A 288,358-nucleotide genomic window follows, 5' to 3' on the forward strand; every position below is an offset into this window, starting at 1 on the left:
ACTTTCTTGCATGGGTTTTTAAATAAACTTTATTGCAACATGCTCATTAACAGCTTGTGTCAGGAACAGCAAGCAGACTGGGCCACTGCACTTCTCTGTAAATTCTGACTTCTGAGATGGAAGTAACATATGAGAGCCAGCATAGTTTAAAGGTTAGAGTATCAGACTAGGATCTGGAGACCTGCATTCAAATCTCCACTTTGGCATGGAAGCTTGCTGGGTGACCTTGGGCCAGTTATACACACTCAGTATTGTCTACCTCAACAGGTTGGTTGAAGAACAGGAGAATGTTGTAAGTCACATGGGGTCCCCATTGGGAGGAAAGTAAATAAACATACTGCACAACAGTGGTCAGCTCAGCACTCTGATCCCAAAGGATTTGTTCCATTATCAACCGTTAGAACATTGCTAGAACAGAAAAGCTAAAGGATGGTATGACTTGGATACGGGAAGTATTTATTCTATGTTTGAGTGATAAGGGCAATAATATCCTCTGAAGTACTAAATATTGGCACAAAGAGTCTGATTTCACTGTGGCAAATGGCCCTGTGAAAAATATGAGTTGTAAATTAAGTACAACATGTAATGTACTTTATTGCACAGTGTTAAGATGAGTTTTCAGGTGCTGCTTTCTAGAATTTTGAGAATTAGCAATTAAAATAGACTGCACTTTGATGTCACAAAGGTGGCAGCTACTCATTAAATACATTGAACTTTTATGCTACAATACATTTCCTGCTTGCGGCAAACTTAGAGCAGCATAAGCAAATAAAACAATGTAATATATAAAGTTTGCATGTTGAAACTACCAAGGTAAAATTAGCTTTTTGCGCATTCAGCTTGCATTTTTCTTCCTCCTCAGCAGCTTTGTTCATAAATATAAGAAGGCATGTCCGTGTGTAGAAATATAGCTTTTTTTTTGCATATTCTGTATTTTAAACCGTTTTCCTGCGTGAAGTCTTCAGCTAAGATCTGTTGCTTCTTCATATTATAGTAAAGCACACCCACTATAGGACACAGAGAAAAACCATGTTATAAGCCTTTGTAATACACTTGGTGAAGCTCAGAATAAATTTAGTTAAAATGTGTTGCTTCTTAAGAGGAAATATCTGTCCACAGAACAAGTACTTGAGGCAAAAAGGGGAAACTAAATGGTCTACATGAGAAACTGTGGGCACTGTGGTTTCCAGGACTTTCAGAAACAAGTGCTGCAGAAAACTGGGCTGAACACTGTTCTACTTAAATGTATATCAGTTGATGGCCACATCAGCCCGTGGCAGTCACGGGTTGTTTCCACCTTTGGTGCACTTGCAAACTAAAGGCCTTTGACAACTGGAGTGGCTGCAGGGCACAAACAATTCCTGCATCTGCTGTCATATGGGTGGGGTGGGGGATGGAGTACAGTATATGTGAAAGGAGTAATACACAAATCTCACCAGTACTGAGATGAGTGTGTTTCAGAATTCATTTTAATACCCACATCTTACAATGAGTGATTTGCAAATAAATGCTTCACGTACTTCCTCAAACTAGTAAGAGCAATCATGCATACTGAACGCTCCCATGCCAAAATGATACTGAAGACAAGCAGATGATTGTACTGGGGTCTAAAGTAACAGACTATACATTGGAGTGAGGACAGAATCTAGCCTCCCCTTTAAACAGGTGACCTGACTGTGACAGCTGATCAGAATTGTGCATATCCCACTGTCCTCTGAATGCCTGGGCTTCTTTCAAGAAGCTTAGCGATGATTTGGAAATTTTCCTCAAAGGGGACTGAGCACCAGATAAAGTTATGCCCTTGGATGTTGACAGGCTAATTCACTTACAGTGACAAGGTTCATCTGTATGGTTCCGGTTTTCTCAGTATCCAATTTCTTAAATATCTCTGTTACGAGGGGAAAAAGACAAGGGGAAAAGATGAATGACCTGAAGCCCGAACTGCACATTTTATTTATCTGTTTGTTTATAGTCTGCAGCTGTAGATACAATACTTGGGTCTTCCAAAATATTGTTTAAGCTCAAAGAGAAGCTGGGGTGGTGATGGTTTGGAGCCATAGCAAACCATGGTATCAAGGGGCATAATGGTACCTACCTTTCACTGAGATGCTTTTGTTTCTGCAGTTTAGCATCCAGTTAGGCATGTGGGAAACTTCATTTGATGTGCCCAAAGATTATCTGGGCCATATGGGAGAAGCCCATGGTGTATCTTCCATTCCTGTATTCCCCCCCCCCCCCAAACTAGAAACAACAGTAAGACCGGTGTGGGAAAGAGCCCTTTTGGCCCAGATCTTCTGACATGTGCAGAACCACATTAGGGTTACTTAATGAACCCTTTTTTTCTGAATTTATAACCAACTATTATTTTGCTTATTTCCGCTTGCAGGTGCATAGGAATCTACATAAAAGTTTATCCCCTAAACCCCACAATCTTTCCTGTGCAATTGAGCCGAATGAACCAATAGCAGAAAGATTAGTCAGAGGAAAGAAGCATGGTTCACATTACCATGGAACATGCTGTATAAAAACACAGCCCAGTCTTAGCACTGGGAACAGGTAAGGGAAAAGACCTTAAATTACAGCATATGGTTTTTAGGATGGAGATCTAGATGTAGACGAGTGGTGATGCGATACTCACTGAATAAAGTTTCCAGTCGGATCAAACACCTAACAAAGTTGTCAAAATCAATTATCAGCTGTTCATCAGCAAAACGGGCCACGATGACTTGGTGCAACTGGCAATCCAGTTTGAACCCTAGAACACAAAAAGAGGCACCCTCGTTGACAGTTTAGGGTTCAGCATATTGAACCGTAAAAATGTGATCCAACGGGCAATCTTGTAGAATGACCTGCCTGAGGAGGTCAGGAAGGCGCCCACACTATTGTTCTGCAGCATGTGTGCAAGAGAAGTGTTCAGGAGAGCATTTTTATTAAGGGATCAGAGCTGCAGTATCATGGAACAGTCCAAGAGGGTGCTAGGAATACGACTGTAGTCTTGTCACCTTTTACTACACCGTCTCCTACACCCTTGCAATTACTTTTAGCACTGTTTATGATATGTCAAGCCTTAGACAGTTTTCCGTTTGCACTGTTCCCCAGTTCCTGTAATCCTAGTCCTATAGCATTGTTATTGGATGCCTTGTTCTGTCAGGATTGGACTGTTTTATATATATTGGGATCACCGGGTTGTGCATTAGCTTTTTGAGCAGCCGTGCTGTCCCTACAATGTGTGATCAGGACACAGCCGTCTTCATTCTTTTTCAGTGCTGGTGGGTCATTTAAGAAAAAAAAGCACACATTTTCTATGGGCCTCAGTCTAAGTGTGTGCACACACATGTATACAGCCAGGCTAAACTGGCATTTGTACACCAGTCAGCGTTTGGCAACCGAGTGGATGACTTATATGCAAATATGGAGAGACCAACTCAAGGAGGCCTTTATTGTTTTCATCCTCATAATGATCCACCCCCTTTAATTTGCCCTGAAAAACCTGAGCCGTTTTGGTGAAAACTCTTGGAAAATGGATGAACATTGTTCACTTGCACTATTCTTGTTTAGGCAGCTTTGCCTGTAGAAATGATTATCTCAGTCAAATGTCCTTCGCTATTCTCATAAATAAGACATAAATAAGAGATACCCTGGAGCTGGAAACAACCATATGCAACGAACGATGCGAAGAAATTTAATTAACAGTCAGCACAGCTCCCAAAAGAGTGGTATTTTTAGCACTGTGTAATAATGAACAAACTCACATGTACAATTAGGATTATCTAGGTCTACTTAATTTCAGCAGAGTTTTGCCTTTTACTTGGCTGTCTTCTTTGAGAGCACTGACAGAAAGGCTGCACTCTGTATAATATTGCCTGAATCCAGCTGGGGCATACACTGGAGAGCAGGCTTGCTTATGCATGCATATCCATAGCTAGATGTGGGACACTGCTTGCAGACAGCTGATGTGCAAATGGTTTGTCCTTTGATCTTGCTGATAGGATGGCGTCTCTCTCTGTGTGTGTGTGTGTGTATTAGAAAAGTAACAGTACTAATCAGCTATTTGGGAAGGGAAGCAGGTTTTATTTATTTATAACGGCACACTTCTCTACCTATGTACATAGGCCACTTGGGCACCAAGTATATGCAGCTTACATGTGGTGAGCAAGATGGCTAGATGATACTGTAGGAGATGTGCATATCCAGATTACTGTGGTGCATGTAGAGATGAACTGAAATTGGTGGGGTCCCCCCCATTTTGCTTCCTTTCAGAGCAGCCTCTTTTGGTAAATTTCAGACAGGTGTGGGATGGGGGTTGTTGTCACACAGGAGTACAAGTGTTCACACATCCAGAACGAGGACCATGTAATACAGGAAACATTATGGTTTCATTTGCTCTCAAAGAGATCATCTAGCAAAATATGTTTGGCTAAGATAGAAGCCATTGGTGCAAGGGAAATGACCTAATTGGGGCAGGGGGAGGTCACTGAAATACCCAATCAATAAACAGATGGCAGCAAGGTGAACAAGTATGGAAGGTTGGAGAACATTTTAGGCTCCCCAGAAGGACAAGGTTTTCCCAGAATGTTTAGTTGAGGTACAGATAAAGGGCTCAATGGATCCCTATAGGGATTTTTCCTGTGAGTTGTGTGCACACAATGGGACAGATTGTATGCTTAGTTTTAAATCTCCTTGTGTCAGGGAACTTCATTTTCCATTGCTTGATTATATAAAATGAAGTAATGGGGACATATAAAGACTAAATTAAGGCATACTTAAGGCTACTGAAGTTATTCTTGTTTTCCCTTCATTTGAAAACACAACACAAATAATTTCAGCAGGGTTGGAAAAATCCCAGGTGACTTGCAGAACTTCAGCGCACAGAAGCTCCACAATGTTGCTTTGTTTCTAGCATTAATTAACTGAAGCGCTTTAAGGGAAAGGCTTAGAAGTACCTGCTTGCTCTAAGGCTTTCCGCATCTCATAGGAGTTCATGGTTCCCGAACGATCTACATCTATTTCCCGGTAAATTTTCTGCAAAACACAAAACCCAGAGTTATAAAACTGACAGCAATTCAGGGTAGGTAAGTATTTCTACAAAGCAACCTCTCTGCTCTATGGAGGGAAAGAACAAGCTGTGAAATACTGACAGCTCCTATTGCTTTAATTGCCCAATTATTCTTGCAGTCTCCCTTGGATGAACTTAAGGAGCTATTCTTTTTGTTTGAAAGGTACACTCTGGGGCCTTGTAAATGCAACCAAATAATGCTGGTCTAGGTGAATACCCCCAACGTTCTTTGCACATATATACACAGCCTGGCTGCACATATTACTGTCATGCCACTGCTAACAGTAGTTACTCAGTGCAGAGATGCAACGGCTGTTAGATTTCCTCTGTGTCTTTTGTTTACAAAGAAAAACTTGTTTCAGAAGGCCAATGGTGCGGAAAGGCAGAGGGGAAGTTTGAACATGTGCACCTCCTTGACTTCAGGCAACCCATTCTGAGGCAATCTATTACGAGAAAATGTAGCTGGTAATGGCTTATCCTTGTGTTCATGGCATTGTTTGTGAACAGGCATGTTTTTAAATGTCTCTGTGCTTTCTACTGCAGATGCTCCATTCAAAATATGCATACACCATCCTGTCCAGTAAGTGGCAACAGACTATTTCTACAGCCAGCTGGAATTTCCATGGGTAGGGTGTGTGTACCTTCTGTGCCAATGTAACTGAAATTCCGCACAAAACCAAAGCTGAATTCTGTAGTTTGGATGATCATCCAAATTATGCAGATTCTGTTCATTTCCATAATTCTGCTTCTTTTTGTTGTGTGGAGATGCAAGGAAGGGATAGGGGCACTGAAGCCACATCTGTTTACCACTGCAAAGCTTATTCTGCCACACACCTGGCTTCAGAAATTTCAGTATGCCTTTCCTACATTCTTTCAAGTCGACTGCTGAAGTGATAACTAGAAATGTACCTTCTTTCAGTTCTCAGGAAGCTAAATTCTGCATCCATTACCACATTTTTGTTCTGTTATTGTGCAAATGACAGAATATACACTGTCCTGGCTATAACCTCCAAAATGGTTCATGCCACGCTGTATATATTTTTTTGTTCTCAGCACAGTCAGTACTGTATAAAAACCAGAGAAACCCACATTTGCACACATCTTACTCTTTAATTTAAAGTCCAATCTGGATCCAGCCAAAGTTAGGCATGCTTAATTCTCAGCGAGGGAGGCTTTAAAATTTTAAACATGTTCTTTTATTTCAACAGACTCCCTCTTTGCTATCAAAATATGTCTCAATTCATCTTATATACTCACAATTGGAGGGAGATAGTTTTATGTGAGTCCCCTAACTATCCTGACCACTCTGCTTCTGATGAGGTACACTGCAGCCTATGCCTGTGTCACAATAAATTTTAAGCACTTCTAGTGTCCTGCTTGATTTCATTCAAATATGTCCTCTTACCTGGTATTTCTGAATCTTTGTCCAAAGTACATGGAACTCCTTCAGTCCCAGTTTACCGCTCCCATCAGACTGTTCATTAAGGAAATTACCATTTCAAGTAGCAAAAAATATTTCTTTCATCCAAAATAAGGTTTACTTTGGCAAAGGAGATTTTTTGAAAAGCAGCTGAGAGAACAACGCCTGTCTTTGCTCCCTTTATTGGGAAATTCCATAATGCTTTCCTTCAAAAGAGTAACAATCAATGCTAGATTAATTTTATAGACTGCACAAAATCTTTCAAGTGATTTCCTTCATCAATAACTACTAGTTTAGCATATATGTTGAGAATGTATGATAGTTTAATTGCTCCATTGGGTAGAAGTTGCCCCGTTCTAGGCCTGTGAATCTAACAACTCATATATTCACTTCTATAGAGTAGGGTGGTGCCTATGTTTGCTTCTTTTGAAAATAATTCCAGTTGGGTAGCCATGCCACTCTGTTGCAACAAAAATAAATTTTACAATAACTGCCTCTCCCTTGTCAGCCTCTTTGATTATGAAGTCAGAATTGCTTTTTGAGGCTCTTGTGCACATGTGTGGGATGGAGTTTGCGAGGCAATGAGATGTCCTGATTACTTCAGTATGGTATGCATGCGAATCTATGTTAAATCTATGTAAAAATTCAGTAAGGCATTATGATCATTGGAGGGTGGGGGTTCATGTAGAGTTATTTGTATAGAGTTAGGAACCTTCTAATCTAAAATACCTGGGACACCACATAATTTCAGGCATTGACACAATCGTCATAGGAGTACCGTTATATGTGCTCAAGCCCAATACCTCTAAATACCATCAGTTACCTGAGGGATACTACTGACTTCCAGAAGAACCTGCAATCCTTTGACAGTCTCCCAGTGACAACCAGCTTGGCCTTGATGAATGCTGAGGCTCTCAACACCCTCTAAAAAGATGGACTACAGGCCATCAAGAATATTATCTGTGATAATACCACTACATACCTGACTACCAAACTTTGTTTTCAACTACAACTATTTCAGAAACAGCTTGTATCTTCAGGTTAATGGCACAGCCATGTGCACCTGTGTGGCACCACACTATGCAAACATATTCCAAACAGATATGCACTTGGTTATTGTCCTGGTTGGGGACCCAAAGGCTGGACCCAAAGGCTTCATAGGAAAGGGAGCTTTCAGCCCAGGAAATATTCACAAAAGATATCACACTTTTAAAAGGCATTAAAAGAAAACTCTTTTCCCTCTAGTCACCCTTTCCGCCCATTTTACTTATTTATTTGCTTCACTCGTACCCTGCCTTTCTATCCATGGGAGCCCAAAGTGGCTTACATCGTTCTTTTGCCCTCCACTTTCTCCTCACAACAATCCTGTGAGGTAGCTTTGGCTGAAAGTGCGTGAGTGGCCTAAGGTTACCCAGCAAGCTTCCATGGCAGAGGATTTGAACCTAGGTATCCCAGAGCCTAGCCTGACACTAACCACTCTACCACACTGGCTCTCGCCAATTCCCAGTCTCTCCTAGATATATTTTATAAATGTAGAAAAATGCAGCCAGACAAAATGCACTGAAGGATACATCTAATAGATCAACCATGATTTTACATGTTTCAATGCTGAAGCCATCTGATTTAATGTCTTGGCCTGCAATGGAAAACAGCAGTTTTGTTACTTGCACAAAGCTGAGCCACCCTCCCTCCCCTTATTTTGTTGTTGCATCTGGAGAAGAAACAGTAAGGAAGGGGGGTAAGAGTGATTTGTGAGGATCCAGCAATGCAAGGTAAAAACTATCTATTTTGTTTTAATGATTAGGTTTTTATCCTTTCACAGCTGATTATATTCTACAGCAGTATGGGTAGATACAGAACAAAAATTTCAGCCCAGGTGTGAAACTTGTGGCCTCGATGGTTAGAAATCCTAATTTTTTGATGATGTACTTCATTTGCTTAATGATGTAATTCAGGGGCCTTTCCCATGTGGGACAAGGGAGAGCAATGACCTCTGCTCAACTAGATCTGAATGTTTACAGACTGTCATATTAAAAGAGTCAGTCAGTCGGTCAGTCTGGTCTGACACAAGCTTTGTGACACAACACTTTGGGAAAAGAAGGGAAGGACTTACGTTTAGCCATGATTTTTTTCAGAATATTACATAGTTCAAAGGCTGAGATCTCACCATCCTGGGGAAACAAAAGGCAAAGACAGCACTGGGAGAACTGTTTGCTTTAAATACCATCCCCTCGGTCACAATGACCAGTACATTTTCCATGTAGAGATTTGCACCGATGTTCAGGGATTCTGACCTTTGGCCCGAGATCAGGCCTTTCAAAAAAGAGATCTTGATAACGATAACCAAGCCACTCACCTCTCCAGCTAACTGTCCAAACAGTTTCTTAAAACTTGGCTCAATTTCATCTTCAGTGACTTCTTTCTATAAACAGGAATGAATGGCAGAAACATCTAAGGAAGATTTAATCATGTGAGCAGGTTTCTTTTCTAGGACTATAATACATCTTTCCCCCCTCTTCCTAGAGAAATATATTAAAATTTAATTTTCACTCTCAAGGCCTGGTTTAAAATTCGGTTTGGACTGAAGAGTGCATAAATCCTCCCAGAAACTCAGGGTGCTTCTCTTATGCTGCAATGTTAAAATTGCAGTCAATGCAGGGGAAGACACCGGCTCTGCCATTTGCTATGAATGATGTATCAGTGCAATCCAGGGACGGATGCATGCACAGAAGGAAGCTTTTCAACATTTCATTTGATTTAAAACAAAACCAAGCTTTGTATAACATTTCAAACCTCAGTGTCGAGAAATAGAGAACAAAGAATGTGGCTCTAATTGTGATAAAACCTATGGGCGTACTTAACCTTACAGGGCAAGAGTATCCAGTGGCCTAATTCTGTGAACATGTTCCCACTCAGTATGTAGGCTGTCCTGCAGTATGAAGGGCTGTCATATAGAGGAGGGTGCCGAGTTGTTTTCTGTTGCCCCAGAAGGTCGGACCAGAACCAACAGGTTGAAATTAAATCAAAAGAGTTTCCATCTAGACATTAGGAAGAATTTTCTAACAGTTACAGCGGTTCCTCAGTGGAACAGACTTCCTCGGGAGGTGGTAAGTGCTCCTTCCCTGAAGGTTTTTAAGCAGAGGCTAGATGGCCACCTGTCAGCAATACTGATTCTATGACCTTAGGCAGTTCATGAGAGGGAGGGCATCTTGGCCATTTTCTGGGCATGGAGTAGGGGTCACTGGGGGTGTGGGGGGGAGGTAGTTGTGAATTTCCTGCATTGTGCAGGGGTTAGACTAGATGACCCTGGTGGTACCTTCCAACTCTATGATTCTAGAACTCAGATAGTTTATTTGCGGCCCTTGGCCAGATAAAACAAGATACATAGACTAAAATGGTCTTACCGACAAAGGTTTACAGTCCGAGTCTTAAGTCACTTAAAAAATAAAAATAATAAAATAAATAACATCCGAGTTACCTCTGCCATTTGGACTAAGAGACTACTCTGTGGCAACGAATTGTCATTACAGCCGTACAAAATTTTGCTACCTGAGAGGTGATTGAGGGATTATCTCCTTGTAGGAGCTTTTCTATCTTTTCTCTTTCCCTGACGGGGCCCATTCTCAGTATGAGGGGCTCAATAAACTTAGAACAGGGTATAGCGTAATAGTTACAGTTCAGGAGAACATGTTCAGTGGTTTCTAAATCCCCGGATTTGCAGGGGCATAGTCTCTCTGCCCTGGGTAGTCTATGATTCTATGTAACACTTCTCAAAATCCTAGGCATGAAAGGATTGTTCCTGGGTAGGATTTATTATAACAGTTATAGTCTACCTTTTTCCATCATAGAACCCATAAGGTTTCTACAAGATCTCCCATCCAAGAACTAACCAGGACTCTGATATGCTAAGCTTGAGCAAGGTTGCAGCATCACATGATTTATCACAAGCTGGATTCCTTGGCTTTTGATAGGATACTACCACAGTACAGATCTCTCTTACTAGCGATACTGCTAAAAGGATTTGGAATTATTCATAAGGGTGAACAAAAGGGTTTCTGCCCGACAAGCTCATTATGAGCTGAACTCACAACTCCGTTGAAGTTCAGGCACTCCAAGAGAAGCAATAGTCTTGTACATATGTATATATGAAGACAAACATTCATTTCTAAGGAAATGCAATATATTGTGCATGTTTTGCGGTAGCTCCAAAACATAGCAAGCATGGCAAACAAAAGCATTTTCCAGAGGAAGATGTTTGCAGCAGTCTGGCTTCAACATGAAACAGCTTTCATCATATTAGGCAGCATACCTCTTCAATATTGGCTTCAATCTCATCATCAACAACTCTAAAAACAGATAGGAATCAATATTAAAGAAAGCTATTCACAGATATTTATCTTCATGTTACACCTTTTAATGATTCCTTTGAAATTATTTAAGAAAATATCAGAGAAAAAGATTAAGTTATGAAGTCCTCAATCCAGCTACACAGATCTGATCATGAAATATCATGATGATCATTTGGTGCTTGATGGCAGAGAGGGAAGCATGTTTCCATTTTGGGGGCTTCATTGTTGTTCCACATACAGAAGCTGGATCAGAGCCTAAGGAAGCAACTAATATATTATCTATACTTTCACGGAGATATGTTGTAAGTGAAACAATTAATATTCAAATCCCACCAATAGAAACAGAAAGAGGCAGAAATAGGTTTTCTTCTGCATCTTGGGTTAGGCTGAGAGAGAGTGACAGGTCCCAGGTCATTCCGAGATCTTCACAGCTAAGTGGGAATCTGAACCCGGGTCTCCCCAGTTCTTGTCTGACGCTCACTACTATTCACCTTTGAAGCAGACTACTGTGAGGGGGAAACCACCCCCCTGCACATACAAGGAAATGAAAAGCACACACCACTTCACAGAATGCCAGTCCTGGCAGTGACAGGCAGGAGGAAGTCATGGACATGATAGGTGGGGATGAGGGCTTGTGAATGTAACAATGGGTGCCAAACTTTTGGTGAGGTCATGGTGCACTGAAGCAGGACCAAGCGGCATGCAGCACACAGCTGTTTTGCAAGTAATTAACAGAAAGTATGTACAATAAAACTACTCCTCTTAGGGCTTGTCTGGACAGATATGTGAAAGAGGACTGAAACATTCCCCCCCCCAAGAAGATATAAACACCCAAAAAGTCATTCTACACCATTTGGATAAAAAATAATTATACAATTATTTTACATGACCTTGAATATTAGCTCTAGTGCTCATCACTTGGTTTTCCCTCTAGCTGAAAGGATAGCTTGACAATTACAGATATGAAGTAACAGTTCCCCTTTGCAAGAGGAGGTTTGTTGATGCCCTCCACATTGGAAATTTTAAAATCAAAATTACTCCCTCAGTTATATGTGCCCCAATTTAGGGATCTGGGAATTTATACTCACTAGAAGTCATACAGAATAAATTTGTGCACGTGTTGTTGGGAGTACCCAATTCAACTCCATCAGTTATTGTCAGATCAGAGTTCTCTTTACCTCCAATAGTGACAATGATTTAAAAAAACACTATTAATTTTTGGCTGAAGATCTTCCTTGTCATCAGCTTTTGTAACTTTGACCTAGGAGGAGATGAAAGGCAAGTCATGGTGCTCCCAGATATTGTCTTTAGCGGCTAAATTAGGATTTTCAGAGGAATACCTAGGGAGTTTTGATCCCTTTATAGCCAGTTGTTAAATTAAATGAAGGCTATTGAATATCAATTTTCAAGCAGATTTTGGGTACCCTGAGATTAGCTTATTGATTCAAGCAACGTCTTTTAACTGTTTCAGCATGCTTTGATGATCTGCTGACTGCTGAGCATAGAAAGGCATTTACTAAAGCTTGCATGGAAATTTTACAACTGTCAGTAGTGAAGGGCTGCTATAATAGGACTCTGTTTGATGAATGAGTTTGGTTTTGTGACCATAGATCTATATCTATGGTTCCAGGCTCAACTGGAGCCAGATTTGCTGGAGGCCGGGCGAGAGGGTGCTTTTTCTGTGCTGGGTGAGGGGGCTTGGCGGGCTGCTGTCTGGTGGCCAATCAGCTCTCTCCCCCAAGGAAAAGGGAGGGGTAGAAAATAGAGAGCAGTTAATAACCATTGGAAAAAGGGGGGAATGGAATGGACTGGGAGGGGATAGTTCCCTCCCTGGTCCGTCTATTCCAAATACAAAGAGAAGCCGCTTGAGGGGGGCGTCAGTCCGTTTACCAGGGAGATCAAATTTGAATAAACTTTTAAAAATAAAACTTTATTGTTTTTTATAAGACACATACAATTCATACACATCACACACAACAAGATATATTTTACATGGATATATTGTGAGTTCAGACTAATAAGAAATGCATTAACTGATAAAGAATATATTAGCCCCACTCTGGGCAAAAACGCATGGTCGCTTTAGCCTCCTTTATTCCCTGTTTCAGCCAGGATTCAGCCAGGATCGAACCACATTCGGCGAAACACATGCGTTCGATCCTGGCTGAATCCTGGCTGAAACAGGGAATAAAGGAGACTAAAGCGACCATGCGTTTTTGCCCTCTGTCTGTTGTTTGAGGAGGATCTTGAACACACATAGGTACCTGTTGTTGCCATCTCTGTCTCTATCAGAACAGAATAATCTGTTCTGATAGAGACAGAGATGGCAACAACAGGTATTTTTCCTCGTGGGAGCCAAGAACTCCAAATGGATGGGGTACAATAACTTTGTATTCCCTAAGATGCATAGTTCCCCAGATCCCCAAGTCATCTTAGCCAAGGAAAGAAAAACAGAAAATAAGGAAAACTGGTACATACTGTGATTCTGCATTCTTCTCAGAGAACACTCGGAGGCAGAAATCTCCATTCTTGTTGGGCTCAAAAGTGGATGGCACAATAATGTATTCTCCTGCTGGAAGCTTGAATCGGTTTAACACCTCTCTGAGATTGATGAAAGTATTTGATCGCTCTTTTGCTCGGTTTGTAAGAAAGTAGTTCTTGTTCAGGTGAACATTAGTTTGGCCAGAAAACTTCGTAGAAGAAAACAACACAACCAGTGATATTACTGTAGTACGGAAGAGATAATACTAAAATAACATATATACATCTTTTAGACTAAACAAACATTTTCAAACACTGGATTATTACAAGAGAGGGGAATATATCACAACATGGAATATATTCCTTCAATTAGTATAAAAGGATTCTTCAGTTCAGTTCTTACAGTTGCCAGCACTGCCTTGGCAAATGTCAGGAGATTTTGAGGGCAGTGTCTGGGGATAGTGGAGTTTGGGGTGGATGTGACATCATGTCCAGGAGACTAGGAATTCCCCCTAATCTCTATGGTCTTTACTATGGGGAAATTCCTAGAGTGCTACTATTTTTTTCCTCCTGCTCCTTAATTTTTCGATGGTGGGGGACTAGGGTTGAGGTTAGGGAGTTTGCTCACATGAGCAAATAATGGCAAGCCTGTGACCTCTATTGGCCATGAAACTGGGGTCCTACAAAATACTACAACTAGAATTGCCAACTGTCTTGAGAAAACAGCAAAAGTCCAATAGCACCTTAAAGACTAACAAAATTTCTGGCAGGGTATGAGCTTTCGTAAGCCTCCGCTCACTTCGTCAGATACAGTCCATATAGATGGACTCACATTCTAGCTGTTTCTGAAGAAGTGAGCAGTGGCTACTGGATTCTTGCTCTTTTCTACTGCTATAGACAGACCAACATGGCTACCCATCGTGATCTGTCTTGAGAAAATATGTCCTGTCCCTTTAATAATGTGTGGAAATGGGCAGCTGAAGATTTTCATGGCATGGATGTAAATAACATCACCTGGTAACTAACTACCTCTTAAGCCTCTATTAAAATAGACAAATACCAGAGTTGTGAAAAGGCTGAGATTAATTGCCTAAACAGGATGAAAGGAGCTGAAAATATTTTATACCTCAGGGATGTGAACCCGGATAAAACAGAGCAGGTCTTCTGCCCTGGAAATGGCTTGGGCCTTGTCTATTGCTTTACAACAAAAATCTCATGGCTGTACGGCTCTACATGTCCTCCCTATTCTGCCTACCATTTTTTACCCCAGACAATGTAGGCAAACACCTTATCCTAATGGGAGATGGGCCAGGTTATGCTGTGGACCAGGGATCCCACAACTGTGGACCAGGGATCCCACAACTGTGGACCAGGGATCCTAACTTTTAGGATAACCACATGACATGACTTGAGAGGAAAATGGTATGTTACTTAGTTGATATCAAGTAAGCAATTACTACCATCTTTTATGGTTGTTTGTCATGGTCAATTTGTTTAATTTAATGTGAAACAAAATATGTAATTTCTTGAGGTATCTCTGGGACACACAATAAGAAAAACTATTTAGTCTCTTAAATATTGTTCACCCTTTTACACTTTGATATAAAATACTGCATACATTATATTTGCATAACACTTAATGGTAATAATAAATTAAAATAGTATAGATTTAATTGTAATTGTATGTTTCAAAACATGGGCCTTAAATTTTGGGAATCAGCACAAGGCCGTTTTTATTAATATTTTACTTAATTAATGCCTGAAGCACTTGACTATTATTTGACCATATATGATTGGTAATTTACCCTACCAAATTTTCGCCAATAGTATGCCCTGGTAGGGTTGGGCATTATTTTAAACAGTAAAAAAAAACATATAATACAGCTTTGTCACTGAATCTGAATTTCTGACATATTATTGCTAATTTTTAATTCTGCGTGTGATTATTTCTACTGGATTTTGATATGGTAAAACATAAAACCTATATTATGATAATGACATATAGGTCTAACGTTTTAAAAATCACATTTAAAGCATTGCTTCTTAAACTACACCCCTGGCTCAGGGTAGTCTTGGACTAGAGGCAAAAACATAGTGCACATTACGTACCTGTTGAGGTACCTGTGGGAAAGCAAAATGAGAAACAAGTTATTTACTTTTTAAAATAATTGACCAACATCTACATAACGCCCCTCAGCTACAGCTCAAGTTTAACTGGGATAATCCTGACTGTCATTGTGCCCTATTAAGCTAGGTATCATTCACTGATATTTTTACTAGGAGTCCCTAACGAAAATTACAGACTAGCAAACATTGGTCTGTTGTGACTCCTCACAATATGACACTGCTTACAGCAGGGAGAGGATATTTATTTATTACAGATGCTGCAATTGAATCAGTGAAGGATGTGCATTTGTGGACTGACTCTTTCAGTGCATTCCTGAGATTTTGGCATTCGGGGATGGTGGGGAGGAGACGCTGCTGCTAACCCGTTTCCCCTCCGCCGAGGGAAAAAAAAAAGCCTTTTAAAGGCTTTTTAAATTTTAAATGGGGCTTTTTGCCCCATAGAGGAAAGTGTCTTCTAGCTGCCAGCGTAACCTAATGGCAGCTCCTCCCCCCGGAATGCCCCGGGAGCTCCTCCTGGGACACAGGGACGCCCCGTGGAATGCTGGCACGAGCCTTTACACCAGTGAGACACTGGTGGAAGGCCCCGCTGACATTCTGGGGCGGCGCTGCCACGGCAGTGACTAGCAACCGGCATCCGGGCCTCCACGCCAGTGCTGGGGCCACTAACGCTATCATAAGCAGCCCGAACGCCGGCCAATGCCTTCCTGGCCTCCTAAGGGCTTTTGCCCTTAAAGCTCAGGAATGCACTGTTAGTGTTAAAGGATCACCCAAACATTGTCCAGTTTGTGAGAAGTATTTTGAATGTATGATTTTGTAACCCATTTGTGATGCATTTTATCTCATTTCCCCTTTAAAAGATCTATGTCTTTATCTGACAAAACTCAGTTTGCAAGGAAGTAAGAAAAAAACCAGCTTGCCTCATAGATGCCAAAGCCAATGGTATGCATATCCTCCCCCATCTTCCTTTGCTTCCTACGGTGTTTCTGAATCAGGCCCACTAGGAAGGTGCAGCCTTTCTCAGGATCACCAGGATCTTCATCTTCTTCCTCAAGTTTAATCAAATACTGTGGATTCATCCAAAATGTATCTGACAAAACAAAAGATGTTACTGAAACCATCCTCATTTCACACCATTTTCTAACAGATCCAGGTTTACAGTACATTGGAAACAGAGTCCTTCCATTTCAGATTTCTTTGTCCACATTAATGACATATTTTAGGATTAATTTTTCTAAAAATTATTAATACAATTACGTTTTTGAACCTTTGCATTGCAATGAAGATCAGGCTGTAAATGTTATGTTGAATACCAAATTCCTGGAAGACCAGTTTTAGAAAGAGGCTTAAGTAGCCTGTCAATGCCTATGCATGACATCAGTATCAACCACCTAGTAGTCAGTTTGAGTTCGATGATTAGAAAAGGAACAGGAAAGATACTTGACAAGGACTGAGCAATTTTTGCCCAAACATAGGTTTATGTGGGATAGATTTGCTTAACAAAAAAAAGTTTGAAGGTCTTATTATCTGATCAATTTTTGGTTGGAGAAGTCATCACAAAATGACATTTCTGTTTTAATTTCTGCATATCTATCCGTTTTGACTGAATTTATGAGATCTAGGATTATTTTTTCCTCATATCAGTGCTAGCTTTACCAGTTGCCAACCCAGATTTCTTACCTTTTCCTTTTACCAGATGGACATAGGCTTGCAAAGGCCACTTTGAGAAGACCGTTATGGGCCATACCCCAACTACCACAATATCCAAGTGTTCTCCAGCAAATCTAATTTCTGAAGAAACCTTTACAACATTCAAAATTAACATGAAAACAGGGCCATAGACACATGAACCATGAGGCTACCATATGTCAAGTCAAACTGTTGGTCTATCAACGTCAGCATTATACATTCTGACTGGCAACAGTTCACCAGGGTCTCAAGCAGAGGCCTTTCATGTCATCTATTAACTGATTCTTTTAACTGGAGACATTGGAGATCAAACTTGGGAACTTCTGCAAGCAGAGCAGATGCACTGCCACTGAGTCACAGCTTCATCTCAGACATATTGTCATACACAGCAAGAGGTGACAAAATTCCTAAACGCAAGCATCCCAAGATTTGATGCAATAGCAAACTATTGTCCAGGATGGGGCCTACTGACTGCAGGTTCAAGAGTGAATGTGTCAATCAGTTGAAGCTAATGTACGTATATATGTTCCGTCAAGTCACAACCAGCTTATGGCAACCCCAGAAAGGGGTTTTCAAGGCAAGTGAGAAACAGAGATGGGTTGCCATTGCCTTCCTCTGCAGATCCTTTCTTGGTGGTCTCCCATCCAAAACCAACCCTGCTTCGTTTCCAAGAGCTAATGAGATCAAGCTATTCCATGCCACCCTCCCCCCCATTAAGCTAATGTACCCTTCAGAAAATTAAACTATAATGTGCAGCATGCTTCCAAAAGCACACATGATTATGATCCACTAAAGCAAAAAAAAAAAAAAAAGGGGGGGGGGAAAGCTCCTAATAGCAGAAAACTAAATTAGAGATATATACCTAGATGGTTCCAAACACAGAATTTAATGAAGCCCTGATGTAGAAAGATGCTATGTAATTCTTTATGCTTGCTAAAAAAGAACACGGAAAAGCCCGTCACTGTGAAAAGCAAGCGCTGTTCGAAGAACCACTTACTGGGGTAATTTCTGCAGCCACCAGCGGTGGACCCTTTCCGCCAGTTCCCATCCATAACATTCAGGCTCCACTTCTTGTACATCTCACTGGTCAGTGTGTCTGGAGTCAAATTGCAGATCTCAAGGCGGGAATAATGCCTCAGGAAATCACTGAATGACATCCTATGAAAGTAATGCCAGGCACACACACAAAAGTTCAAGTAAGAACAGAGGACTCCAGCATACTTCTGGAATTAATGATCCCCCTTTTGCTATTTAGGGCTGCATCCACACATGATTTGTTTTTGCACTATAGCAAACTATATGCAACCATGAGGACAAGACAATCTTGGCAGTAAGTGATTCCTATAATTCGATATCCAAAAATGTTTGGATGCAGTCTTTCTTAGCTGTGCTGGGGCAGGTCACATAAGCCTCAAGGATTCAATACCTAGATTGTCGCCAAGTAGTCTAATAAGTACCACATTGGGGATACCTATTGGGGGGAGGGAATACACACACCCTGGGAGATCCAGGACTGGTCTGGGGCAGTCTATCAGTGCTACACAGAGTTAACCTCCTAGGTCTGACCCAAGAGTAAAGGATCTGATGGTACTGAGGTTGTGCACAATGCCTCTTTCAAAGCACAGTGAATCCAGAGCTTCTTTACTGCTTCTTCCTGCCATCCTCTCTGACATCAATTAAACCAAAAGCAGCATCCTCCATCATAATGGCAAAATACATTGGCAAGCTATAGCATTAGTTAACGGTCATGCCCTTGTCACAACTCTCTCCCACTGCCTACTTACTGGGCTGCTAAATTTCTGATAGCCCATCATTTAGCCAGATGTTCAAAGGCTGAACACAGGTGTGTGCATCTATACACCCAGAATCTGTACTGGATGACCATAAGTGCTTCAGTTTAATTAAGTAGTAGTAATAATAGTAGTAGTAGTAGTAGTAGTCTTCCTCCCCTTGGTAAGACATCCTTACCAGAATTCTCCATCTTCATGTCTCCTGGTTAGTCTCTCTCTCACATCAGGATCAACACTATTCCAGCTTGGGCAGCTATAAATATAGAGTGAAAGTTATCTGAAGTTTACAGTTGACCTCAAAAGCAATAATTGAGCTCTGCAATAATCTGCAGACCTGTATAGCCAAATTAGGAGAAGCCCAGAACATAGTTAGTCAAGATAAGGATTTTGATGAGCCTATTACTATTTACATATTGGAGGGAAGGTGGCGTGGTATAGCCCAACCTTGTCAGTTTATGTTGGCAAACTGAATACAAGCCTGTGATTAAGTGAGATCATTTCTCCTAATGCCTTTGACATTTTCCCATTGGAAAAGGCTGAAGCCACACAGTCCTGCTTAGTGAGCTGCCACTATTAGGGACAGGGACAGTGCATCCTGTGAAAGCATCAATGCTCACCAAATGCCACTGAAACTGCTGGATTTTTCTGCTACTTTGGTCAGCCAGCTCTGTGTCCAGAATGCTGAGAGAGAGGTTGCTGCTGAATAAACTGGGATTTTTAAATGCAGACTAACAAGAAACCACAGATGGGCTTGGATCCAAAATAGTTTTTCTGCAGATGGAAGGATTTCTTCCCATGGGGTGCGATTTTCTCACCACCTGCTGCTGCAGTGGGGTATGTGTGAGAAAGTCAAATTGTACACATGGAAATCCTTTCCTCTGCAGAAATGTTTCAGTAAATCCAAGTTTCTGTAGTAGCCACAGTTACCAAGCCGGGTACAACTACAAACTGTTGTTTAGAGACCTGGTTTAACACCCAACAAAAAACTAGTTTGTTGGTCAGCCTGTATTCTGATGTCATGGCAAACTGGATTTTAAAAACCAAACTGTGGTTTATAAACCATGATATCTGTCTGAATAGAGCCACTGACACAGATGAAAAGGACCTCTGACAGTGTAAATAAAGAATGAACTGCAACATGAGGTTTTGGGGTATAGGAGGAGAAAATCTAAACTGAACATATACATTCCACTTTTCTTCCATCATAGAACTCAAGACAACATACCATATATACCCATGTATAAGCCGACCCGCGTATAAGCCGAGGTGCCTAATTTCTCCCCCAAAATGGGGGAAAATTAGGCACCCGAGTATAAGCAGAAGGTCGGCTTATAACCCCTCCCCCCCGCAGGCTTACCTGACAGGGCTCTCCAGCGGTGAGGGTCCGGCGGCGGCGCGGCCCGGGGGGGCCTGGGCAGCCTTCCTGCGGCTGCAGGAGGCTGCCCCAGGCCGCTCCCAGTGGGAGGAAGCGGCGGCGAGGCCCAGGGGGACCCGGAGCAGCCTTCCTGCAGCTGCAGGAGGCTGCCCAAGGCCCCTCCCGGCCGGGAAAAATGGCGGTGGGGGCTGGGGGAGCCTTCCTGCGGCTGCAGGAGGCTTCCCATGGCCCCTCCCGGCCAGGAAAAATGGCGGCGGGGGCCGGGGCAGCCTTCCTGCGGCTGCAGGAGGCTGCCCAAGGCCCCTCCCGGCGGCAGGAAGCGGTATGGGCTGGCGGCGGCGGCAAGTTTCCCCCTCCCTCCTCCCTCCCTCCCCCCGTATTGACCCGCATATAAGCCGAGGCCGGCTTTTTCAGCCCATTTTTGGGGCTGAAAAACTCGGCTTATACACGAGTATATACGGTATGCAAGTTTCCCAGAAGGTGTCCCACACAGGCATTGACGAGGCCTATATATGCTTCACTGCTGTAACGTTACTAGATTATGTGCTTTCGACCATACCCTGGACCTTAACTGCTATGACTTTCCCACAAGGAGTCCTAAAAACTAGGATGTCCAAGGACTTCTAAGTGAGGATTCTTAGCATTGTTATAAAACTAGGTTTCATAGAGGCCCGATGGTGAACATATCTGAAAGACAGAAACTCACTTATCATTCCATTTTCCAGTCCATTCTACTTCTCCCCAGGGATTTCGGATTCTGATCAATTTCTGCATGCTGCCTCGGAAATTCACCTGGTGGCATAAGGTAGAATGAACTTACTATCAAATCCAACAATATGAAAATCAGGAAAGGAAAGAACTGGTACTCTGAAACTGTACATCTGGATTTTAAAACTTAGGTCTGTTGGCTTTAACTTAATAATTTATATGTTGCTATGTTTTATGTTGTTTTATTGTTGTGAGTCACCCTGAGACAGGCTTTGTTGAGAGAACAGCGGGATAAAAATTTAAAGATAATAATAATACATTTCTTTCCTATTTAACGAATTGGCATACATATTTGATAGGCCTGTGACACATAACTGAGGCTTTTACATCAAAATTTACATCATATCAGCTGTCAAATTATGCATAAAAAACCTCCAAAGTCCATATTTTCCTTAACTATTTCATGCCATCCCCCACTACTACTTCTGATTTCTCCAAGAGCTGTTTCTGACACAGTTTCAGACTTACCAAAAAAAATAAAAATAGCAAGTATAAATGTCTTAGATGCCACTCACAAACAGACCCAGTGATGTTGGAATTGCATTCCTGTAATATAGTCCCGCATTTCTGGGAAATGTGGGGGATTAGTCTAATGATATGGGGCACATTGCTGGTTGGGGCACATTGCTGCATTTCCCATGCAGAAGGCACCTTATATGATTTGGACACTTGTGAAGATCTAGTAGGCTATCGGTGCAATCCCAAATAAAGTTGTAAGCATCTAAGCCTTTGGGCTTTACTAGACTTAGAAGGGTGTAACTCTGCTTAGGATCACACTGTGTATATGGAAATATCATCTATATAAAGCACTGAGAGAAAAATGGCTTGGTCCAGTAATTAAAAACAAACAAACCAAACATGCAGTTTTCAAAAGAAAAACAGATGTGGTTGATAAGTGATTGTCCGTCACTTAAATTATATTTTAGTTCATTATGTGTACCATAGCAATTATGTATACAGTGACAACAAAGGTAGACAGTGATCCTTGGTTAGCAGTCTGGAACAAAGTAGACTCTTGGGACAATCTGGAGGGATGTCCAAAGCAGAATCCAGTTGTTTTATTTATTTCTCAATCAGAGAAGCATGCTCTTTCCTGACTATACTGGGAAATGCCATTGCCAAAATACCCAGGGCCAGCTACAGTCCTAAATCTGCCCATTGCTCGTTAGCCTGCTCAGCTGGCCAGGGACTCAGCTTTGGACAACATTTTAATCAGAAGAGCAGGGATGCTTCCAGATTAATTACTCTGGGCCTCCTCCAAAGCCTGTTGAAATGACCAGAGAGATCTGGAGGATTATATAATCTCTCTTTCTACCCTTCCCATTCCCTGTGGCCGGGGACTGAGGGCGGGATAAAAATATAAACAAACACATCATTGTTAATCTTTTGCAGCGCAAACAAACCTTTCCTAAGAGTGTGATCCATCTTTTTCAGCAGACAGAATTGTCAGAGGCAGGCAGCAAATGCTGCATTTTAGTGCTTGAGTTCACACCGCTTTGCCCCAACCCAATCCAGGTGTTGCCTGGGTGCTATAATACTCTGCTGATAGCACTGTCCTAGAGGGATGCAGCATCATGTTCATGATGAGAAGTCAGCAGTACTGGTTATCTATTTATTTATTTAAAATATTTTTATGCTGCCCTTTCACCCAACCAGGGTCCGCAAGGTGCCAATGTTGTTGTAGAAGGGACATTTCAGCAGAACATGTTCTATTGTTTCCACTTTCTCTGTTTTGCATGGGCATAGTCATTGATGAAAGGGAGTACAGAGATACCTGCCTTCCAGGAGAGATGAAGGTAAGGCGTTGAAACGTGCAAGAGTAAAGGCCCTTCAATATTTGGATACTTCCAGGGATCCAAGGTAGTCTGCAGGGTCTTAGGTATACATATATTTGTCTCTTCCCAGCAACTGGCTGGCACATTTTAGAACACAGACATTTGTGTGTAATGTAAAGTGCCTTCAAGTCGCAGCCGACTTATGGCGACCCCTTTTGGGGTTTTCATGGCAAGAGACTAACAGAGGCGGTTTGCCAGTGCCTTCCTCTGCACAGCAGCCCTGGTATTCCTTGGTGGTCTCCCATCCAAATACTAACCAGGGATGACCCTGCTTAGCTTCTGAGATCTGACGAGGTCAGGCTAGCCTGGGCCATCCAGACATTTACCATATAAAAAAATCAACACAACCAGAATAATTGCTTCTAGATTGAAAGGGTTTCTGGTGTTCTGAGGGCCACTGCGCCACTTCCAGAAACAGTGGATCCACTATATGTTTTCATGGGGGACTCCATATTTTGCAAACTAGTTATATGCATTTATTTCACTGGTTATATACACCATAAAATATTCTCTGGGGGAAATCACTCCTCCCCCAGTATGGTTTTATTATTTGGGACATACATGTCACTGCCACATATGTTACGGGGTTCAGTGGGGAAAAAAACTCACGTAAAACATACCGTGGGAACTCTAATCAGTAATGCGAAATACAGCTCACAAGAAACTAAATATTCCTCAGCGCAGACGTTTACTGTTGTGAGACTACATAACCACAAGAGGGCAGAAGATGCAAACATTTCAGAAAATTCCACCAAGAAAAGACGCCTCAGATGTATTGGAAAATAATATCAGTTTGCAATGATACATCCTTAGTGCACTATGTTGTCCTTTGCCCAAGATGGGGACGTTACCTCTTCTGCACCTGTTACAGAATAGGCATGCCCTTTGACCAGTTTCTGTGTTGTGACAGCCTCAGTCTCAGCAGCACTTGTGATCTGCAAAAATAAAGAAGTATTAATCTCCTAGTAAGTCTGAAAAGGGAAGGAAGGCAGCCTGGTATAGCCAGATCTTGGAAGCTAAGCTGGGTTACTACTTGGGAGACCACCAAGGAAGGGGCTCTGAAGAGGAAAGCAATGGCAAACCACCTCTGCCTCTCGCTTTGAAAGTCCCTTGCTGGGGTTGCCATAGGTCGGCTATGACTTGACGGCACTTAACACATACATGCCTGAAAAGGCAGAAGTCTGAAGCTTAGATCAAAAAAGCTTCGTTTCATAAGGCTGGCCCAGCAATTGTATGTGTATATTAAATTAGTGATTTGTTAATATAAAAATAGTATAACACTTTCCAGTGAGTGTAGTAATGGCTATGAGCATAGACAGCTTTAAAAGGGGGATAGATTCATGCAGGACAGGTCTGTGAATGGCTACTAGCCATGGCGAGTAAAGGGAACCTCCATAAACAAAAGCAGCCAGTCTCTGAATACTAGAGCTAGGAGGCAGTATAAGGGGGAAGGCCTTGTCCTCTACGCCCTGTGCTTTGGCCCTCCAGGGCGATTGGTTGGCAGTTGTATGAAACAGGATGCTGGTCAAGATGCACCACTAGTTTGCTCCAGCAGGGCTCTTCTTACATTTTATCAGACCAACCCTTCTTGGTGTAAAAAGCATGTCTGTTTTTGAGAATTCTTGGGGGTTGTAGTAATTAGAGTGTCAGACTAAGATCCAGGAGACCTGGATTCAAATCCTCATTCTGCCACAAAGCTTTCTGGTTGACTGTGGGCCAGTCACACTCTCAGTGTTACCTAACTTGTGGGGGTCATTGTGAGGGTAAAATGAAAGGGAGAACCGCATATGCCTTGGAAGAAGGGCAGGACATAAATGCATGAGATAGACTGAAGTCTTCACCAAGAAAGTGGCAGATCAGATTACTGCATAGATAGAACTGTATCCCACTAACAGATGTTCTCTAGGGCAGCAGCATTTAACTGTGTACCAGGAAATCATCCTGGATGAATCCCAGGTGATCAATGCATAAGCAGCTTGTACTTTCCAAGGTTCATATACACTGAACAGAGACATTAAGAATCTAGAGGAGAGATTAAGGGAAGGAATGCTGATCTGCCTTCCGATGCAAGAAACATGAAATGCCTCTGGTCCAGCAAAACTGCTAAGGAAACAACCCAATTGTATTTTTCCACCAGTGGTCTTTGTCCTACTTTGTGTTACTTTGATTTAGAAAAGTGTGTGTTGTGCTGAATAGTGAATATTAAACGATTGCCGCCGCCTCCCTGGACAGAATAAAAGCGCCCTCCATTGTCCCTTAGAGAATTTGTTGCAATCTGTTCCCAGACTGATAGTACTCAGCTTGCATCTTGGGTCTTTTAACAGTATTCTATCATATTAAAGATTTAAACTGGCCCCAAAGTTCATGTCCTTGAGCCTTTTTTTCGTTCTCTGGAATATCTCTTTCAAAATACATTTTTTTATCTTTAAACAAATGGATTATCTTCAAACCCTTTAAGTCGCTACTGCAGCTTCTTCCTGCATTTTTTTTCCTTTTGTTTACACAAACAGCATTATCAAGCCTTTGGCCATCTGTGTGTGTTGATAAATTGGCCCACTTCCAAAAGGTTTTATCACTCTCGCCTGAAATTCATGCTACATTTAGGATCAATTTCTCATGCACCAAGGCAAATGACTTCGGAGACACTCATGTTTAATCATCACTTCTGTGTAATTTTTATTTGCAGGTTTTATTTTTCCTCAGTCTAAAGATTCTGGAGACAGTGTGATATATCAGATAGAATACTAGTCTTGGACCAAACTAGATTTTCAAACTCTGAAATGGAAAAGGCAGCTGTGACCAAAGGAGAAGAGCTTATTTAGAGTATGTTTTTCTCCCCTTGGGGCAAACAGCAGTTCTGGGCAGGGCAGCAGCTGATGTCAGGAAATGGGTGGGGGAGAAGCCACCATTTCCCCACTTAACAACTCTGATCTTAGTTAACCCTTACCACTCCTATTTCCCCTTTAAAAAATATGGAAGGTCCATGTCTGGTTTAGCCCTCAGATTCCAATTAGGGCTCAAATGCATGTGCTGTTGGCAAAGCTGCATTTTAAAACACAGTTCTGCCCCCCATCACATATTACCTACCTTCTGCTAGGAGAGTTGCTTTGGGTTCAGAATAACTAGTGCATTCTTTAGCAGCTCCTTCATTCACATTAGCTAGTAACTTATTCAACTAAATCAGAGGTTTGATTTTCCTGTTGTTGAAGTATCTAAAGGGAAAAATCCCAAAATGCTGCAGGAATTGACATTTTCCCCAATATCAAAGAAGGAACCCATGAGGTATTGATGCAATAAAATACGGTCATGATGAATTGGGCCTTGTATCCTTTTGACAAATTTAAGATTAATGTAAGAGAGTCCTAGCAAGTAAGGTAAGTGTCCCCTTGCCTTCCATTTAGAGGACCAATCTATCCATTATCCCTGAAATTTATAAATATCAAGAAATATAACTTTTATTGTCGAAGGTTTTACACGGTCAGAGTTCATTGGTTCTTGTAGGTTATCCGGGCTGTGTAACCGTGGTCTTGGAATTTTCTTTCCTGACGTTTCGCCAGCAGCTGTGGCAGGCATCTTCAGAGTAGTAACACTGAAGGACAGTGTCTCTCAGTGTCAAGTGTGTAGGAAGAGTCAGAGAGGGGTTGGGTTTGAGCTGAGTACTGTCCTGCAGACGTAATGTGCTAATCATTGTCCTGTAAGTATCAAGATAATGTACTAATGAGAGTGTGGTATGTTAATATGGAAGCATTGTATCCTGAAATGATCTGGTAATGTGTGAAATCTGCATGGCTATTGTTGACTGTAGCCTTTGTTAATCTGGAGGTTTTTCAGGGTAGGAAGCCAAGTCTTATTCATTCTTAAACTCTCTTCTTTTCTGTTAAAGTTGTGTTGATGTTTATGAATTTCAATGGCTTCTCTGTGCAATCTGACAAAATAGTTGGTAGAATTGTCCAGTCTTTCAGTGTCTTGGAATAAGACCCTGTGTCCTGTTTGTGTCAGTCCATGTTCAGCCACTGCTGATTTCTCAGGTTGGCCAAGTCTGCAGTATCTTTCATGTTCTTTTATCCTTGTTTGTATGCAGGAAAAGATCATTTCAGGATACAATGCTTCCATATTAACATACCACACTCTCATTAGTACATTATCTTGATACTTACAGGACAATGATTAGCACATTATGTCTGCAGGACAGTACTTAGCTCAAACCCAACCCCTCTCTGACTCTTCCTACACACTTGACACTGAGAGACACTATCCTTCAGTGTTACTACTCTGAAGATGCCTACCACAGCTGCTGGCGAAACGTCAGGAAAGAAAATTCCAAGACCACGGTTACACAGCCCGGATAACCTACAAGAACCAATTATAACTTTTGGTAAAATCAGTGAGGTGGAAAATTCAGGGGCACGTGCTAATCTGGGTTGGTTTTCTCCTAATAAATGAGGGGCTGATGCTGTAAATTGTTTATAGGATGCAAATCTCCTTGTTCCCCCTGTTTTGGAACTACAAATAATAACAAATTATTATTGCTTCTTTGCCTGGAGTATTATAACCTTTTTGGTCTATTGGAGGCCCAGAATCCAGCTCAAGGTTGCACCAAACGTGCCACGTAGCAAGGGGGTTCCTGCTGTCCAAGCACAGAGTCTCTGTACTACAAGAGGGTTGGCAAAGTGAACTACCATGTGGCTATCTGTCAAGCACACCTTGACAATTGTTCTAGACTGAACATAGGATGAAGAAGAGTTGGTTTTTATGTGCCAACTTTCTCTACAACTTAAGGAAGAATCAAATCACCTCCCCTTCCACTCCCCACAACAGACACCCTATGAGGTAGGTGGGGCTGAGAAAGCTCTAGGAGAACCATGACTAGCCCAAGGTCACCCAGCTGGCTTCGTGTGTAGGAATGGGGAAACAAATCCAGTTCACCAGATTAGCCTTTGCAGCTCATGTGGAAGAGCGGGGAACCAATCCAAGTTCTCCAGATCAGACTCCACTGCTCCAAACCACTGCTCCAAACCACTACACCATGCTGGAAGGGAGCAAGAGAGAAGGCGGCATGAACTCACATCAATTGAGCATCCAAGGAGAGAACCTCTCTGAAGAGCCTTCTGGATGATTTTGAACAGGTTTGGTGGTGCTTTTTGCAGCTCATACCACTCTGCAATACCACCAGTGAAATCCTCGAAACCCTCTGTGGTACTTCCTCCAGACAGAGCCTCATATGATCCATTCGCCCTACAAAAAACATAACCAGGACAGTTAATAGTTCAACTTTCCCTTCTCTTTGTCTGGAAAAAGTAGTAGAAGCAGAATGCTGCTCAGATTTCTACTGTTTCTCATGAAAAGCCAAATGTGGCCACAGGGAAACTCAGCCCAGAAATCAAAGACAGGTCCCTTTCCTCTTTTCTGGCTGGCTCCCTGGGGTTCTGTAATGACGCTATTAGTTTTGCCCCATTGGCTCTTAGTTTTGTCTCCATCTGTTGTAATGGCTAAATGTTGGGTTTTCAAAGGATCACGAGAAGAGCATACCTAAAGAAGATTTCCTAAGTGAGTGTAATTCTGAGGCCAAACTTCCCTCCTGTACTGGCTCCAGCTGAACAATACCAGGGCACAGTCAGAAAGCCAGCTGGAGACAATAACATGCCAATGAAATCAGGGAACCATGGATGGGTCTAAGTATGGTTTTGATGGGCCCTCTAAATTATCTTATTGTGTTTCTCTAACCTGTGTGAAATCCAAATTATGAAGTTGCAGACACTCCCACTAATATCATGATACTCTTAATTTGGAGGTCATTAATTCATAGGGTTGCCGTAAGTCGGAAGCGGCTTGATGGCACTTAACCCACCCACGTAGTTATGTCTGCAGAAATTATTATATCAAATAATATGAAATGGATATCTCATGCCATTCATGCTAGTACCTGAACCAAATAACCACAGACAAGGTAGGGGTTTCTATATACTCAGGAGACTTCTGGGTATGCAGAAATATATTATTTTGTAAACTACCCAAAAGAAAATGACCTGATGAGGCTCCAGGAGGCACAAAATATTGATAGCAGATTTGAGTCAGAAATAAAAAATAACACAGATGGCGAAAATGGCCCATTCAGTCCTGGAAGAGTTTACAGAATCCTGGAGGAGAGACATTTGGGGACGTGCATGTAGGATTTCCGAACTCTAATCCCCTCCCCTGCCCAGATTCCTCATAGATCAACAGCTCATAATCTGTTTTATAAATCTATCTTTCCATTGGTTCTTGTAGGTTATCCGGGCTGTGTAACCGTGGTCTTGGAATTTTCTTTCCTGACGTTTCGCCAGCAACTGTGGCAGGCATCTTCAGAGTAGTAACACTGAAGGACAGTGTCTCTCAGTGTCAAGGGTGTAGGAAGAGTAATATATAGTCAGAAAGGGGTTGGGTTTGAGCTGAGTATTGTCCTGCAAAAGTATTGTCCTGTAAGTATCAAGATAATGTGCTAATGAGGGTATGGTATGTTAATATGGAACCATTGTATCCTGAAGTGATCTGTTAATGTGTGTAATCCAAAACTAATCTGTATGGCTATTGTTGAATGTTGTCTTTGTCTGGAGGTTTTTCAGGGCAGGAAGCCAAGCCTTATTCATTCTTAAACTCTCCTCTTTTCTGTTAAAGTTGTGCTGATGTTTATGAATTTCAATGGCTTCTCTGTGCAATCTGACAAAATAGTTGGTAGAATTGTCCAGTCTTTCAGTGTCTTGGAATAAGACCCTGTGTCCTGTTTGTGTCAGTCCATGTTCAGCCACTGCTGATTTCTCAGGTTGGCCAAGTCTGCAGTATCTTTCATGTTCTTTTATCCTTGTTTGTATGCTGCGTTTTGTGGTCCCGATGTAAACTTCTCCACAGCTGCAAGGTATACGATATACTCCTGCAGAGGTGAGGGGGTCTCTTTTGTCTTTTGCTGATCGTAGCATTTGTTGTATTTTCTTGGTGGGTTTAAACACTGTTTGTAGGTTATGTTTTTTCAAAAGTTTCTCCATCCTATCAGTGACTCCTTTAATAAATGGCAAGAATACCTTTCCTATGGGAGACTGTTTTTCTTGAGTTTTCTGATTTTTGTTTGGTTCAATGGCCCTTCTGATTTCATTCTTGGAGTAGCCGTTTGCTAGCAGTGCGTGATTTAGATGGTTAGTTTCTTCCTTGAGAAACTGTGGTTCACAGATCCGTCTTGCACGGTCCATTAATGTTTTGATTATTCCTCTTTTCTGTCGGGGGTGGTGGTTGGAGTTTTTGTGTAAGTAGCGATCTGTGTGAGTTGGTTTCCGGTAGACCTTGTGACCTAACTGAAGGTTTGATTTACGGATGACAAGGGTATCAAGAAATGGGAGTTTACCCTCAATTTCCTTTTCCATGGTAAACTGAATGTTTGGATGGATATTATTAAGATGGTTTAGAAAGTCCATTAATTTTTCTTCACCATGGCTCCAAATGGTAAATGTATCATCTACGAACCTGAACCAGACTGTAGGTTTGTAAGGTGCTGATTCTAATGCTGTCTTTTCAAAATATTCCATGTAAAAGTTGAACAGATTGATGGAGTAGCTATGGGAAGTCCACTCAGTCCAGTAACAGCAAACTTTTACATGGAATATTTTGAAAAGACAGCATTAGAATCAGCACCTTACAAACCTACAGTCTGGTTCAGGTTCGTAGATGATACATTTACCATTTGGAGCCATGGTGAAGAAAAATTAATGGACTTTCTAAACCATCTTAATAATATCCATCCAAACATTCAGTTTACCATGGAAAAGGAAATTGAGGGTAAACTCCCATTTCTTGATACCCTTGTCATCCGTAAATCAAACCTTCAGTTAGGTCACAAGGTCTACCGGAAACCAACTCACACAGATCGCTACTTACACAAAAACTCCAACCACCACCCCCGACAGAAAAGAGGAATAATCAAAACATTAATGGACCGTGCAAGACGGATCTGTGAACCACAGTTTCTCAAGGAAGAAACTAACCATCTAAATCACGCACTGCTAGCAAACGGCTACTCCAAGAATGAAATCAGAAGGGCCATTGAACCAAACAAAAATCAGAAAACTCAAGAAAAACAGTCTCCCATAGGAAAGGTATTCTTGCCATTTATTAAAGGAGTCACTGATAGGATGGAGAAACTTTTGAAAAAACATAACCTACAAACAGTGTTTAAACCCACCAAGAAAATACAACAAATGCTACGATCAGCAAAAGACAAAAGAGACCCCCTCACCTCTGCAGGAGTATATCGTATACCTTGCAGCTGTGGAGAAGTTTACATCGGGACCACAAAACGCAGCATACAAACAAGGATAAAAGAACATGAAAGATACTGCAGACTTGGCCAACCTGAGAAATCAGCAGTGGCTGAACATGGACTGACACAAACAGGACACAGGGTCTTATTCCAAGACACTGAAAGACTGGACAATTCTACCAACTATTTTGTCAGATTGCACAGAGAAGCCATTGAAATTCATAAACATCAGCACAACTTTAACAGAAAAGAGGAGAGTTTAAGAATGAATAAGGCTTGGCTTCCTGCCCTGAAAAACCTCCAGACAAAGACAACATTCAACAATAGCCATACAGATTAGTTTTGGATTACACACATTAACAGATCACTTCAGGATACAATGGTTCCATATTAACATACCATACCCTCATTAGCACATTATCTTGATACTTACAGGACAATACTTTTGCAGGACAATACTCAGCTCAAACCCAACCCCTTTCTGACTATATATTACTCTTCCTACACCCTTGACACTGAGAGACACTGTCCTTCAGTGTTACTACTCTGAAGATGCCTGCCACAGTTGCTGGCGAAACGTCAGGAAAGAAAATTCCAAGACCACGGTTACACAGCCCGGATAACCTACAAGAACCAATGAACTCTGACCGTGAAAGCCTTCGACAATATCTTTCCATTGCTCCTTCAAATCCTACAGTAGTTCTCTTTTGGGCTCAGAAATCAGATATTAAAAGATATTTTCTTTATCACATTTTAATCCTACCCTTTGTCTAAAGAGATTAGGGCCCCCTTCCTGTTTATCCCCACAACAATCCTGTAAGGAAAGTTGGGCTGAGAGAAACTGACTGGCCCAAGGTCACACAATGATCTTCAGGGCTGAGTGGGGATTTACAAGCAGGTCCCAGTCCAACTCAATATTAACTGGAGTAATTGTCATAGGGAAGGCAGCATGGTATAGCCTGATCTTGTCAGATCTAAGCAGGGTCAGTATTCGGATGGAAGACCACCAAGGGAGGCTCTGCAGAGGAAAGCAATGGCAAATCACCTGTGTTCCTCACTTGCCTTGAAAGCCCCTTGCTGGGTTGGTTGCTTACGTAATTGTCATAACTCCTTCTACTTACTTGGCATACGCCTTCTCTAGCAGGGCACTCCAGAACTCACTCCCTTCTGCTGAGTGAACAAAGAGGAGCTCTCCATTTTTGGTGGGCAACCTGTCGTCAACAACAACATCCACCCACTCTCCGTACTGCCAGAACTGAAAGGGAGAAAGAAAACTATTAAGTCAATATCTAATGACATGGTGCTGGAGCCATGCACTTTATTATAGCTGAAAACAGATGGAGCGCCCTAATTTTGGAAGGCAGTTGGGCATTTGTATACAAGTAAGGTTTGAGAAAGAGTACCATGCATCCTAAAAGCTTGTCACCCTTTTATTAGGCCAGCAATTGTTTAAACACCTGTGTGGTATAACTCAGCAATGTAGACAGCCGTTTCTCTGGAAGTCATGCAAAGTTACTTTAGGCCACAAATTAAGAATTGCCTGGAAAATTTGGGGGAGGAAGGCAGTATATACTTTTTATAACAAATACATATATAAAGATCACAAGATGCTTGTAAATCATGTCCTAATGCACGCGACTCTAGCATATCTTTTGCTGTATGGAAGGGTTATCAGAGTCACCTACTGGTGACACATCTCAAATCCCTCTAGGCTTATCTATGCAATTCTGAATTCCCCCACATTAAACACTCCTTTCTCTTTAACGTTTCTTCTGCCCTTCCCCATCCCCGAGACTGTGCGTTCACTGCCTCCATTCCAGTCCCCACCCACCTTCTACAATAAAAAAAAAAACTTGATTGACATCTCTCCCACGCAGCAAGGATCTCCCCCTTGTACAAAGGTAACCCCACCTTTCCCCATAACAAGGAAACACGAATAATACAATGCTACTGAAATGTTAAGAAAAAGCAGCATTCTGAAAAAAGCCTTGGTCCTGCATGGCCCTCCCACTCTGAACTCCTTATGTTCTGATAACATCTCTCCCATGCATTGGCAAAAGGCAGAAGCCAGGATCTAAAATACCTGGAAATGGAAGATTCCTGCATATCTGTCCCGGAAACTTTGATCACTGGGAACAACTCTAGCCAAAATCTCTTCATTCAGAGTCAGAGATGCAATGGCTGCCAGCAACCAGCAGTCTCCTGTGGAAAAAAACCCACACAAAATAAAAACAAACCTCGCCCATTCGCTCCCCTACACTGGTAAGTAACATGATGACAAAACAGGGCACTTTTACATCTCTTTGGTTTCAGAGAGATTTAAGGAAGTGCATTAGTCACTCTTGCACTGCTCTGTTGTTTGTGCTGGCCAATGGCTGTAACAATAAATGTATGTATGCATTAGTCACCCACAATGGGGGTTAGGCAGGGTGAGCAGAGTTAGGCTAGAAGAAGGCAACCTTTCCCCTCCCCACTGAAAGCTTCTGTGACCCCCACCCCAAACTGTTCTCTTTTTGGCCAGTGGTCCTCCAGGATCAGTGTGGGAGCAACAGTGGGAGAGGGAATATGCAAAAAACACACCCGTCTTTCCCCCACATACAGAAATGTTGTGCCATCAACAGCTTTTACACCAATAGAACGGCAATTTAGGATCCTTAGTGTTTAACTTTGGGTGGATCAGGTTCATGGATATACAAGGCCAAAGTTTTTATTCATAAAGCTGTCCATAAGATAAACGCGGTATGGACAGGTAATAAGCTGTCCATAAGATGAACGAGGTATAAATTGTACACACATTTAGATTTTCACATGTAAAAACCACTATTTTTGGCAGCAACAACTACAGAGGCTACCTCATAGAAAGCTGTTTTATGAATTCTAGGTTCTCCCTTTTTCCTCCCTGCTAAGTGAATCTCAGTGATGTTTGTGAACGTCGTGGTGTGTGGAAATTCACTGATGTCCTCCTGCTCCAGCACAGTCTTCATCTTCATGAAAGCTCTGAAGACTGGCTCTGTTTTCAGGAGCCAAAAGCTTAGCCACTAACGGATGCTGGGCGTATGCCAGTATACACTCCATCCACATACCAGTTCCGCACCTTTACTGCCACTACCTTTGCTGAACACAGACGTACACAACTTGCTAGCTGTGAAGATGGAATTTTAAAAGCTAATGGAAAACCAAGTCTAGCATTAATATTTTCAAAATCAGTAAACATGACTTCATGGCTGAGACTAACTTTTTGTGATGGATGCACACTGGCAAACTCATCAGAGCAGTGGAGCATCTGATAATTGTTTGCTGCCTCAAGGCCAGACAGGTCTAGGGACTCAGAAGCAGCGGTCCATAGGGAAACCCAACTACTGCCTGCCACTGCCAAGAAGAGTCAGTGGAAAGTGAATAGCAGGGAAGAGGCAGAGTTCTGCACAGCTGTGGTACAGTATGGCAGCACCTATATTATGGGGGGCTCAAGGGGCCATGTGTGGCCAAGAAAACCCTGGTCACCTGCAACACACAAATGGCTCTTGAGTAACTGTTCTATTAATGGGAGGAATATTTTGTAATTTGGCGAGGAACTGACCACTGAGAAACAAAGGCAGATTTAAGGTCTAGTTTCTGATGCTTCTACCCAAGTGAGTGTCTTCTCCGAAAATGGTGGTTATTTGCCTTGGTTTTCTTACTAAGAAATCCACAAAAATCTATTAGCCACTTAAAATTCTATGTGGACATAAGATTTCCCTTCACTACATTTCACTACCATTCTTTTCCTATGCCATCATTAAGTGGTAGGATCCAAGTTAGCTATCATACATCATTTCAGAATATATATATATTTTTAAAAACCAAACCAAAAATCAACAGAGAGAATTGGCTAAGGTTAAGTACTTCAATCTGTTTGGGCCATTGCCTCAGAGCACAAAAGGACAGAGGGGGAAAAAATCCACAAATGTATTTACTGAAGCCAATGATGGGTGCTATCAAGCCCCTTTCTGAAAATGCCATGTTTTTCTCTAAAACAGTGGTGCAAAAAATAGGAGAAGCTAACACAATGCTAAAGAAAAATGTATAGATGGGTTTTTTTATGCAAATATTTTTTCTCTGGGGAGGAAACATCTGCAGACAAGATCAGAGAGGAAATACTAGTCTGTTTGAAGGTCATTACGTGATACCATGGCAACATCCTTTGAGCAATGAATCAGAAAATGAGAATGCTTCCTTTATGCAAAAAATCATTGTTTCCTTCCTTTTGCTAGTGACTCACCACATCTCAGCCAATGAGCTTTGTAAATATATGCAATCCAACTGTACATTGGCATACAACAGATTTGCCATAAAATATGATAACTTGAGATAAAACACTTCTAAAGGAAATAAATTAATTTGCAAAAAGTTTTGAAAACTTAAACTGGTGTATTCGATTCTAGCAAGCTTCTTGCAGTATACATCATTAATCAGAAACAGTGTTCAGGATAAGGGGAAAGGAATCCCTAACAAGGATGTACTAGGGAAGGGCCAGATATAGTAAGACAAGCTGGGCCACAACAGGAAGTGGGAAAGCTAATATTTGGGAACTGGAAAGAGAGATGTGAAAGATTAAGTTCAGGAAGGAATTAAAGCAGAACAGGAGAGAAGGAATCATAGTCTGTCTTGAAGAGGAATGGTCTGATGTTGTCATGTTCATGGTAATTGGAAGATGATTCCAGATGGCAGCCACCTGCAAAAGGTGACTTTTTATGTATCTGAACTGACCTTGGTATCAATTGGCATAATACTGGGATTGTTCCTGGCTTTGGACCCTAACGGTCATTGGTGGGTTTTGTGTTAGATCCTGATTAGTGCAGCTATGGATCCAATACCCTATTGGTATATACTGAAAGGTTTTGGATATGGTAGGATAATGTAACCATCCTATAGATACTGGGGTCAGTATTAAATGCATGGAAATACACCTAGAGTAGGAGTTAAGATTGTCATGGATATCCTGATGCTATATGCGAGGTGGTCAAATGGTTCATTGAACACATGAAGCTGTCTTACCCTGAATCAGTGCCTTGGTCCTTCAAGGTCAGTATTGTCTACTCAGACTGGCAGCATCTCTCCAAGGATTCAGGTGGAGGTCTTTCCCATCACCTACTACCTGATCCTTCTAATTGGAGATGCTGAGGATTGAATCTGGGATCTTCTACATGCCAAAACAGATGCCAAAATACTTAGCTACAGTCCCGAACTTTGAAATGACCCACAGCCCCCCCTGCCACTGGGCTGCTTATTGCATTATCCTGGAATTGCATATGAAAAGGGAATTTCTCTAACTTTAATTACTTATCTTGCAAACCCAGGTCATGCATTAGAGCTAAGGTGTGAGGAACTCAGGAGTTTCAAAGATCCTTTTGAACTATAGCATCCATGCTATTAGGCTATTCCCTTTTGTCAATTCTGTCCTTTGATTAGTAGACCTTCTTTTGATGTATAGGATATGCATTTTCCCTCACCTCTGGCAAAATGTTGTCCAATATTTCTTGAGATAGTTTGTTCCCACATTCCTGGTATTTTTAAAAGTAAGGAGATTACTTCTGTAGAGTGCTGTCCCATGCCTCTAGGTCTGTTTTAGGTCAAAAGATATTTTTGGGGTACACACATATTAATGAGTGAGGAATGGAGTATACTTTGGCCTTGCATAATAAGAAAGGGATGCTGAGACTGCATGTCAGTTCCAGATATACACCCATTTTGGCACTGAAACATGAATACAAATAAATGACAGAGAGATTTGCAGTTCCAATACAAATTAAGCCCCAACTTGGCTTATTCTATCTGAAAAGTTAAAAGTCATCCTAGTGCACTGTCGGTGTGCAAAGACGCATGCTGGCTTAGAGAGCAATCCTAAACAGGTCTACTCAGCATCCTACTGTGGTCTACTCAATGGGGCTTACTCCCAGGCAAATAAATGTTTTTAGGACTGCACAGTCAATTAAGTCAGCTCCTGAATCTACACAAGATGGCCTTCAGTTTCAGAAAGACACGTGAAACAGTTTTTTTGGGGGGGGGGAGTGGGGTGGTTTCTGGCATTACAAAAGCAAAATAGAAAAGAAAAAGGCATTGTGAAATATCACTTTCTGAAGCAGTACAGGAAGGTCAAGGTATTTGTATTGTTGGATTATTTGTCTTTAAAAATTGCCTGCTCAAATTGGTACATACATGCCCTGCAGCAAAGCAACATTCCACTTGTGGAATGATGTAAAATTTGCATGAAGAATGACACCAAACAAAATAAAGGAAGCTTTTGTCTATGAGTGGTAGAGCATAGCAAGTAAAAGATAAGGGGTTTGATCCAGGAAGCCTGTTTTGTCACTCTCTCACCCAATTCCCCTCCTGATCACAACCTTTGTCCCACTTGTCTTTACATATGCAAATCCCATGATCCCCAGCATAGCCATTTTGGTTGTCAAAGGGGACCCCGCCTTCCTTTTTCATCCACAGAAAAGCTGGCCGAATCCAGCTCAAGTGCCCCACTACAGGGCTCACATAAGATTCTAGAGAAGAATGATGTAACTAAGAGAGAACAAAATGGAGAATTAAAAAGAAGAAATAAGAACCATCAGTGTGTGGTGCAGTGATTCTTGACCCCCCGCCCCCAGCAAGGCACACTAGTATTATATCCATCATGCAACTGGGAGTTGAGGGCAGAGCAGTAAGGCTTGCCCCAGCAGAGTTTGTGCAAGAGGTGAGATCTAACCTTAAGGTTCCCTAAATCACAATCAATGAAAATCTAACAGGATGAGGAAAACTACATCAAATATACTAAGCAATATGGAATGTATCTCACACAAGGAAAAACACAGAACAATACAGCCACTGTATTAAGTGAACTTCTGTAAGGAATGACCAATGCACTCCCTGCCTTACCTAAAGCTCCTTGGCAGATATCAGTCCGGGTAGCCCCTCCAATGATAAACTGAGGATTAGAACATAGCTCCTAGGGGGGAAAAAGAGTAAGAAAATGTAAAGGTATGGTGGATATCTTGGTTCAATTGCTGATGGTAACCTTGATATTAGGATACCCATGGCCAAGGAGTGTTGGGGTCACGTTTCCCATCACAAAACGTGGAAGCTGAAATCCTACACACAGTCAGATTGCTTAAAACTAATTAAAGCCAGTGGGGTTTAAGCAGCCTGAATGTGTTCAGGACTGTAAGCCAAACACACAACTTGGTCGTGTTTCCTGATAGCAAGAGGCAGCAATAATCCTGATGGTTTTCACGTAACTTCTGTTGTGGTGGTGGTTTGTTGCTCTCTCCCATTACGTTTATGATTTTAAAAAACATCTCATGGGTTGAAAAGATTTTCAGTTACTACTAATCAGCAAATAAAAAGCTCTGTTTTTCCTAAGCTCTGACACTTCAGGTTGTGGAGAAGCCACAGTAAAGTCAGCACATCAGCAGTGAGTAAAAGAAATCATTGTCTACATTACACAGAAGCACAAAACGTTCTTACAGTACGAAAAGAAAATTCTTTATCATAAAGATGCCAACAGGGGAATCTGGGTTTTAACTATCATGGATGGTTACACTGACCCTGAGGGGTAAAGTCTCCAGTCTGGAGTATTCCTGGTTCCTGCACTGCTATCTGATTCACAGGAGGCTAAAGTGACTGGGGGTTCCTTTCAACAATGAGATAGTGAGCCCATTGTGACTTCTTCTTTCAGACAAGAGCTTAGCCTTTGTCATCAAGGTTTATTAGAAATTTCTTCTTGTATTGCCTACTGTGCTGCATATGAGGTTACCTTTGAAAATGGTTCAGAAGGTCTAGGCCAATTATGCATGGGAAGTTTTGCCTTGGATTTGCTGCTGTCTAGATGCACATTTCCCCCATCCAAATTCTCCAAACTCAACAATAAGCCCCCACGCAGAGTTTTGAGAATTCGGATGGGGAAAAATGTGCAGTTAGAGAGCAGCAAATCCAAGGTAAAACCTCCATCCAATTGTGTGGGAAATGTTGTGGTTTGTCTTGAGATGCACAGGGAGCATATCACCTGCCTTCCAGTTTGCCCACATTGGCCTCTAGACTCAGTTTGAAATTATGGTAAAGACTGCAAGATAAAGTCACTCAAGGACATGCAGAGGGTCTTCTCAGGTAAACAAAGTATAACTTTGGTTCTTGTAGGTTATCCGGGCTGTGTAACCGTGGCTACCACGGTTACGCAGCCCGGATAACCTACAAGAACCAATGAACTCTGACCGTGAAAGCCTTCAACAAAGTATAACTTTATTTAGAGCAAGCACTTAGCAGTATGAAGCATAGAGAAAAGAATGAGGCCCATCAGAGTCCTTCCCTGCAGCTTCATTACATCCAGGCTGTTCAGGTTGCCAACTCCGGGTTGGGAAACTCCTGGAGATTTGATGGTGGAGCCTGGAGAGAGCAGGGGAGGTACCTCATCAGTATATAATGCCATACAGTCCACCCTGCAAAGCAGCCATTTTCTCCAGGGGAGCTAATCTCTGTCATCTGGAGATCATCTGTAATTCCAGCAGATCTCCAGGCTGTACTTTGAGGTTGGCAACCCTACAGCCTGTAGAAAGAGCCATAAGTAAACCTGGCCTGGGGCTACTCCAAATTCTGGTAACTTGGAACTATAATGATAATTTTAAAAACAAGAGTAATCTAAATCCCAATAAGGCCTAGGTAGGACCTGTGAACCTGGGATCGACTACTTTGTATCTTTGAGGAAAGTGTTGTTCTCAGTCTTGTCCAAGATCTGAGAAGTGTAAGGATTTGGGGCTTTGCTTTCTTCAAAGGTGGTGCCTGCCTTATAGAGTGCTTTATTGACAGAAGTATCCACATCTGCTGCCAAGTTAAAACATGGCTTAATTGAAAATTGAGCAACCTGACTTTTCAAGGGGGGGGAGGGTTGTGGTGGAAAATGAAGTCACAGCCAACTTGCGGTGACCTGGTAGCATTTTTGAGGCAAGAGACTAACAGAGGAGGTTTGTCATTGCCATGGACTTCCTTGGTGGTCCCCCCATCCAAGTACTAACCAGAACCAACCCTGTTTAACTTCCCAGATCTGACAAGATTGGGCTAGCCTGGGGCATCCAGGTTAGGGCTTTCTGGCTTTTTTTTTTTTACCTGTCTGGAATTTTACATGGTTTTGTTTGCTCACTGTCTGCCTGTGATTTTAATTAGTGTTTTAGATTTTTAAAATATTATTTTACTGCTGGTCTCATTAGCATTGTACAGGTGCCATGGGGGATGGGAGGCAGAGAATGTGGAATTATCAACATCAACATACAGTTACACAAACTGAGAAGGAAAATAACGGCTTGCCTGGCTCCCATGCCTTCAATAGCAGCCATAGTACTACTACTTAACATCTGTAATATCTTTAAGTGTTCCAAGCCCTCCACCGAGGTAATGTTTGTGATCTGCAGAAAGCAGCCGAGACACTTCTTATAACATGGAGATAAACTTTATGGCCAACGAATGCCTGCAGATAACACCACTATTAAAGTTGCCTTAATAGGCACCAGGGACAAACTTGGAAAACCTACTGTACTATCTTGAGAGATAAGAAAGAACCTTGGAATAGTCAATCTGTAATCTAGACATGACTTTAATAGCCCACTGCATATTTTACAATCTTGGAGGCATCCTTCAAAAAACTTGCAAGGGGAAGCTTTCAGTCCCCTTAGAACCCTTCTCTAACCCCAGGTTCTGGACTTTTAAAAATGCTTTAATAGAGCCAGGGGCTGAACACAGTGTGTGGGGTTCCTCTCCTTTTTTTATAGTGCTAGAAGTGGGGGGGGGGTTACTTTCCCAGATTTCCTTTCTTAAAATTGAAGCAGCGTGTTGGCCTACATGATCCATGCTCTTACTTTTTAGTTTAATGTGATCAATAGTATTTTCCTGTTGTTTTGTTAAGTATCAGTGGGTTCATTGTGATTTAGGGCATATAAAACTTGCGTATGCTTGTTTTAAAGCAAAGGAAATTCCTTGGATAAGCAGAGGCTTCTTCTTTCATCAGCTACCTCTCCTTTTTCAAAGAACATATTGATTGGCGGCCTGGATCCTAAAATACTTTCCCATTTGCTCTTTGAACTGTTTAAAAGCCTCAAGAGAGTCTGAGCCAAAGAATCCCTTTCCTTCAAAAGGCAACATCCCAAGCGAGATGAGATTTGTGAAAGACTCCAAACGTTTTTTTAAAACGTGCATTTAAATCTCCTGTGCCAAGTATGAACAGTAAATGGGATGCAAAGAAGAGGCATGAATAAAAATACCTAGAGAGGAAAGTGACCAGGAAGAAAAGAAAGGGCCAGACAATGAAGAGTGGCCTAATAGAATAGGAAAGCATAAGAACGTGAAGCAGCAAGGATGGCATAAGATTTGTTGTTCCCCCTGAAAACAAAACTATTTCACAATGTAAAGACAGGGTGCAGAGAACAGGGTGGGTAAGAGGCCATGAACAGGACTGTCTACACATACTGGTCGTCTAAAACTAAACTATGCACTCAGACTTCTAAAACAGCACTAACCCCTGGGCTTGTACAGATTCTTGTATCTATCACAAGACTGCAAAAAACAAATAACAACAGCCTCATGTAAGTGATTACTTCCCAACCGTAACTTTTAGAATACTTTTTCACATCTGTGATTATTCCCTTCCACTGGCAATGCAGGGATCTTTCACAGGACCAGAGATACCTGAAGTTATCCTGAATTAAACTCCCGATAATACTAATGAAGGTTGTCGAGGGCTTGCAGCTGGCACCCTAACTTTGTTTTCTCCAAGTTATGTTCCTATGTTATTTATGTTATTATGTTGGGAGCCAGCGTGGTGTAGTGGTTAAGAGCAGTGGTTTGGAGCAGTGGAGTTTGATCTGGAGAACCGGGTTTGATTCCCCACTCCTCCACATGAGCTGCGGAAGCTAATCTGGTGAACTGGATTTGTTTCCCCACTCCTACACACGAAGCCAGCTGGGTGACCTTGAGCAAGTCACATTCTCTCAGCTTCACCTACCTCACAGGGTGTCTGTTATGGGGAGGGGAAGAGAAGGTGATTGTAAGCCGGTTTGAGTCTCCCTTAAGTGGTAGAGAAAGTCGGCATATAAAAACCAACTCTTCTTCTTCCTATATAAAATTCTGAAATGCAGTGTACCTCCCTTAGCCTATCAGGTTTGTAGGAATTCAGAGGAGTACAGCTTTTATTGTAGCAAAAACTTTTTTTGGACTAGAGACCACTTTGTCTGGTGCGTGGAATGGGTCCTCACTAGGCAGATATGAGTTTATGACAGTAATTTTGTTTTTATTCTGCTGCTGTTTACTATTTTTCTCCATACCTTATATTTATGTCTGCTTATTGAAAACCCACTTCATGCATCTGATGAAGTTGCCTCAAGACCACAACAGCTTTTACTAGAATGCAAACCTGTTAGCCATTAAAGTACCATATGACTCTTTTTTGTGAGATGACAGACTCAAGTCAATAGAATTTGCTCTTGTTCTCAGATCTGACAGTCTCCAGAACCTGGAGTTCTGGAACTGCTACCCTTGAAAGAGGTAACACTTCAGGTAAAACCATTAAAAAGCTTTCATTGATGGAAGATCATGATGATCAGAATTTGCATCTTACCAGTGGTTCATTACCAAACGTATCCCTGGGAATATCCTCCCTGAATTACAAAGTTTGCACTTCCCTAGTGTTTGTTTAATGTTTGGGCCGGTTTGTGAGTACTGGAAGATAGCATTTCAGCAGATTCAATGTCGAAGGAACAGAGCATCTGCTTTAATCCTTCCTATATTTAAAAAAGTTGTGGAATGTCCTTATCAACCAGAATGCAACCATTCCCAGAATGCAACGAGAGGCAGGAGAAATTGGTACACATGAGATGTAATTCCAAAGGAAGAGGAGTTTCTACTGCCTGCACAACATTAAGCAGCCGCAGCAGAAATAAACTGCAAATGAAAATATTAACACTAATTTGCAAAGGGCAAACTATACATGTAATTGCTATGAACTTGTCCAGTGGCAGTTGTTGGACACATTGTACTAAATCTGAACTTTCCACTCATGCACTATTCTTATTTACTTCATTTATACCCCATCTTTCTCCCCAATGGGAACTCCGAACGGCTTACATCATTCTCCTTGTCTCTGTTTTATCTTCACAACCACCTTATGAAGTAGGTTTGGCTGAGAGTGTGTGGCTAGCCTAAGGCCACCCAGCAAGCTTCCATGCCAGAGTGGGAATTTAAACCTGGGCCTCTCAAATCTTAATCCAACACTCTAACCACACGGGCTCTTCTTGAGAAAATTTGATTTGTCGATGCAGATACTCCAAGAGCATTGGATTTATTCTGGCAGAAAAAGGTAAACATGAATGCACATAAGACACAAGATGAAAAATTGGGATTCAAATTAATATTTCCAATTCCTTGTGCCTTGAGACTGCAGATTTAGGGCATTTCCCAAAGGCATTCCTGGCTCAAACAATACACAAAACAGAGATGCAGAAAGGTGGGCTGAGGAATCCAAAGCAGACCTCTGAAGCTATCTGGTACTGCTATACCTTTTAATTACCAGAACATCTAATTGCTGTATTTGGATGGGGTGTTTTTCCCCATTGACACTGCCTACTGCAATCATTTATCCTTTATTTTCCATACAGGGGGCAAGAAGAGCTTTTTAAAAAAAGTATTTGATAATAATAATCCTTAGCACTCACGGAGCACTTTTAGTGTTCCGTGTTTCACATATGTTATCTTGTGTTCCTTACAACCGCTCTGTAAGGCAGACCCAGTATCACTACTCCCTATAGTGTCCATATAAAAACAGCTCCTTCCACGCCAGCAGGTACATGATGTGCCTATGTTACACAGCCCGGATAACCTACAAGAACCAATGAACTCTGACCGTGAAAGCCTTCGACAATATTTTGCCTACGTTATTGTTTGAAAAGCCTTTTAAACTCTTCTGTCTCTAAAGTGATATAAATATAGGTAAATACCCTGGCTTCAATAGCATCCCACAGGAACCACCGCCTCTATCCGGTATCAGCCTGCCAAGGGGCATACCTCCCATTGCCACCCTACCCTGCTTTGCTTCCTGTTACGAGTTGGCATTTTCTGAAACTTACTAATAACTTAAACCAAACCCCATGCAATACCTTTGAGGCTAACATTCATACAGTTCCACTGTAATAGTGAGTTATCAGTGACACCAAACTAACTACTTCCTCTTTGTGCCACTGGTACAATCCCCCGCCTCCCGCTGAATTATCATCCTTTTAGCACTCTGTACAGGGTAGATTGGCTAAAGGGTGATGATGAGATAACTACATTGCATTCGGAAAGTATTATCTCAGCTCTCTCTTTCCCAGTTATGGGCCTCAGTCAACTAAATCTGATCCAAGATGTCCAACACAATTCAGAGGTGATCTGGTTCACACATTTTACAAGTAATCTGCTATGATCCTTGGCACCGGGAAATGTAAACTGGCACTTCTGGCGTTCAGTAATGGGGTGCGGTGGGGGGGGGGTTCGTCTGATCAGTCGGGTCCATTCCTATCCCCTAAGAAACAAACCTCCCTTTAATAAAAGAAAAAGTTCGACTTTCTCCAAGTTTCTTAGGCCATTTATGCCGGGGAGGTTTTGCCTTGGAGTTGCTGCTTTCTAGAGGCACAGTTAGTTCCCCCATCCAAATTCTGAAAACTCAACCGCGAGCCCCCGTGCAGAGTCTTGAGGATTCGGTTGGGGAAAATGTGCCTCTAGGGAGCAGCCAATCCAAGGCCACATCTTCCATGTGGCCCGCACCTCTTTTTCCATCCCATCCCAAGCCAGTACGGGTGGGCAAAACGGGAGCGTTGCCCCCGCCAGCCCAACGAGAAACCCCCAGCACCTCCGTTTGCCCTGGCGGGGTTCCCTCGGCCGCCGGCCCCTCTCCTCTCCTCCTCTCCTCTCCTCTCCCCCTACCGTGGGCCTTTTCCAGGCGACGCCCTGCGTTTTGGCCGCCTTGGGTCCCAGCTCGTTGTAGCCGAGGGAGGCGGCGGCGGCGGGGAAGGCGGGGTCCTGGAAGAGCCGCCCGGCCTGCACACACTCGTCCCGCAGCGCCTGGAAGTCCTGGTTGAGGTGCTTGACGGCCTTGGCGTTGCTGCCCAGGCCCCGGGCCGCCGCGCGCTCCTTCGCCACCTTCGCGGCAATCCCAGACATGACGGTCGCCTCCCGTCCAGCCGACGCCGACGCCGCCTCTCCCCGACGGTGGCGGCCCAAGGCAAGAGCCGCTCAGCAGGCAGGCAGGGGCGGCGCTCTGGGGCGGGTGGGCTGCGGGTGATTCATCGCGGAGTGGAAACAGATCCTCGGGGTGGGGCCGGGCCGGGCCGGGCCGGGGAGGCCAGCTGCCCCTCTGGCTCCGGCCCCGCGGGTTGCAGCGGGCGGCCCTGCCGGCCTCGAAGCCGCCAGCCCCACCCCGACCGGTCCCCGCTCTGTCGTGGGAACGAAATGTCTCAACCTCCCGGGACGTTCTGCTGCAGATTGAAGAGGAGCGGTTCTCTTACCAAGGAATTGCAAAGGGAGATTGGGGAGAGAAACGGCTGCATTACGGTTGCTCGCCAAGCTCAAGTCAATGCATCGACCTGGGCTGAATCAAGACCCTGCATCCCGGGCTCGTGACCCCGGCTGATTTCCCCACACCCATCTCGCCCCCGGACGTCGCAGACTCTTTCTTCTGCACACCACACCTCAGCCCACCACGCCTGCTAGTCACACTGACAGGCGGTTCGCATTGACATCCGAATGCTTGTCTGGATTCACTCTCCTCGACTTAAAGGCGGATGGATTCACATTCTAGCTGTATCTGAAGAAGGGAGCTGTGGCTCACGAAAGCTCATCCCCTGCCAGAAAATATTCTTGTTCGTCTTTAAGGGGCTACTGGACTCTGGCCCTTTTCTACTACTGCAGACAGACTAACACGGCGACCCACTGTGGGAACGAAAGGCAGAGCTGGGTATCATCTGCATGTTGGGGATACGACATCCCAAAGGAGCCTAGGATGCTTTGGGCAGGGCCAGGGAATGGTGCAGGGAGCAAGCACGTGCGAAGTACAGAGAGAGGAAGGACTAGGTGTCAGACCAAGGCAATTCTGCAACCCATGCTGGGTTGGCAGATGACCAAGTCGAGACATCTGTCTGTTGATGCTCCACCCCCCACTCCCACAATCTTGGGTTCTGATGTGCTGTGCCTATCTCATGAAAAAGGGTTCAGTCCTTTACTACTAAGGTTGCCACTGCCAGGTCCCTCTTCACCATCAGTGGGAGGTTTTTGGGGTGGAGTTTAAGGAGGGTAGGGTTTGGGGAGGGACTTCAATTGCCAAAGCGGCCATTTTCTCCAGGGGAACTGATCTCTGTCGGCTGGAGATCAGCTGTAATAGCAGATCTCCAGCTAGTACCTAGAGGTTGGCAACCCTATTTACTACAGACCCAAAATATGACAGGCCTATTCCTTAAACTTAGGAATCCATCTACCTATAAAGCATGATATAACAAAAAATATTCCTGTTAATTTCATGCAGGCCCTTCTCTCTTATAATGCTACTAATTGGGCCAGATCTCAGCTATTCTGTTGGGATTACACATTAAACATTTCGTCACCTTTCTTGGCACAGAGAACCAGTATTCTTAATCAGACCAACGGTGAAGCATTGTTCTTCATCTTATTGCCTTTCCTGATGAATGCGTACAGGCAATGTGCCATGATTACTAGATGGCTGTGGGAGAACCAAACTGCTTTCCTCCAATAAGACATTGGTGCGTCATTCCCCCACCTAGTAATTCAGTTGCTGAAAAATCATACTTTTCCATACAACGACTGGCTAAAACTGCTTTTGAATTCCCAAAATACCTGAAGTCGGGCAGAATTTCGAGTATACTTGCAGTCTCACGGGGAATGCTTGGGCCCCCCTACTGCAGGTTCGCAGGAGGACTCCTGGGGTATTTAAAGCCCAGCGTTACCATTAATTCTTGCTGTAAAAATAGCATTAATTGTATTTGCACCATTCACTTCAGTGCCTGCAAACTAGTTTCCTGTGGCTTTGCCAGCAACATTGAACCTTGCAGCTATGTAGCCGGAGACCAAGGAGATGTGTGCCCACACCCTCTGGAGGGAGAGTGGGAGGGAAGGGAGGAGTCACAGAATTCCAGAGGTTTTTTTTGTTTTTTTGTACTTGTGAGGTTGTCTGGAGTCATTTTTTCCATGTGATTGCAACATTCCTAGTGATTCAAGCTGCCGGTCCCCCCCCCCCTTGCAGAGAGGGACAAGCAAATCTGAAGCTGTCAAAGAGGTTGACACAGACAGAAGAGAACGGAAAACAAAAGTCCAGTGGTACTTTCAAGAATAACAACATTTATTTCAATGTGAGCTTTTGTGAGTCACTCACAGCCCACTTCTTCAGTTATGTGAAAAGGAAATCATATTAGGAATTCTTCTTATGGGGAAGATTAGAAGCGGAGGGGGAGCAGGAGTTGAAGCAGAGAGGAGAGTGGCCATTTTCTTTTGTAAAAACCTGGACAAAATCTATTTATTTACTAGTCTGCCTCAAAACTCAAACCCCCCCACCTCAAGACTTTAAAAAATTCCATACCCCACCTGCATGGGAAACCCTTGCTTCCCCATGACAGCCATTCCCTGTCTAGTTCTCCTTGCGAGAGAGCATCCTCGTGGTAATTTCCCTCACAACATCCTCGTCTCACCCCCACAGCTCTTGTTGCTCCCTGCTCCCGTAACCACCAGAGGATTTTTCTGGTTTAAAAAACAACAACCCAGTAACTATTATATCCCTGGCAATTACCTTTTAAAAATAGAGGCTGGAAAAAGTCTTCTGGTGGTATGGGGTGGAGGGTGTGGGGTGGCCAGGAGTCTGAGGCAAGGATAACGGTACAGAGTAGGCAGGACCTTCAAAAATATGTACCCTCCTGTTTGCAGGAAGCCAACTTCATTGCCTCTGCTTAAAAATGAGAATTACCTTACTAAATTGCAAGCTGTGCCATTCTTTCTGTCTTTATAGCAAAATTTGACTAAGGGTATATGTTATTTTTGGTTGACTCAGTTGTAAACAGTCTCATGTAGGTGAGACACGCATTGCATCAATAGAACACAATGCCCTTTGCTGAGCAGGATGGTTGGATGCCACCCTTTTTCATTTTTGGAAATTATTTCTGACCATTTTTAATTGCTGCTTCTATTCCCATTTTTTAGCAGTGACTTCCACAAATAAGATAATGTGGGGCACTAACCCCATGGCACAGAGTGGGAAGTTGCAGTACTGCACCACCAGATGGGCATTTCACCACCGGATGGGCACCTGCTGATAGGGTTGCCAACCTCCAGGTACCAGCTGGAGATCTCCTTCTATTACAACTGATCTCCAGCTGATAGAGATCATTTCCCCTGGAGAAAATGGCCGCTTTGGCAATTAGACTCTATGGCATTGAAGTCCCTCCCCTCCCCAAACCCCACCCTCCTCAGGCTCCACCCAAAAAAACCCACCTGCCAGTACATGGCAACCCTACCTGCTGATAATAGACATGGGGATATCAATGGTGTTTAAGGCATACTTTCCCCACCAAGGCCAGCACAGGCCTCCAGGCAAAGATTCCCTGTGGGCACACCACCAAGACCCCGTCCATTCATCAGACAAAAAGCAGTAACTAGGCTGGCTCCACGCCCCACAGGGTGACCACAACTCCCTGTAATGTTGTCTTCCTAGGTTGCCCATCTTGTCAGCCCCACTCCCCACTTCTCATGCACAAAGCCTTTTTCATCAAGCTTTTCTGCCAAATATATGCTGTTTCCATTTACTCCGCAGTAGCCTGATTTTTTTTACTAATTCAAGGAAAATATGATGATTGTTTTTGACTAAAGGCACCCATGATTGGGCCAAACAGCGCACCAGGGAGTTTCAGATCAAGAAATTGGCATTGGGGTGGTGGTGAAAGAAGGCTGAAGTCCCTCCACGCATGCCACACTTGCAGTCTGGATCAGGAACAACACGTGGGAATTGAGGAGACTATCTGACTGCTACACAAGGTGGGGATGCCAGACCCGAACTGTTTGTGATGTGTAAGAAGGGGAGCCTGCTGTGGGAAGGGTACTTATTCACATCCGTGTGTGAGGATGCTGTCTACACTGCAACAGGAAAATGGGAATAACACCACGGCTCATGTGGCAATCGTGTTTGCCACACAGCATATGTAGCTGTCCCTGAGTAGGAATTTGAATCTGGGATTCCCCCATCCAAGGCACTAGCCAGTTCACCCTCTGGCTATCACAGTTCTCACTACAGTAAGTGAAAATACAGGCCGGATTTCAGTCAGATCTGCTTTCTCCTTTAGGTGGTATGTCTTCATTTTACACAATTGTTTCCTCTCCCTTTTGATGTTGTCTTAAAGCATCATTTCTGCCCACTCTTGTCATGTCGCACAGCCAGTCTTTCCAGCGCTACAAGCAAAACACGAGAGCTGCGTTTTGATGCCCAGATGTGCTAATATATTCCCTCTGATCCCCTTTGCTCAGCCTCAATGGCGGGCTGCTACTTTTCAGCGTCTGTTCCACCGAAGGCTGCGCCATTCTGTGATGTTCTGCTGCCAGAAACTGCTGAAGCACAACTGCTGCCAATTTAATATGCTTTTTTACCAATGGGGAATGTGAACCAATTGTTACATAGTTTGTTGCTGAGTCAGGATGTCCTTGGAGCCAACCTTGGCTCATTCTCTTGCAAAGACTGCTTTTAATATTCTGCACTGCACACGAATAATGTTGAAGAGCCATCTGTCCTATGCAGGGTGTGTCTGCACGAAGCAATGTTTTATAGTTGAAATATGCCGGTGAATAGCTGTTCCATGCCACCATGTTGTAGTTTGGTTTTACATGAGGCCTACTCTTAAACATTACAGGAGGATCTCAATATGCTAAAAGGCTATCAGGGGCCACCATTCTTTAAATAATTGTTGTTGTTGAGGAAAACTTGGCAAGTATGGTTACAGCACAGCTGCCATCATAATTACCTGTTAGGTTGCCAGCTCTGGCCTGGGAAATTCCTGGAGATTTTTTTTTGGGGGGTGGGGGAGTTTAGGAAGAGATTTCATCTAGAGTCTACGGTATACCATGGAGTCTAGCCTCTGAAGCTGCCATTTGCATCAGGAGTACTGATCTCTCTAGTCTGAAGATCATTTATAATTCTGGGAGATCTCTGGGCCCCACCTGGTGGTTGGCATTAACAATCTGTACTTTGTGGTTTGTGCAACTACCAGATATAATTAAGAAATCCTTGCTGATTTTGCCTGCTTCTTGCTGCCTGTTTGCATCCCAGCAGGGAGGGTATCCCCCATATTCGGGCCCTTTTGGGGGCCACATGGCTGCAAGGGGCCGCACTCAACCCCCCCAGTTCAGCCATCACAACAAACCAGAATTATTTAACAACACAGCTACGAACCCTGAAATTCCAGTTTGGTGCCACCCAACAATCTCTAGTTTATCGGACCAGCTGCATTCAAACGTCACAACTGATTGGGAATCATCAACCCATGATTTATAAACCACAATTTATTGTGATGTATGAATGAAGCCCTAGACTGTGGTAGCACACAGACCCAGATTAATGTGTGTGTAGGAGAGAGAAGAGCCTCAGCCCTAGGGCTGCCAGCTCCAGCTTGGGAAATTCCTGAGGATTTGGGGGAGGGCAGAGTGTAGGGAGTGTGGAGTTTGGTTAGGAGAGCAAACAAAGTAGGCAGGTGATGTGACGCTATAGATTCCATCCTCCAAAGCTGCCATGTCCTGAAGGGGAACTGGTCTCTGTAGTCTGGAGATCAGTTATAATTCTGGGAGCCCTCCGGGTCCCACCTTGTTAGTGACCCTACACAGCCCTGGTCTACGTGTTTTAGTCTGTGTTGTCAGATAGCAGACTAGTGTGATAGTAGACCAATGTGAGTAATGTTGTATTTGGATTGGCCAAGCCCTCCCACCACTGCCTGGTGGCAAGCCCAACCATTTCTTTTACCATCATTTAAAAAAAAAAAAAAACCTCAATCGTCTGCATTGTCTGGAATGACATTGCAGATGGGTGGAAGAGGTAGATACAAACGAATGATGAAAGAAACTCTGTCCACCTCACACTTTGAAATCCATCACTTTCAATTTTAACTTGCCGGTTGTTAACTAAAACCTGACAGCTCTTAATGGACATAGACATTTCCATCCCTTTTCAAAGATTATTTATTACTGTTTGTGAATTAAAAAATAATCCCTTTCTGGCCCTCGAAATTGTCTCTAGGTGGAGCATGTGCACCAGTTTTCACTTTTAATTGTTACTTTAAAAACAAAAAATGAGAATACAGGTCAGAAACTTCAAGGCAATGGGTAACTTCACACATGACATTTTGCTTGTGATTTGCTTGTGAATGTATCATCTTCATATAAGGAAAAACATGTGCCACCAATTAGGAAGCCCAAGTTAATACATGGGTTGGGAAGGCACCATGTGAAGAGCCTTTGGAAGGACAGAACTAACAATTAGAGGCTTCTATGAAAGGTGCTTTTATGACTGAGTAGATCAAGATTAAGAGCCAGCATGGTGTAGTGGTTAAGAGCAGCATACTCTAATCTGGAGAATTGGGTTTGATTTGCCACTCACATAGCCTGCTGGGTGACCTTGGGCTAGTCACAGTTCTCTCAGCCCACATGGAGGCAGGCAATGGCATACCAACTCCAAATGTCTTAAAAATCATATGGGGTCGCCATAAATCAGCTGTGACTTGACAGCATACACACAGAGATCAAGATTGTATCAATCTATGAAGATCCATGAAGAGTTTATTTACTGATTTACTTCCTTTATTTCTCCCCAGCGAGGGCCCCAAGCAGCTAACATTATTCTCCTCCTCCATTTTATCATCACTATTCACTACCCTGTGAGCTAGGTTAGTGTGTGACTGGCCCAAGGTTACCCAGCAAGCTTCCATGAGAGAGTGGAGATGCAGATCTGGGTCTCCCACATTCTAAAGGCTATTCAACATTGGTCTCCATTCACAGTAATAACTGTAATGAGAAGAAACAAGTGTGATGGCATAAGTTCCACAAGTGTGGAACATAAGAACTATTCTGCTGGATTCGTCCCTTGAAGGAAGAAAACAACACAGTCAGTCCTATTGGTATACTGTAGTTCCAGTGAACAGCAGAATAGGGCAATGGAGGAGTTTGTTGGAATCTTCTCTCAGCAGCCAGAGAAACTACTTCGTAACCACCTTGCCCCATTCTGGAATCAGCTGCAGCAGAATCAAAGATGCAAAACAGCAAAAGCAGAAGAAAAACATATAATTTGCACACTTTTTGCAAAATTCAGCATCTCTTAGTGCAGAAGCTGGGTTCCTTGTTGGTGTAGAATCTTATGCGTATTCATTTCTCTTATTTATTTATTTTGTTTGAAAAGTGTCTGTGCATCCTTTCTGCCAAAACAAGGCATTCAAAGTGGTTGGCATGAGTTCATACACCAGAACAACATTTATAAAATCAACAATAAAGTAGACAGCAGATAAAAACAACAACATTCAACCGAAATACAAAGGGCACAGGAGAAACATACAGAAATAAAATCAGGAGCAGCTTAAAACTATCTAAACAATTCAGCAAATAATAGGGCAGTCACAGAAAGGTTTTTTTTTTTTTTAAAAATGCGGCATATGCACAGGCTAGGGTTGCCAGCTCCGGGATGGGAAATACTTGGAGATTTTGGGGGTGGAGCCTATGGACGGGTTTGGGGAGGGACCTCAATGGGGTATAATGCCACTTATAGAGTCCACTTTCCAAAGGAGCCATTTTCTCCAGGAGAACTGATCTTTGTCGCCTGGAGATCAGTTGTAATCATAGGTGATCTCCAGCTTCCACCTGAATGTCGGCAACCCTAGTTCCCCAAGAGGAAATGGCTGCTTTGGAGGGTGGAGTCTATAGCATTATTCCCCTCTGAGATCCCTCCCCTCCTCAAACTCCACCATCCCCAAGCTCTGCCCCCAAATTTCCCCACCCAACAGGCAACCTACCTTTGTGTGCCCCTCTGTCTTCAGCAGTTCACCTGGAGGTTGGATACTCTCGCACAGGCTGCTCTGAAGAATTTTGCATTCTTCAACACCAAATGCTCTGCTGTTGGTTCTAGTAGTAGTTGGATATACCAGGCTAAAAAGTGTCTGTTATTCATCACATGAAAGCCACCATTGTAGCCTCCAACCACTGGTCAAGATGCTGTGATATTTTGGAATATTTATTAGCACTATAAAGCTATTGCATGTTATTATTATAATGAACTTTCATCTGTATAGATGGTACAAAGGAGGTGAAAGGTTGTCTTATCTTGGTATATGGACAGAATGGGCCACGTGGGATGAGAGTATAAGGAGACAGAGAGCTTGGATGATAAAGGGAGAAATGGGACAAGGCTTCTTCTTGGAAGAATGGGCTGGGAGGAGAAAGAGGGTTCATAACCACTTGAAATTGTCTCTCCCCCTCTGCATTTCCTTTATGGGGATTTTTGTGAGATAAACATGGTCTCAAATACTGGCAGCTGGGTGAGGTAGATGTTTCAGAGAAAAAGCTGATGGTAGAAGAAAGGGTTTCCAACTCTGGGTTCAGAACTACTTGGAGATTTGAGGGTGGAGCCTGGGAAAACAGGGTTTAGAGAGGGGAAAGCAGGGTTTAGGGAGGGAAAGGACCTTGGTAGGGTATAATGCCATGCAGTCCACCTTCCGAAGCAACCATTTTCTCCAGAAAAAGTTTTAAATAAATAAATAAGCAATTTATGTAGTCTGGAGATCAGTTGTAATTCCGGGAGATCTCTGGTCCCCACCTGGAGTTTGGCAAGCCTAAGTGGAAGAAGAGTTAGGCTTCACTTTCTCCTATCCTTTCCTTGCTGTAGTCTCTTCTGAGGGACGGTGACTTTGTTCCGTTACACAGGGCCAAACTAGGTGCTACAGCATCTTCAGGTCTGACCCATGGATGCTGCCACCATTTCAGAACGGAATTCAGGCCATTTAAAAATGCTGCAAGGGATGTTATTCCCTTCCCACCCTGTTTCAGCACTTGAAAAGGTCTGTGTAGGGGGACACAATCACCTCATCCCACCATGCTGTCGGCCCAATGATCTGGCCTTCACAGCATTTTTAAATGGCCTGAATTCACCTCTAATATGGAGGCAGCATCCATGGGTTGGACCCTTGGACACTGTAACCTCTAGTTTGACCCACAGATCCGCAATATTGGGTATAGTTTGGCCCTAAGAGATTCGAGAATGTTGTACATTTAGCCAGCAGGTGTCAGCATTGCTCCCCTATATTTGCTGTACCGCTGTGAAACCCTCTGGGGTCAGCAGGCTTGCCTGACAATTTCCACCTTTCATGTGCTCAGTTTGGAACAGGTACTGCACAAAGAGCTCCATGTCAATTTAAAAGAAGAAATAATTACTACTAATAGTTGCTACTACTTAAAACGTGTGTATTTCTTTGAAATTTGTGTTGGTATGTTGTATTGCCCTTGGGGAAATGAAGCCTTTTGACACTTAACTTGGATCCACTGAAAATTTTCACAGACAGAAGGGATTTCTGTCTGTGGAGAGTTACTTCCTCCCCTCCCTCTCCTGTTGCAGCCCAGATGCCCCTCAATACTGCCTCTGGGGGACAAGGGACCACCAGAAACAGTATGATGGGGAGATCTGGTAAAAATTGCACCAGCACCCATCCACAGAAATCTTCAGGTGGATCCAAATGAATGACTGGCTGTGCTGATGTGATGGCCTGGAATGCTCATGACCCTTCTCAGGGTACAAAACTGCCAATTAGTTTGCAATCACGTTTCTGTGAGGGAATGGAAAATTGGCAGTTTGTCTGGAATTAAAACCTGGCATAGCCCTTAGGGACAAGATAGCTTTGTGATACAGGCTCAGTAACGTCTGAGGTAAGGGAGCAAAAGGCCAGGGAACCCAGAATAAAGAAGAACGAAGCAAAGCTACAGAGTGGGCAATAAATGAGAAACAGAAACAAGCAGGTGAAGAATGCATCAGATCTGAATTCCATTTAAACTAATGGCCAGTTCTTTGACCACAGTTCTTTGACCATAGTAAGAGACATCTTGCTCAAACAAAAATAACTTCTACAGTATAACATATATAGAGGTGAAATGTGCATATTCTTCTCTTATACACTTTTTTTTCTCTTGGAAACTGCAAGCTGATGCCCTGCTTATATTTCCATATCCAGCCTGAGTGCATTTGAAATGACAGATCTTTGAACTCTGGACCTGAAAAAGATCAGCGATTTGCAGAGAACTTGATTACTGTGTACTCATACATTGATGCTGTCAGTATGGGAAGAGAAAGCGGTTTTTAATGGCGGAAACTACCCATGAGATCTCACAAAATTGAACAAAGCTAGCTGACTATAACAAAAACAGCAAGGAAGCGGGAAGTTATTTGGAGAGAGTGATCCATTGGGGCACTAATCAGAGTAACGATGTCTGTGTGCATGCAATGATAAAAATGAACCAGTGCGGATGACTAGGGCCATTTCAAATGCTATGAGTGTCCTACATGGAAAACAATTATGCGTCTGAAAATCATGGTGTTTATGTGTACCCGCTACCCAATGCTCCCACTCACTGTCCCAGGACAAAGAAGAGATTGTCAGAATCTTGCACGTTACAGTTGGTTGTACTGGGTTCAGGCTCAAATGTTTTTTACATTTCTTTTCCTCTCTTGCAAACTGTGAACTTCAGAGTTACTGGAAAAGAGTGAATTGCAGGTTGGAGGAATGACTCCTACTTTAATGAACCTCAAGGCTGTGAAATCTTGGAAACATCTTCCAAACTGCTTTTTCTTCCATTGGATGTCCCAGCCATATTTGAGTGTATGTATCTAAAGACTCTGAACCCATGTTTCAAGTTTTCTTTAGAATGCTGGCAATTACGGTGACACATGGCTTTGGGAGAAATCTCTCAATTCCAGAACAAGTCCTTAGAAAGCCAGAGCCGAGGCACTGAGAGTTCTGTTGTAGTCCATGTGTTATAATTGGCAATGGTAATCAGAGCAATTCCCAGAATTTCAGGAAAAGCCAGTTATGTGAATCAATCCTCAAGAGCATTATAGGCGCATAGTATCAGAGGCAAGAGGCTTAGACTCTGCACAGTGTTGTTCCCTGCTTGGAGTTTTGCCTTTGAATCGCAGCAAATGATTCAGTGGCAGGTGGACTCCTTAATGTGAAATGGTGCATATCTTTTTGGATATCTGAAATGGCCGACGAACCCCTTTCCAGGTTGCGCCCCTGAAGCTAAATATTTCATAACTCTGGAAACTGAAAAACTAGACCTTCCCATTCAGACAACACCTCACCCGTTCTTGTGACTATAACGTCCATCCAGTCCTACTTCCCTTCCCTCAGTTTTGGTTCCTTTTACAATACTTCATATCTACTATACGTTTCTTAACGTTTAATAAACTTCGCTTCTCATAAAAGTGATGGAGAATTGAATGGATGCTAGATTCATTGAACAACTTCCTTTCAGTAGTAATCTCCTTGTTTCCACCCTTTTGTCCCTTCCTTTTTGAAGTGTACATATTTGCTTTATAGCGTTGCCTCCTTTTCTGACTGGGGCTGGACTGTGTTTGCTCACTCCACCCTCACCTGGCCCTTCACTTGCACGCTTTCCACCTTTCCTTTATGCCTGAAGTTCTGCTGTGCTCTTGCATCGTACCAGGAGCGGAGTGCTATGGCAAGTGTAGCAACTAAACTGGCCCGAGAGAAGGCAGCATTAGAAGGCCTTGGTTCCAACGCCAGTGCAGTGAAGTACTTAAACCAGGATTTCGAGGCTCTAAGGAGGCAGTGCTTGCAGTCAGGTAGTCTCTTCAAAGATGAAGAATTCCCAGCTTGCCCTTCTGCTCTTGGCTACAGGGATTTGGGGCCATATTCTCCTAAAACTCAAGGCATTATCTGGAAACGACCCCCGGTGAGTATATACTTACTGTTGACCTAATACACTGCTTGATGCATCCACATCCTTAAGAACCCGGCATACACCACAGGGTGAGACAGTGAAGCCAGGTTTTAACGTGTAAGAAATAAAGAAATTCACCGGGAGCTTCACTGTACTAGAAGGGTTTTAGATATTTCTTACTGCCCATTATGTTATGATTACAATATTAGGATGTCTGATAAGTTATAATTTTATACTGACCGCTGAGGAAGGCCTATCCAGGCCGAAACACGTCTGGTCCTTTTTGGATCTCATATTGGTCAAAGAAAGATTGTACATCACAGTTGTTTATGTTTGTATATACTGAATGTGTAAGTTTTTGCCTTTACTAGGAGTTTTATGCTTTTAATCTACAATAGCCCTGAACTCCTCAAAGGAAAAGAGGGGTAAAAATGAAGTAAATAAATAAATGAGAGGTAGTGGTCCCCACTTTATGAATGAAAAGATGTATGTGGGTAAGGGGATTCCTCCCTTGCTTTATCTTACTGTGTTTTACTATTCGACCACATTTTTTCCCTAGCCTGCCTCACTACTGAAATTAGAAATGATTTGGGGGCAAAGCGTTCGGCAGAATAAAGCAAGCAAGGAAAAGTGTTTAGCTCTCCTCATCCAAACACACATTTTTGTTATAAGAAGCAGACAACACGCCACCTGCTTTAAATGTGAATGAGGCAGGCAAATGGATTAATTAGTGTGGCTTTGCTCAAAGCTCATTAAGTTCAGGCCTTCTATGGAACTTTTTGAACTTTGAAAGAAGTTTCCCTTTAATTTTTTTTCATTGTCCTTCACCTCCATCTTGCCCGCTTAAACAGGAACAAATGTGCTGAGGTTTGCTCCCAGAGGTTTCCTTTGAAAATTGATAGGGTTGTCAATCAAATCACCTATAGTCAGGAACATTTTTGGAGCTGCAAAGTCTTAAGTCAGGGACAATTCATTACATTGCATGGAAATGTGAAATGTGAAAATGAAAAGGCATCTATTATGTTCCATGAACAGTGATGGTTTGAAATAAGGGACATCTGGCAACATTCACAGTTGAGAATACCTGGAAATGTTCTTTTGTAAGACTTCCTTCTGTGCTCTGCAATAAGCTTCAGCTTTGATTATCAAAACCCCCCAACAAAAACACTTCCACTCTTTTAGAAGTACTAGTGGCTAGCCAAAACAATTTGCCCACTTTCTCATACAGTAAACAGAAGTAACTTAAAAACCGCAACTCTCCCATTAATAATTATGTTAGGACAGCTGATTTTTTTTCTCCAAGTGAAGAAATGTAATAAAAATTATCTTTTTTTCTTTTGTTTTAAATTGTTCCCTTTAATGCAAGGGGTTGGATTTTATCGCTTTCCTCCCACTATCTTGCACATTTTATGCAGTGTCAAAGGTGACCTCTAAGCTTCCCTTGAGTTTTGGAAGCAACTAATCCAATAGTGCAGACGCTGCATAGACTGGAGAGTGTTCGCAGTCCAGACGTGTACACCACGGCCTCCTTGTCTTCCTGTTAGCAAGAGGCTATCAGGAAAAGAATGAGAACTAAGTAGTAGTGAAAAAAGAAGGAAAATAAAGATAAAATCACAAGGTGAAATGCCACAAGCTATTTTTAACAAACATTTTAATGAAAGAACCAAACGTCTCTGAAAAAGGCACTTACTCTCCTTGCACTTGGGGAATATTCCAAAAGAATGGCAACTGAAATGTATAAAAGTAAGCATTTCAGTAGGTTTATAGTTTTTTTTATTTAAAAGGAAAAAATCAACCAGGCGGGTGTTGATGTCTCTGCTAAAATCCTCCAGAAACAAACAAAAAAGCAAATACATGCAAACATACTTATTCTTTTTCTTATTTCTGTGTTGATGCAACTTGCAAATTTTCACGGATTTGGGATTTTTTAAAGCAACACCACTGGAAAATATTGTATTCATTGAGGTTACTTACTTCACTCCTCCACATGAAGCCTGCTGGGTGATCTTGGGCCAGTCACAGTTCTCTCAGAATTCTCTCAGCCCCCACGGAGGCAGGCAATGGCAAACCACCTCTGACGTCTCTTGTCTTGAAAATCCTATGGGATCACCATAACTCAGCTGTGACTACTTGATGGCACTTTCCCCTACCAAACATCAACATAGGTCTATGGCATTGTGAGTTCTGCTGGCATGGCATCTCTCTCTCCCTTAAATGACATGAATGTGATGATAGTATACCTTTAAAAACTGCAGCACACTGAAGGTTCCAAACAGGAATAGCTAGTCTATTGTCAGCTGAGCCAGAGCAGTTTGAACAATAGAGATATATAAGAAGGATCTTCTATATGAATAGATATTGTAATGTTGTCTCTATAAATAAAACATTTGTTGATGAAGGCCCAGTCTTCATAAGTATGAAAGAAAGCACAACAATGTAGATGGGTGAAAAAATCAGCATGGACTTAAATAAGGTGTGTCTTTATGGGCATAGGTATACATATGGGACTATTTGTACATTACATTTTGTAACTGACATAAAATGTTTGTTTTGAGGTACAAACCTGAAAAAAGCCCTAGGTTTGCAGAAAAATGTGAAATCTAAAAAACAAAAACATGGGATGTGTGTGTTAAAAACTCGAAAATGATAAAATAAGCTCCTATAGCTTTAAGCAACAGATTACCTCAGTGGCTGTTGCTAGGCAATCACAGATTCCAGGCTTGGTTCTATCAGTAAAAGGCATTTGAGAGAGAAGTCATTGGGGCAAGGCCTGGTTTGGGTTGCCAGCTCCAGGTTGGGAATTTCCTGGAGATTTTGTGGTGAAGTCTGAGGAGGGCAGGGTTTGGGGAGGGGAGAGGCCTCAGCCAAATATAATGCCAAAGAGTTCATTCTCCAAAGCAGCCATTTTCTTCAGGGGCACAGAACTTTGTGTTCTGGAGTTCAGTTGTAATTCTAGGAGATCTCCAGGTCCCACATGAAGGTTGGCAACCCTATTCCTGGAAACAACCTCTGGTTGACTTGATATTCCATGACTTGCATGACTCAACTAGGAGGGCTGCTTGCTACTGTTCAACTGCAGCCACCCTGTGAAAGCCAATGTGATGTAGCAGTTAAAGCTTCAGAGTAGGGTCCGGAAGTCCAAGGTTCGAATTGCCATCTTCTTGTGGAAGCACACCGGGGGATTTTGGACCAGTCACATATTTTCAGCCTAACCTATCTCAGAAGGTTTAGGGAAGGATAAAAAGGAGAGGAGAATAACATAAGCTGCTTTGGTTCCCACTGTGGAGAAAGGTGGGGTATAAATTAAGTAAATACATAATTAATATAGCTGAAGTTGGGAGGCAGATAAAAAGTAGGAGAGGAGAGAATGAGACAGGGAAAGGAGTGAGAATATGGTGGTTGCCAGGAGGAGAGAAAGAGGAAATAGTGTGGGGAGGAAGATACAGGGGAAAGTGAGGTACCACCCCCCAAGTCTATGAGGGTTCCCTACCATACAAGTAGGACAGGCCCAGTGGCTGTCACCACACAACTGGGTCACAGTTTTCCTAGTATAGGCTGCCTAGTATAGGCTGCCCGGGGGAGGAAAGGTTGAGAAGGAAAGCTTAAGACAGAGGGGCAGATAAATGTAGGCTGGCTGTTGGGTAGGAAGGAGATAGAGTTGCCAATTCCAGGTTAGGAAATTCCTAAAGATTTGGGGGTGGATCCTGGGGAGGGGAGGGACCTCAGAAAGGTATAAGGCCAAGGGTTGCCAGGTCACTCTTCGCCACCAGCGGGAGGTTTTTGGGGAGGAAGCCTGAGGAGGGTGGGGTTTGGGGAGGGGAGGGACTTCAATGCCATAGAGTCCAATTGCCAAAGTGGCCATTTTTTCCAGGTGAACTGATCTCTATCGACTGGAGGTCAGTCGTAATAGCAGATCTCTAGCTAGTACCTGGAGGTTGGCAACCCTAATAAGGCCACAGACTCCACTCTCCAAAATAGCCATTTTGTCCAGGGGGCAAAGGACACATGACTGGGCATATTGCAGGTATACTGCCTCCATTAACTACTAGAATAACCTCAAGTTGATCCTTTTTGGCTTTGAAAGTTGCTTCCACACTAGCTGTTTAGTCTGGAATTGCCATTTTCTTATCATGCTTGTTAACAGAAAATCCAGAACATTTGCAACCTATTGCATCCCAGTGCTGCTGTGTTGATGTCCATTTTTTCAGACCTTATTTGTGGCAATTAAAAAATAATAATTCTTTTGCCCTTGGATTTCTCAGGATTACTGTCCCTTTAAAGTTCCTTCTGTTTTTTTCCGTTTCCATTTTTTAAAAATCACCTATTCTTTTCTCCAGATTGGCAGTCAGCATTCATGAATCAATTGTTACTTATAAACCAGGGTGTGAGTGTGTGTCCTTAACTGCTGCATTTCACTCTGAAGCCAAAACTGGACTCATGCTTTGTTTTGCTTTTAGGATTGTTATAATGCGGTTATAATTAAGATAAGAAAAAGAGAATAAATAATAAATAATGAGAATTCAATTACGGTAAATTGTAAAGCAAAAAAACAAAACACTTCACCCACTCATCCCTGAACAAGAACTGTGGATTAAGCATGGATTTAGGAATGCCAGGAGGAAACTAGTTAAACTGTAAGGAACAAAAGAAAAATGGCAGATAAAAGCAAAAGCGTGTGGCCCATTATTTGCTTTAGAGGACCAGCAAGCAGAACACAGAGGACAAGACCTTCCTTGTATTTGCCACCTAGCACTAGTATCCAGAAGTTTACTGCCTCTGAATGTGGAGGTTCTCTTTAGTTTCCATGGCTAGTAGCCATTGATGGGCTACTCTTCCATGAATCTGTCTAATCCTCCTTTTTAAAGTCAATTTTGCTAATTGCCTTCACTATATCAACTGGCTGTGAATTCCACTGTTGTGGATATAATTCTGAGTAAATGTATAGTTGGAACTTGCCTACCTTGCTCTTCTGGCTCTATTGACTCATTAGCCCATGCCCTTTTGGAATGCCGCTTTTACGAGGAACTTCGATCGCACTATATTTCCCCCCTTTTAATACACAAATCCAATGCCTCTGTGACTGACATAATGCCTTTTTTACTAAGTGATAGGGACCCCAAGGCTACATTGTCAGTGGCAAGATTTGTTTCAGTCCTTATATCCCTCCAACACTAGATATATGCTGCTCAAGATCAATTGATCAAGGAGCTTCTAAGGGATAAAAGGAAAAAGGAAAGGAACTTGCCTACCTGTCAGGTGGAGGTTTACCAACCTCCAGGTGGTAGCTGAAGATTTCCTTCTATTACAACTGATCTCCAGGTGACAGAGATCAGTTCCCCTGGAGAAAATGGCCACTTTGGCCATTGGACTCTATGGCATTGAAGACCCTCCCCTCCTAAATCCTGCCCTCCTCAGGCTCCACCTCAAAAATTTTCCTCCGGTGACAAAGAGGGACCTGTAACCCTAGTGATGGTAGAGGCCACAGTCAAGCCCTTGTCACTTGGACTCTTTGATGCTGAAGTTCCTCCCCTCCCCAAACCCTGCCCTCCTGAGGCTCTACCCCCAAAATCTCCAGGTATTTCCCACCTGGAGCTGGCAACCCTAGTTTGGCGGGTATTACTGGATTTTACAGAAAATATAGTTCTGTATTAAGTGCTTTGTGGAATCCCTGCTCCTATTCTGCTTGCAGCTGTTTGAAGAAGAGACATCACTGAGCAGGACAAAAGTGGCCTAGCGTGCAAACAGAAGAACTAGATTAGAGTCCAGTAGCACCTTAGTGTAAAAACAGACTTCCTTTCTTAGCAGACACAACCCAGATGTGTTCTTGCTTTTAACCTGCTGTCTTCAAACATCCTTCCTTTCCTGGGATAAGATATCTTATGAACATGGAAGCAAAGAATATCAAGCAATTAACACCAAGATTTTATGAGCCTGCCTGCATCCTTTGCCTTTCTTCCATTGTTCACTGCTCTTACCTGAGGCTGCAGGCTCCTGATTGCAAAATGGCTGGTCTGCTGTACCTCTAGGCTACATGCTGGATGTGAGCAACGTAAACAGCTGCTCGCTGCATGTGCTGACTCATCTCATTGTCTGACAGCATACCTCAAATGAGATCTGATCTTTCAAAAACTGCTAGGTAAGGAATTCCAGCTTCAGTCTTGAAAGCAGTGATACCCGTGTTTCCTTTCCTTCCCCAACAACCCACTACAGACCACACTTTCATTGAGAATACTGTAGAATTCAATTGCCAAAGCAGCCATTTTCTCCAGGTGAACTGATCTCTATCGACTGGAGATCAGTTGTAATAGCAGGAGATCTCCAGCTAGTACCTGGAGATTGGCAACCCTAGTGTTGGAACATTAATAATCCTTGCTTTACATGTCAGTATCCACTGAAAATAGTCAGTTGTAGTTGATTTGATAACATTAAAATGCTAACATGTATAATGTATTCAATCTAGATGTATCTTATTTAATCAAAGCATGTATATCCCTCTTCTTAGCATATGGCTCATGAGGTAGCTTCCAACAGTTATTCAGTTGACAATAACAATAAAACAGCAACAATTAGTGGAAATCTACCATGAGCCAGATAAAACCAGCAAATAATCTAGAGTGCACAGTAAAAAAAGTATTATTAAAAAATCATAAAAATTAGCAAAAAAAGGTTTATGCGAGAGAAACCTTCCCCCATGTGGTGGGAAAAACATGTTTCTGGATCTCTATACCTGATCTTTAGTATGAGAGCAAATGGTCCTTTGTATAACAGAAAAACCCATACTCAAAGATGCCCAGATCAAAAAACCCTCTCATTTTAGTCCTAGTCCTCAAACACTATTTATCAGCTTCATCTTTTATCCCTATTTACAATTTCTACTTCATAAGCACCTTCCTTGGGTACAGACTTCTGAAAATTTGCATGACGGCTCATCACTGGGCCTGGTAACTTACTGTGTTTTACACAAATGGACTATCTAATTCAGCCATTATTTTCAGGAACTAGTCCCGAATGCACAATTCATTGTTGGAGGAGCAACTCGAACAGATATTCGTCAAGGAGTCCTGGGTGAGTAAATTAACTCTAAATATTTATTTGTGTGGAACAACAGAAACGCCTTTGCTCTTCAGGGAAAAAATATAAAACAAGCCTATGTTGAACTTTATGATCACAGAAAATACTATTAACTAAGCATTTGTTTTGAGCTTATAGACTGGGACTGACATACTATACTTTTCTTTGGGCTGGTCCTAGGTTTGCCAGTCCCCAGGTGGGGTCTGGAGATCTCCCAGAATTACAACTGATTTCCAGACTACAGAGAAAATGGCAGTTTGGAGGATGGAGTGTATGGCATTATTATACCCCGCTGAGGTCCCTTCTCAGGCTCCACCACCAAATCTCCAGATCCAGCTAGGATTGGCAACCTAAATTGGTCCACATGACGCTATCAATGACAGTGGAAGATTTATTCTTTACCATACTGATTTAAAAGTTGAATGGTCACTGATGTGCTCACCTTGGTAGTTTTATCTGACTTGAATATTAGTCACTCCTCTACATGTTGTGTCTGAAGCAGCTTGCAAAGTTAGTAAAACCAGTAAACCAGTTCAAGTGGATTAAAATGTAGTAACCTAAGAAAAAGTGCAGCAAGCAAAAACATAGATAACAAACAGAATAAAATATAGTAATTCTGAGTAGTAGATAATATATAAAATAGTATACACAATACTAATGCTTGGCGAGAACATCCTTAAATGGATAACCCTGTGTCTTTCCCATTGTCTATACTAATTTTAAGTTTGCAGTTCACTCAATAAAAATAAATTAAAAATTGGTATAACACGCAGATAAGCATTAAATCCATAAACTCCTAATTCATCATATTACAACTACATAGATACTAGCAGCTGAGTAGTTTTAATGCACAGCTGGGCCTTGCTAACCAGGCTATGCTCTTCTCTTCACTGTTGCTTAAATCAAATCAAATAATAAAAGATAAAATGAAATGAAATGAAATACTCAAAACTTGAGCTGGGGGAGTAACCAAAAAACGTTTTACTATAAGATAGGTTCAGCATGGTAAATAGTACCTGTTGCTTCAAGGTCAAAACAACCAAGATAATTGTAATTGAAGAGGAAAAAAATAAAGGTCTCACAAATGATTTGAACAAATGATTTGAACAACTATTTAAAATTAAAATGTAAAAGAAATGTAGCATTCAGCAGCACTACTCACAAGAAATAAAATTAATAAAAAGAACGTGAACGAAAAGCAGTAGCACCCCTCCCCGCAAAAAAACCCTGCCAGCCCAGATAACAATAGCAAAAGCTAGGCTCGGTCTTTCAAGGGCGGGAGGGGAGTGACCGTTTGAGCCAACCGAAGTCAGTCATTTTCAAAACAGAAACTAAATACCAAACAACCCCAAAATCTCAAAAGAATATCTGAAAGAAACAGAAGAGAGAGAAAAACAGATACAACTAAACTCAAACATTAAGTATTAAAACAAAACTCCTCAGAGCAGCAACTACACATGGCTGGAATACTGCCCAGCCCAACCAGAAGTTCCAGAGCAGTCTTTTCCAGGGAAGTGATACCATAGAGTCCACTATCCATAGCTGCCATTTTCTCCAGGAGAACTGATCAATGTAATCTGAAAATTGGTTGTAATTCTGGGAGGATTCCTTGTCCCACCTTGAGGTTGGCAACTGTTCTAGCCATAACCTTAAGATCACTGATGATAACTCTCCAAAATATTTATTTTAATTATTTAAAACATTTCTACCCAACTTAGGGTCCTCAAGGTAGAGAACTATAAAAACATTAAAACAAGAAATAATGTACCTAAGACGTAAAGAGACCTTCCTGCCTCTCTTTTCTAGAGAAGTATAATTGCGTGGATGGCATGATGTCATGTCTGGCAGATACCCAAAAGTGATGTTATGTTGCTGATGTGACGCTAACACAATGCTCTAGGATTCCAATAAAACTCTATGGTTTTACATGGAGAGGCAAGTTTAAAAAGTATTGGTATGACATCACTTCCAGCAAATACCCAGAAGTGCCATCATGTCACGTCCTGTGATGTCAGTGTGATGCTCTAGAAGAGTTTTTATCAGAATTCTAGAACATTGTATTGATGTCACACTGATGATGCAACATCACTTCTGGGTATCTGCTGTAAGTGACGTCACACCATCAGTGTGTCATCATCCCCCCTGACCCCTTCTTTTCCTGCTGGTTGCTAGCTGATGGCTGGCAACCCTACTAAGCCCTAATTCATACAAATATTGGTCCAGAAATGTTAATGTGGTGGAGGAGCAGGCCCCTCCACTATGAACCTAATACATAGTGTGAGGTGGGCTTGCCACACGATGGCCCAATTTGTATGTTTCTTAAAATATTTAAATATCTTTAAAATATTTATTTACTTCATTTATACACCTCTTTTCTCTCCCATGGGGGACCTCAGTGGCCTACAGCATTGCTCTCATCTCCTCCATTTTATCATCACAACAACAACCATCTGAGATAGGTTAGGCTCACAGAGAATGGCTGGCCCAAGGTCATCAAGTGAGCTTCCATGGCATGGTGGGGATTTGAACCAGATTTCACAGATCGTAGCCCAGTGCTCTAACCACTACACCATGCTGGAGAAAGAGAGCACTGATATGGCATGCACTCTAGCAGGCCTCTATATGGACAGCTTGCCTCACTTAGGGGAACCAGTTGTCCCACAATAGTAGGCTACCTCCCATCCCCTCTGCTAGTGCCTGGTACAGCACTGACAGAAATGGGGTGGGGGGAGATGACATTGCAACAGCCACAGAGTTTGAGGGGGGATTGCTACAGCATTGCAGTGATGCCAGATGTAACAGAATCCTGCCCCAAATCTCTCAGCCTCATTCCACATTGTGCGCATGCTATTCTAGAAGGGAGGGGTGCATGACTGATCCTCCACCACATAAAGAGGATTGTCAGATTAGGAAGTGGATGACCTAGGCCTACCATACACTGTTTGGGAGAGCTGAAGTTTATGATAAGAGTCTCATAATACATACCCACTTGCACAAATGTCCATAAAAATCACTGAACATAACATTTCAGAAGCTAAATTTTTCAGAAACTCACAAGTGAAACAAAGGGTATTAAGAAGAATGGCAGTTTCCTTCTAGTGTTCAGAGCTGTTAGGGAATGGAATCACATCTATATAAAGGAGTCAGTGTTGCTATACATGGATGGGAGTTAAGCCAGGCAAGGCATATATTTCAGAAATTAATTGATCAATTTACTTCACCAAGACTACTATTAAGAAGTATGTTTTTGAAGAGTGTTCACGTTGCAGATTGTTCATGTAGTAGTGAAAAATAAAAAGAGAAAGAGGGTAATGACTATATGAATGCATGTGGGCTAAATACATAACTGGTGGTGCGGTCTCATTCTTGGTAAGCTCCAGTATAATTGTTACACAACAATTATAGATGTTTGGCACATATTTCATCTTCTGTTCTCAGCATGTTCAGCACAACAAAATAGTTGCGTTTCTATACTTTTGAAAATTGCCTCCATACTGGGAATTTTAAAAAATAAATTGCCTTGTTCATTTCTCCTTATCTATGTACTGCTTTTGTTTTTGTTTTTATTAATTGAAACATTTATATCCTGCCTTTCACCATGGCTCAAGATAATTTACAATACATAATTAAAACATCAAACATTAAAACACCAAATTCCCCTCACACTGAATAAAACCTGATAAAATGCTAACAAGCAAGACTCCATTAAAAGCCCTGGAAAATAAAACAGCCCTAGTGTGCCTCCTAAACATTTCAAAGGATGGCAGTCCTCTCACCACCTCAGGGAGACTGTTCCATAAAGTGGGAGCAATGTAGGGTTGCTAACCTTCATGTGGGGACTGGAGATAGCCCCAAATTACAACTGATGTCCAAGCTACAAAGATCAGTTCCCCTGGAGAAAGCGGCTACTTTGAAGGGTGGCATTATACCCGGCAGAGGACCTTCCCCAAACCCCACCTTCCCCACGCTGCACCTAGGGTTGCCAGGTCCCTCTTTAACACCGGTGGGAGGTTTTTGGGGTGGAACCTGAGGAGGGAGGGGTTTGGGGAGGGGAGGGACTTCAATGCCATAGATTCCAATTGCCGAGGCGGCCCTTTTCTCCAGGGGAACTGATCTCTGTCGGCCGGAGATCAGTTGTAATTGCAGTAGATCTCCAGCTAGTACCTGGAGGTTGGCAACCCTAGCTCCACACCCAAATAGCCAGGAATTTCCCAGCCTGGATTTGGCAACCCTAGAAGGGAGGAGTAACTTACAAGGTTCACTGCCTGGGAGCATTCTGGGCAAACCAACTCAGTGAGTTGCTGGGTGTGAGGAAACATCCTCTGCCCACAGATACATCCTATAGCAACAACTGCAGCTTGTTGGTGAGATAACTGTATGAAAGCGGAGCTTGGGCAACCAGCCAGCTTCCTTGCTTACAGCTGGGGCTGTGTCCTCTGAGGCCTCTGAGCACCTGATGGGGATGACACTGAAGGATGCATCTGTAGAGTGCCTTCGCTGAAGCGAATGGGGAATTCCACCTCTAGATCCCATGTTCTGGATCATGGTGCTTAAGTCCTTATAAAGATGTGCAGCAAAGGGTGATGGTTAGGGTTGCCAACCTCCAGGTACCAGCTGGAGATCTCCTGCTATCACAACAGATCTCCAGCTGATAGAGATCAGTTCACCTGGAGAAAATGGCCGCTTTGGCCATTGGACTCTACGGCATTGAAGACCCTCCCCTCCTAAATCCCGCCCTCCTCAGGCTCCACCTCAAAAACCTCTTTCTGGTGACGAAGAGGGACCTGGTAACCCTAGTGATGGTAGAGGCCACAGTCAATCCCTTCTCACTCCATCCTCCCCATATTGGCTCACACAACGTGCCATAATCAGAGGCGCTGATAAACTGCAAAGGTGCTTGTAAATGAGGAGCTCCAGACGTCTCCAAAAATAAATATCAAAGAACTAAGTATTATATCCAGTGTGTAAAACTTGGTGCCTGAATGCAGCCTTGATTTTCTATTTGCAGATGACTCACTGACTAGTCTTTGAAGCAAAGACACTCCTCACCCTCATAGTAATCTTCTGTTAAATGTTTTTCTTTCAAAACTAATCCAAAGTAGGTCTAATTTACAGCAGTAAAAGACAGGCAGTCTTGAAGGTTTTGCTTCATTAAACTTTATTTCTTTGCCAACAGAAGAAGTTAGGCAAAAAATCAACCTGGTGGAGCTAGAATATTTATATATGCTATTTGAATAACCTGTCTTTTAATTATCTTGCTTTTCATTTAAAGGTTGGATCACCTGTGTTACATGTACAAGAACATTAAGGCCTTATGCATGAGAGGTTTTGCCTTGAATTTGCCACTCTCTAGATGTTCTCAAAACTCTGCATGGGGGTTTATTCTTGAGTTTTGGGCATTTGGATGGGGAAAATGTGCATCTAGAGAATGGCAAATCCAAGACAAAGCCTCCCATGCATAAAGAAACATTATTTACAGGTGATTTTGAAGGTTCTGTATATATATAATTAGCATTACCATTTTTTGCTACATTCATCAAATGGTAAATGACCGGAGTTTCTGTTCTTCATATTATTTTGCAGCTCTTGGTTTTGAAACTAAGTATGAATATCTTTCTGTGTTGTTTAGACAGTCTGAATGCCTTGTAGGTTATCCGGGCTGTGTAACCATGGTCTTGGTATGTCCTTCAGTGTTACTCCTCTGAAGATGCCTGCCACAGCTGCTGGCGAAACGTCAGGAAAGAAAATACCAAGACCACGGTTACACAGCCCAGATAACCTACAAGAACCAATGAACTCTGACCGTGAAAGCCTTCGACAATAGTCTGAATGCCGTTTAAACCTATTGAATGCCTTGAGATGTATCATAGCGGTCTAATGTATTTGTCACCAGCCTTTACAGAGCACAGTGTTACATTTTTATGTGTCAAAAATTGAAAGGCAAAAACCAGTACTGTTAGATGCAATTACCAAATAAGAGCACTAAACAGCACCCCCTGCACCTGACGATAATAAGAGTAGAACCTTCCACTGAAGTCAGTGGCCCGGTAAATGGCGCATGGGCAAATGCAAACTAACTGAAATTTCTCCAGGTACCAGGGTTACATTTTTACTAACCTTTATGGGGCAAGGATCGGATTATTTCAAACACTGGAACATTTATTTATACTTATATTCATAGCCCTCCCTCCCTCTGCCCAACAGGGTTCAGGGCGAGCAACAACAATTTAAGATACACTGAATAAATACATAGATTAAAAACTAAATTAAAACAGTACAATATAGATGGCACTAAAAAGCAAGGCTCTAATAGTATTATTATTATTTTTGCATTTATAGCTCGTCCTCATTCCCAGCAAGCTGGGCTCAGAGCGGGTCACAACATTACAATTCAGAAAAGCATCAGATAAAACATACTTTAAAACATACTTCAAAATTACATACTCCAAACAAACAGTAAACACAATATAGCAAGATGGCCTTCATTATTAGGGCTGCCAGGTTCCCCCTTTCCTCCGGAGGGAGGCTATGGGGCTATATTGGGATTGCGCGCGTGTGCGTGCGCGCCAATGCACACACATCACTTCCGGTTTAGAACGGGAAGTGACACCTCGCAAGGGGCCTTATACTTCTTAGTTTGATTGGTAAAGCGGCCCTTTACTATATAAAGGTAATAAGGCCCCTCGCGAGGCGGCACTTCCAGTTGTAAACGTTTGCCCACCGACCCTCAGGTGGTCAGCGGGCAGAGGGGTAAATTGCCGGGGGTTTACCCGCCACCAGCGGGCACCTGGCAACCCTATATATTATCACTAGCTGCAGCCACTTGAGAGACCTTGTCAGGCAGTGGACCCCCCAAACCAAGTTGGGGGGAGTGGATGGGGAGGCCATCAATGATGGTAATGGGGAAAAACTTGAGGCTGTCCTCAGTTGTAGGCCTGGCAGAACAGTTCCATTTTGCAGGCCCTGCAGAACTCATTTAGGTTCCTCAGGGCCCTGATGTTACTTGGGAGACTGTTCCACCAGGCTGGGACCAGGGCCAAAAAAGCCCTAGCCCTTGTTGAGGACAGCTGCGCACTCCGCAGGCCAGGGACCACCAGTAAGTTGTTGTTTATCGAGTGTAAAGCTCTTGGGGGATAGCAATATTTGTGACTGTGGAGGTTGCCAGTCCAAGTGTCAGGCCCTAGGGCTTCTGAGAAGGATAGTCAGATGACAAAATGTCAGAGCCCTCAATTGCCATTGGGTGTCCCTCGAATTGGGCATCTCATATGATTTGTTTTCATATCATAATTGGATTGGGTATGGGTGATATGCCCTGACCTGGATGGCCCAGGCTAGCCTGATCTTGTCAGATCTCAGAAGCTAAGCAGGGTCGTCCCTGGTTAGTATTTGGATGGGAGACCACCAAGGAATACCAGGGTTGCTGTGCAGAGGAAGGCACTGGCAAACCACCTCTGTTAGTCTCTTGCCATGAAAACCCCAAAAAGAGGTCGCCATAAGTCGGCTGCGTCTTGAAGGCACTTTACACACACACATGGGTGATATAAAGAGACCCCAGAGGGAATTTTCTTCTGGGCATCTCTGGTGGCTCTTGATGGCCCTGTGAGGTTTGGGGGTTTGCCGCAATTTGCCCCATTTAAAAACGACTCTGGCAGAGACTGGTGGACAAAGGAAGGTGGTCTTTTTTCCTTTCCAAGATGGTAAAAGATTAGCAGTGTGATAATACTTATAAGAAATACACATGAAGTCTGGCTGCTGTTTACAAGTAAAACTGAGCATTTTAAAAATGCTGATCAAAATTTAATCGGCTTCCCTGGAGGCTGGATCCTGTGGGCTATCCTTAGGCCAGCATGGGAGGGACGGTTTGACTCAAGTCTGCTTGTTATACTCAGATACTATCATATTCCGTTCTTTCATGAATCTTGATGTTCCCAGGTGACTGCTGGCTTTTGGCAGCCATTGCATCTCTCACATTGGATCAAGAAATATTAGATCGAGTTGTTCCCAAAGACCAGAGCTTCCAGAAAAACTATGCTGGGATCTTTCACTTCCAGGTATCTTGTCAGTACTGTATATAGCAATAACTGAGTAAAGCAAGAGAGGCCAATAGGGCCTGTAGCACAAATGTTCATTTACTCCCGTGTAAATTCTATGCCACTTCACAGAAAAGGCAGAAGAATCTCAGCCTGGCAGCATATTCCATTCCTCATATCTCCTCTTCTTTTCTCTATTCTCAATCAGGTATTCCACCTCCTTATGTGATCTCAGCCCTGACCTGGATGGCCCAGGCTAGCCTGATCTCGTCAGATCTCAGAAGCTAAGCAGGGTCAGCCCTGGTTAGTATTTGGATGGGAGACCACCAAGGAATACCAGGGTTGATGTGCAGAGGAAGGCACTGGCAAACCACCTCTGCTAGTCTCTTGCCTTGAAAACCCCATAAGGGGTCGCCATAAGTCGGCTGCGACTTGATGGCACTTTACACATACACACACATGTGATCTCACACTGTAAACTTCATGGTTATTTGTACAGAACTATAAAACATGGGTGTGAAGGTTGCTTAGCTGTTACCTGTGATTTTATGTACGTGGTCTAGCCTGAAGTGTTGTTACATGAGCTGATTTTCAATCTCTGTCTCTCTCTCTGTTCACTTCTACTCAGTTCTGGCAATATGGAGAATGGGTAGATGTTGTGGTTGATGACCGGCTCCCCACCAAAAATGGACAGCTAGTTTTTCTGCACTCAGAAGAAGGAAATGAGTTCTGGAGTGCCCTGCTGGAGAAGGCCTATGCCAAGTAAGCCAAAGCTAATTGTGAGGCAGGCCCTATTTATAGCTACAGTTAAGGTTGCCAGGTCCCTCTTTGCTACCGGAAGGAGGCTTTGGGGGCAGAGTCTGAGGACGACGGGGTTTAGTGAGGGGAGGGACTTCAATGCCATAGAGTCCAATTGTCAAAGCGGCTATTTTCTCCAGGTGAACTGATCTGTATTGACTGGAGATCAGTTGTAATAACAGGAGAGCTCCAGCTTGTACCTGGAGGTTAAGCAACCCTAGCTACAGTAGACTCTCCATTCCTCAAACCACTGTGTATGGCAAAATCTGCAAATACTAGAAGGCAAGTTTTTGTTGCCTCCTAATAGCAAAACAACCACATTTCCCACAAAATTTAATGATATAATAATTATGATGGTGGCACAGTAGGAGTAAAAACAGGCTGGAGACTGAATCACGTGATTGGATTGTGAGTCACGAATCTGCAAACAGTGAAGGTCTGATGTATCTGCATCAGGGGTGATCAGTTGTTTACTGTGTCCTAATGCTACCAATTGGACCAGTACTGCAACCAGGTATGAAAATGGAGCATGGCTGCAGGCCATATGATTCATCAAACTTGATTAAGCTAAGGAAGTATTGGGTTGTGTCAGTGTCTTGGGAGGTCTCAGAGAACTTTATTCCTATTGTATTGAGTTCCATAACAAAAGAGATACATGAAATAAATGTAACCTGGAAGAAGGTGTAACATATTAATGATGCTGATTGTGACCCAACATGTTCATGTTTGTTCTAGTAAATTGAGCAATCTGCATGTACGGCTGTGGTCTTTCCTGACCTGTAGTCCGCATCTTTTTAAAAAGCACTTTCACGATCTTGCTCTCTTGAAATTTTTATATGCACTAATGCAATTTTTATTATTATGGACACATTTACAGAGGATGGCTTTATTCTCTTTTAATGGTGCTCTGTTTTTCTTATAATGTTTTCATCCTAGATTGAATGGCTCCTATGAGGCTCTTACTGGAGGATCTACTCTAGAAGGTTTTGAAGATTTTACTGGTGGCATCTGTGAATCTTATGACCTGAGGAAAGCCCCACCCAACCTGTACCAAACCATCCGGAAGGCCCTGCAAGCTGGTTCATTGTTGGGGTGCTCCATTGATGTGAGAAGCTAAATAAACAAAAGTCCAGGGGCACTTTAAAGAAACTAAGGGGCCTAACACACTCAGTATATACTACTTTTAAAAAAACATGTTATCCAGGTTAGATCGCACCTCAGGCCTCCCATTTCGGCTTGGAAATGCTTTGGAAGTGCCAGACATCTGTTTTCCCCCAAAACGCCTATACCACGATGTATTTCGTTATGTCATTTCAAAACCGGCAATCCAAGGGGTGCGTTCAGTTACATACGCTATTCAGTTCTCCTCCCCTCTTTTTGCAACACCCAATGAAAAGGCTTTCTCCTCCCATCCCACCTTCCCCCTCCCCTCCCGTTTGCATCCACCAATCATTATTGTTACTTAATCCCCCCCCCCAAGTGCTTGTGGTCTGACAAAGGAACACGGGAATGTTGGAACATTAGCTCAACCATTTTTATTTGTGCAGGGTCCCAATCAAGCATTTCCCTCATATGGAATGTCCTTGAAGTGGATTTTGTAAACGGTTCATGGGCTTGAGGGGGAAGGAATGCAGAGGAGTGCGAGGGCTGGAAAAGTAGTGAAATTGCTGCAAGTGGCAGATGGGGGAGGGGGAAGCAGGAGGAGGAGGAAGGGAGAGAGACTGAGGGATAGAGAGAGTTCCCCCCCCCCGCGCGCACCCGCACACACACACACACACACACACACAAGTCAGGGCTCTCCTGCCGGCACAAAGTTTCTCCCCGCCTGTTCCTCCCTTTCTCCCTCTTTCAGGGTTGAGTATGCCTCTCTGCTCTCAATTTTTTTTAATGTGCTTGTCCCAATGAAAAAATGCAAGATCGTTGGACCAACGCCCGAAAAGACGGCCGCTCTGTGATTAGCACTGTGCAAGGAACGGCTCATTTTTGGGTTTTTTTTTGGGGGGGGAATGCCTGCATAGGCTGTGATTAGGGTTTCCCTGCCGCGCAAATGAGGCAATTCTTAATGGCGTACAGTGCTCCTTTGGATCAATGATATTGCGCATGCGTGGAAAAAAAGGGGAGGGGAGGTGGGGAAGCATCAGTGACGTAGACATGATGCAGTGCTCCCCCACACTCCTCCTTGAGATATGACGATATGACGATAAACCGTCTTGGGAGCAGTCTTAACAGGCACGGTGCGATTGGAAATGAAGAATACGCATCCAAAACACACGCACCGAGCACGATGATAACATGCTATAAATTGTTTGTGCGATAAGCCTCTAACATTATGATTAAAAAAAAAAAGCTTTGGCCTATCTGGCAGGGAAATTTCAGATCAAAAGCAGGTGCTTGTGTTATTGATCTTTCTGACATAAGCACTCAGACCACCATACTGTTTTAGGGAACAGTGATAAAGTGATAGGGTTCCTAAACTGAGATTTGGAATCCTGGAAAACAGGGATAATTTATTGCATGGAAAATAACATCTAATTATGCAGTCAGACATGCACATAACACCAAGCACTAGAATGCTATATTTTGTGTCCTGAATGAGTCTGCACGGAGAAGCTGTCTGGAGAGATTCCATCTAGGAAGCCTTAAGGCCTATGCGGGCTGTGCTGTTTGGAGTTCCCTGATGAGAGCTTGCCGAGGCCACACAGGGATCTGAGCAAGAGTTCTGGTCAAATGCAAAGGGAAAAGATTCAGGTAGGAGTCCAGGGAAAGGCACATAGAAGTGGCCACACATAGAGGCTGAACATACCAAGAGAGCTGAGAGTAAGGGCAAGGTAGGAACTCCTGAAGATTTGATTTCTGAGCATATTTTGGGGGACCCAGGGCATCTCTGGTACAGGAAGGGGGAATAATAATTTTAAAAGTGTTTTTTTCCCAGGCGTGGAGAGAGGGAGAAAATTCAGGTGAGCTCAGTGGACAGCCACTTGATCAGCTGGGGTTGTGCGGTGGAAGTGTTCCTCATGTGGGAAAACTTCCAAATAAGGAAAAGAAAGCTTGGAGTGTGAGGAGGTGTGTTAGAGACACAGTTCCCTCATCACAACTGGGGTGGCAGGTGATGTCACTGGGATCTCTTGTTAGAAAGAAATGTGGGAAAGACAACAGACCCTTGTGCCTAAGAGAGCCTTGAATGACCTGGCTGGTCATGAACCCAAGATGAAGGGAGGCAGAAGAAGTAGAAGAGTTGGTTTTTATATGCCGACTTTCTTTACCACTTAAGGTAGAATCAAACTGGCTCACAATCACCTTCCCTTCCCCTCCCCATAACAGACACCCTGTGAGGTAGGTGGGGCTGAGAGAGTGTGATTAGCCCAAGGTCACCCAGCTGGCTTCATGTGTAGGAGTGGGGAAACAAATCCAGTTCACCAGATTAGCCTCCGCTGCTCATGTGGAGGAGTGGGGAATCAAACCTGGTTGTCCAGATCAGAGTCCATTGCTCCACACTACCACTCTTAACCACTACACCAAACTGGCTCTTTGAGTAGAGATTGAGTAGAGACTGAGGCCAACAAAACAGAGGCTTAAAGGCCATGGCACATCTTTCTCATTCTCCCTCCTTGCTCAAAGCAGTTTGTTTGGGACTTTAGCCTTGTAACAGCCACTGCAGAGGTACAAAGCCAAGAGTGAGGATTCCTAAGTTTGGTTTGAAATCTATTTGTGGTTAATGCAAATAGAAAGGTAGCTTTGATTCTTTAAAAAACTAATTTCTACTTCAGGTAAATTGGTCATTAAAACAGAGTGCTTTGTGCAATACCTTGACAATTTTTTTTCTTTGTTCTAGATCACCAGTGCAGCTGAAACAGAAGCAATCACAAGTAAGAAGCTAGTCAAAGGTCATGCTTACTCTCTTACTGGAGCAGAAGAGGTAAAAACATAAACAGTGTATGCCATTTTTGTTCAGCCTGAACTTCAACAAGAGTGATATTCAGTGCTGCTTTTAATTTGTAAAAGTGCAGTCCTTCGAATGTTCTGTTTAGGAATTATGCCTGGGACAAATGTTCCATCCATCCCATAGATGAGCTGGCCATATGTACACATGAAGCTGCCTGATACTGAATCAGACCATTGGTCCATCAAGGTCTGTCTTGTATACTAAGAGTGTTACCCTAGGTAGGCAGTCTCCACTGAAGTTGGGGGGAATTAGCTGGAGACGGAGAGTGAGAGGGGTATCTGGGATCGATAACCTATGCATACCAGGATCATCCCAAGTGAGAACTCTTAAATGAGCAGCCGGTAGTTATAATTTATTAAAAAATGAAAATAAGAAAATAAAAAATATATTTCAAGCTATGAACATTCACATGCAAAGCATGCAAGAGAAAAACAGAGGAAGTTGGGATAGGGTTTCAGGGAAAGAAGATAATTACAAGTCTTGAAGGGATGCCCAGGGAAGCAGTGCTGAGGAGAAAAAGGACGAGCATTTCCAGAAGCAAAGAGGAGAGGCCCACACAGAAGTGGGGGTGGGGGCACGGATCCAGGACACATACTATGAATGGCCAAAGGACAAATATTTATACCTTAAAATGGGTCCCGAAAGTCACCTTAGGGTGACACAATGGGGATTAGCTAACCCCATTGTCCAACCAGGCACACCTTAAGGGCCAGGGGAAATGTTCAGCTGCCATCCTCCTTCCTGTCCTGGCTTGATACACAAGATAGATCCCACAACTCTCTGAGGGGGCATCCATTTTGGGGAGAGCAGTGTCTTGCTTTTATGCCCGTTGGCCCCCATGCCTCCCTCTAATGGGAAGAGGGGTCTGCCTGCTTACAAGAGAGGCAGTGATTCTCCGTGATCTCAGGCAGAGCTCTTTTGCATCAACTACTGCCAGATCCCCTGCCACCTGTGGGCAATAATTTATAACCTGAAGTTTTTTCTGCGGTTGGAAGGCTTACAGTTAGTTACTAGTTTTTTGTTTTGGTAAATCCTGTGTTATAGTAAACTTCAATGAAAACAACTCCGCCTGTGTAAGACTGGATTATTTCCCTAGCTCTGCTAATATTGTATAGGGTTCCATGAATTTCTTGGTACTGACTGGCAACAGATTAGCGCAAATAGTGTACATTGCATTCATTCTTAAGGAGATAAAGGAAAAAGGATATATTCAGATATATTACAGGATGGTAATGATAAGTAGGATAGTGCTTCACCAGGTTGATACTGCTTCACCAGTTTTATACCTGCACACAAAATATGCGAGAGACTTATACTAACCAGTGTTCCAACAAGAACCCAATATACCAGTTGTTTGAATAATTGAGAATAAACTTTACAACATATTCCTGGTTGGGTTTTAAACTGTTTGTATTTGCATTTGTTTACATCATTGTATTTCTGTATGTGTGTGCAGACTTAAGAAAAAGTTTTAACTAACTGCTGATGAAGGCCCTAGGTTTGTGGTTACAGATATCAACCTCAAGATTTGACATTGTGCTATTTTAATGCTTTTAAAGAATTTTAAATTTTGTATTGCACTTCTAATAAATTATACTTGCAATATTTTTACATAGACATAAATAAATTTTCTTTCACCCAACCTCAGGTACCCAGCTAATGATAAGTAGGATAACCAGGTGCTGAGATTTTGTTTGTTATGCTTTGTGCAGGTTAACTACCGTGGCCGCCCAGAGAAACTAGTCAGGATAAGAAATCCATGGGGTGAAGTGGAGTGGACTGGAGCATGGAGTGATAAGTAAGTTATTACGTGCCATGTATTTCTGCTATGTAACTTACATTAAATGGTGTCCTTTTAAAATCATATTTTTCATACTCGTGTACTACTGTCTGGAATAGATATGAACCATCTATTTATTTATTTACTTCATTTATACCTTGCCTTTCTCCCCAATGGGAGGGGACCTAACGTGGCTTACATCATTCTCTTCTCCATTTTATCCTCACAGCAACCCTGTGAGGTAGGCTAGGCTGAGAGTATGTGATTGGCCCAAGCCCCTCCAGTGAGCTTCCATGGCTCAGTGGTGATTCAAACTTGCAGTCTTCCAGATCCTAGTCCCACTCTCTAACCACTACACTATCTATCCCAGTTTTTCTTTGAGGTGCTCAGGAAGGCGTATACCAGTGTACTGTATTTTGTCTTTGCCGCATCCGTTTTAAGCAGGCTAGGCTGAGAGATGGTCAAAGTCACCCAGGGAACTTCATAGCTAAGAACAGCTTTCCAACTCGGTACAAATCTACTGCAGTTACTGGCTACAGGCACCGTCCCAACTGTGAGATGTGCAAGTTTCTCTGGCATGTATGTATAGCTCATGCATCTCACTGTGGGGAGTATGCACGTGTCACTTTTCTGAACATTACACTAGAAAAGCAAACAAAAAACATAGGCATTTCTCATAATCCATTCTGGCCCTTCATCATAATGTATGAGACTGCACATTCTGGCTCTCCTAAGGAAAATCTTGTTACATTTGGAAAGTTATTAAATCAAGTGACAGCTGGTAAGAAAAAGAAATATTAATAAATCAGTAGGATTATCTAATAGCCATGCCTGCATAATAGAACTAAGTTCATAGTTTTGGACAGGGACAGATGAAAAGCCTTCTTCTTTAAGCAGATTCTTCTCATGCCCAGGAAGAAAAAAAACAATATTTTCTGTTCAGAAAGAGATTTAACAAAAAGCTAACATAATAGCTGGCAGATCTTTTAAATCAGTACTTTAAAAACATCCTCTAACCTTCTTCACCTCAGGAATGAGGGTCATGTGACCATGCTTGTCTAAAGCAGGGGTCTCAAAACTGCGGCTCTTTGGCCCGCTGAGTGTGGCTCTCCGAACTTGGTTCGGAGCCCCTGCTCTTGCGCCCGCTCGTGCACGCAGCCAGGCTGCGGAGCTGGCGTGCCTGAGAGAGAGCGAGAGAGCGGGCGAGCGGGCGCACCGTCTCTCCCCCCCCGCCATGGAGAATGGCCGGGTCCCCCTTTCCCTTGCCCTCAATGGTTGGGAGGCTAAAGCCTCCCCTCCCCTCTAGCCGCGTGATTGCTGGGCGGGCGGCTCGGCGGTTCCTGCCCCCCCCGCCTATCAGCTGTTGGGCGGGGCGGGCTTCCTTTGGTAGACCTGGCCTCCGGCTGAGTCCCATTGGGAGGCTTTCTTGGCGGTAGACCTGGACTCCGAGGAGGGGAAAAAGTCCCCCTTCAGAGGCCAGGTCTACCCATTGGCTTCTAAGGGCCTCTGGAGGCCAGGTCTACTGCCAAGAAAGCCAGTGGATAGACCTGGCCTCCCAATGGGACTCAGCCGGAGGCCAGGTCTACCAATAGGCTTTTATGGCGGTAGACCAGGCCTCCAGATGAGGACTACGGATGGGGAGGGGGAAATGGCAGGGACTTACAATTTAATTTTTATCAATAAATAAGATCACTATTAAGTATGATATCAAGTTTTATTCAGTGGACCTATAGTTTAATTAAGACTTAAAACTTTAATTAAAGTTTATTAAGTTAATAAACAGTGTACCTACCTATATAGTTTAAGTTTAAGAAATTTGGCTCTCAAAAGAAATCTCAATCGTTGTATTGTTGATATTTGGCTCTTTTGACTAATGAGTTTGCCGACCCCTGCTCTAAAGGAAAAAAAGATTGTAAGAATATTTATGAGTGCCATTTCTCCCAAACTGTTTTATGTCAGACACGAAGGGGCCTTTTGTATCTTGCCCTTTCAGTAGAGGAAAGACTATATGTTGATTGATCACTATCGTGAATACTTTGAACAGAAAACTGTTTTGACTCTCAGTTGTGAAACTGTTTATCTCCTAACAATACTATGCAAGTTGTCATTAAAACTTAAGTTTCCTGAGTAAACGTAACAATCCTGGGATAAGTGGATGGGTCCCCTCATGGATGAGTAAGTAGTTAAACAACAGACAGCAGAGGGGAAGAATAAACATGCAGGTTTCACATTGGAGAGAAGCAAGCAGTGGGGTCCTCTAGGGGCTGGCATTAGTGTTTTGTTCATAAATAGATCTGGAATCAGGAGTGAACAGGGAAGTGGCCAAGTTTGCAGATGACATCAAATTAGTCAGGATAGTGAAAAACAAAATGTATTTTGATATGCTCCAAGAGGCCCTCTTCAAATCGAGTGAATGGGCAACAGCTGGCAAATAAGCTTCAATTTGTAAAGTGGTGCACATTGGGAAGAAAAAATCTGATTTCAAATATACGCTGAGAGGGTCTGAACTGGTGGCGACAGAGAAGGAAATAAATCTTGGGGTCGTGGTGGATCACTGTTGATCAGTGTACAGCAGAGACTGGTGAACAAGGTAGCTGTGTGCCAGGGGTTACAGATATTAGAATAATTCAAAATAAAACAGCTGGTATTGTAATACTCATGCACTGATCTATGGTGAAGCTATATTTGAAATACTGTGTCCAATTCTGGTCTTTGAATCCTAAGAAGGAGAACATACAGCTGGAAAAGTTCAGAAAAAGGTTTTCAAAACTACAAAGGCACCGAAACGTGTGGAATTTTACTTACACTATTTTAGATTTCTTTAAAAGGAGAACAGACAGATCGTGGAGGAAAGGCCCATCTATGAGCCATGATGCTCAATGGAACCTCCATGTTCAGAGATAGCATACCACTGAATCCTAGTGACTGGGGGCATCAGCAAAGGGAGGCTTTGTCCCTGGCGCTCCTGGTATAGATCTTTTAGGACAGGGGTGGGGAACCTCAGGCCTGGGGGCCGTATGTGGCCCCCGAGGACATTTTTTGTGGCCCTCCGGAGCTCCGGGGCCCTGCTGCAGAGGTGGGGCGCAGGGCGGCCCTCCCAGAGGGTGTTCCTGGCTTACAGCGGCGCTGCGGCGCCCTTTGGACCTTCTCTCGCTGACTGTCGGCTGTTGAGAAGCGAGAGGAAGGGGGAAAGAGGCTGGCGGCTCCCAGCGGCAGAGCATGCATGCAGGAGCCGATCGGGCTTCGGGGGGGGGGGGGCTTTTGTGGACTCTGGGGAGGAGAGGGCATGGAGACTGGGGCCCGGTCGCATGGGGCCAGCGTGCACGGGTGTGTGTGTGTGTGTGGGGGGGAGGCTTTTCTCTCTTTTCTTCCTCTTTTTCTGTCACTCTTTCTCCTTTCTCTCCCTCTCTTTCTCCCTCTTTTTCTGTCTCTTTCTTTGTCTCCCTCCATCCTTTTCTTTGTCTCCCTCCGTCCTTTTCTTTGTCTCCCTTCGTCCTTTTCTTTCTTTCTCCCTCTCTCTCCATTTCTTTCTCCCTTTCTCCCTCCCTCCCTTTTCCTCTTTCTCTGTTTTCCTTCCTCCCTTGCCGATCGACTGTGGGCTGCACCCCCCTGGCACCTCGTTTGCTCGGGCCCACTGCTGGCTGCCCTTCCGCCTGGGAGGGGGGAGTGGGGGCACCCTGCAGGCCTTCTCTGTGTGGCCTCCCCTGGGGTTGCCAACCTCCAGGTGGTGGCTGGAGACCTGGCAACCCTAGCCTCTTCCCCCCCACACCGGGAGATCTACACCTGGTATGGCCCCTGAATGATGTCATAAATGTGCAAATGGCCCTTGGCAGGAAAAAGGTTCCCCACCCCTGTTTTAGGATCTCTGGCCACTGGTGCTGCATTAGGTGTACTGTTAGTTTTATCCGGCTGTCTGTTTGATCATCTTAGAAAATATCTTGGGGAAAATAGAACACTGGTCTTTTCTGCTTTTATGAAGCAGCTTTCTAGGCATCTAGGCTCGCTGCCCAGACATTCCTCACCATTCAGTTACTCCTGCTACAGGGAGGCTACGTGTGTGGTTTGTTGCCACACAGCAGCCATCGAAATGATGACCTTCAGAGCTAAGAGAAGAAACTCCTTCAGCCTGAAATCTCTATTAGCTGCAGAGTGGTGCTCTGAGTGTCGAGGCCGTAGCACAAAGCAGGTCCTTGGAGCCATAGAGGTATACGGAACCTGTGCTGCAATTTAAGTATCCATGCATGGCCATCCTGTCAGTGAGTACAGCTGACCTTAGTGAGCTCCATGTCAGAGACGATGCCACCCACAGCACTCTCCACAGGATGGACGAGTAGGTACCGATGATACATTCCTTCATTTCACAGCAGCTGGGCAGCTTTCTTGCATGCTTAGCTCTGTGATCACATCTTCTTTTCCAGCTGTGTACTTTACTGGTTTACATTTCACATGTGTGTTGGAATAGGTAAAAGAGCTAATCTCTACAGATAACATTTACCACTGTGCCTTGTTAAACACACGCACAATTTTGTAATGGAAACTGTAGTAGCTAGTTACTCTTCTTGTGTCCTTGCAGTGCTCCTGAGTGGAATTATATTGACCCTGCACAAAAAAAGGCTCTGGATAAGCAAGCAGATGATGGTGAATTTTGGTGAGAGTCTTTTAATTGGTACAATCTTTAATAGAATGTGGACATGTAATGCTGCAAACGCACTGACGAGGAGGTCTCAATGTAGACCTACTTCCTAGAAAACATGGGGAGGGGGATGGAAGGGGAAGTGAGTAGCAAGCAACCTTTACCTGCCACCCTGTCTTCAGCTTTCCCTCCTTGCCTTCCCCTGGCAGCTTCTCCCTGGGAAAACTCTGTGCAGTTCTAGCCACTAGGCTGGACCCAGTTGCATAGTGGAGAACCCTCAAGGACTTGTGTGGCACACCTCACTTTCCCCTCTCTCTTCTTCCCCATACTACTTCCTCACAACAGCCCTGTGAGGTATGTTAGGCTGAGAATGTGTAACTGGTCCAAGGTCACCCAGTAGAACTTCCTTGGAAGAGTGGTGTTCAAACCTAGGACTCCAAGATCCCAATCTGAAACAATAACTACTATGCCACATTTAGGGTTGCCAACCTCCAGGTGGAGCCTGGACACCCCTTAGAATTACAACAGATCTCCAGACTACAGGGATCAGTTGCCCTGGAGAAAATGGCTGCTTTGGATGGTGGTCTTTATAGCATTGTATTCCAGTGAGATCCCTCCCTTCCCCCAAACCCCACCCTCCCCAGGCACTGTCCCCAAATCTCCAGGAATTGCTGCCTGGCCTGGCCATGATGAGTCCTCTCTGAAAGGCTAAAAGAGCCCTGAACAGGGCCCTGCCCACTCCTATCTTTGACTGAGCGAAACCAAAGCTTTAAGGACAGCAGTACTGTTGTGGTTGCCTAGGAATAGCCATTGAGGGAATACACTCTTAAAGCGCCAGGCTCTGCTTCTATTATTATGGGTGTGTGTGTGTTTGTTAACTCCCCAATTTTTAAAAAAGATTTCAGATTTTTCAGAAAACCCAGGGCTTTTCTCAGGTCTGTATAAAGATCTGTCTTGTCTGTTCATGCCCCCAGTCTCTGGATTTAAATATCCACAGGTGGGGCCATGTTAAAAATTAGATATATTGATGTGGCGGACATGCAAGAACTTGCAGGGAGCATATTATTTCCCCCTGCCCTACTATTTACTATGTTTCTTCCCTGAAAGACCCCATAGCCTTTTCTTGCTTCCTTCTCTCCTTCTAACCTACCAGCCTACATTTATCTTCCCGTCTGTCATCACCTTTCCTTCCTTCCCTCACAGTCTTTCCTTGGAAAAAGTGTGGCCCAGTCACATAGTGCCAGCTACTAGGCTGAGTTGCATGGTGGAAGTGATGTCATCACACAGGCGACGACTTTGGAGACGCTCTGGTATTTGGGCAAAACTCTATGGTAAAAACAGCTTCTACCATAGAGTTTTTGTCCAAATACCAAAGCGCCTCTCTCATTGTCGTCAACATGATGATGTCACTTTGAGAACTGATGTCATCATGCAGGAGACATTGAGGCCTAGGCCTCATTTTAAGCCTGGTAAGATCCCCCCACCTCCTCCCCCACCGATGGCCATGGGGACCTGGCAATCTTAGTTGCAGTTTGGGAGATTTCCAGGCCTCACCTGGAAGTTGTAATCCTGTTTCCATGGCATGGATCTCCCAGATCCTAATCTGGACCTCTAAGCACTACACCACAATGACTTTTGTGTGGGGTGGCTGGTGTTGAACAGTAGCCAGGCCTGGGTGAGTCATGCAAGTAGCTTGGTAGTCGTTGGCGAGGCTGTCCTCAATTACTCTTCCTTCAAAGGCTAAAACAGCAGTGGAAAGGGCCCTCCCCGTCCCCCTCCCCCTGCCTTTTACTGACCGAAACCAAGGCTGGAAGGCTGGGTATACTATTGTGGTTGCTTAGCAATGGTCACTGAGGGCATTCGTTTCTTAAAGCTGCTTCTTTCATTTTGGAGGGTTTTAATCCCTCCAATGTATTTTTAGATTTCAGATTTTTCTGCAAACCTGGGACTTTTTTCAGGTTTGTAGAAAGATCTGTCGTCTGCCCATGGCTCCAATCTCAGGATTTAAGTATCCACAGATGAGGCCACATTGAGAATTAGCTATATTGATAGACTACATACACATCTTAAGGACCAGTTTGCTCCCGTATGAATTTGACTGCCGGTTAAGATCTCCATCATAGGCCCTTCTACACCTACCTCTGCTGTGAAGTTGTGGGTGGCTACCAGAGTGAGGCTTTCTCTGTGGTGGCATCCTGGTTATGAAGTTCTTTTCCCATTCAGATTTATCTGAGGCCTTTGCTAAAATATTTTAGGTGATAAGTGAAGTCTGTCCTTTGAACTTTTTTTTTTTTAAATCAATACAAGGGCTGATTTCTGAAGCACATGGTTTTATGTCTGATTTTATTATTTCTGCTTTTATATTGGGAATGTACAGGATATTGACTTTGATTTTTAGTCACTGAGAGTGCTTTTAAAGTAGAAACATTGGATTAAAAAATCTCTTAATGCACATAACCAACACGATCTACTATTAAATATGTATGCCAAATCAATGTACGTTTCAGTGGATTACAGCCTGTAACTGAAATGTTACTGGAGAAATGTCCATGAGAATTCTGAAAAATGACATTTAATTACACACAGTTTTTGAGATGCTTTGCATAAGGAAGCAGCCAGAAAATGCTGAAGGCATTTCTCTATAATGTCAGAATTGTGAGACATGAGGAAGAGATGTGAACTTCAGAGAAGATCCCAGGAGCTTTATGTACTGTGTGTTTCATACTTCCTCCTGATGATTGTGGCACTCAAAAGATTCTTATGTATTGTCATTTTCTGGCTACTTTCCCACATGTGTTTTCAAAATGCGAGCAAGTAAAGTGGCTGGCATTGATAGAATGCAAACATGGTGAATTCTCAGCTGTGCTCTCACATTACGTGGACAACTCATCAGAGGCACTTTTTGTTGTCTCTGGTTTGGTTGGCCCCTGTGCATAGTGAAACTGGAGAGTATCCCTGGAGTCTCCTACAATAGTGCGGGTGTGTGTGTGTGTCTGTGCCATGCTGTCGTTTTTCACAGTGGCTTCAGCATAACAATCACATCAATTTGAGATGTGCATGTGCACCTCCATTCAACTCGAATCAGTGTGGTCATCTCACTGAGTTCCCTCAAGCCATTGCACGTAGGCTGAATGTCTTGACTTAGAGGTGAGGTCAAAGCACTTGGTACATTTTCAGAAACTGCCTATGGGTTCCTTCTTTCACAGACAGAAGTTATAGCTGTCTGGAGTGCTAGCATTATCAGGCTTCACAGTCAAGTTGTTGCCCTTCTTCTTTACTACTGCTGGGAAGAGTACTTTCTTGGTCTGGAGTCTACAACAATCCAAAGAAATAATGTGAGAAACAGTTATCAATTGCAGGGCAGGGGCAAATAGACTAGAATTAAACCCACTATAAGCTAAGGATCGCAAGAGTGCCTTAAAGAACATTGATCATTGAGAATTTTAGGTCTTAAATATTGATGGCAATTTCTAAAGCTTTGTGAAGCGGAATGCCAAGTTATTCCCTCGTGCTATTGCTGTTTGCTGCCTCAGAAGGAACTAAATCAATGACAAGAGGGTATGGCCATATTCCAGACTTGCTAAGCATTCTTGTATGCTCTTCTGGTGGCAGGATGTCCTTCTCAGATTTTCAAAGGCAGTTTACAAGGCTTGAGATTTGCAACTTGACTCCTGACACCCTGACAAGCAATGAGGTTCATAAATGGAGCCAGTCTTTGTTCAATGGACACTGGCGAAGAGGATCTACAGCAGGTGGCTGCCAAAATTATCCAGGTAAAGTCTCCAGGAGGAACTAAACAATTAATGGCCCATTGCTGCTGACAAAAAAAAAGATAGATGTTTATTGCAGGATTTCTTGAAAATGGTTTCAGTTGTTTCCTTGTACAAGCTAATGTTTTAGTTAAATCAATGGATCAGGCTCCATTCCTTTATAGTACGAGGTTCAGCTATGATGAGCAGGGCCTTCACTGCTCTAGCCCCAAGCATGTAGAATGCCCTCCCTACAGATGGAGTGTGGAGTTGCTTCTCTCTTGCTTCTTTCCAGAAGGGGTGCAAATGTTTTTATTCTGCAGGTCATTCAGCTGTAGAGATCCGCTGCTGTGGTATGGTTTCTTTGTTTTGTTATCTATTATTGCAGATATGTTTTAAAATTGATTTTTAGATTTTAATCTTTTAAATGATTTGCTATTGTGAACTGCCTTGAACTGAGGGCACATGGGACAGCAATGCTTTAACTAACTCACCAACAGCAGGTTTTGTTGAAAGGGGAAAGCCCTAGGAAGCCCACAAGTCAAGTTCAGAATGAGCACAGAGTCATGTGGACATTACCATTTAATTTGGGGGCATCCGGCATTCCATCCTTGTGAGGAAGCAGCCTAAGAAATACATCTCAGTGCATGTAGGATTTTTCACAGACAAAATAGCACAGGCCCCAATGAATGAGTGCATCTCTTTTCTGACTTGGAAGTGGCCATAAAACTCGTCTACATTGAACATTTTCAGTCGCTCTCATCTTTGTGGCACCTTAGATCTGCCCAGCCTGAACAGACCTTTTGTAAGAGGATTCTCAGATTCCACCTAATTGACCTACTTCTAAATAACAATATAACTCAGTATCAAATGTAACTGTTGGTTCTCTGGTTCAAAGTGTGAACTGTAGGGTGGCTGTGGCTAGAAGGACCATCCACCTTCAAAATGGCATGGGGCAGTTCATTGGCACCTACTATTTGCCCCCTTCTATGGCCTTTTTAAAGGCTTTACCCTCCAGTTTTCCTGCCGAGCCATGTTGTAGTGTTACAGCCGGGCTCAGCAGGGAAAGTGAAAATGAGAGAAGCGGGTATAGGTTCTGGGCTGCAGGGAGCCCATCACACACACTGCAAGGAGCCCATCACAAACACAAACACTGCTTTTGCGCAGGTGTGGATGTGGGAGCGGCCATAGCAGTGAGCTATGTGGGGACAGAGCATGTGGATGCCATTTCTGCCAATTCCCAAGACTCTTTCTGCTGTTGTGGTGTGGGTGCTGTTTCGTGTCCCTGTGTATATGCAGCCTTTGAAATATTACAGTTTAATTGTGCGTGGGATGGTGCTGGTGGAAGATTCAGCTTGGGTTTAAGGCAGAAATAAAGCTATAAAGGTCATGAAGTACGCATTTACAATCTTGCACACTTCTGGCTACTGAAGGTTTCACACCGAACCGCTAATATGTTAAATGGAGAAATCCAAGACTGTTTCCATACCGTCATTTGTTTTTAATTTTAAAAAATCTACCTTGCTCAAATTTCAGTATGAATGCCCTTGAAAAATGCCAAACCAAATGTATGCAATATATGAGTATAGCAAAGCACCTTGATTTTATTTGTCCAGTGCTAAATTAAGTTCTGAATGTAGTGCTGTTTGTAGCTCCAGCATGAATAGGTAATTAAAATGAATAATAACGTGGCATGTGTTAATTAAGCATTTTTTTAAAATGGCTCCAATTGGGAAAACAGTAGGACAGTAAAAACATGGTTTTACTTGTAAGCCTTTCCTTGGTAAATTCGATGCTATGGTGATTCTTTTAAAAATTCATGTAAATATGTAATTGTGGAAGATTTCATAGTATCTACTTCTGCTATAACAATGAAATCTTGCACCCTCAATTGTTCGACTCCAATGCTGCTACAGTATATGAGCCATTTTTTAAAAATGGAAGTTATTTGGTATTTTGCTATAGGTGGGGTCTGATTCAGTATAGGCCCCATTTTGGAAACCTAGACATTTTGATGGCGACAAGTAAGTCTCCCCCATTGGGGCAGCTTCAGGTTGGAAAAACAGCATGGGTTTAAGTCACTTTTCTCTGAGCACCAGTTTTCTGATTCAGATTGGGTCTAAGTACACTTGGGAACTCCCAGTGCACATCCAGTCAGAAGTCCTTGCAATGGACTCAAGGACTCTGTAAATGTTGGCCCTGGATATAAGGTACAGTTAGGGTTGCCAGCCTCCAGGTGACATCTGAAGATCTCCTGCTATTAAAACTGATCTCCAGCCGATAGAGATCAGTTCACCTGCAGAAAATGGACTCTATGGCATTGAAGTCCCTCCCCCTCCAAATCCTGCCCTCCTCAGGCTCCGCCCCAAAATCTCCAGGTATTTTCCAACCCGGAGCTGGCAACCCTAGGTACAGTTGGTGTGAAAAGAGTAATATCCCACTCCATCCTTAAGGGTCAGAACCTGCAGGCCATGATATAAAATCAGAAGTATCACGGGACTCAGAACAAGCCTCTTTGCATGGATCTGAATGTAATTGCAGTTTAACAGTTTAGAGCTAGTGAGTTTTTAAAAAATAAGATTAATTTTCCAGTTCAGATTTGAGTCTTGCATCTTAGAGGATTTGGCCCCGAAACAGCCTCCTGGGAATTAACGAGTGGTTGTGTCCGCTGGCCATTATTCCCCCAGGGAATGCCCCTTGATGGTTCAGTTTGTTATTACTGCAATAAATACACAGCACAGCTGGGGCTGGGGGGCTGGGAAGGAAGCATATAATATAATGGGAAGGCTGGGCAGAAAGCCAAATTGGAGTTATCTCCTCAGAACTATTCCCTGTAGCTCGAACAACAGTGAACTTGGCTGAGTAAGCAGCAAAGAAGCTCTCCTTTCATTCCTCTATGACTCTCTCTATATTTATACCTCTGCCTTTTTAGCAACTTACTGGACCAACCCTCAGTTGAAAATTAAGCTGGATGAGCCAGACAGTGACAATGAAGGAAGTGGGAGTGAGCCGTGTTGCTCAGTACTGGTGGGCCTGATGCAGAAAAATCGCAGGAGGCAGAAGAGGATGGGGGAAGACCTGCTCAGCATCGGATACTCCCTTTATCAGGTACAGCACTCACTGCTGCATACTGAGTTACTCCTTAGCGCTGTCCAACAGATACTACTGGTTAACTTCCTTTACATACATTTAGTGTAAGGAAACTTGGGTCCAGCATCCTAAACCTCTCCAGAGTTCATCCTGAAAGATTAGCTGTGAAACAGACTTCAAAAGGGCACTGAAACTTTGTGAGCTCCAAGCTGATTGACCAGTTAAGATCCTTTTTTCATGCCCAACTATCTGTGCCCCCGTCTCCAGAGGAGCAGGTGATGACCAGAGGCAGGGTTTTTTCAGTGGTGGCACCTCACCTTTGGAATGTCCCCCTCATTGAGGATTGCCCTGGAACCTACCTTACCATCCTTTAGGCAGCCGGCCAAAACATTAATTTTAATCTACACTTTTAACTGAGGGATTCCGTCTTTTTTACTGTATACTTTTTACTTTGTGAGCAGATCGCTGGAGAGGCAGCATATACATTTTCTAAATAAATAGAATAAGAGGGAGGATGGCACAGGTATCAAAGAAAAACTGAAGTCAACACATCTTTACCCTATAATGGTCTGTTTTAACACTCCCCTGTCTTCCTTACCTGCATTGTAGGGATTATATTACTCCCAATTCAGGTGTCCCAAATCTTTACATCAGAGAAGGAAAAGTGATTACACTTGGCATTAAGTTGTATTAAGACAAATTCTCCAAAAAAGTGATTGCCTTGCTGTGACGCTATAATCTATGTAAGCGTATCTGCCTTTACAATATAATTGTTCATGGATATTGAATGTGGTCGTTTCTTCCCCTCTTTCCAATGAAAGGCAAGTTGGCTGCTTTATCTTCCTGCATGATAAACACTGGAAAAAGTTATTATCGCTTTCATATCCAGCTGTCATTGAGTGCAAAAGTGAAAAAAAATACCCAGCTGTGAGGTCTAGGAAGACTTAGAGCCTGGCGTGCTCTGGTCTGAAAACATCCCCGCCTTGGTCTTGGAGTGACAATAATACTAAACGGCAGGCTCAGGGCTGTCCAGAATTCAGCAATGCCTGTGACGCAGCCCCTGCACAGAGGGCTCGCAACTTGAGAGCCAAACTACTCGTGATACTGGAGTTCATGACTGAAACTCTGCGTGTGTGATTTGGCTGTTAAAAACCCCCCAGCATGACGGTGTTAGCTTTAGAGCTGGTTTGCACAGCAGAACGGGGATGCTGCTTTAAGGAATCAAGTCTACTAAACTTGTTGCTTTCAAAAAGAAATGGGTGTCCTTTAGTTGTTCCTACTGTGATAGAAAAGGATGAACAGTAGGGTTGCCAGCTCTGGGTTGGGAAATACCTGGAGATTTTGGGGTGGAGCCTGAGGGGGGTGGGGTTTGGAGAGGGGAGGGACTCCAATGCCATAGAGCCCAATTGCCAAAGCAGCCATTTTCTTCAGGTGAACTGATCTCTATAGGCTGGAGATCAGTTATAATAGCAGGAGATCTCCACCCACCACCTGGAGATTGGGAACCCTAACGGGCATTCTAGCTATCTACCTAAGCTAGGATGGAGAGTGATGCTGAGAGCGTATCTTGAAGGTTAGACAATGGAGCAGGTAGAGAAGAGGGTAGCTGGATGGAAGGAAGACCCATAGCATAACATTCTGGGTAAAACAAAGAGACACCCACAGAACAGGCAAGAGGAAGGATACAGAGGAATGTGACCTAACCACCTTACCAGGTCTAGTGCCCCCTTTGGAGTACTAGTGTGTTTGGTACAAAGAGGCATTGTACAGTTCCTCACTTTCAATAGGTGGGGTGTTTGACTTGGGTTGGGGCTGTGATGTTGGAGGAAGAGGGGATGTTAACTCCTCCCTCTCTCCCAATTCCCTGATCAAGAATGCCTCCCATCAGATTAAATACGCCCTATTAGGAGGGGGGAAAGGCTGGCACAGTTCAGGTAACCATTGTCTTGACTTGTTGGGGTTTAGAAAAGCTCAGAGGAGATATTTCTGAAAAGGGAAACAAAGAGCGGCAAAACATAACCCCCTTTTCCCACTGTCACAGCCCAGTCTATATCAGCTCCCTCATGGCTGCTTTTCAGCTCCAAATTACAAAGACTGGAAGTCCAGTATGGCATCATTTGGCTCTAAAAAAGACAAGGAAATTAGAAGCAGAAGGAGACTGGCATTGCAATCCTGAACAGATTTACACCCTGCTGATTCCATCTAACTCTGTTTAGGATTGCACTGTAAAAATCTTAGTAGGGAATGGTGGTCTGAGCTGCTTATTCACATCGAGTTTGCTGCCTTCTCTCATAATAATCTTGTTAGCAAAACATTCACTATTATTAATCCATCATTACTGACCTCTGGCACAGTATGCTAGATTGTATGCCAAGGGTGGGAAATACAGAGAATTGTCAGGCCATACTCAGAGCAGAAATATTGCACTGAAGCCTTAAGAGTGTGTGTGCGTGTGGAGGGGGGGGGGGCTCAAATGGACAAGAAATGGTAGTTACGAAGCACAAAAAGGCCAGTTTTATCCATGCACTTCTATTTATTGTCATTTTGCCCAAGTGTTTGTGAATAACATGTAAGTTCCCTCTTTTATCAATCCTCTTTTATATTTTTTGCAGGTCCCGAAAGAGGTACATAAACTGTTCTGGAAACGAATATCCTTCAAAATGGTGATACACCGCCCCTCAGGGCTAAATATGTAGACAATCCACCACTTCTTGAAGGTTGATGCCACAGACCATTGCCCTGGTGACATATACAGGGGTATTTAATAGTTTCCTGGGGAGCTGCGGTTTTATAGCCTGTGTACAAAGGACGCCTTTCTGGAGCAGCCATTGTCATTCTTTAATTGCTGGGAGCACGAGTGTCTGTGGCAAGGAACAAAGCCCTCAAACCATTGTTAGGAGTTTGTTTCAATGAAATGTTCTCTCCTCACTCTTGCTATTCTGAAATGAGCATTTGGGGCGTGTCAGTTTTGACGATTCAGCCACATCTGTAACCCCCCCCCCCCCCGGGACTTTCCATAGGATTATTGTAGACATGCAGACCAAACCATTAATAGCGGAAGGTTTATTTATTTTAGTTTGGAAAAAAGATAGCTAAGCTAGTGACATAATAGAGGTTTATAAAATAGGGATGGAATGGAAAGAATTGATAGATAAATTTTTCACTCTCTCTCATAACACTTAGGGCAAAAAACGCATGGTCGCTTTATCCTCCTTTAATCCCTGTTTCAGCCAGGATTCAGCCAGGATCGAACACATGCATTTCACTTAATGTGCGTTCGATCATGGCTAAAACAGGGATTAAAGGAGGATAAAGCAACCATGCGTTTTCGCCCTTAGTCTGCTTCTGCATAGAGGATTGTTCCGCCCTGGAGCAAGGTGTTGTTGGTGTATCATAGTAAAGATTACTATGGTTATGGCAAAAAGCAAAATCCTGAATCATATCAGCTAACTACCATGAAAAGTTAGATCTCATTTCAGTGCCTAATGTATTTAGCATGTTTACCGTATGACCTTTCTGGTAACAATAGATATGTTATCATTAGACAATACAATACACCCTGTTTCAAACATGCTCCACCTGGCTGGTATGGCTGTTTCCATGAGTCACATTTTTAAAGGCAAGTGGTACAGATGCTGTTTAAACACTGATTATTTTGTTTTCATGCCTTTGTTCGTTATGGCAGCTAATTTGCTTTACAGCTCATGCACAGCATCTGTACATGATGTATGCTATCAGTTATAGAAAGATGAGTGATTCAAGATTAGTTAGTAGATTAGCTCTTCGGTATAGTGGGAGGAGTGCGAGAAAATCCACTTTGGAAAAACTCCCTTTATGATCACAATGACACAGATAGAAAGAATTTGCCCTTCTGTTCTAATTTGCTCACATTTTCTATACATGTACCATAGCCCATCATTTTGAGGAAAGGATGATGTAAGGAGAAAATAAATGAATGGTGGACAGGGGCTCTGAATCAATGACATCATGCATGCTTTGTATCTTGAAGTCACAGGTTCAGTTAAACAATCTCAAGTGCCAATTGGAGTGGACAATACTGAACTGGATGACCAATAGGATCTCTAAGCTGCTCTTACCAGTACCAGGGCAGAGGAGCCTATATCAGATAACATTTGCCTTCTCACACACCTGGACAAGATTTATTAACACATGACGCTACCCCAACTTAAGTCAAAACTCTTAGTAAAAGTATCTGAGTTTGGTCAACTGAGTAGATTGAGATACTTTCTCTGGTGCCCATACATTGGTCAGCCACCAAAAATACCAGCAAGATCTTGGCCATTCCCAAGAAACTCAGGGCATGCCATCCCTCTCAGTGCTGGCTCTGTCACAGGATCTGGATCAGCTGAATCATGCCACTTTAGGCCAGGCCTATCTGCTAGACTCATCTATTGCAAATCCATGACAATATTTTATGAACAAAGGAATCTTGTGAAGAGCCACAGTTTAACAATCTTGTTGTAGTCACTCTTTGTATAACCTATTGGTGTTCTGAAGGCCTGTTCGTGTAGTTTTTGGACATATGGTGGTCACAGGAAAAGTATCTGAGAAATGTCAGTTGTAACAAGAATATGTCCACCATACTCTTTTGCCATTGTTGGTTCTTCCCACCTTATTTAAGTTAATTTTGTTCAGGTGCACAAGCGTGCACTTTGTATTACTTATTCCTGTTGCACATAAGAAGGAACATCTAATACTCAAGGGTAGACAGACTTAGGGAGCTTCCCCCCCCCACCTCAAGGAAAGAAGGAGCAGCTTCAAACTTGTACATTTCCCCCACTTTTGGTGAGTAGACCCTGGGTTCCAGCAAGGCAAATGTGTATCAAGGATGGCCACTGAAGACTAGAATGCATGGCTTGAATCCCCCAACCCCCATGATTATAGTTTTTGCTGTGCATGTTTTGAGATAGCTGTTTTAATCTGATTCCCCCCCCCATTCTTGTTGTCACTAGTTGGGAAACCAAACGGATGTTCATCTAAGCAGAGATTTCTTCTTAAGGAACAGAGCTGTGGCTCGCTCTGACACATACATCAACCTGCGTGAAGTCTCGAAACGCTTCCACCTGCCTCTAGGAGAGTACCTCATTGTGCCATCCACCTTTGAGCCTTTCAAAGACGGCGAGTTCTGCCTCAGGGTCTTCTCTGAGAGACATGCTCAAGCTCAGTACGTAGCTTATGCCAAGTAGTATATGCAACACATAGGCTCTGTGGACAGTGCAGGTCTGTCACTAACCGGCCAGTTGAGGGGCAGGATATCTTGCTTTCTATGAATGGATTAAGAGCAGGGGCTATTCAGCTATGCTTCTCTGTACCTTCTGAGATAGTGACCAAGAATATATATTAAAAACTATGAGAAGATAGATGGGACTTCAGCAGAGCAAATCCTCAATAGATATGCATATGCACAGATAAACGGGACCCCCCCCAAGGGATTGGGGAGAGGGTCACAAACACCCCATCACCATCCTCCTTAATTATGATTTCCCCAGCTTTCCCTGCAGTTATTTGGCCTATTCTTCCTCTTTTGCCTGTTCTTGTGTACATGCTTATTTGAAGATGAATATATGTTTAGATAGATGTTTTAGCAGCTTCACACAATCTGGCCCTAGATATATTATGAAAACAATAAACTACTTTGAATATTATCCCGTGATAGATAAACAGTGCTACATGGTTAATACCTGTATTTTCTCCTCACAGGGAAATTGGTGATACTGTGGTTGCAAATCCATACGAGGTAAATAAATCAGATAGAATCAGATTAACAGAACTACTGTGCCATCCTAAGTGGAGTTAAACCCCTTCTCAGTCCACCAAAGTTAACTGTTTAGGATTTCATCCTGACAGTGTCATTTTATGCAGTTTTTCTTCCTAAGCATTTAATGGGATAGTAATATGAAACACCGGCCTAATGACACCTAAAAGACTAACAAAATTTTATTCCAGCATAAGCATTTGTGGACTAGAGTTACAAGCTTTGTCAGATGCAATGCTGTGGTTCCTCACAAAGTGGATATTTATATTTGAGGTACAACCCCCCCTCCCAATTATCTGGGACAGAGTTCCATGAAATCTACCGGTATTACATTTCTCCCTGTACTTCTGGCATTTCAAGACTCCTTGATTTGTTTTCTTGTTCATTATTTTTCATATCTCAACCATAAACTTCTTTCTAGTGAGGACCCATTGTGTTGCATCTGCTGGTGGGATCAAGTCCATGGAAACTGAAGCTGAAATTAAATCTTGTTAGAGTTCAAGGTGCCATTCGGCTCCTGTTCATTTCTGCAGAGGTTTTCACTGTTTGTCTGGGCATTTGATTTAAGGCCTCATTAGTTAGTGAGTTGAGGCACCTTTTTTGTAGGCCGGATCAACTCTGTCGCACAGTAAGGAAAACAGCTTTTTGCTTGCATTGGCAAGTTTCCGGTTTTGCTTGAGGCTAGAAAATGCAGCTTTTGTATGTCTGGGCCTTGGCATTCCTTTGTTACAGCAGCATAGGTATAAGATATGTATAAAACAGTACTAAACAGGATTTTAAGACTTCTGCTCTTTTCAAAACTTGTTTTGGTAATCAAAGGACCCTTTGCAAGAGACTTCAGAAGAACCCTATACTTGCTGGACCAATTAAGTAGGGTTGCCAGGTCCCTCTTCACCACCAGCGGGAGGTTTTTGGGGTGGACCCTGAGGAAGGCGGGGTTTTGGGAGGGGAGGGACTTCAATGCCATAGAGTCTAATTGCCAAAGTGGCCATATTCTCCAGGTGAACAGATCTCTATCGGCTGGAGATCAGTTGTAATAGCAGGAGATCTCCAGCTAGTACCTGGAGGTTGGCAACCTTATCAATTAAGTGATACCGTACACTTCATGGAATTTGTTGCATGGGTCATCAGTAGGGTTGCCAGGTCCCTCTTCGCCACCGGTGGGAGGTTTTTGGGGAGGAGCCTGAGGAGGGCGGGGTTTGGGGAGGGGAGGGACTTCAATGCCATAGAGTCCAATTGCCAAAGTGGCCATTTTCTCCAGGTGAACGGATCTCTATTGGCTGGAGATCAGTTGTAATAGCAGGAGATCTCCAGATAGTACCTGGAGGTTGGCAACCTTACCAATTAAGTGATACCTTACACTTCATGGAATTTGTTGCATGGGTCATCAGTAGGGTTGCATGGGTCATCAGCCAGGTCCCTCTTTGCCACCAGTGGGAGGTTTTTGGGGCGGAGCCTGAGGAATGCGGGGTTTGGGGACATTCCGTGTAAAACTATTCAAGCTTTCCCTTTTCTTGGCATGTATGCCAAAAGTAAAATGTGATATTACTTATTATATCTTCTTTTTTAGCCTCATGTTTCTGACAATGGCATAGACAGTGAGTTCAAGAACCTGTTTCAAAAACTTTCTGGTGAGGTAAGAAAATCCCCGTTGTGTATATTAGGTGTAGGTAAGAACATAAGAAGGTCCCTGCTAGATCAGACCAGTGGTGCATCTAGTCCAGCATCCTAATTCATGTAGCCTCATGGAGATGGTATTCAGTTCATGGCCTCTAGATACAGAAGTAGCCATTAATGGACCTATACTCCATGAATATATAAGAGCCAGAATTAGATAAATATGTGTAATACAAATATATACTTTGTAGACAAAATTGCCCAGATCTGCTCTGGGGTAGGCGTTGGCATGTAACTTTAGTATCTGCTTGTCTGATTTATATGGATACCTTTCAGCTTGTGACATCTAAGGATGTGGTCAGGTCTTTGAAGAGGTTAGGCCTACCGCTGCTGTCCTTGCCCTTCCTGGCTGATAAAAGCTGCCGAAGGGGGGCAGCGTGGTAAAGGGGAGTGGTAAATGCTTCATTGAGAGCAGTAGTTGTGCTGCCTGTGCTCAAGGAGGCAGGGACTGGACCTGTTCTGGGGGGGGGGGGAACCTCCCTGAGCCCTACCATACTGAAAAACTTCCAGCCAGTCTCCAATCTTCCATTCTTCGTTAAGATGCTAAGAGTGGATCGTTGCTTCTCAGCTCTGGGGGCTCTTGGAAGAGACTGGTTTTCTTGACCCATTTCAATCTGGCTTTGGGTCAGGATTTGGAACAGAGACTGCTTTGAACACCTTAGTTGGAGACCTCTACTGAGTACTAGACAGGGGGAATGTGATCCTGCCATTTCTGCTGGCTCTCAGCAGCCATTGATATGATGAGAGCCAGTGTGGTATAGTAGTAAGAGTGTTGGACTAGTATCGGGGAGAGCCAGGTTTGAATCCCCACTTGTGCCATAAAAGCTCACTGGGTAGGGCTGCCAGACACCCGCTGGGGTTGGGGGATCCCCTGCTTTGGGCCCCCTCCCCTGGTGCCATCCAGCTGGCCAGCGGTGGTCTTGCCAGGCTTAAAATGAGGCCTAGGCCTAAACGTCACCGGTGTGATGGCATCACTTCTGAGAGTGACATCATCACACAGGCAACAACAGGGGAGACACTCCGGTATTTGGGCAAAACTCTATGGTAAAAACAGCTTCTACCATAGAGTTTTTGCCCAAATACCAGTGCATCCTCCTCATCATCGATGTGCTGACATCACTTCTGGAAGTGACATCATCATGCAGGAGACGCCAATGCCTAGGCCTTATTTTAAGCCTGGTATGTTTCCCCCATCCCAGTGGCCAGGGGGGACCTGGCAACCCTATTACTGGGTGACGTTGGGCCAGTGACACTCTTAGCCTAATCTACATCACCGGTTTTTTGTGAGGATAAAATGGAGGCGAGGAGAATGGTGTAAGCTTCTTTGGGTCCCCATTGGGGAGAATGGCAGGGTACAAATGAAGTCAATAATAATAATACTATCAACTGGGCCGCCTCTTGGTGCTAGGGCTAAGGGGCACCGTGTTATGGTGGTCTGAGTACTATCTGGGAGGCCAGTCTCAGAAGATGTTGCTATGGGATTTCTGCTCTGCCCCATGACCGTTGACTTGTGGGGTTCCACAGGGTTCAATTTTATCCCTCATGCTATTTAATATCTGCATGAAGCCACTGGAAGAGGTCATCAAAAGGTTTGGGCTGCGGTGTCATCAACATGTGGATGATACCCAGCTCTACCTTTCTTTCCCACCTAATTCCAAGGAAATGGTTAATATTCTTGGAGTCTGTAATGGGCTGGATGAGGGTGAATAAACTGAAACTTAATCCTGACAAGACAGAGGTTCTCTGGGTTAGTAGAAAGGCAGACTGGGGACTTGAGATCTCCTCTGTCTTGGATGAGGTTCTACTCCTCTTGAAAAACCAGGTTAGCTGCTTGGAAATGTCACTCGACATAGTGGCCACCTGAGAATATCAGGTGGCTACTGTGGTTTGCAGTGCTTTCACTCAGCTCCTGCTGGTGTGCCAGCTGTAACCGCTCCTGGGTCAGACAGATCTAGCCACAGCAATCTATGCCTTAGTTACAGCTAGACTGAACTACTGCAGTGTGCTCTACTTGGGGTTACCCCTGAAGAGTGTTTGGAAGGTGCAGTTAGTGCAGAATTCTATGGCTAGACTGTTGGTTGAAGCCAGCTAGCGGGTCATGTCACCCCAGTCCTGCAGCAGTTACACTGGCTTCTGATCCGCTCCTGAGCCCAGTTCAAGGTGTTTTTCACATTCTTGCTCAGGAACTGAGATCACTGGGAGAGGCCCTCTTGACTGTCCCATTGACCAAAGTAGCTTGTTTGGTGGGTAGCACCTGACCCCCTCACTCTTGATCTTTAGGAGGCAGCTGAAGACAGTTTTATTCATGATGGCATTTGATTAGTTCTTCTACCTCCCTGCAGTTTGAAATTATTGATTTTAACTGGTGTTTTTTATGTATTTTGCATATTTTATTGTATTTTATAATTATTTACATTGTAAGCTGCCTTAGAGTGAGCCCCGTGGCGCAGAGTGGTGAGCTGCAGTACTGCAGTCAAGGTCTGCTCACTACCTGAGTTCAATCCCAACGAAAGTTGGTTTCAGGTAGCCAGCTCAAGGTTGACTCAGCCTTCCATCCTTTCGTGGTCAGTAAAATGACCTTGTTGGGGGTAAAGGGAAGATGACTGGGGAAGGCACTGGCAAACCACCCCATAAACAAAGTCTGCCTAGTAAATGTCGGGATGTAACATCACCCCATGGGTCAGGAATGACCCGGTGCTTGCACAGGGGACCTTTACCTTTACCTTTAAGCTGCCTTGAGTTCCTATAAGATAGAAAGGCAGCTGATAAATGTTTTAAATAAATAAATAAATAAAACTTGTTTCTTTCTCAATTTGGTTCTTTCCTTTAAAAAAAAATAAAAATTTGGAATTCCACTGGGAGGAATGTGACAATTAAAGAAGGAGGATCAGAAGTAGAAACATGGGCAGCAAGCTCCCTGCTCCTTTACTCCTGACTGTGTCTTCCACAAGCTATTTTTAATTTTTGTAAAAGGCCCTCAGTAACATTATATGTGCCTAGCTGATTCAGACCACAATCAGTGTGGTATGTTCACTGTTGTGTGAATACGCTTACACAGATGGCCAAATTTTTGAACCCTGTGGGTTCCTGTATTGCCCACAGAGATCAAAAACCCAACTCTGCTGGGCGAGCAGAGTTTTTGCTTGAACTTGTTAGCCTGTGTTTGCAATCTGTAGTTCAAGAAAATACTCAATGGAACTGGCTGTGAGTGATATTTCTTTGTGGCTAATAGCATCCAGCGGGGGATTGTTATTAAGAGATTCTATGTATTTTTGTTTAGAGTTCTAAAATCAAGACGCAGCTTGTAGTGTGCTTAGGAAAGGGATTGTTCTAATCAGCATTGCTTTAGGCCGGTGGTCCCCAACGTTTTTGAGCCTGCGGACACATTTGGAATTCTGACACGGCTGCTGTTGGAGGCGGAGCCAGTGGCAAAATGATTGCCACAGCTTAACTTCAGTAAGACAGTGAGGTCCTTGTGCTGTGGTGGCAGCTGCTGCCAAAGTAACATTTAAAAAAATCTGCACAGCCAATCAAATCTCCAAAAGTCAGTCAGAGGCCTAGCTGGGCAGAAGCCTTACGTGGCCCCGCTCACTTCCTAAAAACATTTGGTGGGTGCCAGAAAAGGTGTCGGCGGATGCCACGGCATCCACGGGCACCACGATGAGGACCCCTGCTCTAGTCAGTGGACAGTGAGGTACATACTGAGTTGCAGTAAAAGCCAGTGTCAGGTTGCCGTGTTCTTGTTCACATCTATGTGAGACATAATTCTTCTATGCTGTGGAGCTGTGTGCATGGGGCTTTCCCCATAACTGAAGTGATTATGGCAGCAGATCCTATGTGCAAAGAACTTTGTGCACAACCCTTTTAATATGTAATGTGGCGCTCTCTATGGCTATATTCTCCATGAATAGAGTAAGCCTGGGTTGATATGATCTTTTTGGAGGGGTCATAGTCAACCTACCTTTGGATGCTTTGTGGATGGGGAGGTGTGAATTTTTGCAGGTTTGCTCACACTAGCATCATTATCCTTGCCTCCCTTCCATTGGCCATTCCACCCAACATTTGGGGAGCTTTTAAAAACTGCTGTTTCACATTAATTTTATAACAACCAATTGCCATGATCTGCTTGTTCCCAGCTGTAATGTTTTACAATGAACATTTCTAGCCCTTTTTGATGCAGAGTTATAAGGGGAAAGGGGCACACTGCACATATAGCTATTACCGGTTTTAAGAAAGCCCTCCCATGGGGGGAATGATAGTTGTGTGGGCTGAGGCAAGGAAAGTGTGAAGAAAGCTGGCATATTGATATTGCATTGCTAATGTAATTGCATCTTCATTTGTAGCAGCATGGAGCATTGTTGCTGTGTGGAGGCAGCACAAGTTTGTCTCTTTGTTGTAGCTTCTTCAAATAGAATCCACTGACCCTAGACTTTGTCTCCAGACTTTTATCAGTAACTAACACACCTTGCATCCAAGTAACATTTATATCCATTGACAACAATTTTAAATCCCCACATTTTGGAGGGCTTGGCTGAAAGAAACTGGATCCGAACTTACTTGTCAGAGATAGCCAAACTCTGGGGCTGAGAAAGCCCTTTAGGTTTTGGTTTCAAATGGGATCTAGGTTAGGGGCTTAGTTCAAACTAAGGATGCTCTCTATTAAATTGGATGCTTGTTGAATCACTGATTTGTTTCCTTTCTACAGGATTGTGAAATGACCGCAAATGAACTTCAGACAATTCTGAACAGAGTTATATCAAAGAGTAAGTTATAATGGATGTTTTGTAATTGTTGAAGATGGGCATGATAGTCACAAGCATAAATCCTTACAATTAAATCTGTCAGTATGCTTGTTATCATGTTCTTGGTTATTGCTGCAATTAATTACTATACGGCTTTAATTCTGGGATGTACTTTTTTGTGTGTAATAAAACCAGAAAGCCTATAAAATGCACTTTCCCAAAATGTTCTTAGCAGGAATAAATTGCTAATTTCCCATAAAGTAGAGTACAAATGACACTGATTATAGGAAGAATAAGTCAGGATCCATACTGAATGTGCAATGCATATGAAATGAATTTTGCATTGCTCTTATTTATTATTATATTCTATTTTACCATAAATGGCAGAGTAGTGGTAAGGCTAGACGTCTGAGTGGGATAGAGTATTTTGATTTCAAGGCATTTGTTCAGAATCAGCTCAGATCAGTTTTGTGCAAAACGAGCTCTATGGTTAGGGTTACATCTACCATAAAGTGTAAGGAATCCAAGAACTTTCATTTTTGGATTGAGCTCCATGTGACAAAATTATGTTCAGCATTGCTGTACCTCAACAATACTGAACTGTAACATACCACAAAATAAAGCATAGGATAAAGTATAAGAGGAAGAAGAAGAGTTGGTTTTTATATGCTGACTTTCTCTGTCTTTGAAGGAGAATCAAACCAGCTTACAATCTCCATCCTTTCCTCTCCCCACAACAGACACCTTGTGAGGTAGGTGAGGCCGAGATAGCTCAAAGGTCTCTAGCCCAAGGTCACCCAGCTGGCTTCATGCATAGGAGTGGGGAAACCAACCCGGTTCACCAGATTAGAGTCCGCCGCTCATGTGGAGGAGTGGGGAATCAAACCCAGTTCTCCAGATTGGAGTCTACCGCTCTTAACCACTACACCACACTGGGGGATAGATCTATTGGTGGCTACTAGTTCTGGCAACCTAAAGGGAATCTTCCTATTCAGAAGTAGTAAAATTCTGAATACCAGTGCCAGGAGGCAACATCAGAGAACGCCTCTGTGCCCTGCTGTTGGTCCTCCAGAGTAACTAGTGAAACAGAATGCTTTCACTAGATGGATCACTGATCTGATCCAGCAGGATTCTTCCTGTGTTCTTATGATGGAAGCCCCCCACCCCCCAACCGCTCTCTAAAGATGACATACACATTCAGGGATCTTGCTCCACCTGAGAATCCTTCTCTGTACATCATCCAGCATCCTTCAGTGGGGACAGCAGAGGGAGATCAGGAAGCAGCTAGGACCGTGTTGGCGAACCTATGGCACGCGTGCCGACACTGGCACGCGTAGCCCTCTCTGCCGGCACGCGCCCGGTCGCCTCCACTCAGCCCCCGGGGAAGCAGCCTTCCTTCCCCTTCCCTTCCCGGGCTGGAAACGAGGGGTCGAGGCGCGGCTTTGCCTGGCCCCGCGCCACGGGCGGTCCACAGCGACTACGGATTGGGGGCGGGGACAGCGGGCGAGCCGGCAGCAGTCGCCCTCAGGGCCCGCCTGCCCGCCCGCCCGCTGCAAAAGGCCCCTGAAGGCCGGGCCGCCACCTGCGGCGCCTCCCCCGCTCGGCCAAGAGGAGCCGCCGCCGCCGCCCCGGTTCTGCCCAGCGCGCAACCCAGCCGAGGGCCTGTGAAGCGGAGCCGGGGAGCGGGAGCGGCCCGTGCGGTGGGGGGGGGGGCGTGCTGCGGTGGCGGCCGGCGGGACTTGCGCCCAAGCAGCCCCCGGAGCCTCTGGGAGGAGGAGTAAGAAGGCTCCTGGCCCAGACTGGGCTCCGCTGCAGCTGCCAGAGAAGCGCAGCGCAGCACGGCCCTTTCTGAAGCCGCAGCGTGCAGGAACGCTGCGGCCCCTTTAAACCCCCTCTCGCCATCGGCAAGAGGAGGCGGGAGGCGGGAGGGAGGAAGACGCTTCCCCCAAGCCGGGAAGGCGAAGCGTCCCTGCACGCTGCGCGGCACAGGGGTTGAAACCTCTCTCGGCCGCCGCAGAGGGAGGGAGGGAGAAGAGGAAAGAGCCAATCGCTCCCTCCCGGGGCCGGAGCATCCGCGTGGGAGCCGATCAGGTGGAGGACTTTTGTGGACTTGGGGGTGGGGGGGGGGAGAGGTGGGAAGGCTGAAGCCCGGTCGCAGGGAGCCGGCTGTGTGTGTGTGTGTGAAGGCTTTTCTCTCTTTTCTTCCTTTTTCAGTCACTCTCCTATTCTTTCTCTCCTCTTTCCCCTTCTCTTTCCCCTTCTCTTTCCCCTTCTCTTTCCCCTTCCCCTTCTCTTTCTCTTTCCCCTTCCCCTTCTCTTTCTCTTTCTCTTTCCCCTTCTCTTTCTCTTTCTCTTTTCCCTTCTCTTTCTCTTTCTCTTTCCCCTTCCCCTTCTCTTTCCCCTTCCCCTTCTCTTTCTCTTTCCCCTTCCCCTTCTCTTTCTCTTTCCCCTTCTCTTTCTCCTTCCCCTTCCCCTTCTCTTTCTCTTTCCCCTTCTCTTTCTCTTTCCCCTTCCCCTTCTCTTTCTCTTTCCCCTTCTCTTTCTTTTCCCCTTCTCTTTCTCTTTCCCCTTCTCTCTTTCCCTCTCTCTCCCTCCCTCCCCCCTCTCCCTCCCCCCCTCCCCCCTCTCTCTCCTTTCCATGCTTCCTTTCTGCCTTCTTTCTGTCCTTCATTCTTTCCTTCCTTCCTTCTTTCTGTCCTTCCTTCCTTCCTTCTATCTGTCCTTCTTTCTTCCCTTCCTTCCTCCTTTCCGTCCTTCTTTCCTTCCTTCTTTCTGTCCTTCATTCCTTCCTTCTTTCTGTCCTTCATTCCTTCCTTCTTTCTGTCCTTCCTTCCTTCCTTCTATCTGTCCTTCTTTCTTCCCTTCCTTCCTCCTTTCCGTCCTTCTTTCCTTCCTTCTTTCTGTCCTTCATTCCTTTCCTTCTTTCTGTCCTTCATTCCTTCCTTCCTTCTTTCTGTCCTTCATTCCTTCCTTCCTTCTTTCTGTCCTTCATTCTTTCCTTCCTTCCTTCTTTCCTTGCTTCTTTCCTTCCTTCCTTCTTCCCTTTCTTTCCTTCTTTCTGTCCTTCCTTCCTTCCTTCTTTCTTTCCTTCCTTCCTTCTTTCCTTCCTTCCTTCCTTCCTTCTTTCCTTCCTTGCAGATCGACCGCAGGCTGCAAGCTGCGCCCCCCTGGCACCTTGGTTGCCTGGGCCCACCGCTGGCTGCCTTCCCACCTGGGAGGAGGGGGAAGACCTGGGGGAGCTGAGACACCCTCCAAGCCTTCTCTGCATTGCCTCCCCTAAGGTTGCCAACCTCCAGGTGGTGGCTGGAGATCTCCTGCTATTACAACTGATCTCCAGCCAATAGAGATCAGTTCCCCTGGAGAAAATGGCCACTTTGGCCATTGGGCTCTATGGCTGTGCAGTCTTCCTCCCCAAACCCCGCCTTCCTCAGGCTTCACCCCCAAAACCTCCCGCCAGTGGTGAAGAGGACCTGTCAACCCTAGCTTCCCCCCCCACACACACACAAGGAGATCTACGCCCGGTATGGCCCCCGAACGATGTTATAAATATGCAAATGGCCCTTGGCAGAAAAAAGGTTCCCCACCCCTGTTCTAAACTAAAACCTCAGTATTCAGGTTAAATTGCCGCATTGGCACTCGGCGATAAATAAGTGGGTTTTGGGTTGCAGTTTGGGCACTCGGTCTCTAAAAGGTTCGCCATCACTGAGCTAGGACCTCTCCACTGTGGCTGGATACATGCACACCAGACCCCCAGTTTCCAGCTTTCAGTTGCCATCAATGGAGCCATCAAAAGGGGGAAGGAGAAAAAGCAAGCTGAGAATTTCCTCTCCAAGGAACATTTTTATTGAATTGTCACATTATTGTCCTTTGATTCTTGTGAATTGCTATAGGGGCCAATTTCTGGCTGAAAATTGGGATAAAAATATAATAAGCAGTGAAATAAACACACACACACACACCTGAGTTGTGGCCACTCACAGCATACCACATGCATAACAATTTGCATTTGATGTGTTATTTTTTATGGATTGTGACTTATTTCCATTGGTGAGGTGATCATTTTTGACATAAAAGCCAAGGCATGTTGTAGACTTTGTTGCCGTAAAACAACAGGAGCGGAATCTGTATGAGCAGCGTGGGCAGCTCGGGGCTCTCGATTTCGAACAGAGTCATATCAGCCTACATCTGTCGGAAGGTGCACGAGAATGTCACTGGCCAGGCCAAAACAGCACAGCTGTCAGGCTTCCCTCCATTAGCTTGCACTTTTCTCCTCCAGAGGGTTCAGCAATATACCAAGACCTTTTGGTGCTGGGAAGTCTGTCCCGTGACAATATGCACAAGAGGGTGTGAACTGTGATATCTTAACTGGAAGGGGGTCACATGGACACATGAAGCTGCCTTATACTGAATCAGACCCTTGGTCCATCCAAGTCAGTAGTGTCTACTCAGACTGGCAGCTGCTCTCCAGAGTCTTTCACATCACCTACTTGCCTAGTCCCTTTAACTGTAGATGCCAGGGATTGAGCCTGGGACCTTCTGCATGCCAAGCAGATGCTCTACAATCTGAGCCACAGCCCCTCTCCTAAGCTCTCCAGGGTCTCAGGTTGAGGTCTTTCACATCACCTGCTGCCTGATTCTTTTAACTGAAGATGCCGGGGATTGAACCTGGGACTTTCTGTATGCCATGCAGATGCTCTACCAGTGAGCCACAATCCAACTCCCAACCAGTTAATCAGGAAACAGCTGTCTTCCCTCCCCCCAGTCCAACTGAAGAAAGTGGCCATCCTTGGTATGCACCATTATACCTCAGATGTCTGGTAAAATGTGGGTTTGTTATTTTTGTCCCGTCATATATCCCATTTTGCTAGATGTTACAAGGTATTAGTATAAGGGGGATGTGGGTAGGTGGCAGCCACACATCTGCTGTAGTGTCTGGTTAGGCCCTTAGCTTAAAAAGATACTATTTGAGCTTCATTCCAAGGGCTAAACTCTAAACTAAGGCCATTTATACTTGGTTACTTAGCCTTGCAATCCTCGTGGGACTGCTTCGGGGCTTCCTTTGGATTATTCATGATTTTTTTGAACTTCAGAAGTCACCTTGCAAGCACCATGCATTTGTCCCTCATTTTCAGGAACTTGTGTTATCATAATTTTAAATTTTGCCTCGACCCCAAAGCAAAGCTAATTGAGGCAATTTCTTTGAATAGTCTTAACTTCGGGTTTCTCTTCCCCTGCCCATTCTCATTCATCCCTTCTTCATCCAACCCCTCCCAGAGAAGCCATTTTGGTCAGTTTCAGCAGTGAGCATAAAGATCTTCGGGAAGGAGCTGGCTGTCCCCCCCCCACCAATGCCTCTTACTCGCTTCATTTTCAATTGCCTTTTGAGAATTCAGATCAGAAAACTGAGCAGCCAACCCAGCGCAAATTTCCCTTGCATAAATGGCCTAAGGGAGTTATTTGCAACACTTTGGAGTGGTATTTGCTCAGAATTCTCCACATGCAGCTCCAAAGTTATGTAAATAACTCCCCACTGAGGCCATTTCAGCTCAGGAAGAAGGTGTGGGTGTGGGGGAGGCGAGAGCCTCCTCTTCCTCCCACACTCTTTCCTGAGTCACATCAGCTCCTGGAGGCTTAGAAGCGACATTACCTGCTTGCTATGTTACTGAGATGAAAGCAGGCTGGGTCCAGGGAGCCCAGCCTTTACTTGTTAAAAACTGTATTGTGTAGTGTGGTCCCAAATTCATCTTATTCAGGAAAACACATTGTTTTTTTCTTTGCAGAATGTTGACAAAGTACAGCTTTGGCAAAAGAGCACATCATGGAAATCTTGTGCCATGCCTACCTGTATTTTATATGTGCTGTCAATGGAGGTTTGCTTTTCCTGCACTATTAGACCATATGGCCAGTTCACACAACCTTTTTAGAGGTAAAAGTGTACATGCAGGGGAAGCGAGGAATGTATAGCACAGCACTGACCTGAATGGTCCTCCATGTACTCAGGCTGTGTCATGCCACCCATCAATTCCTCCCCCCCTCACAAATTTTACTGTAGTGAGTCATGAACTGTGGCATGGTAAAACATCAACATAGCTGTTTGGGCACAAAATCAATGTGTGACCAGTAATCCACATCTTGTTGTGCTAAAGCGTTCTTGTGAATTAACGCTTCAGTCTTCCCTCTGAGGCATACATCTGGTTTTACAATTATCTAGCAGGAATGGGACTATATTTGCTTTAACAGCAAAGGGTAACCATCTACAAAGATGAATTCCTAGTGTTTCCATGGGATTCAGATAAATATTTGTTGAACTTTTTTGTGCTTCTTTTTTATTGTTTAGGAGCAGACATTAAAAGTGATGGATTCAGCATAAACACCTGCAGGGAGATGATCAGCCTCTTAGATGTATCCTTTAAATGTCACTCCTGGGCTTCCCTTGTGAACCTTTTAGACTAGATAAAGCAAGATTTACGTGTCTCATTCTCCTGGTGCATCTGTCTTCATTTGCTGTGAGCACAAAGCACAGAGTGCAGATCTAAACAGTTTGGTATGGCGAGGACATTAACCCTTTGTTGCTGATTTGCCATTTTGATGGGTTTCTTGCTGTCTTGGGTTCATGTTCTGCTTGGATGCTCGGGAACTCCTTATCAACTGAGTCCTGTTTGGGGTTGTCAGGGGTTACTTGTGTTGTTTATACAGAACCTGGATCTATTTCAATCAGGCTGTTCGTTGTTCTCCCTTTATACATAGGAAAAGTACACAGAAAGATCTGGAAAACTGTGAGGAAAAGATAATTATTAAGCTGGAACAGTCCCTCCCAACCACATATCTCAGAAGATGGGGGAGCTGCCAATCTTTATGGTGTGTCCGTCTCTCATGGAGAAGTAATTAACAGTGCAAATGGCCTAACATACTAGAATAAATTTATTGTAGATGGGTAGGCAGGTGGCTGGCAAAAAGCCACAGTCACAGGCTGGTAGAGAAGGTGAGGTATAATCTAGAGGGAGGAGTTTTGCTGCACCAGCGGGTCACAATGTGCTCATGTACAAAGAATGCTAGAATTAGACCCAGGCTGGGCTTCTACAACCTTTAAATTGCAGCTCAGCCATGTATAATCAAAGTGATTTTTGGCATATTGGTCCATTTTTCACATTTTAGAACATTCCACTGCTGTCTGCTTCTGACTGTATATTCTGCCTTGTCACCCTCTGTCCTGTCTCCCTCATAAACACTCCCACAACCTCACCTATTGTCTACTTCTCTATGGCCTTTTCTGCACAGGTTGTTTCCGTCGCCATCAAGCCCCAAGTGCTTCGTTTTCATTATGCATGTATTTTCTGACCTTTAGAAGTCCTCTCGCTCTCCCCTCAATCCCAAATCGAAAGCTGGTCCTGTGCATACTTGTCAATTTGGGGTTTTCTCCCCACGCCCATTTTCACTTCTCCCTCCCACTTGTCTTTCTCCCTCATCCAACCCCTCCCTTCAAAGCTGGAATACTATGAGGCTGCCTGTTTGGTCAGTTTCACAGCGAGTGTTGGTCAATTTCAGACCTTAGCCTGATCAGATAGGTTTCCCCCTCCATTTGCTTCTAGCAAGAATGCTGAAATAATCACAAACGACCTCTGTGGCTGCTTATTTGATCAGCTTCACAGTAAATGTTGGTCAGTTTCAGATCCCTAAGGATGCTTTCCACCAGATAAAATAGGACTTGCTTCTAAGTAGATCTACCTAGGATTTCTCACATAATTGCATCTGAGTGGTCTTGTGAATGGTCTGGGAAACCCTTCCATAGTATTATTGATGCTAAGAACGTTTGGATCTGATCAGTGCCTGCATGGGAGGTGCAGTTAAATGAACTTGAAAGGAAGAGAACTCTAAGAACTCTAAGAAATAAATAACAGGATTCGAGCAGAATAACTGTGTGTAGGATTGTAAAAGAGATGGCGGCTTCTCATCCTCCATGATCTATGTGATCGTACAATATTATAATAAATCATTCTGCAAGAGAGAATGCAAGAGTCCTAAGCATACTTTATCTAAGCAAACTGAACATAGCAGGTATGTCTCCATTTGGTGTTTGAAAGTTCATATTCATGCACCACATCAAGTGGCACAATATACATTTCAGTGAGTCTTTCATTTTTATCAGTGTAATGAAACCTTATTGGTTTGTTTGTTCATTTGAAAAAGAGAACCATTGTGATTTTAAAGTAGACCTTAACATAGCCCAGACCAATGGAACTGGTACCCTGGAGGTTACAGAATTCAAGATGCTTTGGATGAAGATACAGAAATATCTGGTAAAACAAAATCTTTCAAAATACAACCTTCTACTTAGATGTCCAGAAACTGATGAGAAATTGGATTTCATTGTCCAGTTGAACAGAAACATGTCTCTGTAGCTGACAGATTTGCATACAGGGATCCAATATACAGCTTAGTTCAAAGTTGACTTACATTCTGTAGACAGCTGTCCGTATCTTGCAGTGTCTCCTCCCCACATAAAAGTTTGTTTTAATGATCAGACAGATTTCGTTGAAGCGATGCTTGTCCAGAAACTCTCCTTCCCAAAGATGTAGCTGAAGGCATTTGATACAACAACTTTACTGGAGCTAAGCTAGGAATGCCAGCCTCCAGGTGGGACCTGCGGATCCCCTGGAATTTCAGCTCATCTCTAGACTACAGAGATCAGTTCCCCTAGAGAAAATGAATGCTTTGAAGGGTGGACTTTAAGCCATTGTACCCCGCTGAGGTCCCTTTCCACCCCAGGCTCTATCCCCTGATCTCCAGGAGTTTCCCAACCTGAATCCAAAAACCCTACCCCCCATCCCCTGCCCGTGGCCAGGGGGTGGGGCTGGCAACCCTAAGCTAAGTAGGTTTGGTTCTTGGATGGGAGACCTCTGGGGACCTCTGATGGAAGAAAGGCAGAATATAAAGATTATGAATAAATAAAAACCTTCCCATGGTACCTAGAATAAGAATAGTTGTTTTTTATACCCTTCTTTTTTCTACCTTAAGGAGTCTCAAAGTGGCTCACAAATGCATTTCATTCCTCTCCCCACAACAGGCACCTTGTGAGGTAGGTGGGGCTGAGAGAGTTCTGAGAGAACTGTGACTGGCCCAAGGTCAACCAGGAGGCTTCACGTGAAGGAGTGGGGAATCAGATTAGAGTCTACCACTCATGTGGAGAAGAGGGAATCAAACCTGGTTCTCCAGATTTGATTCTGCCATTGTTAACTGCTACACCCCACTGTCCTCCGCTCATAAACACTACACCACACTGGCTCTCACCGTTTAGCAGCTGTGTAGCAAAAGGGCTCAGAATAGAAGCTTAATTCTCTCATGGTGAACTCCATGACTAAATGCTTGGGCCCGGAGTCAAAGCTGCAGTTCTTTTCTGGCCCGATGCAGCCTTCACAGCAAAGTCTCTCCAGCTTATTTCCTTATTCAGCCTGCCCCAGTCACATTCTGTAGGTCAGTTGGCCGCTATGGGTCACATGATATTAGGATTGCCAGATCCCCACTGGGGTCAGGAGAATCCCCCTCTCCCCAGCACCATCCAGCCGGGCAACAAGGATCTTACTGGGCTTAAAATGAGGCCCCGGCATCATGATGATGTCACTTCTGGAAGTGACGGCATCACATCGGCGACATCGAGGGAGAAACTCTGTTATCTGGGCAAAACTCTATGGGAAAAACAGCCTCTACCATTGAGTTTTTGCCCAAATACCAGAGCGTCTCCCTCGATGTCACCAATGTGATGATGTCACTGCTGGAGTAACAGTGCCATCCTCCCTACGCAGCTGGTAAGTCCCCCTCCCCTGCTGGTTGCGTTGCTGTGCCTGGCGTACGTCATCCACTTCTTGCCAAAGTGCGTCCATCATGCCCTGCATAGCCGCGAACCGCTCCTCCAATTCTAGGTTCCGGTGGCGAAGGCATTGAATAGCAACGCAAATAACCTGGCAACCTTATATGATACTTTGGTAGGATTGCTGCATTACAGTGTCGGTACTTAATAGATTTATGATCTTGTACAATTGATAAAGTGCATACTCAGGGAAGAGAGTATTCTAAACCTGGCTTCAACAGAACATTTGCAGAACCCCTGCCAAACAATCTGTGAAAAACTTATGAAAACAATCCGGACACAGTTTCAGTGGGAAAGAGTTAAGCAAGCTCATAAAGGGCCTCAGACATAAAATTGCTTCTAGGTCTTGTGGCTGCAGAAGGAGGCCAGCTTCAGGGCTGGTATGTTTAGGAACTTTCTGAGGCCCACCTGGCAGAGGGCCCTGACTGGAGACACTGGGTCACTCTCCCATTTCCTAATGAGAAGACAGCTTGGAGTCAGCGGAGTAAGCAGAGCACAAGAGAACTATACTGTAGTGACCCTTTAAGACACCCCTCCCAGTCAGCCCGGAGGCCCCTGCAAGACCGCCTGATGCTTTCTTGCTCCTTTTAGACTCACTGGCACTGACAGAGCTACAAGGAACAAAAGAAAGTCACACTTTGATTTTGGGTTGCCAAACTCCAGGTTGTGGCTGGAGATCTGCTATTACAACTGATTTCCAGGCAACAGAAATAAGTTTACCTGGAGAAAATGGCCGCTTTGGAAGGTGGACTCTATGGCATTATACCCCATTGAAATCCCTCCCCTCCCCAAACCCCACCCTCCTCAGGCTCCACCCCCAAAACCTCCAGGTATTTCCCAACCCAGAGCTGGCAACCCTACTTTGATCTCTGCAGTGTAGCTATGGGGGGAGGGGAGGGGTTGTAGCAAGGTGGGTGGAATATAGGAGCTGCAATAGAGCGGGTCTTGGATCCGGTATGCCCATGAGCCCATAAAAACCTGCAGCTCACCTTCCTGTGGATATATTTTTTTTAATGTAATTGAAAAAATGCAGTAGGATTAGAGGAAAGTTTATGAAACAAAGCCCAAATTCATACAGTCACACATTATTTAAAGCATGAAAATATCTTTTACGCTTGGGGACAACAACTTCAGATGAAGAATATTGTAGGGAGAAAATATGCCACATCCTCCCCATGGTAGTTTGACATCTACTGCATGCATAAAAACTGTGTAAATTATATGCAACGAAAATATGCAGATTAGCTCTTCAACTCATGGTACATTTTGTATGGGGTCCTCGGTGCTCAACATTTTGATTACTTTTCACTGTAGAGGGTGAGTGTGAAAGAACAACCGTGGCAGAACTTCCCACTGAGTTGTAGGCCGGAATAGCTTTTAATTACACCGCTAGAGCTGGATGAGAAACCATTTGGCACTGACAACTGTCTGTTGTTCCTTTAAAGTATTAATCTCAGTAGAGCTGAGTATTACAGCAGTTGCCAAAGGAAAGGGTTATTTCTCAAGGGCCTGTTTGTCATTTGGGTGGGCAAGCTGCCAGCCCTTTGGGAACAGTTTCCCAGGGCACACAGCTTGTCATTAGTTAATTGAATCCCCCCTTCAGTCATTAACATTTTCAGAGAGAACAGGCTTTCTTGCCCGGCAGGAGCAGCACCACCTATCTCAGCCAAACAGATAGGTCTTCTAAAGCAGGCTTAAAATAGCAGGCAACATGATCTCCCTTTCTTTTCCTTCTAGGAAATCTATAAAAAAGTAGACACGGACAAGTCTGGAACCATAGATGCGCATGAAATGAGAAATGCCCTCAAGGAAGCAGGTACATAACCTGTACAGCAGTGGTTTGCAAACATTCCACGTTCAGCACACCCTTTTAATTTTATTTATTTATTTAAAACATTTATTGGCCACCTTTCTACCTTGTGGCACTCAAGGCGGCTTACAATATAAATAAAACAACAGTTATAAAATGCATGAAAAGACGACAGTTTAAGATCTCAATGAGGACTACCAATAAATAAAAACAAAAATAGTCAAATACAGTCCTAAATCAAACTGTATGCAGCTGCCTCCTGAAGATTGAAAGGGAGGGGGCCAGGTGCACCTCTCTGGGGAGATTGTCATACAGTTGTGGGGCTGCCACTGAGAAGGCCCTCTCTCATGTAACGAAAAAAAAAGTTGCTTTGGTTGATGGGGCAGTCAGGAGGGCCTCCCCCTGTGATCTTAATTCCGAGGCAGGAACATATGGGAGAAGATGGTCCTTCAGATAACCTGTTCCCAAGCTATGTAGGGCTTTAAAGAACAAAACCAACCCCATGAATTGGGCTTTGATGTGGCTCAGTAGCCAGCATAATTGCTGTAATATTGGGGTCACATGCTCCTGATAGCCGGTCCCGACCAGCAGTCTAGCTGCAGCATTCTGCAGTAGCTGCATCCTCCAAACACTTTTCAACTGCCCACAGTACTCCAGGTGCAGCCTGACCAATGCAGTTTACAGTGAGACTATGACATCTTGCGGATGGATGTTATTCCCCTGTTGATACAACCCAAGACTGCATTAGCCTTTTTTGCTTCTGCATCACACTGGCTGCTCATATTTAGCTTCTGGTCCACCCATACTCCAAGATCTTGTTCACATGCACTCCTATCCATCCCGTATGCATGTTTCTCATTTTTGTTACCCAAATGTAGAACTCTTGTTGATTGTATCTTGTTCACATCCACCCACTTTTCCAGTGTGCTCAGATCTCGTTGAATTCTATCTTTATCTTCTGGGGTGTTCGCTACTGCTCCCAATTTGGTGTCATCTGCAAATTCAATGAGTAGTCCTTCCACCCCCCTCATCCGGATCATTTATAAAAATATAAGTACCAGACCCAGAACTGAGCCCTGTGGCACCATACTGGAAACCTCCCTCCAATCATATGAAATGCCTTTGACAACTACTCTTTGGGTGTTGTTCTCCAACCAGTTCCCTATCCACCTGTCCTAGAGTCTAGTCTGGAGTGCTCCAGCTTACCTATCAAAACATCATGTGGGATCCTGTCAGAAGCTTTACTGAAATCAAGGTATACAATACTGATGGCATTCCCACAATCCAGTAAGCTTGTCACTGTATCAAAGAAGGAAATCAGGTTGGTCTGGCAGGACCTGTTAGGAGCAAATCTATGCTGGCTTCCCCTGATCACCAAGTTGTCCTTCAGATGCTTTCAGAGAGACGCCTTCAAAATCTGCTCCAATATCTTCCCTGGGACAGAGGTCAGACTGGCTGGCCTTTAGTTTCCTGGGTCATCCCTCCTCCTTTTTTTGTTTTGTTTTGAAGACTGGGATAACAGTCGCACTCCTCCAGTCTTGTGGCACATCTTCTATTCTCCAAGAGTCTTGAAGAAGATGGACAAGGGCTTTGCAAGCCCTCTAGAAAATTCTTTGAGCACTCTTGGGTGCATACCATCTGGCCTGGGGGATTTGTACATATCCAGTGCAGCCAGGTGCCTCTCAACAACCTCTCTGTCCACGTCAACCAGCAGCCCAGATGCTATGCCTTGCCTGCTATCATCTCTAGATGAGCTTGTTCTCTTCTTCAGGAAAAAAAAAACTGAGGCAAAATAGGTATTGAGTGTTTCTGCTTTCTCTCTGTCATAGTTTCTCCAATTTCACCCAACAGTGAGCCTGTTGCCTCTTTTACCTTGGATTTGCTCCTCACATATCTGAGAAGCGTTTCTTGCTGTAGTGAGCCTCCCTGGCCAGCCTCAGCTTACTGAGAGCTTTGGACTCTCTGAGGGCTGAGCTACAGTGCCTACATTCAGCACCATAAAATCATAAAACAGTCCTCAGGCTAGGAACATAAAAACAGCTAAAAATTATGGAACCCCTCAGGTAAAATCCTGGGTAAAAAGAAATGTTTTGATCGGGTGCCTAAAGGACAATAAGGCAAGAATCATGGGGCTTATTACAAAGGTGTATTGTCACCATTGAAAATACCCTCTCTTTGTCAAAGGCTTTCACGGTCAGAGTTCATTGGTTCTTGTAGGTTATCCGGGCTGTGCGACCGTGGTCTTGGTATTTTCTTTCCTGACGTTTCGCCTTCCTGACATTTGTCCTTCAGTGTTACTTCTCTGAAGATGCCTGCCACAGCTGCTGGCGAAACGTCAGGAAAGAAAATACCAAGACCACGGTCACACAGCCCGGATAACCTACAAGAACCAATACCCTCTCTTTGGTTGCCACCCACCTCACCTTTGCAGTTGGGGGCAGAGAGAGCAGGACCATGGGAAAGGATCTTAACTAGAGCATTGGACAATAATGATGAGTAAGTCCTTCAGGTACCTTGCCCCAAGCCATTTAGGGCCTTAAAGATAAGAATCAGCACTTTGAACAGTGCCTGGAAACAGATGGGCAGCCAGTGCAGATCTTTCAGTACAGGGGTGATATGGGGCTTTTTTTGCATGGGGTTTTTGTCGATTCTGGCCCAATGCCACTTCAGTTTACCCCCTGATTTCCACACACATTTTTGTGCCTTTAGTTTTCACTTCAAGTCCCCCCCTTTTTTTCCTCTGGTTCTTTTGAGGCTGCTTTTCCCTCAATCTTTTTTCTGGAAGCCAATTTTGAGTTGCTTTTTTTCCTCAGGGGTAATATTTCTGTTGATTTTCTTTGTCCTGCCCACTCCCACTCACCTCCAGCCCATTTGTTGATGATTGGACTGTTGTCATCATTAAACCCCTGCCTCTTCTGGCCTGCCCTGAAGATGAGTGGTTTTGTTTTCAATTTTTTTAAAAATACAACCTTTATATGAAATTCTAAGTGAAAAATGTAGCAAACATAATGAGACAATCAACAAGTGAATGTACAAAAAAAAGTATGTTCTTTCCAGGGAAAATGAAGGTGAACAGATGACGCTTCCTCATACCAAGTCAGACGTTCAGTCAGCTTAGCTCAATGTTGTCTACTGTGACTGACAATGGCTCTCCAGGATAGTCTTTCTTAGTGCCTGCTACCTGGGATATTGATACTCAAGATGCCAGGTCCTGAACCCGGGATCGTCTGCAAAACATGTGCTCTGTTCCGCAGTCACTTCTCCTCTTGCAGATTATCTTGACAATGCGAGCAAAATCTGATTGACATCAAATGTGTTTTTCCATCTTGTCCAGAAATATTCGGTTGCAGAAAGCGTCTAAAAAAAGCTTAAAAATTGACTGAATGGTGTTCTGCATGAAACTGTCTGTGCTGTCGTTGATTCTGTTTGGCTGGAGCCCTTGGAGGGCATTAAAGCTGCACCAATTAGATGCTTATCTTCAAAGTATAGAAATGAGACACTCTTATGAACTTGCATTAAATACATCACTTTTGGGAGGCACTGTGAGGAAGAGTTAGCTCTGTGTCCACCTCAAAACAATAGATACCGAGGAAATGAAAGCCCTGTAGAGATAAGAGACCAACAAGCCTGACAGAATGAATAGCCAGAATGTGCCTATTTGCAGCTGAGAACACTGCTAAACTGGCAAAAACAAGTGGTGGATTAGCACACAGACACACATCCGTTCACTAATTCTCGGCTTTCCTTCCTCATAGGCTTCACTCTGAATAACAAGATCCAGCACAGTATCGCTCTCCGCTACGCCTGCAGCAAGCTGACCATTGACTTTGATGGCTTCCTGGCCTGCATGTTTCGCCTGGAGACGCTTTTCAGTAAGTTTGACTGAAGCCAAGGGGAAAAAACCCTGATGAATGCCCCTCCTCCGGCTAACATGTAAAATATTTTGGGGGTATTTTTAGCCTGAGTACAAAGAACTGTGTGTCAGTGACAGGGAGCCATGACAAAATGTCTCTAATTTCCAGAATTAGATAAGTAGCCAAACTATCTCTTCTCTCAAGCCAGAGTGAGATGCAAAATGTTTCAGCCTATAAAATTGGCACAGCAGATTTAGGGGCTTACACAAGACAAAATGTTTCTTTCACTAGGCCAAATTCAAACCCACAACAGCTGCTGAAGGGACAGATTTGCAAACTCAGGGCACAACCAGTGGTGATGGAGATCACAGCTTTTGGTCTGTAAAAACCGAAGTGTGCATGTGTGTACAGATGCACAGGGAGGAGCTGTGGTGGTTTAGGACGTGTCTCCCCCCACCCCTTCAAATTGATAACAGGCCAGGAAGGCCAGTTTCAGTTAGTGAAACTAAACAGACATTGAAAAGTTAAACTCTCTCTTACTCAGACCCAAACTGAACTGGGTTTGTGTGCATGCAGAATTTGCCTTTTACAGATGAATGGAGACCTGTGAGGATTGTAATGTCTTCTTGGCGCTCTCCTAGGGTGGCCACTGGCAAGGGATGGGGGTGGGGTAGGGTCTTCAGATCCAAATTGGAAAACTCCTGGAGATTTGAGGACTGAACCTGGGGAGGACAGGGAACTCAGTAAGGTATGTGGAGTCCACCCTCCAAAGCATCCATTTTCTCCAGGGGATCTCTGAAATCTAGAGATAAACTAATTCCAGGGGATCCCCAGGTCCCACCTGGAGGCTGGCATCTCTACGCTTTCCCCTGTCTTCAGGTCCACTGGCTGGCCTTCTTGCCAGATGTTGCTAGTGGGTGTTCCAAGGCCTCAGAACAGGAAGGGAAGGGGGTTGCGTTACTAGGTTTTTCCCCTCTTCCCCAGATAACAGCTTGCACAGCCTGGAGCTGTGCCTGTCCTTCTTCCTTGGCCTCTTCCAGAATATTTTTTTGAAGAGGCTGTCTAGCCCCACCCCTCTCCACTGAGAGTTGCCAGCTCTGGATAGGGAAATACCTGGAGATTTTCGAGGTGGAGCCTGGGGAGGGTGGGGTTTGGGGAGGGAAAGGACTTTAGCAGGGTCCGATGGCATAGAATCCACTCTCCAAAGCAGCCATTTTCTCTGGGGGGACGGATCTCTGTCACTTGGAGATCAATTGTAATAGCAGGAGATCTCCAGGTCCCACGTGGAGGTTGGCAACCCTATCTCCACCACCCACTAATCCTCACCTCCCTAGACACACCTGGCCTCCTCCTGGGGAGTGGCGATTGCCCTCTCCTCCCTGCAAGGCTGCCAGCTGGCCCTTCTCCAGCCTAAACATCCAGAGTGTGATTGGTATCTTGCTGAGCACACCCCTTGCAGTGAGCAAAGAGAGGGTTATGCACAGGGTAAGTAATGCAGGTCTCTGAATGGGTGGCATATTAATTTTCTAAATAAATACAGAATGATGAATTTGTGGGACAACCTGACTTTTTTGCAACATAGTGCAGATACTGCCAGGGAAAAGGCTGTGTGCAGAGTTCACAGGTGTCTGCCAGATACATAGGGCTGCCAACCTCCAGGTACTAGCTGGAGATCTCCTGCTATTACAACTGATCTCCAGCCAATAGAGATCCGTTCACCTGGAGAAAATGGCTGCTTTGGCCATTGGACTCTATGGCATTGAAGTCCCTCCCCAAACCCTGCCCTCCTCAGGCTCCACCCCAAAAATCTCCCACTGGTGGTGAAGAGGGACCTGGCAACCCTATAGATACAGCCTGTGACAATTCCAGTGCCACAAACCTTCCACCTCTTATGCCTACCCTACTTTACACTCTTAAAGGTTTTGGACATTTTAAAAATGTGATCATTCTGTACCACTAGACCACTGGCAGCATTCATCTAACCCTTTGATGTGGCGAACACCAACAAGGCTACTATATCCCAGTCTTACCCAGCCAATGCCCTGCCGTTTCTTCATCATCATCAATTTCTGGGTGCTCTTCACTGGTGGAGTATGGAACTCCATTGGCTTTCAGAAAAGGGTAAAAGGACAGTGACTTCTTGTTTGGCAGCGAGGCTGTTCTGGGTTTGACTCAGAAATTGCAATGATGATGTTGTGGTCCACTAAGAATGAAATTATGTCTGCATAGAAACATTTTGAGGACTCCTGGAGAAAACACAGAATTCAGGACCTATCCATCCCATCTAACAATTAGCTTAATCAGTGTTTTAAATTTTAATATCCAGTGTAATGCGTGCATCTGAAGATGAATCTGGTGATCAGTCCATTGAAATGATATTGCATTCTACTTCAGAGAACTCTGGAGAGTGCTGGGAAAACATAAGCTGATGTCTAGTATACAGCTCTGAATTGGGCCCCATGTATACATCGGCTTCCAATTCAGAAGCTTTCAGCTTGGAAGATTCTGTGAATTATTTTGCTTGAGTTTGGGGACTGTTTAATTTCCATGTTGAGATCAGGAATGTATTCTCCTCCCCCTCAGGCCAGTTTCTGTAGAGCCACTGAGAAATCTGGGGAGATAGTAGGTGAAGGTGATGTTAAAGACTTCTGCCTGAGACCTTAGAGAGCCACTGACAATCAGAGCAGGGAATACTGACAGATCCTGAAGTGGTCTGGCTCAGTATAAAGCAGCTTCATAGGTTTGCACGTTAACACGTGCACATAGGTTTACATTCCAGTCTATTGCTTGGCTCATCTGAACTCATTTGCTCTGGTTGTTCAACTGTGAAGTGAACCAGCTGTCTGGCTGACACACACTGGTGTGAGTTCATTAGAAGAAGGTGTGGATGGTCTTGTCTTTGTGCTGGGGGGCTCTGGATAGTCTTTGGTATCTTCCTTTTTGAAAAACCTTTTTGAAAGGTGCTTGTTGTTCAAAATGGGAAATCGCTAAAAAACAACAACAACCTAAATTCAGATTTGAATAAGACATGTTCCCAGACATACCAACTAGCCCCTTTCCCAAGTTTTGAGATGTATCTGACATTACTGCTTAACAATAACATTTGCTGTTCTTTTTCCATGAAGAAATGTTTCAGATCTTAGACAAGGAGAAGCGTGGAGTTGTCCAGCTCACTCTGGCTGAGGTAATAACTATTAAATGGGACTATGAAGGTTAAATTGTGACGAGCTGGTCGTACTAATACATCAATACAATCACTGACACTTTAGAACCACTAGGACATCTGTTTTTAGCTTACAGTGAAGAAGAATCCTTTCCCACTGTTAAATATCACCTGTTATAATAGTTGATTGGTATAAACTTGGAAGCATCATGTAGAATTATGAGTAATCTGGTTTCATCAACATCCAATGCTAGATATTTTTAAAAGTCATTTAAATTAAATGCATGTTTTCTAGATAACATACATTTATTTTATATTAAAATATTTGTATCCAACTTTACTCTGAAGAGCCGAGGCAATTGGTCAGACTCAGTCAGTCCAACATTATTTCAGTGCACAAGCCATGCTACCCAAGGTAGCTAACAACTTGCCTTCAGGCGATAAATATAAAATAAATTACACGAGATAAATAACTTCTCATGAAAATGAAAGGCAAAATTAATTTTTTAATATCATAGTCCAGTCTGTCACCATAAAACAAGTGTCTCACCAATCTTAAAGTTAATTAAAAAAAAAAACACAGCCGGGGCAATACTATCGGTGGGGTGGAGTGCGAATAAAATGAGGCTGTCCATTGCTGCCTCCTCTCTGCTGTCTAAAGAAGAAGAAGCATTGGTTTTTATATGCCAACTTTCTCTACCATTTAAGGAAGAATCAAAGTGGCTTACAACCACCTTCTCTTCCCCTCCCCTCCCCTCAACAGACACCCTGTGAGGTAGGTGGGGCTGAGAGAGCTGTGACTAGCCCAAGGTCACCCAGCTGGTTTCATGTGTAGGAGTGGGGAAACCAATCCAGTTCACCAGATTAGCCTCCGCTGCTCATGTGGAGGAGTGGGGGATCAAACCCAGTTCTCCAGATTAGAGTCCACCGCTCCAAACCACCGCTCTTAACTACACCACTCTGGCTCCCACGCTAAAGAATCTCGGTGAAACCAAAGAGTAAGTAGGAGATTCCATTACAACGGTCAGGACCCACTGAGCTGTTGCAGCCTGCTGGAGGCTTCTGTACAGTAGGATTGATTCATGGGCATCTGTGCGAACTGGCCCTGACTTCTGAGTTAAAAATGTTTATGATTAGACTGTCAATGTTATAGTCACAGAGTAAAGTTCCTGATGAATGTTGCCAAATTCATCAGGAAACAAAAATTATCTGGAAAATTATCTTTTTAAAGGGAATGAAAAAGATTTCCTGAACACATTATTTTTTTCTTTTATGATAATCTTTCACTGTCCTCTTTCAAAGGGAATGAATCAGCGTAATAGAAGATTCATAGTAGGAACAATGTTTTTATAGCCAGGGGTAAAATAAGTGACCTGACAGGCTGGGATTTGAATTTTATGATTCTATGTCTTTTGTGGGTAGCATTCATAATCTTAAAAGTGTACAAAAAGGTGTCAGGGCATGAAGGAAATACATTACCTATAGTCAGAGGAATGCCTAAGAGCCCCGCTGTGAGATTTCAATGAAAGACACATCTATAAGAGATTGGGGGAGAATGGCATTCTGTTTTATTTAATGCTATGCACAAAGTGTTGCCTGATATACCTTTTTTGTAAACTGGTAGACTTCTCATGTTATTTACAATGCAATATGTGTCAAATCTAGCAGGATTACATTCCGTGAAATTGGATGCATGCTTTGAAGTGAAAGAAGAAACTCCAATACCTCTCTATTGATCAGATTTATAATTAAATAGGAAAATATTATTATTATTATTAGGGGTGCTTTGGAACTTGGATGCCTTTAAACTTTCTAGTATATATCATATCCTCACCACCCCTCACTCCACGTTCATACTGCTTACTGGAGTTGGGGAATGGAGAGTGTTGATTCTTGCCAGGAAAGCTACAGGAAAGCCTTGGATGCTGCCACTCATGCATGGCTGGGCATAATGGGTTGATCGTCATGCAACAAAGGCATTGTGATGTAGTGGTTAAAATGCAAGCGACCCATGCTCAAACCCCCCTTCAGCCATGAACACTCATTGAGTGATCTTGGGCCTGTTACTTTCAGCCCAATGTATCTCACAGGCTGTCTGTAAGGATAAAATGGGGAAGGAAGAACCATGTACCCCAATCTGATCTCCTTAATGGAAATAAAAAATAAAAATGGGATAGATACATTTCTCCTAGTTCAAATCAAGCCTTCTCTTTCCTCCATTAAGTAGTTTGCAGTTGGGGTGGTGAGAGGATCCAGTCTACTTAGAAAAGAGTACAGAATCACAGAGATTTCATGATCTCAATGTGATAGGTCATACAAAGGGCCCCAAAGACCTCTACATCTGCCACATCTTACCCAGAATGTCCCGGGTAAATATCCTTTAGATGTTCAGCTAGAGTCCCTAAAAAAGAACCCCCCAAAGTCCAGATCAATAAATCCTTGTTTGCATCCAGATTGTAACAAAAGCTCTGCCAACCATCTGAGAAAACAATACATTGGCACTGTTGGTGAATATTGTTAAGATGATGACCCACATCTACATCTGTGTTCTCTCTTTCTTTCCTAGTGGCTGTGTTCAACATTAGTTTAAGGAACAATTTTGGAATTCATTTGAGAACTCTACAGCTTTTCAACCAGGAAACTTCTGAGAAAATATTTATTCTATCTGTGTCTTCAAGATAAGAAGAATGAATGTATATGTCTGTCAGTTTTTTGTTTTTTTTAAATGTAGAATGATCATTTGGAAAATAAAAATCACCAACAAGTAAAAGCTAAAATGACTAAACTGAGACTATTGTACTCTGGTCACATTATGAGAAGACAAGAGTCACTAAAAAAGATAATCATGCTAGGAAAAGTTGAAGACAGCAGAGAAAGAGGAAGACCCAACATGAGATAGATTGACTCTATAAAGGAAGCCACAGCCCTCAGTTTGCAAGACCCAAGCAAGGCTGTTAATGATAGGATGTTTTGGAGGACATTGATTCATAGGGTCACCATGAGTGGGAGGTTACTTGACGGCACTTAACACACGCACAATAAATGGCCATGTAGCAAGGGTATAAGCATGAGTCCAAGCTTCCGTACAGTGATTGATTTCAAATGTCCAATAAGGTCATTCCTTGATTTGTGGAAGAAAGTCAGCTTCAGCTGATACCCTTCCTATATAGACCTTTTATTAATTCTGTCCCAATTTGTCATTTATTAGTACTAACAATGTTCTAGGAGGTCTGTAGAACATTTAACAAGATAGATTTTTAAAGTCTTACAATCTAAGCACCTTTTCCTACATCATGCTCATGACTCATCTTTATAATTGCAGGTAGGGACAGTAGCCAGAAAATGGCTGAAAAGGCAGACCAGAATGATCAGAAAAGAGGATGATACTTGCATAGCTCCCAGTATCTTACCTCCAGAATAAGGAGAGCTGACATAGAAATAGAAAGGGCCACATTCATTTGATTAATTATTTACATTGATCACAGGGGATCTGTGATGCCTGCAGGCCAAAACCCATTCCAAACCTTTTGCCCTGTGGGCGATTGGTGGAACGCAGAAGAGCCAGGCCTCCTCTTGTCTGTGCATCCCTAAATTTGCAGGCAAGGCCACCCATTTCTTTTCCCCTTGAGGGTCTCTTGGAAATCAGAGGGCACAATCTGAGGTCATTCGATTTGCCACACTGTAAACATCAAGAGAGCCACCCCTTGAAATTCCCTGCAACTTTATCTGAAGGGTGGGACTTTGGCAGTTACCAGGGAGTATTAGGGCTGAGTTAAGTTCCGAAATCTCCCGGATGAGCATCCCCCTTTCCTGGGGGATCTGCTGATAGCACTTTCACAGCCAGACCTTACCTTTTAGTCTAAACCTGCTACGTGTTACTAGAACGTGTAACTGACATGATGTTGAGGGTTCCATGAATGGGGATCCCAATGTTTTTTCTCCATGGCGCAAGAGAAGGGGGAATTTAAGCCCTTAACTCACTGGGCCATGTTCTTGCCCTGAAACAGTCCACAGAATTGCTATTTGCTCTCTTGGAAAGCATACATCTGAAGGACTCTTCCGCCTAGTGTGGCTTAGTCCCTCATGGCCTGACCACAATAAGATACAAAGATGCACTGACGCTGGACTAAGTTTTCTGAGTCACCATATTTCTTCTGCTATTATTTGTTGGTTGTTAAAAGAAAAAAAATGTACTGTGCAGGTCCCTCTTTGCAACCAGTGGGAGGTTTTTGGGGCAGAGCCTGAGAAGGGCGGGGTTTTGGGAGGGGAGGGAGTTCAATGCCATAGAGGCCAGTTGCCAAAGTGGCCATTTTCTCCAGAGATCAGTTGTAATAGCAGGAGATCTCCAGCCAGTACCTGGTGGTTGGCAACCCTAATCTAGGCCACTGCTGGAGGAAGAAAGCACTTGCAGGCTATTCCTTTCTAAAAGTGCTGTGTTAGATCCAGAAAACGAGCACTCTCAAAAAATACAGGAGCATGTAAACAGGAGAAAGTGGTGACAATAAGTGGCTTGCAATTCCCTCCGCAAGGACCGCCTGCCAAGAATCCAAATGATCACCTTCAAGCATTCCATTCCTTTCATTTTCTTCCTCAGCTCCCCAGCACAGTGAGCTAACAGCAAGCTGCTCCAGATTAGTATCTTTCTGCTTGCAGATGCTATTCGTAAAGGGGTATTTCTAGTCATAGACTCAGCTCTTGGCAGGTCAGTCAAATGGATGCAAAATGCATGCTCTGCCTTCTTTTTCCTCCTTCAGCAAGTTATCCTAATTGCGTTATTCCTTCTGCACATCACAATGGCTCCCTCTCTCTTCACTTCGTCTCGCACCCCATCCTCCTTTATCTTTGGAAGGCAGGCACTTGTGGAGAAAGAGCAGCTCCTTTTGTCTGTGCTTTGTGCACGGTCCTCGGGTAGCTGGTGTCAGACGACGGCCTGGAAAACCGGCTCTGTGCACTGCAGCTGCTTTTCCTGGCCTCTTGAGGCTGCATCTGTAAAAAGCTGCTTGAGGTCGCCTTACGCTTCTCCCCTCGTGCTACAAACTGAACAAGTCTGTGCTCATCAATCCCTCTTCTCTCTTCGTATTAATAAGTTCTTGCACAAAAAAAAAAAAAGCCTGCCGTGGTTGTTGATTCAAGGAGACAGCCGAGTGGAGCAAACAGAGGACAAGGAGCCAAGAACCTCACAGCGCTTTCTTCTAAGGCAGCTGGCAGCCTAGGAGATCAGACTCCCTTCCCCAGAGCTTCTCAGAGCCCAGTATGTCTTTGCCAGTACCAGTCTCAGGTACAGAGCTTTTTAAACCTACCATCTTCAGCCAGCGTGGTGTAGTGGTTAAAAGTGGTGGTTTGGAGCGGTTGACTCTGATCTGGAGAACCGGGTTTGATCCCCCACTCCTCCACATGAGCAGTGGACACTAATCTGGTGAACTGGATTTGTTTCCCCCACTCCTCCACATGAAGCCAGCTGGGTGACCTTGGGCCAGTCACGCTCTCTCAGCTCTGCCTACCTCACAGGGTATCTGTTGTGGGGAGGGGGAGGGAAGCTAGTTGGATTCTTCCTATAAAAACCAACTCTCCTTCTTCTTCTTCTTCTTCTTCAGCATGAACCACAGAAAAAAACTCGCTGCCCTCAGTGGCTTATTCTCATTTGACGGCACAGGCCTGGTCTGTACAGCAGAAGATGAGGGTAGAATCCTGAAGTGATAGAGTGGATGGTACTTCAGGATGCAGATGAAGGTTGCCACTTTACATTACCCCAAATTTAAAAGGTCCCTGCAATTTTTTTTTTAAATCCCACTCTGGGGGGGGGGGGATGTTCTAGCCCGGCTGACTCCTTCGTGTGCAATTTATCCATTCGAGGGAGATTTTTTTTAACATAGTGTATTCAGACCTTCTGTCAAAAAACTGTACACTCCATTCTGTCACTGAAGAGCCCCAGCACATCATTTCTGTCTCATTCTGTTGTGCTAGTCCAGATCTGTGTCCTGCCATCTGTATTTCAGTGTGTGTGTGTGTGTATTAAGTGTCGTCAAGTCGCTTCCGACTCATGGCGACCCTATGAATGAAAGTCCTCCAAAATGTCCTATCTTTGACAGCCTTGCTCAGATCTTGCAAATTGAAGGCTGTGACTTCCTTTATTGAATCAATCCATCTCTTGTGGGGTCTTCCTCTTTTCCTAGCATGACTGTCTAGCATGACTGCCCTCAACTTTTCCTAGCATGACTGTAGCTGAGCTAGTCTGTCACAATAAAAACAAGAGTTATGTGGCATCTTACAGACTTTCATAGTAGCACAAGCTTTGGTAGGCTTTAGTTCACTTCATCAGATGTAAGCTTAAATGTTTTTTAAGGTGTCCCAAGAAGTCATCAGTTGGGAGGGGGCACACGGAGTCCTCTGTCAGAATCTCTGTTGCTAGTCTCATTAGGTGGGGGGAGGGATTAAACCGTCCCCTTGTCTGCATCTTGATCCCCATAGGATCAAGTCAGTAGAGAGGGACAATATCGCTATCTTTCATCTTGTGCTTAATAAAAATATGGCTCCTGGTAAAATCAGTCATGGACCAGGGTCATAAGATGTCAGCCTGATTTTCAAGGGTACAAAATATTTGAATTCTTGATTGGTTTACTCTACATTATGTCCAAGCTAGTTTCCCATTGGTCCAAAACATACAGAATTATAGGTAAAGCGTACTGGCTATTCTATTCTCCTAACATGTCGAAAACAATGACATTCTGATGTTGTATATATCTTGTACAGGCCGCACAAGCAGACATGTCAGAATGAATATTCAGGATAAGAGATTCGGGTAGTCAGACACAAGGTTGGTTCACACATTCCTGTACATCCTTTGATATCTCATTGCTTGTTAATGTGTCACTAAAAGGCTGAATGTGTGAGCAAACTCCACTGACCAGTAGGGGGCAGTATCCCTTAGGCCAAGGAAACTTTCCCCAGCCTAAGGAACCTTCCTCCAATTTAAGTGCCACTTCTGTTAGAGGAAAGTTCCTTAGGATAGAGGAAGTCTTCAGATTTTCCTTAGTGGAGTAGTAACATACAGCCTAGTGCGCGCGAAGTAAAGGACGTGAAGTGATATGAAAGCTCTGTATGTGGAATTTGATCTACGATGGCAGTTTTTTCACATGCACCTTCACTTGGGTTAAGCCAAGTGATCATCATGAAACCATGCGGCAGGAAGAGCTGCAGCCATCCAGGTTTCTGCGGTGCACATGTAAGGAGAAAATGTATGTGCCTCACACATGCCAAGGTACTAACCTAAAGGTAAAGGTCCCCTGTGCAAGCACCGGGTCAATCCTGACCTAGTAGATCTTTTATTCACACCCACTAGAAGGGTTGCCAGGTCCCTCTTCGCCACCAGTGGGAGGTTTTTGGAGCGCAGCCTGATGAGGGTGGGGTTTTTCTCCAGGTGAACTGATGATCTCTATCGGCAGGAGATCCATTGTAATAGCAGGAGATCTCCAGCTAATACCTGGAGGTTGGCAGCCCTACCCACTAGACATGTAACGTGAAGCATCGCCACATCTTAGGTTCACCCATCTTAATTCTGTATGAAACTAAAGTCATGACACCACATCTAGAAAGCAGACAAACCAGATGGAGAATCACTTTGATTGCTTTATTTGTTCAGTTTTTAGAAATGAATTTCTTATCTGTGGCATTGAAGAATTGGGCAGCACATCAGCAACAGAGCTGTTCAGCTGGGATTAAAGATAGAGTGACCAGCTGTGCACAGTGTATTCTTTTTGGTTATTATTTAATTACACATAATACTTGCATTCTACTTCTTTACAGCTTCATTAATTTTCAGGAGATCTTAGAGTGATTTGCATTAAAGCTCAAGGATTATTCAGGCAAAAGAATTATGCTGTGCTTTTATTGAAACTTACATAACACATAATTGTACACCACAGCTAAACCCGCTTGTTGCCATTTTCTTACATGCCCTCACTAGAGGCCAGTGGTAACAGTTCATCCGAGGCCCTGCTGTTATGCTATGTGTATGTGTCAGGGCAGGAGGAGGATACACGAGGTTGCCATCAGATATTATTACACTGTTCATTAGGTGACACGTTTTGGCTGCTCAGAAAGAAGTAACATGTCAGTGCAAATGGAGGAGATTGATGGGGAAATATCTGTTTCAGAAGGGCCTGCACTCGAGTCGATTAAACCAAGAAAAGGAGATGGAAAGAAGCGGACTTGAAGAATTGATAAAGTGCCAGCCTTCAGTCTGATATGCTAACACCATCCGTCAAAATATCTTTGAATAGGTGTCCCAGAAAGAGGTAACCAAGGAATAGCACCTGGGAATGCCACCAAAACGAATAGCAAGAATAAAGGAAGTTTCAATTGTTCATTTCTTTCATAAAGAGCAAAAATGATGTAGGGGCAACACAGTGCCCAAGAGAGCGGGCTTCGATGCTTCCACTCCTCATACTTAAATATTCCAGATCACTCACTCACCCAAAGGGAACCACAGCCGTTTACAATAAAAGAAAAACATGATGTAAGTAAAACAAGCAAGCAAGCAGCTATATCTTGGGCTATACTTTGGATCAGTCCTGGATGCATTGGGCCAGCTTCTCTTAGGTCATTTATGCAGGGGAAATTTGTGTTTGGTTTGCTGCCCAGTTTTCTGTTCCGAATTTTCAAATACTATATGCATGAGGGATTCCCCCCCCCCAATTCCAGGAGTACCTAGTGATTAATTAGGCATCCCCAGTGAATCACGGAGCTTCTGAGTCCCTCCCCCTGAAAACGGAGCCTTGTTGCACTTTACTTGGTGGGGGTGGGTCAGCTCTTAAAGGAACTGTGTGCTTTTGTTGGTTTTCCTCCCCACTTTTCAACAGCTCCATGCTGGCCCGGGAGCTACCTTCCAACCTTTGCAGTGTCTTTGTGAACGTTTCATGAAGGTTTAACTCCCTCTTTTGTGCTTTGCTTTGAGGAAAGGGGTTGGATGGGAGGGACAGACACATGGGAGGGAGAAGCCAAAATGGACATGGGGAAAGAAACCCGAAGTTAAGAGCAATGCATGGAAATAGGGGGAATTTGTGTTGCTCTTGCTTCGAAGCAGTATTTAAATTCATCCTAAAACAGGATCCTAGAACTGTGGGGGAAGAACGAGGCCAGAGCGAAGTCACGTCTGAAGGTTGGTAAAATCATGAATAATGCAAAAGAAGCCTTGAAGCAGTCCAGCAGGGACTGTGACCTAAATACCCCTGCATAAATGGCCTATGACATGTTCTGCAAATAGATTGGATAGGAAGATAAAATACATCCTTGTCTGACACCTTTGCCAGTTGGAAACCATTCTGTTTCTCCACAGTCTATCTAACAGTAGCCTCTTGTCCAGAGTACAGGTTGCACATCAAAACAATCAGATGTTGCAGCAACCCATTTCCTTTAAAACCAGCCATAGCTTTTCATGATCCACACAGTCAAAATCTTTGCTGTGATCTGCACAAGCTGATTTTCTTCTGAAATTCTCTCGTATGCTCCAGTAACCAAAGTAAATTTGCAATATGATCTCTAGCGCCTCTTCTATTTCTGAATCCAGCTTGAACGTCTTGTTCTATATATGGTAATGTTTGAGTGAGAGCTACTCAGCATGCCTGGATATTGGGGGGGGGGCGCAATGTTACTCTTAAGTTTGTAGTTGCTGTTTCTTTAATGAGATGTTGCTGTTTGGCTGAACTTGGGGGGGCTGCACTCTAACTCCTCCTTCTCCTTTCTCAGCAGCCATTTTGTCTCTCTGCTCTTTCCACATGGTCTGAAAAGGAGGCAGATGTTTCTACAGGTCTCTCCTGCATAAACCAAACAATCATACTCACACTCACATGACGCTGAATTAGCTAGCCACTTGTATAGGGACATGTATTCTTTAGATGAGGCTTTCTATCTTTTATCAACTGCAACAAGAATGTTAAACTGAACCTGAATAAATGTAAGTTCTACTTTTCTTTTGCAATTTACTTCTTGGGAAGACTGAATTTATTGCACTCAATATCTCGCTTCCATGACTGGGCAAACTCTGCTATATTAACCAAATATAAAATCCCAACAGGTAACAGTCTTTGTTGTAAGATTTTGAGCATCACTTTAGTCATGTGAGAAATTAATGCAATGATCCAATCGTTGCTTCAGTCTTTGACATCTCCTTTTTTGAATTGGAATGTAAATTGACTGTTTCTAGTCTGTGGGCCATTGTTTTGTTTTCCCTGCTTTTTGACATTTTCTTGTCAAGAGTTTGATGGATTCTATTTCTGGGACGCCCTGACCTGGATGGCCCAGGCTAGCCTGATCTCGTCAGATCTCAGAAGCTAAGCAGGGTCAGCCCTGGTTAGTATTTGGATGGGAGACCACCAAGGAATATCAGGGTTGCTGTGCAGAGGAAGGCACTGGCAAACCACCTCTGTTAGTCTCTTGCCATGAAAACCCCAAAAGGGGTTGCCATAAGTTGGCTGCAACTTGAAGGCACTTTATACACACATACATTTCTGGGACATGGAATAGCTATATTGATATCCCATCTGTTCCTGGTGATTTGTTTCTTCCAATTGCTCTCAGTGCAACTTTCACCTCACTTTCTAAAATTGCAGGTTCTTCTTCAAAAGAGTCTTCTTGGAAGGAATCTGTCATCCTTTAATTTCTTCTGTATAGTTCTTCAGTATATTGTTCCCATATTTTCTTTATTTTGTCCTGTTCAGTTAATGTATTTCCGTGTTGATTTTTCAGCATGCCTAACCATGTTTTAAATTTCCCTTTGATTTTGTGGATCTTGTAGAACAGATCTCTTGTTCTTCATTTTCTGTTGTTCTATGCTATTTCTTTACACTGATTATTATAATAGTTCTCATTGTTCGTGTCATTAATAACAATGATATGAAGCATTCCCCCCCACCACAGGTCTAAAACTGGCTCAAGCCAGCATAGTCTGTTGCGAGTGTGGGATTAATTTCATGCCGTTCTTGCTATATAAATTGCACAGTAGCAACTGAGCAGGGACTAATTCCTTTGCCACCTGAGAGTACAGGGTGACACCCTTCTAAGCCTATTGACTTCAATAGCTGTAGAGAAGGCTGTACCCTAATTAGGATACCACTGCAATACATTGATAATGGCATGAGCCGTCACAGGCATGAGAGGACAGAACAGATGATCCATTCCAAAAGATTTGCTCCAGAGCAATTGCCTCCAGCAAACTACCACCTTGGCCACATGTTCACAGCATATACAAAAAATTGGCCTTGGGCTGTCTTTCTGTTGGGCTGCTTTGGCACAGATTTTGGCCATAGGGAAAAACAGCTGTATAACTGTTAGGACACATGACGGACCTTCAAAATGATGGAATCAATTATTCTACTTTGCAAAGTATTATTCTATTCAAAGAATTATTCTATTCTGCAAAGATTCACAGTTTGTCTCCTATGAATTTTGACTTTCTGATTTTCTTTTGAGCTTAGCTGCATTCATGCTAATCAGCAATTTTAAAATTTGCATATTTTAATGAATGAACATATTCAACTGGGAACTATCTGGGAGGTGGGGGACCTGGAGACGACCCTATAAACACCTTTATTTTGCAGCTATCCCAGCAACCTTGACAATTGCCTTGACAATTGCCAAGGTAAATTAAATGAATCTGCATGGAATATACTATTTAATACATCAAAACTAATTTTCTTACATCTAAATATTCAGGTTTGAGTTGTAACTGAACTGCATTACATCTTTCCTATGACTTTGTTTTCTGCATGCAATGACATTTTGTCAAGAGTCTACTGTCTGGGGCGGGGGGGAATGCCAAATTGTTGGTAGGAAGAATGAATATAAGTTAATTGTGTTGACCCTGGACTCCTCTCTGATTATGAAACAGGAGGCACAGACCAAAATCTCTGGACCAAAATTTCTCCCCACTTATTGGCTCCCAATTTGTTTCTGGGCACAATTCAAGGTGCTGGTCTTGATCTTCAAAGCCCTGTGTGGTTTGGGACCAATGTTAGCAAAAGGAGCACATCAAAAAACCCTTAGCATCTATTATAAACTAGTCACTAACTCAGGGCACCTTCCCTCAGCCACTCAAAGAGGCAGTTATCCACCTACTACTTTAAGAACATCACTACAGAAAAAATGATGTGGCCAATTATCACCTAGCCTCTAATGTACCCTTTCTGGGCAAAGTGACTGAAAGAGCAGAAGCAGACCGAATCCAGGCCCTTGTCAGTCTGGCTTCAGGCCAAGCTATTGGACAGAGATGGCACTTCTAGCTTTAGCTGACGACCTCCATCTGAGTTTAGGCAAACACCATGCCTCTCTGTTGCTCTTATTGGATTTATCTGCAGCTCTTTTTTTCTTTTTTTTGCTGTGATAAGTTTTGTTTTAAAAAGAATAAAGGAATGAACATAAAAGAAAAAGGGATGAGGGAGGAAATAGGGGATTTCAATGGTACTTCAAATATCTTTACTGTTCAATTATGTAATACACACACACACTGGGGTGTCCCAATTTCATCTCTAACATTCTAAAATATTATATCTCTATTTCTGTTTCTCTATTTCTGTTTAGCTAAACAAGAATACCTTTAAAACATGTTTTTAATATTATCCATTTTAAACTCCTCATTGCTTATGCTATTCTCACGTAAGAATAATAAATCCACCAGTTAAAAAAAATCTTCTCTGAGTCTTTTATTTACTAGATTAGTTAGTTTTGCCATCACCGCATATTCTGCCAATTTATTCTTCCATTCTTCTATATTGGGATCTTCATCCGATTTCCATTTTGCAGCTACTACCACTCTTGCTGCTATGAATTATTCAAGAGGGCCTTTCTGTACAGGTAATAGGGTTGCACTGTACAAAATAGTTTGCAGACTTACTAGGATAAATTATTAGGGGCTGTGGCCTATACGCCTGTATACGGCTTACTATAAGTAGGATCCTATTATGTAATTTTTGCATCGCTTACAGTGTCATGTTAATACTTATTCTATCCTTCGGTTCTTTCTGGTTGGTTCCAGTCTTCTACAATCCTAATGCATTGTTTAGTGAATGCCTCATTTTGTTGATTGTATTGACTCACTATGGGCAAAAACGCATGGTCGCTTTAGCCTCCTTTATTCCCTGTTTCAGCCAGGATTCAGCCAGGATCAAACGCATGCGTTTTTGCCAAACGTGCGTTCGATCCTGGCTAAATCCTGGCTGAAACAGGGAATAAAGGAGGCTAAAGCGACCATGCGTTTTCGCCCTCTGTGTAATCCTCCTTGAGTCTCTACGAGAATGGTGGACTAAAAATAAACTAAATAATAAAAAATAAATAAATAATAATACCTGAAAGACTACCTAGGCCCTTATGAACCTGCCCAAATGTTACAGACATCTTCAGAGGCCCTGTTTCGGGTACCCCCACTTTCTGAGATTAGGCAGATGACAACCTGGGAGAGGGCCTTCTCAGTCATGGCACCAAATCTCTAGAACTATCTCCCCAGGGAGATTTGTTTGTTCCCTTCTGTTGCCTTCTTCTGCGTCTTCTGGTAGGGAGAGCCAGCGTGGTGTAGTGGTTAAGAGCAGCAGATTCTAATCTAGAAAACTGGGCTTGATCCCCACTCCTCCCCATGGAGCCTGCTGGGTGACCTTGGGCTAGCCACAGTTCTCTCTGAACTCTCTCAGCTCCACCTACCTCTCACGGTGCCTGCTCGGGGGAGGGGGGAAGGGAAGGCAATTGTAAGCCACTGCTTAAAGTTAGAGAAAAAGCGGGGTATAAAAACCAACTCTTCTTCTTTTTTGTTTTGTTTGGCATTCCCTCAATGATCCCTCCTTCCTAACCAATGTTTCATGTTTTGTACGTATTTTAACTGTTTTATCTGTATTTTCGCTCAGCCTTTTAGCTCTTTTTAAAGTAGTTTTAATGAGGTATGTTTTGGAGCGGGTTTATTTTAATGGTTTTATAATGTATTTATTAAGTATGTTTCAAACTGTTGACTGCCTTGGTGGCCCTTGTAAGGGCAGAAAGGCGGGGTTTTAATTTTGTAAATAAATAAATTTATATACAAGTTTAATTACCCAAATGCTTCAGATATTCCCAAGCCATTTTGGATAAAGGATCTTGTACTGGAGTTCATTTGCTGTTTCATCTTGGGAAAACATATGACAGACTTGCCTTTCTGAAAGTCTCCAGCTCTGATATTCCTGTCTACTCAGAACAGTTTGCTGGATGGACAAATGGCTTAGATCTGAAGAGCCCCCAAACCTAATATCTGCTTATTCTGCTAGACTGTACCTGAGATTGTTAAAAGGAACTTTGACAGTTGCTGAAGGACACCTTATGTGCAAAATCAGAGCTACAACATGACACTTGTATCTGTTTTTCAAAATGAAAAGGATTTTCACTGCATGGTTTCAGGAGATGACCCTCATAGTGCTATGCAATGACTCAGTCTCTCTTTAAATCTTTTCATTAGATATGCCTCAGAGAGTTCAGCTCAGCAAGGATCCCTTTATGCAAGTGCCAAGTATCCTGAGGGTAATGATGCCCAAAGCTTTGTTCTAAAAATCCCAGAGACATCCTCTTTTAGAGAGGAATTCCTAAAAGCCTCTGATTTTTTAAATTGCTTTGTACCTATTTGAGCGAGAGAGAGAGAGAGAGAGAGAGAGAGAGAGAGAGAGAGAGAGAGAGAGAGAGAGAGAGAGAGAGAGTTTATTTAACAAAAAGTCCCTCTGGAATTTTATATGATTAGGAAGCCCCAGCAGAGAGGGAAATGTATGTATGTGGAACTATGTCTGTGAAGGTAATCTACCACCTATTAAGTTTTTTTTTAAGGGATAGGGGCTCCAGCTTTTAGATCACTTTCTCTCTCAGCATATACCTTAGATGGAGAAGGGTCTTTTCATTGAACAAGGCATATGCATAGGATCAGTGTAAGGTACCTATTTGCTTCAAACACTGTAATAGCGAGATTTTCTTTGTTTGAGTTGCTTCATTTTAAATTGAACGAGATATTCCCCAGATGCAGCGGAGACAGGCCTATGGTACAGGCAAGAAGGACAGAAAATTGCTTTCCATTCAGGATGATTGTAACTTGAGTGACGTGGTGAATTTCAGTTAAGTGTTTGCTCCCTCTACTTGTTCGCTCCACAGCTTACTGTTTGTTTGTTCTGGATGGTAAAAGGAAGAGCACAACTGACTGCTACCTAGTGAGAAATGTAGGTATGGGAGGTAGCCTGTTGTCTCCCTCAGGACCTTTTAATGTACTTTGTCACCCCAAGAAAGGTAGTGTTTTTCCACACATATGCACACACACACAAGATCATAGCTTGTCCAAAACTATCTTGTGAGTTCACAGGGACATGAGACTTGAACCCTGGCTCAAGCTCACACACAATTACTATAGTAGACCAACTTTCTAGATATGAAACTGCAAACGACGTTTTTCTTAGGGACATCCCCAATTGGGTCAAGCATAGGGTTGCCAGTCCACTGGTGTATGGGGGGGTGATTCCCCACCCTTGCTTCTTGTTTCCTACTGCCTCTCTGAGTGGTAGTGGGAGAAAAATTTTTTTAATGGCTGTCAAGCCAATGGCATGATGTCACTTCCAGGGAAAACCTGGGAGTGACATCATGCCTTCCCAAGAATTGAAAAAAACATGATAAAGTCACAGAGTTTTCGCAATTCCTAGAGAGGTAAAATCACAGAGTTTTTGGCAATTCCTAGAGAGGCATGATGTGTTTCCCCAGAAGTGACACCACACCATTGCCAACAGCTGCCTCCCATGTCCCTTCCCTGTCAGTCTCCCACTGGGCCTTTTCCTAGCATAGCAGCTTGTGAGGGACATCTTATTTCTTCTTCCCCCACTATTTCCTCTTTCCCTTCCCGCAAACCCTTATGGCCTATCCCCCTTTCCTGCTTTTTTCTTCCCACCTACCAGCCAACCTATCATTATCTACCCCCCTTCCCTCCTCTCCTGCCCTGTACTTGGGAAAACTATGGTCCAGTTGTGTGGTATCAGCTGCTAGGCCAGGCCCAGTTGAATGGTGCAGAACGTGAAATAATGTGCGGCAGGCACTTCACTTTCCCCTTTAACCTCCTCATCACACTTTTGCCTCTTTCCCTCCTCCTGGCACCCTTTCCCTGTTTCCTTCTGTGCTTTTCACCCACCCACCAACCTATATGCCCCTATTATAAGCTACATTTATTATTTATTTACTTCATTTATACCCCACCTATCTCCGCACTGGGTACTCGAAGCACCTTACATCATTCTTCCCTCCTCCATGTTATCCTGACAACCACTAAGTGAAGTAGCTTAGTCTGAGAATGTGTGACTCACCCAAGGTCACCCAGGTCTGCTTCCATGGCAGAGTAGGGATTCAGACCTGGGACTCCCAGATCCTGGTTTGAAACTCTAACCACTGTACCACACTGGCTGTGTTCCCTCCTGATTTATTGTGTGACGAGATCTCACCAGGGCTTAGCCTAGGAAACTGCTTTTGACAACAAAGCTGAGGGAAAGTATGGGCAAAGAACTTATTTATTTATGAGAATGTGCCGAGTGCCCTTTTTCTCATCATTAAATGCCTGCAACCCTCAGCTTCCCCATAAATTTAGGCCATTTATGCAGTGAAAGTTTGCACTGGGTTTGCCACTCACTGGAAGCATGGTTTCTTCCTCCGATTTTCAAAGTGCTATGCATGGGGGGGAGGGATTTAAATGATATATTCCAAGGCTGATCGGACTCGACTTATGTTTGATCAGCCTCACTCCACGGCAACCAAATCATGGGGGGCGGTCAACGTTGTCATTGTCCTGACATCGCTCTCACTCCCCTGCCTTCCTGATTTGAATCGCACATGCCTGTTGTAGAATTCTCCATGGGAACTGTGCCCTCCCACCTTCACCTTATGTGAAGTGAACACAGTCATGTATATTTACTAAACAGTCACGAATATTTACTAAAAACAGAAGAGCGATTTTGTTCCCCATGCACGCAAATTACTCCAAAGGGCAGTACGCAAGAGCCTAGGGTACACCATTCCCCCCCACACAAGTAAAAACAAGACATCATTGCGACAATTAAGAAAAAGTTATCAGACACACCTTACACAATCTCCAATAGAATAATAGCCAGCGTACTCACTTATTCATCCAGTTCTATCATTAAATTGCTCTATCATCATTCTATTAGGAGCCCCATGGCGCAGAGTGGTAAGCATCAGTACTGCAGTCCAAGCTCTGCTCACGACCTGAGTTCGATTCCGACAGAAGTTGGTTTCAGGTAGCTGGCTCAAGGTTGACTCAGCCTTCCATCCTTCCAAGGTCGGTAAAATGAGTACCCAGCTTGCTGGGGGTAAAGGGAAGATGACTGGGGAAGGCACTGGCAAACCACCCCATAAAAAAACAAAGTCTGCCTAAGAAACGTCGGGATGTGATGTCACCCCATGGATCAAGAATGATCCAGTGCTTGCACAGGGGACCTTTACCTTACTTATCGTCATTCTGGGATTTTAAAAAAAACTATAAATCATGTAAAGGGGTGACAGCATTCTTGCTGGGGGCTTCAGATGCATACACTGACATCCAGTGAGCGTTTCCAACAGAAAAAAACATTCATAATGCACAGAAACACAAATCGCCTTCGCACCTTTACTGCAGGGTGTGTGTGTGCCCTGAACACAAAGTATGAAGAGCAAATCATCACACATTGACTTGCCATTAGAATGGGAGATAATACCAACCAAATCAGTTACTTTCCCCCAACATTCCTTGTTTAGGTGGCTTTAAGAGGGGCAAGGAATTCGAAATGAGCGAAATCTGTCAATATTAATATTATGGAATTTTGCTGTAACAATATATTTACAATGGAAACAAAAAATTAAAAGAAAGAAGGGGGGTCAATGTGAGGCTCTGCAAACTGTAAAACCAACGCAGAGTAGAAACTTCAATGTTTGAGAGATTCGAGAGGAGATGGCACAAGGCTGGCTGGAGGAGGAGGAGGCATGGGAGGGGAAACAAAAATCAGGGGTGGTGTATGAACCGGCAACCTCTTGCCCAGGTTTGAAATGCTGACGACAGCCCTTTCAGACTCCAAATGGGCAAGGTATGGTTCGTTTGATGATAAGGTCGAGAGCTTTTCTTTGCCAAAACCTTATCTTACTGGCCTTCGGTTCTTCCTTGGGAAAGTTGCACTCACAACATGTGCAGCTCCTCTCATTAGTTTTATAAAACAAGATTTATTTTTGAGAAGATAAAGAAAACACTCTCAATTCATAACAAGCAAAAAACAATCCTAGTAAAGGCCGTCAAAAGAAAGAAAAAAATGCTGACTCCAAGATGAGGCTAATGCCTTAAAAAACCTCCCCCCTCAATCATGGTCGAACGCTTAGTCACTGTCCACCAAACAAGATTCTTAAAGCCATACACCCGTTACTTCCATACAGGTGGATGGGGGCGGGGGTGGTGTACCAGAGAAATGCAAGGCAAACACTATTCATGGTGATTGCCTGTTTTACCTCTGCTTTGGGATCGGGGCTAAATTTATATTTGCAATAAAATGCGTCCCTGAAAACACAGGGAATTCACTTCTGAAGGATGGGGAAATCATGTATAACTCAAAAAAAGACCTGGGGGTGGTCCTGCAGGGATCATGCAGCTAATAACCAAGCATAAATGGCTTGCCCCTGAGTAGAAGATTAAGCTAGGTTTTCAGAATCAGGGTGGAACCTACAGTCCTTTTTCTCCATGCCAATGCTTTTCCAGATATTCTCTCTGGTTTCCTCTCTCTCCTGCACCAGAGATACATTTTAAAGAGACAGTGACGAAAGCACATTCATATTTTAAATGTTGCATTAGGCTAAAAAAAACCCTTTCTTCCTGCTCACCATCTCCTACCTGATGTAATTCTGGCTCGATTCTCAGTGGTCGGAGAGTAGGGAACAGTCAACAGTGAAAACATTCAATGTATATTTAACACTAAGGCTTTGGGGAATAATGTTCAAAGAGGAAAAATCATCAAATCATGCACTGAAATGCAATTCTCTCTCAGTGAAAACTTAGTTATAGGATCAAAAGGCACAATTTCAAGTGTCACAAAACCTTATTCAGTGTGCATCTCTAAAGTAAAGGCCTGTATATGCAGCTTGGATAGAGCATTGTTTATGATGTGTGTTCCAAGCTTTGGTTTCTATTGATAAATATAGTGCATGACAAAAAAAAAAAAAACCCCGGAAAATGGAATTATTAGTTCAAAATAAGAATACTTTGAGCTCAGTATGTGGGGCGTATTCCTCGGTGGACAATGGTACTCCTCTTATTATGTCACCCAAAGCTGGTGCCTTTGTGGTTTGATGGAAAAACAGCTCTAGCCTTTGGAAATTCCATTGGGTATAGCCATAACTGTGCCCTGACCTGGATGGCCCAGGCTAGCTTGATCTCGTCAGATCTCAGAAGCTAAGCAGGGTCAGCCCTGGTTAGTATTTGGATGGGAGACCACCAAGGAAGTCCAGGGTTGCTGTGCAGAGGAAGGCACTCGCAAACCACCTCTGTTAGTCTTTTGCCATGAAAACCCCAAAAGGGGTCGCCATAAGTCAGCTGCGACTTGAAGGCCCTTTACACACACATAGCCATAACTGTACCTTTTCCCACCTCATCTTTTTATCACAGAAGTATGAGACAAAAGCTCTTTAACGGATAATTCAACCTTGCAACAATATGGCTGTCAATTATTTCTGCCGTGATATGCCACCCGCACAATTTTATAAAATAGTTTAATTCTTTCACTGTCAGTCCTGATTGGAGAGGTGTTTGATTTGGAAAACATCTGATGAAAAATCCATTACAGAGGTCCACTATAGTTCTGGGTACAAGGATGCAGGTAACCAGAGACTGAAGCATAGGTCAGGCTCATAATGTCATAAAAGTGTGTTGGAAAACAGTAAAGTAATTAAAGTTTTCCGCCTAGTCTATTAATTATGGCCATGATTACACCCTCTCTGTTCATGACACTTTGTAGAGTAGTAAAAGATGGGTGCCTGCCCCAGTCTGGTCCTGTGGCACATGGCAGAACCTTGCTTCAAGTGAACTTGTGCTACCGGTAAAACATTCCTAGGAAGACTTACAGTGAATGATCCAGAACTCATGCATTGACCTTCGATGGTGGGAAGAGTTCTGCATGCATGTCCTTACTACAGACAGTTGCTTCCAAAGGGATGGACCTCTTTACAGGTGCTTAATCACGCTATGGAATCCCTCTGATATCCAGAGATTCCTGGATTAAGGAATTGGGGCATGGATTTATTTTGGCCACCATCAAGGTTGAACTGATTTCAATATGATGGCTGCAATGCTTCCATGGAGCTTCTACAAAGACAGAATTTCCAGGCAGTACATTTATATCCTTCCGATTTGCTGCTGTTTCTGAGCCCAGCATGTTTTCTCTTGTTAACTTAGTATGGGTATTTCTTTTTCTTTGCCTCCTCTTCCCTTTTGTTCTATTAATGATACACCAAGCACTCTCTTCCTAGACACTTCAGATCTAGTTGAATGTTAATGTTATGAGGATTAGATGGACTGATTGGGGGGGATGGGAAGATATTGTTTATGTTTGTATTACTCATTGGCTGCTGAAATTAAACCCTGATAAATGCTGTACACAGCTGACGATGAATGACTGTGTTGACCTTTGATCACTGGGAGGATTTTTTTTCTGTACATGCTTTCAGTGTCCAGCAAGCCAAAGACCGGGAGAAGGGGGTTGCTATTAATAGGTCACTCATGACATACACAAAGCTGCTATTTAAAGACAGCTCTTTCCAGTATCACACCCTGAGGCAGCATAAAATTAATGGACCTGTCATCTAGTGGGATAACACAACACCAATCATTTACAATTCCACTCAATAAACCATTTTAAAATTAATTATACAGCATCCTAGTAAAATTAGCTCCAGTTGACTCTTTAATTCAGATTATGCCAGGGCAAAATACATCTTATCAGAAGATATTTTATTGATAGATTTATTATGGTTCTAATTTCTGTCCACCAAATTTATATAATTTTAGCCATCATATAATGAAACCACATTCCATTTAGCCATAGAAGCAATGGCTAAAAATCTTTAATCAGCATAATCATATGTTTTCCTACATTAAAAAAAGTGTTATAGTGCCTTGTTCAGAAGGTCTACTAAGATGATCTCAGGCAGATTTCAAGATACAAAAAGGTCCAAAGGATGGAGGCAACCACAGATGAGGATCTGCCCTGAATGCCTATGTATTCATGGGGTGTGAAGGAATAATAAACAAGATCTTATGGTGTTAGGAGGGGCTGGCATGCTGGATCCAAGCTCAGGCCTTTGTAGTTAATTTCCACAGCCTCCGATTTTCCCCCATAATTCTACAGCGTGGTGTAGTGGTTAAGATGGCGGACTCTAACCTGGAGAACCCGGTTTGATTCCCCACTCTTCCATATGAATGGCGGACTCTAATCTGGAGAACTGGATTTGATTCCCCACTCCTCCACATGAAGCCTGCTGGGTGACCTTGGGCCAGTCACAGTTCTTTCAGAACTCTCTCAGCCCCACCTATCTCACAAGGTGCCTGTTGTGGGGAGAGGAAGGGAAGGCGATTGTAAGCCGCGTTGAGACTCCTTAAAGGTAGAGAAAAGCGGGGTATAAAACAAACTCCTCCTCCTCCTCTTCTTCTTCTTGACTTTAAAATCTGTGAGGCTTCTTCACATCCCTGACTTTTATCATTCCTTTTTTGTCTCTGTTTTCATTATTCTTCTGCACTTGCCCTCAATTTTCCTCCAACTTCCTGACAAAAATATATGCCTAATTGTGTAGACCTCTATCCACTGACATTTCAGAAGACCTCACACAAGTATCATAGCTCAGCCGGGAGAGCACACAGTGTGTGCAGAAGATTCCACCTTAAATGTGCAGTTAAAATAATCTCAAGTAGCAGGGATAATAAAGATGTTAAAGATAAAGGACTGATAAAGATAAAACCCCACTACCAAGCTATTTGAAATATACTTTATATATGTTGTAGGGTTGCCTACCTCCAGGTGGTAGCTGGTGATCTCCCACTATTACAATTGATCTCCAGGTGACAGAGATCAGATTACCTGGAGAAAATGGCCGCTTTGGAAAGTGGTCTCTTATATCCCACTGAAGTCCATCCCCTCCCAAAATCCCGCCCTCCTCAGACTCCACTCCCAACATTTCCAGGTATTTTCCAACCTGGAGATGGCATCCCTAATATGCTGTGACAGAATGCCCCACTGATTGATGACCACCATCCTGCTTTGGGTCTTCTGAGAGGTTATATGAACCTCCAAGAGATACATCAACATCTGAAACTGTAAAACCACTGGCCCATCTAGCTCTATACTGACTGGTAGGGCTAGCAGAGAGCTCTTTCCGAACCCTCTTACCTGACATCCTTTAATAGGACAACTTGGGATCTTCTGCATGCAAAGCATGTGCTCTGTCACTGAGACACATCCCTTCCCAAGATGTCAGGAGGAAGACAGAACCACCAACCCTAACCTCATTCACTTTAGTTAAACTGCCATGTTTCTCAGTCTTGTGGCCATGTTTAATCCTGATTCCTTATATCTTTCTTCTACCTGCTGTGGCAAGTTCCTGCGCCAAAGCAATACACTAAAATTGCTCTCTGGCTGTCTGCAAGCCGTTTTAGCAATGGAAGGGAACTCTAGCTCTTCACAGGTGAGCACTGCTGCTGCTCTGAACAATTGTATAAAGCAGATGAACACATAAATGCCTTAGAGGTTGATTGCAAGTGTGTGTGTGCTTTTTTATTTCTACCCTCTGGGCTATATAGTATGCAGGGGAGGAGGGGTCTGCTGTAGTTGAAGTAGTTGCTTGAAGCTTTTCTCCACAGGAAATCTTGTAGCATTTGAAAATTGCAGAGGTAAACACCTTAAGGGCTTTAACTTTGCCTCTCATCGTTTTTCATTAGTGAAGGAAACATTTTCGCCTCTGGGCTTTCATTGGAAATGTGCTCTGTGTAACTGGAATCTGCTTCTTGCTCTTTGGTGAGTGTGTGGAGGAACAGTAGAAAAGTAAAGAAAGGACGGTCTGGAGATAATTTGTGATAGGTCATTTTTCTGACTTTGTGTTATAGTGGTTTTAAACGAGTTCCAAGCATCCTGGGAAGCTTTGGCACTCTTCACTCTCTCTTTCAATTTCTTCAATTAATCTCCTTTTAAAAAGAACTTTCCACTTTTACACCTTCTGGGTACTCTGCACTAACATAACATGAAACCATAGTTAATTTATAGAAATATAATTTGTACAACCAGGATTCATCTTGCAGACAATCATTCAGAGATTGGTTTGCCTTAGAATCATAGAATCATAGAGTTGGAAGGGACCACCAGGGTCATCTAGTCCAACCCCCTGCACAATGCAGGAAATTAACAACTACCTCCCCCCACATCTCCAGTGACCCCCACCCTCCCCCCGCCATGCAGGATCCCACAATCAAAGCACTCCCGACAGATGGCCATCTAGCCTCTGCTTAAAGACCTCCAAAGATGGGGACTCCACCACCCTCTGAGGCAGCACATTCCACTGTTGAACAGCCCTCACTCTCAGAAAGTTCTTCCTAATGTTTAGGTGGAATCGCTTTTCTATTAGTTTAAATCCATTACTCCGTGTCCTAGTCTCTGGAGCAACAGAGAACAAGCTAGTTCCCTCATCAACATGACATCCCTTCAAATATTTAAACATGGCTATCATGTCTCCCCTCAACCTTCTCTTCTCCAAACTAAACAAACCTAACTCCCTAAGCCTCTCCTCATAAGGCATGGATTCCAGACCTTTGACCATTCTGGTCGCCCTCCTCTGGACACACTCCAACTTGTCAACATCCTTCTTAAATTGTGGAGCCCAAAACTGGACACAGTATTCCAAGTGAAGTCTGACCAATGCAGAATATAGTGGTATTATTACTTCCCTTGATCTAAACACAATACTCCTATTGATGCAGCCCAGAATTGCATTGGCCTTCTTAGCCGCCATATCACACCGGTGACTCATGTTCAGTTTGTGGTCCACTAAGACTCCCAGATCTTTTTCACATGTACTGTTGTCAAGCCAACTATCTCCCATCCTGTACCTGTGCCTTATGTTGTTTCTGCCTAGGTGAAGTACTTTACACTTCTCCCTATGGCGTGATGTCACTTCTGGGAAAACCTGGAAGTGACAACATGCCTCTCCAGAAATTTGTTGAAACTCTATGACGAAACCAGAGTTTTCAGTAATCCTTAGAGAGGACTGATATCACTTTTAGGTTTTCCTGGAAGTGATGTCATGCCATCAGTCAATGGTAGTTTATTTATATTACTTTTCTCCCACCGCCACTCACACCAGCAGCTGGAAATGCTGGCTGGGGGTGGGGGGATGCCCTTGCCACCACTGGGGAGGGGCTGTCAACCCTACTGGGAACCTAACAAGCAGGCTATCATGACCGGCTACTCTTGTTTGAGCCTAGCATCTCATACGTGTAAAGAGAATGGCTCGGATCTGATAAACAAGTTCTGTGCATGCTAGATATCCTCTGCAACAGAGCTTGCATCTTCTTGTGCTAGCACTTCCATTTGTGCAAGACCGATGGTTTTCCATGAGAAGTACTAGCTCAAGAGGAAACAGGCTCCTCAGCAGGAAATGAGCTCCAAACCTATATGTTTAAGGTAAAGATAAAGGTAAAGGTCCCCTGTGAAAGCACCAGGTCATTCCTGACCCATGGGGTGACGTCACATCCCGATGTTTACTAGGCAGATTTTGTTTTATGGGGTGGTTTGTCAGTGCCTTCCCCTAAAGGCATATGGGGAGCGGTATTTTTGATACATTATGTAAGTTTATGTTATTAAAATAATGTTATAGCCCAGGAATTTGTCCTGCTGAATTTGTCCTGCTTTGTCCTGATATTTATTGCTGGATAACACAGAATCTTGACACCGCTGGACAACAAGTTCCAGTCCAGCGGTCTCTTTGCCACCTGAGGGCCTGAGCTTAAAATAAAGGGCTCAAGAGTTAGAATGAAGGCAGTTGTGCCTGGAAGGAAAGAACATTGCTGGAGAATGAAGGTTACGTAATGATCTGAGAAAATGTAGGGCATGTTGAATCATTTTGGTGGATGGGTTTAGCTTCTCTTTCAGGGTCTAATCAACCTGGGTAAAAAGAGGAATGTTCCCTCAGGAATCTCTGCCCATAACCTTTTTTGTTTCATAATAGGTTGTAGTAGAAATATGTTTCCATCTATGAACCACCTCAGTTTTCCTAGTGGCAATGTTGCATGCACACAGATTTTTCAGATATTTCCAACAGAGGCATCAATCCAGATGCTTCCTCAAAGCCTACTTAATATCCAACACCTGAGCATGATCCACCCAACATTAAGCACTTTCAAAGGTATTCTGATTTCAGTGGGAGAGATTTAAGAATATATTGAATTCATCCTGTTGAAACCAATGGACTCTACAATAGCTCGGCTTTGGCTGGATTGTATACTCTTTCTTTAATGCCCTTATCCCAACGCCAGAAACTAATTGGTATGCATTTATTCAGTACCGATTCTGAAAATTTCTGTGCTGCCTATCCTGAGAAACTACTCAAGGCATCTTGACCTATTACACTGCTTGATGTATACACATCCTTAAGAGCCCGGCATGCAACAGAAGATGAAACATAAAAGCCACGTTATAGTATATAAGAAATAAATAAACATACAGGGAGCTTCACTATGCTAGAAGGGCTTTTATCCTTTTTTTACTGTTCTTTATGATATAATTATATTATCAGGATGTGTGCTAAATTATAACTATATTACTGACCTCTGAGGAAGGCCTTCTTAGGCCGAAATGCGTCTGGTCCTTTTTTGGATCCTACTTTGGTCAGTGAAAGATTGTACATCGCAGGTGGTCATGTTTGTATACATTGAATGTGAAAGTCTTGCCTATGCTAGAGGCATTATGTTTTTAACTTGAATGTGCACCTTATTAAAATTTATATAATTGTAATTTTAGCATTTTTCAGCTCAACCTCTTCGGTTTGGAATCAGTACTCTGGTTAAGTTCCATTTGATTCCCCCCTCTTTTGTTGTTGATCTTACAAAATAAGACATGATAAATACATAAGCATAAAATCATTAAAAAATTTAAAAAGATTAAAAACCCAGCCAGAGCATAAAACCAACACAAAACATTTGGCAGACTAAAATAATTATCATGAAACAGGTGCATTTACCCATGGTCTGACTGTATAGTGGCTCTTCCATTCATTTACCTCTACCCTGAATGCTGTGCATAAAAAATTAACATCATTGCTTGGGTATAAGCCAAATTCTTAGCAAACACAAATAAAGGCTTTGAATTTTTTTTAAAAGGAAATAACTTGATCCTATCTAGCAATCTGCATAAACCCAACGTACTTGTACCTAGGCAAAACAAGACGCCCATTCTGTCTGTGCCTCTTCTGAATAGAGACTAGCTCTATAGTGATTTGTTCCCTGGTGAACAGTGAAGCAGCCAGGAGTGGAAGAAGGCATTTGTCTCCTATACCTAATTCTCAACTCATCCTTCCTGCAGGACTGTTGGGCAATGAGTAGCATTTTTCTGGCACTTGCCTACTTATGAATACCCACTTACAACTGCATGCTTCTCTTCCTTAGAAATGAATTTCCTTCCCCTTCCCACTACTTTGTGTTTTGCTTCCAGAGCTGTCTGCTTGGAAATTTGTGGTGTCCCCCCATTCTTATTCTTTTCGTAATGTCATAAGAGTTCTGCTGTAGAAACAACTGGCTATCTGCAGACTGAGTAATCAGACCCCTGCTAGCTTTACTCTGAACTAATTAACTATCATCTCCTGGAAGAATTCCCAGCCCAGCTGATCACCTCCAGAGCTTGTTTAAATAATGCACTTGTTGTGTGGAGATGATGCATGAAATCTCCATCTTGAGACTTCTCGTAAAACGTGAGTAAAAGGCACATGCCAGTGAGAAACTGGACAAAACAGTGCAGGGCATGCTTTCTCTCCCCCCCCCCCCACTAAGCCTCCACATGCTATACACCCCCTCTTTTAAAAAACATCCTAAGCTAGGGTTGCCAGGTGCCCGCTGATGGCGGGCGAACCCCCGGTAATGTGCCCCTCTGCTCGTCGACCAGCTGAGGGCAGGCGGGCAATTGTGCACTCGTGCGCCGACATGGCACTTCCGGTTTACAACCGGAAGTTCCACCTCGCGAGGAGCCTTAGACCACTCAAACTAAGAGTTTGAGTGGTAAAGGGTCGCTGCAGCCCTTTACCCAGGTCTAAGGCTCCTTGCAAGGCGCATGCACACACACACACACGCACACAGAAACCTCCCGCCGAAGGTGTGTGGGGACCTGGCAACCCTATCTTAAGCATATTTATTTGGATGCAAATCCTGTTGAAGTCCATTTTTTTGCTGTAAACATGACTAGAATTGGTCTAGGAATTTCACTTCATGAAATGCAGCACAGTTTCAATAAACGGGAACCCACAGAGAATGACGGGAAAGGGGGTATGCTATGTCCAAGTCCAAATCTTCCTGCCCTTCCTGGACGTTAAAAGTTTTTAGATGCAGGCCACCTCTAGAATCAGATGGTCAAACTACTGCAATGCCATTTTACCCATCTGTAGATATAATATTCACAGGCACATGTCATATTCCAGAGGCAATTAATTGCAGATGCAACAGTAAAAAGACTAACATATTCATTGGGCATAAGATTTTGTGATCTGCATCCCACCATTAGATGCATCAAATGTCACATTCGGCATGTTTGTAAATGGTGTAAAGAGAACAAGTAGGAAAGAGATGTTATTACAAAACAAGACCAAAAGATCAAAAATTAAAGAAATAGCTGTGTTGTGATTTGGAGAACATGTGAAAACAAAACCCAGTCAAGAGAACAAATGATCCATCATGGACTGCCCTAATGAATATCATGTATAATGGGGTTGTATAAGAACATCTAACCCCCCAGGAAACATATGCCCTGAAGTGAGCACATGTTGGTCTCTCACCTATCTGCACAGTCAATGCTGTTGAAAGTTACTCTAGCATGGAATTATCTGTCTGCAAGATTCTAATAACAATGTTAACAAAAGATTCTCCTGAAACAATCATGTCTTCTCTACCAGATCGACTGCTGGTGAATGTAGCACTGATTGGCCAGGGCTTGTGAGGATATTAAGAAACCTCGCCAAAGCTGTTTTTCAATTGGTTCCCACAATAAAAGTAAGACACTGAATGAACTTTTAATGCATAAACATACAAATGGTATGTCACATGACAACAAGGTCAGTAGCCTCAAGACATTGAAGGGGGGGCAAAACAGTAGACTAAAATAGAAGCAAGGAGGGGGGGAAACCTGTGCTCAGTCCTATTTTGTGCTACGTCTGTACGTCATAACTTTGTTTCTGCAAGCAGAAAATGATCAACATGGTGCAAAAATGGCTGGCGGCTACCCATATGAGCCAAATACCTCTTGCAGACTGCTCAGTCTTCAAAGGATCATGTTGACACTGAATAGCAGAAACACTAAGGTCGTTTATGAATGGTCGCTTTAACCTCCTTTATTCCCCGTTTCAGCCAGGATCAAATTTTTCAGTATGCACAATACCTCATTCCTTGGAAGCTCAAAGCTGTTTCAACACAAAATGAACCCGGCTTTTCCCATTCCTCTTCTGGCCTGAATTAAACCGTTCATCCTGGCTCATTCCAGAGCCTTAGAGCGTGCATACTGCATTAGGGGTTAACACAGAAGATTGGCTTCTTTCACAGCCAATCACGAAGCAGTGTGTAAAGAGGCAGGGATTCAAGTGCTTCCTGCTACCTCGGAGCTCTTTCTGAGCAAAAGAAAGGCTTTTTAAAAACCAGGCTTGGATCCCCCCCCCACTTTCAGATTGCTCCGTTTTTTGTTCTTAAAATGCTTTTTTATGCTGCAATTGGGTTTGGGGGGAAGGAAATCTTCTCTCACAAGGTAAGCCAATTACAGAGAAGAAGAAGAAGAAGAGTTTTATATGCCAACTTTCTCTACCACTTAAGGGAGACTCAAACCGGCTTACAATCACCTTCCCTTCCCCTCCCTACAACAAACACCCTGTGAGGTGGGTGGGGCTGAAAGAGTGTGACTAGCCCAAGGTCACCCAGATGGCTTCGTTTGAAGGAATGGGGAAACAAATCCAGTTCACCAGATTAGCCTCCGCCACTCATGTGGAGGAGTGGGGAATCAAACCCAGTTCTCCAGATCAGACTCCACCGCTCCAAACCACCACTCTTAACCACTACACCATGCAGAGCAGCATTTAAAGGGATGGGACTTGATTTGAACTTGGGAGACTGCTTTTCTGTATTCATGGTTCGATTAGCACACAGTGTCGTCCCTGATCATTCCAGCCAATGCATAGTTTCCCCAACCTGGGTTACTTTAATGTGCGATGAACCCAGGTCCAAGCAGGGAGATCCAGCCCATGCATAAAAGACCTAAAACATTCTAGTGCCACCCTAAGCAGAATTACATCCTTTCAAGACTGCTGACTTCAATGAAGAAAGCTGTAACTCTATTTCGGATATGAAATTGGCATCCTTTTCATTACATGTTTCTTTCCTAACTTAGACGGGACTTGCCCAATTAATACAAGAGCCATCAAATTAGTCTTGCCTCCACTTGCTGGGTAATTACAGAAATGCCCAGGCTGGACTCATTATCTTCTTTCTTGGTCTCAGTTATATACTAAAGTTAGTAGAATGCAAAAGATTTCTGAATTCATTTTGTCATGCTTGTCAACCTTTGCCCAGGGAGACCTGATCTATGGTGAAGGCCTGGAATAATGAGATCCCTGCCTCATGGAGTTTGGAATCATTATGATTCAGCGTAGCCAATTCAAAGAAGCTTTATAGCATCTGAAAATCACTGATGTGACTTCTTCCTGCAATGGAAACAAATTAAAACATCATAGCTCAGTCCTCTGTTATCTGCTTCTCACAAAGCCAGGGGCTTTCATATTTTTGTGATAGGGCTACAAAATAATTAATAGTTCCTCCATTGCAAGGCACAATAATGATGTGTTGGCATCCTGCATCCTGGCCCAGAGATTTGTCCCTAAGAAGTCCACCATCACATATCAAGAACTATGCACTAAGTCACAAAACCTCTGCCAACTTCTGCTTTTCATATTGCCAAGAGTGTGTGGTTAGAATATAAATACACAAGAAGTGGTCAGAACCAGTTCTTCCTTAGTTCACTGGGTTAGTTCATATTTATCTGGTCATTTTACAAAATTTAGACCCCACCATTCTGTCCTCATAAGGGCCACCCAGGTAGCTTACAAATTAAAACATACACAATAAAACCACATTTTAAAAACCATTAAAGCCAACAAGAAACACCAGGAAAAAAATTAAAACTAGAGCTAAAATACACACAAAAACATAAGGACAACAATTAGAACACTGAGCAGGAAGGAGGAATCGCAGAGGGAACACTGAACAAACCCCAACAGTCTTCACCCACTGGCAGGAGATGGTGCCAGAAGGGGGGCAGATAAGTCTCCCTGGCAAGAGAGTTTCAGAGTGTTGGTGCCATAACCAAGAAGGCCCTTTCCCAGATTGCCACCCACCTAACCTCAGAGGGCAGGGACACCCAAAGCAGTGCCTCCATGTTCAGGTAGGTTTGTAAGGGAGTAGGCATTTCTTCAGGTATGTTGGTCCTAAAACATACAGGGTTTTGAAAATCAATGCTAGCACCTTGAATTGTGCTTGGAGGCAGTTTGGGAGCCAATGTAGATGGGTCAAGACCGGAGTGATATGGTCCCTATGGCCCACTCTAGTCAACATCCCATCTGAAACATTCTGCCCCAGTTGAAGTTTCCAAACAGTTCTCAAGGGCAACCCCATGTAGAACGCATTGCGGTAATCTAACCTAGCTATAAGTAGGGTCTGCACTGTGGCCAGATCTTTTCTGCCCAGGAAAAGCCACAGTTAATTAACCAGTCAAAGCTGGGAAAGGCACTCCTGGCCACAGTTGCCACCTGCTTACCCAGCAGTAGACCTGGGCCCAAGAGCACCCCTAGACTATGGACCTGTTCCTTCAAGGGAAATGCAACCCCATCGAGAATGGGTGACACCTTAAATCCCAGATCAGACCTTTTTTCTAGTCTCGACTACCCACATAGGGTAGTTGTGGAAATAAGAGATTTTTCTGCTTGTTGTAAGGACAGAATTAACTAGCACTTTCCCACCCACACTGAAGTCATCTAGGATTTACTGTGATCTTTCCCAAAACATTGTCACAAAGCAGGTTTGAGAAAAATTACAGAAAAGCTGGGGAAACCCCAGGAGATGCACAAATGCACCATGATGCTGTGGGAAAGCAGGATGGGGGGAGAAATGTCTTCCAGTAGCACTGAACCCAGGGCAGAAAACTCGTGTGGAAATGGCCAAGGTCTGACAATATTCTCATTCTCTACAGGCATTAAACACAGAGTAATTTATTATGTCCAGTAATTTATTACCATTTGTGCTTGTTATGAATGATCTCTATGCTTATCTACATTCTTCTCAGTCCTGCTTAGAGATGTCAGAAATGAGGCCTTTTAATCATTGTTCATGTTTCTTTTTTCTTTCTGTTTGTATAAAAATCTTGCCAACTGAGGATTCACTTTACTGCATCTGATGAATCAGGCTCAAGCTCACAACAGTTTACGCCATGATGCTTTTGTTAGTCTTTAAGGTACCATAGATACCTTTAAGGTACCTCCTCTGGCCCCACTCCAGTAGCAATTTAGTAATAAGGAAGTAAATGCTGGGGTGGTCGCACTGGTGGCCATATATTTTTAAGAAAGGGGAAGTTCTCCCACTCTTTTCTGATGAATAATTTGTTTGCAGCTTTTATGGCAACAGGACACTAAGGTCAATTATTCACTCAAAAAATTGCTTCTCTCTTGAGGCCTACAGTCAGTACGCCTTTCATTTAAGACACATTCTGCAACATTCTGGGTTTGGGCTTTTCCAGTGTTTCCCCCATGTTTGTGGAACAGCCACCTGGAAGAAGTTAGGGTGGGGGCTTCTACTAGCTTTATAGCAAGGCTGGAAGATAATATTTTGGAGAACTTTTGGGACAGGTTGGGGAAAGGAGGGATATCCTCTTGGTGAGGCATACAATATTTCTAGACTGGTTTTTTAAAGTAGTTTTAATGAACCATGTTCTGTTTTCATGGGTTTTTTGTTTGTTTGTTTGTTTGTTTGTTTCATGTTGATTTTTGTTGTTACCTGCCTTGGATCCTGAGTGCTTGGGAGAAAGGTACGGTAGTTAAAGAAATAATGCAAAAATTTACTTACATTGACCTTTATTTTCCACATGTTCCCCATCTCCCCCAAGTTGGAGAGATCCTCTTGGAGGTCATCAAAATCTACTTTGCTTTTACCATTCTGAATAATGCTGTGCATTCTGAAAACTTGGCCATTCTACACCTCCCTCCCAATTCCAAATAATTTATGAACATGTGAATAGCACCATAACATTGTTCAACTGTTTGGGGCCCCAGTGTCATTAAGAGCTACACTGACTTTCTGCCTGCTATTGAGAGTCCAAGTAGGAATCAAGTCTTCCAGTTCCAAGTGTCAGCAAACTGCCAGTGCAGGAACCTGGAAGAGCAGGATTCAATTTAGAACCCTCTAAAGCAGGCAGAGATCCAGAAGTAGCTCTTGGGACAAAAGATTTGCCCAGCACTGATACAGTGACTCAACACATCCCCCCCCCAAAAAAAATCTAGAGTTGAATAGATGGATTAAAGTGGTAAGAATTATTCACTTTGGATCACAGAACACACTCACATTTAGTGAGCAGTCTAGTAATCTGGGAAATGACTTCTTTCTGATTTAGGGTTGCCAACCTCCCGGTACTAGCTGGAGATCTGCTATTACAACTTCTCTCCATCCTATAGAGATCGGTTCACCTGGAGAAAATGGCTGCTTTGGTAAATTGGATTCTATGGCATTGAAGTCCCTCCCCTCTCCAAACCCCGCCCTCCTCAGGCTCAACCTCCTGCTGGTGGCGAAGAAGGACCTGACAACCCTATTCTGATTTATAAAATGCTTTACCTGGAGATATAAGAACCAAATCGTTTATGAACTTGAAACAAAATGAACAAAATCTGTGGGATTTTTAAATAGACTCTTATTTGCAAACAGATAGCATTTCATAAAAGTAATAAAGGCATTGGAAAGCCATTTATCTTTCTATATAAATGAGTAAAAGCTAGGGGTTTTTTTTGGTAAATGACTCCCAGCCACTAAAACCAGTATTTAACTGTTACGAGTAATTTCTATAGCCCTTTTGTATAAAAATACATTATACAACTTTATGCTCACAACAGTTTTATGAAGGCAGTAATTAATATTTCCTTATCAACAGAGGCTCAACTAAAGTAGCAAAAAGAATAATTTCTTATTTAGTTCATAGCTGAGCAGGCATTTGAATCCAGATCTCCTGGGACTAAGGTGAACATGTAAATTGTAGCCCAACACTTACATTTAGGCTCATTCTAGCGTTCTGCTCTTGCCTAACAAACCACCTCCTTGTAGGGTAGTCTCTGTTCCATCGCTTAATTACTCAAGCCAATCAGTCAATTCTTCTGACTAGTTTTATCTTCATATATCTTCAGCTGCAGAAGACTATTTTTTATAAATGTGATTATTTCAGAGCTTGGATTTTTTGAAAAAAGAAAACCCTTTGACAATAATTCACAGTGGGTAGCCGTGTTAGTCTGTCTGCAGTAGTAGAAAAGAGCAAGAGTCCAGTAGCACCTTAAAGACTAACAAAAATATTTTCGGTTAGTCTTTAAGGTGCTACTGGACTCTTGCCCTTTGACAATCGTTAGAGATGAAAGAATGAATTGATTAATGGCTTGATTGTAGACGAAATTTAGAGTTACCATTAATCAGAACAAGCCATCTGGCCTCTCACTGCCAGCACTGAGATGCACCAGGTTCTTCAGCTACATGAAGAGCTCGATATATTCTTCCCTGCTGATAGACAAGTCTACAAGAAGATAACTGTATTGTTGAATCTGACTGGTTATGTAGGGCGGGGGGTGGGGGGAGAGAACCCAGGAAACTGAGAGGAGAAAGGAACAAAGAAATACATTTCTCAGAGTGATTCTCTTCCCTTGTGGGCTGGAAAAGAGAATATCTTCTGGGGCAACATGGGGTCTCTGGCAGTAACTCTCTGAAGGGAATTATGGCACTTACCCATGGGACATGATGAGATGACTTCAGAAAGCCTGAGGATCAGAAAGGAATAAGCTCCCTGGTGTATGAGATACTGAAAAGCAACCTGCTGGGCCACACTTCAAATGCTGTCACTCAGAGTGTTTTAAGTCCAAGGAATAAAAAAAAAAAACTGATACAACCAGGAGAAGCATTTCTGTAAGTAAGTATATCTAATTTTAAGACGGGTATATTTCCATAGTTCTTCTACCTCTTTTGTAGAGTTTTAGGATTCCAGCTGTGGGTTGCAACTTTCCCCTCACCTTAGTAAATACAGTGTCACTGGAGTCAACAGTTGCCTATGATCCTAAAAGCTGTAAAAATCTAATTTTAATCCTGCCCTTTGGATCGTGAGCTTCTACCCTTGTAAATGGCGATTCCTTTCTATCCATATGGGTGCTTCTCACTCCCAGATGTATGGGGCTGGGCTGTGGTTAATAGTGATAAAAGTGCTCAGAGGCACTTTCTTTATCAATACTTCATATGTTTTAAAGCTGAATTCAAGCAGTGAAATTGATTTTGGAGCTGAGCTCTGGTAAGCCTTGGTTCAAAATAAATTGTTTGTAAGTCTTTGCTTTCTTTTTCTTCTATTGAATGCCTAACAAAATATGGCCAAAGTTTCAAACAAGAGCTGAAAATAGTTTGGAGGAGGGGAGAGAAGGGTTTGAGAAGACGGAGGCAAAATGAATCCTGGTACTTGTCATCGCCTGGTGTCAACCATCACAGGCCTTGGAACTCTCTGGATTCCTCATTATTCCCTGGTTGAAACAAGGAACTAAAAGAATTCCAATCTACAGCTAAACCCACATTGGTCAGGTGCTCCCTGAGAGCCAGCTCTGCGTCACTACCAGATTTAGCACTCAAAGAGATCTGCTAAGTGCCCATAGTTGGGGCAACCAGTTGCTAAGGAAGGCTACTAGGGCCCTTCTGGACCCCTTCTCAGTCAGCCTTTTATTAAGACAGAATGCCAGAAAAATGATTCAATAGCTCTCGTTCCCTTTGAAGACTGCTAAAATGCATATTTTAAAAGCCCTCTGGGAAAATGCTGGTATTGTAACCAATGCAAGGTTTCTTTCTTCTACTTCTAGTGGGAATGTTATAGTGCACAAACTTATTGGAAAGCCATGTCTCGAAAGCTCTCTGAACGCTCCTGTGTAGCACTACCTTGGTCTCTTGAACCCTTTCTTTTACATTTTGTGGCAGTGATACCTAATGAGCTCCCAACTATCATTCTTAATGCATTAACTGCCGCTCGTTTGGGTTTTGCCAATAAAAATGGTTTATAATAAAAAGATATGTTTGACTAAGCCAACACTATCAAGAATCTCTAGCCATGTGGCAGGGTAGGCTTCCACAGGTTACAAGAGTGAAAGACTGACAAGCCAAATTCAATACTTTTCATACTGCATTTTAAGGGTTCAGTTTGTGAACCACCACAGAAACAGGTCAAGCTAGCCTGACCAACCAAAAGTTAGGGGCCTGCATGCTAATTTTCCCGCCACAGAGTTAAGGGGAATGAAAATGGCTTTCCTATGATCATTTGAGTTTGAATTCTGCTGGTGCAGAGCTGTATCCTCTTGCGGGTGATGTGCAGAAGGTGTCATCTATAGGGTTGCCAGCTCCAGGTTGGGAAATACCTGGAGATTTTGGGGGTGGACCCTGAGGAGAGTGAGGTTTGGAGAGGGGAGGGACTTAAATGCCATAGAGTCCAATTGCCAAAGTGGCTATTTTCTCCAGGGGAACTGATCTCTGTCACCTTGAGATCAGTTGTACTAGCGGGAGATCGCCAGCCACAACCCTAATCATCTGTGTGTGTGTGTTAAGTGCCGTCAAGTCGCTTCTGACTCATGGCGACCCTATGAATGAAAGTCCTCCAAAATGTCCTATCTTTGACAGCCTTGCTCAGATCTTGCAAATTGAAGGCTGTGGCTTCCTTTATTGAGTCAATCCATCTCTTGTTGGGTCTTCCTCTTTTCCTGCTGCCCTCAACTTTTCCTAGCATGACTGTCTTTTCCAGTGACTCTTGTCGTCTCATGATGTGATCAAAATACGATACCCTCAGTTTAGTCATTTTAGCTTCTAGGGTCAGTTCAGGCTTGATTTGATCTATAACCCACTGAGTTGTTTTTTGGGCAGTCCACGAAATCCGTAACACTCTCCTCCAACACCACATTTCAAAGGAATCTATTCATCTAGCTTGATACAAATGGATGGACCAATAATGCGCCATAGTCGGACCCATTGCCCTTAGTCAAGTGCTTGTCAGAGATGGCAGAATTCAAGAGGTACAGATAGCCTTAATCAGGCAAATGAACACTGGGCTTTATACAAACATCAGCTTCAAGTATATGAAACAGGCTATAACAAACCCTGTCCCCTTCATGGTTTCAATGTCCACATAATGCCTACTGCAGGTTTTAAAAGATTTTAAGCAGAAGATTGAAGCTTAGTTACTATCCCAATCCAACTAACAGCAGCCTTTCAGCAGGAATACCATGGGTTTTGTGCCTGCTTGGCATCTGCAAAATTTAGAGAAGATCTGGCTTAGCTAAGTGACTGAATGATGTTTGTAAAACAGTTAGGAGCAAGCTGTTACCTAAATGCTGGTATGTTGCTGCGACAAAAAGGGAAATCAAACACACAACAGGAAACCGGTCATATACCTTATATGACCTTAACCAATTCTGTCCATCATTCAGAAGATTCATGGGGGAGTAAAGCCTCTCAAACTGGTTCTCAGGGAATCATACACTTTTCACCAAATATACACAATGAGTCTTCTACTAATCTCAGTTGTGAAAATGAAACCGTATGTCTCTTCAATAATGTTGCCCTGTGGGAAGAAAGGAGTTGGAAGACAGCTGTTCTGTCACATAACTCATAGTAATACTTGTGTTTTCCCCCCAACTATGCTCTTCAGTTCCACATTTATCCAAGTAAATCACTGTTTTAGCACATTTAGCAAGCAATCCTAAACAGGCATGCCCAGAAGAAAGGCCAAGTTTATTTAATGGGGAAAGTTTTCTTAGGATCGCAGCCTTAGTCTTTGCCTGGCACAGAACCTATGGTTGCAATCCTAAGAATATGTATTTTATTTAAGACATTGAAATGCCATCTTTCCACCCAATTCAGGGTCCTCAAGGTGGCAAACATGAAAACATTTTAAACATTAACAAAAGTTTAAAATCCACACACACACGTCACAATTGTGCTCAACGGCACCTCAGGGAACAAAGACACCTGTTACACAGTGTTCCCCTTTTTGCTCACCCTCATTACCACCTGCCATGAGCCCTTTATTTACTCTTGTTTACACATACACCTATAGAGTGCTTTCCCTTTAATTTGGGTCTGCAGTTGCTTGCCTAGGTTTGCAGCCTGCCTACTGGCCCCACCTCACCCAAGAAGCAGTTCTGCCTGTCATTGCTCTTTTGCCTGCTTCTCTTGGTCTCCTGTCCCAGGGCTTAACCTATACTTCAGAGCTCTCTGTGCTGCTGCTACTCCCTTGAGCAAGCTGCCTAAGTAAATCTTTCCCTTGGCAGCCTCTGCACGGCCCTTCCTGACCCATCCTGACATTTACTAGGCAGGCTTTGTTTTATGGGGTGGTTTGCCAGTGCCTTCCCCAGTCATCTTCCCTTTACCCCCAGCAAGCTGGGTACTCATTTTACCGACCTCGGAAGGATGGAAGGCTGAGTCAACCTTGAGCCGGCTACCTGAAACCGACTTCCGTTGGGATTGAACTCAGGTTGTGAGCAGAGCTTGGACTGCAGTACTGCAGTTTACCACTCTGTGCAATGGGGCTCTTATTCAGATTATCTTAATCAACCAATAAAGCAAAAAAATTGTCTATTTCTGATACAAAATTCCTCTTGAAGACTGAGCTACACGTTACAGAGGCACCATTGTTGCTCCATGTGTCTCCCTAGTAAAGTTTGGTAAAAGAATCATGTGATGCAACATGATATCATCCCACTCAGCCTTTCCTCAATCCACTCCAATTCATATTTGGTTCCCATTTGCAGGGACAGGAAAACACTACACTTAATGACTTTGCATCACATTTCTTGATCAAATATTGTTTGAAAGACTGGGAGGCAAGTTTTGGTCTCTCTTTATCTGAGGAGACATCCCTTAGGCCTAACATTCATACAAGTCTATGGGGAAGAGATAATAATCCATTGTGGCTGGAAGGCTGCCCCTAACTGGAACATTCTGGGGGCCCTGTGTGTGCCCACAGGAATGTGTGTGTGTGTAAAGTGCCGTCAACTCGCAGCCGACTTATGGCGACCCCTTTTTGGGGGGGGGGGTTTCACGGCAAGAGACCAACAGAGGTGGTTTGCCGGTGCTTTCCTCTGCTCAGCAACCCTGGTATTCCTTGGTGGTCTCCCATCCAAATACTAACCAGGGCTGACCCTGCTTAGCTTCTGAGATCAGACGAGATCAGTTAGCGTGGGCCATCCAGGTCAGGGAACCCACAGGAATAGGATATGTAATTATTTTGAAACTAGTAAAAGCAGATGGCTTGGAAGAATATCTGTGCTAAAAGTAAATACATTGCACGATGGGAAAAAAGATCATGTTGCCAAGATTGTTGTTTACTTTTGAAAATGTAATTATCGTATACCTATTTCTAATAGGTAGCTAAAAAAGGCAATGTGTTTTGATGAAATACATCCATGTGAATAAAACAGCATCTTTAGCCGATTTGCAGAAATCATATCATCAGGGAGGGATTAATTTACACAAAATCCTATTTTATTATTACACTCTAAGATATATGCCAATAGTGCAAAGGTCTAATTCTCTTCCTAATAGTTTATAATGGAACAAGATTACATTAGAATCCACTTAAGACTTGTACCATGGTACACTAATGGCAGCTTCAAAAATTTGAATTATTTATTTCATAAGAAATAATCCAACTATAGGAGCTGTTTTGGATGTCTGGCATAAATTTAGAAAACAAATCAGTCCAATACCTTGCATCTATAAAAGGTCTTTTCAACTAGGAGATGTCTCCAGTTGGATTAAATATTACGACATGTAAAGGTGCATTATGCAAGCATGGTTGTCCAATTAGATAGGACTAGGAATGAAATTAAGCAATACCACTCCACACTGGTTTCACTATCTACAGCCAAGGAATATATATAATTAAGAACATAAATTCTCGGCAACTAAAAATAGCTACTTTGATGGCTGCTGTTCCTCTGTACTAGTCCAACTAATATGTCTGGACTAGCTGCAAAAGCAAACACCATGGGGATCAGTATACCAGATATCTGTCTGTTAATGTTCAGCATGCCAGCATATTAATATGCTGGTTACTCACAGAAACACTATGACAACAGGAGTAATCCAACTTCTAGAAGCACTCTGTTTTGCATATTATATTCTTTAGTAGCCCTTTTGTGGACATCAATAAAGGGACCAGTACGAATGTTAAAAGGTAGGGCAAGCCTCATGATTAAATGCACTACAAACAAACACAGGATTCCCAACTTTGACTTGCAAGCGGCATAGGAAACAAAGGGGGAGCATCATTATCAGAGAAGAAGTAGCAAATAGTATTATTAACCTTTTCCCGACCTGCTGCTTTTCTTCTGCAACCACTTGCACCACCTGTTTTTCCCCATGACCAGCAATATCTTCAAATCATGATTTGGTGGGTGAACATCGCAGAGAAAAACCAGCAGGAAATGGTTAAGAATTCCCTTGTCACTTCTCCTGTTTGAATGTCCCCTGCTACCACGTTGCATGTTGACAGCATATGCAGAATTGGGGACGCTATTTCTGACCATACAATTCTGGCCTAGATTCCCACATTTTCTGAGGCTGCAATACTCACGCTTCATAGACTCAGTATCCTATTCAAGTCCATTTGCTGCAGTTTACTCCAAGGAAAATGTCCTTTGGATGGCACTGCAACAGATTCACAAGATTTGTTCAAAACTATAGCCTGTAGAAGTCTGGAGGAGAATTATCCTGATCCAACTTGGAAGACATTTGGTCCTGAAGCTCTTACATCTGGGATTTTCAGGCAGACAGATTTAACTGGTATTGCATACACCTGTGTATATCACAAGTTTACATGTGCCTTCAGATATTTAATTTTCATTGCAAATAAAACCACCTTAAGAATTGCAGTGGTAAAAATATTCTCAGTTGATTTCATATAGAATTTGAGTGCAAGAATTTTTCATATGAATCCATTTACATCATTCCCCACTGTGCTTTGTTTTTCTTTCCTGGAATCTTTTTAAATGTTAATTTGTGACTTTGTAACTACTCCTTTGGTTGAAAAAATAAAATAAAGGTAGTTCTTGTGCTTTTTACTGCTTCCAAGTTGATATAAAGAAAGGATTTAATCAGTAAAGATCTGTGGGGGGGGGGGTTTCCCAAAGGATGATTTAATGTAGTTATCCCTCTCCTTTGCATACATGCAGACAGAATGAGATACAGTAAATTAAAATGAATTGTGGTACAATAATGACCAATGTTGTAATTCTGCCTCTGCATTTGTACTTCAGTGGTGTGTTTCCAAAAGTCAGCAGAGGGTCAGAAGATTCATCCTGTACCTGAGAGGATTTATATTGCTTTTGAAAACTATGGATGGCATCATAATAAGCAGAGTTACACCACTGAAGCCAGTGGGTTTAGAAGGGTGTAACTCTTCTTGGCTTGAAACTCATGGTCTAGACCAATAAAATACTTCATCAGAATGGGATCACATTTTGGGTTTCTAGAAATATAGGTTTTGGACATTAAGCATCCAGAGTGTTCCATCCTCCACCCAGTTTTTAAGATATGCAAATTTGGGACCTTCTGATTAATGTTATGGGATTAAAATCTACAGGTTATCACAGCAAATCCACCTCAAATTTTGTTACTGCAAATTCCAGGATTTGCCAGAATATTTTGCAGTGTGAAAAAATTAGTCTCAGCCAAGTTTAGCTGCAGGTTAATCTCTTCAAAGAAAACAATCTGCTTTCTGGGTTTTTTTTTAAAAAATAAAAAACCCCAGAATGTCCTAAGTGAATACACATAAAGGGAAAAAAGAAAAATTGGTTTAATTTTGTTTCCATCTTCTATGATTGAATTCTTTCATTTAAAGGAAGATTCCATTTCCAGAGCAGTTCAAATATTTCAGTCATGGCCACTAATTGCAAAGGAGAAGAAAGGGCCTTTAATAAAAAGGAATAATTAACAGCATAGCAAGAGATTTCTTTTCTTGACAATAATATGGTACATTTCAGCTAGAACTGGAGGGCTGGCTTTTATAACAGAAAACCCTAGAATCCTGTGTGAATTTGTGTCAAAATTATGATGCCTGAAAACAAAGAAAGATTATCTGAGAAACATTGAAAAGGGCACAGAATGCCTGTCTCTGAATTCACAGCAACCCACTCTGTCATGAAGGGGTTTACAGTTTTCCTGGGTAAGGCATAACAAAACAACAACATTTGTTTTGGATCTCAGACTCTAGCACCAAAATCTGATCCCAAAACAAATGCAAAGGTACACTGATAACCCTTGAGCCCCCAGATTTCTTTCTGTCCCCCTACTGCCTCCCTTGGTGCCTATTTCTGATCAATCTGCTGATGTGTTCTGCTATCACCTTAGTGCCTATAGTATATGCTTTTGCATATACCACCACAAAACCCACTTCTGCAAATAAACAAACATGGTGGCACCCACTGTGAAGGCAGAGTTCATTTTCAGACAAGGTAGTGGCATAAAGATATTGACAAAATTGTGGTAACTGGTAAAGGCATCAGTAGAAAGAGAGCAGGCTCCTGTTGCGTGTATTTGCATTTGAGTGTTCAGCAATAGAAATCGAGATGCAAATAAAGGTCCTTGCCCACAGCCTTATCAATAAATGCCTGTTCAATTATAAGATACTTTCAGCTCATTCCTGAGCTTTGCGTTGGCCAGGGACAGTGTAGCCGAGGCCCCACCACATCACCTCCAAAGCAGTTTCCCGGCCGCTGAAAGGCTAAAATAAAGCCTTTTAAAATCTTTTGGGGGGGGCAAAATGGGGCATTTCCCCCCAATGAAAACAGTGAAGCTGTGTCAGGAAAAACCTGGCACAGCAGCGCTGTTGGTGGAGGGGGAGTTCCAGGGCTGGAGGGCCTTAGGAAGCTAACGTCAGCTCCGCCCCCAGGAACACCCTGGGAACGCCCATGCCGGCGCTGCATTTCTCTTCCAGGATTTAGGTCCCAGAGAGACTGTGGTGGAGTGGGACTGGCGTGCAGCTCCATGGTGCCCAGGTGCTGACGGAACTGCCCCCACCGCCAGTGCGTGCCTCTTAACACAGAATAAGAGAGCACTTATGCTGGCAGCGGGGTCATGCCGCCTCCAAAGAAATTTCAGCCCGGGCTGAAATGGGCCGTTTTTGAGCACCCTTATTTCAAAATATTAGCATAGATTTACCCAGACCTTGACATTCAATTGGATGCTTGCCTGATTCATACTGTGCTGAAATGTTCTGGCATTTCTTTATTCAAACTATTTGATACATACACATTGCAATGCTGTGATATTACCTCTTTATTGTATTGATATCATCACATATCACATATAAGTTAAATATAATTGTTTAAGATGATAGACCAATTTTTGTATTGATTGCCAGCTAGAAGTCTTGCAGGCAGAGGAATTCAAGAGCAGATTGGGAAGTGTATGGAAATCCACTAACTTCTCTGCATGCTGTTGAGAACTGGTGACAAGTTCCATCGTTGGTGGAATGCTAAAAACCAGTGTTTGTAGAGTTCAGCACTTTCCATTGGCTTGTACACCACTACCTCACAAGAAAAAAGTGACATCCCAAGGGTAGTCATGAGCCAGTGGCAATGCTGAAAGACTGACATCTGGTCACAATCTTATGGTAAGTAAGGAATGGCTTACACAATAAAACTGCAAATAATCTCAAAGCTTAATTTCACAAGAAATGAAAGGCACAGTGAGAATCTATATTCAGAAATTAGTTGGGTTGTGAATAAAGGCCAGACAAGATGGACACTGTCATTTCATTGCAAGCACAGAAATACAAAAATGCCAGCACAGATCTTTCGGAAAGGTTGTAAAATATGTGGTTAATTGAAAAAGCAAAATAGTAACATCAGATTCTGAAATTTTGACCAGACTTTTTTAAAATATATAATATAAATATACACCATATATAAATATACAAGTGGGAACCCACAAGGACTTGCGGGAGGCATCTCATATTCCCTTCTCCCACTATTTCCTCTTTTCCTTTCCCAAAAGCCCCCATAGCCTCTCCCCTTTTCCTGCTTCCTTCTCCTCTTCCCACTCAACAGCCAACCTACATTTATCAGCCCCTTTGTCTTCAGGTTTCCCTTCCCCTCAGCAGCCTCTATCTACAAAACTATGGCCTAGTTGTATGGTACTGGCCACAAGGACTTGTGGGAGGGGCACCCCACTTTCCCTGTATCCTCCTCCCCACACTATTTCCTCTTTCCGCCTCCTGGCAATCCCCATACCGTCTTCCCTTTCCCTGTTTCATGCTCTCTTTCTCAGCTATTCACAAACCCACTTTTTATCTACCTCAGATTCATGTTAAATATTAATAGAGAATACAAAAGACTTTAATCAAGGCAGCTATTTTTCTTCCTAAGAGACTATATGAAAAATAAGTATTGGGAAACTATTCTTAGATGTAACATAGTGCTTGAAACTGGTAAAAATGAGGAAGTGGCATTCACTGTACCATGAACGTTTCTGTGCATAATAGCTGTCTGAAGAAAAATCTTTCTTTACTTATCCATGTAAGGTTGTAGTATTACTTGACAGTGTATATTACAATATATGATGCTTTACGTTATTACATAAGCAGAAGAGAAGTCCCTGTCCTACAGAGTTTATAATCTAAAATTCTAAACTAGAAGGGGACAATAAAAAAGTGAAGAAAAAAAACAAACAAACCAGGATAACAGGGTTGAATTGGAATAGATTAAGCTACACATGTTTATCCTGCCCTTCCTCCATGTAACTCAGAGGGGCATATATGGGACTGCCCTTATGCTTTATTGCAGATAAGGTGAAGAATAAGGGATTTAGGATCCAAGCCTCTTAAACTATACATTATTTTATTTATCCAGTTAAAAGATCATTCATTCTTTTAGGGTTCCTGCAGTTCTAGTGTGAGCTTAACCATTAATTGGAATTAAGGAATCAGGAGCAGGATATAAGAGCAGAGACACTTAAATTAAACTACTAAATTAAGTTCTCACTATCCTCTTTATGAAGGATAGGTATTGCATATGACGGACATTAAGCACTTAGCGGAAACCCACTAGGAACCCAGAGTCTGAAATTCGTTTTTGAAGGGAAGAAATGAATAATTCTGTGGTCCACTCCATCAGCTTCCTCAGCTTTTGTTAATAGCCAGTCTATCATTATGATCCTCAATCAGGAATGTGTAGATTTGGGAAGGGACCATAGCTCAGTGGAGCACATAATAGACTATTTCTTCCTGATAGCTAATTTTATATTTGGAAGAGCATTCCATTATGTGAACTTGACCTGTCGTCTGAAATGTTACAGGCCAGACACATGTTTACTTTCTCAGTGAAAACCATTTTTTTCATGTGTGGAAGGGTTGGGGAAAACTCTACCCCAGAATTGGCGAGCTTCTGCCAGTCAAAGTTGACAGTCCTGGACTAAATGATATGAGAGATTCCATATAAGGCAATTACATCGGTCACAGAGTTCATTAAAAAAAAACACCCCATGCTTTCTAAAACCAATTTGGCATCAACGTACTTGAAACCAGATTTTAAAAGACAAATAATCATTTATGTAGGTCAGATTAACCAAAGGGAGAAACAGGTTCAGTCAGAGTTTTCCCTATGCCAGAAGCCTATCTAATAGAGCTTAATTAGCAGTAATTGGCAAAACTATAATGATAACGTGATTTTTACACTTGCAGTTGGTGGGCCTCAGTTATAGCTGTATTCTTTTCTGCAAATTATAATGATTCACTCATGAGAACAGAATCGTCCTTCCACATTTCATTTGGCAAGAGGAAAGAAGTGAGAATACACATTTACAGACCAAACACTATTGTATTCAGGCAGAGCGCTCCAACTGCTAATAGCAGTTTCTGTAGAATTTTATTTCTTTATTCATTTTACACCATCTTTCCTCTAAACCCGGCAGCTTACAATAGCAGTAAAACCCATAAAAATAGTGATCAAAATACAATGAAAACCACAGAACTGAAATTCTGGAGGCAAGAATGTCATTGTAGATTTTTAAAGCTCTTATGCCTTAAAGATCCCCAAAGAAAAGCACCAGTAGACCTCTTCTGGCAACATAATCTATTTCCTTTGAGGCCACTGCCATAAAGTCCCTGTTGCTCCTTACATCAGGTGTTATTATCATCACAGAAAAAGCTGTGGACAGGACTGCCACAGGTGATTTTAAAAATGGAAAAGCAGTTTGATGGCAAGATTAATTGAGATATGTTATTCTTATTTCATCTCTCATCATCATTTATTTATTATGGTCAAAGACCAGCTTGCACAAAAAGAAATATCATAAGTAATTAAAAACAAAATGTCTGAAATTTGCTCAATAAAACGTAAATTTAGTTACATCAACTCTTGGTAAAATAGTGTGTTTAACATGAAAAGTCATTATATCAGCTTCTTCTGTCTTATAGCGCATGCCTTGGCACAGAATCTCGCAACCTGATAGGTAATTTCTTTAACAGAATCATCTAATAATAAAGTAGTATAGCTAACTGTGTCTCTATCTGGGAAGCTAGACAAAATTGGATCAATGAGCGTTTTACGTATGTCTTGATAAAATGGGCGGTGTAATAGAACATGTTCAACTGTTTCTACCATTCCAGATTGACATGGACAGAGGCGGAATTCGTAAGGGAGACGGGCATATCTCCCATCAGGAAGAGCAGATGGAAGGGCATTAAAATGGGCAAAAGTGAAGGCTCTCCGATATTTAGGGTGATCTAAGGCATAAAGATAATTTGGGGGAACCAAAAATTTAATACTGTTCTCCACTACTGGGACCGAGTGAGCCCTTGTTCTATCATCTTGAAGGGCAATGTCCCAAAGCTTCTGTTTGGCTGTTGTTTTTGCTCCTTGATATCCAAGATTTAATAGGGTTGTACTTGATAAACCTAAATGTTGGAGTGTGTCCTCAATTAATTTTATCCATTTTGAGGAGAAGTTATCTGCAAAGATTAGGGAAGTTAAACCAGATGAGGTTCTAGCTGGAGATCTCCTGCTATTACAACTGATCTGCAGCCGATAGAGATCAGCTCACGTGGAGAAAATGGACGCTTTGGCAATTGGACTCTATGGCATTGAAGTCCCTCCCCTCTCCAAACCCCGCCCTCCTCAGGCTCTGCCCCAAAACCTCCCACCAGTGGCGAAGAGGGACCTGGCAACCCTACTGGAAGCACATTGGGAGTCAATGTAGGTTGGCCACAACTGGAGTGATGTGGGCCCGGGGCAAGAGGCAACAAGGGTAGTCTAAACACAGTCTGGGGTCAAAGCACAGGTATTCAGAAGTCCATGCATCAAACCAGAAGAGCAAATTTGAAGGGCACAAGCCTGGTCATAGTCTAGAAGATCAAACCAACTGAGGTCTAGAAGAAGGCGCAGAACAACAGCAAGCACATGAGGGCTGTGGATGAGTTACTTCCATGCTGGTTCGCTCTTTCCTGGCTGCTTTTATCAGGAAAACCCTGCTGAATCATCCAGGTGCAACTCATCACTGGCTGAACAGCCTATCTGGCTATCAGCCCTGATCCTGTGGTGATGCAAGCTCATAGGTCCTGACCCTCCCTCCGGTCAGCCTTCTCCAGCATTCCAAGGGCACCGGCAACCCTGGGGGGGGGGTGAGGCTGGTGGCTTCAGCTATTCTACTTCAGTTTTGGATCCTGGGCTCCGGGAATGAGGGCATGGAGAGCTGACTTCAGCTGGTGACTCTCCCTCTGAACCTGATGGAGTCTCTGCCTTGTCCAGCGGGTCTTCCTGCAGCATCAAAGGGCTGGGGCCAGCTTCCTGTATCTTTTCCTCATCTCAGGAGACAACGACATATAGAGTAGTTTGGCCAAAAGGATGAAATCCCCTTAGAGAACTCTTAGCACACCATTTAAACAGGAAATAATTTGAAGCCTTGACTGCAAGATACTAAATTAAGGCAGTTTCATATTTAGATGTTCTGTGGCACACAGGCACTATTGAGACTGCAAAGGCCCAGTATTTAGAAAACAGAGCAGGTAAACTAGTTTAAACATTTAAGATGCAGTTAATGAAGCATAGGGTTTGTAAACGTTCATGCTGCTAGGGACGGCTATTTAATATCTACATGAAGTCACTGGAAGAGGCCATCAGAAGGGTTGGGCTGCAGTGTCCACCTAATTCCAAGGATGCTATTGACCTTCTGAACCAGTGTTTGGAGTCAGCAATGGGCTGGATGAGAACGAACAAACTGAAATTTAATCCTGACAAGAGAGAGGTTTTCTGGGTTCGTAGAAAGGCAGACCAGGGATTTCAGATTTCTCTTGGCCTACCTGACCAAGTGATGAACGTGTATCATAAAACCTGATTGGGGAGAGAGAGATGAGGTCTACATGCCAGAGGGCCTCTTGGCAGAGAGCTGAGCATCTCCCACGAGGGGCAGGATTCCTAACTCTGGATTGGGGGGGGGGAGGTTTTCACCTAAGCAGACAGAAGTTTAAAAAGGTGAAACCTTCCTTTGATCTTGGTTGAGACACTTTGCCTGGATGCTGTAACAGCTCAGCAAGGGAGATGGGGATGTGTTTGCTCCATCAAAGGTAACTGTCTTGTAATGCAACTTAGTTAGACCTATTGTTTTTTTTCCCTTTTTATTTCCTTAGATCCGTATTCTCCTACTATGATCGCTATTTTTTCATGTATGTGCTTTAGTTTAATCTTTAATAATAGTTTCTTTCCTGTTTAAAAAAGCAGACAGGGTCTGAAATCTCACCAACACACTGAAGACAACTCTAGAGAGTCTTCCTCATTGGTTTGCCCCATCCAATACCGACCCTGCTTAGCTTCAGAGATTGGGCTATACCATACCATTCCACACCCGCCTGGCCCTTAAACTGAATTTAAAAACAGCAGCACTTATATATGGCTCCTCTTTAGCTGCAACTACTTGGATTCATAAAACTTTATATTAAGGTTTGTGAGAAATTCCCACAGAACTCAGGTAGCTTTTGCTTCTTGGCAATCATCCATAGTATCAGACAGCACAGTAATTAATGAGTTAAATCAATCACCCCTATTAAAGTAATTATGTTGTCTCAGTACAAGGGAAATTTTGAGGACAACAACAACAGATTTTATCTCAATTAACTGACAAGCAAATAATCTATATTTTGAAACAGCATTTTAAACACATTGCCTAATTGAAATCCAGATTAATCTGATTAATGCTTTTAGCCCGTTAAAGTACACAGTTGTTATTATTTATACAGAACCATTAGAGCAAAGGTACATTAAAAAGAGGCTTAACAGTGCTGCAGACACTCTCAGAGCTCTCTACTTAATGTACCGATACATACGGCTGTAGAATATCAGCAAATCAAATGCTGGTAAATGCTACAACCACACCACTCCTCTGCTATCTCCAATTTTTCTTCTTGCTGGGGAACTATGCTTTCTGCAGCAGGTTGGCCAAGTTGGGTTTTTTCATAACTAGTAGAGTTGGAAAGGACTGCCAGGGTCACCTGGTCTAACTCCCAGTGACCCCTGCTCCATGCCCAGAAGATGGCCAAGATGCCCTCCCTCTCATGATCTGCCTAAGGTAATCGAATCAGCATTGCTGACAGACGGCCATCTAGCCTCTGCTTAAAAACCTCCAGGGAAGGAGAGCTTACCACCTCCCGAGGAAACCTGTTCCACTGAGGAACTGCTCTGTTAGAAAATTCTTCCTAATGTCTAGATGGAAACTCTTTTGATTTAATTTTAACCCGTTGGTTCTGGTCCGACCTTCTGGGGCAACAGAAAGCAACTTGGCACCATCTTCTATATGGCAGTCTTTCAAGTACTTGAAGATGGTTATCATATCCCCTCTCAGTCTTCTTCTCTTTTCTGTCTCAGACCCTCAGGTGCAGGGAACTTTCTTTCCTAGCAGAAGTAACAGTGGCGGCACAGGGAAAGAAAGCAACATTAAATGTACCAAAATGATTATGCCAGACACAGGCTGACAGCTTCTGGTTGAGTTGACTCCTGACCACAACAGAGGTGAGATTTTGAATAATTTCCCTAGTGCAGAAGAATGTCACTTGGCTTTGCTAATTCCAGATGTTTCTAAAAGAACCAATGTTACAGATATTACATTAAAAAGTTGGACACATTTGAAGTTTCTTTACATTTTTATGTGACTTCTGGCTTCAACAATCAAGACCTTGAGTCTTCTTTATTTCAGTGTAGTCTCAGAGAACAATTCCTGACTGCAAGAAAAGTTTCAGGGTTTTTCAACCACACAACCTTTACTGACTGTAGTACCTTTCAGACACCAATGTCGATTCATTCTCCAGCTCTGCTGTGACATTCACATGGGGGAAGGGGAGAAATCAATTGTGCAGGTCTTTACCATGTAATCTACCTGGCTTGGATGAGTTCACATGGCAATGGGCCCTTAAACATTGCAGGAGAGCCAACAGACAAATTCGTGGGAAAAGGGGCTCTCTCACTGCTGTGATAGTGAGCTATCTTTTGTCATTTAATTATTTTATGCAGCTATTTTTTTTTAATGTACCCACCAGGAAAGGAACAGGCTATGGTTTACTACTTAAGCCCTTGCTACAAGTCTGTTTTATGAAAAACAATGTTTCCACATGATTGAATCAATAGAGGCCTCTGGGCCCAGCTCCTCTACGTTACAGGAGTGTTTCTGCTACACTGCGCAGGTTTTATGTGTGGTGGTAGTTAAGCAGAGTCCAGGATTTTCAGAAGCTACTAGAGAAGTGACGGCTGTGTGTGAGTAATAATAGCACAACAATCTTTTATCCCAGTGGATAAACTCACCTCAGAGAATTACCACGTTTGGTCTGTGAGGTTGGAGCAGTATCTGAAAAGGGAGGATTTATGGGATGCTGTGGAAAGACTCCCTACTACAGCAGCTGAGATTGCCAAGGACATAAAAGCCCTTGCCAATATCACCTTGACGGTGGGAGATGACCAGCTTATTTTTGTTGTTGGAAAAGAGCATGCAAAGTTGGCATGGGATAGTCTGCGAGCAGTGTATCTCCGGGACTCAGCTGGCACGCTGCTAGCACTAATGAGGCGTCTTTATAGATGCCATAAATCACTGCACACGCCGGCCGCAGCCCACTTGAAGACCCTAGCAGAGTTGTTCAGACAGCTGGAGTTGAGGGGAAAAGTTATATCTGCGGAGGACCGGGTGTATTTGCTTTTGAGTTCTCTGGATGCGAGCTTTGATGTTTTAGTAACCTCGCTGGAGAGCCTGGCAGCAGGGCAATTAACCTATGAATACTTGACGGGACGAATTCTGGAAGAAGAGGAACGACGGGAGGAAGGACGTAAGCAGAAGACAGCAGCCCAGCTGAGATACACCCCCGAGGTTAAATCAACGAATCGCCCATCTGCCGAGACCTCAGCCCCCCAGCGCGTTTTTCAACCCAGGCAGAGAGACTGGATAGAGTCTACGCCGAGGACTGCAGCCGAGCTGTTTAGACAACCCCGAGACGGGCAAGAGGTCTACTCAGTGCAGAGCCAGTGGCAGCAGCAGAGGGGAGGCGACGGAAGGCAGAGTAGGAGCTACAAGCAAGATGAGGAATGCGTGATGTTTGTCAGAAAGTGTTTTCTCTGTGGGTCCTCACAACATTTGAAAAGACATTGTCCCCAATTGGCCAGGAATAAGCAACCAAAGAGACAGTCAGTGAATGGAACTTACACTGCTGTTGTGCTGGCAGAGGCTGGAGACAAAGAGAACATTTGGCTCTTGGACAGTGGGGCAAGTACATGTTTTGTTAACAAAGCTTCCATGTTGGTTAACCAAAAGCAGTCTGCTAAGTCTAATGTAAGTCTAGCAGATGGGAGACACTTAAAGGTACACTCTGAAGGGGAAGTGTTTTTCCCAGAGTTAAAGCATAAGTTTCAAAATGTACTTTGTGTGCCTGAGTTACAGCATAGTTTGCTAAGTGTTTCTGTGCTGGCTAAGACTGGTTTTAAGGTGCAGTTTGAAGGAAACACCTGCCAGATAAGCCAGGGAGAGGTTGTAATGTTAGAAGGGCACTTGCAAAAGGATGTCTATGTGGTGCATAGAAGGATAGGAGAAACTTCTATGGTAGTGGAGTCTGTGAATAAAAATCCACATAATGAGTGCATACACCTTCTACATAGGCGTTTTGGCCACGCCTTTTTCCATTCTAAAGAAAACCCTGAGTGTGTTAGGAAAGGATGACATTAAGTTGAATGGGTGTAATTCTTTCCTAGATTGCACTGTCTGCAAATCTGTTAAAAGCAGACGTAGTCCAGTGGCTAAGGTAAGCCAAAGGGTGGCAACCAGACCTCTACAAATTGCTCATTTAGATCTCTGTGGTCCATTTCCTGAGAGTGTGTCTAAGAACCGGTATGCTTTATGTATTGTGGATGATTTCTCTCGTTATGGCTGGGTGTATCTGCTGAAGCAGAAAAGTGAGGCATGTCAAACCATCAAGTATTGGATTAAAAGTGTGGAAAGGCAGCTAGACCTCAAGGTATCCAGTATACAATCTGACAGAGGCGGTGAATTTGTCTCTAGTGCATTTACCCAGTGGTTAGAAAGCAAGGGAATTAAGCACAGATTGGCTAATCCCTGTGTTCCTCAGGAGAACGGTGTGGCTGAGAGGAGGATTGGTTATCTAAAGTCAATGTTGCAAGCTTTGATAGAGGATGCTAATCTAAAACCCAGGTTCTGGGGGGAAGGCATCAAGGTGGCTTGTTATTTGATTAATAGACTTTGGACCTCCAGCATCAACAATATTCCCTACAAGGCATTGTACAATAGAAATCCCTCTTTAAAGCATTTAAGAGTGTTTGGTACTAAGGCTTGGATGAATATACCTTTAAAGAACCGCAGAGCAGGTGGCAAGAAATCCAAACCGCTGATTTTTCTGGGATATCAGAATGCAGCAAAATCTTATCGCTTTGCTAATGATCAGAACCAGGTGTCTTTTAGCAAATCTGCGAACTTCGGAGAATCTTTTAATTGGCCACGCTTACATGGAAATGAGAAGGTTTCTGAAGAAGTTTTATTGCCGGCTAATGGACAGCCAGAGGCAGATGAAAGGGTTTTTTTTCCTGAAGTTGTTGCAAGCAGGGAAACAGTAAAGATTGAGACTTCAGAAGGAGGGGAGTCTAGTGGCACGGTAGTCAGACGGTCAGAAAGAAGTAATAAAGGAGTACCTCCACAAAGATATGGTTTTGAAGATTGTGATCATATTTACAGTATGGATGGTGGTGAACCTGGCAGCTATGAAAGAATAGTAGCTGATAATGAAAGAGAAAAGCTATTGTGGTTCAGAGCAAGGAAGACTGAACTGGAAGCAAGCCAATAGCTCAAGGTTTCTCACTCTAATCTAACAGGTGGCAGTTTGTAAATTGGCTGCACCTGGATGTGATTCCAGGGTTTGAATTAAAGGAAGAAGGCAAAGTACTAAAGCTGAACAGAGCTTTGTATGGTTTGCATCAATCGGCCAGAGAGTGGCACAAATGTTTAATTGAGGCTGTTAAAAAGTTAGGCTTCACACAGAGTGTTGCTGATCCTTGTTTGTTTTCAAGGTGCACAGGTCAGAAGGAGTCATACGTGCTGATTTACGTGGATGATTTGTGTGTAATAACCAATAATGAGAGTGACCAGGAACAATTTCAGAAACAGCTTGGAGAACGCTTTAAACTGAAATGTTTGGGAGAGATAATAAATTATCTTGGGGTAAAAATAAACAGAGACAGTAAAGGTGTTTTTTACTTGTCTCAGACAGAAAAAATAAAACAGTTGCTGGAAAGGTTTAGCATGCTTGATGCTAATGCAGCTGAAACCCCAATGGTCACAGGTTATGTATGTGAAGAGTCTCAGGAACAAGAAGAGTGTGACAAATCTCTGTATCAGTCCCTGATAGGAAGTTTGTTATATCTTGCTTGTTGGACTCGCCCAGACATATATCAGGCGGTACATTGCCTGAGCAGGAAAAATATGTCACCAAAGCAGAGTGACTGGAAAGCAGCTAAGCGTGTACTCAGATACCTGAAGGGATCTGTAAACAACCAGTTATGCTTGAATGCATGTAATGGGGAACTGACTGCGTATGCAGATGCATCATGGTCAGATCAGGGGAACGCGAAATCAACGACCGGGTATGTGTTGTATTTTGGTGAAGCACCCATACATTGGAAATCTGTAAAACAGTCATTTGTAGCCATGAGTTCATGTGAAGCAGAATATAGTGCTGTGAGTGAATGTATAAAACAGGTGGAATGGTTTGTCTATCTCATGAAGGAACTCAATGTGTCTGTACAATTACCAGTAAAGGTGTATACTGACAGTCAATCAGCGCTACAACTTGCGACTGAGCAAAACTTTAAAGGCAGAAGTAAGCATATCAGAATCAGATATGTCAATGTAATTGAATCTGTGAACAAAGGCTTGGTATGTATTGTAAAGTGTGCCAGTGCTGGTAATGTGGCAGATCTATTTACAAAAATTGTGGATTGCAATAGATTCATGAAACTAATCAAACTAATCTGAAATACTTGAGAAGGAGTGTCAAGATTACAAGTCTGTCAGATAGTTTGACAGGTGCAGGATAGATCAGTGAGATCTAAGGATGATGTAATCAGCCTGGAAAGTACCTGGGGAGCTAGAGAAAGCTGGCCTGATCCAGTTAGAGCCAGGTGGCTGATGCAATGCAGTAGCAATACCAGGATAATTGGATATCTACTGTGATTGGTGGCTGCGTCCACCAGGTGTATATAATGAAGTGAAACCGCAGTTCTATGCGGGATGTTATGAGCGGAGAGTGTGAAAGGAGTATCTGTATATATTTCTGCACTGTACAAATAAACTACACTTTTTCTATGTGGCCGTGGACTTTCTGATGGGTATCCTGGACAAGACTGCTAATCCGCTTGGCTTCCGCGTCATCATCTTCCTTTTTCACAACATCTGATTGGTTCACATCAGCATGCATTTGAATATCGGTTGACATTTTGGGAACTGTTCACACATTGGAGTTGAGAGATGCAGCTGACCTCCGCTAGTAATTGCATAATCTTTCTGTTACTTGGCAGCCTTCCTGCAACTTGGCAAGACCAATCTATTGCTCGGAGCCGGACAATGCTGGACAAGTGGAATGCCTGTTCCATGGAATGAATCTTCAGTTGGTGTGGTCAATATTTTGTTTGCAGTTTTAAACCATACAGAATAAACTCAGCCTCCTCAGAAATGTATCCAATAAACCACACTTTGTTGGTGATAGTGCTTGTAAATGCATTAATGGAATCTGTCGATGCAGTGAACAAACTGGCACACAAAAGCCCAAGGTGATATATTGCATCAGTTGATTCACAATTTCAAGTTTCAGCATGAGAAGGGTCAGACATATTGCCACTGTTTTTCAAGCTATGCTGTAATGAATGCTGTGTCACTGTCCTTTCTCTTTCTCATGTAGCTGAAATGGAGAGCACTGATTGGCAAGTGACGTCTTGTTCTGTGACACTTGTGCCTTTCAAAGTCATATTTACTAGGGATGACAGAGAATATGGTGTGGAAATTTGTTAATGATTTGGTGTAAATGACCTACTAAAAAAATCCCAATAAGCTGCACGTCATGTCTCTGTATTCTAGAAGTCACTGTTAAGAGTGGAATCCTGAGGAAACATTTCTGGAAGTATGGCCCACTGAATAACACAGGACTTACTTCTGTATAGACCTGCTTAGGATTGCTTCCAATGTCTTGTGCACATAGTTTGCTGAATGGCCCCCTCAGTAACTTTTCAACCTCAGGGAGAGATTCTATTCTAGATTTGGGCCCTGAATTAAAGGCTGCAAAATAACAACACTTTCCTGGGACTAAGCCCCACTGAATAAAATGAGACTTACTTTCAAGTAGACCCAAAGAGCTTAGGATTGCTCTTTGGGTCTGGTCACAACAATTTTATCTTTGAGATGCAGTGTTTAATTTATTCATGTTATTGTCTCCCGCTTATTTGAGAAGAGCTGTGTTCAGGAAAACAATGTGCATTATCTTCATCTTTCCCCTGCACATGTTGTTAGCAATTCCAGGCAATGTGCTATACCACTCTGTTGTTTTTCTGAAAGGGTAGCCACAGGGCTGGAATGTCTATAAAATTTTGTAACGCATTTGAGATATTCAACTGCATAACCAGTCCTATGTCAATATGTTATCAGTGGGAACACTGTACTGGTGCCAAATTCCTGTGCCTCTTTTTTCTTTTTACCATCAAGTCATAGCTGACTTATTGCAAACCCTGGAGGCTTTTTGAGGCAAGAGACGTTCAGAGGTGGTTTGCCATTCCCTGCCTCTGTGTAGCAACCCTGGACTTCCTTAGTGGCCTCCCATCCAAATACTAATCAGGGCTGACCCTCCTTAGCTTCTGAGCTGATGAGATCAGTCTAACCTGGGGTATCCAGATCAGAAGCTGTGCTTCTACTGTCCATAAATTAACCTCCATCTTCTATTGGTATATGTACAAGGCAGTCACCTGAAATAATGTTTCTCAGAAGTCTGCAAACTTATGGTTGGAACTGCAGTATAATCAGTTTTGTTTATAAAGGTTACTATTTTAGAAACATACAGGTGGAAGGGACCACCAGGGTCATCTAGTCCAACCCCCTGCACAATAAAGGAAATTCACAACTACTTCACCCCCATTCATCCCCAGAAGCATTTTGTTGTAAAACCAACATTCACGCAGCACACATACAAAAAAACTCCCTCAAAAATAGTGGGCTTCCAATAAGTTTGTGCACATGTGGGGAATGAATTGATAAATGGTAGGATTACCAACAGTCTGGAGAAAGCGTTCTATCCCTATAACAGAGTCTTAACAGGATGTTATTAGCAAGTGATGTTAATATCTTCCATGCCCTGAAAAGATTCACCTGCCCATTGCACAAGTTAAGCCTCTGTTAAAAGGACAGGCCATTTCCCCCCAGGTTGTTGGCAACTCTAATAAGTGACCTTCTTGCAAACAGAAACAGAGGTTAAAAGACCAGTATCCAGTTGTTTAATCTAACTTTCCTCTAAGGGTGTCATACAAAATTCTGCCCTCCTGGTTTATTCTCAAAATAACCTTGTGGGGTAGGTTACCTTAACAGAGAGAGAGGTCCAAGGTCATCCAGGCAGCTTTATGAAAGAGTGTGGTGCAGTGGTTAGAGCATCCAACTAAAATCTAGGAGACCCAGGTTCAAATCTCTACTCTGCCATAAAAGCTCTCTGGGTAACCTTGGACACAATCAGCCCGACCTACCTCCCAGGGTTGTAGAGAGGATAAAAATAGAGAAGCAGAGAACAATGTAAAGCAGCTTTGGTCCCCACCAAGGAGAAAGCTGGGGCATACAGTAAAATTATTATTATTAATTATTATTATTATTAATAAAAATAATTTAAAAAATAGGATCCACCCCCCACTCAGTGCCATTCTTGGAAAATGGCTGCCAGAGGTTCGGCCTGATTTGGATCCGCCAGGTTGACCCCAAATTATACCGTTCTCCTCCAAAGAAAGCCTTCCCCCACCTCCACCTTTCAGCTCAAAGCGAGTAAAGGGGTGGGTGGGAGTCGTAAGGCGTCAGTCACCACCACCTCCTTCCAGCCTGCCGCTCTTTTGCGGCACTCACCGGGGGGGGGGATATGTGACCACGCAATGACCACGCTCTGGGCCCAGGATGGCGTTTGCTGCTCCCGCGGCCTCTCCGGGCCTCCCTCCCCAAGAAACGCGGGGAGACTCCTGGGCTCGCGAGGCAGAGGCGCTGAAGGCGGGGGGGGGGGTCCTCGCGGGAGCAAGCTGGAAGGCGGCTCGTGCACCAAGCAGGTGCGCGCTCAGCCTTCTCATTGGCAGCAGCTGCAGCAGCCGGGCCCGGGGGGGGGGCTGCTGCTGCTCTTCCCTCCCCTGCAGACAGGTGGGATAAGCGCGAGCGGCGGCGCGCGCCGCGGGTGTCTCAGTCCTTCTCCAGCCGGCGAGGGGAGCGCGGCGGAGGCGGCAGCAGCATCAGCAGCGAGGCTCGTCTGCCTCCAGCGCGGCCGAGGCAAGCAGGCGGCTCCATGCAGGCGAGCAACCTTCAGGTGAGGGCGCACTGCGCAGTCGGCTCGCGAGGGGAGGGCGGGCAAGCGGAGGCGACCGGGGCACCTTTGCAACGGAGGGAGGCTGGCGGGGGAAGGTGTGGTGGAAAGGGAGAGAACTTCAGCCTCCTCCCTCCTCCCCCTCGTCCTTGCAAGCGGAGGCTCCGGCGAGCGGTTCCCTCCTTGTGGGGCGCCTGATAATTTAAAGGGCGGGCGCTTGAGGGGGGGGGGTTATGAAGTACGACTTCACCGGGAAGGGAAATTGATGCCGGCGTGTGGTTGCCTGTGAGCGAGATAGGGACGCTGCAGCGGGAGGACAGAGTTCACTCTGGCGCGCGGCGGGGGGGGGGGTTCTCTGCGTGGCGGGAAACGAGGAAGGTTTGGAGACCCGGCGAATTCCCGGGAGGGGTTGGGAAGCGGGGTTCTCAGCCTGACGCTAGAGGGCGCCCCAGCGAGGGATGGGCAGCTGGGGTCACCGGGCTGGATAGATTCGATTTGCGCGCAGGTGGCTGGGAAGCTCTGCTGTAGATCTGTGTCCTCCTCTGGGGGTGGGGGGGGGAAAGCGGTCCCTGTGCTAAACGGGCCTGGTTGTTTCTGTTGCAGACCATTGCAATCTGGATGCCCTTTGCGGATAAAAGATGTATCATGGAATGAACCTGAACAGCGGGGATCCGTTCCTAGAGAAGCAGCGGCATCAGCAGTCTCCACCGCAGCATCAGCAGTGTTCCCAGGCCAGGCTCTCCCTGGTGGTCCTAGGGTTCCAGCTGGCTCTGTGCTTTGGCCCTGCACAGATCACAGGCGGTAAGTGACGAACTCATGTGACAGGTGGTGGCAGAGCGCTCTGCTGGGGGAGGAGAGGGGGGAGAGAATTGTAGGCTGTTAATGAGCAGGTCCCCCTTCACAGGAAGAGAGAGCCGGATAGCGTTTGGCTATTGATATTTGTATATGAAATTCCAAAAGGGGAAAAGATCCTCCAGCTGTCTTGCCTGATTCAAATCCATAGATGCTAAAAGAAAAACCCAGTCATCCCTTTACGAAGGTTGAAAGGAAACAGGCTTTACCTCTCGTTCCAGGTGTGAATGACCTCATAAATGGCTACCTCCTGCCCAATTTCATATACTGAGGATTGTTCCTCAATATGCTTAAAAATCCACGTTCTGTGCCCTGTATCTGGTGCTTTCTATAGATAGATGTAGGATCTTTTTGCTCCCCACACAGATAAAATCCTGCCAGGAAAGCACAGTCATTTCCTCCACCCCTGCTTCATGCTCTATTGCATATTAACAGGAGAATCACCCTGTTCCTTCTCTGCCAAAAAAAAAAAAAAGCCTACACATACATATTAATAGGAGGAACTCCCACTGCCTCTGGTGTCCTAAAATTGCATGTAGAAAAGCTGCAGGTAGATGCTGACTAGGGAAAATATCTCATCTTTTTGTTTTTACCCCACATCATATTTTTGTTTCCTTTTTTAAGTATCCAATGATAAAGAGTCATATCCTGTGCCATGTGAGAATCTCTTTAGAATACATGTGGCGTGTTATATGCAGATCATAATAATTTTCCTCATTGCATTCAGCCCTTAAATGTTAGGGTAACATGCTTCACCTCCAAAGGAACAGGCTGATATGGCGATACCTAATTTTAGTGGATTTAAAACACTAGCTAGAGGGATCAGCAGCTAGAACCCAAGTCCAGATCTGGCCACCTGAGCACCACTAGCTCTCCTAGATGCCAACTCCCAAGCATGAAATGGCATGAGAGTTAGAAGAAAATGGTGGTGGTAGCACATCATGGTATGGCATTCCTTTCATCCTCTCATTAGAATGAACTCTTTATGAATCCTAGCCCAAAGAATGAAAAAGTATTTCACTGAACTTATTGCATCGAGCAGGCCACTGGCTCATAAGAAATTCTTCATTAAGTGCTTTGGTAGGACAGGAATAGAACAGCAGCAGCAACAGTACTAAGCAGGAAATTTAGCATCTGAGCAATGTATTTTGTCTCTTTGCTCTAGATGTGCAATTGTGATAAAACTGACCCCATCAAAATATACACTGCAATTTACAATAAAAATTACAAGTTCATGTGGAAACAATACAGGGAAATTGAACTCATTAAGGTTGAAAAATATTTGGAGTGTGAAGCTGTAGAATATTGAAAACAAAGTTTTATCCATTTGTTCCTATTCTCTGGTCAATTTTATTCCACTGACTAGTGGTTGCTGACCAGTGTGCTAGTTCATCTAAATTGTATCTTGAGTAAGCTCAAGAAGCAAAGTATAATTTTCATTTGGCAAATACCTTAAAATATTCCAAAGAGATAAAATGTTTTCTGAGAGATGGTTTTGCGCTTTTAGATCCAATATTAGAAGAAATTCTATGCTATGATTTTTTAGAGCCAGCTATCTTCTTTGGGAGAGTTATAGGGAACTTTCAAAACAAGCTTTATTCTTTGGTTCTTGTAGGTTATCTGGGCTGTGTAACCGTGGTCTTGGAATTTTCTTTCCTGACGTTTCGCCAGCAACTGTGGCAGGCATCTTCAGAGTAGTAACACTACTCTGAAGATGCCTGCCACAGTTGCTGGCGAAACGTCAGGAAAGAAAATTCCAAGACCACGGTTACACAGCCCGGATAACCTACAAGAACCAATGAACTCTGACCGTGAAAGCCTTCGACAAGCTTTATTCTATCTTCCATGAACGGTTTTTGTGGTATATCTTTAGACTTCAGTTATCGCTTGTAAAAAAAACTGTTTTTACACTGAAGGCCTCAAGATATTTTAAAATAAAGGAACTGAAAGTGATTAGAAGAAGAATACGTTTGCGTGAGAGGGGAAGTATTCAACAATAGTATTTTTGCTACCAAAAGGTACTTAGGTGGACAATGGTGTGTGTCTCCACATTTCCTCAATGACATTCCCTGTTAATTGGGGGGATGTGGCAGTGAAATAATTACTTGGGTTTCTCATGAAGTGTTGACCTTTTTTTTTTTTACGTTGTTGTGTTGGGAATCAAGTGGCCTCTGGTTTGATTGCAGCATGAATTTTTTCAGTAGTCATAAAGATTAGTCATCTCTATTTTTGAGATTCTTGATAAACACTGTACTTAATATTGTCGAAGGCTTTCACGGTCAGAGTTCATTGGTTCTTGTAGGTTATCCGGGCTGTGTGACCGTGGTCTTGGTGTCCTGCAAAAAGTATCAAAGGTAATGTGCTAATCATTGTCCTGAAGGTATCAAGATAATGTGCTAATGAGGGTGTGGTATGTTAATATGGAACCATTGAATCCTGAAGTGATCTGTTAATGTGTGAAATCCAAGGCTAATCTGCATGGCTATTGTGGACTGTAGTCTTTGTTAGTCTGGAGGTTTTCAGGACAGGAAGCCAAGCCTTATTCATTCTTAAACTATCTTATTTTCTGTTAAAGTTGTGCTGATGTTTATGAACAGATCACTTCAGGATACAATGGTTCCATATTAACATACCACACCCTCATTAGCACATTATCTTGATACTTACAGGACAATGATTAGCACATTACCTTTGATACTTTTTGCAGGACAATGATTCAGCTCAAACCCAACCCTTTTCTGACTATATAATACTCTTCCTACACACTTGACACTGTCCTTCAGTGTTACTCCTCTGAAGATGCCTGCCACAGCTGCTGCTGAAACATCAGGAAAGAAAACACCAAGACCACGGTCACACAGCCCGGATAACCTACCAGAACCACTGTACTTAATAGCTTTTTATTGTCAGCTAGACCTTTTGTAGTATTCCAAATTAAACTACACAGAAGTTGCTTACTGCTTGTAGATGAGATCCAAGGAAATTGCCAGATCACAATCCAACATGGTTACATGTTCTTGAGTCTTTTGAATTCAGTAGACTTAAGCACGTGGAGTTCTCAGTAGGTTTGTAGCCCAAACCTGCTCAGGAAGTTGAATAACTATTTCAATAGGGGATCTTATGGAAATAACCAAGCTTGTATAAGTGATTCATATTGATGCTAGAGTCTCATATTAATTGGATTTCAGCAGTGGAGGCTAGTCACCAATTTAACTTGGCCACGTTGGGCCAACAAATGCTAGGAAGTGAGACATGGCATGATAGCTATATTGCATGTGCTTCTTCTGTGTTATGCTCCTGCCTGATTTTGGGCTCTAATGTTTCTGGTTTCTATAGACAGCGCTATTCTTTATGTTGAGTGTTGTGACAATACCAAGTGACATAATATTAGGTGGCTGTTGTGCCACATAACCAATACTTCAAACAACTTTGCAATCATAGTTGTCTTCAGGTGGGGTTTTTCAGCTGTGGATGTTGAAAATTTCAGTAAAAGTATTGTTGGCGCCAGTCTGCTCTGGTTCTTTGGTTTTGTTGAGGCTGCCATGTCATGAACTCTCCCTTGGAAGTGAGTTCGGATGAAATAAATGGAACAGATTCAAATAAATGAGTCCTGGATTGGGTATATTTACTCAGAATGTAAATATGATAATTTGGTTAATGTGTACTTTGTGCAATATAACACCTTACTCTGTTTCCTGTACAAATTGTTGTACTGGGTTGGATGTTATAAATGGCTGTTAAAATTAACTTCTCTTTTGTAAAACACTTTCATTATTCAGGGAGAATGGAAAGATGTTATGTGTGAGTAAGGTGCTGTCAAGTTGCAGCTGATTTACAGCGACCCCAGCAAGGGAATTTCAAGGCAAGTGAGAAGCAGAGGTGGTTTGCTGTTGCCTTCCTCTGCAGAGCCTTTCTTGGTGGTCTCCCTTCCAAGTACTGACTCTGCTTAGCTTCTGAGATCTGACAAGATTGGGCTATACCAGGGGTCGGCAAACTCATTAGTCAAAAGAGCCAAATATCAACAATACAACCATTGAGATTTCTTTTGAGAGCCAAATTTCTTAAACTTAAACTATATAGGTAGGTGCACTGTTTATTAACTTAATAAACTTTAATTAAAGTTTTAAGTCTTAATTAAACTATAGGTACACTGAATAAAACTTGAAATCATACTTAATAGTGATCTTATTTATTGATAAAAATTAAATTGTAAGTCCCTGCCATTTCCCCCTCCCCGTCTGGAGGCCTGAGTCCTGGTCTGAGGCCGGTCTGAGGCCAGGTCTACCCATTGGCTTTCTTGGCAGCAGACCTGGCCTCCAGAGGCCCATAGAAGCCAATGGGTAGACCTGGCCTCTGAAGGGGGACTTTTTCCCCTTCTCGGAGTCCAGGTCTACCGCCAAGAAAGCCAGTGGGTAGACATGGCCTCCCAGTGGGACTCAGCCGGAGGCCAGGTCTACCAAAGGAAGCCCGCCCTGCCCAACAGCTGATAGGCAGGCGGGGGGGCAGGAACTGCCGAGCTGCCCGCCCAGCAATCGCGCAGCTAGAGGGGAGGGGAGGCTTTAGCCTCCCAACCATTAGGGCAAGGAAAAGGGGGACCTGGCCATTCTCCATGGCGGGGGGGGGGGAGAGACACTCGCCTGCTCTCTCTCTCTCTCAAGTGCGCTGGCTCCGCAGCCCGGCTGCTGGCGCGAGCAGGCACGAGAGCAGGGGCTCCGAACCAAGTTTAGACAGCCGCACTCAACAGGCCAAAGCCGCATGCTGCTCGGGAGCCACAGTTTGCAGACCCCTGGGCTATACCATACCACCTTCCCTCCCTAAAAGGTATTATAAAGTTCTAAATTATCACTATGATGGACTTGCAAAGAAAAAAGAAAGGTTTACTCTGTTAAATAATAATTTTTGCTTAAAAGGAACCCATGGTAAATATTGCTTTAGCATAGTGATCAGTATTTTCTAGTGCACTTTTCTCTATAGTTGAATATGCTAGTTACAAATATAGCAAATTTGTTGCAGAACGAATACATTACCTTTTACAAGTACTCATTGAGGAAATCGAAAGTTAATCAGGGACAGTACTGTGGAACTCATGAAACTGATCTAGTTTAACCAACACTACAGAGGTGTCTGAAAAAAAGGCGTAACTTCTGTCACCTGAAAGAATAAACTAATATTGGTCTTCAGTCCAGAGCAGCTGCTATACATTTCTATACAGACAGGTAAAGATGCCTTGTTAACACTAAGCAGAAGATGCTGGAACTGACAGTGTGAATTGGCTGACATCCAGTTTTCTCCTAGTTTGTTTTTCCATAGGGCCACTAGCCTGTCTGCTTCAGGTGTGTGCATTAATTCATTCAACTTGACATTAATTTATTCAGCTTGACATCCCTATGTCTGAAATTTTTATCTCAGCTGCAGTTATTGTGCATTGGATGGGTAGTTCTTTGTAGTATATATCTCAGTTATGAAATGTCTCCCCCCGTGGTGGGGTTAAGAGCCCCGTGGCACAGAGTGGTAAGCTTCAGTACTGCAGTCCAAGCTCTGCTCTTGACCTGAGTTTGATCCCAATGGAAGTTGGTTTCACGTAGCTGGCTCAAGGTTGACTCAGCCTTCCATCCTTCCAAGGTCGGTAAAATGAGTACCCAGCTTGCTGGGGATAAAGGGAAGATGACTGGGGAAGGCACTGGCAAACCACCCTGTAAACAAAGTCTGCCTAGAAAACGTCAGGATGTGACATCACCCCATGGTTCAGGAATGACCCTGTGCTTGCACAGGGGACCTTTACCTTTTTATGGTGGAGCTAAGGATGTTATATTTCATAGAGTGTTCTATTCCTGTTATCAGTGCACATTCATTAGTCTAAAAATGACTGTTCACGTCAGAAATCCCTGGATGGGATGTGACAATGTACTTGTGTATTTTGTTCTGTTTCTGCAGCTGTTTGGTTCATTATTTTTAATCTAGCCCTGTTTAAATGCTGGCCAATGACTTCTAAAGGAAAGAGACTGCATAATCTTGTGAATAGATTCTGCTGGTTTGTATTGGATGGCAGAACTATTTTTAGGCATATTCTTTTATACATTTTTGTGGGAGACATGGCAGCCACTTCTTATTAAGGTTTTATCTGAATTAGCCTGAAATTAACTTGGAAGTATATGTATCGTTCTTGGAAACAGTCACGCATAAAAACCTTTCCCATCTTAATGCTTAGATAAAGGTATAACTTATGAATGTGCTGATGGGACTTAAGCTTGTACTATGCAGAGCTAATTTTGACATTGCATGCTAAAATATATAGAGGAAAGAAGGTTTAAACATGTTAATGAAGCTGGGTTAGTTGTTAGAGCAATGGGTTGGAATGCAAGGAAAACTGAATTTTGATACTTGGTGGTATTTGTTTTATAAGCTTCCTCCTATGCATACTACTTATTTGGAGTAATATCTTATTCCAAATGGGTTATTTATTTTAAGGGTTAATTCTTGTATGACTAAACTAGTTGTATAGGTCTTACCTTGGCAGTTCTATAAAGTGCAACATTTTTTCCTAATCTTCCAAGACCCTCATATTCTGATATGCAGCTCTGATTTTATATAGGTTTGACAAGCTGGCCTGTCTAAGTATGTAAGGGAAGATGTGGCACACCTGTTCATGTTCAGGGGAGATATGTGCAGCAATGTCTTTTGGTCATTCTAATAATTGTAAGCATAGGCTCTGCTGTCTGCTGTGTTTTTTTTCTGTGACTGTTCATGTGTTATGAAATAACCTTACAAATGAAATTCGGAAACCTTTTGTCTCTCTTACACTTTTGGAAGTCTTGTAAGGCATAACTCTTTAAAAGTTTTGACTCCTCAAGATGATTGCTTTGTGAGTGCCTGGAAAGATACCATTAATTGCTGTATACGTTAAAGCTTTTTATTCAATGGTAGTTTTTTGGGGGGGAATTTTGTATTTAATACTGTGTTCTTTGTTATATGCCTTGGATCCTAGTAACCCAGGAGAAAGTCATGCTTGTAAACATTTAAGTCGAAAAATATAGTGCTGGAAGGAATGTTCAGTTTCCCAAGAATAATGTAATTATAAAAAGTAAAAGTGAGATGACGGGTTACTGCTTTACTGGTGTTTTGTCGCTTCTGTTTAATAAGTCTAAGCAGCTATCTACTTGGGCTTCTTTGGTACAGATGGGAAGTGCTTTTCTTTTAAATATTAAAAAAGCTTTTATAAATGTGATATGAGGTGGAAGAAGAGGCTGCTTGTTATTCGTATTGTCGTGGATTAGTAGTATTATGGGTGCTGATCAATAAGAACCCCAGGGCACTTGCCCAACCACTGTCCATATAAAACTTACAGAACTTTCCCCCCCTGCTGGCAACAGAATAATGTCTCTTGTATGCTGGCAACATGCAATTTCATTGCAATGAAGGTGCTAGCTTCAGAAAAGATACCTGTATCTCTTGGGGAAAGTATACTTGCTTCAGAAGTTGTTTAAGTACTTTGCAGCAATTTCCCTATGACTGTGTTGAAATGTTGGGTTAGACACAAGAGTGTAACACCTTTTACAGAAAGGGAGTTTTCCTTCCTTTTTCCTCTTTCCTGCTGGAGCCCCCGCCCCAATCCCCCCCCTTAGAAATGCTGCCCCTGGAGTTGCAGAATCCCCAGGAACAGCACAGAGTACGATGTTGGGATTTGCAGTCCGAGGGAGGAATTGATGAAAACCACCTCTCTCCTGTAGCATAAAATGAGGTAGGGATCCAAAGGAATCACTAATGAGCCCATAATCATCATTGTTTATTGCACATTAATTAAAGTGGGTGATAACATGCTTGCATGCATGACTGTCTTGTAGAAAACTATTGTTTTGTAAGCCCAAATTGTGGGATTATGCCTACTGTCTAGATCTCTTAATTCTGTGCATTAAACTAGTTGCAAATAACTTCTGCACAGCATAATTTGAGGAGAGTAGCATGTATATGAGCAACACAGTGATACTGAAGAGTGTTCTTAACATGAGGATTGGGCTGCAATAAAGCTAAAACCACCAGAATTGCTTAATTGAGAACTTTTAAAAAAATGTAAAATTATTTTCCCACTCTTATTTGCATGCAGTGTATGTAGAAATGTGGTAAATGCCAATTCAAAATATTCTTGTAACACCAATAATTAGTATTCAAGCAGCATAAGTACTTATGAGAGACAGACATTTTTCTCTGCATCACATCACACAAACAATACTGCAATATTTTAAGACACTGTATGTACAATTGAATAGAATCAACCCACTCCAAAAGAAAAATAAATACTGAAGTAATTTGTTTTTGTTAGCATAATCTAAAATTATAAGTGCCCTTTGCAAACAGCTTAATTTGGACTAATTGCTGTATAACCTCAGCTACAAAAACCTGGGGACATAAGGACAAGTGAGGTAAAATAATGGTTATCTTTAGAGGGGAAATGCAAGTGTGGGAATATATGGGCTAAAGATTGTATGAAACACTTAACAGTCACTTCTCCTCTTGATGAGGGCACTCTATGCCCTGTGGGCACTACTTGTATTAACAATGTGCTGCTTTGTCCTAAGATGTGAAGTGGAAGAAACATTTACCCAAATAAGAGTCAGAATGGAGAGGGAACTGAAAATACTTACGGTAGGTGGGGATTCTAGATTTGTCTGAAAGTAACGGTCTGGCCAGGTGTGGGGTTTCATTTAAATTGTGTTTTTTGAGATACCAGTCTCATTAGGATTGAAGTAACTCACAAGAATGTTTGGATCTAAAGTCCATGCCAGTTTTGCAGTCCAGAATGGCACAGTCAGTGGGTGAGTACTAGGTACTGATAGTTCAAGAAGGTTGGTCCAGATGGATCTGAACTGAAACTGGAAGTGTGGTGGGAAATGGGGAACTGATGGCGCAGGAATAGGGATGCCAGCCTCCAGGTGGGGCCCGAGGATCCTCTGGAATTACAGTTTATCTCCAGACTACAGAGATCAGTTCCTCTGGAGAAAATGGATGCTATGCAGGGTGGGCCCCACTGAGATTCCTGGCCTCCCCAGGCTCCACCCCCAAATGTCCAGGAGTTCCCAAACCTGGAGCTGGCAACCATTCCCCTCCTCTGCTGGCTGCCAAAAGACCTGGCAACCTTACATAGGAAGGCAGATGATCTAAGCAGCCAACCAGTGCTTTATCACTCTTGCAAATAAAGACAGAGTGAGTGATTGTCACCCTTGTTCGGTTTGCCTTGCTTTGTTACTGCATAGGATTTCTCTGTCCTATTTTTTTCTGGTAGAAAAGAAAGAGAAACAGAGTGTGCAAGCAGCACCCACAGTGCCATACAGTTTCTTCGTTATCTTTGTGGGCAGAAGGAGGCACGTGCTCAAGGAGCAGCCACAGTTATTTTACTGTGTTTTGCAGCAGGGGGACTACAGGGTTGACTAAGACTGCTTCCAGTAGGGTGATCTTCCTTCAAAGAGAAGAAATGATTGGAAGGAAATTATTAGTAAAGGTGCAAGCAGTATAGAGTAGTAATTGCATTTGCTGTTTTGAGGGTAGTTGCTATGCTGCGGAGAGGGGCTATGACTCAGCAATAGAGCATCTCCTTGGCATGCAGAAGGTCCCAGGTTCAAACCATGGCATTTGTAACTAAAAGGATCAGGCTGTAGGTGATGTGAAAGATCTCTGCCTGAGCCCCTGAAGAACCGTTGCCAGTCGGAGTGGACAGCACTGACCTTGATGGACCAATGATCTGATTCAGTATAAGGAAGCTTCATATGTCCCTGTATGGCTAATGAACAGTTGATTGATAGTTGTAAGACTGGCTTAATAGGCCTAACAATGCAAAACTTGTAAGAATTCCAGCAACGGTCCTGTTGCAGTAGTACGGCAATATCTGCTTCTTGACTCAGGGTCATCTAGAGACGTTTGACATGGTTCTTTTTCAAACAGATGTGCCAGGGTATCTCTTGTATTTGAGCTTATTGTATTTGGGATATCACCTGTGGATGCTTGTGAGGCAGGGTTATTTCTTTCTCACCTGTAGCCTCTTGAATCTGTGAACAAGCTGGAGAAGGTTATGATTAAGCACTTCTTTGACCAGATTGAATTGGTGTTCTCATATGTTTAAATGGCTTCGGAGGGTAAGCTTTGCTTTCTTCTTTGCTAACCCATTTAACCTTGCTGAAATCCTGGAATATATTTGTGATTTCTATGTAATATACTAGGCCTCATCTGTTAATAGCTGAAACTTTATGGTTGCTGTGCTGCCGGCAAAGTTGTCCCTTCAAGCATGTAAATGCTAGAGATGATCAGACATTTATTGGCAGCCTGATTTTTTGGGGAGGGGGGGAAGAGGAGCCTTCATGGATCACGTTCTTCCTCACCTGTAGCCTCTTGAATCTGAACAAGATTAACTTTTTATTATCATATTGTAAAGGATAATTTTTAATAAATTCCTTGGTAGTTCTTTCAGCAGGATTAAGGATAGGAAGTCCTAAAGGGATAAGACTGTGGGATGGGGGGGGGGATGTTCTGGTTCAGGAAGTGAGCCCCTTCAAAGGCAACAGGCTTGACTCAGATACTGCTCTCCAACAAAAGAACTCATAGCCTTTAATTAGAAGAATATGCAATGAACAATCTGTCTACAAATCTGTCATGCTCTGTGTGGGATCCTGTAGCGAAGGCTTTTCTCTCCCAGTAGCTGTATTTGTGGAATAGGCTATTTTTTCCCCTTCCTGAGTCCCTATCTGTAAATCTGAATTAATCCCCGACTTGGATTTCATGCTGCAAACTTGTCATCTGGGACCTGGTCCGCTATGCATGTGGATCATCGGAGTAGAGCGCATTCATTGCAGCAAAGCATATGTGGAGATGTTAGATGGATTGGAGGCAGGGCAGGTGAGTATAACTTGGATGGACAAAGTAGGGGGTGGTGCTTTCAGAACCACACTTTAGGAGGACAATAAGCAGTAATAGGTGATACTTGTAGGACATGAGGGTGATGTGCAGATAATGAAGGTGAAAACATTATTAAAGTGTGTGGTTTTATTAGCAGTCAGTTCAAGGCTTTCCTCACAGTGAGGATGTGTTGTGTATGTTCATATGGTTCTCCTGCATAACGTTGCGGCCTCAATGATGCTTGGAGACTGCCACCAGATTCTACAGGTGGAATCTAGGTCAGGGAAGCTCTTTCCCTAACCTGCAGGTTGCCCAGTCTTGTAAGAGCTGTTTCACACATGAGATGTTTCATTCAAAATTCCAACTAAGACTTGCAAACAAAACTTACACCCTACTTGTTAACATGGTTTGCAGAGCAAGAACTAATCATAGTTTATTAGTTCAGATGTAATATAGAAACACAGTTTGCCAAACCGGAAGTAGCTAGTAGAACCGGAGCATGTTCTTTTAGTTAAACTTTACATGTGAAGCAGTCCTAAGGTAGGTCCCAGCAGAACTGTCAATGTTTTTTTTTTAATTTAAAATTGAAAGAATATTTATATAACAATCATTTACAACATGTGTAGCAATCATTTACAATTTCCCCTCCTACCCATTAGCATGCCATCAAGCTGCTAAACAGTCAAGCAAATGGTCATCTGCACATATTAGAGAAAAGGTGGGGAGGCGAAGTGAGCTATACATATAAATACACGGATTTGAATTCCAGAGAGCTCCAGGAACTCCAACAAAATGCTGAATTCAGTACTAGCATCTTATCTGTTAAATGCTACATACTCCTTGATTGCCAGATTAATGCATTAATAAACTTTGGCATTAAGAATTCGTGTATTTCTGCTTAAACTTATTCCAATTGATGTACATTCCCACAGTGTCCATGCAAGGGAAAGAATAAACATTGCCGTTACCTCTGGCTTTTTAAGCTGTAAAACAGCAATACTAAGATCAACAGGATTGCCTTTTGGATATGGATTTCAAGTAATATGCTGAGACAGATAAGGGGAAAGGAGACTGTTTAAAGCTCTCTGCTTAGAAGAATCAAAATGTTTCCTTGCTCTTGAAAGCAACAACAATTTTCTTAAGTGAGTCACAGTGCTCTGTCTCAAACGAGCAGAACTATAATAGTTCTGCAGGCAAACCATCAAGGTTTTATGTTGTATGGCAATTTAGTGTATTATTCTTAAAACTAGGCCAGATTAAAAGGTATAGTCCAGTTACCTCCTGTCCTCATATTGCTACACTCTTCTTTGTGCAGTGGTTTGCCTCTGCTCAACATTATGATATAATTTTGAGCATGGGTTTCAGAATTTTTATGCTGGGCTTGAAATTCTCTTGATAATTTCATGAGCATGTTTTTTATATACTGGGTGATAAAACTGACAGAATGACAATAAAAGAAAAACTTACTTTGTGGGTGAAACACTTTTCTCACTTAGGAAAAACGTTAAATTCTTTTTCTTATGTAGCAGAAACAACAGGGTCTTGTGGCTCTTTAAAAAAAAAATTTTTTTTACCATGGCATAAACTGTTGTACTCTAGAGCCCACTAACTAGATGTATGAAACAGTCATCTAAATAGAAACTCTGACTACCAGAGAGAAGAGTATCGGACAAAGGTCATGCAATGCAAGCAGGCTTGGTGTTATAGCACCACAAAAACATAAGTTAAACATTGCATCTTTTTAATATGATTCTATCAATGTGGGCGTTACTCATTCCTGACTGGCAACTACTTGTGATGAACAGGAGTAGCAAGATCAGCAGTGTAAATAAATAAGATGGACTTTGTGTTAGCAAGCTAACAGTTCCATGAATCTGTTGAGACGAAGTTCAACAGTGTCAGATATGCTAACGAATTCCAATTCTGCAACTTAATGTTAGGTTATGTTTGAAACAATTTCATTGGAGGACATTTTTCTAAAAATAAAGAACTTGTTTCAGAAGACCCTATGTGACTGAAAACTCACCCAACTGCAGTACTGTTTTAATATTTCTGTTTATTTACCCTCTTGAATAGAGACTAGCCTGTGTTAATGATGAGCATTGCTGGCAGACCTCTTAGCCTGGTCCCATCTATAATTCTTGGGTTACAACTTTGGCCTATTTTACAGAATCTTGTGTAACAACTTTGGCCTATTTTATGGGATCTTCATAAGAATTATGAGGAGTTCTGGTTCACACCAGAGACTGTCCTCTCCATAGCTTGTGCCTCCATATACCCAGCAGTTGGAGAGCTGCAGGGATCGGTAAGAGAGACGAGGCAAAGCTCCCAGGATAAGTCAACAGTGATGCGAAGCAGATAAATGCCCGCCACCATTTCCAGGCAATGGCCTGTTACTGTTTTCAAGGCAACCAGGCAGTGGGAGAAAAGAACTGGATGTTTTGTCAAAACTGGCAGTGTCTTGCTTTGTGAACATATATCGCAAATTTATGGTAGGGAGAGAAGACGCTAAAGAAGATTGACTCAGGAGCTTTTCCTCAAGCAAAGAGACAGAGGAGCTGAATGTTGCTTTGCATCAGATTGAGGAAGGCTGTTCAGTGAACTGGAACCAGGACAAGCAAGCTGACAGGCCTGCTGAGACAGGTGGGGGCTACGTTGACAATCATGGTCCCTTTCTAAGTCTGTTCATGGCTGAATTCAGAGATGATCTGGAGGCTCTAGTTTAATGGTCTCATCTTAACCATTACACTTTACCAGCTACACACACACTATTTAATGACTTTATTGTACATTTTGTCTCTGTTCAATTATTACATAGCTTTGGCTTCATTGTCTGTGTTGTGTACTGATCTGATTTCCTGGTAAAGAAATAGACTTTTGAAAAATGGATAATGTAAGTCTTTCATGTAGACGTATAAGATTCCAGAGTGCCCTTATTTAAATGAAACTGATTCTGCTATAGATCGCAGGTGTTGGCATTATTTGAAGAAGCCAGCTGTGCACACTGAAAGCTTTATTCGTCTAATTTAATTTGACTCATCTGTAAAATGGCTAACTCAACGGTGACCTTGGCATTGAAGAACAGAAGGACCAGCCCATTCTTGAACTGTTTTTTCTTTGGTACAATTAATTTTGTTCAACATTGTTTCTGGATCGATGGTAGCAACCTGTTTTATTTCCAGGCAAACACAATGGAGACAACTTAGTTGCTGTGCTTGCACTTTATTGCTTAGAACCCCAGGGAACTTTATTGCAGGACCACTCATCATTCAGTTCCCCACCCCTGAATCACAGAGTTAATGGTACAATATTTTGGTTTGTGTACACATGATATTTTATCATTTTGGACAGTATATATAATTGCTCCTTGTCTTGGAGGGTGAATTTCTATGGATGCACATCTTGAAACGTTAAATTTAGTGTGTGCAAGAGTTCAGTTATTGTGTATGGACATCTTTTATTTGAGCAGTTTTCCAGAATGAGAAGTGGCTGCTGCTTGCCCATCAGCACTAAGAGGCAATGCTGAAGCCATTCAACCACAACTGGGCTATTTTTAAGCCTTCACTGCACTGAAAAAGGCTCGCCTGCCTGTTAGTGAGAGGTACAGTGAATCAGCAGCTAAATAGGCCAGGGTCTGTGGGTGTTCTCACTGCCTCAATGTGGATCTTTATTGTTGATCTTAGATAACCCTGAAGAAAAAGCAAAATTGTGGGTGCAGAGTCTGCATGATATCTTTGCAGAAAGATAATAATGGCTTTTCATTACTCAAAGTCTCAGATGTTATGCTGAGTCTTGTTATAGTGACTACACCATATGGTGATGTGAAATTTGGATTATTTACTGTGTTTTAACTAGAAGATCTACTGTCAATCCCTTTGGGAGCAATAGCAGTATTGCATTATATGTCCTGTTTGGTTTTGAATAAAATTCATAGCATGTGCACAGTGCTGGTTATGGAAAGCATGGTATGTATGTGTGCTGATTCATCCATCTGTGTTCTACCCAGGACAAAACTAACCTGACATTTGTTCTTCCATCTCTTTGGGTTTAAAACTGTGCTTGTGTGTTGAACTATTGAGAAACATTAACACTGCAGCAGGTGCCTGAACAGTTGTATCAAGGGGTAGAGATGGGGGCGCAGTTCCTGACTTGCAGCTGCATTGAGTCCAGTCTAAGAGCTATAATTTTAAAGTTGTTGAGTGGTTGCTTTGCATTGGGGGAGACATCTAAAAATAGATGTTGGCAGGGAAAGGCACAGTGTGCTGTCTGCCTTGGGTCTCTTCTTAAAGAGGGTCTCTTTAAAACTCAAGTTTTAAAATCCTTCATTTTGCTGAAAAACTTTTTAAAAAAATATTTTTAAAACTGGAGGAATTGGTCTTGCTCTGACTTTTACAAGCCACAAGTTAATTCCTTAAATGACAGTACCTACATGCCTTCTGACTGAATCCCGCAGGTAAGATCCTTGTGTAGTTGCATATTTTTGTGTGACAGTATAATAAAATTCTAAATCGTAGCTGTATTTCAGAATTTATGGAATAAATATAAATTGATTATAATTAGTATATCTACAAGAGGTAGGGTTGCCAGGTGCCTCTTCGCCACCAGCGGGAGGTTTTTGGGTCGGAGCCTGAGGAGGGTGGGGTTTGGGGAGGGGAGGGACTTCAATGCCATAGAGTCCAATTGCCAAAGTGGCCATTTTCTCCAGGGGAACTGATCTCTATCGGCTGGAGATCAGTTGTAATAACAGGAGATCTTCAGCTAGTACCTGGAGATTGGTACTAACCCTAATGAGAGGTTAGTAGCATTTAAACATCTCATAATGAAGCTAAATAGGATTAAGGTACGTCATGAAACATGGCCTTTCCTTTCTCTATCATTATCCTTCTGCCATAGACCAAAGTGGAGAAAGGAAGTACCAGACAAATGCTTGAATTTGGGTCTTCATTGTACTGCTTATTTTACTCTAGATAGAGAGAGATTTCTGGAGAGTTATGTGTTCACGAGATAAATGCTTTTATTGGGCAAGCTTATATATTGACTGAGTATAGGCAATATGCTAGGTGTAGGGCGCCACCAGCACATATGCTGGATAGCAGCATGCCAGATAATTTTGCTTGGTTCAAGGAGCCAGTTCTCCACTCAGATAACTAAAGAAAGCCAGCTCTTGTGGCACACCTGAAGCTGCCTTATACTTAGGGTTGCCAGGTCCCCCCTCGGCATCGGCAGGAACTTTTTAAGGGCGGGGCTGGCGGCAGCGATCCTGCACACAGCCGCATGGACACAACGATGACACTTCCATGTTAAACCAGGAAACTTGGCATTGTGCGGAACGCTCTTGAACTCTCCCCCTTGGAATAGAGTGCAAAGCATCCAGCGTAGGGTTGCCAAGTGCCAGGAGGTGGCGGGCAACCCCCTGCCAATCCACCTGGCTGCTGCCGACCAGCTGAGGGTCGGCAGGTAACGCGGGCATGCACGTGCCCGCCACGTCACTTCTGGCTGTAAACTGAAAGTGCTGCATCACAAGGGCCGTTTCCCACTCAAACTCTCAGTAGTAAAGGCCCCTTTGCGATGCAGCACCGGAGGAGAGGGAGGACCTGGCAACCCTAATCCCGCGTGATGCTGTGCTTCTGAGTTAATCCCAGAAGTGACGTTGTCATGGCCGCACGTGCACGGGATCACCACCAGAGGGGAAGCAGGAGTGCTTCCGCATGCAGCCTGGTTCATTGGTGGGCAATTGAATCAGACCATTGGTCCATGAAGGTCATCATTGTCTACTCAAGCTAGCAGTGGCTTCTTAGGGTCTCAAATAGAGGTCTGTCATATCACCTACTGCCCTGTCTTTTCAAACTGGAGATACATGTGCTATGGTGGCAATTTAAATCAAATCCACCCTGCTTCAAAATTTCTGGAAATTCTGCATCTGTAGCAAAGAGTAGGCATAATGCAGAAACTACATGCAGAGGAAATAGCTTAATCCAGATGTGTATGTGTGTTCTGCACAATAGAGAATGCACAGTAGTTAAACTGCTTGATGAATTTCCCCTGTAGTTTCTATGATGCTTCCCAGTTTTGTGTGTATGTTTTAATCTAATCTGGTGGAGAGGGAACACACACCCATATAATAACCATGTTGTTGACCTTTATGCAACAACACTACAGTTTACTTTCCTCCTGCTACATGTGAATGCCTACCATGACCATGTGAGGTATACCCACAGGGTAGGGTTGCCAACCTCCAGGTACTAGCTGGAGATCTCCTGCTCTTACAACTGATCTCCAGCCAATAGAGATCAGTTAACCTGGAGAAAATGGCCACTTTGGCAATTGGGCTATATGGCATTGAAGTACCTCCCCTCCCCAAACCCCGCCCTCCTCAGGCTCCGACCCAAAAACCTCCCGCTGGTGGTGAAAAGGGACCTGGCAACCCTACAGCAGGGTGCTCAGTCTTCTGTTATATAGTGCAAGGTTGGTGATAAATCAGCAAAACCTTTCAGTGTGCCAAGGGAAAGAGGACGTTGCCAGAACAGGTGTGTAATCTCATCTGTCTGAAATGTGCATCCCAATCCTACATACTACGTACATCTACTGCTGTACATGACCAAAATTCATCCAAAGTAAACTTTCCTATTCCTTTTCCTAAAATTATTGGAACACAGCTTGACTTGCCCAGGTTATTTTAACCATTCTGAAGAAGACGTGTAGAGTATAATGGCGCTTGTGCTTTCCTGTTAGCTAGAGTGCAAAGTGTTCGAACTAAAGGTTTGAATATCGATAGGGGCATAAAATTAAATGTAGTTTGCCAGCACGGTTTTTAAAAATGTAGTCTTCAGCAGTTGACTTCCCATCTTTTTTTCTGCCCTTCAGTGTTTTAGCATAAAACTTCAGTTTCCTTCATCCCATTATTTTAGTGCTGCATATACAATTCCAGTTAGTATGATTTAGCCATGCATTTCCCCAGTTGTTCATTTAATTGTGGTGAGTAGCAGTTGTCCCCAGGAGAATAGCTGTAAGATAAATCATGTCCCTTTTAGCTACCTGCTGCTGCTGCCTCCCCAATTTTACCATTCCTGGCCCAAGAGTGGCAACAAATTATGCATATCGACAAATGAACCCAAAGCAGTAGGTATCAACATTGCCACAGAACAGATGTCAAAGTAATTACACCAGAATTCCCCCAAGTAATTACATCTGTAATTACTTAGAGAAATGAGAGAGCATTAAAAGCAGATTTATAGTTAGAAGAAAATATTTTACCTGATTTTTGTCTTGTTTTTCAAAAGTATGTTTTTATAGCATAAGCATACTCTTCATACAGTGATAAACTAATCTCTATCTCAAATGATTGCCTGTAAACCTAAAACATTCAGCCCTGTAACATCAAAGACAAAGAGCTATACCTCTTGTGAGATCATATGGCTGCTTGAACCACTCTGACACTAGGGGAATTTCTGTTCTAATTTTCAAGAGGTATTAACAGTTTCAGAGGGGTAGCCACGTTGGTCTGCAGTAGAACAGCTAGATTCAAGTCCAGTAGCACGTTAAAGATCAACAAGATGTTTGATGTATAAACTTTGGAGAGTCAAAGCACCCTTCATCAGATATGATTTGGAAGGAGATTTTAACAGTACTATTAGACTTTTGCCTAGAGGTGAAGCTTGTCAAGTCAAGCTTATAGCTACTATAGCTTTTGCTACTATCATTTATTGATCGGTTGATTTTCAAGTCTGCCTTTCTCGAAAAAATCTTGTCATGAGCAAACGGTGTCCAAAGATAAATCTGGAAGTAGTGTTTCTTCATTGTTGTTGTTGTTTTTGCATCTTCTAAGTTTTGCCCTGAGTCTTCCAGGTAGTTTTTTTTATTAAAAAAATGAACAGTAGAGACACTCAGGCCTAGTTTATACTTGTCCAGGAATGAGACAAGGAAATAGAATGCATCCGCTTCAGACTGCAGGTGGTGTTGTAGTGATGGCACTTAGTTGACTTTAGTATTGTTCATATGATCCATTAAATCAGTTGTTGTAGGAATAGTATGAATTTCCAGTCTTTGTGATGGGTTTAATGGGGCCTTTTAAGGTGTTTTCACCAAATGATTACATTTTCCAAAATTATTACAATTCAAATCAGGGATCAGCTTTCAAGCCTAGGTATTTTTCTATGCTTCCTCAGAAGAGACTGTTATTATATATGGAAAGAGAACTGCCAGATGTTTAAACTGGACTCAGAAAAGAAGAAGCATTAGATATCATAATGCAAATATGTGTTGGTTATTAGAGCATACGAGATAATTTAAATCAGGGTGTGTTTTATAAATTACAGCAAAGCTTTCCACTGTGTGGATCATGAAAAGTTATGGCTGGTTTTAAAAGAAATAGGCGTGCCCCAACATCTGATTGTTTTGATGTTCAACCTGTAGTCTGGACAAGAGGTTACTGTCAGGACGGAATATGGAGAAATAGAATGGTTTCCAGTTGGCAAAGGTGTTAGACAAGGTTTTATTTTATCTCTCTGTTCAATCTGTATGAGGAACATATAAGGAAAGCTGGATTAGATTTAGATGAAGGTGGGGTGAAAACCCAACTTTGATGATGAAGAAATAGAAATTGTTCAAGATTTTCTATTCCTTGGCTCCATCAGAGAGCAAAGAGCCAGCATGGTGTTAGTTGTTAAGAGTGGTGGTTTGGACTGGTGGACTCTAATCTGGAGAACTGGATTTGATTCCCCACTCCTACACATGAAGCTAGCTGGGGGACCTTGGGCTAGTCACAGCTCTCTTAAAGCTCTCTCAGCCCCACTACCTCTCAAGGTGTCTGTTGAGGGGAGGGAAAGGGAAGGAGATTGTAAACTGGTTTGATTCTTACTCAAGTGGTAGAGAAAGTCAGCATATAAAAACCAGCTATTCTTCTTCATCATCATCCAAAAGGGAGAGTGAAACCAAGAAATCTGAAGGAGATTGAGACTGGGAAGGATGGCCACAGGGGAACTAGAAAAGATTCTTAAGTGTAAGGATGTGTCAATGGTGACCAAGATAATTCATGCCATAGTATTCCCCCTTACTATATATGGATGAGAAAGTTGGACCATGGAGAAAGCTGACAGGAAGAAAGTTGATTCCTTTGAATTGTGCTGTTGGAGGAGAGTCTTGTGGATACTGAGGACTGCCAAAAAAGACGAATAAGTTGGTTCTAGATCAAATCAAGCCTGAACTCACCCTAGAAGCTGAAATGACTAAACTGAGGCTATTGTACTTTGGTCACATTATGAGAAGACAAGTCACGGGGAAAGACAATAATGCCAAGAAAAGTTGAAGACAGCAAGAAAAGAGGAAGACCCAACATGAGATGGTTTGACTCAATGAAGGAAGCCACAGCCCTCAGTTTGCAGGACCTGAGGAAGGTTGTTAACAATAGGATGTTTTGGAGGTCATTAATTCATAGGGTCACCATAAATTGGAAATGACTTGACAGCACTTAGCACACACACAGTCTGGATACACGAGTGTTATACAGCATGTTGGTTTTTGTGGCTATACTGCCAGTCTGTAGGATTCTGATCTTAATTCTGAAACTTGAACTAATCAGCACAAGCCCTAAAGCCTCCTCCATTGGGTTTTATAGTCTAGAAATTTCATGGCAAGATTAAACATTTACAACTTTGCCTAAACCAAGCTGATTTTCTTATTGGAGGTTTGTTTAGTTGTCGAATTTTACAGTTTTTTCAATTATTTTGTAATATTGATTTTCCCTTTGAAGACAGAACCAAAACAAATAATCAGGTTTGTGTCTGCCTCAGACCAACAGCTTTTTATTCATGACTCTTTGTGATGATGCATTCTGTTGACTCTCTAAAATGCTTACCTTCTTATGAAGGCTCGGGTGCTTGTGTTGCATTAAGCAAATTGATCTTATAACATCATATATCATACATATTCAAGTCTCTTTTTGCTGTTTGAGCCACTAGTCTTTAATCCACCAGTCTTTAATCCACCAACACTTACATTTAGGGATATGTGCTGATAAAGTGGACTTTAGTATTGCTTATTCTGTATTTTGAGTATTTTAAAATATGACTGTTTCCATCATATATGTAACTAGAGTCTGAAGAGAGCAGGGATCTTTTGCCATTGGGTCCATCCCCCATGTAATTCTGGGGAAATTCCTGGCCCTACCTATAGGTTGACAACCCTGACTGGAGGTGGTTTCTAATCTCTTGTTGCCTACATTTCTCAACAGTGTTGGATAGCTGAAGAAGAAAAGTACTTTAAGGGGGGAAATGACTATTTTGTAGGCTTCAGCATTTTGATTATTGTGTAGTAGACTGCAAGCTGTAATTATGTAACATGGTGTGGCAAGAATGATAAATTATGGAATTACATTTTTCATTTGTGCCTTTGTGAACACACTGCAGGAGGACCATATGTTACCTTGGCATAAGTAGGACCACAATGAAATGACATTGCTCTTTTTCTTCAGTATCCTTGTGTTTCTGCTTCTATTATTAAAACAGATGGTGTGGTTGGAGTGTTTCAGGCCTATTTTTTTTTTTAAAGTGTAAGATCACAAGTATAGTTGAGTTATCTTGATACTTACAGGACAATACTTTTGCAGGACAATACTCAGCTCAAACCCAACCCCTTTCTGACTATATATTACTCTTCCTACACCCTTGACACTGAGAGACACTGTCCTTCAGTGTTACTACTCTGAAGATGCCTGCCACAGTTGCTGGCGAAACGTCAGGAAAGAAAATTCCAAGACCACGGTTACACAGCCCGGATAACCTACAAGAACCAATAGTTGAGTTTGCTTCTTGCTCCAGTTGGCTGTTTAATCAATCTCAAGGATACATTTCCCTTCAGCATATGCTTCAAAGCAGTGATTAGTACCAAAGGTCTGTCAGTTCAGGAAGGTAGAAAAACAAAACAAATTGAATGCTTTTAAGCAAGTAGTGCAAAAAGATAGTAATTTATGTGATTTATTTGATTGTGCATTTGGAAGAAGTTCTTGTTGCACTGGGTCCTTAATATGTAGGAGGAAACATATTTTTATTGTTGCTTCAATATATTAACAGGGCAATCCTAAAAACATTTTCCTGGGAGTAAGCCCTATGAAATAGATGTGAGTAAAGTTCTAGACCTGCTTAGAATTGCTGTCAGAATGATTCATATGTTGGATGCTACTGAGCTGGGGAATTAACAAGTAATACAACTGAGGTACTTTTAGTCATGGGTCTGAAACCTTGTTGAGCTTGGAGGCACTTCCTTATTCAGGGCCAATGTCACCATATGAATGTAGCTGCTAGGGGATCAGTTTCATGCATCCTCCGTAGCCCTCCGTAGATGTTACGTTGCATTCCATTGACATAAAGCTGGGAGGCTACCACTCATGTCTTTAGGGAGCGTGATTTGCAAGACTGCCGTATTGTGTGAAGTGGATGTAACATGGCTGTCTCTGTATGAACAGGACACAATGTAGTATCTGCAGAGGGCTCATGTAGTAGCCATATTGTATGCGTCAGAACAGATTTGTATTTGGTACGCTTCCCCCATCAAGTTTTTAGTTTTGAGACTGATTTGTACATGAGTGAAGGAAAGCGTTGCATGTTTGAAACCATTTCAGATTGAAATCAAGTTTTCATGTTGTGTCAAAGCACAATGCTCTTCAGCAGCGCTCGCTCAACAAAGTGTGTCGCCCTGCTTGAAATTATGGCTTGCAGTTCTGGTATGGAAGAGAAGTGCAAACTGTAGTTTTCTGGTTTGGGTATAATAGCAACTATAATTTGTGCTCAACAAAGTAGTTAACCTGGAGTGCATGAGGAGAAGGAAGCATACAAATCTGAGGCCTGATAATTTACATGGGGAAAGCCATGTATAGCTTTGCCATTGCTGCTGTGGCTGCCAATACAGTGCAGGACAATGGAGCTTCCCTGCAGGTTTCCTTGCCCCATTCCCTAGCCACAGCCAACCCCTGCCCCCCTACCCTCCAGAGCTTTTCCAGGTTTTTCAGCATGACCCCTTATGGTTGAATATAGTTTGAAAAAACAGTTGCAGTCATGTGGAACTCTGTCGTTTTAGCTGAAATCCTAATTTCCCCCCATACAATTTTAATTATCATTCTATTGGGGATTACAAAGTTTGCTAATGCAAATAGATTTTTCAACAATCAGTATGCTTGGCCTAGAGTGAAATATTCTGAGCTAAGGCTGGAAATATTCTTTCTGCTGAAAAATCTACTGCATTGATATGGTCTGAATCAACACTGAAAACACACAATACAGCAACCTTATTGAAGCTCAGCTGATCTGGGTCTGATCAATAGGAGAGACCACCTTGGAACTTTGTTGCTTTGAGTTCCATGATGGAAGAAAGGTTGGTATAAATAACTCACCCTCAGTTGTCGTAAGGTTAGGGCTGCCAACCTCCAGGTAGTAGCTGGAGATCTCCTGCTATTACAACTGATCTCCAGCTGATAGATAGTTCACCTGGAGAAAATGGCCGCTTTGGACTCTATTGCATTGGACTCTATGGCATTGAAGTCCCTCCCCTCTCCAAACCCCACCCTCCTCATGTTCTGCCCCAAATACCTCTCGCCAATGGCAAAAAGGTACCTGGCAACCCTACCTAAGGTAGGGTTACTCCCTCAGATCACCATCACCGATCATTCTTACTGCTTCTTTTGTTGGGAATAATCTTCCAGAACACCTGCATGATACTGATTCTGTCACTTCCCTTTTCAAAACCTTTTGCATAAAGCCCTTGAAACATCCTCTTACTGCCTTCCCAGTGTTTTACTTGAAAGCTGCCTTGAGCAGGATTCTGGAGAGGTGGCATTAAAATTTCATAAAAGAAATATGAAAAAAATCATTGAAAATGTTTAAAAAATTGAGCAAGATGATCACAACATTGGTATTTGCAGTTAGTGATAATGAGCGTTAGCATTGGCTAGAACTCCAGGGGGTCACCCAGACCTCCACAAATGGCCTTATCAGTTCACATGAATGGCAGCCCTTGTAAGCTTAAGTGCCATTGTATACAGAAAAGAGGAACAAGCCGGACAACCTGCAGCGTGTCAGCTATGAGAGAAGCCTGACTCATCTGTTATGCCCACAGCAATTGACACAAAAGACCTGCCTGTTAACACTGAGCAGGGAAAGCATTCTCTGACATGTAGAGTTCCATGGTAAGAACTTTCTTTTTAAGAAACAATGTCTTCTGTGCTTTTTAACAGCTCTTTGTGTTCTTTGAATTCATACTTATAGCATTTCCTATTATTATATATGGGTGTGAAAGATGGATGATGAAGAAAGCTGAAAGGAAGAAAGTTGGCTTGTTTAAAATGTGGTTTTAGAGGAGATAATTATGGATACCATGGACTGCCAAAAAGAGAAGTAAGTGGGCTGTAGATCAAATAATGCCTGAACTCTTCCTAGAAGCTAAAATAACCAAACTGAGGCTATCATACTTTAATATGAGAAGACCAGACTCACTAGAAAAAAATAATGATGCTAGGAAAAGTTGAAAGCAACAGGAAAAGAGGAAGGCCAAATTTAAGATGGATTGACTCAACCCAAGGAAGCCGTGGCCCTCAGTTTGCAAGCCCTGAGCAAGAATGTTAATGACTTGCTGGCACTTAACACCCACATGAATTCTTTGAAAGATTTACTTAAAGTTTTCATGAAGGATTTTTTAAAATTATCTTTTATCTATTGATGTTTGAAGACTCTTTACTGAGAAATGTTACCCTAGTATCTCTGAAGGTGCTACATGATGAAGCAGTTAAGGCTTTGGAGAGGACATGTATTTGTATATAGCTTTCTATTTTTGTGAGCCTTTATGGAGGGGACTTGTTTATTTTTATTTTTTTTGCAGAGGTCTCAGTGTACACAAACGTATGTAGGCACACAATGCAGGATTGTTAAAACAAAACTCTGTATATATTCCTCTTTGTGCATTCTTTTTTAAAATCCACATTGAAATCTGCGGCCAAACAGACCCTAACATCATCTCCTTTGAGGAATGTGGACTTTAACTAGCAGATATTGGTCCCTAGTTCCTAAACACTAATGAGGAATTAATCTCTCAGTTACCCTCAACAAACATGCCATTATCACATTAAGAAGCAGTGATACATTTGTTGAGTTAGGTCTGGACATAAGCTGTCTATTTTTGTCTTTTTAAAAAAGCCTCTTTAAATTTGAGAAATACATACCTACTTCAAATCACATTGATGTAGAGGAAGCTGTGAAAATTCCACTTATTCAAGTAATTCACATTCAGGAAGGCATGTCTCCACCTTATCTGTACCTTAGTAAATGTGAGTCAGACTTTTGTGCTGAGTGCATCAATTTCAGACAAGGAAAAATTAGCTTTACTTGTATTTTCAGTTATTGATTATGAAAAATAAAAGCATGTAGGTTAGCAAAAACATTGTCCAACTACTATTTTACTTCATCTTCATTTATAATCTGCCTTTGTTACTGGGACTCAAGGCAGATTACAAGTACAATAGAACTATTCCATCATTCATTAAGATGATTACAAAAAAATATTTATTTTTTAATGTATAGCCTACTCTGTATCTTAGCCAAGGCTGGGCTCAGAGCGGCTCACATTAAAATATCATTACATCAGTCAGATATATTAATATACAAAAATAATTTACAATTGAAACCACAGATCATAATTCTAAAATCTAACTGGCACATAAATTTAGAGCACACAGGGAAGCAGCAGCCAGCCCAAAGGGGAATGGTCAGGGTCCCCAAATCAATCAACCCAAATTAAATTAGGGAGGTGGCTCCATAGCTCAGTGGTTAGAGCACTGGTCTTATAAACCAGGGGTTGTGAGTTTGATCCTCGCTGGGGCCTCAAGTTTTTCTCTATTTTAAATATTTTGAGGAGGGTACGTGGCTCAGTGGTAGAGCATCTGCTTGGCATGCAGAAGGTCCCAGGTTCAGTCCCTGGCATCTCCAGTTAAAGGGACTAGGTAAGTAGGTGATGTGAAAGACCTCTACCTGAGACCCTGGAGAGCCACTGCTGGTCTGAGTAGACAGTGCTGACTTTGATGGACCAATGGTCTGATTCAGTATGAGGCAGCTTCATGTCTTCGAGAAAAAATGGGGAGAAGGGAGGCCAGCTATGATGGAAACCGTTGCTGCCCTCAACCGTAGGCCTGGTGGAACATCTCAGTCTTACAGGCCCTGCAGAATGCACCAGATCCCGCAGGGCCCTGGTCTCACTGGACAGAGAGTTCCACCAGTCCAGGACCAGGGCAAAGAAAGCTATGGCCCTGGTTGGGAACAGTTGGACCCTTTTTGGGCCAGGGATCACCAGCAGGTTGTTATTTGCAGAGTGGAACACCCTTTGGGAGGCATACCAGGAGAGAGAGAACAATATTTGAATCTAACAGCAAAGTTTCCTAGTAAAACAAAGCCACTAAGTCAATTAGCAAGGGATTACAAAATATGATAACATTTGAATCTAATGGTAGAGATTCCTAGTAAAACATTATAATGCAGTGGGCTAGGATTGAAGAACTGGAAGAAAAAACACATTATCCCTAATAGAGGGTGCCTCTTGAGCTGATCCATGACATCGTAGCTTTACTCCTCTGTAAGACTGGCCTCCTGAACAATTCTGTTTTGTACATTTTATGAAATGATAGAAGTGTGGGAGTGTTCCCAACAACCTCATGAGTTCCATAATGTGGGAGCCACCACAGAGAATGCACATGAACAGGCAGTTGCAGATTTTACTTGTTTGTAGGGTGGCACCTTCAGACTGCTTTGCTTTGATTAATGAAACTGATGATCCCTCCTTCCTCTCAGATGGCCTGTCTACTTTCCATCACCATACCTCCCTCTACCCACCACTACCTCAGTTGTGGCACCACTTCCCCCTCCCCTTGATTAGGGTTGCTAAGTGCCAGGTAGTAGCAGGAGATCTCCTGCTAATTCAACTGATCTCCGGCCGATAGAGATCAGATCACCTGGAGATAAATAGCCGCTTTGGCAATTGAACTCTATGGCATTGAAGTCCCTCCCCTCCCCAAACCCTGCCCTCTCCAGGCTCCGCCCCCAAAATCTTCCACCGGTTGTGAAGAGGGACCTGGCAACCCTACTCTTGATGCATGTTCACCTAGGCATATAATTAGGGTTGCCAACCTCCAGGTAATAGCTGGAGATCTCCCGCTATTACAACTGATCTCCAGCCGACAAAGATCAGTTCACCTGGAGAAAATGGCTTCTTTGGCAATTGGACTCTATGGCATTGAAGTCCCTCCCCTCCCCAAACCCTGCCCTCTCCAGGCTCCGCCCCCAAAATCTCCCACCGGTTGTGAAGAGGGACCTGGCAACCCTACTCTTGATGCATGTTCACCTAGGCATATAATTAGGGTTGCCAACCTCCAGGTAATAGCTGGAGATCTCCCGCTATTACAACTGATCTCCAGCCAACAAAGATCAGTTCACCTGGAGAAAATGGCTGCTTTGGCAATTGGACTCTGACATTGAAGTCCCTCCCCAAACCCCGCCCTCCTTAGGCTCCACCCCAAAAACCTCCCGCCGGTGACAAAGAGGGACCTGGCAACCCTACATATAATACAACATCCTGCCACAGGGATAGTTGTATTATGTGTTGCCAGTCTCCTGTCTCCAACTGTTGTTGTGGTGTAATATAATCTGGAGATCTTCTGTCACAGGCTCCAAGGGTCACAGCCGCAGGCTGAGCACCAAGGCCAAGAGCCCTTTCGTTCTTGCCCTTTTGCTTGCACCTCTGCAAAAGCTGAGCTTTAAGCTGGCCCTCTGCTGACTGAACATTACCTTTGCAGTATTTTAATTGTTACATGCTGTTACATGTGGTTGAATTTTCATTTTACTGTAGTCTGTTTCTAATGTTAATTATCCATGCAAAGAATGAGGAAGTAGTGACATAAAACTGTAGTGATATGCTTAGGAATAGACAGAAGTACATCTATACTCCGTAGCAACAGAATGAATCAGTAACTAAGTGCAGAGTATTATAAATGAACTATGATTTCAATAATATTTCAGAATTTTAGCATGCACTTGATAAACAAATTTCCTCACTTTTCTTGGGTGGTGGTCTATATTCACCTGGTGTTCCAATCAGTAATGATGACTACTCTTGTAGTGATCTGTCCATCACATTTTTATCCTTACTACATCCAAGTATCTCAAAAGAGCATATGTGATTCTTATACTCACCATTTCATATGACTAAGTTTTGTGAAATATATATGTCTTTTTGCCACTCTACTTCCAATGCCAGGTTAGAAGAATTTTAACTGGGTTTAGAAAAGTGCCCCTTCATTCAATCATAACCTACTTTTGAATCTTTCAATCTGTGCACTACAGACAGGATGACTCATTACATGGCAGAAAATTGATAATGTAGACATTCAGTAATGTGGTCATTTTATTGTGACAAGAGTTCATTATCTATCCTTAAATAGAACCTGTTTTTTGTATTCAGTTATTTAAAGATCTCTGCCCCTTTATCTCCCATTAAACTGGTTCTATCTATTCCCAGATTTTTCCGCAGAAGAAAAGTATAGTAGGGTATGTGTGATACAGTAATATTTTTTTGTGGTTAAAGAAGATAAAAACACTGTACTAGTAAGCTTAATGAAGTATAGAAAATTTACTGAAAACCTGGTGACAATCATTTGAATTCAGATAGCTGAGTATAAATTAGAATTTTTTTAAATTTAATGTATAAAAAGATTAGGTAAAGGAAAGTTAATGGGAGAAAACAATTACAAGCACACTTAAAATAAAATCTTAAGCAGAGCTACACCCTTCTAAGCTCATTGACTTTCATGGACTTAACTCCAGTTAGGATTGCCCTGTAAATTTCAGAAGTGAAAATTAAGAATCAAGATTGTTCATTTTAAATAGGTCTTTAAAATAGGTCTTTAAAATAGGTCTTTAAAATGCAACAAGTGGGAACCAAAAGAACTTGAGGGCATCTTAATTTCTCCTTCTCCACTATTTCCTCTTTCGTGCCCTGAAAGGCTTGCATAGTCTCTCCCCTCCCCTCTCCACCGACCAAATAATCTACCTTTGTCTGTCCCCTTGTCTTCAGCTTTCCCTCCTTCCCTTCCCCGGGAAACTTCTCCCCGGGCAAACTTTGCCCAGGGATCACTGAACAAAAAAAGGGGGGAAAGTGTGGACTGTTGGGCCAGGGCCAGTTCTGCAATGGGGAACTCACAAGGACTTAACAGGGGGCTCCTAATTTTTGCCCTGTGTCCCCTTTCCTATACTATTTGTAATTTGTATCCCACCTTTCTGTCCTCACAAGGTCCACCAAGGTGGCTAAAAATTCATTATTTATTTAATTCAATTATATCCTACATTTCTCCATAATGGAACGTACATCATTCTTCTCTCCTCCATTTTATCCTCACAAGGTCTCTGTGAGGTAAGTTAGGCTGAGCATATGTAACTGGCCCAAGGTCACCTAGTGAGTTTCCATGGCAGAGTGGGGATTCAAACCTGGGTATCCTAGTCTGAAATTCTAACCACTACACCATCCTGGCTTTTGTGAGGTGGCTGCTATTGAACAGTAGTAAGCAGCCAGTCCAGCCAGTTGTATAGTAGCAAGTTGCCCACTGGTTACTGCCGGTCCTGGCTCCAATGAATCTTTCCTTAAAAAACAGCCCTGAAAACACCCTGCCCCCCTCCCTCTGCCTTTTACTGATGGAAACCAAGCCTTGAAGGCTGGCAATACTGTTGTGGTTGCCTAGCAGTGCCCACTGAGGGCCTTTGTTTCTTAATGCTACAGGCACTGCTTCTATTATTTGTGGGGTTAATCCCGCTCCCAATGTATTATTTTTAGATTTCAACTTTGTCTGCCAATCTGGGCCTTTTTCAGGTTTGTTGAAAGATCTGTTTTGTCTGTTCAGGGCTCCAGTCTCTGGTATACATAGATTCACAGATTTTGCCATGTTGAGAATTAAATATGTTGATGAATGGAAAGGGAAGCAGTTGTATCTGCTAAACATTGGAAGAGGCAAGGTAGCAGATTAGAGAGATGGAAAAAGTCTCCCTTTACCTTCCCCCTTGTCTTTCTAGTAGGTCCTTCTGCCCACCAGTTTCATGCTGTCTTGGAATTCAGGAATCTTGCATCAGTGACAGCTCTTTTCTCATTTCCTCCCCCCTCATTCTGTGGTAGGGTTGTCAGGTGCGAGAAGGGGAGGTGGGTACTTACTGCAGGGGACAGTGGCAGTGATCTTTGTCACCATGCAATAACGTCACTTTCAGTGTGACCCGGAAGCATTGGCATCACACCGGAGTGACACTCTAGCACTTGCTCCAAAACACTAGAGTTTCTGGGAAATGCTAGAGCGTCATCCTGGTATGGTGCCAGCATGAGCTGGGAGTGGTATAATTGTACAACAACAAAGGACCCCTCCCCCCCCGTTTGGCCAGCCTGCTTCCGCCCGCCAACCAGATGAGCATTGGTGGGTACTAGCAACAGTTACCAGGAGTTTGCCTGCTATTAGCGGCCACTGGTAAGCCTGTTCTGTGGTTTTGGTGAGCAACAGCCTATGGCAGTTCATCATTGTGCTCTCCTGTTTGATGGAGAAGGTGGTCACTGGGAATTGCCTTACCACTTTACCAACTACCCAATGCAATATATGCCACACAAAAAACATATGGGAAAATCAATTAAAATCTTTAAATTAGCATATTCTGATTAGCATAGTGAAATAAACTTAAAGTCTATAAAACTGGAGATGGATTTGGAAAGTGTTGTATACAACTTTTTTTTACTAAATAAAAATATTATTGAAACAAATCTTAAAATTAGCATAACTAGGTTAGTAATAATATTTTGTATTTAGTTGGTTTTGTTCCATCATGTTTGCTATATTGTTTTGTGTGGAACGGGGAGCAGGATCACACATGCTGTCGATACTCTGGACTTCCGCTTTTTTTTAAAGGTTGTAATAAGGTGCCCTTTATGATGGCGTGATTAAACCTTCTTCCTTTCTCTTCAGCTTTTCAGTTCCCTCTGGACAGATCTCCTTTCTTATTTTAGAAGGTTCTAGCCACAGTTGACCCTCACCCGCCATTATATAGCCTGTGCCTTATGGGGTACTGGACACGATCACCCCGTTAGTGATAGTCCCTATTTCCCCTTCTTGGACCAAGATTTTTGCCATTTTGGGGTGCTTACTTATCCTGAGGAGCCCATTTATTCCAGGGTAACCCTCCAGGATCTACTACACCCTGGTGGAATGCTCAAGCCTCTTTGGCTTGTTGCTCCTTAAACTTTTGATGGTTCAAACTGCTGTCGTTACTCATATATTTCACAGCAGTCATCAGTCGCAAGGAAACTGTCTTTAAAGATATAGCAAAGTTATTTTATAGTCACATATAACAGGAAATATTAGGATCTACAATTTAAGGTAAGGATAAATGTAACCGTTTAAACAATAAATATACTAGGCTGACAGACAAGAATATTCAGACATACTTAGGCTCTGACAGATTCTCCACACAGCTCAGACTGATTCCCTGTACAGGCAGACAGTCTTCGCCAGGGGTCCCCAACCTTTTTGAGCCTGTGGACGTATTTTGGAATTCTGGCATGGCATGGTGGGCACAACAGAATGGCTGCCACAGGAGGTGGAGCCAACCATAAAATGATTGCTGGAGCTTATCTTCAATCACATGGTGAAAATCCTTGCGCTGTAGTGTCAGCTCCTGCCAAAGCAACATTAAAAAAACAACTCTGCACAGCCAATCAAATCACCAATAATCAATCAGAAGCACTGCTGGGCAAAAGCCCCACCTGGCTCTCCCCACTTCCTAAAAACACTTGGCAGGTGCCAGAAAAAGTGTCAGCTGGTGTCATGGCACCCACAGGAACCACGTTGGGGATCTTTGGTCTACACTGACTCAGCTCTCTCCACTCACCAAAAATGTGCGTATAATAATGTCAAAGCAGGAAAGAGCGCTGTCTTGGTGCAGACAGGGTCCCCTGACTAAGGAGTTCTCCTGATTGTGCAGGGAAAGTGTTAAGTACATGCAGTTTTGCACGAGGGCTGTATTTCAATCTTAAAATGACAGGTGGGAAGTCAGGAGAGGGGATAGCACATCACATGTTATGGATTCAAAGGGGCAGCCTTCGTTGTTAAGCAAATTATCTTGCAGCACTGAAAATCTCTTATTCCTCCCTCTGTGGATGACTGAATCAGTAATACATTAGATCTCTGTCTAACGGAGAGAATAGCATACAACGGATGAGAAGCTCCTGAGACCTTTGCCTCCATCTGGCAAGATTTCTTGTATCTCTTTATTCTGGTGCCTAGAAATTAAATGAATAGAAAGTAAATAGAGAGCCAACGTGGTTTAGTGGTTAAGAGCAGCAGACTCTAATGTGGAGAACCGGGTTCACTTCTCCACTTGTCCAGAAGTTGCCTGCTTGGACCAGTCAGTTATTGCAGAACTCTCTCAGCCCACGCAGAGGCAATGGCAAACCACCTCTGAACATCTTTTGCCTTGAAAACCCTACGAGGTTGCCATAAGTCAGCTGTGACTTGACAGCATACACACACACAGAGAGAGAGAAATTAAATAATCTAATGGAAAGAAAGAAGCACATTTTTATATCAAAATGGCTTCTAAAGTTTTCAAAGAATGCTGCACTTGGAGGCTAAAGCTGGTACCTTCACAAAGTTGTCTTTTCTGCCGTACAAGCAACTACAGACCTTTCTCAGCAATGGGGTATACTAGTTCGTTCCTGTCTCTAAGCTTGTTAACATTCTGTCAAAGGGACTCCAGATGATTGGACTTCCTTGGCAGGGATCTCATTTTATTCCTTCCCACTCCTGCAGTCACTTACTGTGTTAAGAGTGTTGCACTATGTGCCAAATCAGATATTATGATGTCTTTGTGGTGGCCACAATGACCCTGGCAGCATTTAAAGCAATTTTAAGATGCTGCAACAGCATTCCCAAGGAAACTCAAGGGGAATAGTACATAATCTCTATGTACAGAAGAACTGCTTTTGTTCCCCCCCTGCACCTTTTTGGCACTTGATAAGGTATGGGAGGAAAGAACAACAGTACCTGAGCCCACCACACTGTGGCTTCACAATATTTTAGAATAATTTAAAATGGTGGCAGCATCGTTGTGGCAGCAACAAGGACACCATCATGTCTAGTTTGGCCCAGTGCCTCTTAAATTGTCAGAGCAGAATATTCAGAAACCACAAAAACATCTCAGTATACCGAATCTAGCTTATGATGTAAGATTACAGGGCATAGTAGTAATGTAAGGATTATGCAGCTGTGGTAGTAGTATAAGGCTTATGATTGATTGAAGAAAAAATATGTCCCCTTAGGAAATGTAGCAAAGCAGCATCAGAAATGAAGCATGAGCTAGTATTGTCCAACAGCACAAGAATACATCAAAGTAAATCCAGAGTAAGGAAATACCATTTACTCCACTGAGTGGAGGACCTGGTTTCTTCAAGGCCCAAGAACCATTCAACACACTTCTATCACTTGGAGTTTACATATATAATGCTTCCATGATAAAGTTACCACATACATAGTTCATTAAGCTTTTTTGTTTCAGGCATGATAATGGCAATTGTGCATATTTGTATGGTATTTTAGCAATTCAGCCTTTATGAATTATTCCATAGCAACTACATTTACATCTTTCTGGACAATATGAATGAAACCAGATTTAATTTAATAAGTGAATATGTTGAATGAAGTCCATACTAGAAAACTACTTAAACCTCTGAATGGCATTGGTAATTAATTTTCTCCCCTTCAGACTGCCCAAATATGTAACACGTGACCATAGCTGGAGTTTCACTGCTGTGTTTCTTCAAATGAATATGTTACTCTAAGTAGGCAGTCTCCACTTTGGTTGGAATTAGCTGGAGACAGAGTGAGAGATCCCCTTGGCAGGTAAATGGGATAATGTGGTTGTATAATTTAATGGGTTTTATTAAAGAATAAAAATAGTAAAACAAGAAATATATTTTAAGCAATGAACATACGCACACAAAACATACAAGAGACACTACAACCTGGCTGGAAAAATCGAGCGAATATGGCGAGACTCACTGATCTTCTAAAAGACAGAACATACGAATACCATCAAAAACATTGGGAACCCTTTTATATATTCCTGAAAGGTTGTGAATGATGAAACGATAAACCCTTGATGTATAATATTACATAGAAACCAGAGAGGATAAGGGAGAACAAGGGAATAAAAAAGAGTAAGAATAACTCATAAGTAACTATAGGGCAGAAAAAAAGTTCTTGAACAACACAAAACTGGTTTAATGGGGAATAAATGTTAATTAAACCAATGTTTGATGGAGGTTAACCTTAAACTCAAGCAAATATGTATGCATGAATGTATTTAGATTGACTATGACCAGAAAAAGGGAATATATCTGTAACTCAATTAGGATGTTAGAAAAAGTGGGGGTATCCCTTCTCCTTCTTTTTTTTTGTCTTCTTTTCTTTGTATTACCGTTTATATGTAAAATTAATAAAACTTGTTAAAAAAAACATACAAGAGCTGACTAAGAGAAAAGGGAGGAAGTTGGATAGAGTTTCATGGACGGGTGATAGTTACCAGTCTTGAAGGGACATCCAGGGAAAGCAGCGCTGAAGAGGAAAACGGCCAGCATTTCCAGGAGCAAAGGAAAGAGCTCACATGCAAGTGGAGATGCACACAGATCCAGAACATACAATGGCCAAAGGACCAATATTTATACCCCCAAATGGGTCCTGCGACGGTATGAGGTAAGATGGCAGGAAAGCCAGAGACCAAGAACTGGTTGCTTTTCTGGTGATGCAACAAAAACACAGGAAAGGCTTGATGAGTCGTCAGGACCCAAGAGAATGCCAGGACAATTATTTTGGATACTGATTGATTACTGGGATGGGTGCAGATAAGGTAAGCAATGGTCTGCATGGAGCACTGATTAAATCACCTCAGGGTGTCACGATGGGGATTATTTAGCCCATTGTCCGGCCAGGGGAAAAGCTCAGCGGTCAACTGCCTACCTGCCCAGGCTTGACACACAAGATGGATCCCAAAACCCTCTGAGAGGCATCCATTTTGTGGGGAGCAGTGTCTTGCTCTTATGCCAGTCTTTGGCCCCCGTGCCTTTGTGGCACCCCTTAGCAGGAGGAGGGTTCCGACTGCTTACAAATGCTACATACATTTTCTAAAATCAACACCCAGAAGAAACAGGAGTTGATATTACGGCTGCTTTTCTCTTTATTAACTCAAACGTTACAAATATTTTTATTGGCAGCATGGTAAGCTTTATATTAAATGTATTCAAAGACCTGCAGGCCTCTTTTTTTACATCTGAAATTTAGCAAATTCCCAAGGAAACTCAAGGGGAATAGTGTACATAATATCTATGTACAGTAAACAATTTTTGACAGTTGTAGCAATCTTTTTATAACCAAAACAAAAGCTGTGCTGGTTAAGAGCTAAATGCTCTAAGAGAAGAACTGGCAGGTTTACTTTGTAAATCTTTCTTTTTTCTTCAAGTCACCAAATTCATAGAATTGCTGAGTAGTATGTAACACCTATTTCACAGGGAATAATAAATTATGCCATTCAATTTGTAAAAAAGTCTGGAAGCACTAAATCAGTCTTTAATTTTATGTATAACTCAGTCCAAGTCCCACTTTGCAACAGTTGCTTCTATTTGGACTTATTTTTCATTTGTGGTGACTTAATTTTTATTAATACAGATTGAATATTAAAAAGATGAAATGTTATTTAATAGTAGGATTGCAGTAAAACAAGATTAGGTCCAAAGTGGTTTCCGTCCAGCTCAGGCACATCTAGACATCTACTCAATCCCAGCAAATTTGGCTTCCAGTCTGGGCTTGGTGCTGAATTTACTTTTATGCTCTTCTTAGTAATCAGGAACTCTATACCCCACAGGCTCTGGAATTTTTCCATAGTTAGGCAGTCCCATACCTGTAGAGGTCACTCTTGTATATGCTTCTGAGTGCTTAGTGCTGCCAATTAAGTCTCATTGAAGCAAATACTCTAGATCAGGGGTGTCAAACATAAGGCCCAAGGGCTGGATCCGGCCCTTGAGAGCTTTAATCTGACCCATGAGCCAGCCAAGGCAGCCCCCCCCCCCCACTCTCAATCTTGGCTGGCGAGGCTTGGCCCGGCCTGACCAAGTGACATTTATATCATATCCGGCCCTAGCAACAATTGAGTTCGACACCCCTGTTCTGGATGGTCCAGGAAAATATTCAGCAGTGCTACTTCCAGCACAGAGTCAGTACTCTTGAAGGATCCCGCAGTATTGATGCTGCAGAATGCAACAGTGTTCTGGGGGTATTAAGAGCATGTCCAGCAGTCCCCAGAGATGTTTTTATATATGGCGAATTCAACAGGTGTGAGGTGCTGTCAGTGAATACTAAACTCATGGGTTTTATGTGTTTATTCGCCCTGACCTGGATTGCCCAGGCTAGCCTGCTCTCATCAGAACTCATCTGCTAAGCATGGTTGGCCCTGGTTAGTGCTTAGATGGGAGACCACCAAGGAATACCAGGGTCGTTATGCAGAAGAAGGCAATGGCAAACCACATCTGTGAGTCTCTTGCCTTGAAAACCCTACTGGGTTGCCATAAGTCGGCTGTGACTTGACTACACTTTACAGTCATGTGTGTATATTCATTTTATTACATTTTTATTCCATTCTGCCACAAAGGAATTCAAGGTAGCAGACATGATCCTTCTATTTTATCCTAGCATTATCCCTGTGAGGTAGGTTAGGTTGAGAAACAGTGACTTAATGGCTGAGTAGTGATTTGACCATAGTCTAACCATTCTCTCTCGTGTGTCTGCATATTTATAGGCTGCTTTTTGATCATAAAATCCTCAAAGCAGTTTACAACATTTCGAACATACAATCTTAGCTATGAGGTAAAACTTTTGCTCAACTTGTGAATAGCTAAGAGAGGTACAAGCTCCTCCAACATAGCTATAAGCCTAGACCTTTTGGCATAGAACACACAAAGAAGCCACTGATATACAGGATAATAGTTCTCGCCTAGAGTTCCCACACAGTGCCTGATACCAAACTTTGCATCTCTGTCCATGGCTGTCTATGTTCTTGTGTTTCTCCTTGCCCTGCTCTGCCCATTCACTTGCCCGTTCCCCTTGAAATCCTTCTTAGGCCTCTGTCTCTGTCCCCTGCTTGCAGTCTGTCTTAGTTTCCCTAATTCAAGTACAGGCAAATGTCTATTCCAGGCCATGTTGCGACTGCTCCTTAATGCCAATCACATCCCAGCAAGCCTCCTGACAGTGAGGCAACAAACTGCATTTTAAACTGCATCAAGGGTTTACAGAGTGCTTTATGCCTGCAGGAGCAGTTGGTAATGGAAGTCCATAAGGGATAGCCGGGGAGAGAATGATGATGATGTGTGTACACACAATTTCAGGTCTTGTTTTTCCAGATAAGCCTAGTATTTCATACCTAAGGAACAGTTTGCTAATCTGGGCACGTCTGTCCTTTTTCTTGTCATAGCAGTAAGTGGACACTTCAGCTGATGTCCCTAATGAGGGAGAAAAGCAGCCAGAGGCAGAGAGCTCTGCATTTGCATGCTTAAAAGCAGAGGCTCTTAGCGTTTGTGACTTTCAGAAGACTGGAATGGCTCCTCTTTTTTTAAGCATGGTGTACTCTGCATATTTGAGCCCTTTCTGCTTTAGTCCCTATGCAGCATTTTGTTTCAAGTTGATCTGAAGTAACTCTGCCGCTGCAGTGTACGCTGAATGCATATGAGAAGCATGAGCACAGGATCCTGTCCCGCTGTCAGCTGCAAAGTCAATGCTTCCTGACAGGGTAGAACAGTGAAAAGGCCATCCGACTCTGGAAGCCCAAAGAATGTGAGCGAGCTAGATCATCAGAATCTTGCTTTTGAAAGCAGTAGGTTCAGCAAAGGAGACAACTCAAAGTAAAAAGAGATGGAAGATGGCTCAGCATTTCACAGTCTAGTAGCAAGGATAAAAGTGCCCTCGGTTCGTGCCCTGTCTTCCCACCTTTTTAAAAATGGAGGATTGTCTCAAAGGGCTTTGGTTATTAGAGCCATCTCAAAATTTCCACAGCAAACCTCTAGAGATTTAGAGCAGTCTTTGCACAACCTTTCCATATGGAGCAAGTTGTCTTTTCTGAAAGAAGGGGATAAGCAGGAGGAAAGAAGGGAGAAGCTGTTGTGTTATACTATATTTCAGCAGCTGCTTTGTGGCACTTTTGCACCAGTTTGCAACCGTGTGATTCAACAGAGACCCATTGTCTTCAGCTAGTTTAATACAATGCTGCTGCGGTATTCCGAAGACTCTAAATTTATTTGGAATTAATTTGGAAATTTCTTAATACATCCTGAACTCGTAAATGGTTTCTTTGGTTAATAGTTAAACCAAGAAATGTCCATGTTCTCATAACAAAAGAGCAGCAGTGTGCAAACTGTACAAAATAGGACCAACTCAGAAAAGTGCTAGGAAAAATAGTTATGTCGTATGTGTTTTGAGTATAGATCACTGGTTCCCAACCAGGGGTCCATGGACCCCCAGGGGTCCGTGAGAACTAAATTAAGGTCCGCAAAACAAAGTTATAAACCCATAATAAATTAATATTTTCAATTAAAAGTTCTCTATTATAAAATATATATATTCAAATATAATTCTAAGTTTAATGTTTAACTAACAGTTATGATTAAAGTTTATTTTCAAATTCCCAGAATTTTTATTTTGAACCTTGGGGTCCCTGCACCGAACAAAAAAGTCCTAGTGGTCCCTGGTCAAAAAAAGGTTGGGAACCACTGGTATAGATGGACCCTTCTTCACAGGTATTACAAAAATAGGGAGAAGTGTGGTGTAGCTATCACATTGTGAAAAGAGCTCTTTGTTTTGAAGATAGGAGGGATGCTTACACCTTGTTTCTTTTTAACTTTTGTAGTATCCCTGAAGAATATACTTGTATTTAAAATACATCAGATACAACAACTTTGGAGTGTTTTAATACTGATATGTTTAGCACATTTGAGGTCTGCTGCCTTTTTGTTATTTATTGTGGTACACTGTTTCATGTGTTTGGGCTGATGTAAAGGAAGCTGAGTAGTGTGCTGGATTAAAAAAGCTTGCAATCTTGGCAATTTTGCCATGAATAACCTGAATACAACCAGCATACAAGGATGCATGTGAATCAGGTCTTAACTTTAAGCAGAAAAAAATTACTTTATGCCCAGTAGGATGTAAGAATATTGAAAATTCCATAGAGCTTTCAGAAAGCAGTTTTATCCTGGCCTTGACAGATGTTCTGCTACTATGCTCTACCTTCTTGACAAAGAAGGGTAGTGGTCTCCAATCTTGTTGAACTTCTGGAATTTTGAGGATAGGGAGTAGGTGCTACCACAAAATGGCTGGCATGGGTTACTGGACCAATTGCAATATGGTGGGAGAATACAAGGCAAGTTTCCCCCTATGATGGGTGCTTCCGGCAGGCACAAAGGTGTCTCCTCGTCTATTCTGAAGCACCTTGTGACCGAAGGAAGTAGAAGAAAGCCAGGGTGGGCTCTTTGCTTTAGGGAAGAGATGCTTTGTTGAAGAAGCAGGTGGGTATCAGGAACCTCACTGGCAGGTCCCTATGGGTGCTGTGTTCGGTATTAGTAGGGAAGGGCATCAAATCACTGCCCAGGTGCTGATCTAGGCAGTGGCTCTACTGGTATTAATTTTTCCTGCTTCTTGTCTCTGAGTGTTATTTACTTAGAAAATATTTATATCGCCTTTCCAGGGAACCTACCTGAGGTTGCTTACAAAAAAAAATAAAAATAAAACAATAAAACATTAAAAGTTGTTAATTAAAACCCAGTGTTAAAAGGAAAGCGAGAGAATTAAAACATAATTCATCGAGCTGTTTAAAATGAATGTAAAAGCACACTATAAAAAATAGTGTTAAAAGATCAACCCCTTAATTTAAAAGTCTGGGAAACAGAAATGCTTTGGTCTGGTTCCCGAAAGAGAGTAGAGTGGGTGCTAGGCAAGTCTAAAGGGGGAAAGGAGTTCCATAGGGGAGGTGCCACTATGAAACCCACCTCACTTCTGATGGCATGAACACAGAGAGCAGGGCTTGAGAGGTGCTGGGCTGGACAGTATTATTAATACAACCACCAGGCATGCTGCTTTGTTTCTCTTTATGTTGCCACCTAGTAATGGCTACTCCTTAGTTTTGGCTCCATAATTAAAAACAATCTCTGTTATAGATAACTGCTGAGAACTGTTTACCCTATTCTTGAAATGAAGCCTTAGTGGAGGCAAAAGCCATAGCTGTTCAGTAATACACAGTGATATTATACGTGAGGTTAAGAAGGCAGCGGCAGTTTCTTTTGTATAATTAATATGCATATTTCAGTTCTTTAAACTTTAGATGATGATAAGGTTGATAGTTGGAGTTCTGGTGAAACTACACAGGTACCGCTGTCTTCGTCTTATGGTCAGTTTTGGTTTGCCAGCTGGCTACATCACTCAAGTGGGAGCAAAAATGGGAGGGGGAGTAATGTTACATGATGCCACCTCTCATTGTACCTAAAAATGACATTGTGATGCTCTAGGACAGTGATGGCGAACCTTTTAGAGACCGAGTGCCCAAACTGCAACCCAAAACCCACTTATTTATCGCAAAGTGCCAGCACAGCAATTTGGAATGATCTTCCACTATCTGTTTTTGCTTTTTTTTTTGCTGTACTCATTTTGGGGTGTTCAAAACTTGTAGTCTACAGAAACACAAAATTTTTAAAAAAATGAAGAACCCAATACAAATCTATCCCTATACCAAAAATAGCTAACACTATTAGTTAACACTAAAGAACACTGAATCAACAATCTACAGCAGTGATTCTCAGTTGGGATTCCTTTTGAATTTGCAGACCTTTTGGCCTTCTCTAAAAAAGGCATCTGAGTGCATTTCCTACCTTTGATTCACCTCCACTGTATGTGCTTTGGACCTATCTAGTCCAGCTCCTGTATCTCACAGTGGCCCACATCTATAATAAGGAGGTAGCATATACCCATCAGGGCTAGTAACCTGTGATGGACTTTCCCTCCAGAAATTTCTCCAATCCCCTCTTAAAAGCATCTAGGCTAGATGCCAGCACCATATCCTGTGGCAAGGAGTTCCACAGGTTAATTACATGCTGGGTAAATGGGTGTGCCTCTTTTAGTAGGGGATTTCACTGAAAGGTGGGAGGCGCCGCAAAGCTCACGCTGTGGCCCGAGCACTCTGCTCCTCTCCAGCTATGCCACGCTGTGACCTATACTCCCCTCCTACCTAGCTGCTCTCCAACCCCACCACGGGAATCACCTTTGCCACAGACTCAACAGGCTGCCGTCCATGCTGCACCCTCGCCATCTGACATGTGAGCCGCCCTGCCGCATGTGACAGGGGAGGAAGCGCTCCCATTGGGCTGCTGGGCAGAGGGGCGGGTGATGTGAAAAATGCCCTCAGGCGCGTGTGGAGAGGGGAGCAGCCCAGCCCCGCGTCCCTCTGGCTTTCTAGTAACGAACTCAGGTGAACTCTGTGCTGGGGCGACAGCACATGTGCCTACAGCGAGGGCTCTGAGTGCCCCCTCTGGCACGCGTGCCATAGGTTCGCTACCACTGCTCTAGGAATTCCCTAGTCTCTGTGGTGAAAAGTGAAAGCCGTGTATATAAGCTCTTGGAGGAAGGAGGGATAAAACTGTTCTAGAAAGAAGTTATTCATGGCATTACTTTGCTTAAATCCCAAATAGAAATTAAGTAATCCATGCAGATATGCTTTGAATATGCAAAACAATAGTATATTGTCAAGGAAGTTTGTCATCCAGGGGCAGTATTACATAATCACTAGATGGAAGTTCTTTATGCAATAGAGGACATGACTGCCACCCCTACCTCCTGTGCATATAATGTAACATGGCCTAATGGGTGCATCAGATTCCTGCAAGATTGCGGAAATCAGATGTGTAAACCTTATACACTAATTAACTTAATGCATTGTAAGCAGGAACATGTGAGAGGCCCTTGCATCTTATCACAAGGCTCTATCCCAGTTATTTCAAACTCCGTATCAAATCCTAGAGATGATACTCATGGCTCTAGACAGCTGAGAGATATATAGGGTTGTCATCCTCCGGGTGGTACCTGGAGATTTCCCGCTATTACAGTTGATCTCCAGATAACCAAGATGGCTACTTTGGAGGGTGAACTCTATGGCATTATACCCTGCTAAGGTCCCTGCCCTTCCTAAAACCCGCCCTCCTTAGGCTCCACCCTCAAAATCTCCAGGTGTTTCTCAACCTAGAGCTGGCATCCCTAGATATATACATGGCATTTTAATCATTTGTTTCCTAGACCTTTTACTCACAATTGCTTTTCCTACTTCCTGTTTTGTGTTTCATTTTTCTTCATCCCTTAATATGTTTCATTTAAATACAAATTAGTAAATGCACATAAAGCCTCTATGGGTGTCCCATGTAGGTTACCCAGTCAGATCCACAACTGCTTAGCCTTGGCAACGTTAGAGCATGTAGTAGTCTCAGACCATTTACTGATACCCTAGAATAGGTTTTACTTATAAGCATCAAATCAGCTTGTCGGCTTCACAAATGGAAAATCAAAAAGGGTTTGAGGTATGACATCTCCTTTCTTTCCACCAAGATATATAGCTATGGACTTTTCAGGCACAGCTCACCATGAATATGCTGGCTGCCAAAAAGGAAAAGGCCAGGCATTCATCTCCCTGCACTGTGCCACAAACGGCACCGCTAGCCTGGGTAATCTTTATCCACTCTTATATGTTTACCACAGTTGGATCAGCTAGTAAAACACAGTTTGTTGCTGAATTTCTTGCTAGCTGTTGCTAATGAGTTTATATACCCATCAGCTAAAATAGCATCTGTAGTATATTGTTAAGCAGTTCCCATTTCTCAAAGCGTTGTGAAATTTGGAGGCAGAACTACAGGGTTTGGTTTTGTTAGATGAAAGGGCACTGGATATTTTGTAATATAGCTTTCATTTATAAAGCATAACACTGCAGAAGAATACAGATTCTTGCAGCAGGCAGCAAAAAAAAAACGAAAAACAGATCCTTCATCAGTAGGGTTGCCAGGTCCCTGTTCGCCACCGGCGGTAGGTTTTTGGGGAGGAGCTTGAGGAGGGTGGGGTTTGGGGAGGGGTTTCAATGTCATAGAGTCCAATGGTCAAAGCGGCCATTTTCTCCAGGTGAACTGATCTCTGTTGGCTGGAGATCAGTTGTAATAGTAGGAGATCTCCAGCTAGTACCTGGAGGTTGGCAACCGTATGCATCAGACTTCCAGAGACCTGGATGGAAGTCTCCTACATCTTCCCAGGCTGCTTCTACCCCTGCTCTGTCCTAATTAAAAATTCAGGCTCTTTCTCGCAGTGTGTCTTTGCCTCCCACTAGATGAAACTGACTGTTTCTCAAGGGTGGGGAGAATTTTCCAACCTCCAAGGCTTTTGTTTTGTTAGTTCCCAGATCTCACGTTTTTGTTCTGAAGTAGTTCCTTTCACAATAATTGAGACAGCCTCATAACAATATTCTCCTCAATATAGGAAGGCACTAAAGATGAAATAATGCATAGACCAAACAGATTGGACTAAGATGCCATGCGTGGGATGAAAGATAGCTGTTGCTTTAATGGCTATAATGGCTATAAATGTTCTTCAGTATAATTGTTGCTGATTCCATGTACATTGTTACCCTTGGTGGTTTTAAACACCGCTTTTTAACCTCTGTAGATTACTACTATTGAAAAAATAGATAAAAATCTAGCTCTAAATTTTATAACATTTTAAGGGCTTTTATAGTTCCCTCTATGAGCTTTTTTTCTCCTGGTAGGTCAGGGACAGTTCAATATTGCAACAAGAAAGATTCCAGAAAATAGAATAAAGATTGTATTCTTTTCTAACAGTTTATAGTGAAATGGATTCACTCCTAGTTCTAAAGCGATTCTTGCCTGGCTGGATATAGTCTTCCCTGCAAGATAAATCTTTTCAGCTAAAACCAGCTGGATTGGTTTTCATGCTTACAACATTTTCATGGTTCTTTTCAAAGGCTTATCTTTTGCCTTGCTCTGAAAATTCTCTTGGTTGGTTTAATCATGTTCTAAAATGACCAGAGCAAAAGATGTCAAAGCCTTAATAATAAAGTCAGGGTTAATTTAATCTCTTTTTAATGTGAAGAAGCCACTCGAGCTTTGAGCAAAGTTAAAGGCTTCAGTGTAGTCAGAGAGGCATTGAGTGTTGTAACATTTATATGGAAGTGCATTTTTGTCTGTTGTGATTAGGTAGGATGTAATTTAGTTCAGACAGAAAATCTAGGTAAAGGATGCTATTAAACAAAATGGGGAAATTATACTATTTATTTGATTCATTATTGAAGGATATCCTTAGTAATGGAATGCATAATATATTAAAAATAAGCTGGGGACCTGCAGTGAATCATAGCAGGGGGAGGTAATTTGGAGATCCTTCCCCAATGCCATCACTTACTGAATTCCCTTCAAGCATTGTGTGTATGCTCAGAAGCCTTTGCAGACTTAGGGCCAAACAATGAGATATATTTTCTAATGGATTGGGTCCTGGTTCCCTTAAAAATGTCCTGATAAGGACCAAATAGGTACCAGAAGGTAACTTAAATGATGGCAGAAGTAGAGGCTGCAGCATCCCGGGGGGTGCCCCGCAGTCTTGTAGGAGCGAGTTCCCATTAGGGAACTTCTTTTGACTGCCACAGGGCCTGATTCTGGTCAGGACCACCACAGTGTGGGGAAGGAGGGGCAGCATAGAAATACTCTAAATAAATATTTTTCTGCATATCAGGGGAGTCTCCTGGGCATATAGAAATTTCTGCCTTTTGTCACTCACTCAGTGGTCAGCCAGTGTACTATTTGAGAGACTTGATACTCTCAACCAACATAATGCTGTGTGTGAAGGCATTCCTTCAGGTTCCTGGGAGTATGGAAAGCCTTGAGGCTGTCCCACGTGTCTCCTCCCCAGGGGGTGGGAACCAAAACCAACCAGTGTGATATCTGCCACCACCTGCATATCAGAGAGTGTGTCTCACTAAAAGATGTGCACATAATCACTCTATACCTGCATTTTGCATTAGAGGCTCTGTTTAGTTGCTGCATCTCCTGATTCGCTTCTACAAGTTAGTGGAGGATAAACTTGCCATCCTGTGAGTGTGATAACTCACAGTTGCAAAAGTGCGATCTATTGTCCCAACACTAGCTTGTAGAAGTGATCATGCTTAAGGGAAGGTGAGTTTACCCACTGCCTATCATGTTGCCGCAGTTCAGATAGCACTACTAAGTAGGAGTGGTGTGTTTAAAGAGATCAGGCTTCAGGCATTCAAAGTACAAGGAAAAGGTGAAAACACACATTCTTCTCATCCTACACTCAGTACTTGTCCTAAACCAGGGGTTGGCAAACTCATTAGTCAAAAGAGCCAAATATCAACAGTACAACCATTGAGATTTCTTTTGAGAGCCAAATTTCTTAAACTATATAGGTAGGTGCACTGTTTATTAACTTAATAAACTTTAAAGTTTTAAGTCTTAATTAAACTATAGGACACTGAATAAAACTTGATATCATACTTAATAGTGATCTTATTTATTGATAAAAATTTAATTGTAAGTCCCTGCCATTTCCCCCTCCCTGTCTGGAGTCCTCGTCTGGAGGCCTGGTCTACCGCCATAAAAGCCTATTGGTAGGCCTGGCCTCCGGCTGAGTCCCGGTCTGAGGCCGGTCTGAGGCCAGGTCTACCCATTGGCTTTCTTGGCAGTAGACCTGGCCTCCGGAGGCCCATAAAAGCCAATTGGTAGACCTGGCCTCTGAAGGGGGACTTTTTCCCCTCCTCGGAGTCCAGGTCTACTGCCAAGAAAGCCAGTGGGTAGACATGGCCTCCCAATGGGACTCAGCTGGAGGCCAGGTCTACCAAAGGAAGCCCGCCCCACCAAACAGCTGATAGGCGGGGGGGGCAGGAACCGCCGAGCTGCCCGCCCAGCAATCGTGCAGCTAGAGGGGAGGGGAGGCTTTAGCCTCCCAACCATTGAGGGCAAGGGAAAGGGGGACCTGGCCATTCTCCATGGTGCGGTGGGGGGGGGAGACAGCGCGCCCACTCTCTCTCTCTCAGGCCCGCCGGCTCTGCAGCCCGGCTGCCGGCGCGAGCGGGCGCAAGAGCAGGGGCTCCGAACCAAGTTCGGCGAGCCTCACTCAACGGGCCAAAGAGCCGCATGCGGCTCGGGAGCCACAGTTTGCAGACCCCTGTCCTAAACCAATGCTTAATTAGAACAGGCTAGTATTTCTTGAAGTTTCTGTAGTGAAAAGTTCATCATTACCTGAGTTCTTAGAGTAGGGTCTTCTCCCTATTGTCCCTTGCCATGAGGGCAAGATGGGGTCCCTAGGTAAAGACTTAGTACTTCATGGCTTTTTCCCATCCAAAGAAAAGAGCAAGATGAAAGAGAGTTTCTTTCCTGTGTTCCAGAAATTTATCATCTCCTCTTGGGAGTCCACTTCCACCCCAGGGTTGTTTGGATCTTCCTGCCTGCAGAGGAAGAGAAAACTATCTAGCCATTTGGTTGTCCCTGACTCTGTCCCCTGAGATGTGACATTCTAGCAAGCTGTGAGATGGCAAGCATTTTGTTTTTCCCCAAATGTCTATTTGCATAATTAAGAGCTTGAGTGCTCTGTCTTGGGGGATGGATGCATCATTCCCAGTACTTGTCTTCTCTACCACTTACAGATTTGCAAAGGGTTCCTGTGACATGAATACAGTTTAACCCCATGGTTAAATTACTGAGGTGAATTTTAGGGTGAATGGCATTTATTCACACTGTTCTTATACCTAATATACCAAGCAGCATGAGTGGGAAAGCAGTTGTTGTTGTTGTTCTTTACTATAATAAAGTTCTGTTTTGAACATCTTTTTTTCCCTATCTGGAGGTAATTTCTGTGTGGGCATAGGAGTGTATTCCACATTATCAGAAAGACAGCACAAGTTTTTCTTAATGAATGTGCTAATTATACTAATGGAAGAAAGAACACTCTTCTGAAGTAGCACTCGTGTTACACTGTATCAAGTACTTCTTCCAGTATGAAAAAATGTGAAAGAGGGAAGAAATCTCAATGAGGAAGTCAGATTTATGCACACGAACATAGGAAATTGTCTTATTCTGAATAAGACCATTGGTCCATCAGGGTCAGTGTTGTCTACTTAGACTGGCAGTGACTCTCCAGGGTCTCATGTAGAAGTCTTCCCCATCACCTATCACCTTTTAAGTGGAGATGCTGTGATTGAACCTGTGGCATTCTGCATGCTAAGCAGATGCTTTACCATTGAGCCATGGCTCCTTCCCGCCTATACTGCTATAAAATTTTCAGATCTCTTTCTAGCCATATTTATTAATTAAATGTTTATACCACAACATGAGGACTCAAAGTGGGTTTACAGACTTATATAAAACTCACTGAATAATCATCTCAATATAATGTACAATAAACCCCATCTAATTAGTAGCTCAACCATAATTTTCTTCATTGTTTCAAGTGAGATCATTCATAACTATTTCTTATTTAAGATATTTATATCAAGGCTTTCAACCTTAAGTCTCCAGTGTTGCTTACAATAATGATAAAATACCAATATCTTGGTAATTAATTCTAGATACAACATCATAAGGCAACTGATGAAAAACTTCATTTCTAGTTGTTTTTGCAGCAAGGTGGCTTGTTGGGAATGTTATGAAAGTTCAAATAATAAGATGCAGCTATTCATGTCATATGTTTTATTTTCTTATTATAACATATAACTACATCTTTTTTTTAGTAAGAAAGTGATTTGCCTCTTTCAGAAGTCTTTTCCCAAAGAAAGTTCCTCGAGTTTCTATAAATTGTTTGAGGTTCCAGATCTCTGTTCTTGAACATTTAAGAAGTTAAATTATTTTTGTTCAGGAAATTCAGGAAAAATGGCTGAATTGCATGAATTTGCCTGTTTGGGCTTAAATCAAACAAATATTTTCCTAGCCCTTTGCCCCTGCATCTCAGAATGAAGACTCAAGATGATTAAGCAGGGATTAAACAAGGTGGTTTCTTTTTTTAAAAAAAATGGTTGACTGCATCATAATGCATGTCCTTATTTTAAGAAAAACCATATTTTTTGTCATAATATCCTAAAGCCTTATCAATGGAGGCCCAGGTCGCAGCCGTGGTCAAGGTGGCTTTTCTCCATCTCCGCCAGGCCTGCAGCTGCTGCCTTACCTCTCCCACCCTGACCTAGCCACGGTGATCCATGCGACGGTCACCTCTAGGCTGGATTACTGTAACTCGCTCTATGTAGGGCTGCCCTTGAGACTGACCCGGCGGCTCCAGCTGGTTCAGAATGCGGTGGCAAGGTTCCTGACGGGAGCCTCACCCAGGGAGCATATAAAGCCAGTGCTTTACTACCTGCATCAGATCAGTATTCGATGCAGTATCGGATCAGGTTCAAGGTGCTGTTTTTGACCTTTAAAGCCTTACACCAGGGGTGGGGAACCTTTTTTCCGTCAAGGGCTATTTGGATATTTATAACATCATTCGCAGGCCATACAAAATTATCAACTTAAAAATTAGCTGACCAAGCCCCAAGCAGGCAGCTGCCCCAGATGACCCCCCCCCCGCGCACGGGCAAGCATCCAACCGGTGGCACACTCGCCCACCTGGTGGCACAGGATGGTCTGTTGCACCAGCCAGGCGTAGCCGTCCAGCCGCCCGCCGGTGTTGCTCCTGCTCCGCATGGTCGGGGCCGGATTCTACAGTCGGCACCTGATACTTCCACCTGCAGGGATGAAATGAGGACCCACTGGCGAAGAACTCACCCCCCTCCGCGTGCATTCTGGCCCTGCCTCCTTTAACTCCTCCATTGTCGCCACTTCCACCCCCAGCCCTCTTGTAGTACAGAGGGAATATGTTTCTCCATGGCCCAGGTGGGAAAGGGTTAACACAGTTTCTTGGGCTGCCCTAGCAGCTCCATAGCTATTGACTCTTCTGCAAGCGGGGGAAAAGGTTCCTTTTCTCTACAAAACAAACTCACATCTGCCTTGAATAGAGGCTATTCCTATCCATGGGAGGGGGTGGATCACCAGTCTTAGATCCTTCTGAGCTAGAGATCTGCCAGGACCCACAAAGGGCCAGACCAAATGGTTTCTTGGGCCTTAAATGCCCCCCCGGGCCTGATGTTCCCCACCCCTCCCTTACACAGTCAGGGACCCTCATATCTTCGGGACTACTTCTCCTGGTATACTCCCCGAAGGACATTAAGATCGTTGGATGAGAATTTACTGGTGGTCCCTGGCCCTAAGAGCGTGCGGCTGTCCTTGACTAGGGCTTTTTCAGCCCTGGCTCCGGCCTGGTGGAACGCTCTGCCTGGTAACATCAGGGCCCTGTGGTATCTGAAAGTTTTCCACAGGGGCTGCAAGACAGAGCTTTTCCACCAGGCCTACAACTGAGGTCAGCTGCTTGTATCAGCTTATATTATTGTATACCATTTTTACTGGCCTCCCCCCACTTCCTCCCTTGAATGGGAATACTATAACTTGAAGGGTTGCCACCTGTAGGGTGCCTACAGTTTATTTAAAATTTATGTGCCATTGTGTTAGGGTTTTTGAGTTTTACTGTTGGTTTTATTAGGATTATATACATTGTTTGTTGTGCTTTTAATGATGTTACCCGCCCTGAGCTAGCTTGCTGGGGAGGGTGGGTTATAAATCAAATAAATAAATAAACCCAACATCAATTTACGCCATTCCCATGAGAACTCCTCTTCTAGGGCATCACCCAAAATGCTCTAAAAAAGAAAAAACTACCCTTACAAAACTGTGATAGGGTGGGGTAGTACAAATTTCCTGGAGCAGCTAGATTTAAAGCATCAGTGTCACAACTGTGAGAGCCTAGGAACAGGTTAGCATTGTTCATAACCTCCATAAGAGAGGGAACCGCAAGGAGGGGATGGCCTGGCAAATGAAGATGAGATGGGGTCTTTCAGAAATGTGGACCTCTGACTGTTCAATGCGTGTGTATTGAAACTGCAGTGCCTTCTCTGAAATAGGTTTGGTGCAATAGGCAGCATCTATATAAATCCCTTTTAAAATCCCACATATATATATACATAGGTTGTGAAGGTGTTTGCTGAGCTATTCTCTCAGGAGTAGATGACTGTTTGTGTAGTTCTTAATCTATGGAAGTCTCTTATGTGTTCAAAACCTGTTGAGGTTTTGAGAGAAATGCAGTAGATCTTTAATCGGAACAGGCCTTTAGGTATTAGAGTTATGTCCATGAAGTTCAGCCAGTGTTGAAATAATTTTTATAGGTTATGTTCTGATTACTGAGCAACATTATTTTAATAATGGATTTATTTAACGTATATAAAAGTTTCATGGTGAATTGTCTAGCATCTTTAGAACAGGCATCCTCTTACTGAGAGAGAGAAAGAAAGAGACATGGAGAAAACACAACTCCCTTGGGTGTGTACATGTTTTAGGCTGGACCTAATAGGTAAAAGGACATTAGACATTCTTTTCTTATGAATATATGGTTCTGAATTGCTCTCAGTATCTTACAATCCATGATTGTCCTCACTAACAGTGCATTCCTAAGGAGAGTTACTCCAATCTAAGCACTGTAAAACTGTTACTTTGGCATAGCATGTTGAGGTTGTCTGTGAACTGTAGTTAAGTCAGATAGTATGCCCTGTAAGATTGCCTTTGTTCAACCTGTGTAATCTGCTGTATGCATAAAATGTTAGTGTGGTATACAAAATGAATACAGTATGTAATGTGGTCATGCATCTGATGAAGAGGATTCTAGTCTACAAAAGCTAATACTACATTTATAGTCAACAACTTTGGAATGTATATGGGTTCAAATGGAGACAAATCAATTGCGTTTTTATAATATAATGTTTCAGATATTTACCTGTATATTGTGTATATCTAGAGAACTGGTTCTACTGATATATCTGTCCTGCGACCGGCCCCTCCCCGGGCGTCGCAGACTCGTCCCCGGCCCCACCACTCACTGGCGCCCGGGAGAACCGGGAGGCGGCCGTGTCGACCCGCCAGCAGGGACGGGAGGCTGGGTCTGGCTGGGAGCAAGGCCGAATGGGGGGGCGGCCAGGCAGGGGGCGGCGGCGGAGAAACCCGGTGGCCTTAGGCCCCGGGAACCAGGTTGGCACGCCTCCTCCGCAGGGAATCCTCCTCTCCCCTCTACAGGCGGGCGATCCGACGGGGGATCCTGACGAGGGCCCGGGGAGCCGCGGGGCACTGAGCCCAATAGACCCCCGGCATGCAACAGTCCACTGCGGGGCTGGGCGCCAGGAGCCGCGCCCAAAGGCCAGCTGAGGAGCGGCAGGGCGAGAGCCGGGCGGGGGCGCGGAGACAGCCTCGCCACCAGGGGAGACCGGAAGTGAGGTGGTCCCAAGGGCCTTATGGGCTTGGGAGGGCGGAGCCAGGGACAGCGGCATGCTCAAAAGGGTTGTGGGGTGGAGGCCGAGGAGGATATAGCTGGGACGGGCTAGTGGCACAGAGCCCACAATCCTGGCGGACTCAGACGGGAAAGAGAGTTCGGATTCCCCGGCTGAGTGGTCCGAGGCCGAGGAAACTCCACAACCACGAGTGGCCACAAGAAATCCTGGCTCCGACAAGGCGACCACTAGCCTGGGTCACGACATATCTGGAATCTTGATTCCCATCTCTCTGTCTTGTAGATGACCTTCCCCCATGTGTAGTTCGCCTGCATGTGGTAATAAGCTAAGGGTTTATTTTATGTTATGCAACATAAAGATAGAAAACCACAGAATAAGCAAGTGGATTTCAGGTGCCTGGTCATAAATTTTAGTGACTGCAACGATTAGGCCTCTTTGGATTGCAGGCAGAGAGAGGCTGATAATGCCACAATGACTGTTTTTGAGTTCGGTTTGAGGATTTCTGTTATAATTAGTTTCTTTGTTCATTGGGAATAGATGTAGCATAAACCCTCTAAAAACCTGCTTACTACTTGGAATTGTGGAACCCTTGTCTTGGGAGGGAACAGAAGGACACCTAGGTCAGCCTCTTGCCACAAGGAAATGCTGGTTACCCACCAGCTCCCAATAGATCCCTCTCACTTTCCAGACCATCCAAATTCAGGAACACTATGGAATAATGTCATCAAGATAAATAGGTTCAGATTTTGTTTCATCTATTTGTTTCATCTATTTAAAATGTTTCTATCACACCTTATGTCCTTGGACTCAAGGTGGTGAACAATGCAGCAACATATGGATGAGAAAGTGGTAGGGTTGAGGCACTGGAGAACTTTCTGGGGCAAGGTGGACCTGTACAAAGGAGACAAGCTTCACTTGAACCAAAGGGGAGCTAGGCTGCTAGCATTTAATATAAAAAAGTAGCAGAGCAACTTTTAAACTAATCCGAGGGGGAAAGCATACGGGAGCTGAGCAGCCTCTGGTTTGGGATGACTCAGTCCAAAGGGGGGACAGTAGTGTAAATGCTCAAGGTGCTATTGTCGAAGGCTTTCACGGTCAGAGTTCATTGGTTCTTGTAGGTTATCCGGGCTGTGTGACCCTAACCCTAACCAAGACCACGGTCACACAGCTCAAGGTGATATTTGCAGAAGCATAGTAAAGCCTGGAAGTGAGAGGAAGAAGGAAAAAAGGGCCATGTGTGGAGACAAAAGGGCCCAGGGGGAAGCAAGGGTTGATAGAGATGGATATTGAATTTGGTTCTGAGTGGAGTTCAAGTCCTGGTGCAAGATATAGATGATGTTGCTAATAAGTTCAGTGTTCATGTAAATGGAAAGATATCTAAAGCCCAAAACAGTAAAAGTGGATTTCAAAAGGGTGAACTTTACAAAATGCTTAATTTTAAAAGTAGAAGATCTGCCCCAATTAAGTGAACTGAGGGGTTCATAGAGTCTGGCAAAAGGAGTGTGAGTTAATAGTTAGGCATGCAGAGAGAATTCAAGGATCAGATTGCTAAAAGTAGACAAACAATAAGCATTTCTTTAAATATATCTAGGCCAGAAAACTGCCATAGAGGCAATTGGGCCTTTGGATGACAAAGGATTCAAAGATTGTCATCAAGTTGCAGCCAACTGATGGTGACCCTAGCAAGGGGCTTTCAAGGCAAGTGAGAAATAGAGGTGGCTTACTATTGCCTTCCTTTGCAGAGCCTTACTTGATGGTCTCCCTTCCAAGTACTGACCCTGCTTAACTTTGGAGATCTGACAAGATCAGGCTATATCATGCTGCTTTACCTCCCTGAAACAATATACCCTCCAGCAAAAGTTCTCTGGAACAAGACAGCCTTACATGCCTTCCTAAGTGTAGCTAGTGAAGATGCTCTCTGCACCTATTCTTACAGGCCGTTCCAGAGGGCTATGATCTCATTGTGTCCATATGGACTCCGGTACTAAGGCTTGCAACAAACCAAGGTGCCAACTTTGCTCTCATATAGATCCCATAAACACCATCACTGGGCCCAGCAACGTCAGCCATACTATCTCAGGTTTATACTCCTGTTCATCTTCTAATGTGATTTATGCCATCACATGCCAGCAATGCCCTTCCACCCTCTGCATTGGACAAACAGGCCAGTCCCTGTAACAAAGATTAAATGGACTTAAGTCTGACATCACTCGTCTCTACTTAAGAATAGATGGAATCACATTCTAGCTGTAACTGAAGAAGTGAGTTTTGGCTCACAACAGCTCATACGCTGCCAGAAATTGTGTTAGTTTTTAAGGTGCTACTGGACTCTTGCTCTTTCTTGTGTGTCCATATGAGCAGTCCCTAAGAAGAGCAGCTTGAGGAGGCTGTCTAAAGACTGTAACTGGCACAGGGGGGATGGGGATGCCATCTCCAGGTTTGGAAATACCTAGAGATTTGAGGGTGGTGCCTTGGAGAGTGGGGTTTAGGGAGGGGAGGTAGGCTTGCCAGGTCCCCCCTCTCCTCCGGCGGAAGGTTTTTGGGGCAGAGGTGAGGCTAGATCAAGTGCGTTGCCACGCCAAAGTGATCGCGTCACTTCCGGTTTACACCCTGAATGCCGCATCACAAGGGGCCTTTACCACTCAAACTCCCAGTTTGAGTGGTAAAAGGTCCCTTGTGATACATTTACACCCAGAAGTGCCGCATCGCAAGGGGCCTTTTACCACTCAAACTCCTAGTTTGTAAACCGGAAGTGTAAACCGGAAGTGATGTGGCGCCGCGGGCAGGCGTGCGTGCATGTGTTTCCCTCCGACCCTCAGCTGGTCAGTGAGCAGCCAGGTGGATTGGCGGGGGTTTGCTCACCCCCACCTGGCACTTGACAACCCTAAGGGGAGGGGTCTTGGTAGTTCCATGTAGTACACCTTGCAAAGTGGCCATTTTCTCCACGAGAAATGGGATAAATGTTTACAATAAATAAGTGATTTATGTAGTCTGGAGATCAGTTGTAATTCCAGGAGATCTCCAGCCCCTGCCTGGAAGTTGGCAACCCTACTAGGGATGGGGTGGGTGAAGGGCTGCCAGCTCCAGGTTAGGAAATTTCTGGAGATTTGGGAGTGAATCCTGGGGAGGACAGGGACCTCAGGTCGGTACAATGCTATAGAGTCTACCCTCCAAAGCGTCCGTTTTCTCCAGGGGAGCTGATCTGTCATCTGGAGATGAGCTGTAATTCCAGGAGACCCACACCCCACCTGAAGGCTGGCATCCCTAAAACTAACACCCCACTTTTAATACTCAGGATGCAACTGGAAATATAGAGGTTTGCTGAGAAAAATGTTCTTAAGTGCTGTAACAATGTGAATTACGTCTTTTTAAAGAGATTTTCAGTGTGTCCCAATTGGAAGCATTTGATGCTTATTGTGCAGGAAATGGTGAGCCACTTCCCTTTCAAAATCAAAACATTTAAGTCAGAATTTGATAGCTTTATTTTCCAGGCTTACCTCCTACTGGCATTAATTGCCCCCTGCTGTGCCAGTTGTAAAGCTGTTTGTTCAGCATATATTTGGCTTGAAGCCTATTCAGAATATATTTGTTTTGAAGTTTTGATTAAGTTTTTTTCTTTTCTTGTGAAGCTGCTATGTAAACTATGTTGAAATGAGCTTGATTACATCTGTCGTATTAATTCAGAGATTGTCTTTGGATAATCAGTTTCATGGATGCAAGGGTAAGGTGAAGCTTTGTACTGAATCTTTACATTCTTGGTCTGACTCAGATGAAACTTTCCCCTCTAATTGTCTTTCTTGCATGCATATATTGCCTGTGAATATCTCGTCAGGCTTCAGAAGTGGGACAAATAAAATGTGGTTTGGATCCTATTACTGTTAGGTGGATTTGTAACTGGTTGACAGATCACACCCAAAGAGTGCTTGTTAATGGTTCCTCATCCTCTTGGAGAGGAGTGACAAGTGGAGTGCCTCAGGGATCTGTCCTAGGCCCTGTGTTGTTCAACATCTTTATAAATGACTTGGATGAAGGAGTAGAGGGGCTTCTCATTAAATTTGCAGATAATACTAGATTGGGAGGGGTAGCAAATACAGTAGAAGGGGTAGCAAATACAGTAGAAGACAGAATCAGGATCAGGACTCTTAATCAAAACTTCAAAACAAATATATTCTGAATAGGCTTCAAGCCAAATATATGCTGAACAAACAGCTTTACAACTGGCACAGCAGGGGGCAATTAATGCCAGTAGGAGGTAAGCCTGGAAAATAAAGCTATCAAATTCTGACTTAAATGTTTTGATTTTGAAAGGGAAGTGGCTCACCATCAGGATGATCTTGACAGGCTGAAAAATCAAACAATATGAATTTCAACAGAGATAATTGTAAAGTACTGCATTTAGGTAGGAAAAATCAAATGCGTCATTATAGGATGGGGGAGATACACTGAACATGAGTCAACAGTGTGATGCAGTAGCTAAAAAGGCAAATGTGATTTTGGGCTGCATCACTTTGTTCTGGATTAGACCTCACTTGGAGTATTGTGTTCCATTTTGAGCGCTGCAGTTTAAGAAGGATGTTGACAAGGATGATGACAAGCTGGAATGTGTCCAAAGGAGGGCAATGAAGATGGTGAGGGGTCTGGAGACAAAGTTCTACAAGGAAAGATTGAAGGAGCTGCATATGTTTAGCCTGGAGAGGAGACAGCTGAGACGTGATATGATAGTCATCTTCAAGTATTTGAAGGGCTGTCATATAGAGGATGGAGCAGAGTTGTTTTCTGTTCCTCCAGAAGGTTGGACCAGAAGCAACAGGTTGAAATTAAATCAAAAGAGTTTTTGGCTAAACATTAGGAAGAACCTCCTGACAGTTAAGAGTAGTTTCGCAGTGTCACGGGATACTTCAGGAGGTGGTAGGCTCTCCTTCTTTGGAGGTTTTGAAGCAGAGGCTAGATGGCCATCTGACAGTAATTCTGATTTTATGAATTTAGGCATATCATGAGAGGGAGGCCAGGAAGGGATGAGTCAGTTCTCGGCTCTTGGCTCTTTCTTACATGCCCAGGGAAATGCTGATCACCACTTTGGGATCAGGAAGGAATTTTCCTCCAGGCCAGATTGGCCAAGGATCCTGGAAGGTTTTTTGCCTTCCTCTGAGCATAGAGCAGGGGTTATTGGGGGAGTGGGGGGGAAATAGTTGTGAATTTCCTGAGTTCTGGAGGTTGGACCAGATGACCCTTGAAGTACCTTCCAGATCTATGTTTCTATTTTCTGTGTATAATATGTGTATATTCCTTGGCTCCATCATCAACCAAAAGGGAGATTATAACCAAGAAATCAGAAGGGAAGGAGGATACACTTTCACGCTCCCCGCCAATACACTGCTTTGATCTTTTTTCTATGTATCATTCAAACTATGCTATTGTTGTATGGCAAAGCTGTCTAGATTGGTCTGCAGAGAATAATGGGAAACAGAATGAAAGCTACTTGCTTTGTACTTTAGAAAAGGTATCTGCAGAGCAAAATCCGAAACCCAAACACCATGCAGTATTTTCAGTTGTGACCAACGAACATAATGCAACACACAGTGCCAGGTTCTGAGATCTCTGGGGCTCTTTCTTAGGCTGGATGTTCTAAAAAAAGGGGGGGTGGAGAAAATGGATTTTGATGGTTGTAATAAAAGATATTACATGGATTTACTTTTGGGTCCTTTTATGAAGCAGTGCAGCTACGTACTTTTTCCATACTTGTAGAATATCAGAATTTAGCTGATAAAGAAAAGGACACTTCAACTGGAGGAAGAAGAATCTGAGAAATGACACTAGGTAATACTACCACCATTTGGCTTATGTTGTCTCTGATTTTAGTAGTTGGAGGAGGGGAGAATGATGTGATAAGCTGTTTTGCGTCCCCGCAAGGAAGAAAAGCAGGATATAAATAAAGTGTGAGTGAATACAATGCGTTGTATGTTGTTCCCATGTGTCCTACCTAGAGCAACTGCTATATAGCACATATGTACAATGTACATGCAGCCTCATCTTGGAAGTCACAGAAAACCCATGTGTACAGTAAATTCATTTGTTGGAGAATTATGTCATCTTCCTCAGAAGCAGAACAGAATCTGGGAAAAGCTCTAATCCAAAAACACTGTAATAAATATATGCAATCATTTAAACAAATGCGAAGGGTCTTTCTCACCAAAAGAGTGCCATCTCACAAAAATGAGAAGAATCTCATGAAGAAACCAAGCATAGCATGCAGTATAATGCAATCTTTTCTCTTTATTATGAGGAACACCTGATCCTACTTAGAAAATTCCTTGTTAATTAGGATCAGGTGTTCTAAGAGAACTCATTTTGGAGGCACCATTACCCACCACATCTCTGCTATCGGGATCAGAAAAATGAAAATACATAAAAATAAAAGAAAATACCATGCCTAATATGCTTTAATCTGCTATCGGGATCAGATTAAGGCATGTTAGGCATGGTATTTTGTTTTATTTTTATGTATTTTCATTTTTACTCTAGGGTGCCACATTTGTGGAATTTGCCATCCTCTAAAATGTGTTTTGGTCTGCTAACTAAGGTGCCATCAGTTTGTAACAGTAAGAACTGTTGCTCTAGAGTTCCCAAAGATAGATTGTGTGTGTGTGTTTGTATAAAGATCATGGTACAGAGGTAGAGAGAATTTAGTTTTTCTGACCTGAAACAGCCCTGAAGAGCTGCTACTTGCCTTGTGGGATCAAACATAACAGGCAACATAGAAAGTGCATATAGGTTGCTGTAGCAGAATAAATAGCTTCCTGTTTCATGTTGGAGGGATGATTCTGGGGGCACGGTCTGCTGTGCCGAACCATTCTGAATTGGGGTCCCACTTACCTGTTACTTTTCTGTTTTAAAAGCTTGGAAGCTCCAGACATTAATTCATTTATTTTAATAATTTCTAATCAACTCTTTCCACCAAAGGTGCTCAAAGAAGCTTGCAGACAATTGATATGATATAAATTAATTTCATGTTTAAAAGTATTCCTTGTTGTTGTTTTGATATTGAATGCCCAGCATCACATCTGTTTTAGCCCTCATGGGAGTCTTATCATGAGTACACCCATTGGCAGAGAAACGGTGACCCTAAATTTATTTGTGTCCTCTTCCCCTTTCAGAAACTAACATAATATTTCATCCGCCTTAATTTAGTCTGATTCATTTGAATGAACATAATTTTGTAAATATCTTCATTGTAGGTTTTGATGTTCTCCACGCTTGTGCTGATCCTGGATTTCCGGAACATGGATATAAGTTGCATGGTGCAGGTGTTTTTTTCGAAAGTTCAGTAGTCCGGTTCCATTGCCAAGAAGGATACAGGCTTAAGGGTCCACCTAAAAAACTTTGCGTGAGACATTTTAATGGCTCTCTGAGCTGGAAGCCAAGTGATAAACCTGTGTGCCTAGAAGAAGGTAAGTCATGTTTATTGATACCAAACTTCCTGTGAAATAACCCCAGACTTGTATCATGAGTATGTTTCCAATTGATAGGATTGAGCTCAGCTGTGTTGTTATTATTATATATATGATACATAAAACGGTATCTTATGGGCAGAAACAAGAGAGATGGCTAAATTTTAGCAATAAATATAAGATTTTTGACCAGTTGCATTTTGAGTTGTTGGTCCCCAGGCACTGTTTGCAAAGCCTTGCTTATGTTATAGAGTGCTTCTAAAGAGCATTGTCTGCCTGCCAATTCGATATATTTTTATGCTGGGTGGTGGTTTTGAAGGAGGTTGTCACAGAAAAAAGTTTTCAAGGATTCTGAAGCAGGTCAACAAATACTCATAAATATCTCTAATATTCGTTTTATTTAATTACTGTTATGTCTTTGTAGAGCTTTAGTGTTCTATTTTATTGGACAAGTGTAATTTGTAATACGTTATATGCTATTATGACTTTTAAATCCATTTATATATTTCTGGGATGTTGTACGTTATTAATTTGAGGATTATAAATGCAAAAACCCCAAGAAGAACTTTTTATTAGAAAGATATTCATTGGCTTAAAACAACTAGTTTATGTTTCTGGTATGTGTTTCTTTTTCTGGGATGTTTAATAGAAGCAGGGTTAGATGAATAAATTATTTATATTGGTTTGAGCTAAAGCTGTATCCAAAAACTTTCATAATTTAGTAAACAAAGTGCTCTCAAGCTACAGGTCTTTATTGTTTCACTACATGTTTGTTCAGCAGTGCTCTTGCAATCAAAAATGTGGAAGCGCATATAGGGGATGTGTGTGAATGCATGCACATGCATTTGAAGATGTTCAAACACATTTTGTTTTGAGAATTGCCTCCCCATTCATTTTAATAGCATTGGGTTGGCTGTTGGAATGAATCTTTATTGGGTTTGTGCCAAATTATATAAGCTAAGCATATGGTCCTTCATAATTTGGGAAAAGGGAAACTGAACTTGTTTTCCCCCCAATCTTATACCTCAGATGTTATCATAATGTATGGCCAAATCTTCCTTATGTTACAGCTGCAACAGAGATGTTCTTGGCTTCTTTGGAAGGATAGAGTTATTATTTCATGTCATCGTTACTAAACAAGGCAATATAATATCTTTTCAAAGATATTTTCAATACTGATTATTAAAAATTGAATGACAGGTTATCAATGGTGACATTTACTTTTACAAAAATTAATTTAATAATGCAAGGCAATGGTGAATCATGCAAAGAAGTCCAGGACAAACTTTTTCATTGGCTGCTTACACACAGGGGCATGAAAAGTAGCCCCCCTCTGTGGCAGCAGAAGTGAGGTGCACACCCTGTCCCCATGCTGTCCCCACTGCTGTTACCACCCTGCCCCCTTCACCTTTCTTGCGTGGCACGTAAGGGATGACATGTTGAGAATTTTGGTCTCCCCCTCTGCATCTCACCAGTTCTCTCTTAACAACTGAGCTGTGTAGAAATAAAAAGCCCTTGATGGGCTGAAAGGCAGGGAGAGAAATGGAGCTCAGCCATTAGTTTTGTGGATTGACTGCAGGCCAAGAATCCACATGCATTCTTACCAACAGCTGCCCCACGATTTCCTCTGCAAGCTGGAGCAAAGAGAAGCTGCGGCTGCATACTTACCTGGGGCTGCATTTGCAACCACAGGGCTGGGTGGGGGAGACGAGTCAAAGGAGGCTGTTCTATTGGCTCCAGCTGATGTCATGGTGCCTGGTGGGCAAGGGGCCTTCCAGCCCTGGCTGTCAAACCTCCTCTTCTATGGGCCATAGAGCTCAGACCCTCCCCTGGGCAGCCATAGAGCTCAGACCCTCCCCCTCCCCTATTTGCCTGAGCTGCTGGGCACTCACTCTCAGTTGCTGCTGGCTCTGTTGTGAGAATACTTCTCCAGACCCACCACTCCAGACCATGTGCTTCCTGGGGCTCAGCGCACACATGTGCCAGGCAACAGCCAACCCTTGTCAGCAGCGAAGCCCATCTTTGCTTGCTTTGTTACAGTGGCCTTCTGAGGAAAGCTGCCACAGAAGCCTTCAAGCAGCCGTGTTGTAGCATCCCCGCCCCCCTCAGGGTTCTAATGATGGCGGGACCAGCAACAAGGCCTCAATGCTTTTCATCATGGCAGTGACAGGGGGATCATCTGGCTAATTCCAGTTGAAGCAGCGGAGGTCTAAGGAGGTCCCCCAGCAGCGGGCTTCCCAAGTTGGAGCAGCGGTGAGAACTGGCAGCAGCAGAGGCTTCCAGCAGTAGAGTTTGCAGGGAAGGGCAGCAGGACTTGGGTGGCTGCCTTGCTGGCAAACCACATGGTTGGCAAAGAGTGTGGGCAAACTGGGATCCTGGCTGCATCTAACAACTGGTCTGGGTGGTACCTGGCGCTCGCGTTCCCACCTCTGCACAGCTCCACCTGGAACTACTTTACCAGGCACCTTTTTCACACTCTCCTCTTCTCTCCAGACTGCTACCCCCTTCCCTGCATTCTGTTGGGACTGCTCCTTCACTTCAAATGTCCCTTTCCAGGCAATTGGCTTTCTGGTCATGGGCTTGGGGGGAGGGGGGGCTTGAGTCTCGAGATTTCACTGTGAGTTGCATAGTTTAATTTATGCACCCAGCAGACCACAATAATCAAACAAATAAATAATTTAAAACAAATAACAAAAACTCCTAAGCGGCAGTTAACTGTGTGCCTAGGCATAATTAAGAAAGGAGGAGAACGTTATACATATTAGTGTGGACTCAGCCATCCTTCAACTTACGTGGCTGTTCTGTGGAGGAAGATCCACTTAAATTGGAGGAAGGCTCATTTGGCTGAAGGAAGGCTTCCAGTTTTGCTCAGTGGAGTGGGAGGACAGAGGTAGGATCTATCCTATTATGATAATTTTGAGATTTTTTAGTTAATTTAAAATATATTAATTTTGTTTAGGATTTTTATAGTGTATTTGTTTTAAACCAGTAGATAGGGAGGTCAAAGGGTTCAACAGAATTTCTTGTATGAAAATATTCATATTGCTGCACTGACTGAAGTTTGGAAATGAGGTTTCTAATATTTCAGTCACAGTGTTTCATGCCACTAATAGCTCAGTAAGCAACAGAGTATTTGGCCAGTATCCACACAATTAAAATGGTTCAATCTACAGCTATCGTCTGAGAAAAATGAGAATGAAGTAATTGAAACAGATCATTGTAACAAGATCAGCGTTCATTGAAAATATGAATCTTATATTTCATATGAGTTTGTTCTCAGTGTCTATTTGTAGAACTGCAAGTCCAAAGTCCATGCATTATTTTACATGCTGTGTCAGTCCACATAAGTCAGTTTGGAGACTAGGAAATCTGTCTCATGGGTGTGTGTGTTGTATTTTCCAGTTTGCTTCATCTGTTTTTGGCCTTTTATGCATGGGTAGTTTGCATCACGATCACCACCAGACTACTTTGGGGCTTCGTTGGAATTATGCATGATTTTTTGGACCTTCAGTAGTCACGTCGCTCTCCCTCCGCATTTCCCCCCGCATTTTCAGGGTGCTGTTTTGCCACAAATTTTAAAGTCTACCTCGATCCCAAATTGAAAGCCAGTCCTGTGCATAGTTTTGCTTCGGTTTTGTCTCCCCACACCCATTCTCTGATTTCCTTCCCTCCTCATACACCTCCTCTGGTAAATTTCACAGCAAGTGCTTTCAGATCTCCTGGAGCAAACGGGGCTGATTTCCCCCTTCCTCTGTGTCAGTTTCACAGCGCGTGTTTTCAGACTTTGGGGATCGAACAGAGCCAGGGTGATTCCCCTTCCCGTCCTATTGGTCAGTTTCACAGCAAGGATTTTCAGACCTTGGGGATGGAACACAGTCTGGCTGAGTTCCCACCTTCCCTTTATATGCATCCTTTTATAGACATGAAAGCCTTTTTAAAATTTGCAAGTGCAAAATTACCAATGGAATAATGAAATGGAAATGACCGTGCTAGTGTTTTTATGTTCTTATGACCACTGCATTGAGATAGCCAGAAATAAATTGGTTTGGGGTGTGTGTGTTTCTCTAGACCCTTTGGCTGTGAAATGGCCACTCAGTTTAGTTAAATTGAGAGAATCCCACAGCAGGGCTAATGGGAGGGATTCAGAAGCTCTGCATTTTCACTAGGGATGCATAATTGATCTCATGGTACTCCTGGAATTTCTTTGGGGGGAAAGCCCCTGTGCACAGCATTTTGAGAATTTGACTGTAAAAACATAGAGTGCAGCAGATCCAGTGGAAACAGACCATGCATAAAAGGCCTTTGTGTTTATTCTGATCTCTCTTTCCATCCTGCTTTATTGATGTTTGGGTCTTTACAGTATATATATTTTTTGCATGAAATTCCATATCTTCCTATGTGAGTGATCTCTTCTTTAAACCTTTGTTGTTGCTCTCTCCTCACAATGCCTAACGTATCCATGAAGACTTTGAAGCAGATAGTGCAGTGTTGGATATGGATGTGGGTTCATTGTCATAGTACTAGTGCAGTCCCACATGGGTTCTGTGCGTGCTCACACTAACTGCAAATAGATCACGATGGGTAGCAATGTTAGTCTGTCACTAGCAGTAGAAAAGAGCAAGAGCCCAGTAGCACCTTAAAGACTAGCAAAATTTCTGGCAGGGTATGAGCTTTTGTGAGCCACAGCTCACTTCTTCAGATACCTGGAATCTGAAGAAGTGAGCTGTGGCTCACAAAAGCTCATACTCTGCCAGAACTTTTGTTAGTCTTTAAGATGATAACTGCAAATAGTTTTTTTAAGCTGCTAAGAAGCAGAGGACACTTCTTTTCCTCTTGCCAAATTCCCACCGCTTCAGTATGAAAAGGTAGATGAAGTGACGCTCCTTGTTCGGCTCCTGCTGCTGCTGCTGAGAGAGGTCACCTTTCTCTGAAGATCCTTCTCTGGAGAAAATGTAAACTTGTTTTGTTCTCCTTCTTAGGAGTTTTTTCTTCATCTGAACTTCATTTTTCTCCTCTTTCTGAGGAAAACAGGACAGAGTTTCCTTTCTTTTCGTCGATTGTTTTTTGGAGATATTATAACAATTTAAAAGGAAGCGCGCAAATGGCCTCCAAAGATAGTCCCCAAAGCTCTGTTGATAAAATGTATGTCCTGTGGGGTGAAAATTCCACAGTCTGATGACCACACACTTTGCCTTTGTAAGGAGCAAGATGTCTCTAGATGCTCCATTTATAAACCTTTAAGGCAGTATAATGGGAGAAAGCCCTCTCCATCTCTGTTTCTAGAAGCCGTCTTGGCCCTGCACCTCTCCAGACTCCTAAGAGACAGGCACGCTGTTTGTCAGTTCTGACATCTTTGAGACTGTCCTCAGATCCACCCAAAAACTTTAGTTCATACTGCTTCCCAGTTGGTCTGCTTCCAAGCCACCTTCAAAGAAAGCACACCATGAATGCAAACATTATGATAAGGCAGGGGCTTCCAATTTAAACAGATCGTCTTTGGTTTTGATGCTTTCTCGGTTCTGGGGCATGGCTCCACTTGACTCCATAAAGGAGGTTGTACTGATTCCAAGGATATCCTTGCCATCAGGATACACCCCTGTGTCTGTGCGTTCCATGTCAGACGGCGAACCTGAGCTAACATCATGCTTAATCTGCTGCTGCCGCCATTCGTATCTTACAATTCCAAGATGGCACTCAGATTTGTCTAATTATGAACATAGGTCTCCTGAAGGGTCTCTGTCTCAAGACCCCTATCAATACTATGATTGGTTCTACCATTGTACCCACAAACATGACCATTATGGGTGTTATCAAGCCCAGGATCCACATGCCCCTCATCCTCCAGATCCAACCGATCCTGCACACCACCACCCTACATCTTCTTCCCTTGAGTGAGACCCTGACCTGCCACTTGAGCCAAACCTAGACTCTCACTTGTATCATGATCCCCAAGTGGATTTTGATCAACCATATTATACCAAACCAGACTTTGTTCCTGGAAACCGTCTCCAGAAGACATTGTGACAGAGCCTACCGCCTACTTTCCTAGTGAGGATTTTTGCCTTTATGGTGAATAGTACATCCACATGGAGTGGTCCATGGAGATATAAATTTATCTTTGGGATGGAACTCTAAGTAGGGGGCAGTGCCATCCCAAAGAAATAATTGATCATGGTCCAAAATGTAGTAGTGGTTGGCAACTTTGAACCCCAAAACCAAAGAGGCATACATTTTGCATCCCACTCTTCCTTTGCATAGCTAATTTTCAGCTTTGGCCCTCACACGTGTGGAACCCATATGTGGCTGTACAGGTGACCACTCAATAAACAACAGTTACAGATAAGTGCAACCCTGTTTTCATAACCCTCATGAGTGTGAGGCCTACTGAGGGGGTAAGTTCTCTCATCCTACACACATTATAGAAGAGTTGTAAGTCTAAAATGACTTAGTACTGAGGTCCTTGGAGAAACAGAAGTCCAAACACAGCAAGTATAATAGTTGATAAATAGACTTAATCTAGTTAAAACTGAGAGAAATAATTGGAATGCCCTCTTTAATGGTTGTGAGGCTTTAAAAAAAGGATTATAAAACAAGCATATAATTGTTTCATTTTTCATTCTCTTGCCATTGTATTTTATCTATTCATGAACCCTTAATTTAATTAGATTTTGCCCTGACAAGTAAAATTCTCCACTTGTAGCCGTGTGACTATCCATGAATTACTATAATAATCAGTGCAATCCTTACAGCCCACTCTGAAGCAAGTTCTAATGACTTAATAATAATTTGCATTACCGGTATATAGTATATTAAGTGTTCACATGCATCATCTTGTAGTTCTCACAATAGCTATGCAAAAGAGGATAGATAGTATTACTGACTCCATTTTGTATATGGGGCAGGGGGATGAGGGAGATTACCGGTAGGTTGTTTAAGGCTATCAGGTAAATTTGAGGCAAAGGTGAGGATTGAACCAGCAATTCTTGATTTCATCTCACACTTTTAGTCACTGTGCTACGTCTCCATGGCTGGTAATCCAGTTCTTCCCAATAAATGTGGATAGGATTGTACATCTAAACGTTAAATAAAACACATTCAGGTAAATAAATCTGTAATCAGAGGTGGCAGCTTCACGAGGCTGGGCCTTACTCAAATGTCAGTTTAAAGAATTTCTGATTTCCTTGGGGCTTGGTTGTGAGGGCACTGGGGTGGGAAATTAATTTTTAAGAGTCACTTGGAAATTTGCATCATCTCTTTGACTTTACATAAGGCAGTTACTCAGTGTCACAGGTACATATGGCAATGAGCCTCTATTATGTGAGATCTACCTTTTCTTTAGCACCGTTTCTACTTATTTGTTTGTTTGATTTGTATCACGTCCTTCCCTGGCAACGCTGGGCAGCTCACAACATATTGCAACAATTTAAAACATCACAGTTTCAGTTAAAATTCTCAACATATTAAAATTCTAATGGCACCCATTGATCATTCCAATGGCAGGTGCCAACCAAAATAGGAAGGAGAAAATGGTCTCAGTAGGGGAGGGATAGGTGCTAGGGTAGGTATATCTAACACAATGGCCATGGCTGTTTACTTCAGGCTTTGCTTTGATTATGCTTGCATTTTCTGACCATCAGAGGTTGCCTCACTCTTTCTGTGCATTTCCCCCGCATTTTCTGGATGCTGGCTAAATGTAAATCCAGAAAACGTGGGCAAAACACGTGTAAATATGCAGGGAGAGAAAGGCAACCTCTGACGGTCGGAAAATGCAATCATGATCAAAGCAAAGCCCCGAAGAACTCATTGGGGTGACTGCGAGGAAACAGCCATGCATAAATGGCCTATAAATTAGAAAAGCTGGGTAAAAGAGAGAAGGAAAGGAAAGAGGGGGGAAGGGAGGGAGGCCAACCAGGATGGAAATCATCGCTGTCCTGAACCTTAGGCCTGGCAGAACATAGTCTTGCAGGCCCTGGCAAATTGCAGCAAGTCTGCAGGGCCCTGGTCTCATTAGAAAGAGAGTTCCACCAGTCCACAGGGCTAGAGCTCTGGCTGAGGACAGCCGGACAATCTTTGGGCCAGGGACCACTAGCAAATTGTTTCCCATTGAACGTAACGTTCTCTGATAGGTGTATTGGAAGAGATGGTCCTGCAGGTATGATGGCCCCAGACCATTTAGGGCTTTGAAGGTCACTCAGCTGGGAGCCAGTGCAGCTGATGGAGCACTGTTTGGATACGTGCTTTCCATGAGCTCCCTGTAAGGACCCGCGCTGCCGCATTTTGGCCAGTTGAAGTTTCTGGATCAGCCTCAAGGGTAGCCCTGCGTAGAGTTACAGTATAACCTGGAGGTGACCATTTGTCAGATCACTATGGCTAGGTCAGGGCGAGAAAGGGAGGGCACCAGTTGCCTAGCTTGGCGGAGATGAAAAAAAGCCGCGCTAGCTATGGATGTGACCTGTTCCTCTATAGAAATGGAGGCATGTAAAATCACACCCAGACTGAGAATTTAGATGAGCCATTGTAGTTTTGATTTTTTAACTCTTTATTAAACTAAAGGTTTTTAATTTTTTATTAAACAAGGATGTATAAAACATAGTAGCAGACGTATGAGGCTTGTGAGGGAATAACTATATAACATCTTGATAGAATATTCTCTTGAAAAGAATGTGTAGGGGATACATTAAAAGATAGCTTAACATTCCTAAGTAACTTTCTAATATTCACTCACATTGCAACATTGGGCAGAGCAATCCTGAATGAGGGGGGGGGACCAGCTCAGGAGTCCGTGTGACCCCTGCGCTGTCATCTATGCCACTTGCGCCAGTTAAACTGGCACAAAAGAAGTGTACATTTAATCACTGGACAGACTCTTTGTTCAAATATGTAATGGCTTAAATGGAGTGAATATGGTCATCTTCTGGGATAGAAAGGCTTGTGAGGGAACTAAGAAATAACTATAACATCTTTATTTGAAATACAGTTTTCTCTGCTTTCTGCGATTTCAAGAAAGTCTTTATTAAAAGTACGGTATAATCTTTATGAAAATCGCCATTTTAATGTATTTGGGATCTTTTATTGTCACTAAGAGATATGTGTGGTTCTGTTGTCTTGTGAAGGGAAATGATGGAATTCTCGTTTACCATGTGTGACAGTAATGATTTTTAGAATGGCTAGGCATTTGTGAATATCCTCACCCCCTTTTTTAGCATATTGATCACATTCAACTTATTTTTTTCAAACTACTATTCGTTGTACTGTAAATTGGAAGGATTCTCATGTAACATTAATTACAGCTGTGGTAGTGGGGTATGTTTTGAATTCTTGGTCTCAAATGTCTTTTGTATTATTGACTCTAATGTAAATCACAAAAAAGTAAAAAGGGAATAAGTAAACTGTTCCATAGTAATGTGGAGTAGACTGCAAATGGCAGCTGTAAGGAAACAAAAGGCTATAAATATGCGAACTCTGTCTTGAATCCCAGTCTTCATGTAAAGTGAGAACTGAAATAAAATCTCTGTTAAGTAGGAACACTGAGTTTTGGAAGGGGATGGGGGTGGGACTACAGCCTTTTAAATAAATTGTAAATTATTAATCTGATCAAATGTACCATGCATAAAAGGGAATGCTTGTGAGTTTTCAGTTGGGCTAATTTGAAGCAGAGAAAAGCTATCGACCAGTAGGCTCATCATTCAGCTATGCCTTTCTAGTATCTAAACTGAGCATTTTAGCCATAGCCATCTTCTTTAGCCTTAGCCAGCATGGTATAGTGGTTAAGAGCGGTGGAGCTGATCTGGAGAACCGGATTTGATTCCCTACTCCTCCACATGAGCGGCGGAGGCTAATCTGGTGAACTGGATTTGTTTCCCTGCTTCTACACATGAAGCCAGCTGGGTGACCTTGGGCTAGTCATACTCTCTCAGCTCCATCTACCTCACAGGGTGTCTGTTGTGGGGAGGGGAAAAGAAGGTGATTGTAAGCTGGTTTGATTCTTCCTTAAGTGGTAGAGAAAGTCGGCATATAAAAACCAACTCTTTTTCTTCTTCCTCACTGCTGGCTCTATAGAAGGTGGAAAAATGCTAAAAAAATCAGGACACAGTGCAATCAGGACACAGTCCCTACCAAAATAAGCAGCATATGAGTACAGGACTGGGTTTAGACATAACATGGAAATATGGGTTCATTTTAACAACAGTTGGTTTGTAAAACCAGGATTCAGCTTATAGATGGTCACACCAATCCTGGTTTACATCAACAAATGCTGGCTTCTTCATCTTTGCTCTGTAGCCAGAGAAATAAGGCAGTGTCAGGGAACGAGCCAGGATATCTGCATTCACAAATCATGTGAAACCATACTTAAATTAACTGTAGTTAGTATATTAAGTTCAAATCATAATTTCAGATCCCAGTTTGATATACCCTAACTAATCATAGTCAGTGATGTGGCCTGCATTATTACCTTGTGTGTTCAGGAAGACACAGGTATTCTAGACACCTACCCAGCTTCCTGTTTGGGTCCATATCGACTCTGGGGAAAACAAAGTGTAAGAAAGACCTATCTTCTGCCATTTCTCCCATGCACTTCTAAGGTATCTTTAAAACAAAGGGACAAAGTTTTGAGGAAGGCTTAGAAGGGAAATGGAGGTGGGAATGCAGCAGAGTTATCAAAAGGTATTGAGAGGGAAAGGGGGTGCAAGTGCATAAAGAAGTAATATTCAAGTAAGTTACATTTGAAAATACTGAAATGCCCACAATGCTTGCATACAGTCCCAATGCCCTTGTAAAACCCTTGTGCAGAATGGAACTCAGAGAATGCAGGTTTGGAGTATGAGTCCTGAGTAGGGTTGCCAGGTCCCTCTTCGGCACCGGGAGGAGATTTTTGGGGCGGAGCCTGAAGAGGGCGGGGTCTGGGGAGGTGAGGGACTTCAATGCCATAGAGTCCAATTGCCAAAGTGGCCATTTTCTCCAGGGGAACTGATCTCTATTGGCTGGAGATCAGTTGTAATAACAGGAGATCTTCAGCTAGTACCTGAAGATTGGCAACCCTAATGAGAGGTTAGTAGCATTTAAACATCTCATAATGCCATAGACCAAAGTGGAGAAAGGAAGTACCAGACAAATGCTTGAATTTGGGTCTTCAATGTACTGCTTATTTTACTCTAGAGAGTTATATGTGTTCACAAGATAAATGCTTTTATTGGGCAAGCTTATATATTGACTGAGCATAGGCAATATGCTAGGTGTAGGGCGCCACCAGCACATATGCTGGAGATCAGTTGTAATAGCAGATCTCCAGCTAGTGCCTGGTGGTTGGCAACCCTACAAATAAGGAGAGCAGGAAGAGAGTATTAGAAGTGAGCAAGGTGACAGCTCTGAGAATAAAAGTAATTGGAAGCAAGACTTGCTGAAGTCCTTTTTGTTAGGCAAGAGGTAAGGCAAGACTGAGCAGAGCTAACCATGTCTGATTGGATCAATTGCTCTCTGGAGATTTCCTTATGGTTGGGATTACATGTTTCTGCACCTACACTAGTTAGTCATTGTACTTCACAGGTAAAACCCACTCGTGTAAAATGCTTGTTTTCCTGCCTTACTCTCCATTGTCTGCACATATCCTCCAGAACCACTCCCAAACAAGGGCTGGCCAGCCCTTTTTGACTGACAGAAAAGGTGAGCTGGCCAAAAAATGGAGGCTGAATGGTCATGGTAGTCGTGTTCAGACAGTCACTATAGTCATAATTAATTTAAGCTGTGGTTTTGCATAAAATCAGCTTTCACAACTCTATAATGGGAAGGGAGCAAGGGGGATGGGAATTCATCTGGGAAATAACCATTTCCCTAATATCATAGGACAAGATCCTAAAGAATAAGCATCCATGTTTAAGTAATTTGTATAAAATAGATGGTTTTGTGATTAAGCGAATGTACACTGTATTGAATTCTGGCCCTCATTATCAAAGTTGTGCTGTTAAACCATTGTGATAGTGGATTTAGTGCTGGACTGAGGCTAACAGCACATTCCTGAGAACTAAGGGTGAAAGCCAGGAATGTACTGCGCCGGCATCTGGGGCCCCAGCGCTGGCGTCCGGGCTACTTATGCCAGCGTTAGTGGTCCCAATGCTGATGTGAAGGCCTGGACACTGGACCCCAGGGCGCTGCCATGGCAGCATCACCCTGGGATGCCGACAGGCCTTCCAGCTGTGTCCCAACACCATGAAAGGCCACGCCGGCATCCCGGGAGGCGTTCCTGGAGCGTTCCGGTGCTGTGCTGGGAGAGGAGCTGCCATTAGGTGGCCTCCACAGCCCTTTTGGCTGGGAATGCCCCTTTTATTTTTGGGCAAGATATGCCACCTTTTAGGTGGCGTATCTTCCGTGCAACCCTATGAGGGTTGCACAGATTTTTGCCACCACAAGGATGTCTCCAAACAGCAGCGCAGGCATTCCTCTCAGGAATGCACTGTAAGAAGGGGTTCAACTCACTTCCTGGGAGACTCGGGTTGTAAGGTCCTTCTTCGCCATGGGCGGGATATTTTTGGGGTGGAGACTGAGGAGGGCGGGGTTTGAGGAGGGGAGGGACTTCAATGCCATAGAGTCCAATTGCCAAAGCAGCCCTTTTCTCCAGGGGGACTGATCTCTATCGGCTGGAGATCAGTTGTAATAGCAGATCTCCAGCTGGTACCTGGAGGTTGGAAACCCTATGGGAGACCTTGGACCAGTCACTCACTTTAAGCTCAGCCACCCTCATAGGGTTGTTGTGGAGGACAGGAGAATCATGTACACTGCATTAGAGGAACAGCAGCATAAAAATTAATAAATTTTGTCAACTGGTTGAAAATGACTGTGTGAACTCTGTGAAGTTGCAATAAGTTAAAAACTATAGAGTAATTCTGTATAGATCGCTTCAAAGCTTCCTACTGTGTCTTCAGTTTGTTTGTTTTCCTTTATAGTTTATCACAGCTGGAAGAGGTTCCTTGTACTGTAAATATAACTTTAAATTTGCACTTAATATATTGTGGGAAGAAGAAGAGATTTGTTGCTAACTAGTCTGACTTGAAAATTCTCCCCCTGAAAGCTTGTAAAATTTGAAAGAATGAAAATTTACCATAATATATCAGAATCTAACATCTTATAAGTGTCCTAATTCTGATGACTAGGCAAATGTGATATTAATTGCTGTGGGCATAAAAGTGTGCAGATTTTATAACAGTAGCTAGTATTGTAGTTTTTTAATAAGAGCTTTGCCACTGATCTAGTTGGCCACGTTGTTAATATGTAATTTCTTTATAAAGTCACAGATTGCCTTGCTCCACATGTTGAAGATGCAGAGGTTCATAACAAGACATACAGGACTGGAGATAAGTTAATAATCAGCTGTCATGAAGGATTCCAGATCCGTTACCCTGATTTAGACAACATGGTTTCAGTATGTCAAGATGATGGAACGTGGGATAACCTGCCCATTTGCCAAGGTTTAGTACACCAGAACATCCTATTTAATAGTCCCTTGCACCTTGTAATAGTGTAATACATTTATTTTCTTGGTTTACAACTGAAGATGACAACTGAAGAAAAACACCTCAGCAGAAAGACTTTTTTCCTATAAAGATGGGCATTCAGATGAGACCATTTAGTCTACATACCACTTATTTTATGAAAGGCCATTACATTTTCACTTCTTTTTATTTTGTCTGGTCATACATAACCCATTGTATTAAGAAGTTAGGATTATTCTACTCTTTACTCGTTTGACAGAATTCCGATTTAGTCAATTCTGAACCCATTCATGGGATGCAGTTCAACACATGCCATTGTATTTTCAGTGTTGGCCCCCACACTTAGGAATTCTGTGTCAAAGGAGGTTTCCTTCTCCTTCTACCCACTCTGATGTATGGTGAGAACCTCTTCATATCAAATGGATGTTAAGGAGACCAGGACTTGTATTTCTGCCTAACTAGACTTTATGAGTATGCATGATTTCTACTGACCCCATGTGTCTGCCAGGTAGTGTCTAGTAAAATAAATGCATATGTGACATCTTCGTGTTCAGTGTTTCCCTGCTCTTGTGTCCTGCTCACCAGGTTGGAGGCAAGTCCCAGACCACAGCAAGTCTCTCAGCAAGGGTTCTAGCATTCCAGTACAGTCAAAGCCAAGATGTCAGTAGCACAGTCCAGATTCGTAGTCCAAAGTTGTCAGGTATCAAGATATGGAGAGCTTAAGCAAAGCAGGTAACTGGTAAGCTTATCAGTAGGATGTCATACAAGCTGATCCGACACTTGCTGCAGACTCATATAAGGAACTTCCCTACAGGTGATGCTGGGTTCCATGTTAGGTTTTTCTTCACAAGCTGAGTCAGCTCCCCTACTCATTAGAAGTACTAGGGCCCAGATCCTGTGGTGACTTATCTCTGTCTCCTAGCATTTCTTTAACAAGAAGGAGGCTTTGGGCCACCAGATATATACTCCTGCACCTGGTCCATGCCTCAGCCATAGCCCTTTGCCTCCTCTGCTGCTGGGGTTATGGGTGAGTCCCTGCTGGGACCTCCTAGCTTGAAGGCCCTGCTAGTTTAGGTGACAGTGCTGGCCCAGGGTCCCTTCGAGGAGACACTGAAAAGTCCATCCCACTGGAAGGGTCTGCCAAGGTGGGGCTTGGGGACAGGTTGTCCTCCTCTGAGGACTCCCCTTCCCATGATAAGCCAGGGCAGTCATGATACCTTGTTCCATATAATTGACTGATTTCCAGAAGGAGACAGGAAAATGCTGAATGTGAGGGTGTCATAGCATGTGTTACTTTTACTAGGCATTATTAGGGAGAAGTGGGCATTATTGGGGTGGACATGCAGTTGGTCAGTAGCCATGCCTACTCTTTAACATCTTCATAGGCCTTGTTATCTTGCTTGGATATTTATAAAGCACTTGTATTTTTCATTGTGGAGGGTTTTCATCTGGGGGAATAAAAAATTCTTCATCTGGCACCTAGAATTCAGTGGAGTAAATGTCAGTGGGGAAGGAGTTCCCTAAATGAGGTTCCACCACAGAAGAAGGTCCTTTCTCTCCAGCTGCCCTTCATGGTTCGTATCATGGGGGCCTATGCAACAAGACATCGGAAGAGAGCATAACAAAGCTGGTTGATATGCAGAGAGGCATAATGCTGTGTGGTGCAGTGGCTGTAGTGATTATAGAGCATTGGACTACAGCCTGAGAAATCTAAATTCAACTCAGCCTGACAACTGGTGGGAATCTGGTGAGGACATGGGGGGAGTACTGTGAGATGATGGTGTGATGTCACTTCCAAGTGATTCCATGCCTCTCTAGGACTTGCCAGAAACTATATGATAAAACCATTGAGTTTCTCTTGATTCCTAGAGAGGACTGACATTTCTTCCAGGTCTCTCTGGGAAGTGACATCACGTAATTGCTGACATCTTTTTTTTTTTTAACATTATTTTTCTCCTGCTGGCTGCCAGAGCAGTGGTAGCCCCTGTTGGGAATCTGGGAATCCTAGCTACTAAGCTCATTAGGTAAACTAGGGCATGTCACTCTTTCTGTCAAACCTCACAGGCTTGATATGAGAGGAAATGGAGGAGAAGGACACAGAGGCAGTCATTAAGATACTCTGGTCCCAATCTCTTTTTAAAGACAAGCACCACACTTTAATTGGGCTTGGAAACACAACATTTTCTATCCCTTTCCTAATAACTCATAATATGGATTTTGCCTTCTGCACCACTATTGCTCATTGGAATGTGCAATCACCCTTGATTCCATGATGTCTGTCCAAGATAATCACAGTCAGTTCAACCCCATTGCATAAATGTGAAGTTAGGAGAGTTTTTCCCCCATCTGCCTTTACTTAAGTGAATTTTGTTTGCTGTTTTATAAATGATATTTAAGCCTCATCGTACATTTAAAATGGCAGAAATGTAGGGGCATAGGGTACTTGTAAGGGAGGACTGGCAGATAAGTAGAAATCCTTCCCACACCTATTCCAAAAGACTTTCCCAAGACCAGATTTTCCCCAGTTCTAGTTTTAAACATGTGTGTGTGTATGTGTGTGTGTGGTTGGGTGGGGGGAGATATAAACCTGCCTGAGGTACACTTTTAGGGAAGAACCAGTGGGCAGGAAAAGAGTTCAGTAGTTCGTTCCTGCTTACTTAAGCTTTACCCTGACTGCTTCCTGCCTTGTAGAGTCTTACAGAGGAGCCCGGAGGTCAGATTTCTCTAGAATTCTGTCACCTTCCAACATAGCTAGGATAGTGTAGCTCTGCTCACTAATAGGCAGTCATTCAAGCACAGTATAAATTTTAATTATTATTTTTTACTTTTTTTTAGTTGCTTTGAGAGACTTTTAGTTAGAGACAATAAAATAAGTATATGAGGGTTGAAGCCTTGAGTTTCCCTCAAAGTGTCTAGTTCCATCCCATCTCATCTGAAGATGCTTTCAGAAAATATATCTAGGTGCATTTCAAAGAGAAGACAGAGGCTCTCAACATACATTCAGAAGCAAAATATAGCAGGAAGTGGAAGGTTTCAACAATTTCCCCTTTAGATGCAGATAATAGATTTTACAAAACAGCTAAACTGCTTTGCATTGCTGAGTGACTGTTTTCCGAGTTCAGTGAAATTAAGTGAGAAAATAGTAAACACATGCCAACTGATACTTTAAAATATTCTTAGATCACTTTAGCATGTTTCCAGTAGAATCAACATTCATTTTCGTAAGGCAACTGCCAATAATGCTACTAAGTTCAGGTTGCATAGGGATAGAAGTGGTTTATTAAGTCTGTTGGTCTCCAGCATCTTGAACTTGCAACATTTATTGTATCCATAAAACAACTAAAATATTATAGATGCTCAAGCACAGATATAATAAGTTGCTGATATCTCACCCAAAGCAGGGGGGAAGGCACAATGTTCTGCACAGCTGAGGTATTCAGAAAGTCATCAAAGCAGGAGGTAAGAGAGGACAAATTACAAGTATGAAGGCACGCTAAGCTGAGGGGGGCACGCTTGCCCTGCTACCAGAAAGAACAATGGTGACTGACGGCACTGTTACCTGGTTCTTATGCTCCAAACAAGCTTAAACTGAGGATACCTTTCCCCCCATCAAGTCTCAGCCAATTTATGGTGACCCCTTGGGGTTTTCAAAGCAAGAGACATTCAGAGGTGATTTGCCATTGCCTACCTCTGCGTAGTGACCCTGGCATTCCTTGGTGGTCTCCCATCCAAATACTAACCAGGACTGAGGATACGCTTAGTGTCCATCAAAGCAGATAATACATCATCCTATACAGGGTTGTGCAAAAGCACGAAATTAATTATGAGCTGGAATCAGAGTAGACCCCCACTGAATAGCATTGTGAGATGAAAGGTCTGACAGATAACAGGTGGAGTTTGCTCCCTTCCTGTAGGCACAATCAATAGGGTTGCCAGCTCCAGACTTAGAAATACCTGGAGATTTGGGGTTTGGGGGGGGGGGCTTTAATGGGGTATAATACCATACAATCCATCTTCCAAAGCAGGTGTTTTTTCCCCAGATGAGCTCAGTGAGGAGGCCCAAAGGCACCCTGTGATGCTGCTGAAACAAAGGGCCCTTTTCAGAAGTTATTTGTGGAGCTCCATTCATTTCAGAAGAAGTTATGCAGGAGACCTTCTTGGAGAACTATTCCCAAATAAGGGCTTTGCTTTTCATCATTTTCTACAATTCTGGAAACCTTAACTTGTTAAATTGGCCTATTTTCCTTTTATGTTTATGTGAATCTTAACAGCACTGATTACAGTATATATGATTTCGAACAAAATACATGAAGGGGGAAGAATAAAACTGATTGTTTGACTAACTTTTAGTCTACTTTCTAATTACAAAGGATTATATGTAAAGAATGAGGGTCAGGCATGTGAGAAAGGAAAGAGATTTTTCATTAACCCTATGCTGAATTTACAAGAAGGTGTTTGCCACAGTGATATGCTGAGCATTGAGAGAAAATGGTCTGGCACAATGGGGAGTGAATATGAGAATGAGTCAGGCAAGGAGGACTATTGTTCACTGTGGGGGAGAGAAGGGGGATGCATATTTTAAGCTTGATAGCTATAATTAGGATGCTTTAAAAATAAGCAGCACCTCATAATAAAAGATACCTCCTTCTTCTTAATTTGCAGGTTGCCTGAGGCCCTTGGCTCTTCCTCATAGTTACATTAACATATCTGAGTTCGAGTCCTCCTTTCCAGTAGGAACAATGATATATTATCAGTGCTTTCCTGGATATAAACTAGAGGGGACAGAGTTCCTTGAATGCATGTATAACCTTATCTGGTCAGATAGCCCACCTAGGTGCCTTGATGTGGAAGGTAAAGCATCTTCTTTTTTATTTCATTATCAGTTAACATTCAGTCTATTTTTGCTTGGGCTAATGGTTTTCCGCTTTGCCCATCTTAATTTTTTCTCAAAATGTGTAAGCAGCATTTGTTGTCTTGCTCATTGTTTGAATACAGTGCTATGATAGTATTTAACTTAATTATGAAAACTGCTTCCAATCTGTTTGGTAATGTTGCTTACTACAATGCTTGCATATATTATGAAAACTATGTTACCTAAATACTGAAATGCCCAGGCTAGAAGCAGAAGTTCCTCTCACTTATTCAGGTCTGATTTTTTTTTTTCTTGAGGCATGTCTGAGCTGGCCAAAATTTATCCTTAGCTCACCCCAGCTAAAGGTAAAATTAGGGTCTGCCTTCTTGGCTGAGTGCAGAAATAAATCTTACCCCCTGCAAACCATAGTTTGCAAATTGAGAGGCAGCCTTGCAAACATGTGTTTCATTTTCCCACCCTCTCATCTCTTCAGCATGAGTTCATCTGTCTTCCCTTATCTGAAGAAGTGATCAGTGACTCAAAAAAGCTCTTACCCTGCCATAAATTTTGTTAGGCTTTAAGGTGCTGCTGGATTCTTGCTATTTTCTGCTGTTAGAGACAGACTAACATGGCTACCCATCATAATCTATCTTCCCTTGTTGGTTTTTACCTAGGCTGACTAATTAACTATGGCCAGGAAACCTTCCAATCTAAAGATAGAATGGGAAAAGAGACTTATGTCTCATTCTCATGTCATTAAAAGATTTGCCTGAGGGCACCGAAATTGTAGCACTTATATCTACATTCAAGATTCCTGCAAGTCTGCAAACTTGTTCTTTCTTCGTGAAAATTACAGGGGCTCAACCAAGTAATCTCAAAAATATCAAAATATATTGGGTGGTGAAATGGGGAGTTTTATGGCAGGTTAAAAACAAAGAAGAGATTGTAGTGGATTTGGTATACATAATCATTAAGCTATAGTAGAGCTGTTTGGTATGAGCAGAATTGAAGGAAGAGAGTGGAAAAAGAGAACATTCATACCACTATCATGTTTATGAACATTCATGCATTGTGCTGAAATGTTAGGGGAACAATTCATAACCATTCCAAGGTCAATATCTTAAATGAGAATACATTAAGTGAGCAGCTTATTTTGAGTTGCAGAGCCCTTCAATTTTCGTTGGGGTACCTGTGCACTCTTACATGGGATCTGCACAGGACAACCACAGAGGCTTCTAGAAGCTCTAAGAAACAGAGGGTGCTTCCTCCCCCCTCTGGGTGCTTAGTATTCAGACGGAGTATATTCCTTAGTAGTATTATTATATATTTGCATTAATGTATTTCTTAGGTTGTATTTACTATCCTTTTTCTTTTTAGCTTGCTTTATGGTATAATATATAGTTGCTACGTGTTCAAATGTCAGTTGTCTCTCTCTCTCCTTGTGAATCTGGGTATAGAGTCACTCACTCCATCCAGTACAAACTTACTAAGGGAAGAGTAGAGGCTGTTTTCCAGCCCCATTCTCAGTATTTCCCTAACAGGTTTGATGGACTTGATGGCTTTTTCCACCACCACACAACATAAAAGAATTGAGAGATGTGAGAAGAAAGATAAATCAAGTTAATCATATTGTGAGCAATACTTCCTGTAATCAGTAGAATGGATGCCAAGGAAGCAGCTTGCATACAAATTAATACGCTAAACACTATTTGTTCATTATAACAATTTCAACGAATAGAAGAATTTATAACTGCCTTTCTGGATGGAGGAGATATTGAAGTAAAAGTTGAGAGGGTTTTTTTTTGTTTTTTTTTAAGCACTCTAGGAGAAAGGAGTACCCAGCTTGCTGGGGATAAAGTGTAGACAACTGGAGAAGGCACTGGCAAACCACCCCGTAAACACAGTCTGCCTAGTAAACGTGACGTCACCCCATGGGTCAATAATGATCCAGTGCTTACCTTTAGGAGAAAGGAAGTAAGCTGGCAACTATGCTACCAAACTCAGGAAATAATGCAATTTTCTATTTAAAGCAGTTTGAATTAACTGTTGTCAAAAATTAAAATGTAGAAATCAATTTTGAATGAACACATGCAAAAACTTTGCTTTCCCACCTCCCTCCCTCTCCCCTTGTGCAAAGAATCCCATTTAGACAAAGAAGTCCAGTTATCTGTGATGTACAAATGAAGGGCCTGGGTTAATCAGTTTTCTGTTAACCTGCACCCTGCAATTATATGTCACATGTAACTGGAATGAGTTTCTAAATATGATTCACCAGGTGAGAAGGGAGCAGGAAGGAATGAAACACATACACTAGCATGCAACAAGCCAAGTTCGTGTATATGCCAGTGTGTTGTTAGTTCAAACTGATGTCTGAATGCATCTTTCATCACATCTTTTGTAAGTCTTCAGGGTACCACAAGACTTCTTATTGCTGCGGCTGCAACACACTATGGTTGCATAACAAACGTAAAAGATAAGGTAGGGTTTTTTTTAAAAAAATGCTACATACATTATACAGTTTGTTTACTTTCTTTTAAAACTATAAAGTATTTCTGTCAAGATTGAAGTGGATAGGTAATGTTCCATCTTGTATGTCCTAAAATTATTTTGCACCTTTTTTGTTGTTGCATTTTTGGAGAAATGATTACTTATTTGAGTCCATTGTTCTATATGGAGAATCTTTGGGGGGTGGACTGGCTATTTTTCTAGCAAATTACACCAAAACTTTGCCCAGCTTTAGCTGGTGCATCAGCTGTGTCCATTCCTGGGTCAGTCAGATCTAGCCACAGGATCTAAGCCTTAGTTACATCTAGACTGGACTATTGCAATGTGCTCTACTTGGGGTTACCCTTGAAGAGTGTTTGAAGATGCAACTAGTGCAGACTGCTATGGCTAAACTGCTGGTCAGGGCCAAGCATGTGACCCCAATACTACAGCAATGACACTGGCTGCCAATCAGTTCCCAATCCCAATTCAAGGTGTTTTTTGTTGGGTTATTGTTTTTTTTACATTTAAAGCCCTGCATGACAGGGTCAGGGTATCTGAAGCACTGTCTTCTCCCATATATTCCTGCCTGGGAATTAAGATCACAGGGAGAGGCCCTCCTGACTGTCCTATCAATCAAAGAAGATCCTTTGGCAGGTACATAAGAGAGGGCCTCTTTAGTGGCAGCCCTATAATTATGGAACAGCCTCCACAGGGAGGTGTGCCTGGCCCCCTAGCTTTCAGTCATTTTAGGCAGCTGAAGACATTTTTATTCAGGACTGCATTTGATTAAAGCAGTCCTAAATTTCGATTTTATATTTTGGTTTTATGTTTTTATGTAATCTATGTGTTTTATGTATATTGTATGCTGCCTTGAGCTCCATAAGGAAGAAAGGTGGCTAATACATATTTTAAATGCATAAATACAATCATAGTGGAGTTAGTGCTGTCTGTCCACTAAAGACACCCAAGTTTCAAGTGAATTAGGCCAAGGGGTCCAGTTCTATGGACCCTTGAACAAGGTGCCCCCAGCCATCCTCCACTGTTTCCTGGGGGGGGGGGATTCCATGCTATCTTGAGGGTAAGAAATAACCAAACACCCAAGAGCAAGCAACCACTGACCAAAAGCCTCCCAATGCAAACAGAATCAACAGAACCAACATCAAACCAGAGAATCTTAGCAGATCTGCAAACCGCTGTGGCAAGCCCAACACATTCAGTGTCAAACCAGAGAACTGAAGCCAAATCAACTGAAGCAAGGGAAGGGGCACTGTTTCCATCCCAACACAACCAATGTCAAACTATAGAAGCCAAGAGGAACCCAGGGCTGATGTGGTAGTGAAAGCCCAACAAAAACCAATTCCCAACCTCAGAATCCCAGAAAGCTGCCCCTAGCATGCAATCACACTCAACTCTGAGAACCGTCTCCCTCCCCTCCTCCCTCCTATTGTGGGAAATCTGTAAAAAGCAAAAACCCTCCAAGTTTGGAGCTTTAAAACACGGCCCCCAGATAGTCTCAAATATTCCTGAGAATATTTGTGATTAGGATACTATAGTGCTGAAGATTCCTGACCATGTCTTGGTGTAGTAACATAACCAAGCTTACCTGGGTCTTTTTCTAGTAACTCCCTGAGTAACACACACCATAAAGCAAAAGAAAAAAGGTTTATTGAAGAAGTTTAAGAAGGGATATAATACAAAGGCATATAGTTCAGTGGCAGTGGAATGCACAAAAATAATGCTAACTAGCTGCCTTGGTGGGGGGAGAAAAATATAATAATACATAAATAAAAATAATATCTTACTCACTGTAGTCATAACACAGCACAGTTAGTTCTTAAGGCAAAGAGTTTTCAGAGCATAATTCAAATATCTTCTTGACAGCAAGGAAGGGTAGGGGGGTAAAGGGGTAAGGATTCTTTTCTCTAGCTACACTTATAGAACATTGCTGACCATAACCTCCTGATCTCCTCAACTAATCATTGGGCAGTATCCATGGAATTTTCCAGGGTGAGAGTGAGTTCCCCCTCCCATACCAGATTCACAGCTCAATCGTGTGAGCTAACGAATAGGCCTGAGAAGATATCCTTGATGAGAAGCCACTAGTGTGGGGGTGGCTAACACCTGCAGAGAGTCAGGGAACAATGAACTAAACTGAAAAATTCCTTTAAGATGGCTTCTCTCTTGACAATAACTGTAAAGTATTTGGGGGTATATATTTAGACCAGATATATCCAAGAGCACACACTTATACTGGATTGAAGACAGAAAAAGAATTTCAGATCTATTTTTATCCTCTTATAATTGCTATTTATATTCCATTATTCTTCCAAGGAAGTCAGGACACCATAAATTGGGATCTTCCTATTTCCTTCGCAGATGTACCATGTGAGGTAGGCCAGAGGAGGTAAAATTCATGACAAGTTTTAATTCAGGCCTGTAATAATAGACCAAACCTCTGACGGTATAATACCACACTAAACTATACTCTCAGTCAAAAGCTCTTTTTGTCCTGTAACAGCTTTCACAGACCCCTATTTTACCTTCCAAGAGAGACAGTTTTATACCTCTTAACAGATGATACATCTAAATAATGAAAGAATCCTGGATGATATTTGCACACATAAAACAATGAAATTTCATTACGGTTTTCTGAAGGCTGTCATCTCTGTTGGGTGCATGCAGCCACTGATGATGGACTTTTTTCTCACTCCAGTATAGGAAACATAATACTAAAATAACAATAGAACTGTTTTGATATTTGTCATGGTAAATTGCAAAAACAAGGAAGGAAAGCTTGTTTAAAGGAGCGCATGTTGGTTGTGTGGGCCTATTTTAGTGAGCAGAGTTTGGATCCAATGTGTAGTCAAGGCAAGAGTGGCAACTGCAGAATTATGCATTACATATCAAAGCAGCAGTTATTCTTTATTGATAAAATCTTTATAGTGACTGAAGCCAATTTGCAATGCATTGCTAAGAGCAAAAAAATTGACTTGTAATCTATCCCATTTTATGCCTTCCATTTCAATCTGAAAATAGGCTTGTCAAATTAAATCACCATTTTATTCTTACTCTCACCCATGTGTTCCCTGAAAGACCCCTTAGTATATTTTCCAGTTAACCAAATCTCTATGCTCCTTTTTTTTCAAACATCATTTTCTTCCTAACAGTTTTGATTTTTTTCAAAAGATGCATATTACATTTTCCTTCTTCTCCAAATTGCCAAAATGTGCTAAAGAATATGTCAAGGAGAATATCCCTTTTTAAATTGAGGCCTGCCTTATAATATACAGCATAAATGTTTTTTAAATGTATACTTCTAAAAGGAAAAATGTGCTACTCTGTATCATGGAAGAGGAGCTGTATCTTGTCCTATGCCCTGACCTGGATAACTCAGGCTATCCCGATCTTGTCAGATCTTGGAACCAAAGCAGGTAATTATATGGATGGGAGAACCGGGTTTGATTCCCCACTCCTCCACATGAGTGGTGGACTCTAATTTGGTGTACCGGGTTGGTTTGCCCACTCCTACACATGAAGCCAGCTGGGTGACCTTGGGCTAGTCACAGTTCTCTTCGAGCTCTCTCAGCCTCACCTACCTCACAAGGTGTCTGTTGTGGGGAGAGGAAAGGAAGGAGATTGTAAGCCCATTTGATTCTCCTTAAAAGGTAGAGAATATTGGCATATAAAAACCAACTCTACTTCTAACAAAACTTTGGTGGCCTTTCTAAAGACTGCCCAGAGACTGAATTAGCCTTACAGCCATCTATGCAACTGGGGACAGATGAGTTTAATGAGTAATCAAATGCAAATTAGAAATCTGTCCGCACTCAGGTTGCCCAGTTCAGGAAACTGTATTTCTATCCATGCCTTCCCTTTCATGGCCTTGGTAGCACTTTTTGGTACAGAAATGTGAAAAATAAGATCGCTCTTTACTTTATGACACATAATGAATAGCATCTTGCATGAATAACATTTCCTGCCTCATTTGGAAGGTCAAACGATGTTCCAGAATATCATGATTTTATGTACTTTTAAAATTTTTAGGTACATTTAAAAAAAGCTATTAGTTTTTAGCGTCCATTTTTATGCCTATTTTTATTTATTTTAAAGCTTGTCACTATGTATGACTACATATATCATGCAGGTTGGCTATGATATCATCTAGATTATCTGAAAAACTGAGAGCAAAGAAATCAAGGCAATTCCAGATTAATGTACGGAAGTAGCCTTATACATAACGTCTCTATTTACTTGTATCCTTGTTCTTAATTTCTAAAAGTCCCCTCTTCTAATTTTTGGTGTAAATCTAGTAAGTCATCTACCAAACTGTTAGAGGAAAGTCTTTATTCGTATAGCGTTAGAACAATGCAGATAACTATTTGGTTCATAATACTTTAACCTCTAGCACATCCTAGAGGTTTACTTGTATCCTTGTTCTTAATTTCTAAAAGTCCCCTCTTCTAATTTTTGGTGTAAATCTAGTAAGTCATCTACCAAACTCTTAGAGGAAAGTCTTTATTCGTATAGCATTAGAACAATGCAGATAACTATTTGGTTCATAATACTTTAACCTCTAGCACATCCTTTCCTGTTCCCTCCTGCTCACAAACCATTTTTCCTAGATCTTGAGTGAGATATTCCAGCACTTGCCCCGTTCCCTTGGCCTTGCCTTTCCTAAACTTTTTTCATTCTTGCACCTATCACATATGCTTTCTTGTGTCCCTACCTTCTTTTGCCTCTGTTCATTTATCCCAGCTCTAACCTTAAGGGGCAAAGTGGTATAGTGGTTAAATGTTTGGACTAGGACCGTGGAGACTTTGATTCAAATCCCACTTAGTCATAAAGCTCACTATTGGTCAAACTGTCAATCTAACCTGTCTAGCAAGGTTAATGTGAGGATAAGGGAAACTACCTTACCTTTAGAGGAAAGGCAGGATAACAATGTGATAAACCTTCATAACTTAGCTTCTGATCCTCTAGCCTCTTCTCACTTCAAGACATCGTGTTTTTTTCTTGCTTTGTGCCCAGTCTGCATACAGCTCTCCTATTTTCCCAGATATTAAACCTTGTGTTGAGGGGTATCACTTCCCTCACAGATCATGCATTATTCAGACATTCTTTTTATTGATGGTGGTGAAATCTGGTATATCTTAAAAAGATCTTACTACCACTTTTCTTGACCTTGTTTTTCAAATAGTCTTACATCATGAGACCTCTAATTCATTTTATTTATTTACAGTATTTATATCTCACCTTTCTGCCCAATCAGGCTACCAAGGCAGCTCTAGAACTGTCTCCCTGTAATTCTGCTATGTGTTGTGTACTGATTTTTTAAAACAAAATCTCTGTTGCTTACTTTTTGCTTTGGTTTTTTTGCATGTGTATTTCATAATTGAAAACATTGGGGAGGGGAATTTAAATGTACTGTTTGTCAGTATTCTATTGCTGACTGCTTTCTCCTGACCTCTTAAAATGTATTGGAGAGCATTTGTGACACTATAGTAACACAGAATATAACTGTGGAAACAGGCAGCAGCCAGTTGTTAGCAATATATATATAAGATACTTGCCATGTAATCTTGGAGAGAGGAAGGCTGGAATAGATCAGTAGGCTAAACTTTAAAAGCCAGAATGAGGAATATAAATGGCCCATTATCTCCTGGTTGCTTCTTTCTGAAAGGGAGGATTCCCTTTGATAGATTAGGCAGGGTCTGAACTGAATAACTCTCTATAGTTTCCAGAGTATTTTGAAGTGTAGTTTTTTCAGGGTATTGTAATACAGCAACTAATTTCTATTTGAGAGAAATGTAATGTGTTTTTATTCAAAGCCTCTAAACTTTTCTGCTGGATGATAAACCTTGAGAAAGGAAAAGGGACATATGCTTTAAGGGCCAACCGGCCAAGGGCTCTTGTACATTTCCACCCTTGATAAAATGAAGAGATTATCTGGTTCTTCCAAACCAATGTAAACTCATCTATTCTGAACTTGCATTACTTTCCCCATTGCATTCTGCTTCCCTTGCCTTGCAGACAGAGAGGGCTTTTAGCTTCTAATTTGCTTTCTGGCCCAATGCATTTAAGCCTTAAATGGCTTGGCCTCTGCATATCTCAAGGACCATCTCCGCTCATGTTGTCTGATGTGGAACTTGACTACACAGGGAGCCTTCCTTAGGGAAGCAGACTTGTCTGAGGGGGTTACCACATTATGTATTCCCAGCGATGTATTAAGAGTTTGAAAATGTTATAAAAAACATCGCTTTAAAAGGGTTTTTGGATACCACGGCTAAAAAATGGTTGGAAGATGTCTTCACAACTAAAGGGGCCAAACAAAGTGCGAACAGTATTTTTTATAATGTTTTCAAACTCTTAATACATCGCTGGGAATACATAACCCCCTGAGTTTCAGCTGACTGGGACCTGAGGAAAGGGCCTTTTCTGCTACTTCCCCCGCCCCCGCCCTGCAGTCTGTGGAATATCCTTCCCCAGAAGCAAGAGTAGCTACATCCCTAAGGGTATTTTGGATGGGGTTAAAGGCTTAGCCTTTGATTTAAACTAAGTTTTTTAAATGGATATTTATATTTTATGGTGGCATATCTGGATATTTTAGAACTACTTTAATTTTATATTGTAAACCACTTCGGGGCATATTTTGATGGTCAAAAGGTGGTAAATAAGTGTTCTAAATGAATAAATGTGTTCCATTGTTTCCTGGATACTTGTCTCAAGAAGGCAACAGACTTTTTATTCAGGGTGATAGATTATGCAAGGGCTGTACTAAGCAGTACTCTATTTGTGTGTGTTAAATGCCAGCAAGTTGCTTCTGACTTACGGTGACCCAATGAATTAATGTCCTCCAAAACATCCTATCATTAACAGTCTTGCTTAGGTCTTGCAAACTGAAGGCTGTGGCTTCTTTTATTGAATATCTATCTCATGTTGGGTCTTCCTCTTTTCCTTCTGCCTTCAACTTTTCCTAACGTTATTGTCCTTTCCAGTTACTCTTGTCTTCTCATAATGTGACCAAAGTCATTTTAGTTTCTAGAGAGAGTTCAGGCTTGATTTGATCTAGAACCACTTCTTTGTATTTTTGATGGTCTACGGTAAAACTTTCCTCCAACACCACATTTCAAATAAATCAGCTTTCTTCTTGTCACCTTTCTTCATTGTCCAGCTTTCACACCCATACAAAGTAATGGAGAATGGTATAAATTACTTTTATTTTGGGTGGTTAATGCACCAACAATAAACAACGTTATTAGAAATGTTTTTTCTTTGTTTGGCTGCACCCCAATCCTCCTGTGTTGGCTTGAAAATGATTTTGAAGCATCAAATCTGTGTATTTTCCCAAAACGTCTATATGACGATGTATTTCCTAACCCCGTTTCAATGACAGAAATCCGAAGGGTGCAATCAGTTGCAGATGCTATTAATTTCCCTGCCCCTCTTTTGGCAACATCTAATGGAAAGCCTTTCTCCGCCTTCCCCCTCCCCTCCCAGACCACCAGCAGCTCTCCAGGGTCTCAGGCTGAGGTCTTTCACATCACCTACTTGCCTAGTCCCTTTAACTGGAGATGCTGGGGATTGAACCTGGGACCTTCTGCATGCCAAGCAGATGCTCTACCACTGAGCCACATACTCCCTAAAACTGTAACAGAATCAATATTTCTCTACACTCTGACATTCTATAACAGTAAAAGAAATAACAAGAAATTGTTTGGGATTTCAGGGTAGTAGTTGCTGAGTGTTTTGTTTACCAGTTCTGCAAAATACATCAGCACAGCCTCAGCATATCAAAAAGCCAAGTTTCTGTACTCAAGAGGCAAGGTACTAGCTAATGATGGTGTTGAATACCACTTTAAATTTAAATGCTACCAGAGTGTCTTGCCTTCACAATATATTTATCTAATGTGTTAATCATTCTGGTATATGAAATATTATGGTTAAGTTCCAGGATTGCACTAATTGGTGAGATTTAAAATAATATGCAGGGCAAATATAAATTTTGTAGTACATATTTATCCACTTTCTACTGTATTTAAAATCTTTCTAATATTTACTGTCCTTTTGTTAAATCTATATTCCAATAGCAAAGTTGCCCAAATCTGAGGATATTTAAATCCGGCAGCTGGAGCTGTGAACAGGCAAGACAGATCTTTCTACAAACTGGAAAAACATCTGTTTGCAGAAAAATCTGAAACCTAAAAAGAATACATTGGGGATTCATCCCACATTCAGATCACCACCCTCAGCCCTTCCTCCAAGAAGCTCCCTCTGGTGGCGAGGCGGGATCTGGCAACCCTAGCCTTAGGAAGGGGGAAATTGTGCCTTTCCTTTCTGGGAAGCTCCCTTAGACAAAGGGTTCCCTGGAAAGTACCCTTGTACCCTTGCCACCCCAACTCAGGACCTCTTGAGAACCTATAGACTGACCCGCTGATAAGGGCCTCTTCCAATTCAGTACTAGAACAATAACAAAATAACTTATAACTAACCGGGCTGTGTGATTGTGGTCTTGGTATTCTCTTTCTTGACGTTTCGCCCACAGCTATGGCAGGCATCTTCAGAGGAGTAACACTGAAAGACAGTGTCTCTCAGTGTCAAGTGTGTAGGAAGAGTAATATATAGTCAGAAGGGGGTTGGGTTTGAGCTGAGACATTGTCCTGCAAAGTATTAAAGGTAATGTGCTACTCATTGTCCTGTAAGTATCAAGATAATGTGCTAATGAGGGTGTGGTATGTTAATGTGGAACCATTGTATCCTGAAGTGATCTGTTAACATGTGGAATCCAAAGCTAATCCGCATGTAGTCCACAATAGCCATGCAGACGATTTTAGCATTTTAGCAGGTATTTTGTGCGGCAATGAGAAGGGGCATACGAAAGCATGCTTTACACAGGCAGAAATGGTTCTGGCCACAAAATACAGTGGATCCAAACTTCTTCTTTTGCATGTTGTTTTTAATTGCTACAAAGCCGTTGTCTAGATGCCTGAGTTGTGGTGTCTCTTAGTTCCAAATTACTGGTTTTGATCCCCAATATTATGAATGCATTGAAGTTTCTGAATAATAGGGAAAGTAGTAGGTGGCATTTACAGTAGACTTGAAGTTTTGCTTCTCAAAGCAGTCGTTCTCTCTCTGGTGGAAATCTTTTCATGTTTCTTGCTGTTAGATCAGTGTTCTGTATTGACTCATTTCTGACAGTCCATTACCTGACTTGCTGCTCTGAATCGAGAAGTACAAAGATGTTTAGATAGAAAAGTAGAAGAGTGGCTGGGGACAACAAGTAATACTGCCCTCTAATCTGTTTAGATTATTCTTGTCAGAGATTTGCTTGTTAAGAGAGACTACTTTAGTGCTTGCAGGCCATTTCCTTCCCTTGATTCCATCCCATTTAGACGAGTTTTTTTTTTTAAGCCAAACAAAGCAAGCATTTCAGACCTTTTGTTGACTTCCTAATGAATCATTTGGCTTTCCCCTGAGTCTAGCCCAGCTTGGAAAAGATGCAGAATATTGCTTTCTGTGTGAATTACGTGCTCTAGTTTCAAATTATTATAATTTATAAAGCCTTGCCTAGTGAAAATGCAAACAAAGCCAATGTCTCTAGGGCATGAGGAATAGACAGAGCTGCACATTATAATCAGCATCTCTTGAAGCTTCATTTAAAGCCTTGTGGTTTTTTCCAGTCCCCCAAAAATTACTTTTGAAATACATTATTCATGTTACTAGATGCATGGGGAGAAGTTACCGAATTGTGATTTCTGTGGCAAATCTGCTGTTGTGCATTGGTGCGTGCATTATTTATATCTGGGTGATAGGTCTTCACTGCATAATAGAGGCATGAAATAAACACTGCATCCTATAGAGGGGAGCAGTGAACTTGCTTTGCTCCTTTCTCAGGAGGGAAAGAGACTGACCCTTTTAGCTAACCCAGATCTTTATACCTCCACTGTACTCAGACATCTCAAGCTGTTAAATAAAACATGTACTTTTTTTTTACAGATGCATCTATTAAAATTAAACCGCTAGTAATAGAAAATCAGCACTGAAGCCTAGTTAAATGGAATTACTTTGGCTTGGTGCAGCAAACTCTTCAACTTCCTTCAGCCACTTGAACAAGAGATGCTCCATACCATCTTTTCGTCTCTTAGTACTTTGCTTTTAACTTTGAATCTGTAGTTATAATTGATCTAAAGTGTAATACCAGTATTTAATTTCTAGCAGAGGGTGTCAGGACTAATTTTTCACCTTGTCTAGAGGCCTTTCTCTCTAAACCAAGAGTTTTGGCTGTGATTGCTTAGTTATGGAGTGGCATCTGCTGATATTCTAGATCTGTTCTCCCCCCCCACACACACACACACAGCTGTGTTGTGGTAAAGCAAAATATGTCCCAGTGATTCTCAGAATTTTGTTAGACCTAACAGAATTCATGCATAAGATCAGACTAAATTACAGAAGCTGCCATTTTAACTCATAGTTAAGAGCCTTTATTAAAACTGAGTGATCTGGTGGGCACATATCATAATGTTCTTATGAAAAAACTGTTCACTCAGCAGATATTCCAAATCCTGTTGTTGATAGTCTTCTTGCCATACGTACAACCTTTTTAATTGCACATTTCTTTGAGTGTCAATTGACAGGCGGGAAAGTGAGACATTTTATAAACAGTTATCATGCAGTTATCGCACAGGTATTTTATCATTGGGAGAGGGGCCATAGCTCAATGGTAGAGCATCTGCTTTGCCTGCCAATGGGCCCAGGTTCAATCTCTGGCATCTATATTTAACAAAAAGGGATCAGGTAGCATATGAAATGAAATGCTTCTATCTACAATCCTGGAATGCCGTATCAGTTCGTAAAACTGACCTTGGTTTGACTCAGTAGAAAGAAGCTTAATGTGTAAAGAAACGATACAGATGCCTAGCATCTACACTTTCTTCCTGGGTGTGCAGATTCTCCTGCGCTAAAAAGCTTTTAAAAGTAGTACTTTGAAGAAAGTACACATATTAACAGTCTAATGTGTATCATATGGTTGGAGTGATGTTATTCATAGAGACATGAAAAAAATAGCTTGGATTGTATGTTTGGTAGTTTTTGTCCAGTGAAGTAAATGAAGGTCAGGATAACTAAAGAACTGGTAAAAATAATGGGTCTCAGGGCAGCATATGTAAAGAGGTTACCAGAAGATCTTCCATCTAGGCACCGACCAGACCAGCACCTGCTGTACCTTCCAGCTAGTTGTAAGCTCTGAAAAACTGTAAGCATACTCTGGGTGGAAAGGAAAAAGACTCACTAATTCTCTGATGTGCTCTGAGAGCTCTATGTACCCTGACCAGTGGAAGAGACTGCTTCCCAGTCCATACTATGAGATTCTGTCTTCTCCACCTAGGTTGTATAGATCATTATATCCAAATTTCATTTTGTAGTGCTCTGAATTTTCCAAATACTGGGATTAGCGTCCACAACACTTTACCGTGATCTGAATTTGACCCCCTAAACTTACTATTAACCTCACAGGGAAAAATGTCTGTTGACATGTCTGTGCCTGTTTTTTGTCCACAGGCAAAAATGCTGATTGTAGACTCAAGAGTAAGGATTTGGATTGGGGGGAGAAACTCCACCATTCCAATAAAATTTACAACATCCTGTGAAGGAAAGACAGACAATTCTGTATCTTTTCTCCTTGGAGAATGCTCTCTCTCTCTGAGCATCCAAGGTTTTTATTAGGGAATATTACAATGGATAGCCAAAAGGTCAGTTAGTGATTACAATGGAACTAAAACAAGGCATACCAAGATCAATGATTAATGAGGTCAAGACAATGCACATTCCAGAGGATGAGTGGATTAAAGTTAATCCCTTTAAGGTTGATGAGGTAAGGAGATCATTAGGCAGCTAGTGAACTTTGCACTGTACTTTTGACCAGGAGTATTTCTTAGACCTAGAATTTATTGTGAGCCAATATTTTAATATGGCAGAATCAGAGGTCTGTGAAACCAATATTAATATGGCGAGGGTGTGCCCTGCCACCAATTAATAATTAGCTTCAAAAGCCTCTACAATCCTGTACCTGTGTTAGTTTTGGGGGGGGTTTTAAGTCAGGATATCTGGTTCACTGACCTCCCGTCTCATGTCTTGATGGCTTGGCCCTTGTGCTGTCCCGTTTAATAAAGAGAGGTTTAATGGTGCTGGTGGTAGTACTGTTAGGAATTACCATTGTAATTCTGGATTTTCTTTCCTTACAAGGCTTCACAAAGGCCTCCATCCATTAGTATTAGATATTGTTCATCAGAATAATAGTTTATAGCAAATTCCAGTAAGTACAGAAATATTTACTGGGGAACTGTTTTGTTTCAGTAAATCATTAGGAAACCAATGGAATTTTAGATGGAGGCTTTGTCTATATTCTGTTGCTTGGATGTATGTATGTTTAAGAAATCAAGGCTGAATTTTTTATGCATACATAATGTTCCTATTGCAAAACATAAAAGACATAGCAGAAATAGCCATTGCCATAGTCTTTTTTGTTTTCATTTATTAGAAATGAACCTTGACGAATCACATTGCAACAGTTTTTCTGGTGTACAATGATGGTCTGTTTTGTGTTATGCTAGTTTAATTACCTTACTTCAGTATAAAAATGTTTATGTGCCATGCTCTCAGGCCAGTTGACTCCCAAGGTGGTTAATTAACATGAACAGATCATAATAATGTTAAAATAGTAACATTTCAGTAAAAATATCCTTAATAGTAAAACAGCAGAAACAGTCTTCAAGGCAGAATAATATAAGTTAATAAATAATAAAACAGCAGTAAAAGATAATCTTAATAGTAACGATTGCCCTTGTACAGGAGTAACAGGCCATTGTTTGATGGTATATCGGTTCTTAACTTAGTCATGTGTTTCTGTATTGGGATGAGGTGGTGCTATATACAATGTCGCTTTCCATTTATATCTCGTAATGTTGTTGGAAGAGGCCATCTTGGTAGCTTCCTGACTGAGCAAATGGGCATAGAAATAGCTACAATTATTGTATCTAACTCACTTCTCTTATTTTTATTGTCTTAAGTTTGTCCACTACCTCCTATGGTGACTCATGGAGATTATATATGCCATCCGCGGCCTTGTGAGCGTTACAACCATGGAACTGTGGTTGAGTTCTATTGTGATCCTGGCTATACTCTCACCAATGATTACAAATATATCACCTGCCAGTATGGAGAATGGTTTCCTTCATATCAAGTATACTGTGTCAAAACAGGTAAAAAACCCAAAAACCCCGGTATCCAAGGCTGATATGAAAGTTAAACATTTAAGCCAAATATGACACTATAGTCCTATATCTCTTTTTGAATATTTGTCTGGAATTTGTACAATACCTTATCAAATGTTAGACTGTATTTTGTCTTTGCTTGTGTGCTTGTTTTAATGCAAGAGATTTTTGCACATAGTCTTGAAAACCGATAACATATAAAGTGATAGCCAAGTTCATCATATTTATGCATGTAAACAATTGAGATAATGTAGAACAACTGGGCCTGGGCCTGACAAAATATAAGAATCATAACCTTGTTATCTAAGCTAACTGTTTTTGTGGTTATTGATTATAAATATGAAACATATAACTATATATTAAATGTGGCTGTTTTTCATTGTCCTTTTGTTCCACAGAGCAAACCTGGCCAAATACACAAGAAACTCTCCTGACAACATGGAAGATTGTGGCATTTACTGCTACCAGTGTTCTTCTGGTGCTTCTGTTAGTTATTCTTGCCAGAATGTTCCAGACCAAGTTTAAAGCACACTTCCTTGCAAGGTTAGTACTGCTTTTTCTTTCTGGAGTTTTCAAATAGTGCAGTAGGATCTTGGAAACTTGACTTGTGATTGGAGGAGATTATGCTCCCTCTCCTTTGGCAGAATATAGAATACCTTATATTCCAGGGTCAATGTGTTGAGTGTTTTCCCTAGAGGCAGCAGCCAATCATGTGGGGCCAGAAACCTCAGAGTGGGGGGAAAAATCAACCACGGTATAAATTGTAACACACATTACGAAGGGAATGGGGGGGATTTGACACGAAGTATCAATTTTCAGTTGCAATCCATTTTTCTCCCCGTTTGTAGTTCAGTGGCCAACTTCATAACCTGTCTAAATAACAGAGGAAAATGTTTTGACAACATAGAAGCGTGTGTCATTTATTGCTACGTATCGTGGATCAGTAGGGTTGCCAGCTCCGGGTTGGGAAATACCTGGAGATTTTGGGGATGGAGCCTGAGGAGGGCGGGGTTTGAGGAGAGGAGGAACTTCAATGGGGTATAATGCCATAAAGTTCACCTTCCAAAGTGGCCATTTTCTCCAGGTGATCAGTTGTAATCTATTGCCTAGAGATCAGTTGTAATCCCAGGAGATCTCCAGCCACCGCCTGAAGGTTGGCAACCTTATGGGTCAACCTGCTAACACCACTTCCACCGCCTCCTTGTCTGAGGTGTCAGTAGGCTGATCCATGACACCACCAATATTCCTCTTGTGCTCTGTTAGTTATTACCAGAATGCTCCAGACCAAACATCAATCACCCAAAGGACAGTCCAATTTAAGCCATTTTTACATGTAGTTATATATTTCAGACTTTTTTTTTAAGCAGGAAGATGCTGAGTATCCTAAATACTGGTGTGTTTATGTATGAGAAAACTGAGGAAGGAGGATTAAATTGAGAAAATGTAACACCATGACTATTAGGAGAAGGTATCTGTGTCAAGATGGTTTAAAATGATATCCCTTATAGGTAGGCCTTTTTCCTAAGTACCAATGGTCTCTTTTTAAAAGGTAGTTTGTGTGTGTATCCACTAACCATACCAATGGAATGGCTTGTGTGCATTAATAAAGCGAGAAATTATATGCCCCAGTTAGAAAATGTCTGTTATAAGGTGCCCTCATTTACATACTTGGAGCACATCCACTACTCTCTAGTTCTGTGAAGAAGGCCTCAGGATCTGTAAAAAAAAAAAAAAAGAATTCTTAGCACCATCACCAACTAGTTTCCAGGGCTCCCTGAAGAAGGGGATGACAGTTAAATTCATAGGAATCTAAATTTGTATTCTATATGTACCCATAGGATACATATATATGTACCCAGTTTAAATTAAACCTTTTAAAGTCCTGTTGATTTCAACAGCCGACCGATTTATGACACAATCCTATCCTCAAGGTTATGCCTGCCAAAGGAGGAATTAGGGAGTTGTAGGATTGTTACGGTGTAAGAACTTGAAGTCATGACACTCTGCATTTACAATGCTATAATTTAGGTCTAGGGGACAACAATTGCTTAAATTGCACTACTGCAACTAATACACTTAGACTAAAATATGTATAACTTCCTTTTTATATACAACTCTTGAAGGTTTTTTTTAAATACACAGGACCAAAGTTGTGGATACATTGTCCATAATAATAAACACTCAATCGAGTGATAAATGAATCCTGGGGGGGAAACCCCCACTCATTTAGATGAGAATAACCTATATAATCTGCCAACGAGTGTTAGTAATTACCAAGAAGTGTCAGTTAGAAAAACAAAATTGTATACAGTCATTATACAAATATTAATGGCCTCCAGTAATCTTCACATTTCTGTACAGAACCTCTTCTAACATCTTCTGTAATCAATAGATTGGTGACGATGGAATTGTCATAAGAGTTCCAACCAGTTAAAGCATTGTATATTTAATAGCACAAATTAATACCATGATCAAGATGCCAAATACAATTGCCCAGATATAATTCCCCCAAAAGACATTTTTAATCAGAGAAAGTGGACCTGCTTGGCTACTGATTAAACTGCTCTGCCATGGAAGCTCACCTTGTGACCATGGCTCCCATCATAGTCTCTCAGCATAGCCTACTTCGTAATGTGATAAGTTGCTTTGGGTCAGAAAAATGCTTCAGGGAGAAAAATGGGGTATCAATAAAAAATAAGCCTATTCTTCATTTAAACAGAAAAAGTGGGATTTTTTACCCCACACAAACCTCAGATTCTGACTTCATAAGGTTTCTTATCTCAGAAGTCCAATCTTGACTAGCTCTTGCAGATTGAATAATAAAAATAGCTAATAACATTTTACAGTCTGAAAATCCATTCTTCTTCTTTGTGCAGTAATATATTGTCATAATGCCTCCCCCTCTTGGTGCTACTGATGCACCTCTATTCTGTCAATAACAACAAATTGAAAATCAGTATGTCTGTGTCCCAGGAAATGTGCTATTAAAGGTAAGTTACTACACTTCCACTGAAGTCACTGGAGAGACAAAAATGACTGCTCCCCCCTCTCCTCTCTTCATACATTTACCTAGCTCCAGCAGAACATATGATCCCAATCATAGCACACCAACAACTGGATATAAATTCCTGCCAAGATGCCCATAACTTAGATAACTGGGCACATGGCATGGGGCTACATCTCTCTGGAATCATGCTATGAACACTTTAAATGCTTAAGGGGGAGGGAACTTTGAACCAAAAGAGAGCACTAAACAAACAGCTAAGGCTGATAGTTAAGGAGCCCTGTGGCGCATAGTGGTAAGCTACATTACTGCACTCCAAACTCTGCTCACGACCTGAGTTCGATCCCAACGGAAGTTGGTTTCAGGTAGCCGGCTCAAGGTTGACTCAGCCTTCCATCCTTCCAAGGTCTGTAAAATGAGTACCCAGCTTGCTGGGGGCAAAGGGAAGATGACTGGGGAAGGCATTGGCAAACCACCCTGTAAACAAAGTCTGCCTAGTAAAAATTGGGATGTGATGTCACCCCATGGGTCAGGAATGAACCGGTGCTTGCACAGGGGTCCTTTACCTTTTAAGGCTGATAATTATTGTTAGAGTATATTGCTAACAGAATCCTCTCAGATACTCCATCTTATCAAAGCAGGCAGCAACATCTGGCAGGTACCACTGTTCCTCCTGGGATGCTAGAACAAAGCACCCCACACTGGCGAGGGAGGGAGATCTCGTGCCTCCTGACTTCTACAGGTGTCTCTCAGGTCTCCTCCTCTCCCCACAACAGTATGTTATAACTGTGTATTGGGGAGGGGGAGGTTGTGGCCCTTGAAACCCCCATGTAGGTAAACTCAATAAAGACAATGGGAACACACAAATTCTGTGAAGATGAACACTTGGCAGTGCACATCAACCACTTCAAATACTAGTGAAATACACCCAGGGCTGTAATGTTATGCACATTTACATAGAAGTAAACCCACTGAATAATGTAGAACTAATGTAAACATGCACCAGCAGGGATCAGTGTACATTCCTTTGTTGCTTTGCCAACTCTCCATTCTAACAAGGTGCGTGTGCCCTTGAAGCATGCTTGACATTTTTATAAGATGAAAAAAATGCCTGGTGTGAGTTGTGATAGGAACACTCCACTGCTATTCTGTCTGTCATGCAACTTTCACGGATACAGAGACCCTGCTGGAACAGAAAGTTGGCAACCTATCTCACTATTTGTTCATTTATGAACTAGAGGGGGTCCTGCCTGCTTGTTGTGTTCTCAGCGAGTACTGAATTAAAGGAAGTACCATCTAGGGTTTTAATAGTTGTGGAGGATTGTGGTATGTTTTTAATTTAAATGTTTTATTGATATATGTATATGTATGATTATATGTTGATTTTAATGTTGTTACCTGCCCTGAGCCTGGTCTTGGTGGGGATGGCAGGCTAGAAATTTAAGTAATAAATAAATAGACTATTCTTTCAGAAGTCTTTCTGTTGCTGCTGTTGAATAAAAATGTAACCTGTTTCACAACCATATGCCTCTGTGTTCTATAATTTACCATGAACAGCAACCATAGTTGAACCTTCGGGCACTTTTGGAATTTTAGGGTTTAGAAAGATGTTAGTAGGCTGTGCTAAAAATAGCAACTGTGGAGGCTGGGGGGGGGCATAAGGGATGACCATTGTTAAAATGGTCCACAGGATTGCATAGTATAGCACGTGCTTAACTTTACAGTTGTAAACAATGAGTTTAAAGATCTTAATTTTGGCTAGATTGTGCCTTGAGTCTTCAGATCCTTCTAATCTAATCTAATCAAAATGTGCGTGTTTTACAGTTTTCTTCCTTAAAAAGGTTTTCCCTTGAAAACCCACACAATCCTGCTGCTTCCCCTGGTGGCGTTGGTAATTGATTCATGTGGCTGTTTTTGAGACCCATAAATGAATGCAAGACTCTTTCTCTCCTGTGACCACACATTCGCTGTCGTTTCTAACTTAAGCTGCAAGTGCCCCTCTTGCCTTCAGGGCAGAGTGACCTGGCAGCAATAAGCAGTACAGATACCTGGGTAATAATGAAAATTACCTGTGGTGTCATCATTGCTTCCCCTGAGGTTTCCCATCTTAATTTGTGTGCCCACAATTTGAAAATATTTTCATAGGTTGGTGTTCAGAGTGCAGAGCAAGAGTTTCTTATCTGTACTACCCAGCTGCTTGCTTTCCTTCTCTAAAATGTTCTTTGGTTTGTTAGAGCTGTGATAAATTGCACACGACTATCAGTCTGAGCAGACTCCTGCTGAAGTAAATATTAATGATGCATTAGCTCTATTTCAGGTGATTAAAAGCCACTATAGTCTGTTGCCAGATGATGGTATTTACTCATCCATACTCTCCATTCTGTCTCCATGTAGAGGTGCCCAGGAGAGTTGCAGCAGTGACCCTGACTTTGTGGTGGTGGATGGCGTTCCTGTCATGCTTCCTTCCTATGATGAAGCCGTGAGCAGTGGCTTGAATGGCTTGGCACCTACATGTATGTCCCCTGCAGGCCAGGGGTATGTTTCACAAACAGATGATCAGAACCCTCCAGCTTATCCTGGTCCAGAAGACTTGGACAGGTTGCCAGCTGAATTTGACACCTGTGACAGCATTTCAGGCTCTTCTGAACTCCTTCAAAGTTTGTACACCTCTTCAGTGTGTCAAGTGGGAGCACATCCTGTCTCAGAGAGAACTGATGCTATCAACAGCACCACTGGGGAAGTAGCATCCACCAGCCCAAGCATTGACATTGCAGATGGTAATTTTGATTTTTGAACATTACATGGGCTTACTTTAGCTTCAGTCTTTCTCTGTATGAAGAAGTCATGAGATTGGAGGAGCAACCTAGTCTCATGGTTGGTCTTTTTGTGTCCTGGCTTTTTGTATGTTTTGCTTCTGACTCTAAAAAATTCTTCACCACACTAACTTTCATTACCACCTCATATCAAATTACACCAAGAGGTTGTGTGTCAGAATTCCTTAACAGAAAAAGAGGGTTGGGTGTGAGCATATGAATCAGCCTTATGCCAAGGTCCATCTAGCCCAATATTGTCTACTCCTGAATTATGGCGCTCTTCAGGCAGGGAAGAGTCTCCCATCAGATGCTACCTGCTCCTTTTAACAGAGGATGCCATGGATTGAACCAGGGACCTCTTGCATGCAAAGCATGTGCTCTACTACTGAGCTATGGCCCCCTCTCCACAAAGGACATGGCTTTGCTGGCCACAGAGTGTTAACAGAGCCACTGGACAACAGCCTCTGGTGCTCCTATTCATTGTGACATCCACCAAGTTCAAAAGTGCTACCAAACTGAATTGCTTACTAATATTGATTTTTGTCTTCTGAAGCACAAGACATGCAATGCAGCTCAAGGTCTAGCTATGGCTCATCTCAATTGGGGCAAGCTTTCTTCTTGGAGCAAAAAAAAACCATCTTAAGGTTAACCAACAACACTTACAGTCAACCACATTTAATTAACCAGTGTTACATTTGTAGTGAAGGAAACAACTGAACATTTCCTGCAGGTCTCCTTGGCTCATTTTCTCAGATACATCAGGGAATCACACATTTGTTAAAAGGTTTGGAGGATCCAGGTTGCATCCTGTGCCTGGAGGATGAAGGCAGCTATGAAGATATATATGCCACATTTCTTCAGTCTTTTTTTTTTTTAAAGAGGAACACAGACATGGAATCACAATAAAATTCAACATAATATCTGCCTAGTTTTCTATTACTCTATCAAACGCATGCACACACACACAAACTCCTTACTTATCTTGTTGTTATCATTGATTTCCCCATTTCAGACCTTGAATTTTAGTATATTTTATGCCCATCATAATCTACCTTATATGTTGTATCAGTGAAAAGAGGAGCAGATGAGTCTCAGCATTGCATCAGCTCTGCAGTCACTAGATGTGAGAGGAAGGATGCTAACTGCCCTAATCAACCCAGATTCTGTGGCCACACTTTGGTATGGAAGAAAGTGATATAAACTACATACTCCATATCATACTAGGTCTAGATTTCTCAACTAAATGGGTTAAACTGAAGCCATAACCAACTGGGGTCAACTCCCCATTTTCAGCGAGATCATATTGACATGGTCAGCTACCCTAAATATGACACAACCTAGCTAAGTTTAAGTCTGGGATACATTTATGCAGTTTTGTTCAGAGCAAAAACAAGGACAGCAACATGACTCTTATAATCCAACCATTGTTGGGCGTCTCACCTTGAAAGTCTTAAACATTTGATTTACTAAATGCTTGCTGCTTTCAATGTGCTAATATACATGACCCAAAATTTTCCTTGACTGTGTGGAAGACTTTAAGCACAAGAGGGACCCTAAGTCCATTGGTGAGCATTGATCGGGCATAACATGGGATAGTCAGAGCATTGCTTGAAGGCACTGTCAGCTATAAGGTGCTTTTATCAGACTGATTTGTATGAAACCTCTATGATAACACAGGTTACCATGCAATGGAAAAAATGGATTGCCTGAATCCATGTACACTTAAGTGCCTTAAACTTTTAGCAACAATGGCCCAGTTAATGGTATATTATAGTTAACTAAAATTTCAGGTCCACCCTTCAGAGAATTCACAATTAAAACCCAATTAACTCTTTCTTTTATTTTCTAGAAATTCCATTGATGGATGAAGACCTTTAATCTGCACAAATCTTGCTCATTACTTGCTCATACCTGGGGGGGGGGGAAGAATCATGCACATATGTATACATACCTATATATCTATATAAATCTCTATATAAAGACTTCTTAAAAATTGGGTGGGGAAGGGTATTTTTTGTTTTTATAAATCTTCCACATGATAATGTCACCAGATTTTGTGCACACATCTTAATCAACTTTGGGGGTTGAGAGCATCAGCTATTCAACAGCAGCTTTACAAAATGAATCCTGAGGATTTGATGAGACTAGTCACAACAAAAAGAACTGTAGATTCATGGAATAGTGACGAGTGTGTATCTGCATCGCAGGAAGTCTTAACAACTCTTTAGAAACAACCAGCGAGAGTGATTTGTGGTACAGGTACAAACTGCCTAATGAAAACATTATGTAAATTTTGCTTTATCAAAGCTGCTTCGTATTTATGATGGACTACAATTTAAAAGGAAACCTAACTTATTCAGAAAAAAAATAAAAGTGTTGAAATTAAAATAAATGAGAGGGTTTTTTGAGTGTTCTGTATTAACCAAGCTTTCGGAAATGTTTCCAGACAACAGCACTGATTTGTGGTTTCCTCCTTGCCACTGTGGCAAATGGAGCTTCCAAATGGGAGGTGTCCCCCGCATTCTCTCCATTACTGTAGCCAACTGTCCCTTGCTTACAGGGGAAGCCTTTGTCTAGCTCATGGTGATGCCACTCAAGGAAGTGGCCGCAGCAAACAAAAATATGAAGCCAAGGAGAAGTTTTATTCTGTGGAACAAGCCATAAAAGTGAAGTAGTAGCTTCAATCATGACATAAAGGTTTTTTTTTTAAGTAGTTGACATTCTGAGGAATGTTTGGGGTAAAGTACAAATGCATTTTATTATTTGTGAAATATGACCATGGCTACACTACATTTGACGTGGTTATTTTATGAATGTCACCAAATTCTAGGAGAAAATGGTAAATACTGAAGTCATCTCGGTCCTATATTCACCGTATTCAGTATTGCGTTTCATTCAGAACATGCAAGGAGCAGTTGTTTGGACCAACTTCGTGAAATAAAAGTATTGTCTGAGTTTCTGAAGCAGCACTCCGCTTGTGTAGTTAAAGTTGGTAAATCTTGTGTTTCTGTGTGAAGGGGTTTTCCATATGGTTGTGCTGATAGACACGAGAAATTTCTTCCAGTCCTATAGTCAGATTCATACAGAAGAGGATTAAAGCATAATCCTAAACATGTTTCTTAAGAAGTAAATTCCACTGAATTCAGTGGGGTTTACTCCCTAGGAAGTGTGGTCAGGATTATAACCCTAGAAAGGGGGACAATTTTTTTTAATGGAGCTCTTGCCCAGATATTTTGATGTGCATGCTATTGTTATGTTACACAGGTGTTCTGTATGCTTTTTTAAAGAAAAAAATATTTTTCCTCCCAGTACTGAGAGATGAGCAACACCAAAGACATTCCTAGTATTACTATAAGCACACTGGCCCAACACTTAAATGCTTTACATCATTGCTCCATGGGCCAGTTGTAAACTACACTGGTATATATTGTAAAAAATGTTGGAGTAAATGCAGCTGAATTGTTCGTAGGTGTTAACGCTTGGGTTTTTTTTAAGAGAAGAAAGAGTTGCCATCTCTGCTACCAACTGCATTTCTTCAAATGCGCATATGATTTTTTTCCTGTAATGTTGCTGTTATGATTGCTCTTGAAGTCTCTGATCCAGTACTTATTCTCAGTGTAAGCTTTCTGTATGTAAACACCCACCCACCCATCTCCATACACATTGAAAAGATTATCCTTGCTTCAGAGAGCCCACAGTGAATTATGCAGTGATATAACAAATGAATACTACAGGCGCATGGAAGAGTGTGTGTGTAGATGACAGCGGAGCAATTGTGCTCATATCTTTGCTTTAATGGTACATAATGCTGATAATAAGCATCCTCAAAGACCCTTGAAATGTATTGGCAATCTAGGGATGTTTAGGTTAATTATAGTTGTCTGAAACTAACTTATGTTTCGTAGCCAGGCATTAAACAACCTATACAACTATACTAGGAAAGTTGTGGCATTGTTGAGTGGTAACAGCTTGGTTTCTATCTGCACTTGCTTTAAATATTTCGTGTTTGCTGCAGCATCCAAATGTTACATTTATATAGGCCATGCCTATGAGTTCTGAAGACAAACAGCTCTCTCTTCATATGCTTTTTCTTGAGCATTGCTCCAAATAGGGCTTTCTTCGCTGCCTGTCTCTGTTCCTATTTAACCAGCTCATGTTATATAACTGAAATCATCCCTCATGTGGTCTCCCATTAAGCTGAACTCAAGGAGGAGTTCAGCACTAAAGCCCTAAATCAGGGGTGTCGAACTCATTTGTTATGAGGGCCGGATATGACATAAATGTCACTTGATCAGGCTGGACCATTTAATGCCAGGTACTGGAGATACAAAATTTACAGAACACTCATGCAAAGCCAATTAATGATATTATTTTTTACTTTATTTGGTACTTAAAATAAGAACATGCTTAAAACAATAACACTCTTACAGTGTTTTATTTAACATTCTTTGATAATTGACACCTTGGGAGTGGGCTCACCAGCCCAGATTGAGACCGGTGTGTGTGTGTGTGTGTGTGACTGCCGTGGCTGACTTACGGGCCAGATAAAAGCTCTCAAAGGGGCCAAATCTGGCCCCCGGGCCTTATGTTTGGCACCCCTGCCCTAATTCTGTGACCATAAAAATACAAATTGCATGTTGGTTAGAAATTCATGCCAATTTTATTGCCCTTCATTGCAATAAGATGCTGCAGGGTTGTTGTTGTTTTTGGTTCATATGGGGTTTGTTGTGATTTGGACCACAATAGAGAAGTCAGTCTAGGATTCATGGAACATGTCATAAGGACAGGATGTAGAGGTAGAAGGACACAGGCATCAAGTTACAGTGGAAGGTTCAGGAATAGTGCAGAATTAAGAGATCTGCCCAAGAACTACTAAATATCTGTAAGAAATTCATACATTTTCAGTTTTTTTCCATAAACATTGATAGAAAACTTCAGATGGATTCAAATCAAAATAATCGTGTCAGGACTGTATGACTTCAGGTTGCAGTGTCAATACTCACACTTTAAAAGAAGCCTCCTGCAAGCAGAAGACTAACCATGTTGGAATATTCATCTCTGATATTCTAGGATCTTTTTACATGGGGCAGCATTTAAATTTATAATCCCCTTCCTACATTCTGTAAGGGTAGACCACTAGGCAATTGTATAGGGCAGCTCTACTACTACTATAAAGGCCTACTATAGCATGATTATTCTCAATGTTCTTCCTCCACTATGCCCTAGACATTAGATTTCCCAGTTTGCAATATCATTGCAGTTATGAAGAGTCCTATTTCCATTGTCTTAATCCTATTAAAAGAAATATGATTAGTCTTTTAGAAAGCATTAAAAGAAATGGCCAGAGTTGTATGAAGTTTGTCTGAAGCTGTCTTGTGCCTGAATAAAGTAATTGGCCTTGTTTCAGACTGCAGGCGAAGAAATCCTTGGGAGATGTTTTTTCCAGGTAAATTACTCTTACTAAATAACTTGCTGGTCTTTTACCAATTATAACAACTCTTGCTGGTCCTTTATTGATTATAACAAACTAGAGTTTGCATGTAGTAGCTTAACTGAATAACATTTATAAACACTTACATCTTGGGCTGTCTGTGCACTAAATGGCTAGTGCTGCAGACTTCTAACTGCCCCCTCATGTTTTTCAGTGGGGTCTTTCCCCAAGGAATCATTTTGGGAATCATTTCCCCAAGGAATCATTTTGGGCTGCAGTAGGAGACAGGAAGTGGGGAAATCCTGTCTTCTTGATGGAAGTTCTGTTATCACAGATTTACTGCAAAATTCAAGTTCCTGGACTTAGCATAAAAATATGCTAAGTTGCTGGTTTAATAGTCAGATACATGAAGTTATGTATAATCATCTGTCAGAATGCATTTTGTAATGCACACTGTGTCGCCCACCTTGGATAAGTAAGGGCAGCTTTCTTGCAAGTATATGCTTAGGTCTAAGATACCCACTACTGTCCTATTATTGTCTCTGAAAGAGTATTCCTTTTTGTTTGTCTGTTCCTTGGTCCAATAAGGCATCACAGCACCTTCCTTTCCCCCCCAATTTGATGACTCGGGTATTTTACCACATCGATTACTCTTTCTGTAAGGAGGTCAGTCATCATTGTCTGTCAAAGGAACGTGTCTTTGATGGACATGTTATCATTCAGTAATTTGTGGGACACACACACATGTAGCCTTACAGGGATCATGAAAGTGGCTTCACCAGATGTGACACCCTCGGTGATAGCCAGCATCTCTCAAAAATTTCCAACTCGGAAGAGAGGCCTGTTCACGGACTGCATGTCTAAACAAAAATGGCTAGTCGTGTATCTTCTGCAGTGTAAACATGTTAATACAATCATCTTCCTTTAGTGTTACTTTCCTCTGAATTTCATGATCTGGCTTTCCTGAAAACAGCTAGGTGATAACCATAGACTGACTGGACGCACTTGTCTCCATCTGGTGCTGAACAACTGAAAGTACATGCCATATGCTAGAGAAATTCTTTTGTGCAACTGAGAATCTTCTGGATGTTGTATAGATTGTTTCCCATGTCTCCTGCCACATCCTATTGTTGATTCTCTCAATTGAATGAATTATCTAATGTTGACTCACCTCAACACTTATTTTGTTCGATGGATGCTTCCCTTTGCTGGGTCCAGCTCCAGCCCTACCCTGTCCCACTCTCCCAGTCAGCCTATTGGATGGGAGCAGTGGAGCAGTGGTGGCAGAGACAGCTCTTGGGCAGGGTTAAGAGGAGGAAGGGAAGAGGGATGGCAGATGGAGAGCAGATTCCCTTTGGGCTCCAGGAGAGGCACATAGGAAAGAGAAGGCTCCTCTTGCCTTTTTGGTGCCATATGCAATTGTCTACATTTGCCTAGTGCTCACTCAAGCCCTGAAAGGGGGTGAAATCTCCCTCTTCTGTATATAAAATTATACATGGTATGGAGAGAGTGGACAGGGAGAAGCTCTTCTCCCTCTCTCATACTACCAGAACACAGGGTCATCTGCTGAAGCTGGAGGGTGAGAGATTCAAAACAGATAAAAGGAAGTATTTTTTCACACAACATAGTTAAATTCTGGAATTCCCTGCCCCAGGATGTGGTGATGGCTGCCAACTTGGAAGGCTTTAAGAGGGGAGTGGACTTGTTCATGGAGGAGTTTATTGCATGTCCATAGTTCCTGGGCCCTGCAACTGCCACACAGGAACAGATTGTACAGATTATTTCTCATTTATAGTTCTTTTAAAGCAGGGGTGGGGAACCTTTTTTCTGCCAAGGGCCATTTAGATATTTAGAACATCATTCGCGGGCCATACAAAATTATCAACTTAAAAATTAGCCTGCTATATTTGGTCAAACATTCAGCCAAGAGGCACAACCGGAGACAGCCCCGAGCTTCTGCCATGTAGAGCGACTCGTTTTGAGCTCTGCCTTTCCCAGCTGGGCCCCGAGAGATTCAGGCAGGGCAGCAAACACAAGACACAGTTCGTTGGGCGGTCCTAGCAGCTCCATAGCTAACGACTCTTCTTCAAGGGGCGGGGGGAAAGGTTCCCTTTCTCAGCAAGACAAACTCACATCCGCCTTGAATAGAGGCTATTCCTGTCCGCGGGAGGGGGCGGATCGCTGGTCTTAGATCCTTCTGAGCTAGAGATCTGCCAGGACCCACAAAGGGCCGGACCGAAGGATTTCGAGGGCCTTATACAGCCCCCGGGCCTGACGTTCCCCACCCCTGTTTTAAAGGATCTAACAGTGCATTCCTGAGCCTCCAGGGCGGAAGCCCTTAGGAGGCCAGGAAGGTGCTGCACCGGCATTCGGAAGCCCTGCGCCTGCATCCAAGCTACTTACACCGGCATTAGTGGTCTGAACGCTGGCGTGAAGGCCTGGTCGCTGGTCGCTGCTGCAGCAGCACCACTCCGGGACACTGACGGGGCCTTCCGCCACCGTCCCACTGGAGTAAAAGCCCATGCCGGCATTCTGGAAGGCATTCCGGTGTCCCAGAAGGTGTTCTCAGGGCGGGGCAGGGGGAGGAGCTGCCGTTAGGCAGCTTCCTGTCCCCTTTCACCTCATGAACGCCAGTGCAGAGAAGAGCGAAGCTGTGCCTGCTTTTTAGCAGGAGTAGCCTCACTTTTCTCTATGGGGTGAAAAGGCTCCGTTTTACCAAAAAAAAAAAAAAACCACTAAAAGGCTTTTTTTGGTTTGTTTTTCAGCATGCGAGGAACGGCTTTAGGCGGTGGTGCTGCTGTGCCTCCTCCCCACTGTTCCCCCACGCCGAATCTCAGCAATGCTCTGTAAATGGCTCTCTCCTTATTCACCTTGTTTTCATTCACTTTGCAAAACCTCTTTGGTATAAGTCATCTTTGTTCCATTTAGGCAAACCAGTCGAGGGAGGAGGTCTTATGCAAGACAACAGATATTATTGTTAATAATAGTCCCAATGAACATAGCAACTCACAGAGTAATGTAAGTAAGAAAAACAGGACCTTTCCCAGAGGAGTTCACGATGAAATTTCAGTAGGATGGGGGTAGGAGGGGGAAAAGAGGTAAGGGTAACAGGATGAATATGTACAAATGCAGTTACACATACTTGGACTTTATTTTGGCTGAGAATGAGGGCTAAAGAGTTAATTCAAAAAGCATCACAAAAATATGTATGAGTTCATGGTTGAGCTGGGATGAGAACCTTGATCTCTCAAATTGGGTTGTTTTGTCAAGTGAAAAGTTGAACCTGTGAGATCCCTGCCAGGCAGTGATTGAAAAAAGTCACCTTGAGGTTACATTAATTCTCCCCAAAGCTCTGCACTGTCAGAACTGATTCCTGGAAAACATCAGAATTTGAAAGACACACCACTGATATTTCTGCTAGTTAGCTATCTATTGGCATTATATGAGATCTCCCAGCTTGGTAAGGTACTTTTAGCATTCCTATGGAAATAGGATATTTTCTTCCCAGCAGCATTCTCACTTAAGAGGGGGCTTTACTGTATGAGCCATGAGCAGGCTCTGTTTGTGCCTAACAATCTCTATTTAAAATTCCTAGTAAAGACGATGGATCCTACCGTTGCAGGAGTAGAAGGTGCTCACATACATAACAGGATCTCCCCATCATGGGCAAAGTGCAATGTGGGATTGAGGTCTGCATTGAGGATAGGGAATTGAGCAACACCCTCTGAGGAGTCCCCTTCCTCACTGCAGCCTTGAAAGGCATGTAGCATTCAGTACAAAAGGGTCCCACATGGGGTATGCAGTAGGCTGCTGGGGAAAGTCCGTTTTGCTTGAGTTCCTTCTGCTTCTGCAACTGTAGAGCTCAACCCAATGAATGCAGCATGCAGGGCAATGGTACTCTGGGTGAAGGCAAAAGTAATATAGAACAGACAGTCCCTCAGCAATGGGAAAAGCCCACTTTCCTTGTGCATACAAGTGAACCAGATGTGCTCTCAACCATCAGTCTTTCCACTCAGCCCTGTCCTTCATCCCCCTCACTGGATTGCATATTTATTTATGTACTTATAGTCCTCCTTTCTCCCTTGCACTCAAGGCAGATTACACAGAGTGAGTCAATACAATCGACAGGATGGGGTATTCAATATACAATACAATAGGATTAGGGCTGTAGAACCAATCAGAAATCTAAAAACTGAAGCAAAGCATGTTTACCAAGCAACATCAGGGCCCTGCGGGACCTACATGAGTTCTGCAGGGTCTGCAAATTAGAACTGTTCCTACACCTGAGGTCAGCCTCAAGTCTTTCCACTATCATCATTTGCTGGCCTCCCCATCCTTCCCCCAATCTGGCCTGGGGCCATTGCAGACCAGACCTTCCTAGTGGCTATGATTTAGAAGGAAATGCCATCTTGTTTTATTATAATATGAACTATGGGATTTTAAAGTATTTTTTAAGGTATGTTTTAATTGATGTTTTAC

At 42.7% G+C, this 288,358-nt stretch overlaps 3 protein-coding genes and 1 non-coding gene across 6 annotated transcripts; 3 read left to right on the top strand and 1 right to left on the bottom strand.

The window, feature by feature from the left end:
* Nucleotides 1–932: 932 nt before the first annotated feature.
* On the bottom strand, nucleotides 933–45,376 carry CAPN2 (calpain 2). Its single transcript, XM_056852668.1, has 21 exons — nucleotides 45,134–45,376; nucleotides 38,075–38,144; nucleotides 33,255–33,373; nucleotides 32,293–32,426; nucleotides 27,954–28,122; nucleotides 23,739–23,822; nucleotides 20,991–21,076; nucleotides 19,088–19,162; nucleotides 18,117–18,277; nucleotides 16,351–16,520; nucleotides 15,416–15,427; nucleotides 13,304–13,515; nucleotides 10,786–10,822; nucleotides 8,833–8,898; nucleotides 8,590–8,647; nucleotides 8,048–8,112; nucleotides 6,462–6,530; nucleotides 4,944–5,022; nucleotides 2,639–2,755; nucleotides 1,830–1,888; nucleotides 933–1,007 (listed from the first exon to the last, which is right to left on the bottom strand). The coding sequence occupies exons 1-21, from the start codon at nucleotides 45,368–45,370 to the stop codon at nucleotides 984–986; spliced, it is 2,103 nt and encodes a 700-aa protein (XP_056708646.1). The 5' UTR covers nucleotides 45,371–45,376; the 3' UTR covers nucleotides 933–983.
* An 11,577-nt stretch (nucleotides 45,377–56,953) lies between these two features.
* Nucleotides 56,954–123,812, top strand: LOC130480216 (calpain-8-like). Its single transcript, XM_056852665.1, has 21 exons — nucleotides 56,954–57,190; nucleotides 64,174–64,243; nucleotides 72,182–72,300; nucleotides 72,908–73,041; nucleotides 74,014–74,182; nucleotides 76,910–76,993; nucleotides 78,733–78,818; nucleotides 83,374–83,448; nucleotides 87,046–87,206; nucleotides 90,115–90,290; nucleotides 92,885–92,896; nucleotides 95,246–95,457; nucleotides 95,994–96,030; nucleotides 97,619–97,684; nucleotides 102,431–102,488; nucleotides 108,805–108,869; nucleotides 110,696–110,764; nucleotides 114,070–114,148; nucleotides 117,898–118,014; nucleotides 121,122–121,180; nucleotides 123,726–123,812. Exons 1-21 carry the CDS (start codon nucleotides 56,954–56,956, stop codon nucleotides 123,747–123,749), a joined length of 2,109 nt encoding a protein of 702 aa, XP_056708643.1. The 3' UTR covers nucleotides 123,750–123,812.
* A 54,964-nt stretch (nucleotides 123,813–178,776) lies between these two features.
* Nucleotides 178,777–280,818, top strand: SUSD4 (sushi domain containing 4). 3 transcript variants are annotated; one of them, XM_056853575.1, is made up of 9 exons: nucleotides 178,777–178,815; nucleotides 179,416–179,613; nucleotides 238,331–238,543; nucleotides 251,824–252,003; nucleotides 256,690–256,878; nucleotides 272,428–272,619; nucleotides 273,030–273,174; nucleotides 278,030–278,412; nucleotides 280,298–280,818. In XM_056853575.1, the coding sequence occupies exons 2-9, from the start codon at nucleotides 179,451–179,453 to the stop codon at nucleotides 280,324–280,326; spliced, it is 1,494 nt and encodes a 497-aa protein (XP_056709553.1). In that variant the 5' UTR covers nucleotides 178,777–178,815; nucleotides 179,416–179,450; the 3' UTR covers nucleotides 280,327–280,818. The 3 variants fall into 3 exon arrangements, with proteins under 3 accessions (XP_056709553.1, XP_056709554.1, XP_056709556.1); XM_056853576.1 differs by lacking the exon at nucleotides 251,824–252,003; XM_056853578.1 differs by lacking the exons at nucleotides 251,824–252,003; nucleotides 256,690–256,878.
* TRNAI-UAU (transfer RNA isoleucine (anticodon UAU)) lies at nucleotides 205,335–205,407 on the top strand. The gene has a single exon. It is a non-coding gene; the product is annotated as a tRNA-Ile (tRNA).
* Nucleotides 280,819–288,358: the final 7,540 nt, after the last annotated feature.

This window comes from Euleptes europaea, chromosome 7 (assembly GCF_029931775.1).
Source record: "Euleptes europaea isolate rEulEur1 chromosome 7, rEulEur1.hap1, whole genome shotgun sequence".
NCBI classification, from domain to species: Eukaryota; Metazoa; Chordata; class Lepidosauria; order Squamata; family Sphaerodactylidae; genus Euleptes; species Euleptes europaea.

What these genes read in the sequence shown, in the direction of transcription:
- CAPN2 (XM_056852668.1), bottom strand. Translation starts at nt 45,370, where the DNA reads ATGTCTGGGATTGCCGCGAAGGTGGCGAAGGAGCGCGCGGCGGCCCGG. An exon ending in CTAGAGAAGGCGTATGCCAA is followed by an intron (nt 28,123 to 32,292) that starts GTAAGTAGAAGG and finishes TGTTTTTTGTAG; the next exon opens with GGCGAATGGATCATATGAGG. An exon ending in TCATGGTTGATCTATTAGAT is followed by an intron (nt 6,531 to 8,047) that starts GTATCCTTCAGT and finishes CTTAATGAACAG; the next exon opens with TCTGATGGGAGCGGTAAACT.
- LOC130480216 (XM_056852665.1), top strand. Translation starts at nt 56,954, where the DNA reads ATGGCAAGTGTAGCAACTAAACTGGCCCGAGAGAAGGCAGCATTAGAA. An exon ending in TATTCGTCAAGGAGTCCTGG is followed by an intron (nt 64,244 to 72,181) that starts GTGAGTAAATTA and finishes TGATGTTCCCAG; the next exon opens with GTGACTGCTGGCTTTTGGCA. An exon ending in TGAAGATACAGAAATATCTG is followed by an intron (nt 110,765 to 114,069) that starts GTAAAACAAAAT and finishes TTTTCCTTCTAG; the next exon opens with GAAATCTATAAAAAAGTAGA.
- SUSD4 (XM_056853575.1), top strand. Translation starts at nt 179,451, where the DNA reads ATGTATCATGGAATGAACCTGAACAGCGGGGATCCGTTCCTAGAGAAG. An exon ending in CCCTGCACAGATCACAGGCG is followed by an intron (nt 179,614 to 238,330) that starts GTAAGTGACGAA and finishes TCTTCATTGTAG; the next exon opens with GTTTTGATGTTCTCCACGCT. An exon ending in AAGCATTGACATTGCAGATG is followed by an intron (nt 278,413 to 280,297) that starts GTAATTTTGATT and finishes TTTATTTTCTAG; the next exon opens with AAATTCCATTGATGGATGAA.